The sequence below is a fragment of the Tachypleus tridentatus genome, chromosome 1 (assembly GCF_004210375.1).
Source record: "Tachypleus tridentatus isolate NWPU-2018 chromosome 1, ASM421037v1, whole genome shotgun sequence".
NCBI classification, from domain to species: Eukaryota; Metazoa; Arthropoda; class Merostomata; order Xiphosura; family Limulidae; genus Tachypleus; species Tachypleus tridentatus.
The window spans coordinates 32246803-32490595 of record NC_134825.1 but is presented as its reverse complement, the minus strand read 5'-3'; the positions used below and the strand labels follow the sequence as shown (position 1 = coordinate 32490595).

Genomic DNA, 243793 nt, shown 5'->3' with positions numbered 1-243793 from the left:
TGATAGTCTCTTAACGTAATTGTTATAGAGTAAGAACCACGCTCCGTGACTATCTTCAATATGCACTAAAGTCAACTGAACTAAGTCCGGATATAATTACATGGACTATAACAACGAAGTGAGGTTCCAAAATGATTTAACCTCAGTAAAGTTAAAATGTAATTTATAAACCACTACGGAAAAAAGCCTATATTTACACGGAAAACAAAATTATTAGAATTTTATCACATAAATTATATCTTTATATTAATTAGAATAACTTATATCTATGTATATCAGTTATAAAAACCTTTAAGATAATCCATGTTTAGGAAGCAGTGTAAAAAAAAACGAACCTAAAGAGGTTTCTGAACATATTCAAAACTTTTTGTATGTATTCATCCCATATTTATAAGCGTCCAAAGAATTTTTCATCCACAATAAATTCAAATCAATGAAGAGTAATTTATTTGGATTTTCAAATACAATTCAACATAACTGTCTATCACAGATTTAAAACGTACAGTTTCTAAAGGAAAAAAAATTTTTTACTTGAATCGCAGAATGATTTTTTTACAGAAACAAATGGGTATTATCATAGAGAACATAATGCTATGTTACTAGAGTCATCACCATTATACCATGGTAAAAGACTTTGTACTAAAACCTATTATCTTTTGATATACACAACATATATTTCTGAATACATAATATTAAATATTCCACCTAACACTAAAAAGATCAACACAACTTAATAAAAGAACTCAATGAAATTTCTTTATCATAAATGTACAAACAAATTAAGTTTATATTTTCTGGATTATTTTAAAGTTTGTATTTACATTTATTTTCTCTGTTGTTAAACGATAACCTGCAGTACACAGTACATTTGATACAAAATGTCTTTACGAAATAAAAATGCCTTTTCAAACGGAAACTTAATTATGATTTTATTTACAGTTATTATTTGCTAGTGGAAACAGTAACAGGAACTGTTCAAATCATTAGGATATTTTTAGAAAAAATGTGTAAACACATCTAATAATTTTGTACACAGGGCAGTGAGAGGAATACTTTATGAGCTTACGGTCACATAATAATTCTGGTAAGTTTTAATACATGCATTGCAATGTTTTATATGTTACGAGAAATGAGAATATATTAGTAAAACAAGATAGTAAAATTCTATTATAATTCATTTTAATACTTGTATTCGTGTCTTAACTTACAATCTGATCCAGTTGACTATTAACTAAGAGCTGGCATTTTAACAGAAGCGTGCATCATTTAATTATAATTTCTGTAGTTCTTATAGAATCATATTTGTTAAAGATATATTACTTTTTCATGAGGCTATTCACCACTATTAGTGAATTTTCTGTATATTCATCTACAATACATGCAGATATATATTGCTATGTTGTGAATAGTAGTCCATACACTGTCAATTTTGTGACAGCGGAATTTATATGTATATACACATTCAAACACACATACATATATATTATATACACAAACTGCGGATGACGACATTTACCATCTTGCTTTGATTAGAGTTCAGAAATTACCAATATTAAAAAGTCGAAGTATGTTACTCTAATTTTATCCACACTTCGGTTTAAATATGTAACGAATTACCAGGATATATGTTGATTTGTAATTTCACAAGCATTAAATCTTGTGCAAATTTACTTAAAGTGATAAATTTAGCATTTTCGTCCATCAATTAATAGCAATCAACGTATTGAGAAAATGAGTAAAAACATAAAAAAAGACTAAAAATTACAAACAAAAATTTCAACAGAAATTAAAACTAGTTATCAGTTGCCAAATCAAGAGATAGCATAGAGCAATTTTAAAATTAAATTATGAAAGTTATGCACTTGATATATAATTTGTTTCAGCGAAACTTACAGTGCATTATAAAATCAGAGTTGACAAAATGCGCAAGTTCAAATCTGCAAACTACTCACAACTAATGAGAACATTCCGAGCGGATAATCTCTAAGCTTTGCTAGTTGCAGTGGAAATTGGATATCAAACAGCTTGGTGTGAGTGATCAGTGTACTTGCGAATAAAACACAGATGTTTTCATGCAGGATATGGATAAACGTATGGTAATGGGTAACTTAGAGATGTAAATAAAAAATCCCTTAAAACTGGTGAAAGCCATTCCTATGAATGAAATTTATTGTTAAACCAATTCAAAGTCGCCGTTCTACAGAATTAAATTTAAGAAATTTATATTCCACTGGGATCACTCAAATATTGTTTCCAACAAGGAAACACTGGGTTAGATTAACGTACCGTAACCCTGCCACTGTTCAATGTCAAATATTACAGGGTCTAAATACTTGTGCGACAAAAATTTTCTTCTAAAGATCCCTGGTTGATCTGCTCCTCATGAACTCTATTTTGGTAAAAGAATTACTTCACAGCGTGTTTCATAATATTAAGATGCCTAAGAAACTATTTACACCAAAGAAATCATCCTATCAAGATATAAGAAGGATTATGGAGAATTTCACTGAAAGAAATAAAGAGTTAAGATGGGCATTAAGATGTATTAAGTGAAAATTGTCAGTCTATTCATATATAACCAACTGTAAAGAGATATCTTCGTCTTTTTGTCAATGTACTTTGTCTCAGTATGGCTTTAGTAATAAATTACAAAATCATTCTTAACTTGTATTATAAAAAGCATTTACAATAACAGTGAAACTTTTAATGTATTCATTTATTATATTATTAGTAATAATTATAAATTACTTTTTATATTTTTGAATTGTGTCAAATGCGTAAAATTATGTATATTTTCAGAATATTTTTATAACAAGATGGATCAAGTTTAATTTCACATCAGGAAATACATATTTTTTCAAATGCATAACTTTTTAATAAATATATACCATAGAGAGATTCTACATGAATGAGGTTGATGCTTAAATTAAAAACATGTACATTAGTGTAATTTCTAATAATGTCATTAGTGGCTGGTAATAAATTATTAATAACATGCAGATGCCGACATTTGTTCGTTCACATTATGATATTATTATTGAAAATGAATTTCAGAAGAGCGTTTGTTTTCTTATAGTAAAGCCACAATAGGCCATCTGCTGTGTCCACCGAGAGAAATCGAACCTCTAATTTTAACGTTATGAATACGCATACTTCCCGGCGAAGGACTAATCTCAGAAGAGAAGAGATATAGATTTGTCTCTTCAATACTCACAAAGTGTGTTATCAGGTTTGTCTAGTATTGTGCAGGATATCATGTATTATATTATACTTGTATTAATAACTAAGAGATAAGAATAATGTCATCAAAAGCCCTAAAATGACTCAAATCTTAAGGTTAAAGTTTTCAATTTTTTATGATTTTAAAACATTTTCAAATAAAGAGATAAATAATTATTAAAAATAAACTAGTCAAAACGTGGATATCTCTTTCCTTAACTCTTTTTACAGCCAACTGTTATGGTAGAAGTGTTTTGCACTTTTGAATTGACATTCTAGGTTTGACATAAATACAAGGAAAAGCTCCATCATTGGATATGTAAGTGCGTTCCTTTGTTTTAATGTAGATTGCCCATTCATGTTATATGTATATGTTCACTAATTGACAACATTAAACATTTGTTAATATTATTTTCCAGTATTTCTTGAACCATGCATAATTTATAGAAGATATATAATTGTAAAAACGTATATATAAATATAAAGCAGATTTTTATAACGTAATCAGATTGAAACAAATTTAGATTAAAGTACAATTGATAAGACATTAAAAAACTGTATGTTACGAAACACCATTTGAAGTAACACTCGCACAAATAACGACAGTCGTTGAACTTATAATGAAAATTAAATAATCAAATATCTCTAAAACTAAAGATAATTATATAACTACCTTTTTCTTAAATTACCAAGATAAACATATAGATTTTACACATGGCCTACACAAATTTAACTGTGTTAAGTACTGTTGAAATTTGTTGACGATACATAACACTTTACATGGAAAAATCATCCTTAAAATAAAGTAGAATAAATCAGATATTCAGTCATATTTATATTTAAGTACACATTTCTTTCTTTTTAGAAAATTCAATATATATATAGATTTATGTTTATATAATTGATTATTACCTCATTACTAATCATCGGAAAACGAACGTTTATTAATCTTATTTCTAAAAAATTCAAGATATCTATCTTGGTATTGTAAACCAAAATCTTTCTATTAAACAAAAGTACTAGCTTAACATAATAGTACGTTACAAAAACGAAATGAATAAGTTCTAAAAATCCAAATTTTAGAATTCTTCGTCGACGATTGTTCACGATTCTTGAATGATTTAATCTACACCAATATTTCAACTGAATTCACAAATCAAGACTTCTGGTTCACGAGCAAAACTCTCTGCGCAGGAATCGCTAAAAGAGAAACGTTCGGAAGAATGTTCTTCTTGTGAGAGAACCGACATGTAAGTATCTGTCATGTTCCCAGTTCTTGTATTATTTAATATGCACTAATATTTTAACCCGAATTCACAAATCAAGACTTCTGGTTGACGAGCAGAAACTCTCTGCACAGGAATCACTAAAAGAGACACGTTCGGAAGAATGTTCTTCTTGTGAGAGAACTGACATGCAACTATCTGTTATGCCAATGGCTTTTGAATGGATAGGACTGTTAGATACAACAGAAAATGAATCACTTTTGATATTCTGAAGAAAAACCTCTTCCTTTCTCTCTTTGCTGGAAGATCGACATCTTGTCCTATCTTTTAAACATTTCTTTGTCAAGTCTTGTTTTTCTGGTGACTTTGAAAAAATCCCTTAAAGATATAAATAATCTATTTTTTATTTCAGAGGTGCAAATTTATACACCTAATTAAAGCAATTACAAAATGACGTTTTTTTTCCAAACCTTTCTCTTACCACAGTAATAATACTTAAAAATTGAAAAACATCTGCACAACATGATACTTTGAACATGATTATTATTGTTTTCTCAATTAATCTTTACAAGTAAAACAGATCATAATATTCACCGCTATTTGGTATTTTAAAACGAATATAAAATGATAATTTACATGACAATTTATTCATTGTATTGTCGACAAAGCATATAATTAACAACAGTTGTTGTTGTTTTTTTCAAATAACAATAGAAAACTATTTACTATAACGAAGCCATAGTTGACTTAACGGTAAGCTTGGGGTATTTATTATAAGGTTGTGGTGATTTGACATCAGTTGTTGTGACAGTTAGTAGCCCGTACGAAAACGTAAGTTTAATTATTAATTGGTAACTATTTTTATAACTAGATATTAATTACCAATTAGTTTTATCCAATTTTATGTTATTCTCCCAGAAGTCCTAATAACGATTATTTTTGTGTTGGAATAGCCGGAGTTCATTTTCGGTTTTATTCTAAAAGAAAGGCTCAGGCGAGTGGATAAAACTCCACATACAGTATCCAATCCTGACCTCTTTCAACACTAATAGTCCTTTTTAGGATTTCTCTCAAGATGGCAGCACATTAGCAGTCAATACATGGGATAAAATATGTTTATTTATAATAATCCAGTTATTAATATTCGATATTAATCACTAATTAGACTTTGATGATCTTATAGGCTGCTAAACGATCGTGACAACAGGTAAGTTAAAGAGCTTACAACTCTAAAGTTTAGAATTCGATCTTTGCAGTGGGCATGCCAGAAATATCAATCGTACATCTTTGTGCTTAACAATGAAGAAAGTAGTAAACCGTAATACCATAATTAAAAGCGGATTTTGTCATATTCTGTTAATTATATATTTCTCTCCTTTAGAAATATCTTCTTTGAAATTGCATAACTGATATGTTTGATATATAAGCTTAGCATACCGGAATTGCAGCCATTATTTAGTTTCTCTTCATGATAGGACTCTTTTTTTTGGACATCGTCTTCACTTTCTTCACTACTTCCAGAAGAAGATTGTTGAAGCTGAGATGTTGATTTTAAAAATATGTATTATTATTAAGATTTGATAATCATGACTTGTTCTGAACATAAAATTTCGAGTTATACAAACAATAAAAGATCAAAACTATTGGAATGCTAAATATATTTAATTAGAGCTAAAATATTTCCCTGAAACATCCTGTTAGAAATAAATAAAAACACACTTTTAACTGCTGTTGTGTCGTGTTTTTCAAACAAATTTGTCCTTTTTTGTTTCATATAAAACATCAAAAGTTTAAAATAACACGTGAAACTAATCCTAACATGTGCCAAGTAGCACTGCAAAAGCACAAATATGTTAAAAGTTAAAAAATATACGTTAAAATTATGAGGTAACTTACCTTAATAATAAGTCGAAAAACAACAATTTATAAGCATGACATGAAAATTAATTTTGGGGAGAACATAAAACACGTTTTGGGAGAACATTGGTCTGTTTTCTTTAGAAGATAAAGCAAATGTTCTGTCGAAACATGTAGTATATCCCCCCTAAATTAAATCACTTTATTGTGTTTGTAAATCATTGTTTGCTAATTTATTATGATATTAGCGTAACGTGCTTCCTTACGCAAGCTAAATTACATTATATACATTTCTAGATATCGTTTTTCTAATCACGTGGCATAGATCTTATAATATCATTAGACACGCTGTGAGATAAGAGAAATCGGTTAAAATGTTTTGGTTCTAAACTCCTTCATGAAAATATAATTCGAATTTCTAAACCTATACGTTCATACCTGACTAAGAATATCTACTTCTGGAGACACATGAATCCAAGAACTTCTACAACCTTCTTTTTCACTTTCATCAGCTTCTATCCCAATGACTGGTGACACACTACATGTTTCAACAGAATCTGATTTATGGAGACGAGAAATGGAGTTATTTTCGCTCTCGTCCAATAAATTGTTAAGAATCTGAATTTTCTGTGCTACAGACAAGGCAGTACTTTCAAATGAAAGTTGCTCTAATTCTACACTAACACTTTGATGATTGGGTAAAGCACTCTGATTTTTAGTTTCAGGACTTTCCAAGGTACTCCTTTTTGGTGCTCTATCATAGTTTTGGTTTTTGTGTTTTTTTATTAGAGATTTCTTTATTTTCTGAATTCGTGGCGAGATATTTTGACTTATTTCTTTTTCTTCCTGTTTCATTGCTATATTCTTTGAGTCTTTTGACATCTTTCTATACTTTTCCTGTGGAGCTATTTTCACTTTAGTATATGCCGCATTTCTATTCGGCGAACTTTTTTGTTTGTGACCACCTAAGCATTTACTGTCCTTTTTCGAAACAGTAGCAGATGGTTTAATGCAAACAGGAATTTTACTTCTGTTATTTGTCTGCTGCCTGCATTCTACATTCTTCTGGTTTTCTGAAACAGGAATTTGGGAATTACCGGGCGCTAAACAGCAAGGTTTAGGAATAATTTCGGGCTTTACTTTGGCGTGTTTTTTGCTGCTCTGAATCGCAGGTCTTGACAATGTTGGGCATTCTTTATTTTGAGATACGTATCTGCTGTTGTTTTGGCTTTCTATGTGTGAGAAACAAGAGTTTATTGGCACTGAACATTCATTTAATTCTGCTAAGTTCTTTTCGTCGCAGTCTTTAGAATTTGGTTCTAAATCACACTCCTCTCTATTCTCATAGATATTTGAGCACTTTAAAGAAGAATCGTTATATATATCCCTGTGAGAAGACAAGTGACGATACTGAAGTGTTTTTGGAACAGGATTCTCGTTGATCTGTGAAAAATATCCTGTTTTTTTAAAAGATCGTGAAGTTCTTTTCTCAGAAACAAGCCTTTCACTTGTAATGACATTAGAATTCTTAGAAACCGAAACCGGTGCTTCAGGTAAACAACCATTTCCTGTTTTATCAGAATAAGAAGTTTTCATCGTTTGCCAGTTACGTTTTACTGTAGTTGCTCGTTTGTGGTCTATTTCTCTAGAGCAGTCAGAGCTGGCATGTTCACTCGTGGTATCAGTTCCATTTCCTATTTTTCTAAGAGACACTCCAGCAGAGCTTTCGTGGTGATATTTATCCGTGGAATAAGTTAACCCTGTAATATCTTTGGCTTTACTTGATCCTGGTTTGCTGAGATGAAGCTTTGATACATCAGAGGCACAAAACTCTAATATAGTTTTAAAGGGATCATCTTCCATTTCTTTTTCTTCTTTTATACTCCCAAGTACCAAATGACTTGTATTGTTTGAAGGTATAATTGCTTCGATGTTGTTATCTTTAATTTCCGTTGTAGCCTTCTTGACATTTTCCAAATAAAGCTGGAATGTCCATTCTCTACTTTCTTTCTTGTCGGCGGCGTACAGTCTCTATAGATTGAAATGAATAATCCTATATCTTAGCACTTTATATTAACAATTAGGATGTGCATATGGAAGTAGTAGGTTATTAAATATGTTTAAAGAACTTCATAAATGGATAATGGAAGTATATTGCATCCTTTCTTTATATTTATTGATTGCTTTTTTTTTTAGCTTTCCAAATGTTCTCTACAACAAAAGATTAAACACTTGTTTCCATATTACAGTTTTTCAAGTTAATACTGTTTAAAAATGTATTGTTACTGAAATACATCGTTTGTTTGTTTGTTTTTGTTTTATCAGTCATCCAACGTACCTGGCAGTCTTTCGTTACTTGTTCGCCTTCCTGTTGTAACCATTGTTGAACAAACTTCTGATGTTCTGGAATATCACATTCATCTTCGCTAGCACTGCATAAATCATTATCCTGAAAGGATAGATGTATAATATCATAACATTTATACTATTACTCCATTGGGTTACTATTTCACTGTCAATTCTTTATCAGAACCACGACTGTTTGTTGCTCTAATCAATACAAATGTTTAGGAAACAACTTTAAACAATGAGTGTTTCTGTTAAGGGTTTCTTTTAAGATTCTGTTTAAAATGGTTAACTTTACCTAGTATATAACCTTACATTTTGTATTTTCATTCATAGCCAAAACTTTGTATTTTTCTCTAATGTTTACATAGATTTACACGGACTGTGTGTGTTAATATTTTATTCTTATAAAACAGAATTTAAAACGTTGAAGCTGCGCAATGTTTTCCTTGGCTTATCTCGCTTCGTTAAGCAAAACGTATTGCATAATGCTGATACTATAATATATAAAAACTGTAACACATGAGTGACACATACAGATGCGGTCAGAGGCACGTAACATTGTTTAGATGGATTTCTTATAAACGTTTGCATGAGGGATATGCGAAAAATGCAGTATTTTCTCTTTGATGATTTGGACTGTTCAAGCGAAGTGATCAGAATGAAAATAAAATTATTACTAAACTATATTCAGACTAACCCTTGAGCACTTCAGACTAGTTGGATTCAAATCCTCAAATAATTCACTATTTGTTACTTCGGAAGTGGAGGAGTGGACAGAACTCAGAGAATCACTGGAACTTGGAGACCCCTCTAGTCTTCTCCATGTTTGAACATGCTGTATTGTAATGAAAACGTCTTTAGTATTGACGTCTGTAATTGAGTGTTACATTGAGTATATATCACTAAAATATTATTTCATTACTTCAGGCTCTAGAGCACTTATTTATATTATAAAAAACATATCACAAGTTCTGATTAACAACGGTAAAATGACGGCTTTTTGATAACTTAGAAATTCTTTTACGCTGTTATGAATAGGTATAAGAAAAGTAATAAATACATATTTGTGAAACACGTAATAAGAACATCTACAATTGTTTCCACGTGTATGAAGCATTAAAAGTATATATAATGTTTGATTTCCAATATACAGCAGATATATGAAAGGACATCCATAATCAGAGCAGATAACATTTTTAACGTTAGTTTATTTACCTATTAAGTAGTAATTACGCTCTCAAATTTGATAGACGTTTAAAAAAGAAAAGCCGTGTGAGATATGTCACACTTTTATTTTTATCGAATATTGCTACACACACAAGTAATTTATGTCGACCGTATGCTTACAAGAATTATGTACTTCACACTCGTTCTTTTTTGTTGACTAACATAAGCAAATCCCAGTGATGTCAACTACAAACATGCTATAGATACTCCTATCTAATAGACAATAAATCTAATAAAGGATCCGTATTAAACACAAATAACATTAGATAGCGTATCGATCGATATGAAGAATTATAACAACAAAGCAAACAAAAATACTATCCGTGTATAGTAAACCTGAAATTAAAAATATGTACACTTGACATAAATAACAACATATTTTACTTTAGAACAGCTAGGTCTAATTATAAGGGGAATTTCAGTATTAATTTAACGATCCAAACCTGCACGAATAATGGCACGTTGTTTTCTGTCTTTACTTTATCCTTATTGCCAGTAGTTAGACTTTCTGGGAACTGAAGCTCACTCAGTGAAACACGTCGTTCCAAAGGAAGGAAGTTAAGCCTTGAGTTTGCTACATCAGTACTGTACAGAGGGGATTGTTTTACTTTACTGACGAACAAAACTGAGTCTGAAATAGACCGACTGATAACCGTGTAACGAGCTGCAACTGACGAATAGAGACTGTCATGGTAAGGATAAGCTATTCCATGAAGATGATTAGAACCTGAACTCTTCGAGGTTACTTTTTCAAGCTTTGATAATTCTGTGAGCTTAGGATCTGCCGTCTCACCAATGCTCTTATCGCTAGAGCTTGTGATTTCTTTACTGTTGTTTGAATAGTTGGATGCCTGAAGCTGAAGATTGCTGTTATGTGTGGATAGGTTAATCTTAGACAGTTTCTTATTTTCGTTAAGAAGATTAACAGTTTCACCTGACTGTGGAGTGTACAACCTAGTTGAACTATAGCAGTCTACACTAACGTTTAATGCACTGTCTTTATTACTTACTTCGGTATTGTTTCCATCAGGTTTATATCTCTCATTTATATTATCTGAGTTGGTATATATTTCTGAATTTTTCTCACTATTTTGCGAAGAACTGTTATGAAGTTTTTTAAGTTTATCTTTTCCTTGACTGGAAGAATTATTTCGTTCAAATGTAGTTTTTAACTGAGTTGTCAAAGTATTGGCTTTAACTGCTTCCATTAAATGATTTTGTAAAGACTGATTAAGACCAAGTCCGCTGTCTGAGGAAGACACCATTTCTCCGTCTTTTTCTATCGATGCTTTACGGTAATTGGCTAAAATGTTTGCGTTTAATTTTTTTACAAAATGGTTTAATGTATTACAAGAAAATGATTTTACATCTTGTGAGTTTGGCTTTTCGTTTTCAATGATTTCTACTTGAATATCACTGGACATTGTGGAATATCCTTCGTCTTTACTAATATGATCAGGTTCAATACTTGAAGAGGAGTTTTCGTTGGAATGAAGTAAGCCAGAGAATTCGGTATCTAAAGAGATAAAATGGTTAAAAAGTAACTGACAAAATAATTCCATAATAGCTGCAGAAAAACAAGCTATTGGATTGTAATATAAAATAGAATAAAAACATCTCATGAAACTCTTTTTCACTACCATTTTGATAATAAAATTTATTAACATAATTGAAATGCTATACCTGATATTGTCTGGGAAACATTATGCGAACCAGTATCATTAGTGGAATGACTTTTTCGAACCACAGTGTTTGTGCGTTGGTTGGTACTTTGTTCCTCAGATTTCACCACCTCAACAGATTCTAAGGCAGAGGATTCTCGAGAAATTTCCCACGGAATATAGTTATGTTTTTTGCAAATTGAATGTTTCATGAATTTGGACGGATCGTTTCTTTGATTTTCAGAACAAAACATTTCGAAGTCATAGTCCAGTTTTGAGCATGGTGGTACTCTTTGAAATGTTAGATTGTTTTCGACTTCTGGAGCAACATTATCAACCTGCAAGTAAGATAAAGATGAATTGTCATACGTGTATACAGGAGATGTAGAATATGGAAGAACTTTAGGATTAAACCTCTGCTGGGAACTCTTGATCACTAGATCATCTACTTGGTTAGTTGGCTGAGTCAGTTGAGCTGACACATTTTGGACTGTGCGATGGCTAGGCACTGACAGTTTTTTAGAAGAGATCAAAGGAGATAAATTGTCAACACTAAGAAGTTCTTTTTCAACAGTTGGCTTGGACCATGCATTACTGTGTTCTTTGGAATGTTGGATGGCTTTTCGTTGCTGTTGTGGAACTTTCCAGAGGTTACCTGAGTCGCTGTATCCTGAAAAAACCATGAACTCTGATTTGTTCGTATGTTTTGCCAACTGAACATCAGATTGACTTTTAGAAATTTTTCTTTTGGAATTTTTCCAACGGACAGTATTAACAATTTCTTCATTTTCTTCTGTATCATCTGCATTATCTGAACCACTGGTAAATTCGTTTTGTTCGACGTGCTTGGAATCCATGGGTTCATGACTGAAAGATGTGTTGTTGAGAAAACAGGTGGTCCACAGCTCATTCAGAGGTGGTTCTAGTAGATGGTCATCAAGCCCTTGACTGGTTGAAGTCGGTATGCATAAATGAGATAAATCAGTCTGTAGAAAAAATAAAATATTGAACGAATAAGAATATGAAATTATTCTAAAACAATTAGTCACTTATATCTCAGAACGGCTGGTATTGGTATCAACACTTTTATTGATAAGCAGAGAACAAAGTTTTGACCTTCCTAGGTCATCTTCATGTTAACATCTTTTTGTCAACCTGAAGATGACTTAGGAATATCGAAACGTTGTTCTCTGCTTATCAGTAAAAGTGTTGATACCCACACCAGCCGTTCTCAGTTACATATTTATTTCAAGTAGGTTTCTCGTCATCAAGAAGTAGAGTCACTTTCTCTGTCGTGTTGCACAGTCTATTTTTGTGAAATACTAAAGAAATAAAGTTCTGTCTTAATTAAGTTGCATCTCAATGAAGTAACTCAATAGCACTGTGGTGTAAACGAAAGCAGTAGATCTTCTGTTTTCCCACCACCCCACCTGGTGGCTCAGCAGTAAGTCTGAGGCGTATAACGCTAAACACCCATACCACTATTTTAAGACTAAAAAATAACACAGTGTATAGCTCTGTGCTTAATAACAAGCACAAGTGCCTTTTTTCTTACTCTGACTGATGAAACTCTTGCAGTGAAAAGTTGAAATGATTGTCCGAAGTGGTTACTTACAAAGAAATCTGACAAGCAAGAAAATAACATATTTTAAATGTATTAGTTAAATTTGTCACCACAAGTAATATTTAATATTTTGCCTGTTAGTATTTAAAAACGATTCAATTTAGTTGCAAGTTACAAATAAATAAGTTTATGTTTTTACCTCTGTTGGTTGTTGTTTTTGTTTCAGTACCCTACGTAAAGCTATGTTCTGTTGTTCCAGATAATGTACTCGTTCTTCTAATCTTCCACATTCTTCTCTTAGATTCTGTTAATGATAAAATCACAGCTACGTACTTTCTTTACCACAAAAAGTACCATTAGAAGAACACAACACTTTTATAGATTAGGATATTAAGCAACAATAACTTCACTAGTAGTTCTTGGTTTTCATCTGAAGTTTAACAATAAATTCTAAGTAGACGAGTCTTCCATTTAAGCAAGTCATTCCTTCTAATGGCTATAACTTAAACGTGCTCAAATTGAGTAAAAATAAATTTCACAAGTACAAAACAAATAATATAAATGGTTACAATGCATGAACAAATATTACAAGTGGTTACAATTTACAACAAATGTACAAGTTTTTACAATTAAAACAAATATTACATGTAGTTACAGTGCATGAACAAACATTACAAGTGGTTACAATTTACAACAACTTTTACAAATGGTTACAGTTTACAACAAATATTTCAAGAGGTTACAATGTATGAACAAACTTTAAAAGTAGTTACGATACATGAACAAATATTTCAAGTAGTTACAGTGTATGAACAAATATTACTAGTGGTTACAATTTACAACAAATATTACAAGTGGCTGCAATGCATGAACAAATATTGGAAAGTAATTGACAGTGTTTTAAACTGTGTAATTTATTTCTTAACTTTTTAGATCGTCATATTTGTTCGAGTTTATAATAATGAAATTAAACACTTTCAGCCGAAGTTTAAACACGATAGACTATTTTAGGTTTTATGTATGGTCTGTTAATTACTTCATGATGATATTTTTACAAAACGATTACTAGATTAAAATTTCTTTTGAAGAATTTCAAATGAAGTCCTTATAAAACGAGCATATTTTTTGTCTTGTATTTCGTCAAACACATTACGATGCATCCTCTCGTTCCAAACTGTGAATTTTGAAACACTTGTTATTGTCACTCGCTGAACTTCATTTGAAGCACATCCAATTAACGTCATGACTATTTTATTTGTATATGGGTAAACTTTGGTTTTTAAGTTCACATTTTTTTTCCGTATGCAAATTAAGTAATAGTTACTTAGTCAAACTGGTGCGTACCTGTAACATTATGGTGTTTAATGTTACTTTAAAAGAATTAAATCAGATTTTCGAAATACCAACGAGTAAGTATTTTAAGAACAAAATACATGAATAACTAGTTGATAATATTCAAATCGTAAATTGTATTCCTTTCAAAATATCAACCACCCAGTGGCACAAAGGACCACTACTGAGGACCTACTACTCTAGAAATAGGGTTCCGATACCCGTGTTGAGCAGAACACATATAGCCGAGTAAGTAGCTTTGTACTGAACTTAAAAAACCAACAACAAAAATTCCAAACATCATATTATTTTGCGTTCATCAGAAGGACGTCCTCTCAGTTATTATTTATTGATGAAAATACCTAGATATACGTGAAAGCAATACCTTCTGCCCGAGCAGCGCTTGCACTACTTGGTTGGCTACATCATCGAGACAATGCTCGTATTGTAGTCTCTGTTCTTCATTCTCCAGAAGAAGCGAGGCGTTTTCCTGCTCTAGGAGTTGTATGCGTTTCAGAAGCACGCGATTAATAGAAATTTCTTTCTCTTCCTGGGATTTTTCTTTGTTCTGTAAATACGTCAAAGAGAACAACATTTGACTCGAGTACAAATATCCTTGTCTCTGTCTGCACAAAGATCGCATCCATTACAAATGAAAATCCAGTTACATGCAAGGTTTGTTTCTTGAACTGCTTCAACAAATATATAAATAATTTTGAATCTATACATGAACTTGAATATTGCCTAAAGATAGACAGAACGAACAATAAAAGCTATTGTTTCCATTGTTGGAATCTATTTCTCCCAAACTTCAAAGTATTAAATAAGGCTGCCTTTCATGAACAACGCACGACTTAGGCACACTAGATTTGTTTTTCTGTAGAACGTGCTCACTTAAGAGGAGGTATCACAGCTTCTACCTGAGTTAGAGTGAATATACCTGTTAAAGCTAGTTTCATATTACAGAGTTCTTAGCTTATTTATACATTGTAGATAACTCTGCGTTAACTATAGCTTACACTGCTTATTGTAAATTATCAAACATATAAAGTTAATCACAGTTTGTTAAACTTATGATGACTCAATATCATATATAGTGGAAACTAAGTAATTCTAACTATGTGTTAAAAAACCGTGCCTTACATATCTTCGAAGTTAATTGTGGCTTATAAAGTTAGAAGTTAGTTTTAAGCTTCGTACAGAACTACTTTATGTCACAAACGATTTCTACTTTTCTGATAAATTACAGTAAAAAAACAGCTAATATTTTAATAAAACCGAGATCAAATGCTTATAGATGATCTATAAGTTAAGTTTGTTTTCATTGAATTGCAACTTCTAAAGTTGGCAATGAAACTACGATAGGTAAATACCATAACGAAAGAGACAAGAAAAGAAATTTATGTTTATTTTTCAGCTTGAAAGATTGTAATCATTCGTATCTGCTGATTGCTGGTAGTTGTGATATCTAATTTATTTTAGAAAAAATAAAACAAAAAACTGAGCTTAATTATAGCCAGGATGGAAATTCAATCGAAAATCATTCGTAAAAACGTTATTCATACCAGCTGTCTCAGTCTCTGAAAAAATAATTTAAAACAATGTAATATTCGCCCTACCTTTTACGTAAAAAAAAACAATTCGTTACGAACATTCATAGATTAACATAAAAAACCCGCTCGATTCCACTTAAAACAATTTCTTAATGAAAACGATATGATTACAAGGGACGCGAGTCTTGTTACCCATATACAGTACATGAGTGATCTCACTCGATACTTCATTAATAGGCATAACTTAATATAAGTTTGCTTTTCAAAAGTACTAATGTCGATTGTAATTAAAACTCACGTTTTCCTCTTCTTTTCTTTGCATTTCATTTACTAGCAGTAAGTTTCCTTTCTCAAGTGTCGCGATGTAAGCCTGATATTTTCTAATTTTGCCCTGAAATATAACAATACAACTAAAGTTGAATAAAAGCAGGAAATACACAAAACTTAACATCTCTGCATTATCAAATTTGTGCCCCAAGTTATTTGTTTAATTAGATTTGCTTTTATCGTCCATGTATTAACGTGCTTAAACTTTTGATCAAAAGAAAATGCTAATTACTTTCCTTAAATTGTATAGTGAGAAGTTTTGAAATTAGTAATCTATTTAGATAGGAAAGTAATTAGTTATGCCACACTAAAAAATTCCATAAGAATATTTAATGATTAAATAAAATAATTACGATACGACAGCTAAGAAATTTACATGAGATAAATTAATTATTTTAGTCATTTCTAAACAACAGATTTTTCAACAAAAACATTGTAGAATAACAGGAAACACGTTTAGTATAAAGTTTTAATTTTCGAACGTAATGTATAAAATTTTGACGTAGCTATTCTTACCTCGTACTTTAAAGTTATCGATGTTCGTTCGTGTCTTAGTTGATCCAGTTGAGATTTAAAATGCAGCAGACTTCTAACAATGTCTTCCATTCTGTAGTAGATACATCACATTTTAACGTTAAACTTGTTTTCCATTGGTACTTTTTATTTAATCAAATACATTACAAACCTCGTTGCGTATATATTTATAAAGGTTTAGTTCATTCTTTTTGAGATTTTTAAGCTATAATCTAAACAATTTATTTAATTTTAGAAAATCTGTTATAACTGTTGATGTTATATTGTTTAGTGTATGTGTGTTTTCATTTAGCAAAGCCACCTAGAGCTATCTGCTGAGTCCACCAAGGGGAATCGAACCCCTTATTTTAGCGCTGTAAATTCGTCATTGTTTAGTGCAATAACGAAAACCGAAGAATTTCCCTTCTTGTTATATTATTATATTACTTGGTTGAAATCATATATGCTGAATTAATTAAGTCCCTATTTCAATAAAGATAAATTCTATTTGGAGACCTCTTCACTTATTTCTTACTCATGCGTATTGCAAACTAATATTGAGAAGATGACCACAGTTCTCAAGTAAATTAAATATTGTCTTCTTAATTTATGCATTTGTATTTATAAATATAATAGTACTATCTGTTGTCTGTTGAACGTCAGTAAAATTATTTCACAGGGTTTGGATGGATGTTCACCAAAACTGGTATAGAAATTTAATAGATCCATGTAAGAATACACAAAAAAAATTAGTTTTGCGTTTTGCGATTTTTATGGGCGTTTCTGCGTTTTCATCACTAATATAGGCCCGGCATGGCCAGGTTCTTAAGGCACTCGATTCGTAATTCGAGGGTCGCGGGTTCGAATCACCGTCACATCAAAGATGCTCGCCCTTTCAGTCGTGGAGGCGTTATAATGTGACAGTCAATTCCACTATTCGTTGATAAAAGAGTAGTCCAATAGTTGTTGGTGGGTGGTAATGACTAGCTGTCTTCCCTCTAGTCTTACACTGCAAAATTATGGACGGCTAGCGCAGATAGCCCTTGCGTAACTTTGAATGAAATTAAAAAAAAACAAAATCAATCTTCACTATTTCGCCCACTGTTGGTGAATTTTCACTAATTTTGGCATGGAGATTTGTTGAATTTGTGCGGGAAAATGTGCAAGTTTGTAATTTTCTGTGTATTTTTGTGTTTTTAATTACTTATAAAGAAAACAGCTTTTCGTTTCCTAAGAAAACATTTCATTAATGATGTATTTACATAACTTCCGTTCAGGGGAACAGATACTCCAGCTCAGTGATGACGATAAACCCACTTGTTGAGAAATTTATATGCAAAAACGGCTCGTTTGGGCTGAGAAAACACTTTACATAGAAGAGCGAACAACGTTTCGACCTTCTTCGGTGACGATGACCGAAGAAGGTCGAAACGTTGTTCGCTCTTCTATGTAAAGTGTTTTCTCAGCCCAAACGAGCCGTTTTTGCATATAAATAAAGATACTCCAGCTAATTGAGAAATATTATGCAGAATTCACTTCCACAGATTTTGCATTAGGTAATGTTAAAGTAGTGTTAGCTGTAACAAAATCAGAGAATGATCATTTGAGTTTGTTGCTTTCGTTTAAACCGAAGGAAAGAATAAGTGATTTTCCATTTCTAAACAAGTTACAAATACACAAATAATAGTTCACATAATATACAATAAATTACAAAAAAAAAACAGTAATATTTTCCTATAGTTTGTGTATTTAAAATCCTTAATAATATACAGATAACTTCCTAATGCTTGTTTTTGATTATTTGGACCCATTGGTCGCCTTCTTCAAAAATTATGAGAATAGTTTTCGAAACAACAGCTCAAAAATAAAACCAGAAATATGAGGCAATATACACCTAGATAATATAAAAACTCCTGTGAAACCTAAGTATCTTACTTTGAACAATATTTATTGCATTGCTTGACATCAATGTTTTATGCATGAGAACTCTCTTTGTTTTCGCTCTTTAACTTGGAGCTTGGATAATCCAAGGTTTTAGTTCTCAATGAAAAATCTCTGTTGATGGCATCCCTCTAAGGAATGCAACCAAGATTCTTACTAGCCTATAGCGATTGTGACCTTGAGTACTTTTCAAAATAAATGCTTGTTGTTATATGGAATTTCTTATGGTTTATTCTGAAAAAAACAAATACCTTTGTAAGTCTCGCTGGAGCCTGACCAGATGAACTCTGCACTGAACACTCTCTGACTGAACTTGTTTAAGTCGTAATTCTGCATCTTGACGCAACATTTTTTCTCTGTCAAGTTTCTTGCTTACAGTCGCCTGAAACGAGAAAAAGGTAATATGTTACTGTCATAATATCGGGTGTTGTTGTTTTTTAAAAAAAGGTACTTTATTTTTATAATCTCGATAGCAGTTAGATTGTTTCAAAAAGCGACTTTTCTGAACATCTTTATTTAGAAATATGTTACCTGTCGCATTACTATCAAAGAGATTTGCAGTATTTTCTGATTATTACTCTTAAAGTATTTTATGCAGTTTATATTACTAATAACGAATACTACAACATATAATTAAAATGTTAAATGGCGTGAACGAGAGGTGACTGATAGAAGATAAAGTAAACCAGTCTATGATTGTTACGTTCGCGTGCTGCTAATCTGTTAGTGTACAATAAAGGTATCGAAACTTTACTATCTATTTGTTTCACAGCTTTTGTACAAAGTTACACAAAAGGCATTCTTTCTGTATATAACCGTCCCAAATTATGATGTGATAAACATGAATCAGTAGCCCCACCCTACCATAATCTCTTGAACTACTCTTCTTTGACCTAATAGTAACATCTGACTGTCACTCTTATAACGCATCTACTATTCCAAAATGCAACAGAACCCGAACAACAAACTTTCGGGTTAGTTGTCCTGGCACTATTACCATTAGTCAAGACCGGCATATACAGTATCAATGTGTTTCTCTTCCTAATATGTTCATTTTTGTCGCTGTAATGGCACACCTTGTGTCTGATATGCTCCTATAAGTCGTTGTCTCTTCCCATTAAGTGTCGTTAATGTTCCTCTTAGTCGCTGTCACGAAGGAATGAGTTGTACCACCTTTGTTAGAAAACGTCCCTTTCCAAATGTCTCAACGTCCAAACTTAATCATGTTCAAGTTGAGTAAACATTTATGTAAAATATTATTATGAAAAGTCTAAGATAAAAATATCTATCTGGATTGCTTATTTGTGATACTTGTCATACAAGTTCCTCTTTACGATTTACTACTTTAACGTTTGACGTTCTTGTTTTTGATAAATTGATAGGTTTTAATAGCTATAACTAATAATAAATAAAGTTAGCCTTATTGACTGTCCTTACGCCGAATTGGACGGACAAGTCAGTGATGTTGATGTTTAAGGAAAGTGTATTCATAGAGAAATATAGTTAAATAATATGTTTATCAAGTGCAAAGAAACGTTTGTACAGCAAAATAATCCTTAAAAAATAAACATAACTCATTACAAAGTTTACAGTAAACGGAATAAAATTGAAATATGCGTATCACAATGCAGTCGTGAGCTATTGTCAAATGGAACACTGAACTCAAATATAACATTTGTTTTTCTTTACTATGTAAGAAGGGAAAATAGCTGTATCCCTTACAATAACAAAACAATATCGGCATTTGCATTCGACCGAGCTATAATATAACTAAAAAAAATGTGTCCATAGTTTAACAAATATCTATAAACATAGCATCTCCGCAGTTTAATAGCCTAGACGCGCATAAATTGTACGAAGGGAGTTTTTTTTTGTTCTCTTGTTCAATTGTTCTTTGGATAAAACAGGAAATTAGAAAACAAAGAAAAGAAAAATATTTCTGCTATATTTTTTCTTATTTTACGGAAAATCGATATTTATGAGAAAAAACGATTTTTCTCAGACTTAATAATGGTGTGTAGTATTATTTTGTTTTCCGGTGCTAGCTATGGTAGTTTGTCATGGTTTTCCAATTATGTATACATACACGTACTTAGCGTTAATAATACTTAAAATTTAATTTGCATTCTGATATAGTTTACGTTCGTGGAGCGTAACCACTTTGCTTGAGACTTCATAAAACAGTGCCCACATGAACTGAAAGGAAAATTATTTTACCACCAGATATGTGACTGTAACTTGCTATTGAAACTAGCTGTTCAAGCGCTAAGACACTTGAAATTCCTTTTTATAGCCTTGCATTTAAAAGAACACTGTGCTGTCACTAGCAAACTTTGATTTATTAACTTAATAAAGAAAGAATTAATGACTGTATGAAAAATCATGGTCTACGGCAAGCGATCTTAAGTGAAAACTCATACTAACACATAAGTTGTTCATATTACTAAAGCCTATATAGCAATATTCCTTTATGACATTTATCGATTTCGAAATTAATTTTGAACTAGAAGAGAAGCATAGGGGTTGACGAGCATATTAATACACTTGGATGTCCCATTCCTCCAACAGCCGGTTAACACTGAAATACACATTAACCTATTAAATTGTAATATAGAACGGTAACAAATCGGCACAACTGTTTGAACTAATTTTGTTTGTGTCTGTGAATTGCGTGACATAAAATGTATCTAATAAATTATTTTAAACATTAAAATAAACAAAGTCTAACTACGCAGGCCACATTAACTCAGCATTTTCAAGAAAGCTGTATGTTACTTTATTATTTGTCAGATCCTCTATTTTAATTCATGTCTCTCAGGTAATCGGACACTAGAGAGCGCTGTTTAATTTTTAGCTTATAAATGGTACAATGACATTATTTGTCACCTTAAAATGATAAATGAATAACACCAAAGTTAAACTAGATAAAAATTTTAAAACATTTTAATCCAGGCTAGTCTAAGGCCTCTGAAATGCCGACTCAACATGCTTACACACGTTTATCACGTCATTATCAGAAGTGAACTTCTGAGACACAAGTATCATATTTAATTTTTATTACGTAGATCATGTGACCAGTGTGTAAGTTTACTATTTCCACAATCTACATATTTCTCAAAGGAAATCTCGTCACATTCTTACACAGATATTAGACAGACCTTTTTCTCTATTTAATGACTTATGGCTTTTTTAAACTTAATCATTGCCAAGGATTCGCTGTATTCTTGGCTTTAGTACCCTTTGGTCGAGTCTGTTTTGTTTGATTTTGAATTTCGCGCAAAGCTACTCGAGGGTTATCTGTGCTAGCCGTCCCTAATTTAGCAGTGTAAGACTAGAGGAAAGGCAGTTAGTCATCACCACCCACCGCCAACTATTGGGCTACTCTTTTACCAACGAATAGTGGGATTGACTGTAACATTATAACGCCCCCACGGCTGAAAGAACGAGCATTTTTGGTGTGACAGCGATTCTATCCCGCGACACTCGGATACGAGTCGAACGCCTTAACACGCTTGGCCATGCCGGGCGTTGGTCGAGTCAACATTATTGTTGCTTTTCCACATAATATTTACGATGTGTGCATATTCTGCTATGGAAAAATGTTCAGTTCTTTCATTTCGAAAACATCCCTTATGTTTAGATAAACAATATTTTAAATTACGTTTCGTCTGTCCAGTACAAACACTTCCATATTTACATCAGTTTTATAAATTCCAGATTTTCTGGTAACTGTATATTGTTTTCAGTATTACCGAACATTTGTTTTATCTTACTCACAGTTTAAATGTTGAGTAAAATATTTGTTGTATTTTAAACACTTTGAATAAACTAGTAGTTAAACCTGTAACATATGGAAAAGCTAAACATTCCTTTTTAATATTTAACGTAATAATAAGATCCATTATCATCACATCAGTGAATTTTTTTAACTGCACTATCTGCAACAACTCTTTCATCTACTACATAGTTAATAAGTAACAACTTATTTTAAGTCCTTTTATTTTAAACACATCTTTAAAATTATATGTGTAAAACGCAGACATTTTTTTGTTTCAATATGACAAGATTCCTACTATGATGACATAAGAACAAAAAAACGTTTCCTTTCAATAAATGTTTCAAATTTTCTTCTTCATTCCTTTTTTATCAATACATATAAAAAAGACAAACTATTATTTTTTTCCAGTTTCATAAGGAAATTTTATAGGTGGTTCTATAATATTCAAATACATTTTGAACTATTTTAATGCCTTATTACCATATCGTATACAGGAATAGCATTATACAGGTCACATGACTAACTAACCTAAGAAGGAATAAATATGACATTTATGTCTTGCAAGCTCTCTGTTGATGGTAAACGTCGGACGCGTAATTAACATTTTAGCGGCCAGAGATAGGCCTGAACCAAAAATGTTTCTCATTGTTTATCTGTTTTAACATTGTGGTATTTCTTTATTGTTTCAACATTCTACACAAACGTCAAAAAAACAATATCTATTTATCACATGGCCCGGCATGGCCAGGTGGGTTAAGGCGTTCGACTCGTAATCCGAGAGTCGCGGGTTCGAATCCCCATCACATCAAACATACTCGCCCTTTCAGCCGCGGGGGCGTTATAAGGTTACGGTCAATCCCACTATTCGTTGGTAAAAGAGTAGCTCAAAAGTTGGCAGTGGGTGGTGATGACTAGCTGCCTTCCCTCTAGTCTTACACTGCAAAATTAGGATCGGCTAGCGCACATAAACCTCTCGTGTAGCTTTGCGCCAAATTCCAAAACAAACAAACAAACAAACAAACCCATACATGGCGTCCATTCACTCACAGATACTGATAAAATGTTTAATCATCTTGGTCATATTTTTGTATAATAAATAAGTTTTCATTTAATTATAAATAACTTTCAATTATTACTGGAGAAACTACAACGTTTCAGTTTTCACCTTTTCACAATTTCACGTCTCTCAGTGGCACAGCGGCATGTCTGCAGATTTGTACTGCTAGAAATCGGTTATCGATACCCGCGGTTGGCAGAGAACAGATAACAATTGTGTAGCTTTGTGCTTAACTTCAAACAAATAACTAATAACTTTACACTAACAATATGAATTGATGAATCAAACGTTTTGGGAATTTGAAAAGCAGCTACGCCGCCTTGTAGTTGTTGTAAAAATATATATATATGTAGTTTTTAATTAAGAAATTAAGCACAAAGCTACACAAAGGGTTATATGTGCTCTGCTCACCACGGGTATTAAACCCAGTTTCCAGCGGTGCGAGTCCGAAGACATATCGTTTTGCCACTGAGGAACTATATGTATGGTTAAAATAAACCTCGTTTTCTGCTGTTCTTATATTATATATGCACAGTTAACATAAACCTCGTTTTTTATAGTTCTTATAAAATAGATATGTACAGTTAACAGTAAACTCGTGACCTGTCGTTCTTATATAGTTTGAAGATTTTTAAACAATGCGACTTTACCAATGTAAGTAACATGATGTAATCTGTTGTGGGAAAACTGACGAGTACAGAGCACCGTCATAAAATAAATAAAATTCTTTATACTTTCCTATGTTTACCTCGGTTACGCTACGCAAAGGCCAAAAGATAGTTGGGAAAAAACTACAAGCCGATCATGAGTCTTTGGTCTCACAGCTGACTGTTGTATCACTGTAACTTGTCATATCTCCAATGTATTCCAACCACATGGGAGCTCATTTTCAACTCAATGCTCAGACTTGAACTTGGATAAATAGGAGTATATCACGTTGACAACTTTATCGGACCCCCTATGATAGGCCTTCAGCCGTTAAACACTGATGGGTTTTATTGTTTTGTGTTATTTTCTGAAGCAGGGATGGCGACAGCCAGTCAGACTACAATACTATCCACTACTGCTTGGAACTAATCTGAGTATTTCATGGGAAGGAAAGAGATAAACGAATCAAGATCCACAGTAACGTGCCGATTATCACAGCCCAACTTGGCGCCGCTGTCAGCCGTAAGGGGTATACAAGCGGAAGAAATGTAGAACTCGGTTTTTCAAGACAAAGCGAGTGCGCACTATGGTCATCAGCAATGTTCCAATAACTCCAAGATTTAATAATATGATATATATGACTGAAGTAGATAGAACACTCAGTTTGACTCGTGACGGTCAGGTTAGGGCCGCAAGCACATGAACGGACGCGAACGTAAACCTCTCTCCATATATATATATATATATATTACATTACTTATAAAGCTTGTAACATATAATCAATATTTTACACTGTTTCTGTGACCAGTCAAATGATATTGGAGAATGTGATTTTTGTATTTTACAAATATACTCACGTGTATTGTTGTTCAATCTGCAAAAGCTCTAGGAATGTACAGACTAAATTTTTAGTAAGACATTAATATATTAATATTAATATATACTGATAGTCTAGTAAAAGATTAATATAAAGTATACATCATAAGGTTAATAATATGTTTACGACGTTTTTGAATAACTTACTGAAACGTGAACCGTTGTTTTTCCAGTGTATGAACGACGACTTTCTGAACTTACAACACCAAAATCTGGGGTTTGATTACTCGCGTCGAACAGTGCGTAGAAAGGCCATTTTGTTACTTCGCATTAAAATTAAACAACATCAACCCGTAGTATATCACATAGGTAACAAATAGACCTGTCTTACTTAGTGACTGCCCGGCATGGCCAAGTGTGTTAAAGCGTTCGATTCGTAATCCGAGAGTGGGGGTTCGAATCCCGGTCGCACCAAACATGCCCGCCATCCAAGCCGTGGGGGCGTTATAATGTGACGGTCAATCCCACTATTCGTTGGTAAAAGAGTAGCCCAAGAGTTGGCGGTGGGCGGTGATGACTAGCTGCCTTCTCTCTAGTCTCACACTACTAAATTAGGGACGGCCTCGAGTAGCTTTGTACGAAATTCAAAACAAACAAATACTTAGTGGCGCCCCCAGAAGCACAACGGTATGTCTTTCAACTTACAGCGATACTCAGAGTGGACAAAGCAAAAATAACCCATTGTGTGGCTTTGTGCTTAACTACAAACAAACACTTACTAGCCGTACAAAAATAACATTGTTTTCTCTGTTTGCTGAGCTCAAATTAAGGGAATGATAAACTGGTTTACTTAAGCAGTTAGTTATTCTGTTTCTGTATATGACTCCACTCTCACGAAGGACGTACTTAGCACTCCGAATCTTAATTTAGACATAACATCCCTTATTTCATCAAGCCAAGTTCATTGATAACTTAACCATAGTATGTTCCGCGAGCTGTGAAAGCCTCAGGCGCTGTAGACAATGGATTATTTACACAGACTTACTATGTGAAAGATATGCTTGATTGAGTGTATAATAAAATCTGTTATTGGACACATAAGAGTAACTGAAAGCAAACAATCCTAGAAGCTCTGTGAGTGAATGGTTTTCCACTTTCTTCATTCTTTATATATCAAGTGTTCACCATAAACTTATTTTTCATATGGAAATGACAATGTATTTCACCCCTCTGTTTGTTCTAAAAACAATATTCAGAATATTTCATTTTCTGCATTTTAAGTGTTATCATTCAGTAATAAATGTCTAACTTTAACTGACTTAAGTATTATTACCTCTCCATTCTTCCAGAATAAGATATTAGAGACAGGTGGAAAGTATTAATTGCAAGTTTATGTTTTGTTTTATTTTTAAATATTCTTTAAATAATCTAATTGGCATTACAAAGAACTGACACAAAATGTGAAGAATGTTTTCCGTGCAAAGCACACCTGATATGAAGTAAAATGTTCATGCTTAGTTTTTAAACGTATTATTGAAGAGACGACAATTCATTAATTACTTTTGAAAGTAAACCCATATTTACTTCCTTTCTCTCAGCCCTGCATGGTCAAGTAGTTAAGGCATTCGACTCGTAATCTGAGGGCCGCGAGTTTGAAACCCCGTCACACCAAATATTCTCGCCCTTTCAGCCTTGAGAAGGTAATAACGTGACGGCCAATCCCACTATTCATTGTTAAAAGAGTAGACTAAGAGTTGGCGGTGAGTGATGATTATTAGTTGCCTTCACATTAGTATTAAATTGCTAATATAGGAACGGCTAACGCGTCTAGCCCTCGTGTAGCTGAAAGGGCGAGTATGTTTGGTGTGACGTAGATTCGAACTCACCACTCAGATTACGAGTTTAGTGCCTTAACCACCTGGCCATGCTGGACTCCGGTTCACTAAAAAGTTTATGTATGTCATACCAAACACCAATTACAATTATTATATACACGATGTAATATAACGTAGTAATATTGTTCTTTCATGAAGATGTCCATCGAGACAGGAAACTAATAGAAAGTAATATCTACAATAAATCTCTTCGTTTGAAATATTTCATTTTCCGTTCTCTCAATTCGTAGAATCGTTGTGAGAGCTCTACATTAATATCACTCAAATAAACACTAAATCGCAAAATAAGAGGACACTCTCAATCGTGAGCTTTGAAATCTTTCCCATTTGTATTGAAACATAATCACAAACAATTTTATTTCAATAATATACAAGCTGACTCACAGAAAGTATCGGTGCAAACATTTTCTGCTGAAAGTTGTATCCAGCATTTATCGCTAAATCGTCTACTTTCGATAACAATAAAATAAAATGTCCTCATGAAAGTCTTTCGAAACAAACTTTCTTTGGTAGAATATCGTGCATTATTTAACAAAAGTTTGTGTATGCCTGTTTATAACTGGCGAACGACTTAGTCGATTGTCACCATAAATGAAATGTAAACTTAAGACTTCCGGTAGTTACATATGGAGCCTAAGAGTTCAAACGTGACACACTCTGGGATCCCACGTGACACACTCTTGGATCTCTATGTATCTTCTATCCATTAAATGGGCACCTCAACCACTGTTTCTACTTATAAAATAACAAAAAACAAGAAGGAATCCTCAATAGCCGCGACACTTGACTTTTAGGCAGGATTAGAATAAATTAATCTATCAGACATTTCCCTTCCTTTAATTAACTATATTTTTTGTGCACCAGCAATAACAATCGTGGAGCAGGCGTATATCCGGTTCGATTTTATTACTTATCGCAATCTCTACGAGCCTGTCTTCCAATTTAAATTCTTTTGGACAGGCTTAGAGTAAATTAATTCATGATATATCAAAATGGTCAGATATATCGATCAATCGGGTTTGATCTCTGTAATTAGATTTCACCTCGGTGTAGATGTGACGGAGCTATAAGTTAAAAGTTTTATTTTTTGATAAAACCATTTTTGAAGCTGCTATGCCGCTGTTAAAAGAAGAATCGGACCTGACAGTAGAATCACAAACGAAAGTAATAATTTCGTCTTAAGAACGTGTAATACTTTTATCAACATCACCAATACAATTTAGATGTTTAAAAAAGTCATGCACCAGTTTATAATATTGAGGTAGTATTAAATCGAAGCTTAATGTACAAGAAGTTATAGATAAATATGTTAATAAATATGATTATTACCTGACAGTCAAGTTTAGTAAATATTATCGTATTTCGGCCAGTATACGACTAATACAAATTAAGATTAGAACAATGTAGAGCGTCATGAACCAAATTGTTGATTCATAATATGGATCGCCAGGAATTGTATGTAACTCTAAAATATTTGTTTGTTTTGGAATTTCGCACAAAGCTACACGAGGGCTATCTGTGCTAGCCGTCCCTAATTTAGCAGTGTAAGACTAGAGGGAAGGAAGCTAGTCATCACCACCCACCGCCAACTCTTGGGCTACTCTTTTACCAACGAATAGTGGGATTGACCGTCAAATTATACACCCCCCACGGCTGGGAGGGCGAGCATGTTTAGTGCGACGCGGGCGCGAACCCGCGACCCTCGGATTACGAGTCGCACGCCTTACGCGCTTGGCCATGCCAGGCCAACTCTAAAATAACTTTCGGACAAAGAGCACTTTAAATAGTAACGATTCAGTTTAAACAACACTTAAAACCTTTAATATTGACTGCTAAGGCTGCACATATATTAGATGCACAAAAAACCGCGCATTTTATAGGTACAAGGAAAAGCCACTCAAAACGGCCCATTAGTAATTCTTCTTCTGATTATTATTATTCACTGCCCAGGGTAGCCAGGATGGCTAAGGCGTTCGACTCGTAATCTGAAGGTCGCGGGTTCGAATTCCCATCACACGAAACCTGCTCGCCCTTTCAGCCGTAGGGTGTTATAACATTACGGCCAATCCCACTGTTCGTTAGTAAAAGAGTAGCCCAAGAGTTGGCGGTGGGTGGTGATGACTAGCTGCCTTCCCTCTAGTCTTACACTGCAAAATTAGGGACGACTAACGCAGATAGCCCTCGTGTAGCTTTGCGCGAAGTTAAAAAGACAACAAGACAAACTATTCACTTGCCACCCTATAACTAAAACACCTTGTTATATTGCACTCAGATCCTTATACTACTATCTAAGGTACTGCAAAGGTCGTAGGGGTATTGAAAAGTATTTTCATTTTATTTTAAATAAATCAAAAAACTTCATAATTCTAGCGTAAACGATGTTATCATAACACCTTAAAGTTATTTTTCTTACAAATATATGGTGTTATTTAAAAAGTGTAAGTATAGGATGAAACAGGAATTACTGCTAACAATAGATTAATATTAGACGATTGTAGCGTGTAGATACTGAATCCTTTGAACACTGTGCAATCAGTGTCTTTAGGGACCTAACCCCTATGTTACGTTCGAAGTGAAAGAATAAACAATGAATATACAAAATAATACATTTTAGCACACACTTTCGAAGAATAATTACTTTTAAAAACATATATGTTTTATTTGAAAAGGCTGATTTTCTACTGGTAAAATTCTATACGCGCTTAGTGAGATTTTTGTCTTAGTTTAGCCATATAGTTGCAATGTTACACACTGTATATATAAAAAAAATAGTGACACATAAAGTGAAAACGTTTACTACTTTCTCAAACAAATCTTCATGAAAAGCTTCAGCTGCAACTTAACGTTTTACGTCTCAAATTAATGCGATCAAATAGTCAATAGCTACAGTAAATCATCATGGACCATATCAACTAACTACAAGTTTTATTTATTATTATTACAACGTATCAAGTTAACTACCATATCAAGTAAACATAAAAAGCCAGCAAAAATATAAATAAAACATTGGGAACTTAAAAACATGCAAATATTGATCGTGACTAAAAGGAGAGAAGCTAAGCAGAAGTATCCGGGAAAACGAGTTTTTAAATTTTTTTTTGGTTTATAGACCAAAAACATAATTTTAAAATAAGCTTTACATATCATTGTTTGGCGTAAATTCTCCTACATGAGGGAATGTATTATAACACATATTACAAAGAACCGGCAGATCTAAAATATTATTAGTATTATACCAAGAAAAGTGTACTAAGTGAAACATCAAAATTCTGCGGTAGATAAACCCAGTTTTTATGAGATAAAATATTAAATATATTACATCATTTAACTAAACAAAAGGCTGTCAAAAAAGACCATATTTGTTAATTACATAAAATCAGTTCATGGACATTTTTCAAATATTGTGTATTTATTCAGCCTGTTGGACATTTTTCAAATCTTGTGTATTTATTCAGCCTGTCCATAGGCAGAAAGTTTTAATATTTTAACCTAGGAAAACATGTTTTGTCTGTTGTTAAGATAGCTGGAAATGTAAAGTAATTCAATCTTAATAGACGAGCATAAAGATGTAACGCATTTTGACAAACAGGTTGAAACCTTAACTTCTGATGATCAATAAACATATGTAAATGATGTTTTCATATGATGGGGAAAAATTCAAAATCAACAAAAGAGCTTTAACATCAGGACTGATAGCAGTGTACTTTTGTCAACCTGCGTACTGCACAATCCTCCTAATCAAACCAGCGTAATACAACTGTTCCCCAATTATCACCCTTGCGTGTTACCAGATAGTACATATTATCACCTAGCATACAGAACCTGCCCATATATCCAACTAGCAAGATTTCCCAAGGTTCTCTTATCAACAAAGCGCACAACGTCAATTCTCTAATTATAGTGTTTGGGCCGTCCTCTAGTCACCACAGTGAACTTAAATCTCTGTAAGTATTTATACAATATGTGGTATTGATGTTACTAATTTACACTCTCGGATTATTCAGCAGATACGTTTATTAAAGATAATGTGTTTGTCTCCTTTCACCAGCTAAATGTAATATTAATGTCCAATATAGTTCAAATACATACATAAGTATCGGTTCACTAAGTGAATAGAAAATAACACACCAATGTAGCTAAGACACATTTTACTTTGTTTTTTTCAGTTTGCTCCAGGTAAGCTGATGATCGGTGAAATTTCCGGCAATCCGTCTAAGTCAGTAATAATAACCAGGGTTTGACGTTTCATTCTCGCCAAAGATCACAATTTTTAAAGTTAATGTAACTCTATTGTTCCTTTTAATGTTTATATTTTATTCTATTATATTCAAATTATAACGGTAAAATACAGATGAAATTCATCTGATTATTTTTGAATTTCTTAACTTTGTAACTGGTAGCGTGGGATTACCATCACGCCCACAAACAGTCGCGAGTGGTCAGTGGTAGAGCAGACTGGAATGCTGAGACGTATTAACCCTATTTTTTTTAGTATTGTTCTTTATTTGCTTGCATAACAGACATTCACGTGTGATTTGTGATATAAACGAAAGAACGATGTGTATCCTAAGCCTTTTAGCTGCCAACTCACTAGTCATCTTCCTTCAAGCTTATATCCTTCTGTAAACATTGTTTTGTTTTTGTCCCGTGCATATTTAATAATCTTATTACAGATTATATATACATATCCTTATGGTTTACAAGGAGTTATGAAAAGACGTAACTACAGTTTGTTTATTGTAAAATACAAAGGTACACAATAAGCTATTTATGGTCTGCTCACGCTGGTATCAAACACCGAGTTATAGTGTTATAAACCAGCTGATCTACCGTTTAGCCAACTAAAAGCTTCTTATCCATTCTTTTCACTTTCACACACCTTTAACAGCACAATTCAGAATTACTAAACTTCAACAGACATTATAACCTTTAGAATACATTTACATTAACGGCCTAGCTTGGCCAGGTGGTCAACGCACTCGACTCATAATCTGAAGGTCGCGAGTTCGAATCTCCGTCACATCAATCATGCTCGCTCTTTCAGCCGTGGGGTGTTATAACGTAAGGCCAATCCCACTATTCGTTGGTAAAAGAGTAGCCCAAGAGTTGGCGGTGAGTGTTAATGACTAGCTGTCTTCCCTCTAGTCTTACACTACTAAATTAGGGACGGCTAGCGCAGATAGCCTTCATGTAGCTTTGTGCGAAACTTCAAGCCAAACAAACTTCTACAATATGATTTTGTTTTGTTCTTCATAATGAATTTTGCACTTGTAATGAAAGCAGGATAATAATACATTATTTTCATCTGTTTGGCAGTCGGTGTTAACTTTGCTCCCTCAGGCGCGAATTGAGTCATCTTTATCTATCCGTGTCTCCCTCTTGCACCGTAACGTCAGCACTTGGATGAAGTTATATGCAGATGCCTATTCAACATACCAGCCGTCATTTATGATGTGACGTAGCTGGAGCTGCTATTATATTAGTTATCTAAAATCATAGCCTGCGTTCTGTTAAATTTTCAGAGTTTATCTATTTTTGGCGCTGTCGTAGGAGCTGGTTCATCTTGTAAGATTAGATGTCACGGTAACTCCCTTGCTGTATCACCTTTCATTGTTTTTACTGGGACAACGGAAGTCTGCAGTTTAATTACATCTGTTTGAGTGAGTCATACTTCCTTTCGAGACAGACTGTGAGATTTCTGTTCAGTCTGAGAAGTGTCAAGATTTTCCGGTGAGGTAGAAGGCATTAATTAATATAGACACATACATAAACTAATTTTGAGATATTCATGTAAAGTACCCTAAATAAGGTACTAAATAAATTAAAAACATAACTGCTCTATGTTTTTGTAATATTACCTAGAAATATTTACCTAGTTTGATAAATTAGTTGTTGTTTTTCCGTATATATTACACAACCTCGCCTTACTTACGTGTTTAAAATAAATACAACGCGATTTCTTTTATCCTGCATAAGTTAGCTACGCACGTAAAACTTTATTTGACATATTGCTCGTCTGTACCAGTATGTACCTAGAGAGAAGTTAAACAAACATGTAATTCAAATACACACTTCATTAGATAGTTTAGACACTAGTGATACTTCAAACACAGTATTTAATGCTAACAGTGTAACGTTGCTGGTTTCCATATTAATATAATGGAGCTTGAAGGACTTTTTTTCTTTACTTTAGGGGCATTGCCCAAATTGTAAGATATCGGATCTTTCTTACTTTCATTGTAGGACAGTAATTATGGAGTTATTTATAGTATTATACTGAAAGTTACTGACACATTAATATCAAGAATAGCTACAGTTATGGTCCATTATCTATACCGTTATTTTGGTCTAAAAAATTGCACAGTCACAGTTTGAATAACTGTGCATATATTTTCCTCCCAACAAGCACATCTTTAATCATAGCCACGATATAAATATAACATTTTATGGACTCTTGAACAATAACGCTATTACGAAACTGATAATTAAGGCAGTGAATAACAAGCTGTTTTGTTATTCACAGCCTATATCATTTTCTATTACATACGTTACTTTAGTCCTTATTTACAGCTAGAAGTATTACATGCGGCTCTTATAATGTATCTCTGTTTGTAGCCACGATAATGACTCTCTGATTTACGGCTCCAATACTTATAATCTTGTATTAAGTAAAGTTTTGATAAAAACAATAAAATTAAACGCAAAATTGTCCTAATTTTATTCGCCAAATCTTGTTATTTATGTTGGCTTTTATTAAACTTGGTCATTCTCTTTGTGGAAGCAAAGAACAATAAGATATTGCAGTAAAAATATATATTTATTTTTATGGCTGTCGTGTTCTATAACCATCAAAACAAATCCTTTAGTCAGTGCATCTACCATAAGATACAACTGTATTTACTTGACAATAAAAGTTAAAAGTATTTGAGGCAAAACATGTTACAGTTAGCTTTATTCACACAGTATCTGTCGTTTATCGCGCACGACGGTCTGTATAAATCGGCCTAGACATTTGAATGAATGGGTTTCTAAGTGCTCCTCAGCTTGTCTATGAACTTAAAGGATATGGCAAAGAAAAACGCACATATGTTTTTCTTGTATTTTTTTCCAATGAGGATCGCCCTATTAAAACCTGGAAAAGTACTTTTTAATTTCAAATGAAAATCTATTTTTCATACTTTTAATCTATATTAAGATGAAATTTCTAATGAATATGAACCAGTAACTTCCTTCCTATAAAATCTTTGTTTCCTATAATGAATTATCTTGCTAGTCAGAAGACTCAGAATATAATCCTGGTTCATCTAGTCCATACAATCCTAAACAAGAATCTTCTGCAGACGGTAACAGATTAGCAGCCAACACGTATTAAAGTAAACAGTATACAGCGACAATAATTAAAACAATTGTAACTAGTCAGGTAAGATACCAGTAACAAGAACAATTGGTAACAATTGCTTCAGCCGCACCTTGAGAACGTGCATTATTTCTCGTCACATATATAATTATCAGAGAGTTTCTTTTTATTAAGCACATAGCTACACAGTGCACTGTGCTGTGTACTCCATGGGTATCGAAACACTTTCTTAACGTTATAAACTTCAGAGTTATCACTAGAGCTACTGTGTGGGTTATCAGAAAAATACAAAAAGGAAAGATTGAGTGTTGTTTTTGTTGGTTTTGTATTTTCAATAACAGCAGTGAATGCATTATTGTAAAATAAATCTTCAATAAACAATATAAAACAATCCTGAGTTGGCGTAATCATTCCTCGTTATTTTATTTACTTATGTATCAAGTATGGTAGAACTCTGAATTTTGGAATTGGCGAATTCTTGCAATACCACAAAATATTTCCCTCACTTCAAGTTCTTTGAGCTTTATAACATTGATAGTAAATCTAGTTAGGTGGATGGTGGGTGTTACTGATGGGTGCCTTTCCTCTGGTTAGTAGTTCATTAATAGATAGCCTTAATAACTTTGTAACAAATACGAAATAGATATATTTTTAATTGTTCATAATAAATACCCAATCTAAATTTAAAAAAATATGTATAGAAAACACTAATAAATCTCATCAAAATATATTTTAGCCACATAAATGTATTTCTCATCCCACAGAACATGGATGGAACCAGTTTTTGTAATTGGTATGTTATTTGCTCTCACAATTAATATCAAAGACAGAAAGTTATCTTGCTTTGTCTTACCTCTTTATCATGACTCAAATTTACAAGGAAGCATTTTACAACAAAAAAAATAGTAATTCTATACCAACTGTTAGGGATCAAAATGAAATAGCTCACGCCATAAAAATATGTAAAATTATTACTTTGTGTTCAAAAGTTTATAGTATTCTAATACATAACTTATTAAAACTAAAATTTATAGATAAATAGCTTCGATCATTTCAAGTATTTTAATAAGGCATTAAAATGATAATGTTTGCTTATTATATCAGTATTACCATACATAGGTCATGTTTAAAGCTAAGATATCAACATGACTAAAAACAATTTGGGTCGTGGAGCATGTTTGAAAATAATATAAAGTTATACAAACATTAATTTATTCAGCAGTTAATTATACCATACAATAAAAGTAAGATAAAAGAGATAATTTTGAGAGGTTATTTTATCCTATAAACCATGTATTTTTTTCAAGAAAGTTGCAGATCTTGGTGGGGAGTGAAGTATAACCCTTGTGATTCCACAGCCTAAACTTGTATTCCTTTAACATTAATAAAGAAACACTATCGAGCCTGAAAATATTTGTATCTTGTTCACACAATGATTGAAGAGGGGGAGGAACACCATCATTTGTGGCGAAAATGTACTTTTGTTCATACTGATATAAGTACACTATCATATCAATTATTGTACGACTAATTTTCTATTCATCCGTTGACTCGAACCTCGAAAAATCAAAAATCTCAGTGTACAAAAATAACTTTGCAATTTATTCTGTTATATCAGAGAGACGCTAATACCAGTTGATTTATAAAAAAGTTTTTTACTTTTGTATTGAATTATAGATAAATCGTAGCAGTTCATTCACAGATACAGGCAGAAGATTTTGTGAGGATCATGGTGACTCTCAAAAGTCATATCCCACACACACACAATCTAAATCAAGGAAAGTGATATAAAGTACAAACATATTTTTGAATCGTTTATCCGACCACATGGTTATCTGAGACATTTGAATTGATCGATAACAATGTTTATGTTGTTTATTATTATCTCTATGTCAAAGAACTCTTTATCCCTTGTTTGGTAAACAAATCATAATGTGAATATGTGTTTGTATTATAATACGTATACAACTGAATACAACAATATGATTCACCTTTTTAAATACAGAGGGCCGGACTGTGCAGAATAGAAACATCAGAGGGTCATTTCTTCCGTTTATGCAATGATAAATGTGTGACTTTACTATTAAAAATTTTGTAAGTAGAATTTCTCAAAGTATAAATGCAAATAAATTCACCGGTGGGGATGAATGCTAGCCGTTAGTTGGACCAGCTAACGCACGACATTCAAATATCAAAGTATTTTAAAGTTACAGCTAAATAAACTGTACTAACTTTCTCAGATTGCGTCTAAATAACGTTGCCAGTCATCTTTAGAATAAATTCTGACCAACTGATATGTGAGGAAGCGTTTCTCGTTCGAGTTAAGTACGTTTATAAGCATTGCACACTCTCATCGGAAGTGTTTTTGTAAATTCTAATTAGAAAACTTAGATGATATTTTTAAAGCATAAATTTATAGAACCTAAAACTCTTGTTATTTTAGTATTAGTTTTAAATAACAATTCAATTTGTTTTATTACTTCTGGTAGTTTTCTTTTTTTCTACGTGTGATTTGTACGTTATAGTTTCTTTACAATAAACATTTCCCATCGTAGAGTAACAATCTGTAGTTTTTCTCTAATATCTAGTGATAAAATACTTGAACTTTGCAGATAAGCACAGCAATTTAATTCTTGTAAAAACCTCTTGCATAGATGTTCTTATTTTTGTACTGCAGGTTAATATCTCGTGAAACGTGACGTCAATTATCAGGTAATCTTTTGAAATGAATTGGTATGTCGTAGAAAGTAACACTAAACATTATGCAGTCTGATGAAGTAAACAGTATTTCACGGAAAAGATTGTTAAATATTAGACATTTTATTTATTTTAAATAAATTACCATTTAATTCTAAATTCAGAGATTTGTACGTGAATATTTCCAGATATCACAACCCTTATTTTCAAAACAATACAGATAAACTAATTATTATACTGTTGAAAGGCTTATTAATGGCCTTATAGCAGTTTTCATAAGTACGTGAGAACTTCTCTAAATTACTTTTTTTATTACCAGAGTATAATGAGTAAACGTTGAAAGAAGACTTACTGAAAAACAATATATGTGTAAAAAGAGTAGATATACCTGTTTCATAAACACAAATCCTAGTTTTCATTAAAATGCTAAAAACTACAAAGATATGCAATGCTGAACAGGTACTGCTTGTGAGATTTATTATCTTTCTAATATGGAACGCATATGAAATATTGGAGCATCTTGAAGAATTGTAGTCTCTTGTTATCATTATGGCTACGTGGAAGAGAAGCTTTTATCACCGGCCAATTATGGTGTTGTTGTTTTTTTTTAATTTAGTGCAAAGCAACACGAAAGCTATCTGCACTAGTCGTCCCTAATTTAACAGTGTAAGGTTAGAGAGAAGGCAGCTGGCCATCACCACCCACAATCAACTCTTTGGCTACTCTTTTACCAACAAATAGAGGGATTGACCGTCACATTATAACGCTGAAAGGGCGAGCTTTTTGGTGCAAGTGAGATTCAAACCCGAGACCCTCAGATTACGAGTAGAGCGCCCTAACCACTTCGCCGTACTGAGCTACAATTATGGAGTCTTGTTGCATTACGTTATCAGTGAGCAGTGCAGGTAACGTGACACGGACCCTAATTTTTTATCACCAGAAACAGGAAGACAATCGATTGACAGAAATTTACAGTTATTATATTATTTTTGGGGCCCGGCATGGCCAAGCGTGTTAAGGCGTGCGATTCGTAATCTGAGGGTCATGGGTTCGCATTCCCATCGCGTCAAGCATACTCGCCCTTTCAGCCGTGAGGGCGTTATAATATGACGGTTAATCCCAATATTCGTTGGTAAAAGAGTAGTCCAAGAATTGGCGGTGGATGGTGATGACTAGCTGCCTTCCCTATAGTCTTACACTACTAAATTAGGGACGGCTAGCACAGATAGCCCTCGAGCAGCATTGTGCGAAATTCATAAACAAACATATTATTTTTGTTGTTCAGTTATTTATTAAATTGTTTATTTTTGTTTTCAAATTATTTATCATTACAATTATTTTTACATTAAGTTTCCAATTTAAATAAGAGGGGAATATAAAGAAGTAAAGAACAAACCTGATAATTGTTTCTTTATATTATAACCAAACCTAGAATAACATCAATAACCTGACATATAATTACAAAAACTAAGCAAGTTAATCCAAATCACTCATCTTATTACCCCAGTGGCAAAACGATATGTCTGCAGATTCGCCCACCTAAAATACAATACGACGTTCGATACCAGTTGTGAGCAATGCACAGATAATCTCTCGTATAGCCTTGTACTTAATTCTAAACAAATAAATATACTTATTTTATTATTAAAATAACTCTGAATTCGTTATAGGTTTATACAAATTTAAGAAAACTATGAATATTAGTTTTGTTACCTTATTTTCACTGAGGAAAAATATTACAATACGGATTTATTTATTTCTGCTCTTCAAGTTCCCACTAGCATGGACACTTAAACAATGGCGTAAGTTATTTTTAGGCTTACCTTGTATTTGTTTTGGTTTGTTTTGGAATTTCTCGCAAAGCTACAAGAGGGCTATCTGCGCTAGCCATCCCTAATTTAGCAGTGTAAGACTAGAAGGAAGACAGCTAGTCATCACCACCCACCGCCAACTCTTGGGCTACTCTTTTCCAACGAATAGTGGGATTGACCGTCACATTATACGCTCCCACGGTTAAAATGGAGAGCAAGTTCGGTGCTACTGGGATTCGAACCTGTAACCCTCAGATTACTAGTGGAACGCCTTAACCCACTTGGCTATGCCGGGTCACTTGTCTTGTAAATGACGTTAACTGTCGTAAAACAAATCGACTTACTGAGCGCGACAAGCAAATACAGATCTGAACATTTAACGAAAGGCCATTTCAACTCTCTGTCTTCTGCAAACAGTTCTGTCTTTTCCGAATATTTATTCATGGCTTATTTTAAAATGTTCTAGAAGAGCGTTTTACGTTGACTAAGAACTTCCTAGGCCAACTGTTATTAAACCTTTCTATTTTAACGTCATTATTAAGAACTGCAAATCCTTATTTAACAATCAAATTATAACATAAAAAAATACAGTTTATAACAAAACTAAAAGTTCCATTGCTTCTTTTTAAAGTATCATACTTAATAGTAATCGGGCATAACAATGCCGTTCAGTTTTGCCTTCTTTCCAAATATTAATGTCATAAAACTTAATGAATAGGGCTGAGCCTATTATTTACTATTTGCTCAATATTACTTAAACAATGCAAACAAACAAAAGCTCAATTTAATATTAATAATTGAGAATAAAAATGCCCAATCTAAGTAAATAGCCCGATATTATTTTTGTGTTCCCAAAATAACTCGAAATTATTAAATTTATCACAAATTAAGAATATAAATTTAGCCTTAAGTATAAAAAATAAAAATCCGAATGCTTAGTTTCAAACGTCTTGAATCTTCAACTACCCTCTGTCAATATGATTGATTATATATCATTACCAGCTGAAGCTATACATTAACTGTATCTACAACATTGAATGTCCTTAAGATTAAGTAATATAATTGTGACTCATAAAAAGTATTTTAGATCAAATAATTAATTTATAGAAACCAGAATTACTCGTCGTACATATTAATGACACTTTAAATAAGTTAATGCATACTTAACAACTGGGTCTGTTTAAGAGTAGCTATTATTATTTTCAGGGCTGGTGAATGATACTATACTAAGTGATCTGTTCTTGAGACTTATACGTTACGAAATATCTATTTTTTCTTGCGTTTTCTAAACTGTGACGCTGAAAGGTCCTTGAAAAGGAGTTATTCGAAACCTATGGTAAAATAGAAAAAACATTTCTCTGTCGTTGTTTTCCTACGTTTTTTTAATGCCTATGAAATTGATTCAAGCATGTTAACACCAACGTAAATATCAACGACATTAATAAATAGGTCTGAAGTAACTGAGATAGTTATTGGGTAAGTCAAGGTATCCGTAACAAATGGAAACCTCCTTCACTTCTAACTCTATAACAATCTAATTTTATTTTATATTTACAGGTGATTTTGTTTCAACTGGTATTTATAGTAAACTGTTTGGTAGATTGTTAACAGCCTGGACTTTAAGCTGAAGTGTAACATTCATTGAAGTCACATGTTATAATAATAAAATAACACAATATCGTGTATAGCAGTCAGTGATAAAAAAAAAAAACCAGTACACGGAACAAACTCTCAGAAGCCCAATATCAGAGAAATTAGTTGTGACATATTCGTTCGTCTTTTTCAGTCTCACGTTGCCTCCTGGCAAAGAGAAAAATATGGTCAATAAACGCAACGTTTAGACACATTCGTGCGTCTTCTTCAGTCTCATATTATTTTCTGTCAGAGAAAAATATGGTCAGTAAACGCCGAGGTTACCCCTGAACTTAAAATTCCCTTCAGAACACAGGAGGTCGAGAAATTAAGTTTGATGTGATCTCAACAGGTGTTGAAATTACACAGGTTTTTGACCAAGTAACTTCTGACGTTCCTTCTTTATAGGTAGCTATCCGTTTTGTATGAACTTGTTGATTTTTAATCACAATGATGGCCTAAATATCTCACATGGTACCATTTGAAGAAACTATAGAATTTCTTTAAATAAAATTACATAAACTGAACATACGCTTTTATCTCTCTTAACAAAATATGTAAACAACAACGTATTTACATTTCTTAGTATTTTAGATCAAAATATAATTAACATGTTAAATCCACTGTCTTCGCAATCTTTTCATGGAATATTTTGAAACCAAATTATTTCCTTCCATAAATATAAACCTTTCAAAAATTCCGTGGTTTCGATATGTTGATGACATATTTTCTGTGTGGAAAAACAAAATAAGTGACTTTGAAAGTGTTTTCAACAAACTTAATCAACTTCATCTAACTATCAAAGCGCGTTAAGGCGTACACTTCGTAATCTGAGGGTCGCGGGTTCGCGCCCGAGTCGCGCCAAAACATGCTCGCCCTCCCAGCCGTGGGGGCGTTATAATGTTACGGTCAATCCCACTTTTCGTTGGTAAAAGAGTAGCCCAAGAGTTGGCGGTGGGTGGTGATGACTAGCTGCCTTCCCTCTAGTCTCACACTGCTAAATTAGGGACGGCTAGCACAGATAGCCCTCGAGTAGCTTTGTGCGAAATTCCAAAAAACAAAAACAAATCTAACTATCAAATTTAAAGTTCAATGGGAAGAGGATAGCCAACTTTCTTTTTCGATGTTTTGATAACCAAAAAAAACACAGAACCAGTCCTCTTTCTGCAGCAAACTGACAGATTTTAAAGCAATGTTTACATCTCTTTTCACGTCACCATAAACAAGTCAAAGTATCTATTAATTTTACATTTTCCCTTAGAGTGTATAAAATATGTCATCCAACAACGCTTAAACATTAAATTTAAAAAAAATCTTTCCTATTTTCAAAGAACTACATTTTCCACAAAGTTTCATCACAAACTGTCATCTCAAAGCAAGAAAATAAAAATCTTTTTACAAGAATATAAAAGAAAATCAACAAGTGCTAATATGAAACGAATTTATATTGGCTACAGTATTAACACTGAGCTCTTGTGCAAATATTAATGGAGAATAAATGCATAACCAGTTGTCAACATTTTAAGCATAACTAAATGTGATTCGATTTCAATGAAAATGATTCACTTATGTAAAAGTGCACATGACATTTTGTGAAAAATCTATACGTGATGGGGGAAAATGGATACCATTTTCAAATTCAGCGTACAGGAAATATTGCAAAACTTGCAAGAAATGTCGAGACAATAATAGATTGTGTAATCGGTCTACAGAACTAAGATCTGTCATTAATACTAATAATCAGTAGGTAGTAATAAGGTCTATCCTTAAGACTAATAACACATGTTAGAAATGGTTGTATTGTCTTGAAAGTTTTAAGACAATAATAAACTGAGTAATCAGTTTATAAACGTAAGGTTTGTCATTAATATAACATAATGTTTAGTGCCAACAAGGGCTTATTGGTCCATCTTGGCTGTCCCAGGTATCTTCTAAATTCACTCAAATTTACTTTCTTTACAACATCTGAAAGCCACCCATTCCATAGGTCGACAACCCTATCTGAAAAATAAAATTATCCTAACTAAAGATGGCTTATACCTTGCCTAAAGTTACATTTGTATCCCCTGCTGTTAACTATGAAAAATCTTAATGCATTATTACAATCTTAAACTCTTCAGTCAGATCTTTTCTAACTCTTGTGTTTCCGAGAGAAAACAGATTTATGGATTTTAATCTCTCCTCAAATGACAATCCCTCGATCCCAGGTACCATTTTAGTAAACCTACTCTGAACGTTTCCAACAATTCAATATATCTCTCAAGGTAATAAACCAAAGACTGAGCACAATACTCCAAATGTGGCCTAAGCAGTGACCAAGACAATGACATTATAACTTGTATCCAATATTTCTGAAAATACAACCTAAAATCATATTTGTCCTACCATCAGCAACAACACACTGGTTGAATGAATTAAGGGGCTGATCAACCATTGCACCAAATCCCCATTTTTCATGATAATCTTAGAGTTATTTCCATCCTAATTATACATAAAATTCAAATTATGATAACTCACAGACAGTATCTTGAATTTATTATAATTAAAACCAATCCATCATTCATTTGCCCAAATCTCTACAATGATTTAAATCCTTTTGTAAAGCAGCAGCATCCTCTTCACAACCAGCAACACCCAAAACCTTGATATCGTCGACAAATTTAAGTAATTTATTCATCATTCCTTTATCTATGTCATTAATGTAAATCAAAGATAGCAATGGTCTTAAGACTGAGCCCTCAGCATTAATTCAATTTGACTGAACTTTTCTCTCTTCCATCAAGCCACTCTTCTGTCCAAATAATTATCTTATCCTCCATACCTATAAGACTTGTCATGGCCAGGTGGTTAAGGTGTTCGACTTGTAATCCGAGGGTCGCGGGTTTGAATCCCCGTCGCACTAAACATGCTCGTCCTTTCAGCCGTTAGGGCGTCATAATGTGGCAGTCAATCCTACTATTCGTTGGTAAAAGAATAGCCTAAGAGTTGGCGGGGAGTGGTGATCACTAGCTGCCTTCCTTCTAGTCTTACACTACTAAATAAGTAGCTTTACACGAAATTCAAAAACAAATAATTTGTCACGTGTTATGTATTCTAAATATAGTTTGTCATATCTTTATTCAATTGTAACACTGATATATTTTTTAAGATTACATTCACAGATTTTAACAAACATAATACTGTGTAAACAGTAACTCAAACTTGATTTAAAACCACAGATTGAAAGCTTAGAAATGTAATTCGAGCTTTTGACTTTAACGTAAAACATTAAGGCAGACGTATTAACAAACAAGTAACAATAAGTTGATAAGGACTATGAAGCCCCCTGCTAGTACAGCGGTATGTCTATGGATTTACGCTAAAATCAGGGGTTCAATTCTCCTCGGTGGGTTCAGTAGATAGCCCGATGTGGCTTTGCTATAAGAAAAACACACAAACACTATCTCTTGTCCACTATTGAAGAATTTATAAAAATCATGGCAAACTTATAATAACACGTCGCACATAAAGTGTACATATCAGTAAAAGCTGTAAGGTTTTAAAATGATACTGTATGCTTTATGACCTTTAAAAATTCACATATAATGTTTTCGTTACACCTAAACAAAACACGCAGGTCATCAACTTTACTGATCTGCTTGTGTTCTTCTGAGAACTGCCTGTTCCATACATGGGAATCCAGCATAACCAGGTGGGTTTAGGCTTTCGACTCGTAATCTGATGGGCGCGAGTTCGAATCATGGTCGCGGGTTCGAATCACGGTCGCACCAAACATGGTCGGGCTTTCAGCCGTGGGGACGTTATAAAATTACGGTCAATCCCACTATTTGTTGGTAAAAGAGTAGCCCAAGAGTTGGCGGTGGGTGGTGATGACTAGCTGCCTTCCCTCTAGTCTTACACTACTAAATTAGGAATGGCTAGCGAAGATAGCCCTCGTGAAGCTTTGCGCGAAATTCCAAAAAATAAACCATACCTATAAAGGTAAGTTTCATCAGAAGCCTTTGGTGTGACATTCTGTCAAGTACTTTCTGAAAATCCAGGTTCACCAAATCTACATATTTACCCTCATTTACATATGTAGTAACATTATTCCTATCATGTCAAAAGACTTCTAAGGCAAGATTTTCCCTTAATGAAACTTTGTTAAAACTTTACAAAGTATATTTTATCAGACTTCCCAAAATTTTTCCAACAACTAACGTAAGATTAATAGGCCTATAGTTGCTGGAACAATCTCTATCACTTCCCTTAAAGATAGGAGTGGCATTATCTATTTTCCAATGTCTCGGTACTGGTCCACTATTGAAGAATTTATAAAAATTATGGCAAGTGGCTCAAATATTCAGTCCTTAACCTCCTTTAAAACCCTTGGAGAAATATTACCTGGCCCAAGAGTCTTATCATTATTTAAACTTCCCAATTTTATTTTAACGAGTTCAGAATTTATGTAATTGTCTTGTTAAACTTTGTTTTCATCCATCAATTTTTCAAGATGAGGAATGCTGGTTAAATTTTCATTCGCGAGAAAATGAAGGAAAAGCGAAAGTTAATAACCTAGACATTTTATAATCATCAGATACACGCTTTCCTTTATCATCCCTCAAGTGTTCTATCGCTATCCTAACAATTTTTTACCTCTGTGTACTTAGAAAAATCCTTATTGTTAATTTTTATGTTTTTAGCCAAATATATTCATACATCATTTTGTATTTCTTAATGTCTTGTTTGACAACTTTACATGATTTTCTTTATTCTTCTAAATATCCTGTTAAACCTATGAATTTAAATTTATTGTGCTTTTCTTTAATTTTATCTATTAATCGGATTATGAGCAAACATGATTTTTTTACTTGCAGTTACCCTTTTCTTTCTGTAAGAAATATTTTTGTTTTGAATATTAAATTTTTTCTTTAAATATTTTTAACTCAGCTGTCAATTCTAAACAGATAATTCTTGTTGCATATCTTAAAAATCTGCTTTTTTGGAAAGTTATATTAAAATCATTAATAACATTATTAATCAGTCTATAGAAGTAATGTCTGTTTTTAAGACTGCTAATTAATTTGTACTAGTGCGATCTATCCGTAAAACAAATAATCAACCTGAAGTAATCAGGTCTCTCCTTAAGACTAATAATCAGTCTATATTAGAGGGCTCTATCTCTAAAACTAATAATTTTTTCTGTTGTAATAAAGTCTATCCGTAAGTCTTATAATCAGCCTGCAATAGCTGAGACTATTCGTGAAATTAGATCTGTAGAAACTTAGACCATCCAGTAGACTGACTCACGGTTGTATAACAACTGAGAATTTTCTTGCAAAAACTGTTGGGTTTATAGATGCTAATACTGTTCTTGATATTATATTTTATGTCTTAATTCAAAAATACTGTTTGATAAGTTAGGAAGACTTTAAATCAACTGACGACTAATATTTGGAACAAAACGTGAAATGAATTAAAAAATACATAGTTCTTGAGACTGTATGTGAAATCTAGTAATAGCTTCTGAAGAAAAAAATGGAGCAATCCCAAGACGTAACTGACAGGATATCTAAAGAATTTGGAAAATCCTATGAAACTTACATGTGAATCTGTTCCTGAGATGGACTAAAAGTTCTAATAAAACACGAATTGTCGTTGCTAACGATTTAATGTGTGTGTGTTTTTCTGATATCAAAGCCACATCAGGCTATCTGTCATGTTCACTGAGGGGAATTAACGATTTAATGTGTGTGTGTTTTTCTGATATCAAAGCCACATCAGACTATCTGTCATGTTCACTGAGGGGAACTAACGATTTAATGTATGTGTGTTTTTCTGATATCAAAGCTACATCAGGCTATCTGTCATGTTCACTGAGGGGAAATAACGTTTTAATGTGTGTGTGTTTTTCTGATATCAAAGACACATCAGGCTATCTGTCATGTTCACCGAGGGGTACTAACGATTTAATATCGGATTCTATAGTATCTGTAAAACTAACTAGCATGTGTTAGGGAACATGAACAGTCCACGATCTTACTAGTATTTTAAAGAGACTTGAATTAAAATTCACTGAATAATATGTATATATTATCCGGAAATATCCACGCGGCTGCAAGTTTTTACAACATTTTATTGGACTTGTGAAAACAGCAACTAATAAAGAAATTACAATTTTTTCTTTAAGGATTTCAAAAGCATAGGGTGTTGCAAAACGGGGCGATTTTGCTCCTTTGGGGATTCTTTGCACCACTTTAAAATTATTATTTTTAGTTTCATCTAGTGGTATAATAAACAATTACTGTATTCATTTTGAGATTTTGCCGCTAGGTTGTACTCCTGTTAAGCATTCTTACACAGTTTATTTTACTTAGCGGCATTTCTTAGTGCACTGAAAGTGAGCGATTTCAAATACACTTACAAAATGATAAAATAAGTTAACATATAGTTGAAAACAATCTGTGTCGATCAACATCAACTTTGTTCAGCATAGAGAGAGCACATGTGACTTTTTGCATTGACTTTATCCACTATTTCAACTATAATGTTAATTTTACTCTACGTTCATCGTAAATGCGCTTTTATACATTTAGTGATTAATGTTAGTTTTAAACGTACTTCAGAAATATTTTGCTCCACATACGAAAAAAAACAAAAACAGTGCAAAACATTCTTCCGTTAACCTTTATTCTTCAAATATAATAAATTTGCTTTTTTTTAATTTCGCGCAAAGCTTCACGAGGGCTATCTGCGCTAGCCATCCGTAATTTAGCGGTGTAAGGCTACAGGGAAGGCAGCTAGTCATCAACATCCACCGTCAACTCTTGGGCTACTCCTTTATCAACGAATAGTGAGATTGACCATCACATAATAATGCTCCCACAGCTGAAAGAGCTAGCATGTTTGGTGTGATGGAGATTCGAACTCGCAACCGTCAGATTACGAGCCGAGTGTCTTAACCACCTACCCTATTATTTTAATGTTATTAATTCCTGTTATAATTGTATTTGGTATTAGACATATAAACAAGGTAAATTATTTTAAACGTAAAAGAAAATGTATAGTAATTCATGAAAACAGTCGCGTTATGTGTAATTTTACTCTTTTCCTAGTTTTAGACGTGCCCAGAACATAAGAATACAAGTGAACGTTAGCAAATGTTCTGATAATTCCGACAACAATGAGATATGGTGAGTAGTCATAAATAAATACATAAGAATAGTTCAATATTCTAAAAAGAACCATAATGAACAATTAATTAGGAGATTGGATTGTTCTTCTGTTATAAGGATAATTAGGAGATTGGATTGTTCTTCTGTTATAAGGAAACATTGCACAGTTTTTTGATTGACCATGATCGAGCTATAGAAGACGTGAAATTCTTCGTTTGTACGTGGATATGTTTAATGACCTCTCCACTATAGATCGTTAAAAATTAAATAAATTCCAATTTATTACACGTTTTGTGGCCAAGTAACAATTATTTGCATAAAAGTTGCGGGAATTTATCCCGTGTTACAGTATTATAGTAACTGGTTTTAAATAACATAAATGGGAGAAGCTGACAAGCATATCCTAGTTTTATGATTATTAACAAATCACGTGTTTGTTGAGTAATTTCTATTATAAAAATCTTTACAAAACTTATAACTGAAATAAGATTAGAAGATACTGATAACCTACTTTTAATACTATTATAAAACATCTTTACAAAACTTATAACTGAAACAAGATTAGAAGATACTGATAACCTACTTTTAATACTATTATAAAACATCTTTACAAAACTTATAACTGAAACAAGATTAGAAGATACTGATAACCTACTTTTAATACTATTATAAAAAAAATTATTAGACTTCTTTTTAGAGCGATTGTTGTACGTACAGAATCACATGACATTCCAATGATGTTCCAGTAATCACAGATTCATCCATCTACATGTACTAGCAATATTGCACCAGTCCCATTGGAATCACTTCGATATCGAGCAATCATGATTAAATAAGCGTGTGAGATGGTCTCTCGAATATACATATAATCATTCACAACTAAACTATCTATCTTTTGGTAGTGATCTACTAGTGAGAGAAATAATACTAATTTCTTGCATCGAAATAAAGTTGCTTCTGGCTGCTTAGAACTACAACTGAAACTATCTTCATCATTTCGTTATTTTGTCATTTCATGAAGATCGTATATGTCATCGATTCCCAGGGGTGAAGAAACGATACGCAAAATTCACCTCGGGAAATAGAACGTTGCTGGGCCAAGAAAACTGAGGCAGAGAACGCTGTGTAACGACATACAAAGTACGTGACTTGATATGTGACAATATATAGAGCATATGTCTCGTTAATTTTAGTAGTTTTCTAAATAAACCTTCATTGTTCCATGTTTATGTGAAGAAGTGTTAGACAGCAGATTTATTAAACAAGAAAATTCTCATCTTCATTAAACGGTTGCGTCAGATACGCCCAAAGAAACCCAAATATTGCGTAGAATGCTAGCTGAAGACCTGAATCCAAGTTTTTCAATCATTTATCACAGTTTATCACAGATTGATGTATTTAGTTTTATTTTTGTTTGTTTTATTTTCAGAATTTTTGCGAAAAGCTACGAAAAGGGCTGTTTGCATACAGTTGTTCTCAATTTTCAACTGATGGACTAAAATGAATCTAGGTAACTAATGAATAGCACCCTTCGGAAGCTCTTGAAATATCACTGTGTTACTAAATAGTACGGTTTTATCGTACTCTTATACACGGTCTCGAAGTGCGGAATACAATTTTGTGGCAATGGATTATGAACCACGAATCCTCAGATCCACAATCTAGGTACGCTATCTACTAGACAACCTCATGCATTGATTAATATAGTCTTCTCTGATGTGTATGATACATAGCTATAAAAGTATATATCTAGATATGTTCATATATATATATACACACACACAAGCACGTAACAACCTGAAAACGAGGCTATTGTCAATAAAATACCATAACGTAGTGTCAATCCTTTACACTGCTGACAACTACATATATGGTTCTGTAATGGATATGTTAGTCACACAGACTTTCTACTTTCAACAGTCACTGTTGTATATAGGCTTGTTAAAGGATGTTTTTTATAAAACTCAAGCATCTTAAACTATTGACAGATACATTCTGCTAGACTATAGACTATTCCAAAGAAAGTGGTTTTCTTTTGACGATCTAAAGAGGTCGCACTTGCAGTCTCGACGATAACACGCTTAGCCACTGTTGTATATAAAATAAGTAGTGTGGGCAGACTATGTTGCCATATTTAACTGATTTATAAGATTTTCGTGATTATGAAAGAAATGCAGCATCTACAGAGGCCTCAGTGCTCTGTTTGACGGACTGCGGGTTGAGAACCCTTGGTCATGAGATATAATAGATGTATATGCGGTTAAAAACAAAATAAATTAGTGTGCTTAAATATGAGGCGTCTATTCACAAACAGTCAAACAAAATGATCGATTTTAAATGAATAGATGAACACACAATCAGAGTTTATTCATAAACAGGTTTCACAACCGGTTGTAAGTTGTTCTTAACTAATATCAGCTAGGTGGGTTTAAAAAAAAAATTTTAAAAGATTACAATAGCTAAATATCTGTAAGTGCAGTATAAAAGATAGAGGTGATGTGGACTAATATTTTCAAATATAGTTTAAAGGAAAGAAATGATATCAACTGCATGTTTTCAAATATAGTTAAAAGGAAAGAAATGATATCAACTAAATGTTTTCAAATATAGTTTAAAGGGAAAAAATGATGTCAACTAAATGTTTTCAAATACAGTTTAAGGGAAAGAAATAATATCAACTAAATGTTTTCAAATACAGTTTAAAGGAAAGAAATAATATAAACTAAATGTTTTCAAATACAGTTTAAAGGAAAGAAATGATATCAACTAAATATTTTCAAATACAGTTCAATGGAAAGAAATGATATCAACTAAATGTTTTCAAATACAGTTTAAAGGAAAGAAATAATATAAACTAAATGTTTTCAAATACAGTTTAAAGGAAAAAAATGATATCAACTAAATGTTTTCAAATACAGTTTAAAGGAAAGAAATAATATCAACTAAATGTTTTAAATACAGTTTAAAGGAAAGAAATAATATCAACTAAATGTTTTCAAATACAGTTTAAAGGAAAGAGATTATATCAACTAAATGTTTTCAAATACAGTTTAAAAGAAAGAAATGATATCAACTAAATGTTTTCAAATACAGTTTAAAGGAAAGAAATTATATCAACTAAATGTTTTCAAATACAGTTTAAAGGAAAGAAATAATATCAACTAAATGTTTTCAAATATAGTTTAAAGGAAAGAAATAATATAAACTAAATGTTTTCAAATATAGTTTAAAGGAAAGAAATAATATAAACTAAATGTTTTCAAATACAGTTTAAAGGAAAGAAATGATATCAGCTAAATGTTTTCAAATATAGTTTAAAGGAAATAAATGATATCAACTAAATATTTTCAAATACAGTTTAAAAGATAAAATGATATCAACTAAATGTTTTCAAATACAGTTTGAAGGAAAGAAATTATATGGACTAAATAGTTTTCTCAAGGAAGAAAGTTTCAGATTCAAACAGAAAGTCTATCGTCTAAGCAATTAATAGCGCAAGTTTAAAGTCCATGGATGCAACATTTCCAGTAGCAGCTAAACAGAAGATACTTTATGAACGAAAAATTTCTCTGGTTTGCTTAATAGGAACTAAACATTCCAAGTGTGATTAAGAAAAGCACACGTTGTTACTTGCCTAATTATAAACTTAAAAAAATGATGTCAGAAAATATATAAATCAGAATTGGAAATATCTTCTACCCAAACTGTTTATATGTTAAGTGTTGGTAAAATATTCCATATCTAGCTTATATTAATATATACTGTATTTCTTAACATGAATGAACTAACAATTATATTACATCTTGTATTCATTTCAAATTTCTATGTTTTTGGTTTACTGATTACCAACTCTTGGGTAATCTTTAATACTATGCTTATCTCAACAACCTTTTGGTGTGATCTAAAGCATTTCAGAGTGATAATTTTCAGAGCGCTATCTTACGGTAGATAATAACAGAGTTTAAGCAATTTTTAATTTGGTTCCTGCTATATTACAATAAAATACAGAAACATGCTTTACATAAATTATTATTTAAGAACAAAATGGGTCAGAACAAATTGCATTAAGAAGCAAATCTGAGAAGTCTGAGTCATGAGGAAACGTATCTTTTCTTAATTACCATTAAACATCATTTAGTGTAATTTCTTGGAAAATAAAAGATGAGACACTATTTAAAGACGTAACATAACTTATAATTTTGCTTGTCTTTTGCTTGGAAGTATTTAAATCTTTCATGTTGTCTTACTAATGAAGCAGCAACTTTCACAGGCAGTGCTTCAGATATTAAAGTCTCAATTTCTACTTAATAAGTTCACGCAAGCCACCAACTAATACTAATTTACCGGAAGTAGAAGCAACAAGGTGCAGGTCGTTCATTTATTTTACTCTATTCCACCTGAAGACCAGAGATAACTCTAAGGAGCAATGAGCGGAAAGGGATTCTAAAGTGAGGGACCAACAGAATTTTCAGCTCGCGCATCAACGCTCAGTGCGCGAGCTCGTAAAGCATTTCCTCAGTTGGCATATTGCCAATGAACGCTAGTTGCTGAAGTAACAGTTTCGTTCCGAAACGCTGTTTGTAAAACGAGCTTGATAGTGAACTCGGGATTCGAAGTTCATTACCCATGACAGGGAACGTTGACACGAGTTTTTATTCAGAGATACCGTTTATGTTATGGCGATAATGCTTTTGTCCTTTAATCAGTTACCATCGTGCATGTATTTAAAATACGTTTTATATAAGACTGAGTTTCAGTTAAATGCAATAACATCAGTTAAAAAATAATTCTAATATGAGTTATATTGTAAGAACTTCTCTGTATTGCATTTGGGAATGAGAAGCGGTTTGACTTCGGTTATTCCCACTGCAGTATGAACTGGAGTAGTAGAATAAAACTGACTGGTTTCTCAACAGATTTAATTTTTAGCCCTCTTTTTTAGATCTAATTTATTCATAGTTTTTGTTATATAACATATAAATTGTTTACCCTCCAGGTTGGGATAATTAAGACATTATTTTAGTCATATCAGAACATCATGTGTGTTCATCACTTCACGACGAGTAAGACATTATTAATAATGTTCTAAAAACACGTGGGTCCAAGAAGTCTTGATAAAAATGAAATAGAAACCACCTTTCGAAAGTGCTGGGGTTATATGTTTTCTATTTCAATTTTATCAAGACATTATTAATGGTGACCTTCAAACAGAATAAGCTATGTGCTTAAAATTGAAAACCTATTTGACCATCAGTATAACTCAGTAAATACGCTTTTCTTACGGTCCTACTTATAAAGAATAGAACACATTATTTCAATAGTTGGGTGCCCTTGCTGTTATCCCAGTAATACACCACCAGGTTCGGCTATTTGAGAAGATTAAGGTTAGTCCTAACCACATATCAAAATATGTTTATTAAAGTAAACCAAAACAAAAGAACCTCACCCTAGCAGCAAACTTAAGTGACCGTCACACTTATGCATAAACACATACTTTGATGACGTGTTATTAACTAATAGTTGCATTTATAACGTTAAAATCTGAAATCGTATACCCGTGATTGGCACAACATAAATATTCCTTGTGTGGCTTTGCGCTTAACAACAAATAAACACAAACCTTTTAATGTGGTAGTCCGGTTTAAGAGTTTGTACTTACAGCTAGGTAGATCCACAAATAACGGAGGCTCTTCATGACCTGGTTCATAGAAAATAATGGAATGAATTCGACCGAAATAAGTAGACTGTTCACGGCTCGCACTTGAACACACACGCACAAAACGAAGTCAAACTGAACTCTTTAAAATTAAACCAATAAGAATGGTAACTTTAAATGCAAGTCTTTTTATTAAAATACAAGAGTAAAGTACTTAAGCTGTACTTTATTCGGTCAGCTTTCCGTCTGCTGCTGGTATTACAAAAGAATAAGATATAGCTACTTTATAATCGACCTTATTAGGTCTAAAGCTAGATCTCAGCTCTTGTACTTTAGCGATCTAACTCGTCCACGTAAAAAACAAACACACCAAGGCTAGCAAAGTTTGTAACACGTTAAACTATCTTTTTTCTTTCATTCCATCAGAATTGGTTTAATTTCGCTCATAGCTACACGAGGGCTATCTGCGCTAACCGTCCCTAATTTAGCAATGGGAACACACGAGGGAAGGCAACTGCTCTTTTACCAATGAATAGTTGGATTAAATGTAACATTATAACGCCTCCACAGCTAAAAGGGGCGAGTATGTTTGGTACGACGAGGATTCGAATCCGCGACCTTCAGATTACGAGTCCAATGCCTTAACCCACCTGTCCATGCCAGGCTCGTTCCATCAAACAGAATAAAACAGCTTAAACAAGCATAAATAATTATCAACATCGACAAAAAAAATGCTAAGATAGAAATAGCCTAATTTGAACGTTTATTTGTATTAAACATAAAACTACACAATGGGCTAAATGTACTCAAACCACCGTGGGTATCGAAACCTGGTTTCTAACGGTGTAATTTCGCAGACATGCAGCTGTGCCACTGGGGGAAGAGGACTACTTTGAGATTTACTAGAAACGATAAGTCCTCGGGTCCTCCTTGACAACTAGGTACATTAAAAGTGGCACCTGAAACAAAGCACTAGACAAGTGTTGATATGTTCAAAACCAGTTAAATGAAACTATAAATTTCCGGAAGTAACAATTTAAAATCATAGATAAGGTGAAGCATTGTGAGTAAAGTGGCAATTTATCCATTATCTAACTTTCCTTAGTAGAATGATTAAAGTGTGTGTAAGTCTCAAATCGCCAATAAACTCAAGTATTCATAAAACTGATATTAATAACTTGTAATATCATATAAAGATACAAAAATAATGCATAGTTAACATTTATTACAAAAGTAGTAACTTAAATATTCAATTAATAAATTATATGTTTGTTTTAAAGCAAAATGACATCAGGCTCTCTGCTATGTCCATCGCGAGGGATCGAACCATCAATTTTAACGTTCTAATTTATCACAATAAGCGCGTGTTTAGAGACTAACATTGCAAGTACGATGACCATAACGTAATATTGATTACGTTTGGTTAAACTGTAAATTTCATTTAATCTTATTGCTATTTATAGTAAACCTTATCTCTATCAATGGCTTCGGCGTGGCTGTCAGTTCAAACACGTCCGTCTTGCCTGTCAACGAAATTGTAGATTATTGGCTGACGACTGCCGGACAGTTTCTAGAAGAAAGAAGCGAGGTTACGGAGAGCCAAGATTCCGGGAGCCAAGCTTCAGGACCCCGACAAGCGCTACCAACGAAAGCCAAACGTGACTGACCCTGTTCAGTATTAGCATGTAGATAACAAAAAAAATATCGATTGTGAGACATCAGCTGCTTGTAACGTAACTCACAGGGAGTATCCAGAGACCAGAGTCAGTTTCCGTAGGAAGTATTACACCTCCAATCATCTGCTCATTGTTTGAAACTATTTCGGAATCCACCCAACTATATTAAATCCGGAAACATGATAGAACTTGTTCAGGGTCTTAAGGCGGAACAATATCAGCAAATCTTAAGAGTACCGAAAACAATACAGTTGCATCCGCGTCAATGGAAATATTTATATATATGTGTGGATAAGTAACGAAAATGTATTGCATTACTTTCAAACATTAAAGTGTAACAGCTAAGCCTAGGCAATTTTTTACAAATTTATCACTAATTTGGAAATAAAAATACTTTATTTTTACGTTCACAGTGAATTATTAACACTTTAGGTAACTATAAACAACATACTCGACGGCTGATGTTCTTCTATTGCGAAATTTGAGAAAAATAACTAAAAGACTAAAAGAAAGGCAGTTTGTAAACAACATAGACCGCAAACGCTTGGGCTAATTTTTTACCAATGGTTTTTTTTTTAATTTTGTGCAAAGCTACACGAGGACTATCTGTTCCTAATTTAGCAGTGTGAGACTAGAGGAAAGGCAACTAGTCATTACCACCCACAGCCATCTCTTGGACTAATCTTTTACCAACGCATAGTGGGATTGACTGTTACTTTATAACGCCTCCACCGTTGAAAGGTCAAACATGTTTGATATGACACGGATTCGAACCCGCGACCCTCAGATTACGAGTCGAGTGCCTAACCACTTGGCCATGTTGTGTTTTTTACCAAGAAATATAGTGGGATTGATTGTAATATCACAAAACCTCCATGACTAAAAGGATGAGCATGTTGGGCGACTGGAATTCGAACCCTCGACACACAAATTGCGAATTGAACGCCCTCGTTACTAGGATATTCCATTCCATACATTTGCTTGCAGAAACTTCAAAGTAGTGAACATAGTTTATATTGAGTGAAACGTCAGAAAATTGTTTTTTGTGTGTGTGGATTACCAAAAATACATTTTCTGCGACCTGTATAAGTATTCCACTTTTCTTCCCCTTCGAACCTTTTTCAAGGCTTATGTTTTCTGTACGCTAAAACAAATTGAATTTCCACATGAATTGTTTTTGATTTTCAGTGTCTTCAACAATGCTAATAACTTTGCACTTGTTTTGATGAATTATTTTATGTTTTTAATTATCTTCTCTAATATTCATAACACTCTCGTACTGCAGTCGTTAAGAAAATACAATTCAAGAGCTAACGACTATATTTAGGAAATAAAGTTGCAGAAAATGGCTTTAGGAGAAGTGGTTAAATTGATTTTGTTTATTACTTTGTAACCAAGTGTAAAGAAAACATTCCGCGCTAAATACAAAATCTATGTATGGCTGGCTACTGAACGTGTAGAAACAACAAAAAACAAACAAGTTTTGGATGGAAGTGGACAGATCCCTTGATTTGGATAATAACCACACAGTAGACTAAGTTAAGTCAATTTTACACAGAGAACAAAATCTCTTTGTTACTGGCTTCGAAGCTTGATGTTTAAACACGAATTGAACAACGGAAGTTGTTCCGTTATTACACCTTTTCCTTAGTTAACTTTATGATACTACTTTCATGACTGTGATACAATAGAACATTTCACGACTAAAAAACAACTGGCAATTGTTTTGCCAGCGAGGTAGATGAAGATATATCCTTAACACCGAGGGCACTCTACTGAGGAAACGATCCGTTCTAATCTTTAGAAGTAAGAACATAGGAAAAGCGTAGTTAATTAGTTATATCGATAGTTTGACTGATTTTGAATTTCGCTGCTGAGTACATAACTTGCCCCTCTCGTCCGACAGATCAGTGGAAAGTCAGTGGGCTTATAACGCTGAAAATTGGGTTTTGTACCTCTCAACAAGCAGACAACAGATAATTATTTGTGTAGCTTTGTGCTTTAGAACAAACAAAAGCTTTCTTTTGACTTTAAAGTATATCAGTCATAAATGAAACATATAAATACCAGGTCAGCCTTTAAAAACGGATAAATAACTGTTCATGTTTTCTATCGAAAATAAAAAAATAGTTTGAAGTTAACCGCTGAAGGTTTATAAAACTGCGTAACATGTTGAAAGTTATTTAAAATTAGTAAAAACATTTCTAAGTTAAAACATAAAAATATTGTCAACATATTATTTTGCTTTAATTCATTTGTTTTGTTTGTTTTTGAATTTCGCACACTCGAGGGCTATCTGTGCTAGCCGTCCCTAATTTAGCAGTGTAAGACTGGAAGGAAGGCAGCTGGTCATCACCACCTACCGCCAACTCTCGATCTACTCTTTTATCAACGAATAGTGGGATTGACCGTCACATTATAACGCTCCCACGGCTGAAAAGGCGAGCATGTTTGGTGTGATCGGGATTCGAAACCGCGATCCTCGGATTACGAATCGAACGCCTTAACATGCTTGGCCATGCCGGGCCACCTTTAATTCATATTAATGAATTGTTTTATCTTTTTATTAATAAACTTTTGTTTATTGTTGTTTAAAATATGAGCCTACCATTGGCTCAGTCACAAATCTGAGGATTTATAACCTTGAAACTGTGTTTCGATACCCCCCTTGATCAAAGCAGAGATAACTATTGTATACATATATGTTTAACAACGGCTACATATAAAATATAATACGACAAAGTGTTGATTTCGAAAGAAAAAAAAACCACCGAAATTTCTAAATAATAAACACACCTCAAAATATTATTGCGCATGTCTTTTTCTTTAATTTCTTTACAGAGCAATTGTAATAGAACTACTTTCATTGAAGTGGTTTCATTAATATGTATAAGAAAGTGAGTTTTATGAAAGTGAGACGTATTACTTGCAGAAATGTTAAATTTAAAAAAAAAAGAGTTATTTTCTGTATATACAGGAAAATCTCATTATAAAAGCGTACAATATTAATAGTGTGAATATAAAAAGCATTTTTTTCGGATATACGACCGCTCTCCCAATAAACCAACAGTTTTGTTTGTTTGCTCTTATTACAAGTTATTCCTTTAAGCTCCTATTCAGTTTGTTTTTTTTCATAAAATAAAATGCTTTCACCAATTCAAAACTAGGTATTCATTAAACTCCACAGTCTGAGACGTTTTCTCCTGGCTGAACGCTCTTATCAGGACACTCTTGAATGCTGATGTAACGTCCAATCACCGCCGGTCTAAGGTTTCGCGTGCGAGTGCCTCGTTGAAAGATGTCGTGGATCTCCATCAAGATTGCCTCTCCCTATTCCGCATAGAAATATTCCATTGAGATTTCTCGAGGGGCTTATATTTATACTGTCACAGTCATAATGGTGCTGTCATTGATCTCCTGATGAAATAAGACGTCATAAAGCAAATACTTATCTGTAAGGACCTTTACCCATAAATAATCAGGGCCTTAGCAAGATCATAAGCTTGATAGACTTATGAAAAATGTGTGCTCAGAGCTACGTAACGTGATTACATCGGACTATTCCCCATTTAACTTAGTAATAGCAAGTGGCAAGTCTGCGCAAGTCCTATGCTGTAAGTTACAGAAACAGTTTAATGTAAATGATTATACAATGATTGTGCGGAATAACTAAACGATAATTTTATTCAAATGAAAGGAGCGTCGAACGAGACAGTGTTTTGGACATGAAGAGTACGGCTAAGTTCGCACATACATCACGGTGAAACATAAACACTGCAGCCGGTGTTGCTACTGGAGAGCAGCTGTAATAACTCTGTGACCACGTTTCTGTGTTTCTTTATAATAATGGAACATTATTTCAGTAAAACTACTCATCTGAAGTAAAGTTATGGGATTTAACATTATCACCGTTCAATCTGAATGTGTGAAATTAATTAATTACAAATATTTGTTTTTTGAGATAAGACAAGGTTAATGGGCTTTTCTAGCATTGGGGGCTCGTGAGAATTATTGATAAAGTAGTTATTATCTTCTGAATTACTGTATAAAAATGTAATTTTCAAAGACAATACAAGAACTTTTGAATGCATAAAGAGATACATTGTTTTTGTATCCGTTTAAAGAATAAACTTATTTCTTGAAACCTGTTGGAATTTGAAATTCTCTATATGGATAATGTGTATAAACCTAGTAAAGAGCGGCTGTTCGTATTATGGAGATGCTACGTATTGGTTGGTGTATGGTATCAGAGCAAGTAATTATGAAATTCAACCAACATATAAGAACTTTGATATTCATAATGTTTACTAACTCTGATTGAAGCCTATCTCAGTTTTTGTCGTTTTTTATAAAACAAGATTATAAAAAAGACATTATTTTTTAACAATTACTTTTACCGCTTCCTTACGACATAAATGCTTCATTACTGCACAATTTGAAGAAACCTATAATATGCCCTAGCTGCATCTCTTCATAATATTTTGTTCATTTCCCAAAGTACCTTTTTTGTCGAGTGAAAATCAAGTATATGTACAACGAGTTAAGTGTAATGTTCAAGGTATTTTCACTTCATAAGACTTAAGTAAACTACGTGTTTTCGTCTTAAAATAGTTCACTCGCCCAACCAGTTCGTGATAACAGGACATTAAGGGATAGGAAATGTTCTCTGGTTATGTGATAATCAAACGTTTCAGCTAGTTCAAGTGGGATAAAATTCAATATTTTTCTCACGCTCTACTGCAGGGTTAATTGCACAGCTTCTTCTAGTAAGTATTATTTTTAAAAAGCGTAAGCCATTATTACTAATAACTGATACGAAATACCTTTAAAAGTAAGAAGATGAAAAACTAGTTCGACGTTTTTGTAATAGTGCGTTTTGCCTTCATAAAGCAAATTTAAAATTACATAGACAGCATAAATAACTGTTAAAATAACTATATTACATAAAAAATGACATATAACAATACAGCTACTATTCGTGACAGACGTATTGTGTGTGTTTTCTTATAGCAAAGCCACAGCGGGCTATCTGCTGAGCCCACCAAGGGGAATCGTACCCCTAATTTTAGCGTTGTAAATCCGAAGAAATACCGCTGTACTAGCAAGGGGCCGACAGACGTATTACAACTATAATTTCAAAATTGAAAAGACCGGTGTGAAGAAATAAAAGAGTTACGAAAGTGAATGATATAACGCAAATAATAGACACAAAATGTATATATATACGTAAATATATACAATTATACATATATCTAATACGTAAAAATGAGCTGTAAAAAAATAAATCGAAACGTTGGGACAAAGTTTGTTTGCTGTTCTCGTCGCTATCTTCTGGTTGGTGGGAGATATCAGTCAAACCCACTCGTAGCGTAACCCAACTCAATAACGTGAGTGGTGTTAACTAAAATTATCACATTCCTCCCTCAACACAGACACGTTCTGTCCTCGGGACTAACCCGAGGGTCACGACGGAGCTGTGTTAGTAGCAAATTTTCAGTGTGATAGCCTTACTTTTGGATCTCACGAAATCGGGATTCAATCCAACATTTCATACTTCAAACGTGTATTCTACCGACTCAGCTACAAACTACAGCAATACAGGTCTCTACACTCCAGTACAAGTAAATGTGCCGCTATGTGTATATGCGTTAATTTAAGTTATGAATAATAAAATAGATACTTCCCCTTCAGTTAATCTTTATTGTAAGTTTTATAGAACTTTCAAACATGTGTAAGGTCGTTTGATAACTCCCTCTGTACTACTAGTTTATTTCGTCAAGGTTTGTACTGTCTAGAAAATAGTGGTCTAGCGCTTAACTGAATCCTAAGATTTATGGTTCACGACTAGTTGCAGCAGAAACATGGCTTGAATTTTGGTGTTTGGGGTGAACTATAACAGTGACGATCAGCTCTAACTATTTAGTTAGACATGATTAGACCACGATTTGGTAGTAGTTGCTGATGGCAATATGCCTTCTCCCTGGTCTGTCAATACAAAATTAAGGAAGGTTATACGAAATTAACCCTAGTCTAGTTTTGTGTAAAGATTTGAAACAGTCAACGTCTGAATTATATGACACATGTAAGGAGGGGTAGTCGAGGGGGGTCAGCCAAAACTCCTATTTTTGTGATGTAAAAAACATGCTTATATAATTATAGTGTATCTTCTTATAATATTTAACGTTTCCCACATAGACTACATTATTTTGACGAAGCAAGAAAAAATGGCTTTCTACATCTCTCCAGAACAGTCCTCAGATACTGGCTGACTGCTTAAAAGCGTTCTTCAATATAAAAAATATTTTTATGTTACTGAAACTCTTTGCCACTAAGTTCATGTTCATGTGAACGTTCGACGCCTGCTCTCCATAAGCGTTCTTCAATATAAAAAATATTTTTATGTTACTGAAACTCTTTGCCACTAAGTTCATGTTCATGTGAACGTTCGACGTCTGCTCTCCATGGGTTAAATAATTACCTGAAGTGTACACAGACTTAAGAATAGCTTTAATACATAATTATTATGACACTGCTGTCAGCACTAAAACTATATGTAAACTATTTCTGGAAAATCACCAGAAGAATGGAGCATGTTACATTTTATTTCAGTAGTACATAAATATACGTATATCATTGGAATAGCTAATATACTGTATTGTACACAATTTTTAAACTAATTACTACTCTGTATGTAAGTAGTACAGTATTTTACTATAATTGTTTGTGTGTTTTTGAATTTCACTCAAAGCTACACAAGGACTATTTGCGCTAGCCGTCCCTAATTTAGCAGTGTAAGACTAGAGGGAAGGCAGCTAGTCAGCACCACCCACCGCCAACGAATAATGGGCTTGATCGTAACAAATAATGCACTCACGGGTGAAAAGGTGAGACAAAGGATAACTGGCGAGTGAGAAGCACCGTGTTCGATTCCAGCCGAACAAAAATTTGTTTAACTCAAAGAACTGGCTCATGCCAAGTAAACTACCTACCATCAGAGATATATGAGTAATTTAACCCAATGTACTGCAAGTAAGGTGTACTTTAACCCAATGTACTGCAAGTAAGGTGTAATTTAACCGAATGTACTGCAAGTAAGGTGTAATTCAACCCAATGTAATACAAGTAAGGTGTTTTTAACGTTTGAAATAACTTGGTTATCTCCCTCCCTGAAACATATCTGTCTTGATTAAACAAGAGCAGAACAAAATACATATTAGAAACAGGTTTGTGTTTATATGCCAATGACGAAAATGTTCCAATTATTCAAGTTCATATCAAGGAGAAACTTTTGGGTATACGATAGAAGTAATCTAAAACCATCTTACTTCATTCATTTTCTCATTTTTTTTACCAGTTTGACAGTCATATCAATTTCTTCCTACCGCAGGTCAAAAAACAACATACACGCGCACTGTCCTGCCATCCACATGAAACTAATGAAATAAATTCCGCCTCTATCACGAGTACCTTGCTGATTTAATTCAAATCGAGGTTACATATCACACTATATCAAATCATTATTAAGAAATGTAACTTCCAGCTTCATAAAATGATAGACATGCACATGCATCTCACGTTGACTTCAACTTACAAGTAACTTGTGATAACTATTTACTCTCCGAGAATACGATCTCCAATCAATATTTTCAGTAATTGGAATTTACTAATCTATTTTTTTATGTTATAATAATTTTTCTTATCCGAAAAATACTTAAGTCTTCGAAGATTCACCACAAACACTTCGTTTTGATTGTTTAAGATTAGAAGAGAGTTAACACATTTAATAAGCTGCGTGCACAAAATGTTCCTTGACTAAATAGCTCATAATTTACAACTACACTCATAAATGTTGTTTTGTCACCACTTAACACTTGCTCTCCTTCAAATCTCACTAAATAAAAATTGAAGATAAAAGAGTTAAGCTTTCTAATTAGTTATTAAATTATAAACAAAAAAGTTTAAATAGATCAGTATCTAAGGACAAGAATTCTGGGGAGTGAAAGAAGGGCAGTTTCCCTTTAAAAACTATCATAAAAACCTGATAATAGCGTACCATGTTTTACGCTTTTGATGTGTGTTCTGTAAAAAAACAATAGCAGAATCCAGTTTTCACTGTGTATGCCGTAACAATTGTACAAGCCAGCTTTCACTGTATATGCTGTAACAAACTTTTGTGCAATCCAGCTTTCAATGTGTATGCTGTAACTATAGTACAATCCATCTCTCGCTGTGTATCCTGTAACAAACTCTGGTACAATGTATGTCAGAATGGTTGATATGGGTATTAACACTTTTATCGCCCAAGTCGCGCCAAACATGCTCGCCCTCCCAGCCGTGGGGGCGTTATAATGTTACGGTCAATCACACTTTTCGTTGGTAAAAGAGTAGCCCAAGAGTTGGCGGTGGGTGGTGATGACTAGCTGCCTTCAGTCTAATCTTACACTGATAAATTAGGGACGGCTAGCACAGATAGCCCTCGAGTAGCTTTGTGCGAAATTCCAAAACAAACAAAACACTTTTATTGATAAGGAGAGAACAACATTTCGACTTTCCTAGATCATCTCCATCTTTTTTCTTAACCAGAAGATGACCTAAGAAGGTCGAAACGTTATTCTCTCCTTATCAATAAAAGTGTTAATACCCATATCAACCATTCTGAGATACATTGTTATTTCAAGTGGGTTTATCGTCACCAATAAAAACTGTAGTACAATCTAGCTTTCACTGTATGTGCTGTAACGAACTATAGTTCAATTCAGATTTCAAAGTGTGTGCTGTAACAAACGATATTACAATCCAATGCTGGATCACTCATTTGTGCATTTTAATCTTGTTCCTGGCACTATCCACACAAATCCGAGAACATTTAAACATTTTGAAACAGTTAATTTCGAATATTTTCAAGTTTAACTCTGATTCGGTATAATTTGCTAACAGCCTTCATTTTTATTCAAGTATTATATCAAATTCATGATGAAATTTCAATAGCTCTCAGTTATTGACATAATACTTGAAACGTCATCTAGGTTCTAATGCTTTTAACAGTATTCCAAAGTTCTTTTTTCCAAATAATCAGACCCGGCATGGCCAGGTGGGTTAAAGCGTTCGACTCGTAATGTGAAGGTCGCGAGTTCGAATTCCCGTAGCACCAAACATGCTCGTCATTTCAGCCGAGGAGCGTTATAATGTGACAGTCAATCCCTCTATTCGTTAGTAAACAGTAGCCCAAGAGTTGGTGGTGGGTAGTGATGACTAGCTACCTTTCCTCTAGTCTTACACTGCTATATTACGGACGGCTAGCGCAGATAGCCCTTGTGTACCTTTGCGCAAAATGCAAAACAAACAGACGAAATAATTAATTTGTTTCAGAAAACGCCGAGTAGATGTCGCCAATACTTTATTTACTGATTAATTGCATAAAAAATTAATTTTATAGTTTAATGCATAATATACATCCATATGCCACACTAATCAGAGTATTCAGACATCTGTTGTAGCTTTCAAGGATTACCTCAAAACTAAAAATTAAGTTATGTACATCAGAAGTGTGGATAGTCATTATTTGTGATTATGTAAACTTTTATGTAACTAAAGTGTTTACCTGCCTTAAGTCAACAAGGAGAAAAAAGCCAGTTTAATAAATTATCACTGTGATAATAGAAATATTAGTGCCAAAATTATCTCCTCCTACATGCCTTGGTGGTAAAATCTATTTCTTTAAGCTACGCCTGTTACATAATTAGACGAGAAATAATACTTCGCTCAAAGTGACAAAAAAACGTTTTCCTTGGCTGTTCATAAGTACGATGAATAACAAGTGCTCTGAATAATGTCTGAATTACATAAAACATTCATCTTTAAGCGTATCTAACTTCACTCCTACGAGAAACCTGTTCTCTGTGATGAAGTACTCCTGAATTATTTCATCTTGACATGTGCAGGTTATGTATTGCACTCAGAAACAGGTAATAAAATAAAGCTCACGCCATTCATATATTTCAGAATATATCACTGTTCCACACTTTTTCCAAATAGAACTAGAATACTAAATTTACATCCTACCTTGTTAAGCATCCAAGATTTTTCTCTTTCTTGCATTCACTTCATTCTCTTTCTTTGAATAAATCCTTTTAAATCCCGGTGTGATGTAATAAATGCAAATAAAAGTATTGAGGATTTAAAGGATCTTTTTAGAACTATTTTTCAATGAGAAAAGCAAACGGATTAGCTAGAATAATAAAAAAAAGTTCTAACGCAAAAACAGGGTATATCAGAATCGTTATTGATGTAATTATAAGGACCACTGTCTGTCTTTAGTTTTGTATGGTAAATTAGAAGCACGGTACTGGGATGACTGCATATTAATGAACACAGAAAGTTACGGTTCTTCCGGTGTTCGAGGCTATGACCGACAGAAATCTGAACTGCTTTTGACACTAATGTTTTATGGTAAATCCGTCACTGAAACCGCCCACGTGTGCCTGTCATCAAACAGGGTAAAAGTTTGCAAACAAACGTCAAGTCTTAAGCTTTTGGGTAATATGAGCAGTTGGGACATTCAGTTGATACTGAAAGGGGAAATAACATTTCAGTTGTGGTTCTTTTTTTGACAGCCTTGGATCAAACACAACGTGATCTTCTGTCATGCCACACGACGTATTCCAGACAAAGTGCTGAGTTCGTAGTGTTGCCGGTAACCCCAAACCTACACGTTTGTATAAAAAAAAAAAGACAAAAAAAAAAAAAAAAAGACTGATTTGGAAGAGTTCATTCCGAAATACGGGGAGTATACGTGCACTAAAACACAGAAATGACGTTTTCTCATCTTATCGGTTTTTCAGGCAAAAGTAACTATAGCTACTAATTATGTTTGATATATTTTACGTATTTTCTAACATGCTAGTAACATTTAATTGCACAATTTATTGGCGTTTATAAAAGTTATTTCTAAAAAAATATTAAAAAAACAACTTTCTTTCATGTTTTGATTAGAAACCTAACGCAGTCTCTAGTATAAAAGATAAAGTGGGTTGTGCGTTACGTCACTTTGAATCTTAAAGTGGTTTACTTGTAGAAGCGTTTCAGACTTCTACCGTAATATACTAAAATTGATTTCATAGTTTTGAAAAGTACCTAAAGATAAAGTAATGTTCAGTTACTAATTTGTGTGAAATTTAAATGTCGCTTTAAAATGCCCGCTGTGTTCACAAAATTACCAATCAAACCTGAATATTAATATGCCTTTCAAATAAAACCGAAAAGAAGACCACCCCTTTATCTTCTTAATTATATGGATTACTCCATATATATAAAGTAAAATTCGTTTACTATAAGAGTTTACTGAATGCTTTACCTTACTAGTGTTTTATGTTAAATACATTAGCCTTGTCTCAACTTGGTTAATTTCTACAGTTCTGCAGTGCGTCCAATGGATATAAGAGGGAATCCTCAATAGCCGCTGCATTTCAAACACTTTTAAGCAGAATTAGAATAAATTAATGTATGAGACTTTGGGAGTGGTCAAATAAATCAGTCAAAGAGTTTGTCGTTCTAAGTCCACAATTGTACTTAGATCTGAAATCTGAGATGATGAAACTATGAGCTAAATTTTATACTTGAGAAAAATAACAAAAATCTCAGAACCGTTATGCCGCGGCTAAAATCTCTGTTTTACCCATACAAGTTACAAATGACCTTGTTCTAAACGTTTATATCATATCAGATATAAATTGATAATGTTTGATTGTCCTCATACGTAGTGACCTATTCATGAAAAAAGAAAGAAAGAGAGTGTGTAACACTTATGGGTACGAAACTATCCTCATAAACGATGACTTTTGGTTAACTTATATTAACACTTTATATTGATTTCTCATATATGATTGGATCAGTGGTGTATTATGTTTAATTATCACCAGAAGCTTTTATTCTCCAAAGATCAAAAATAATTGTCAGCATCAAATTAGTTTAACAATTCTGATCAAGTGAAGCATGTTAAACAGTTTGGTGGATCTTTTTATTATGCTGTTAAGATCACCGGACGAGAAATATTCTCTTCTAATTTATTGTTAAAATGCTGCAGGTATGCTGTAGTCATATGTGGCTTAATGTGCTGTTTCTTGGCAAAGTAGGTATTTTTTTTTGTAACTTAAAACATGCTGTTATATCAAGCGATATCTATAGACCAGGAATTATTATATTGATCAAGATTTTTTGTAGTCTAACTTGTCGTATTAACGTGTTTTTTTAAATAACTCATTCTTCATCCGTACATTCTAAAATAGAGACAAAGGGTTATATATTCTATCATTGTGAGTGGGTATCTAGACATCGTCCTATACTTGAACGTAGCAGACTGAAAGATTTCACTCTCTCGTTATTTGTATTGTTCATGATATTTATTAAACTTTCAAAGATACATTTTGCAGTTATTCTTCATATTATATTTAACAAACATTTACCTCAGTACAATGGACGCCGAAGGGTTATTTTTCAAGCAATAAAACGCTTTGCAATGCACAGATGGTCCATTCAAAATAAATTATATATATAACTTTGATACGTACCTTGAGTTGGGTTCAACGTCAGGAAGCAAAGGTTTTCTCAATAAGCAGATTGAATGTCTGGTGTATTAATGTGTTAATGTTGTAAGTAGAACAAAGTTTGAGGCCACATAATCCGATGACGTGAAGATAATAATGCCTACCAGAATTAAAAAAAAAAAAAAAAACTCTAAACAGTATAAATATTTTATTTATTTTTGTACATGGCAGATAGATTTAGTTTTGTTTGTTTTTGAAATTCGCGCAAAGCCACACGTCCCTAATTTAGTAGTGTAAGACTAGAGGGAAGGCAACTACTCATCACCACTCACTGCCAACTCTTGGGCTACTCCTTTACAAACTAATAGTGGGATTGATCGTCATATTCAACTCCCTCACGGCTGAAAGAGCGAGCATGTTTGGTGTGCATGGCAGATAGAAGACTTTAAGAATAATATAGGTTACATTATATAAGGTATCAACTTCCAATACAACGTTATACACATCCGAAAATTCACTTGAAGCCAGAGTTTTGCAAACATTACAGTTTTTCACAACACAAATTTCAGGAAAAATCTTTAAAATATTTAAAATAGTTCGCTAATCTTAATACTTTACGCTTTCGGTGAACTATCAAACCATTTAAACAACGTTGAGATTGTTGTAGAAAATGATAACTTGTCACGAAATACCTATTTTTTTCCAATAAAAATAATGGACATTAATAATATATCCAGCTAATAAGCATTAGAAGCAGAGACGTTGTTGAAATATTTATTTTCAATTACTTTTGCTGTGACCACACAGCTGCAGAGAATTGTTTTTATTATTACAGGACTGCATTATTGCGCGTTGTGAATTCACAGGAAACAATTGTGAAGGTGTGCTTTCTATTTCATATTTTCCACTTCTTAAATTGTATGTATCTATTCACGAGTATTCGTTGGAAAAATAAAAGAACGATGACGTCATATGTCCACCTAACTTTCTAAAGGCTAAACGTAAAGTATTTCTTTAGGCCAGTTAGAATGACGGCAACACGAACAATTTTCGTTTAACAACCTAGTAATTTGCTTTGCTAGGCCATCTTACAATTAACAAACAGAAATCACAGAAGGAGGCCCCGATGTCACCATGATAAGGAACAAGAGAGTTGTTATCCTAACAACCAATAAGGGCGTTGCCTAGAAACGGCAGGTCTGCATCTCGCGACTCACCTCATCATTTTTATCTCGAGCTTCCATCACGTTTTCCGTCGTGTCTACTACTTCATTAATCCGTGCAAATAATTCCTGTTCTAGCGATCGGCAGACCTTCGATCCCTGTAGATTAGATAAGATAGAAAACAAATAAGGACGAGCGGACTGTGTATTATCATCATTACTACAACAAACTCTTGTCGTTGCAATATAGGTTATATTTGTTTTTGTTAAAATATACGATATTATCTCACACTGAAACAATTATTCTTACAAATATGTATTTCATGAACATGCTACGCTGCCAATACACAGTAAAATTTAAAACTGTAAGCGATGTATCTTCAGAATTCTGTCACTGTATTCTGACGTTACCATGACTTGTCTACATCTCCAAGATTACTACATTTCGTACACCTCAATGACGTTCAGTTAGTTTCACTCTTGTTAAATTGGTTTCTCTGATCAGTCGTTAATATTAATTATGGAAGGGCATTAGGAAAATAAAACTAAATTAGTGTTTTAAGATAAAAACTATCAAGTTTTACTCAGTAAACTTCGATGGTAATTATAGTGAACAATGGCGCAACATAAGCGTTAAAGCCTAGCAAATTTTACTTAGTGAATTTCCATGGTAATTAGAGTGAACAATGGCACAGCAAAAGTAATTATAATATGCAATCGTTAACTGACGTACAGATATGCAATTTGTTAAAGTCATAGTAGGAATCTGATTCATTCAAATTATGATTCGTTTATTTCGATATTTGATAACCGTGATTTTGTTTTCACTTCTTTAGAAGGACGGTAATAGATCTTTCTGAAAATTATAAATCTATAACAATGCGTTAAAGTTTGTCCTTCCAATTACTGTTTCTTATTATACAGCACCCAGCTAGTACAGCGGTATGTCTCCGGATTACAACGCTAAAATCAGCAGTTCGATTCCCTTCAGTGGGTTGAGCAGATAACCCGATGTGGCTTTGCTACAAGAAAACACAAACACTTATTATACGTAGTTTTCTTACACATAAAGTTTCTTTGCGTCAAACAGTGGTAGGTTTTACGATAAACGTAAACTAAAGGTTTTCCATCTTCAATTTTACACTTATTTAACTAAGACCCCAAATGAGTGTTAAAATCATACATGCAAAATTTTGAATTATTGTATAGATCCTATTATAAACTACAGCAAAATATTATATTAATAACTAACAGAAGCATTCTGTGATATTTCACTAACATTCACGAAGCAATTCAACGTGAATTAGTTAGATGAATTCCCAGTTTGCTAAGCCAGATTTTTGTGGGGCACACTTTTTTCAATTTGAAAGATAACATAAATAACGTGACTGTGATAATTTTAATAGCATTTTCTATACATATTTTTGTCGTACAATGTATATTTAATTAAATTATTACGCAGTTATAATAGATGAATATGATTAACTTGCCTAGTAACGGAAGAACCTAGTAGGATTGATTCTGTGTTAAATATAATATTTAGTGTGAAACAGTATTAACTTTGACACAGGAAATGAAATTGTTTACAAATGAAATTATTGAACCGCATCCTTTTTTCAAAATATCAACGATTTGGAGCTTTGATATACAGCGAGTATTACATCTGTTATATCTCTCGAGCTTGCGTGTAGAACAATTAAAATCTGAATTGCCTACTTTCTAAATTTCTTTAATGTTTACTATATAATCTTTGAATTTACGAGACATCTATGTTCGAAGTATTCAAGAGGATGTTTATAAGATTATCCGGTTAATACTTATAGTTGATGGAGGTAATAGTATCAATGATACTCAAGTGTATACAGCATTCCATTGTAGTATCTTATTAGAAACGTTGATTATACGTACTACTGGCTTCTAATAAAGATTCTAATGTTTAGAAACAGTTTGTTGCTGTCAAATGTTACTGTATTTGTATATTCTACGGGAAGGGATTAGTAGATAGAACTTGAACGTTATAATCTTAAAACAGGAATAGAACTCACTGTTATCTCTGATTTAACTGTTTAGGAATATGAACCATAAAAACATATTTTTATACCGAAATTAATATACTTTGTGTGATAAGTAAAGAACGAACTAGTGTTCCAAGCCGCGAATAGCGTCTTATTTTTATATATATATATATATATATAAAGTTTATGTCTTGTTAAGGACAAAGCTACAAAATAAACTACCTGTGCTCTGCTAATCATGGGTATTGAAACTTCATTTTTAGTGTCATAAAAAATCCTTCAGACGATTGGCAGAAAAATAAGATTGAACCTGTTGTGTCAAATCCAATTTGTATCTACATTCAATGATACACTATTTGTGCATTAAGCAACGGCTTAAATAGAAAATAATTTTCATTTTGTATAAAAGAAATTGACCAGCCATTTCTTCTCACTGATTAAAACACACAAACTCACAGTTGTACTTATGTAATGCATTTGATATTGGATGAACTCAAGCCAAATAGATGGCACAAATGTTTAAATTAAAACGTATCAACAGTAGATACACATAAAATCCAAATCAATACATATATAAATTCATATATCAAGAAAGTATTAAGAGGCTCACAAGTAATACAAAAAAGTAATTTTTAAACACTTTAAATGACTACAACATACCCTTAAAACAGTGCACAATGACATTTGATCTCGATTTTTAATGTATTTTCAACATAATCCTGGGCTTGCTAATGCTATAGTAGCTGTGGTTACGCATAAATTTAAGATGACGTTTGAGTATAGACTATAAATTTCTAAACTCTGTTTGATAATGGTTTTATTTAAAATGATAGCTCAAGCAATATAGCTTGTTACTATAGTTATTATTAAGTGATACCTGGAAGACAATATGTAACTGGCATGATATGTATATACTATATAGCGACGGTTAAAGGTGTAAATTTGGGAAGACGGTATATAAACCATATAGTGATGGTTAAAGGTGCTGAAGATAGAAATTTCAAAACGACTAGCGAAGGTATCGACCACTGATGTCCTACTTGTATTTAGGAATAGCAAATGATGTAAATAGGCAATATTTGTCCTACGACAGCTGCATGAGAAAATCAATATTAACCAATAATCAGTGATGACGAGAAAACCCACTTATAAAGAAATATATATGTAAAAACGGCTGGTTTGGGTTGAGGAGCAAACAACGTTCTTTGTCAACGTGATGAAGACCGAAGAAGATCGAAACGTTGTTCGCTCCTCTACATAACAATTTTCTCAACTCAAACCAGCCGTCTTTACATATATAATATTAAGCAAGACCTGAACATGGTAATTATTGATTAAAAAAGTTTATTTATTTCATTACGTGAACTGAGAAAAGCTATGGTCAATGATAAAAATTACTACATGGAGGGATAGCTACTCGGTTACGTGATAGTCATATACAAGTCATTAAGTGTTGTTAGGGCTGAAAAACGGTCTTATGGAATGGTTCCAAGTAGCATCAGTAGTGAGACAAACATATATTTGTATGGGCCCGGCATGGCCAAGCGTGTTAAGTCGTTCGAATCGTAATCTGAGGGTCGCGGGTTCGAATCCCCGTCATACCAAACATGCTCACCCTTTCAGCCATGGAGGCGTTATAATTTGACGGTCAGTTCCATTATTCGTTGGTAAAATAGTAACCCAAGAGTTGGCGGTGGGTGGTGATGACTAGCTGCCTTCCCTCGAGTCTTACACTACTAAGTTAGGGACGGTTAGCGCAGATAGCCCTCGAGTAGCTTTGTGCGAAATACGAAAAACAATATATATATTTGTAATACATATTTACAGAATAAACAAACTAACTAACCCTAAGAAAACAATAAAGTTCTGTTTGCAGACGACTGGAGTTTCTTCCACAAGAATACCCAAATAAAGTGCATCAAGCTTGTCTGTAGTATGGAATGATAATCAGAGCAACAACGTCACAAACGATGGTCATAAGACGAGCACCGAAACCTCTCAACATTCAAGTTTACAAACATAACCAAACTAAACAGTTCAAGTGCTTAGACAATGTCTTTATAGTAGATGGAATATGAAGCAGGAGGTAGAAACACAAAGCTGTAAAGTAAACAATGTTAACTACCAGTTGCTACGCTCTTGACGCATTCAGTAACAATGGCCAGTAAACGTAAATTCATTAAACGAATCTTCATTCAGTTCTTTTTTATCATGTCAGATAGAAAAAATCGATAAGGGAACAAACGATCGCCACATATGGAATACGAAATATGATGGAAGTAGTAAATAAAATAGGAAGAAAAAGCACCATTAAATCAAGTTAAAAACCACATATTCATGTGTTTTAGCCAAGTAACACACAAATAGCTCTCAACTATCCATTAGTGAGAGCCTACAATAACTTCCTGGAAACAGAATAATAGAAAATCCAAAAAACGACTGGGGGTAAAGCTAATGAAATCACGCCAAGACAGAATATTATATCTGCCTGCAATTTTAATGGGGCGATAGCAGCAGTTTGTTTTAAATTGTGCACAAAGATACATGAGGGCTATCTGCTCTAGCCGTCCCTAATTTAGTTGTCATCACCACCCACCGCCAACTTTTGAGCAACTCTTTACCAAAGAATAATGGGATTGATCGTCACATTATAATAGCCCCATGGCTGAAAGGGTGAGCATGTCTAATGTGACGCGAATTCGATTCCGTAACCATATTTCGAGTCTAGTGTGTCCTAACCACATGGTCACGCCGTGCCCCAATAACAGCAGATAAAATAAATAAAATAAAAAAATGGTAAAAAATACTTATGCCAAGCGCGTTTGTTTCTTCGTTCTCTTAATACAGATGTAAGGACAACGTGCATGTGAGTGATTCGCAGAAACTAAGGTAGGAAATAGGTAGAAAATTAAGATGACTTTTAAACTCTCATAGATTAACAAAACGAATAAAGTGTTTTAGAATCTCTCTGGAGCACATCTAAGACATTCATCTAAAACCTTTCGCAAACATACGAACATACAAAAATTAAGCCATTTTGTAATATTAATTAGTGGTTTTATTTTTTGTTCGTAAACTGTCTTATTATTACTATTTTAATTTTAGTGAACCACACGGATTACCAGAAGGACCTTGATAATTGATTTTATAGGTAGCATCATTATATTCACCAACAATCTATGTGTGAACAAAGTTGAAGATATGTTTCAAAGTTTACACTGCTTTTGTCTAATATCATCATCAATATTTCTAATCATTGGCTGATGTCGAGAAGATAGAGTGTGTATTACCTTATCTATAGGTTAAGTTTCAGAGTGATATCATTCATTTGGGAAAAAGGTTTTCAATCGAAATATCATTTTCAGGATAGCTGATTTCTTTTTAAGCATAGACAAAGTCATCTACAACTATTCGAGATATTAAAATATATCTAAAGCTCTTTTGTGTTCTGCAAAGAAAATAATACTTAAAAAAAAGGCTAACCATAACTGTCGGTTTGTGTTCTTGGTGTTTGTTTTTCTTGTCGAGGTGTCTGAATAATTGAACCACTGTTTTAGGAATGTTTCACATTAACTTGAAGAAAACGTATAGGTATTTCACAATAGCTTGCTGTAATTGGTCTACATCCAGTGATTTTCCTCATCAGTTAAACAAACAGACGTCTGGCCTGCACTGACGAACAGTTTAGAGGACTTCAAACTCTGTGATTCACTTCAAATATTATTTGATGTTTGAGACCTTCACACATATATATATATATGCATAGCATTGAGCACATAATAGGGAAGGGAAAAGACTTATATTACTTTATAAAAACGGTTTCATTTCTCTAGCTCTACATATTTACAACGCTAAATTCCAGGGTTCGATTCCTCTTGGTAAACACAACAGATAATAACGTGGCTATGCTATAAGAAAAATACACATACACAAATTTCTATAGATGTAATCATACAAATATTATTATTTAATATTTTACTTTAATTATTCTGTTTAATATATATATTATCACATAAAACAACAAGCTAAATATTGGTTTTGTGAGTAATTTGTTAGTATTATAATAAACTTAATCATCCAATGTTTCTTCTTCTTACTCACAAAATCAAATGTAGAATACAATCCTTTCAATACCCGTACAGATACAACAGTTCGTCATTATGGAACCTGAAAACTAAAATCAGAATGATCAGTATTTCACAATACGTGTCTGAAAACATTATTCAAGACCTTAATATTTCTACCATCACATTATGTTTTCCTGTTTTTTTTAAGTTTTTTTAGTCTTTTACCCATTACTGTGAATCGTATTGGAATTATTTAGCATGCACGACCTGTATTTAACTTCAGTGTGTACAGTTTGACAAACACGTATAATAACGGCCTGTAATGAAAATACCGCACTTTCTCTCGACAAGAACAGCAAATGTAATTATTTAAATAAACTTCTGATTTAAATAATAACAAAGCTATTTATATTGACACGAGAACTTCCAGATGGCCAACGAATGGTAAATAATGTAAACGTATTTGATTTTTCTGAAAGCAAAATACAACAGAGAGAAAGAGGTATTGCTTCGTTTCTACTATACATCCAGTCCTTCAGACAAAGTTCTAGAAATATATTTGGATGGTTATATTTCATAAATTTTTCATTTTCTTGGAACAGCCTTAATCATAATTCACGTGGAGATTCAACAACAATAAGGACTGTTGACCACGTCCTCAAATCTAGTACTTGCACATAGCATCGTGGAGGTAAAGTCTGAAATTACGTAACTACATTATTTTCACAAATATTATTCTGCACAAAATGTAAATGGGAAAGAATTTATCTGTAGATTAATTCCAGTCAGTTAAATTAACGATAAGTCTGAAATTAGTATGTATACATAAGGGCACGTCTACTTATTGAATATACACACACAGATAATACATTCTTAACCTATGAAGAACGCTGCAACCTTATCCATTTGTTAAAATGTCACGTTCTTTGTTGTCGTAAGATAGGTATACACATGACTTATAAAAAAGTGCTAAAAGTGTTTTGTAACACTGGGATCAGGACTTTTGGTCACACAACACTTCACATTTATAGTTTTTTGTTCAACAGAGCAATTCCGATTCATTCTTGCCTTTATAAGACTTCAGATTATCCTGTATCATAACAAAGTCTGAGCTAATTATATCTGTAAACAGTCATACAAAGGGGTCCAATACTATGTCAGTATGTCGTTAAGTAATAAAAATAAGATATTAAGATTTACTATTATAGAACCACCATATTGAACGAATACTATATTGGATATATCGTTTATTTATGGATTTCTAGATATAAGAACATCGACAAATGAAAACAACATCAAATCTTGACGCATTTCGACTCTAAACCGGAGTCATTACACCTATTTTTTATCGTGTGGTCAAAGATAACCAATAACCTCAGATAATCCTCTGAGGTCCAGTTGAGTATATGGACAGTTTACTGGTAGTTTCTATTGATGAATTTGTATGGATATAAATGATTATTTGGCGTAGTTGACACGTAACACTTCTTTTTTCAACCAGTCTGGTCTAACTGACTATATGAACAGTGGACTGAATGTTTCTATTGGTCAAGCTTCATAGATAGGAATGATTTATTGATGTAGTTGATATTTTACGACCTTGTAAGGTCGGTTTAGTATTTATATCAGTTGTGTTTTAACTTTTAAAACCCTCTTAACTGTTAACATCCTGTAACACATCATCAAAACAATCAAAATATCTTGATCTAAATCAATCGCATCTGTCATATTAATGCTCAGCGCTACTGAAATTTTTATATTCAAATGTGAATTAAGTTCACATTTTTTTTTACTGTAAACAACCTGGTTTTATCTATTGTTATTTCAAAGTACGACATTTTCTATCAAACCTTTCTTAATACAATAACTGTCTTGTTATATTAAACTGACATTTACCTTTGGTGGCTATATGTTAACAAACAATTTCATGATTAAAAAATCACGTTTGTTATAATTATATTAATGTACTATATTTTTAGTTAGATTAATATTGATCAAGATAGACGGTGTTTCAGACAAAATAATAAGCAGAAGTGATAAAAGTGAGAACTTACATCAATTAACTGATGTTATAATTCTTGGATAAGTGCTTGTCATTGTTTTTTCTTCATTTCTTAGAGGGAAAAGAAAACTGTTTATTAGGCTTGAGGCTATAATTTGGCAAAGTCTTTTTCTCTAGGATGTCAGCCAGGCTGCACAGAATTCTAAGTAACAAAGTGGAATATAAATAGCTATTTTATGCTGCACTCATAACATCAAAAGCTATTTTCTAGTTTTCAGCCTGTACTATTTAACATCTTCGTCCTATCAGATACCCCATAAACAACGTCGGTCAACATCTCTTTTAATGGATTGAATCTCGTCCCATTCTTGTAACCATAAATTACTTTGCTCGTTGAATGGATTTTAAGACTTCGTTTTTAGGATAAGGCAATTTTGTTCGAAGGAGACATACCATAGAGGCTCTATAGATCAATATATATATATATATATATATAGTCACTTGTATGTATAACAGCACTAAGTACGACGCAAGTGCTGCTTTGTCTCACTATATATTTGCAGCAGTAGGCTCGTATGAACCACGCCACTTTCTGATAGAAAACTTAATCACATGTGAGGACCAAATATATTTTAACCAATTGCATAGGGAACGAAGGTAATCTAATTTCATTTGCTTTTAACGAGGCTCAAAATTTCATTTTGTTTCGTTTCATACAGTACAACGTTTAGACCTTTAACGAAGAAAACAGTTGAGCAGCTGTAGAAGACTAACAGGTTAACTGATGAAATGTTCGTACAAATCATTATATGTTCCAATAATATAAACGTGGGTCAGTAAACATTCTTGGTATTATAAGTTACGTGAGATTTTATTGGTTACAATTCACTAATATAGTTAAAACATTATTTGTTTACAAAGAAACTTTTAACTTGTAAATTTAATCTAAATAAACTGTGCATTATTTTCAATGCTTCATAGACACAAGGTAACTATGGAATAATAAACAAAAGAATTACTACATTATAAAAGTTAATGGACTTGAACTAAACTAACCGTTTGTGTAATTTCAAACACTTTTATTACGATTGCAATAGAAAATATAGTACATTGATATAAATATGATATTCAACTTATGAAGATTCATAGCATAATTTTGTCAGCTATCTGCATTTTTCATGTATGTGTTATAAAATGCTCAGAAATATAAAACTTTAAACATAAGGAATTGAAACGTAAGCGTTAACACTTAAAGTAACAAAATAATTTTTTTCTAATTCATAATGCAAACTTTTGTAATATATTTTTCTATTGTAAGATATGAGTATCCTAACTATAAAACAAATAAGGAAATAGTTTTAACTTAATCTTCAGTATGAGATGCTTTTCTTTTTAATTAGCCTTTCCAATCCTCATGTGCACAGTTTTCGAAACTCGAAAAACTTGAAACAAAAGACCTAGAGAGACATAACACTGTTATTTAAACGTTTATTATCAATAACAATTTACAATTATTTTTTTCAATAAAAGCAAATTTCATAAAGTGTCCCCATTTTTCTTCCTAAACGATTATCGTTTATAAATCTCAGCTCCGAATTTCCTGTTGTACACCAACTACTGGTCTGATAGTACTAGAAGCCAGGATTTATACTGCTCTTGGTAGTGAAACAGAGCGTAAAACTGACGACCTCATTATCAAGGAATTACAGCCTCTCTCTGAGTACTTATCTCTAGTACTGCACTCTGTATAGAACGTAAGCATATGCATACGTCTGCCAAATTAAAGAGAGATAAATAGTTTTAAGTTGCTAGTAAAGAAAAATGTATTTTTTTTCTTTTTTTACAAGAATTCTGTGACAGGCCTCACATGGATTATCCGCCATCTGTCACAGGAGAATCTCATGGGCGAGATATAATAGGTATGTTTTAAGATATATGCTTCTAAGAAGTCTTCTTAACACGGCACAAATTTTGTAAGATTTGAATTGCAAGGACCAAATTCTAGGATACAAAATCTGTCGTTTCATCGTTATAACGGACTATCGTTCTTATTTTTAGATCAGTTGTTGTCCCCTGCTTCGCCAATATCTCATTTCCTGTCAGACATTGCTGCTATGCAGAGAAACAAGCCATGCAGGGTTGGTTGCTGGTAGTTCAAGCTGAAGACACCAACGTCATTTAATACAGCCGAAAACATTACATTGCAGCAGATGTTACAGACGATCAGGGTTGTAGTGTCAATGCTAACTGCACTTTCCCTGGTAACGCTTTACTGACGCACTACGATATCTTACTCTAAACTTATCAGTTTCAATCCTCTAGTGAAAACCTTTTGAAAATCGAGAAACCAAGCAACACATGAGGTAAAGAATACCCATATTCAGATTAACATGTCATCGCTAAATAATGTAAGGTTGATGTCGTGAAACTCCTACTTGCATTGTGTTCGATGCTTATAGAGCGAAGAGCGTCATCTTCTGGTTTTCATTTTAAATGGCCTTTTAATTGCTTGCTATCTATCTCCTTGCATATGAAACATGTGGGCGAGGACCTGCCTCAAAATGTATAACAATAAAGATATTCTTTTACACCTGAAGATACAGAATGAAAACATGATTCTAATATGTTGCTAATGTGTGAGCTTAGAGTCACGTTTATTAAAATGTTTCACCTACAATACCATGAGCTATTAAAGTTAATAAGATTTAACATTTTGGTAAATACACCTGAATATCTTTCTAATATGTTTGTTTTCATCTAACATAATTGAAGGCAAACAAAGAGCAACTATAAGTGAAAATAGTTTGAGTTTATTTAAAAGATAAGCTAAATTTAATTTAAAATAAGTGCCTAAAATTAAATATTTCTGTAGTATATCTTTTACAGACACTTTTAAATTATATATGACAGATATAGTCTTTGAATTTCTGTTTATTAATCACCACAATGTAAATCAGTACATTTACTAACCCTCAAAGTTAGTGTAATACTTGATGAATATTAGTAAACAACAGAAACATTTCTTATCAAAACGTCTCTGAAAGTTTGAACAATTATTGATTAGAAGAGTTAAAATTCCCTAAATTATGCATAACTATAAGTGAAAAAACAACGATTGTTTCCGATTTCTGTTGCCAGTAACAAATAACGTATACAAATCTGAAATAGGCCTAAATGTCATTGAACACAATGCTCGTGCCTCACGTCACTGCCTAAGATTACTAGCTTTTCTCTTTGTTCCTCGGACAACTGTAAACACAATAAAATATATACTTAGTGTCTACTTTCAAAAAAATATAGAACTGCATTTCTGCTTACAGTTACTCAAGCTTTGCTTTGTTTGGTAGTTTGCCGTAAAATAATGACGTCAAATTACAATCTGGATATCAAAATAAGTGCCTGCAACAATGAATTGTCCAAGTTGTCTTTTTGAAAAATTGTATTTCTGTAATATTCTTACCCTTAATAATATCCCCACACACAAACATGTCTGTAAAATAATGACAGTTTAAATATCGTACTTTATTAATTTCTGTTTCGTTACTTATATTTTTAGATATCTTTATTTATAACTTAAGGGTATGACTAAAAACACTATCATAATTCCCTTATATTACAGGCAATGTACTAATGATAATCTTGAACGTTTCTACTCTGAAAATTATTTTTAGAAGTCACGCAAAGTATGCTAAGTTAAGATGGAAAAATATGACGCTAGAAGAAAATCTGCGCTTACTAAGTATAAGGTTTGTAGGAAGAGTAAAATGTATATTTACAAAGCAGATGGATGTGTGATAAAATGCGAACTAACATCGTATGTAGATGGCTGTATGATAACATATAAACTTAGGCTTATGTTAGAAGACGGCTGTATCATAACGTACAAACTTAACTTTATTATATACATGTCTATACGATAGTAAGATAGATGTTCACTTAAGCACAAGGAACTATGAATAAAAATAAAATATGTTTATTAAACACAGTTAACATGTGAATTTACAAAGAACAGATTTATACGATAATAGATCCATTTGTCGTTACTAAACACGTAGCTTACGTTTTCAGAAGACTAAACAACGAATGTTGCATGTTTAGTTAAATATTGTAATTGTTGAAACTTGACTGTTACTAATTTTTGACCCAAGATGAGATCTTATCTTAACACAAACATTCAGAAAATAAATACATAACCTACTTCCCTTCTATGTAACATTAACCATTCTCAACTTTTCATTCATTTATTCGTTTAAGGGCAACATATTATTGCATTTTACCTAAAACTAAAGTACTTCTGATATTTATTGGTTTAATTTTAAATATGATAAAAATCGAATTTTGATCCAGTTTTCTAGTGATGATCACCATGATTAAATATATCCTATCATTAATAAAGTTTTGAAATATCAGTTGCACATCTAATAATAGTAAATAGTTCGATCTCTAAGTTTTAACCTATAGATGATGATGTGGCCATAAACGCTTAATTGACAAACGAATACAGAATTTAACGTAATTATATGCTCTCGATTCGATTTGAAAGGTTTTTGTTGTTTTTTTTGGTAATTGTTAAATAATTATAAAAACACCAGAAAAAAAACTAGTAAAAACAGAGGTTTTTAAACAGTAAAATTATATTACGAATAATATTTCTTTCAGATAAATAAATATATTATTAAAAACACCATTTTGCTTGACAGGCATTGTCATGTAAAAAATGTTAATTCCAAGATACTCCAAAAAATAATACATTGCACACGTACACGATCTACCTTATTAACGAAATAACATTCATATGCACATGTATTTAGAATAATGTTTGTTATATATTTACCACTATCTTCTCAAATACATCAAAATATCTTAATTTAAGTTTTTGAAAATATTTAAAAATAGATATTCAAATCATGCTCGTGTTAAGTTTGTATGCAAAAACGGCTCGATTATTATTTCGTGTTAAGTTTGTTAATTTTAGTAAAAATGAAGAACTTCCATAGGACGACAAAATGTTACAGGAAGAGCCCATTATAATGTTTAGGAAGCTCATTTTATTACTAAGTACTTATGGCAAATGGTCGGTAATAAGACTATAGTATTAAAGTTTGTATTTATTTTCCTGTGTTATCTTGCTGGCTAAGGTTAACAGGTTGTTGTATGACTATATATACCTTATACAAGATAAATGTAAAAGTCTGAGCTCAGTAAACAGATATTAAACAACCTTACTCAGCTAACTTAAAGCTCTTTAGGTAAATTACATAGTTAATATCATGCATAAGTTACTTACTCTGTGTGTGGTACTTTGTAAAGGAACAACTGTGCTATAAATAAACGCAGGCTGTAAACTTAGAGAAGATTCTAGTTTAGATAAAACGACGTAGAAGTGAATCTACAAGCAAAAACTCTGCTTTAAATTAGTGCACACAGAAAGTAAAGATCCTGCTTCAAACAAGTAGACAGTAAACACAGATTTGGTTCTAAGCAAATGTAGTGCTAAGACCCTACTTTAACTAAATCATTGTAGACAATAAATTCAAGGCATTAAACAAATATAGACAGCAAACGCAAATAATTCACATTAATTAAAGGATAACCTAATTGTTTCAGGTTGGTTTTTATTATTATCAGTTAAATTGAAATATTATGTTTGAAACTTTTATGAAGTGAAACGACGTAGTATTTCAACAGATGATTTATTTAAGAAATGAATAGCTATTGTAAACAGGGTTGTTTTTTTTATAATTTCGCGCAAAGCTACACGAAGGCTATCTGCGCTAGCCTTCCCTAATTTAGCAGGGCAAGACTAGAGGGAAGGTGGCTAGTCATCACCATCCACCGCCAACTCTTTGACTACTATTTTACCAACGAATAGTGGGATTGACCGTCACATTATAACGCCCCCACGACTGAAAGGGCGAGCATCTTTGGTGCGACGGGGATTCGAACGCGCGACCCTCAGATTACGAATCGAGTGCCTTAACCCCTGGCTATGCCGGGCCCTGTAAAGAATAGAGGATAACAGGGGAAAGGGAAGTGATGGTCGTTACCAAACTCTTAATATTTCCCCACAGTCTCTCCACTAATGCTAACAAACGTTCTTTCATTATGTACGCGTAGTTTTAATAGCACTTGCTTAGTTTATGCGATCAAAATTAAATAAAACGGCCTAATGTCTGAGAATGTTAAATTTGTTTATTAATGTGTGTAATTTTTGTTCGATTTTCGTTGAAGGGTTAGCACACGGTCCTAGATAAGTATACTTGAAAATCATTAAAGTATTCCTGAACGTGTAAATACAGGAAGGTAACGAGTTACAGCAGATATACATACCAGCTCATGCTACAGTTGACAGTATCGATTATAAATCAAAAGGCGAAGAATGGAAGCTTTGAAATCGTGCAAGTTTGACATGTATAAGGAAATAACTGGGCGTCCATCACACGTTATAATACCCCCTAATTTTTTATATATGAAACAAAAACTTGTATTACTAATAAATAAAAAAATATTCAGTAATGGTCTTGGCTATTATCATTTGCTTCGACGTGTATATAACACGTGAAGACTCTCTAAGTTATGTAATTTGTGCAAGGTTTCCTCTTCAATTATAATTGTATTTCTTTGTGTGCGTTATCGATTATCATTGTAACGTAAGAACTTTGCAAAGAAGGCATGTCGATAAATGTGCTAAAATTCAGAAATTTGAAATTGTTTAGATGTAAGCAAATACATTTTGACTGATATAACAAGTTTCTTCTGCATGTTTTCGAACTTACAACATCTTGGGTTTTATTATAAATAGAGTGAAATCAAGTAGTACATAAAAGTAATAAAAAATGTTTTTCACAGTTTGTTCTGTATCCAGTTTACTGTATGTCTAAACTAAATATCATAATACATTAAGTCTCATTAAGAAGTTGTGTTTTAACAATACTACCATACAATGCCTCAGTTACCAGTGTTCTTCGAAATATTTATACGCAAATAAGATTTCAAGTTTGTTTGTGTTTTTTTTTTTTTACTTCTGTAAAAGGATTAAGTGGAACTGGTGACTTGGGTTTACTTTTTTCACGATAATCTTAAAAAAAGAACATTTGAAACCAAGGAACGAGGGTTAGCTAAGCCATTATGAGCGCAAACCTTCCTGTATAAACACTCACAAGTGTGTGCTCCACGTCTGGTGTGTATGTGACAACCCATCAAATGATGAAAGCGTTTGTTTGAAAGAACTTGGTGTGTTGACCGAAATAGTCTCTAAAAATATCAAAAAATACAGCTCTCACACGTCTAAGTGACCGATTATTCAACTCCACAGCTTTAAGTGCTTCTATTGTATGTCAAAATCTGTTGCTAACACATTAAGTATTAAAAACCTGAGTTTCAGTTTTCTTAAGTATTACCAAACGCTTTTAATTAATAAAAAGCTATAAAGGTTTTGGCTGCCTACGATCATCAACACAGTTTTGGGGCTGCAAAAGCTTTTCATCTTTCCGTTAAAGTATTGCTTTTGTTTCATCATTATATTTTCGTCCTTAATTATATTTTTGATCTTTGAAAGATTTCTAAAACTATATTAAAATAACAACTTGATCTATGAGATAGTTAGCGTTTGAAGCATTTATAACACAGGTTTTTATTTTGAGTTTTTTTATGATAGGAATAAACGTTGGTGTGTTATTTAGATATCTAAAATTTGAAGCATGTACCTTACGATGCTCACCCTTTCAGCCGTGGGGGCGTTATAATGTTACGGTCAATCCCACTATTCGTTGATAAAAGAGTAGCCCAAGAGTTGGCGGTGGGTGGTACTGACTAGCTGCCTTCCCTCAAGTCTTACACTGCTAAATTATGGACGGCTAGCGCAAATAGCACTCGTGTAGCTTTGCGCGAAATTCAAAACAAACAAACAAACGATGGCACGTGGGTGCAGTATATCCACAAAATGTATATTTATATTTTTGATTTTCAACATTTAAGATTGTTTTATAAAATAAACACAAAAATCTTTACTTGTAAAAAATAGTTCTTTGAAACAACAGTAAAATGGATACAGTTTTTCTATGTGGAATAAAATGAAAAGTTATTGAACCTTTAACTTAAACTGAAATGCTTTTATTCTTTTATTAGGAAACATACATATGTAAATATAAATAACGTTTCTCTTTCTTTGGTTCAGTTATCCAAACTATCAAATACGAACTGGCACGTTTTTCAGACAGACAATTAGTATAATCAAGTTAAAGCTATGTAATTAATTAACTTCATAATTATAATCAACTATACCAAAAACGATATAAGGTTATTAGACCTATACATCCAGTACTAGGAATGAAAAACTGTTGTTTTGATATAAATTATTATATCATCATTTAATCTTTCATCTAACATGTATAGTTTATGCCGACAAATAGCAGAATATTATTTGCGCATCTCAATTTCACTGTATTTTTTCTTTACATATATGCACCTACATTTGTCTGACATTCAATTTGAATTGGATCATCCTGAAATTCCATGTTGTCATTGGCAGATTGTAATTGAAGTTTCTGTAAAAAGGAATTAGTCATTTGTAAACACTTGTTGTTGTTTTTTGTCAAACAAATCGTCTTTTATTTGCTTTATTGAACATTATACTTTACAAAACAACATTAGAGTTACACGTTTGTTGTTTTAGAAGTAATGTAATATGAAAACGATACAATTTGAATTATGATGTATACCCTCACTTTTAATTTTTATTTATGTTTCTAAGCTTCAGTTATTGTCTTATGATTGTAATTCAGCGTATTCACGAACCAATTAGTCTCTTGGTATAAGTGAACTAGTGTCTGTTGAATTTTTAAGCCACTATCTCGCCAAATCAGATTTAAACTGGATGTCGTAAAACTTTATTACGTTGTTGTAGTTTTATGTTGATAAAAACGAATATTTTGTATTTACGATTTGTAGTTCATTTTATAAACATAAATTCATCCAATAACAGCTAACAAAAACAGTTTTTTTATAAATAACATGCTGGATTCCAAAGTGATTTACTATACTTTCAGTGTATTATCCAGTTTTCAGTAATATGTTCTATTTAAAGCAGTTCACAAATCTAAATCAGTAGTTTCTATTCCTAAAACTGCAAATAGCAATAAGTATTTTATCAAAACTGTGGATTTATTCCTCATACAATTCTAATGGGAAATAAATTACCATAGGTTATCTGTCCGCTTGATTATTCACTTTTTTGCAGATACAATAAAATTCAACTTGAAATATATGTGTAATTCCTTCAGCATAAGAAATAAGAATACTCTAATTCTGACATAATTTTAGAAAAAAACACTTATAATATTCACATATAAAACATTTTGTCTATCAATGCATAAGGAAATTGATTTATAGTTTTTTTATTATTTCTTTAATTTTGCCTTTATGAAAAAAAAGAACTCAAGAAATATTTTTTCTGTTAAACTTAGTAGATATCACTAGATGGCGCAAAAGACGCTGCTTCCTTTTATGTTTCGTGTTTGATTTACTTTTTAGTGATATAAGCATTCATAAAAACTGAGATTTATTACATAAAGCGAGAAAAGAACACTTGGAAATTAAACACAATTACGAGTCAAGATGCACTAATTTTTATTTTTAGTTAGTTTATAAGATGATTTACATTATTTTTGTTTAAAAAATAGCAAGTAAGGGAGAACATATAAAAAAAGATAAGAAAACCTATAAAGTTGTGCTGCTGTTTCGAAGTTAAAATAATTGGTGTTTATTTCGTCACTACTTAATAAAATTATTATAATAGCACCATTTAGGTGTTTCAAGTGGTTTCGTATAGAGGGATAAAAGTAAATGTTACTTTAACGTTTCTCAGTTTTAGCAGAAATAAGTCAAAGTGATTAATTGTAGTCTGTAAAGTGTTCACATCTTTGATACCAAGTCCAAACAAAACCAATTAACGTTAGCTTTTCTGTTACATAAACATTCATAAAAGTATATGTAACAATACATCTAGCTCACAACAACGATTTCTTAGCAATACTGCATTTTTAGTACAAATTATACTTACACTTATTATATTTATATTTACAAATTATATTTTGAAATTTTCGGATGCTACGCATTATATCTACAGTTTACAGTAAAGCTTTTGATTTGTTGTTTTTTTACTAACATTACGCCAAGTAAATTTTACTGGTTTTAAATATATTAATAATCTAAAAATTGTTGTTGTTTGAATTTTTAATACTAAATTTTAATATCCGCTGCTATGGTTCTATACATTGTAGCGATTTTAATATCAAATCTCTTTAAAGACTCGTTAGAACATTCGTTCACTTCATGAATTAAAGGCAGTGATATTTATGCTTTCACTTTTGATTTGAAACAAGGAGAACATTGAGTCGCTCACACACACACACATGTATGTATATACATCACTATAAACATTAGCATTTTCAGTAAATTAATGTAGGTCCATTATCCATGTCACAAATGTCAAGGCACAATACTACCACTAAATGGGTGGTACTACGGGTGCCTTTACGTAGCGCCCGTTAAATCAAGACTGTGCTCTGCTTCTTCTACAAAAAGAATATTGTCAGCTTAACTCCCCCTTTTCTGTGTAAAGAAACAGTCTGTCTTAGCTCGCATATCGTTTCCATGGTCATTTGTCACAGATTCTTTAATTAAAGTTAGCAGGGTTGACTAGATCTGGACCACACGGTTTCATACACCTCTGGTGATCAACAGAACGACTTCGCGAATTCTCTACCGAAACGAAGATTACAGCTAAAAAATATCTCAACAATTATAAGGGAGAAAACGAACGTTAGATGCAACCTTTGTTCTTTATCTATCCGTCACATCATTGAAAACGATGTACCATTGACTATACGTAACATAAAAATATGTGCTGGAAGTAGAAATAAAGGAACACAATTGAGTTCCTCCATCAAATATTTAAGTTTTTTTATTCAAAGTACTAAATAGCAGTGTTCCGTAGAATGTTAGTCATTTTACTTTTAAATAAAATAAAACATAACTTTGATTAAATAAATAATTCTGTTAATACACTTACTTCGTTCTTCGTGTGGCTTTATATTGTTTTATCTCTAAGAGCAAACCTTTATCACTATGTGACTCAGTACGCTGTGGGCTGTTTACACAAGTTCACTTGTAAACACGTGCTTATGAGCGTCTAAGAAACAGCTGAACTGATTTTATTACATATGTGTACAAATATACGTCAGTAATTTGCTCATAGGTCAAACAACTGATTAAGAAGTTCAGTGATTTCTTTATGATTGTGTAACTCAAAACTATTAATATGCTTTTCAGTGCTGGGTTTTCTATATTTCTTTTTTCGGTATGTTGGCAGAGGACAATGAGGGGTTTATTCACTGTACTTCGAGCTGAAGTAATCGCCATTTCAACGCTAAAAAATTATGAAACAGTTCTCATGAGAAAAGTTCGCATGTGATTGAAATACATCATTTTAATAATTCTTAAGTCAGCTAACCTATTTCGATAAGCAGTGCTATCGATAACAAAGTTGCATAGAGTACACCAAGGTTTTCAGAAAGTGTAGTTAGTGTATAGCTTAGCTGGGAGTGTCGATTGCGATTGGCTTTTACAAAAGAAACTAACCAGTTGCTTCCCACGTGCTTCCTGATAAACCATTAGCACTGATTTTAAAGCGTAAAAAAGCTGGAAATGAACTTGAAAGAAAGAAGGAAATTATCATACAAACCATGAGTAAATAGAAGGTAAAAACTTATAGTATATTATAATGTAAAGTATATAAACAAATGTAGATTTGAGATTTATGTAGTAATTAACTATATTAGAAAACGTATTTACAGCTTCGCGCTTTAAAAAGGTTTTTTTTTTTTTATTTCACGCAAAACTACACAAGAGCTATCTGCTCTAGCCGTCCCTAATTTGGCAGTGTAAGACTAGAGGAAAGACAGCTAGTCATCACCACCCACGAATAAATCTTGGGCTACTCTTTTGCCAACAAATAGTGTGATTGACGGTAACATTATAACGCCACCACGGCTGAAATGGCAAGCATGTTGAGTGACAGGGATTCGCACCCGCGACCCTCGGATTACGAGTCGAGTCCCTTAACCACCTGACCATGACGGGCCACCTTAGAAAGAGGTAAGCTGTGTTTTCCTGCTGGAATTAGTAAATAATTAATTCCCCTTAGGCGTCGATCACAGCCTAGTGTCAGTTACTAAAATTAGAACATACAGAGTGAAGAATATCAAAATGTTCTTGCAAAGTAGCTTCGAGGGTATTGAAGTTTCACCTTCACCATTTTATTCCTCATACGCCTTTCTAAAATGCATTATAGAGTTACAGTGAGATTCAGTCGGGGCTCTATCCTTTGCCATATAAATTATCAATGTATTTATTGCACCTCTTCCAGCTATAACAGGTTAACTACGTTCAACTTATGATGCTTAACGCTAACCATATCGTTCTTCACTTTCTTAACGCTACTAGGTTCGACACTCAAGGTACCATGAGAACAGCCACCTCATCTTGCATTTACTATAAACGGTAGCACAGATCTCTTTGCGCAAATGATTCTGGTGGTCTGAAGTACGAAATTTTTAATATTCCATAGAAAATAGAATTATCTAAAATAATTTGATTTTGCCTTACACTTACCCTTATAAATGACGAGATTTGAGCATCTATTTCATTTGCATTTCCAATGTTGTTCATTTCCTGTCACGGGATTTTGATATGATTATGAGGGCTGCAGTATGTTTAAACATGAATTCTGCTTCCACAACAATTCATTGGATTATTTTACTTTTGACATCTTTGCTTTTTTTTTCTGGGTGTGCGTGGCAATCGCGGACCTTCAACAAATATCAAAAGTTAGCGTTTCATTTGTTTTTTAAAACCTTAGAGTTTCTTATGAGTATATATTTTGAATAATGGTCACAACATTAAATAAATATTTGACTACAAAGCTTTGAGCTTCGTTTTGTTTGTTTATTTAATAGCATATACATGTGCTGAAGTGTTGTATAAATGCCCGAAATGTTTAACTGAATTACCAGCCTAAAATAATATCCTATAAATAACTTTTACTTAGTATAAAAGATCACTTTTTTTATTTGTTTGTTTTGAATTTCGCGCAAAGATATCCAAGTGTTATCTGCGCTAGCCGTCCTAATTTAACAGACTAGAGAGAAGGCAGCTAGTCATCACCACCCACCGCCAACTCTTGCGTTACTTTTTTTTTTACCAACGAATAGTTGGATTGACTATGACATTATAACTCCCCAAGGCTGAAAGAGCAGACATGTTTGGATTCGAACCCACGACCATCGGATTATGAGTCGAGTGCATTAATTACTTGGTCAAGCTGGGCCTATTATTAGTTATTCACTGATGTTGAAACTTTAAGCCTACAGAATGTAAATTTCAAAATAGGTATTATATACATTATGGATTCCTTAGCATATTCTCACCCTTGAAATGAAGTGACTTTGTGTGTTTACAAATCATATAAATAGATACATCCTGGGTGGTTAACGTATTGCTGACGTCATATCAGTTACAGTCACGTTATCTTTACCAAAGCGTTATCATTGCATGGTAATTTATATAAATCATGTAATATTTTTTTTTGTAAATTTAACGAGTCATGTTCGGAAAACTTGAACACATTCAACCTTTTTTCCTGTCGCAGTGAGGCGGTTACTTTAAAGATATTCTGATGCACTTACTTGCATTTAGATAGCTTAATGTATTCAGAGTTGTAAACATTAGATGAAAGGATGAGCGCACAGATAAATCAAGCCATGAATCCTACGTGTACTACATTCAGCTCGATAAACATTATATTCAACTTTACAAATGGACCTATAAATTATTTCTTTTCTTGTCTTTTTTGGTGTACATCTAAAAGTGTCTTCAAATCTCCAAATATCCCATGGCCAATCTTCTCAATAAATTTACTTCATTAAGAAAATTGGCCACGGATATTTGGCGGTGAACAGAGAATTCTGTTCACCAAAAGATTTCTGACCCAAGTATTGTTTGTTTACCATCCCTAATTTAGCAATGTTAAGACTAGATGAAAGAAAGTTAGTCATCGCTTCCCAGCGCCAATTCTTGGACAAATCTTTAACCAAAGAATAGTGGGATTGTCCGTTAAATTATGAAGCCTACACGGCTGAAAGGGCGATCATGTTTGATTGTGACGGGGACTTGAGCCCCCAACCTCTGAGAGTAGGAATTGAGCGCCCTAACCACCTGGTCATATTACAATAACCGAAGTTCTCAGCATATTTATTTTGTCAAATGTTTGGTGTAATCAAAACCTAATTGTCAAAAAAAATAAGATGCATATATGAAACCGATAGCAGATTATTAAAAAAAAACATATTGGTCAAATGATGTGTGAAAAGATAGTATAAAAGTAATATATTAAAAAACCTGTTGATGCTTTTGTTGTTTTTCAATTTCGCGCAAAGCTACTCGAGGGATGTCTGCGCTAACCGTCCCTCATTTAGCAGTGTAAGACTAGAGGGAAGGCAGCTAGTCATCACTACCCACCGCCAACTCTTGGGCTACTCTTTTACAAACGAATAGTGGGGTTGACCGAACATTATAACGCCCCCACGGCTGAGAGAGCGAGCATGTTTGGTGCGACCGGGATTCAAACCCGCGACCCTCGGATTACGAGTCGAACGCCTTAACACGCTTGGCCATGCCGGGCCAAAACTATGGAAGTCCAATAACTGTAATTTAACCACGTGCTATAACTATTCACAGGAAACTATAGCCTATCAGTTTAATCTGTGGCGATATAGAATCACGCTAGTGTCTCAAAAAAAGACATTTTGATGAATTGAATTTGTATACTTTTTTCGAAATTTATTTTAATAATTTTAATCCCGATCAAGCTTCATGCTCTGAGCAAAACTCGTGAGGACAGCTGAATAAATATACCTTTCTTACGTTCTAAATTATAGAGATTATAATGCACTGTTTCATCAGTTGGATACCCTAACTGTTAACAATATTTTTGTCCATAAACCAAGTAACATCTCATGAGTTTTATTTACATTTAAGTTAGTCTAGCGTCATAAGTTAAATTAACAATGCAAAATAATCTCTATAATAAAAGCCTGATAATAAAAAAACTATCAACAATAAAATTGTATATTTTAAAAAATTTAACCAATAATTTTGAGGGAAGTAACAATAAAAAATAATAGAATATACCTTGCTTACAGAATTCACGAAACACCAGCTGTTAGATTAAAGAACTATCCCAGATTTAATGTTTGTTGAACAATATATGTATTGTTCTGGATTTTTAAGAAACATTATGACATGTGCTACGTACGTTGTTCCACACATTTCTATATTCTATTATTTTTATTTCCGAATATCAGATATATTCCTAGTTTAGCTAACCCTGAAATTGTTTCTGATGGCTTTATTAAAACAATTTCTAAATGTTAAAATTTTATAAACACTGGTCGTAAAAGGATAACGTTAATTTATTCACATTAGGTGCAAAAACGGTAAAGTTTAAGAATGTTTCTACATGTACCGCATATTAAAATTCAACACTGAAATAAAGTTTGGGTTTTTTTTTTCTTCACCACCAAAATTTTGGTGCAAGCATACAGGAACAACTTTTGTTTTAAGATCTCCATGTGAATAGCTAAACTGGGAGCATGGCTTAGTATTTAGAGCACATAGACTCTTAGTTCGAGGTTACTTAGGTCAAATGGAACTATTCATTAAAACAAGATACTTCGCGAACTGGTAGTGAATGCTTTTGAACAACTGTTTACAACGAAATTAGTAACGGCTGCACGCAATTCTGATGTAATTTTGCTCCAAAATTTTAAAACAAACAAACTTGCAAATAAATGTTCCGAAATTAACATAATCTTAAGCTTCATTCTAGTCTTGACATATATTCACTTGTGGAGTGTGTAAAAACCAAAGGTTATGCCTTCAGTGTATGAACAGTAAGTTTGTGGGTTTGAAACGATAAAATTCGGGCTTCGATAAGCATGGTTTACACAAGAAAGATAACTCATTAGGTAGCTTTGTGTTTAACAACAGTAACAAACAAAGTCGCGATCAAAAGAAAAGCGTAACATAGTTCAAACTATGCAAGTAATCTGTGGTTGTGTCAGTTTAACTGATCTTAATTATGTCTATCTTTAGGGGAATAAATTATTTGGCAAGAGAATGTGCATATCTTACTCTCGTCCGAGATTTTGTTTTCCATATGATATTTTTCTTTCCAGTCGAATCTTCTATTATTTATTCATGCATGCTGTAACACCTTTGTTCTCTAAATTATATACTCTTTAGAATAGATTTTCTATATATTTTGCACTGTGCTCAACATAGGAAAGTTTCACATTGCTATATATTACATTATTTGATTTATAGTATGCTAATAACTTTACGTATGCGTTTATACGTTATTCAGCTTGTCTAATAATAATATCTTATGTGATATTTAACTTGAAACCAACGATTTGTTTGTGGTGTTATCATTTGTTTTTTTTTTAACACTGAGGAAAGAAATAACAGCTTCACTTATTCATTCGACACGATTTGCTAGTGAATGAAATCAAAATAGGCCCAAAAGCGATTATCCGACTACCCCGTGGTTTACATCAAACTCGACATTCGCTATTTACAATGAATAGTTTTGTTTTTATAAAAAAAATAAAATGCTTTTCCTTCGTCATTCTGACTAATAGAAGCAAAATAGTGGTGAAATGAATGCAGTGGAAGTTGGTCGTTCGTGAACCAATTTCACACATTCTACGTATTTACTGTATTCAAATATAGACCATTTCAGATAAAGTAGGAGACACAAACAACAGCATGGTTTTAATCTGTATGATTCTATTTTCGGTTAATAAACAACGCAGTGCCTAAAAAGACATCAATTCAGTTCACAGCATCTTCATTTACTTTGGGAAGCTGTACCATCATTCTGATGAATGTACATTTACATAACTTTGTAGTTAAACTATTTTAGCAAACACTTCTCTTGTCATTATGGTCTTTTTTTTGAGATATACTGTTAGTTATTTTTCTTTTAAATAATCGTCATTTATTGCGTAAAGACTTCAAAAACTGAAATTGTCCACCACATATCTACGTGTATGTATAACACGCACTATAATGGAATTTGTTAATCATGGCTACGGAATTGTCTTTTGGTAGGTCAGAGGCATGTTTACGGACTTACAATGCCAAAGTACGGCTTTCGACTTCTAAAACAAAAATAATACAGAATCCGATCACATAGTGTACACTGTCCTTCCATTCTTGCTTCATGGAAAAGAAACAAATGTAATTATCCAGGCATTTAATGTAACTGCACTAACATTATTATTAATTGTATTGTAACTTTTGTGTTTATAAACATTTTATTTTTTAATATACGTTTTGCTACGTGATATGCCACGTGATATTTCTGCGTATTTGTGTATAACGTCTTTATTGTTGAATAAAAAGAAACAATAGATACGGGAGATTCTGACCTAATTTTGTTATTTTCTCCTTTTTCCATACATTTAGATAAACTTCTTTACATATAAATATTACATAGCTTTGATAGTTTTGATAAACCATTATAGGTTATTTCAATGGAAACCTTTTACTTTAAAACCTGTATTTATGTAAGATATTCTTATGATAATAACTAACATGCTACGGTATTTTTGTGATAAAGAACATTTTCCAAATAGCTTGCAAACATACATACACAACCGATGTATAAATTACAATTCTATTTTGAAATTTTTCAAAATGTTTCGTTACATACGTAGAAATATATTAGTTTACAAAAATCTTACAGTGGTCACATTTATTCCTGAGTCAAACTGAACAATGAATAGCCAGTTGAATATCCAAATCTAGCATATACATCTGGCTATACATTTTTAAAGAAGCATAAACTTACTTAAAACATTTGAAAGGTATGTGTGACAATGTGGATACAACTTAGAATTTGGCAGTCAAAGTAAAACAACAAAAAAAATTCAACTGTTATCAGAATCATGATAAATATTCCAATGATCTATCCAAACGCATCACTATATAAGATTATTAATAATTAACGTTTTATTTTTAAATAAAACCCAAAAACTAACCACTTTCTGTATGGTTCTTGTTGCATCGATTTATTGACAAGGACAAAGATCGAACAAATGGCTTACTGAATAAGCAACGTTACTTAGAATAAAACGTTACTAGATGTTACTTGCTGAGTCATTCAAAGTGAATAAGAAAACACTGTCATTCAACATTTCAACGAGTATTTGCTTCATTCATTTGTCAGCGATCAGACAAGAAATTCACTTGTTAAATAAGTTTACATTTATTTTAGTATTAGAGATAAGCCCCTTCCCATTTCAAAGGACTCACACAGTTATACATTACAAACATTGTACGTATTATCGAACGCGACTTTTGACCGATTCTTCATTCACATTAATGAATAAAAACACATATACAGACAGGCAGCATCAATAAGAAACTAACATTTATCATAAGAATTTCATTCAAGTTTTCAGCGCAACGTTCACATTTACGTAGTTTGCAAGACATTTTTATTTTTATTCTATCTACACTACTTACTCTTTACTAATTTTTTAACTTGTTGTCACATATTAGAGTTTCTATTGCCACCACGTGATACTGAAATCAAAGTTCAAGGCCTCGTAATCAAACACTCCATTAAAAAAATCTTTTAGGATTTAGTTTCATGTTGTCATATTTTTGTTTATGATAATTCACTTTATCTCAGTACCCCAAAACATTACCTTATAAATGACTTTGCGTGACGTACCTTCACTATGGTTGACAAAAAAGCATCATGCTGGCATTTAAACGGTAAACCTTTAACACGCAAACAACAGTCTTTAAAATCAATGACTGTCTCTTTATGCAAGTTACCTTAACCAATAAGCAACATTATTTAGACTAATATTTAACGTAACATTAACTTCTAACTACATTTTTAAAACCTAGTTTATTGGTGCTTAGTTGTAAAATAACGTTTTAGCGCACCTGATGTAATTTCAGGTACTTAACAATTTAAAAAAATGTTCGTTCTGCTAAGATACATTATTTTGTGGCCTAATAATACTTTTCGTCTGTAACAACTAAATCCTTATTAGTTGATGAATGAGTACCAATAATTCTTTACACAACAATTGTTAGTCGTAGATTAGATATATATTTATTGAGACAAATATTTCCCGTATCCAGATATTATAATAAGTAAACATTCACTTGTCAAACTTTATCTCACGTCATACGTAAACCGACCCTACTCTGTATAACTTGTAAACTACCATTCATTTTGCTGCGCAAAATCTCTCCACGATGAAGTGCAGTAATAATTCCAAACTAAAACCTTTATTTATTTAGCACAGTTCTAAAAATACGTTTGGTTTGAATGAATTCTAACTACGTGAGATATAAGAATATTAACATTAGAGGTGATAATGATTATGTTTGTAAAAGCTGGGACAATTAGCTTCTAGATGCTGATGCTAGGGCTATTATATTTGCATCCAAAATCACATAACATTTCATGTCTTTATGAATTCCTTATTGTAAAAATATAGAAAATGATATTTTTCTTTATTATCACATTTATTATTTGTTTTTGGAAAAAAACTAGTTAAACTTTACTTCAGTCTTTGACTCTAGTACTACTGTTCTATTTTCAAGTTGGAAACATGCTAAAAGAATCACATTGTCCGATAAAGTCAGAAGTAACGTAATAACTTTATATAAAGAGAGCTAGAGTATTCTTGAAATTTCTATATTCAAACTAGAGTTCGGAAAATAATCAAAAGATACAATGAAACCGGTATAACTGATGACAGGAACAGACTCACGAGATCACCTAAGCGTTGCAGATGAGATGTAAATACCTCAAGCCTACAACGCTCAAAAACAGAAATATATCTTGCAACTCCCTTGCTGTAGATTTACAAATAAAAAGAACATTGGTGTTATATTTGGCCCTTTTACAGATCGACGCAGAAGAATACGTCAGAAACATCCGTAAAGGTATACTGCAGCAGGAAAATCTCTGTCTCGGAAAAACAATAAATTGGAGAAATTTCAGTCTAAAAATCAAACAGAAATTTGAAAATATATACGAGGAAAACTTTGGTCTGATGAGTTTGGGATTCATGGATCGAGGAGACGTTTGTGTATTTCTTGCAGAATTTGTAAGAAGTTAAAGAAAAATTGTCAGGAGCTTGAGTTAAGATATTTTGGAGGTTGTATCCAAGTATTGGGTTGTTCAAATGCAAGTGATGTTCGTATCGTAAAGATCAATGGAGTTCGTGACTCTTCCCGGCATAAGAAAATAATTTTTCACCCTGCTGGGCCCCCTAGTGGCACAGCGGCATATCTGCAGACTTTCAACGCTAGAAACCGGGTTTCGATACCCGTGGTGGGCAGAGCATTGATGTCTCATTGTGTATCTTCGTGCTTAATTACAAAGAAATAACTATGTTACTCTTCTTAGAGGTCCTTTAGTGGATAAAAAATCATTTTCCAGTGGGAAAATTATACATACAACCCCAATTATGCATAGAATGCGGAAACAGTATTTTAATAGGAACTGATGTGTATGAGTGGGCCTAGAAAAGCAATAGAAAGAGCCAAAGTCAAAGGAGAAGCTTCAAACAACCATTACAATAATTTGAAGAAAATCAACATTCATCATCAACTTCAGAGAAAGATTTTAGCATTTAGGATGGAGACACAAAATATCTAGAAAATAAACGCTAAATTTGTTGGACATACGTGTTTTTTGTTTTGTTTGCCTTTTGATATTGAGAAGTGCTAAAATATTTTTACTTTAAGAAACTCAACACGGTTGGAATTTGATAAAAATTCATCCTGGTTAAGAATTGGAATATATGATAATAATAGAGAAGATTTACTTAAGCATAGTGCTGTATATATATGTATGTGTACAATATATTTCGTAGGTGATTTTTTTTCGAACGCAGCTTCTTACATTAATTTTATCTTGAGTCTTCTTTTAAGATTGAAAAACAGAAAAACAAATCAATAATCGAACCAAACCTAACAAATCCACAATCTAACAGCATGTTTGTATATTAATTTTTTCTTTCTACCTCTTCATAATATAAATCAGCTAAAGAAATAAAACCAAAAGTTTCAAGTTTCACATTGTCACTAAAACTAGTCAAATCAGGAAAAATGTTTTAATCCAAACTTGAAATTATTAAAATGTTACGATCCTCTTGTCAAGTGCTTAAAGTATTACCCTTAATAAGCAGAATCACTTCATAATGTTTAGAAAAACACATGGGTTCGAAAAATCAGTTAAAGAAAAAAAAACACGATACTCCACCACTGGCAGAACATAGTTAATGTGCCATATTAAAGCACATTATTTGTATTCTTAAGATGGCTGGTATGGGAATTAGTACTTTAATTAAAGCAAAGTACAGAACAACGTTTCGACTGCCTTAGGCTATCTTCAAGTTAACAAAACTCATTATCTGTTATGCATGTATAATGGATAGAAAATGATATAAGAAACTGTATCATTAGATGAAACACACATAATGTGTGTATCTTTATCAGAGTTTAGGTATTATAAACATAGGAAGATCAGGTGCATTTGACCTCTTGATTCCCTTGTGGATGGTGACTGGTTTCTGGAGAATATTATTATTGTTTGTTTTAAATTTCCTGAAAAGATACACGAAGGCTATCTGAGTTAGCCGTTCCTAATTTAACAGTGATATACTACAGTGTATAATACAGGTATAAAGGTTTGATACACCAAGACACACATTATTACTAATTGTATTACTATTGCATAAGTAACTTAATATGATTTGTTAGTTAAATATTTACAATATAGTTATTTACTGAAAATACAATATTTATTTCAGTAATTTTTTTATGTATTTTTGTGTTTTTTTTCGAAGTGAAGCATCAAACCACACAGTGGGCTACCTGTGCTCTGCCCACCAACAATATTTAAGCCCATATTCTAGCGTTGTTAAGTCCCCAGACATAACGCTGTGCTACTGGAGGAAATTTCAATATTTTAATATTTTTCTCATAAATGAGTTGCTAAAATTCTCAGACCTCAGAATACACTAACACGTTATATTTTGAAATTACAACAAACCATCCATTTATTTTTATAGGAATAAAAACACAATCACATCCGAATGAAAGATTCCAGAACTATTTATTATTCTTTGCTAGATATATTAAATCTTATATAATTAGGTATAAAGCTCCTGTTTTAAAATTTATAAATAATTCCTTTTATATCGAGCTGCACGAGGAAAATAGTATAAGATATTTATCTGTTATGGCCCGGCATGGCCAGGTGGATTAAGGCGTTCGACTCGTAATTCGAGGGTCGCGGGTTTGAATCCCCGTCACAACTAATATGCTCACCCTTTTAGCCATCGGAGCGTTATAATTTGACGGTCAGTCTCATTATTCGTTGGTAAAAGAGTAGCCCAAGAGTTGTCGGTGGGTGGTGATAACTAGCTGCCTTCCCTCTGGTCTTACACTGCTAAATTAGGGACGGCTAGCGCAGATAGCCCTTAAGTAGCTTTGCGCGAAATTCAAAACAAACAATGTCTGTTAAAATACAAATAACATAAATTCGCACACTTCAAAGAATTATTTAAATACAATAACTAATTTTATGGAAAGAATAGCATTCTTATGATCATCAGCACAAACAGTTTGAAGCGTACTGTTGTACCTAAGTAGGGTAAATATAGCTTCAAGGAAACTTCTAATGTATTACCCTTTAAACTAGTTCATATGGTACTTTCAAAACGATGTGAAACTAGTAAAAAAAAATGATTGAGCAATTCGGCAAAGGCATTTAGTTGGCAGACTTGTGGAAGTCATATATATATAATCGTCCAGTGTGCTAGACAGTCAACTTATGTATTTTGGGGGACCGAATAGTGGGTTAGTGTTAGGGTGCTGGGCTGCAAAGCGAAAGGGTCAAGGATCAAACATGCGTATGTCCCTGAAAATGCAACACACTTTCGTCTTTGGGATCGTTATAAAATTCACAGTTATTCCATTTGTTCGGTTAAACGTAGCCATGTATTTGATATATGTCGATAGTTGATTACCTTCTCTCTGGTAAGCAGTTCTAAATTAAGGACAGTTATTCTTGAAGCTTAGGGTCTCTGGTCTAGTCGTTTATTTCATTTGGCATATGATACTGATCTAGTCGAAAATCCCAAATATTTTTGTAATATGAATCGATCTCTAAACAAGAAAGCTCGTTTCCCACATTAATTCTACTGTCTATGATATTGACTGACGACAACATTGCTATTTCAAGTACCATGATATGTCTTCAGACACTGCTAATTCAGGTACCATGATATGTTTTCAGACACTGCTATTTCAGGTACCATGATATGTCTTCAGACACTGCTATTTCAGGCACCATTATATGTTTTCAGACACTGCTATTTCAGGTACCATGATATGTCTTCAGACACTGATATTTCAAGTACCATGATATGTCTTCAGACACTGCTAATTCAGGTACCATGATATGTTTTCAGACACTGCTATTTCAGGTACCATGATATGTCTTCAGACACTGCTATTTCAGGTACCATGATATGTTTTCAGACACTGCTATTTCAGGTACCATGATATGTCTTCAGACACTGCTATTTCAGGTGCCATGATATGTCTTCAGACACTGCTATTTCAGGTACCATGATATGTCTTCAGACACTGCTATTTCAAGTACCATGATATGTCTTCAGACACTGCTAATTCAGGTACCATGATATGTTTTCAGACACTGCTATTTCAGGTACCATGATATGTTTTCAGACACTGCTATTTCAGGTACCATGATATGTTTTCAGACACTGCTATTTCAGGTGCCATGATATGTCTTCAGACATTGCTATTTCAGGTGCAATGATATGTCTTCAGACACTGCTATTTCAGGTACCATGGAATGTCTGCAGATTTTCATTGTTAAATTAAAGAAATGTTATTCAACATCCCAGTGCGATAGCAAACCGATAATGTCAAAAGCTAATTCACAACAAAAATAGAAATTCCTTTATCCTAAATGTTGATGGAATTAATTCACGTTTCTTTAAACAATGAATATCAGTTGGATAAATGTTGACCATATAATGTTTTTGCTTTCTTATATCACAGTTAACCTTTCTCCTTTTTTTTTTTTCTTTGTAATCACGGATTTTATTACACGCAGTATTATTTGTTTATTATCTCCGTAACTTATTCTGTAACCCGAATAACATGACATACATAAACTGTAATTAAGATCAGCATTAACAAGTTTTTACTAACATAATAAACTTAACAACTAAATTGCCCCAAATGCATAAAAAGTGTACGGTTTTTATTACTATCAACAACAATAAAAACGTTCGCTAGGAAAAAGGAAAGACAGAAACAGAAAACGAAGGTTTTCCCTTTAGCGTGTTTCAAACGCTTAAAAACGAAAGAGTGAAAGCTAGACGGCATATTTCACGCATGTCTCCATATTTACGGCAACTATTTTCCACTCTTCCCATAACTTTTTCGTCTTTGACATTTCCCAGAACACCCTGCTCCCCTAACGTGTAATTTTCCAACTCTTTTTTTCACAATAGATGTCTCTGTCAGTAACATAACTAGGGTTGGAATCGTTTCTCCATATACATCTCTAAATCTTTTTTAAGCAGAGACGTTTGGAAAGTGACGGCTTATTTATATAGAAAACGTAAAGGCATATAACTCTAGCTTTCCTGACTTAAAATTAAATAACATACACGATGCTTCTTTGAATTAACTTAACATTAATACGCGTGTTACTTTACATTCCTGGTATTCGTATAATATTGGTCCATCTCCTCAATATCGAGTTAACCTGACTTAGTTTATTATACCAAATAAGTATTTTTGGTTCATTTTTCTAACTGCCAGATTCTTTGTTTTAACAATAAAACGATTAGTAAACGTGTTTACAGCAGAACACTCAAATAAAGTCATCATAAGAATGAAATCGATTTAACAAGTACGGTTAATAACCAACATCACAGAATAACTTTTCCTGAATAAAAACACAGAAACATAGATACATTGCTTTCCTTACTAAAATATTTCACGTGTAAGAGTTACCATATACCTACCTTTTGCACCTACAGCATATCAAAATTAGCATAACCGTTTATAGGATATAAATTGATCTGCATTCTATTACAAATACACACTATTTGTTGTGTTTTAAGTAAAGAGATCCAATAGGAAGAAACCTTTAAGGCTGATTAATTGGTTGTTTTAAATTATGCACAAAGCTACACAATGGACTATCTGTACTCTGCCTACCACGGTATCGAAACCCAATTTCTAGCTCTGTGAATCCGCAGACATATGACTTTGATATTAAGGGGCGAACATTTAAGGACTTTTGTTTACAGTTATGCAAGAGAACATATGTATTTTGGAAAAGAGCTAATTTTATATGATAAATTCACTTCATGATAAATATAAAACGGAATATTACTATGAACTTGCTAAAGTATCTTTGTTGTAATCAGCGTATTTATTATTCTAACTTTAACAAAATATCTCTCTTTTTTTGTAATATTCAACGAACGCGTCGTATTGTGTAATTTATGATGACGGTTTTTCTCGTTTATTTGACTTTTTTTTAACAAGCTTCTGGAATGTCTGTAAAAATAGAGCTTAGGAGATAATAATTTACGAAACATGGAAAGGAACTGTGAGTCATAGCGAAACATTAGAATATATATATATTTAGAATTTATATATATATATATATAAATTACTTCACGGATAGAGATGAATGAAGCATGAGAAGGAATTGTGTCACATAACAGCAGAATAATTATTAGATACAGTAAGAATAGCGACAGATAACAAAGAAACAAGAATGATTGTACTGGAAAGTTGAATAGCTAATCTTGAAGAGAAAATTATGTTTATCAAGTTTTAACATGAACATAGTTAGCATTAATTACTCACGATTTGGGGCAATTAACTTATATAAAAAATGGGATTCTTCATTTCACACTATAATAAGTTCTCACGAAATACGTTAAGGTCCTTTAGTGTTCAGAATGGTACCGAATGCGTAATGTTTATCAGCTTGTTTAGTTGTTTGTTTCTTGATGACGAGAAACCCGCTTGAAATAAAAATTTATCTCAGAACGGCTGGTATAGGCGTTAACACTTGTATTGATAAGGGAGAACAACGATTCAACCTTCCTAGGTCATCTTTAGATTAAATATATCTTTAGATTAAAAAGATGACCTAGGAAGGTCAAAACGTTGTTCTCTCCTTATCAATAAAAGTGTTAATACTCATACCAGCCGTTTTGAGACATATAATTGTTTGTTTGTTTGTTTTTGAATTTCGCGCAAAGCTACACAAGAGCTATCAGCACTAGCTGTCCCTAATTTAGTAGTGTAAGACTACAGAGAAGGCAGCTAATCATCACCATCCACTGCTAACTCTTGGGCTACGCTTTTCCCAACGAATAATGGGATTGACCGTCACATTATAATGCCCCTACTGCTGAAAGGGTGAGCATTTTTGGTGAGACGGGGATTCGAACTCGCGACCCTCGGATTACGAGTCGTTTAAACTGTGACATCTTCCTGTCACTTTCGTCTTAATATCTCACGAAACATATTTTAAACAAAACACAATATTCGGACGCGTAAGTGAGAGAAAAAAATAACTTTCAATAACGGATTGACAGAGATTGGTACAAAATAATTATGTAATCAAAAACTAATTGAACTTCTTTTATTTATTATTTATTTAAATACTAACATTTGTTTAACTTTATATTTGGTTTATGCTATTACATCATTTCGATTGATGTAAAAAAACACATGTCAGAAATCAATGATACCACATTTTAATCGTTCCTATATATGTGAATCTTTTTTCAAAACAAGTTTTAGATACACTTTCTTTCGAATAGGTCGTGTGCAAATTACACAATGTAGTTCGGGAATTCAGCTTCTGTAAAACAACTGCAGCTTTGCTTTGTTTACGTATGTTTGTGTATTGTGTGTTTTAAAATGTATGTTTGTGTATTGCGTATTTTAAGAGATATATCTGTGTATTGTGTGTTTTAAGAAATATGTTTGTGTACTGTTGTTGTAAAAGTATGTGTGTTTTCTTATAAGAAATCCACATCTGCTATCTACTGAGTCCATCGAGTGGAATCGAATCCCTGAGCTTAACATTGTAAATCTGTAGACTTATCGCTGTACCAGCGTGTGACTTGTGTATGTGCATATAATTAAAGATCTAGTGTTTATTTGAACCATGGTATAAGTCACAGTTTTGAAACGTGGTTTATAATGACATTTTAAAAAATATATTTATATAACCTTCGCACTCATAACAATAAAAAAACCTGTGATTGATATAACACAGTGGTCAACTGCATTTTGTACAGATAGCCCATTGTATAGCTTTGTGCTTAATTCAAAACAACAACAGCATTTTGTATAATTTTGAGTGCACCAGTAACATGTGCTTCTAGATGTCGTCAATTGTTTTTAAGTATTTTAAAAGAATAAGATAGTGGTACCAAAATAATTTTATTATTAGTATTATTTGGAACTTGTAGAAGATTTAAATGTTTGTGCCGTTAAACTAGACGTGTCTGTTAGCTACTCGTACCCCCTCGCTTTCTATCTCGCCAAACCGCTAACTCAACATAAGCTAAAGATTAAGAGATCCTTAGGGAAGTTGGGCAAGTGGTCACTTGGTGGATTAATTAGTTTTGCCGTACTCAGTACTTTCTTTGTAATTACAGTCTGCTTAATGAGGTATATACGTTTTATACTCAATATGGTTTTGTCACTTACGTCGAACACGGCCAGAGAAACTCGGCATGTATATGGTGAACAAATAGTTTGAGTTTTAGGTCGTTAACCTTTCACTAGCTCTTCACAAGCACTAACCACTTTTTTACTCTATTGTTTCTGTTGTTTTCAGTAATTAAACTCTTATACATTCCGCTGTACGTTCAAACAATGAGAACTACAGGTGTAAAATTATTTAAAAATTGTTGTGCTCGACGGGTGGGTGGAGAAAGGTATGATTCTAAATTGAGGTCTTCGAGCAGCTAAATATCACTTAAAAACAAATAACAGTCGTTAAACTGTGACATTGATAATGACATAGGTAGTTTTGATGTAACAGGCCATTATCAGCTGCTATTACAATTATTAATTAAAAGACAGATATATATTTCTGAATTAAGAATAGCTTGTTGGAAATTTCTATAAAATTTGTTGAAGAAATCTGTTTTATTTGATACCTTCTTCAGTTTGTATTTGTATCTTAATTCAATTAATTCATTCATCAATTTATTTAGAATGTGTGTTAAAAGTTAGTTGGTTTGTTTTTGGAATTTCGCGCAAAGCTACACGAGAACTATCTGCGCTAGCCGTCCCTAATTTAGTAGTGTAAGACTAGAGGGAATGCAGCCAGTCATCACCACCCATCACCAACTCTTGGGCTACTCTTTTACCAACAAATAGTGGAATTGACCGTCACATTATAACGTCTCCACGACTGAAAGGATAAACATGTTTGGTGTGACGTGGATTCGAACCTGCGACCCTCAGATTACGAGTCGAACGCCTTAACCCACGTGGCCATGCCAGGCCCGAAGTTAGTTTAAACAAAATATGAGTGAGTTAAGCATTTCTGTAACGTTTTTGAGTTTAAAGTTTTACTCCTTTTGTTAAAGTATAATAACTAAGAAACTGTTAAGTTCTCAATGATATTTATAAGAATAATAACATTAACCACTGTACCTTCGTTATACACAGGACTGTTCACATACAGCCTATAAGACTATGAAGTATGAAACCATTTATAAGCGTAGCTTTTATTAATATTCCTAATGACGAAGCTCAATAGATTCAGCAACATCTTTGAATGCATTATGTTCTCAGAAAAAGTGATATGTGTGTGCGCGTTCGACGACACGTGCGCCTGTGTAGTTACCATAGAGTTATCGATAGTTCTGCTGTAACAGGCATTCTTTTTCAACAGCAGTTTCTTCTAGTAAGTAAACGTTAAGTGGCTATTAATTAGTCTAGTAAAAGGTACCTTAAATTTTACAATCGCGTTATTATTTCCACCATATAAATTTATAACTGACATGTCATTATACTTGTAGGATCTTACAATCTCTTTCTTACTATCGTGAAGTGAGCATATCAATCCTGTTCGAGAATAAACAAGTAAAAAATAAGACTGTTATAAAACCGTAAGAATCCATATGTATGACAACTAAATCAACAAGACGAGGGCTGTGTATGGTTGCAAGAGTTTCAAAACGTGATAGATTTGGAAATATAATCGTATTTTATATATGAAATGTTAAAAAACAACTGTAACGTACCTTTAACGCGAAACTAAGCTCTGTGAAACATTCTTGTTATTTAATTACGGCAAAAATCAGTTATCAAAATAAAGTTCTATAAACTAAATAAGTTAAATATGTTCAATTAATAGCGGTGGCAAAACGCAGTTCTGAAGCTTCACGTGTGTCATGCAATACGCCCATTTTCATCAAATTATTTATCATTATAATTATATTTTAAATGTGATTGTATCTAAACGGAAATATATATTACTTATTTTTATTAAATATAATTAAAACAACAACCTTTAGAATTTGATCATTTACAAGTAACAATATATTCTTCCTGCAATGATAGTATTTTGTATAACAATTTATTAATTCACTATTACCTTCCTGTCTCTAAATGGTAGTTGTAAGGAAAATGACAACACCAGGATACGTAAATAACACCTTTTTGTTCCTGGAAATCCAGCATATGTTTAGATCAAAGTTTTGAAAATTTGGAATCGCATCCCATTTTTGCGCAGAGCTACACGAGGGTTGTCTGCGCTAGTCTCCTCTAAGTTAGCAGTGTAAAATTACAGGAAAGGCAGCTAGTTATCATCATCCACCGCCAACTCTTGGGCTACTCTTTTACCAAAGAATAGCGGGATTGATCGTCACTTTATAACGTCCTCACGGATGAAAGGGCGAGCATGTTTAGTGTGATGGAGATTCGTACTCGCGATCCTCAATTTGCGAGTCGAGCCCCTTAACCACCTTGTGTCAGACCTCAGAGCGTAAGGATTACGTGTCCTTTTTTTTTTTTTCACGTGCTCAGTGCTATAAGGTTAATTATGCTATATAAAAGCACTCATTTTGAATATCACTAGCCTGAATACCATCGTGGAAAAACGCTTTACGCATCATTTTTAATGTTATGCATGCACACCGAATCAATTATTTTGTCCTTCAGTATTGTGCTTCTATTATAGCAGAGTTTAAGAAGCATGTACGTGGTCGTAAAGCGATTCTTATGGAATTATAATTTTCTTTACTGTGTCGAATCAAAGATATCACCAGGAATTCAAAAGTTTTCACAGTGTTTCTCTAAATCCTTTTAGCCACGCGAAAATAAGTTTTTCTATTCGCAGGTTAGCTATCGATTCTAAACACATTGAAACATAAAGAAAGGTTATGATGAAGAACCATGCATCTTTAAATTTATAAAATAATTAAAAACCAACATGAATATAACCTTCACTGCACTTATTCTATTATGCTTGCTTTGCGATGATTTAATTATTGAGCACATTAATTCACAATACGTTCTCGTTTTATTATTAATATGATATGTAATCCTATTTATGTATTTCATAGATCATTTGTAAGGACTATTCCTTTATCTTCGAAGACAAAATTTGGTTGAACATCATCTGATTGAATATAAATCTCAAACATAAAATGTTATTAACAGACGAAAAGTTAATATTATATTGTTTCAGAAGCTGTAGGAGATATTTATTTCATTTTGTATTCTCAAATGTTGTACTTACACAATTTTTCACATATTTTGTATTATCAAATGTTTCGCACTTTCTTAGTGATATCCTCAGATATCTGGAAAGTAGCAATTCTACTTACATAACTTAATAGATCCCGAGTGGCACAGCAGTATGTCTGCGGACTCATACTGCTAAAAAAAAAATGTTTCTATACCCGTGGTGGGCAGAGCACAGATAAACCATTGTGTACCTTTGTGGTTAATTCCAAAATAATCAATAATACAATAATTATAACTTAATGTGGAAAATAATTTATAGCACTTGAATAATCAGTATAAATTAAAGAGAATAACATATTCGTAATTTAAAAACGATTTTTTTTAATAATTCAATATCTGGTATAGTCTTACAATTTCAGTGTTTAGTTCAAAGATGCTCAACAACATTTAGAATATATCAACGCTAAGACTGATTTATGATATTGAAAGTTCGAAGTTTTAAGAAAGAAACGCCCAATTCAGATAAAAAAAACAACTAAATTGAGTTTTCTCAGCTATACTGTCATGTTAGACAGTGAGTGGGCTAGATGTCTGCACTACGTCCTCCGCAAAGACTTCAACCCGTGTTTTAACGAACTTACAGCTGGCCCGCATAGGAATGTTGTGATCAAAAGTGAGAACGAATTGTTTATTGACTTGTGAACTTATTCTTCTATTGTCTATTTATAAAGTGTTAAATTATAGATTTGTTTGTTTTATTGTCCTATTTTTAAGTGAATGGAAACCTTTCTTTTTAATTATTAATTATTTTGATTGTCCCTTATTTGTGTGGGGCACGTTTTATATATTCCTTAAACTTTATAAATTTATAAAAATCATAACAAAACTTGTAGTTCAAGGGTATTTACATGTGATTAAAGAAATATTCTACCTTAAAATTTGTACGGTCACATCTGACGCCTCCTCAAGGGCGTAGCAACCAAGAGCCCAGTCACGTTAGATTCTTAGTGTCCAAATGTTGACAAGCTATAATAAATAAAAGCGTTTTCAAACTAACAGTCTTTCCATTTCTTTGTCTTTCCAGTAGATTAATGTAATTTGTCATCGTGACATGTCTGTGAAACTTCTATTTTACATCAGTGGATCACTATCTGCAAGTTCAACTTTTCTATTTTGTCATTATTTCAACTTTATTAAAAATTACAACGATGTTTCATGATGACGAAAACCCACTTGATGTAAAAATTTATTCTAAAGACGGCTGGTCTAGGTTTTAAAATAAAGTACAGAACAATATTTCGACCTTCTTGGGTCATCTTCAGGTTAATGTTCTCAACATAAATGACGAATGTTTAGTATCACCATTTTATCAAAATACTTGGAAAGTTTGTAAATCTTGTTTTCACCTGGTGGAGATAAAAAGTAAAAAGTTATGCTTTTGAACTGGCAACGAATACTTTTCAAAACCAAAACGGCCCAGCATGGCCAGGTGGTTAAAGCACTAGACACTTAATCTGAGTGTCGTGGGTTCGAATACCAGTCGCACTAAACATGCTCATCCTTTCATCTGTGGGGGCGTGATAATGTGACGGTGAACCACACTATTCGTTGGTAAAAGAGTAGCCCAAGAGTTGGCGATGGGTGGTAATGACTAGTCTTACACTGCTAAATTAGGGACGGCTAGTGAAGATAGCCCTCGAGTAGCTTTGCGCAAAATTCAATAATAAACAAACAAAAACCAAAACATAATTGAATTATTAACTGCAGTGACACAAAAATCTGTCTTAAGAAGCAGAGAAAAAATCTGGACCAAAATAGATAATAAATTTTATTTTCAGTTTATGAATTAGAATAAATTAAACAAAAAGTAAAATTGTTTTCTTATTATTACATTTTTTGCTCATTTATATATATATATATATATATACACCAAAACAAAAACACGAGGCTTGACACGACTTTAACCGTAATGTTCGCCTTCATAGCTCTGTCGCATAGTTCACATCTATCATGTTGTTCAGGTGTATATATGCACATGCTTGTAATACTGTTAAAACGTATAGAAGCTTATGTTAGCCGTGTTTATAGCAACCATAACAACATAGGTAGCTATAGCAGAAAATATTTTCGTTTTAGTTGTATGTGTGTGTTTACTTGTAGCAAAGCCACATCGGACTGTCTGCTGAGTCTATCGAGGGGAATCGAACCCTTGATTTTAGCGATGTAAATCCGTAGACTCACCGCTGTACTGGAGGGGGTCAGTTGTATGTCAAAGTTTAAAAGAAAAGTTTAAGTTCAAATAGCTTTACTAAGTAAAACATACATAATTATTTTAAAAAATCAACCATGAAAAATGTGAAAACAATTATACAGATTAAGTACAGGCCATGAAATAATGATTTAATTGAAAAGATTAGTTTAGTGGAAACTTTTATTTCGGTGATTGCAACATGTATACATTTTAAAATAGTTCTACATCTTCTTAGGTGTGTACTTTCAAATTCGGCCTGGCATGGCCAAGCGTGTTAAGGCGTGCGACTCGTAATCTGAGGGTCGCGGGTTCACATCCCCGTCGAGCCAAACATGCTCGCCCTTTCAGCCGTGGGGGCGTTATAATGTTACAGTCAATCCTACTATTCGTTGGTAAAAGAGTAGCCCAAGAGTTGGCGGTGGGTGGTGATGACTAGCTGCTTTCCATCTAGTCTTACACTACTAAATTAGGGACGGCTAGCACAGAGAACTCTCGAGTAGCTTTGTGCGAAATTCAAAACCAAACAAACAAAACAAACTTTTAAATCCTTGGCTCAGTCATTTTTGATATTCTTTTTTAATACTTTTCTACATTGTTTGCGTAAGATAATCTTTGTCTGAGAATGAATTAGTCTCACTTTTACACCAAACTTTTCGTTAGTGGACAAAAGAATCATAAATGATGGTGAGCCTTCAGAACAAGAACTTTTGTGTTTTGTAGTTGTTTTATCTTTAAGTCTGAGGCCCAGCATGGCCAGATGGGTTAAAGCGTTCGACTCGTAATCTGAGGGTCCCGGGTTCGTATCCCAAACATGCTCGCCCTTTCAGCCGTGGGGGCGTTATAAGGTGACGGTCAATCCCACTATTCGTTTGTAAAAGAGTAGCCCAAGAGTTGGCGGTGGGTGGTGATGACTAGCTGCTTTTCCTCTTGTCTTACACTACTGAATTATGGACAGCTAGCACAGATAGCCTTCGAGCAGCTTTGTGCGAAATTAAAGAAAAACAAAACTCAAAGTCTTTCCTTTCGTTTGATTCACGTGCACTGAATCACTTGCAGCTTTACGTGTGGGCTTGATGAGTCATGATTGAAGGCATGGTGGCCGCTTTTGCGGTGTTCTGTTTAAGCCACGATCGTCATGATATATATCAAAATAGACACCTGCGAATAAATTAACATTAGCTTTGATGTTAAGATATAGGACTATCTTTATGATCGTCCTCGGTAGAAACTCGTTAGCGCTACCTTTAATGTGATTGTAATGGCGTATTTCGTAAACACCAACAGTTCATTTCTCCAGCGATAAATTTGCCTGACCTGAGCATCGGACTATGTTTTTGTAAGCTTAATTTCAAATAAGAAATACTTTAATACAAATACTGTAGAATTATAAAGTGCACTTTTTGAAAGTTGTTAACCCTACTTTATGCTTCAAGTCACATTGTTGCTGTTCCCTTGTGACTTTTAGTGGGCAACAACAAAGAACAGATAATGTTTCCATCATTATGGAATCCACATACCATATATTATACAACAATGACGACATCATGGGTTCTACTTTACATGGTAGTGATGCATGGTAAAGCTGTTTTCTTCAACAGATCGTTTTACGTCAACCTGAAACTAGATATCAAATAAGATCATAATCACATTTTACCTTTCGTATTGTTCGTTAGACAAAGAATACTAACAGATGCACTCAGTAAAAGCCAACGTTTAGATAATTAACATGAGTGGGGTAATACAAACGTGTAACTTTAAACGTCAAGCTTCTTCATTTATATTGTGTAGAAAAAACACTGATTCTCTCCTCCCGAATTTTCTTTTTTGCTCTAAAACGTTTTATTAGAAACTCATCTTTCTTTTCAGAAGATAAAACAAAAATAACGGTTTCTTTCTTACGTTTCATGAGCATCAGTTCCTGAGCACCTAATTCCATATATTCTGTTATCTGTTTATTTATAATCTGTGTTCATGTTACACGGAGGACATATTCGCATTTTCAATCTGAGAAACAACTTCCACACACGTAAAATTGGTTTTATAAGACATTTATGGAAAGTACACGACAATAAAACTTGGCATGAGACATTCTGCCTTCATAATACACGAAAGTATTAAATGCGGAATTTCAATAACTCTGTAAAGATTGCTAGTGGAAGTTTTTCGAAACTTCTGTTATCATCTATAGATTACAAAAGTTTTTTTTTATTTATATTGAACTAAAAATATTCGGAAGAAACAATAAACAAATTAGTAGATTTAACTTTAGAGAATGATTTTTAGTCCATGGTTTGGTTTTTGGAATTTCGCACAAAGCTACTCGAGGGCTATCTGTGCTAGCCGTCCCTAATTTAGCAGTGTAAGACTAGAGGGAAGGCAGCTAGTCATCACCACCCACCGCCAACTCTTGGGCTACTATTTTACCAACGAAGAGTGGGATTGACCGTCACATTATAACGCCCCCACGGCTGGGAGGGCGAGCATGTTTGGCGCGACTCGGGCGCGAACCCGCGACCCTCAGATTACGAAGCGCACGCCTTAACGTGCTAGGCCATGCCAGGCCCTTTTAGTCCATACACGTTGGAAAGATTTCTAATCAATAACTAAAATGCTATACAAAAAAGGTTTAATATTTATTGAAATAAAAAAAAAACATTTATTAAGCTGAGATCATTAATTGGAGATTAATAAGCAATCATCTGGACGATCAGTTAATCTCAACTAACAACAAGATAATATATTTACCCTTTTCTCCAACAGTGAGTCTAGACATGAGCAATTGTTTAGCGTGTGCTACTGCTGATCAGAAAGTCCATGGTTCAAATTGCTGAGATATTTCATACTTTTAAATAACACTAGCAGTTAACTGAAGACGGTTAGACTCTCTTCCACCATGATTTTAAATTAACGAAGTCTATGCATGATCCTTAGAAAGCTCTGATCTGTACGTTTAGAACACTGGCCGCATACTTTTCAAGTTGAAAATACCAAATACTAATCCAAAACAAAAGTGAACGCAACTGATCTGATCACAGTACACAATAAATCTGTGTACTAAATGGTGGACACAATATATTGGAATTACTTAAAATGCTCACATCACGTACAGTAATATCTTATTATTATGGCAAGACAAACAAGAAATATAGGTATTTGAAAGTTAAGAAGTCAATAGAAATTATTGATAACAATTTCTAAAGACCAGTAAATGGCAAGATTAAAACAACACCGCTCCACAATTAATGGTGCAACTTTCACAGTCATTTGATGTATAGCTCGAATGCTGTGAATCCTATAATTTCAGTTACTTCTAAAACGCTAACATGCAGCTCTTTTAAGACCATTGAAAACTATATTGATGATGCTATCCAAGTGAAATCTTTAATGCCATTATAGCTCTTAAGCCTAATAAACCGTTACAATATTTCGTATTAAATAATGTCGTATTTTTTTTTCCTTTTATTTGTATATTCCACCAATAGGGTACATTTGTTTATTATATTACATATAATATACAATAATATTCAATTGATACTTCGAACTAGTGTGATAGAAAACGGCTATATAACGAGACGAACATTGTATGTTTGCTTTTTGTACAGATTCGTGGTTTTTACACTTAAACCTATTTGTTACTAGTTTATGTAATAATACAAATTATGATAAACTGTCTAGAGGATTTATATATAATTCTGGAAAGACTGTGTTTTCAAAGAACATTTTGTTGTTCTTTTTTGTTAATTCTAGACAAAAAATTAAAGTAAAACAGTCGGGGCTAAATCTTAAACGTTGTGATCACCACTGTTAGTATAGCAAGGGTTAATTAACTTTCAAGAATATAGGGGACTGTCCTAAGTATAATTTTAATTGTATCCTCGTGTTAAATAATAGACAGCTAAGGGTTTCTCTATTTTAGGAAAATACGACTGAGTGTGTTCTTTACGTTGAGACGGAAGGCACTGCCCCTTTAATTGTCATCGCTCTATTTGGTATTGTGCTACTGATTAGCGTACCGTTACGACCAAAACATAAATTGTTCTCCGCACTTTGAGGTTGCGGATGTCTTTTAAGGGTCGTTTAAATCCGATAATTCGGTCAGCCAAGATTAGCTCCAAACTTGGCGGTGGCTGCTGTCGAGGCTGATTCCTTTGTTTCTCTTGTTCATGAGCTCAAACTTAAAAACGGCTAGCACAGATAGTCTTTGTGTATCTTTGTGCGAACATTTGAAACCAAACAGTGTATCTACAGTTTCGTCCTGTTAGGTTTGTGCAAGCAATTTAAACGATAATTTAACAGTTAAGGCTTAAAAACTAAAACCTGGAAAAGTAACCGGAACCAAAAGGACTAAAATTTATGATGAATTTACTGTTCAATTTAAGATCTTGTCCGGTGAGCTTGACGAAAAGCTATGTGAAGAAAACCATTTGCAATTTACGTGACTTTTGATAGAGTAGTTTGCATTATAAATATACATTATGATGAACATATCGTATGTCAAATTTACAAATACATTATGATGTACAGATCGTATGTCAAATTTACAAATACATTATGATGTACAAATCGTATGTCAAATTTACAAATACATTATGATGTACATATCGTATGTCAAATTAACAAATACATTATGATGAACATATCGTATGTCAAATTTACAAAAGTTGCTACTCATCAGTCACAGATGACTTCATATGTCAGTGACTATTCTTGGTTCACCTTTTGACTGCTAATATTCATTGTATTTTATTTTGTATCTTAAGTGTTTCATCCTCTTCATACAATTATGGCAGGCAATTTACTTATTCATAAGTATATAGCCTCTTCCATAATCCAGGATCAATTGTTGGGCAAATTCAGTGTTGAGAGACTGTTATTTTATAACTGTTTATAGGCCCGGAAAGGCCAGGTAGTTAAGGCACTCCACTCGTAATCCCCGTCACACCAAACATACTCGCCCTTTTGACCGTGGGAGCGTTATAAAGTGACAGTTGATCGCACTATTCGTTGGTTAAAGAGTAGCTCAAGATGATAATGAGTAGCTCAGTGGATGGTAATGACTAGCTGCCTTCTCTCTAGTCGTACACTGCTAAATTAGGGACGGCTAGCGCAGATAGCCCTCATGTAGCTTTGCGCGAAATTCAATAGACCAAACCATAACAGTTCATACTTAAGAATTTCATACTGCAAATATAACGTTTCAAGAACAGTTTCTGATATCCTTTCAACAATTTATTTATCACAAGTAATTTTTATGTTCATGAATAAACATCTGGATAAAATTTTGACATCAAAATAAATATCAAAATCCGGTTATTTTAAGATTTGTATATTGTCATATTCAAATGTAGCGAAAGTAGTCTCATAAATTATGACGTGAAAATATGGTTTAAGGATAAAAATATTTGTACAAAGAGTTTATTTCTTATGGTCTTTGTGATTATTACTTTTTCGTTTCGTCCTAACAAGTGACGTTTCTCAACAGCTACGATGCTTGGTAGGAGTCGAATAAACCCATTTGGTCGAACTGTTGATGGAAACACGTGTTGGACATTTCTCAAACTTACTACAGCAGTTTACTGTGGTTAGACATTTTTACGGCCGAAAATGGCCCTGCCAACACTGCATAGCACATTCACGTTTCAAACTATCACACTGCTTCGCCCTACTTCTCGTACCACTAGACCTGAAAAGATATTTTGTTAGGTGGGTCAGTGTTTTTTTCTTTGGAAGTTTAACAGCTTTCAACGTCAGAGAAAAGCTTTTATATCCCGGGTCTCTTTTGTTGTTTATTTTTGGAATACATACATTGTAGCTTCAGGATAAAATATTTCGAGAAAAATATATAACGTTTGTTAAAGTCAGATAATATATATATATATATATTTTTTTAGATGTCGGCTTTTTTATATAGAAGGCAACAACCAAACTACAAGTAATTGTAATTTATATTATTATCAACTATACACTTAAGAATTTATCACAGTTAAGTTCTGATCAAAGTAAGCCACCTACATAGATTAGAATTAAAATTCGACTCAGTAATGAATAAAGCTAATGTAATGATTAGGATGCGTTAGTAATCTATTAAAGAAATATACCCCCAGTGGCTCAGCGATATGTCAGCGAACTTGCAACGCTAAACACCAGGTTTCGATACCCGTGGTGGGCAGAGCACACATAGCCCATTGTATAGCTTTGTACTTAATTCAAAATAAAACAATATTTCGACTGTTTTGATAACGTCAGACTACATATATATCACAATTATTTTATCTTTTCTTTTTTCATTTTTGTTGTGTTGGTTTCATTTTTGTTTTCTTAAGCTATAGCATGATTTTAACATAAACTCTTGGCCACAGAGTTATAGCTCTTCTAATTATTAAAACTTATTACGGTTACAATAATAGAAACGAATACTTCCACTTTTTGTTTGCCTAAGCTTGGTATTTCTTAGGTTTTGTTTTGTTATTTCTAACTCTTCTTCATGGTTCATTTGTTTCTTTGTTCTTTTTCAAATAGGTGTAAATATTTTATAAAACCTTATTGACATGTTAACGTCCTAGAAAGTAGCTTAACATAGTAGAAAAATGAAAAGTTAATAAATTAAAGATATTACACTTTTGGAGAAATATAACCTTAAAAAACTGGAGTTGTATTTTCTTTTCTTTTATTTCCAAACATTTCTTAAGTTGTCATTAATCGAAAGAGTTGTTTCTGGCTTGAAAAAAGAACGTTTGCTGGAAACTTCGTCAAGAACATCAAACAAAGCATAGTTTTTCTGAAGTGATTTATCTCCAAAACTCTAATTTCTTTACAATAAGATATCGCTACACATTTTAACACAAACATGCACAACCTTTTAGTGGTCTTAGGTTAAGCTTGAGCAAAACAAGTCTGCATTTGGTCTCAAACAGCGATGTGTTAAGTGTGTGTGTCCACAGATACGTACATTCTCTAGTACTTGTATGTATCACCACCCACTGCTTACATAGTAATGTGCTTATTACATTGAAATGAAACACTATTTGCTTTTAAAAAACGTGTCATCCGTTTTATTGCATCATATGGTATTAGAAGGCTTCATTCAAGCAGTAAAAGTTGACGAATTTTCATGTAGAAACCACTGCAGTATACATACCACTTATATGTAGAAAGATAATGTTTCAATGGTTTATTGTATTGCAAACTCACATCAGAATAAATGTTTAGCCATTTCTTTCGTGTATATATATATAGCTAGAAGTAAACTATTCTCATATTTCTATAAGATATATATATATACATAAATGGTTTGTAAATGTACATTCTAGAATGATTTTGTCATTTTTCATATGTTGTTCTAAGAATCGAATCAACAAAGACTTGCATGTTCTGTAGCAGAAAGTAGAACATAAAAGCATTTATGTTCATAATAGGTGAAACAATTTTCTATATTTGAAGCTATATTATTCTAAATTTATCCGTTTTTTAGACACCAAGAAAATTATGTTGGCCATTGAACTTTAACAAAGTTCGGTGTTAAAATAATAACTAAACTACGTCGGAGTGAAATCTTATTTGCTTCAAGGCACAAACATTATATATGAGTTTTCTTTTACATGACTTGAAATCTGGATAATCATAATCCAAATAATTCCTGGAGCGTTTTGCAGTAGTTTGTTCAAAGAGATATGCCACCAGGCGTTTCAACAAATTATCTTAATTTCGAAATATTTACTCAAAGAAATTATAAAAATATTATTGGTTTCTTTTAAAACTTTAAAAATATTATCAAAACATTTTCATATTGCCCATAGTAATATCTATTTTACGAGATATTAGCGATATAACTAAATTTAAATATACGTTATCAATTTGGCTGGAAACAAAATTAAAAATAATTAGCAAAAGTAATGATTTTGAGCCCAAATCTATCTTTGTAATTAACTGGGAAGATTATTTCTATTTTCTAGCTGAATACTAGAAAAGAATAAATCTGTAATCATGTTTAGCTAAGATACCAGTGGCAGTCTGAACATTAAAGCTGCCAATATTTATAATAGAATCTCCGTTCTAGCCTTATCTTACCAGACATAAGTCTTGTTTCCCTATATCCTTCCTAGAAGATGCACCCTCGCTGAACGTCTTCGTAGTTTTATTACAGCTGTAAGTATTTAGCTCATCAGCTAAATGTATGTTTTCAGTAACCCTACTGTTAGATTGCGTCCACTCTGTCACTTCAGGCCCTTTATCACTTACGGAAGATGTTAGTTCACTCATGAGAATATTTTCTGAAATATTTATTTTAGAAAGTGGAATTTTCAAGCTATTACTTTGTGAAACGTTGGTTTTTGTACTATGTGTACCTCTTACCGAAGTATGCTCTTCTCCATCGTAATTCTGCATGTTCTCGCACATTCCGTGAACATCTTCCCAATGTTCGTTCTTGGAAGTACCGTTTTCTGGATCGTTGCGGGTTATGTTTGTGGCAAAAGATCTATCGTCATGACACATCGACTTTGTGTTAAACTCGTTAACAGCTAGTGAAGAAAGCAGCTTGAACCTCTTAGAGTTTGCAAACGTGTTGAAATCTCTTACGACAAGAACTTTGTTAAACTGTTGATCTAAAGATTCATCTTGACTTTTTACACTAGTCTTCCAATCGCTATGACCAAGAAGATCATCACAGTTTTCTGGTTTACGTCGATTTCTGTTGATTACATTATGAGTTTGCTTTAAAAAAGGTGAGTTGTAAACGCCATTTGCAGTTCTAGAAATTTCTTTCCTGCAAAGATAATAAATTGTTGGGTTAGAATATTAAGGCTTATGTTTTAAGGTTCTCGCAAGATGAAATAGAGCTTATAATGGTAGGTTAGATTATTATCAAACTTTTAATATATGATTTATAGTGCTATGGTAGGTTAAACTGTGACCCAAATGTTAATATATAGTTTATAGTGTTATGATGAGTTAAACAGTTAGCAAACTTTTAACAAAGAATTCATAGTGCTATGGTAAGTTAAACTATGACTAAACCTTAAATAGGGTTTATAGTGTTATGGTAGGTTAAACTGTGATCAAACGTTTAATCATTTTTATGATACTTCTCGTAACAGGCTTTAAATGTTTAATGGTAATAAATACATCCTGTAAAAAATTAGAAGTACACTAACTAACTGTCCTTGAAATATACCATAAAAGCATAATTAAGAACAGGCACCACAACACTTCTAATGTTGTCTGCGTAGCGTAAATAGAAAACGCGTTATAGTTAAATTATATATGAACAAATATTCTATTTCATCTAATGGTTATGTGTACAAATATAATATTATATTTTCTACTATTGTTAACCGTTTAAAAGGGTGTAATTTTAAAAAGTTTTGTACATTTAAAATTTGTCTTTAGTTAAACTTTTTCTAATATTTGTTTAAGTTTCACTCTTATATATTTAACTATATATTTCATGATATAACGCATGAACAATGTTTGAAAACGTGGAATTCAGAAAGCTACTGAAACGAAATTAAGCTTTTTATCTGTTTAATTTATCTCCTAATTCATCCATAGAGCATGAGAGAAACTGTTAAGTAAGACGTTTGTTTTGACTTTCTCTAAAGATTTGCTTCAGTTTTGATTGACTGAAATGACTCGCGATGAATAGTAAATGTTTTCTTCAGAAACTTCCATGAATGTTCTTATAAGCTGCTATAAGCAGTCTTACATAAGCAAATCAATACTGAAACATACGGAAAGTAGGAAAAGCTACTGAAACGATGTAACTTTATAGCTTTTTAAGTGATTGTGAGAGAATTAGAAAATGGTGACTGAAGATAACCAAAATTTATATTGTCTATAGACTTCATCTGACGTAAATATCAAAATTATATTTGATATATTAGAAGTTACAAGTCATCTGGTTTTGTGCTGGTTAACCAATCTGTTAATAGGACAACTGATTTAGCTTTGACCAACTACTCTTTTAAAGGTGATAGCCCAATTTATTTAGTATTAGTCAATTAGTCTGTTAGGAATGGAATTGGTTGACTGCTAACACTTAACTGGAAAACATACAAATCACTAAATATGAAAGTCAGCTTAATAAAATTGTATTTATGCTTCTGAAGTTGAAAATAAGAAAAAATTGGTTTCTTTGTTTACAGTACAAAGGTTTTCTTAGTTGTATAAAATTAAAAAAATATATCATAACTTACTTTCGCTTGGACATTCTGGGATGCTATTGTATTAGCAGTAAACACACATCAACGAAACCATTTATTGCACCTAGTGGTTAGGTCATATACTTCAATATATTCTATTATATCCTACACAAGTAAAACTGTTTTCAATAAGTTTGATACGGTCGTGTTTCACAAACAATCTAATATCAAAATGCTTACCACATAAATATCATTCTGCAATGTAAGCCTTAACGGCAAACAATAAGCAACAGTGATTTTTATGGAACGTTCTATTTCAAACACATACTCGAATTCAAAAGCTTTTCACTTTAAAAAATATATATTCACTTTAGAACATCTTAGTTGCATAATTAGACATTTCATGTCTTGTAACCCTGTAACATTGCAAAAGCCAACCTATAACCTAAATGACTGTGCCCTCCAACACATGGTGGCAGCTGACAAATATGTATACACATTCCCAGACATCAGATCTAGGCCACTGCTTATTAGGTATTCCCACGCTAAAAAAATAATAAATAAATTTGATATAGTATGTATAACTCTTGTGAATTACGACACAAAAATCTATTTCTCAATAACACACTACATACATAATTAATACGTGCGGCACATCAAAAGTGACATCAAAACCAGGATAAAATTAAAAGTAGTCCATTTTATTTGATCTTACTGGCCTATCTTTGTACCTATATGAAAGAGAAAGCAACAAGGAGGTCTTCATATTTCACTTGATATTTTTTTACGTTTGTTTCGGAGAAAAGCTACATTGGGATATATGCTGTAACTACTTCATGGAATCAAGCCACGGATTTTACCCTTGTAAGTCCCTAAGCGTACAGTTCCCCTCCGTGGGACTTATCTTTAGGTACTTAATATGAATTTTTCTGACCATTTTCGAACTGAAATGTATGTACAGGAGAGCAAAAATTTATATTTAAATGTTACTGATAAAAAAACAACATCATACTGAATGCAATGTTTCTTATCTTTTTATTTTTCTTTTCAGGGCTCGGCATGGCCAGGTGGGTTAAAACGTTCGACTCGTAATCTGAGGGTCGCGGGTTCGAGTCCCCATCGCACCAAACATGCTCGCCCTTTCAGCCGTGGGGGCGTTATAACGTAACGGTCAATTTCACTATTCGTTGGTAAAAAAGTAGCCTAAGAGTTGGCGGTGGGTGGTGATGACTAGCTGCCTTCCCTCTAGTCTTACACGTTAAATTAGGGACGGCTAGCGCAAATAGCTCTCGAGTAGCTTTGCGCGAAATTTAAAAAAACAAACAAATAAACAATGGCCCAGCATGGCCAAGCGTGTTAAGGCATGCGACTCGTTATCTGAGGGTCGCGGGTTCGCATCCCCGCCACGCCAAACATGCTCGTCCTCCCAGCCGTGGAAACGTTATAATGTGACGGTCAATCCCACTATTCGTTGGTAAAAGAGTAGCCCAAGAGTTGGCGGTGGGTGGTGATGACTAGCTTCCTTCCCTCTAGTCTTACACTGCTAAATTAGGGACGGCTAGCACAGATAGAACTCGAGTAGCTTTGTGCGAAATTCAAAAACAAACAAACAAACAATTTCTCTTTGAGAACCGAAAGGAGATATATCTTTTACATTTCAAAATTATGAATAAAAGTCTCTGCGTGGTCATTTATTCTGGCTTCAGTTTAACAATGATCTTGTGTTTGTTCTCTCAGCACTAGGTTACACAATGAGCTATCTGCTAACCTCCTAGAATCGAAGCCCAAAATTGAGCGTCATAAGTCCAGAAACTTGAAGCTGGCTCACTTAGACGACTTGCTATGATCTAGATACTTACTTTTGATTTTTATACAGTGGTTTATCTTAATAAATCTATGTAATGAATAACATTTAGGAGTAAAGAAATCCTAAAATTTAGTTTTTCTATATATACATACATATAATAAACTTTCCTGAAGAAAATATTCTGTTTAATATTATATTATTAGGAAATGATATGTGTGTAGATGTAATGTTATCATCTCTACTACAGCTGGTGTTAAACTACTGTTATATAATATATATATACGTTTCACACTACGTCTATGGAAAAGTTATCATAAGTCAAAATATTTCTTTCAAAATGTTAAATGACTGTTCAAGAGTGAATAGAGATTATATTTTTTCACTCTTGATATTTCACATTACAAATTTATAAAAACAAATTAATTTCAAAAGCACCTGACATTACTAATCACAAACTTTTATTTTATTTACATGAAAACTGTGATTTAAGAAATTGCATAAGTCTATCCTTACATGGTAAACGCGGCCATGACATTTTATGATGTCACTTTATAAATAGCTGCTGTCTCCAATTTCTGTGAGTGGGTGGAAAGAGAAAGTGTTGGGATTTTTCTACTTTTGTGGACGGTCTAAACACTTACACCATGTTGTAGAGATTTTTAGATGAACCAGGGCACGAAAAACAACAACCAAGTCTTTGTGTTTTCTACGTAGTGGTTTAAATTGAAAGGCTCACAGCTTAGTCGTTAGTTAGTTAAATCTGTTTTAACCTTTTGAATTCTGTAATACATTTTAAGTTTCTTTTCTCTTTAAAGCACACAACTGAGTGAACTAAATCTTTTTTTGTGTTTTATGTAATTGTTATTAGCCTACTTTACAGAAGATGGAAGAATAGTTTTAAAAGATTTGGTTGTATCATTTGTCAAATGTCAAATGCTTTACATATTTGTGAGTATTGTTCATTTTTGTCGCTTATGGCAATGACTGACAGTGGTAAGTAAAAGCTATAAATGATTGTCATGTATGTACTTCAAAGCATTACCGATACAAAAATTGACAATTGAATGTGATAGTTTTTTAGTAGACTGAAAACATGCTAATTTTAATTAACCTGTCTATATGTTAATTCAGAGAAAATAACAACTCTCTGCCCAATAATTTTCCCGGAATCTGGAAAAGAGATCAATCAATCATGATAACCATCGGTTTGCATATCATAATTTAGTATAATGACCCCATATAGCCATTTTGTCATAGTTTTTATTATAATATCATAGTTTATCGGTTATATTTTAATTATCAAAGCTATAGTAACTGTATAAAAGGTAAAAAAAACAACATTATAATCACACGATAGCCAAATGAAGGCCCCCAGTGCCACAGAAGTATGTCTGCGGACTTATAACCCTATAAACCGAGCTTCGATACCCGAGATGAGCAGAGCACAGATAGCCCATTGTGTAATTTTGTGCTTAATTTTAAACAAACAAACACGCCATAAAGCTAAATAAAAATGCATTTTCAACGCCACCTGTGTCTGTTCAAGCAACACAACATGTAAGTTTTGCAAACACATTTCAACAGGTTGTAATGTAACACAGACGAATGTTCGAAACAGTTAGGATATTATCTGAGGTTTATATAGTGTTAGCTACAAAACAAATGTCCTCACATCAAGACTCCTCTTTGAAACCGACTCTTGGAAACGATAGTAATGAACTAACAAATTAGAACTATTTCTTTCATAATTTCGAACAAAGCCACACGATGAACATTTACATTACGTTGTTTTGAGGAAAGGTGGTTAGTCAACAGCACGAACCACTAACTTTGACTTCCACTCTTATAACGCCGTCAGAGCCCAAAGTACATACTTTTATGGCAACATTACATGAGTCTTGAAAACTCGGATTCATAATTCAGGAAAGTAATTTGGCCACGCCCTGGCATAATACAAGGAACTTAACATAAATAAACATGAAGAAACAAAAGAGTAAAAGGAATGAGAGTAAGGTATAGATAAACAAAGAAAAAACATAAAAAACAAAAATAAAAATAAACAGAAGCCTGAGATATTTAACCATAATTAAAAGGTAAAGAATATACGAAATTAGAAAGTAACAAGGAACGGTTTCATCTATTTAACTTATACAATGAATAGATAGAGAATTAGCTTGTCGATGAAATGTAAAATAAGTTACAAAACAAGAACAAAACTGTTTGTACATTCACACACATGTGTCTTACAAACACTCTCCAAATACACTAATGTGATATGACGTGGAAACTCAAGGTAACCTATTTTCGTAACCGATTTACCGATAAAATCCTAAGCACAACATTGCAAAGTTTTGCCTCATAAACTCATTAATATCAGGATAATTATGACGTTTCGTCGATAATCAGCCACACCTGTGCCATCATTAACGATTTTAAACATACTTTTCTACAAACTAGGAAGTGTACTGTCTTATAATTATATACTGGATTCTACGTACGTTTTAACCTTTTAAAATAGGGTTCGAAATTTATTCTTTACCGGAAGTAACGATATCAGAGTTACTATGTGTTAGTGCGACTTTAATTCCTTCATATGTAAAAGTGAAAAAATATAGACCTATAAGGGCTAGCAATGGAAGGTGTTCAGAAAAGGTGTTTATTGATTACCATTTCTAGATTACTCGACGTATTTCTAACAGTTTTGGTTTTCTTGCGAACTAAACCTGTTTGTTACACTCAAGTAAAACTTTACGCCATGACTAAACACACAACTAAGACAAAAAACATAAAAGAAAGTTAAGTGATGGTTCAAGTGACATGTTTGTCATTCAGCTACAATAATAATCAAAGGAGAATTACGATAAAGATAATTTTGAATACACGTAACGGTAATCACTTATAACAACTGTGTTTCAACATCCATGTTACTCCTGGAGTTACCACCATTATCAATTACATTCACTTTAGGGTCTTGATTTCGTATTCTCGCACGACATCACAGTTTAAATTGCCAACAGCTATTGCGTATAACGTATAAAAATCGTAAACAACATATTTTGAAACCTTTTTTTCGGACTTTTCACCGTACGTGAATCGACTACTACGGTCGCTTTTTAAGCAGACAAAAGACACCCCAAAATTTAGCTGAAGTGCATGGTGAAGAGAGGTATGTGGTCCAATAAGATTGCTGTGATTCTAGTTCTCTGGCCCATGTTCCTCACGACAACGAGTTGATGTAAATGTATATATAGCTGGGAGCTTGCAAATATTTGGATAGTGAAATTTTTGTCAATTTCAAATACTTGTTTGATATATCGTTAAATGTTTCAAGAGACAGTTCCAACGTCATCGCAATGGGGTTTTCAGTGGAAGGCTCTCTTTTACGACCAAAACCTTCACTTTAAGCATCATTGCGGATATGCTTGAGAAGTAGTTTTTGGTCTGTTTCTGTTCAAAGCGTACTGTTGTATATGTTTTTCCTCTTACGTGAAGGAATCGAAGACTATTTCCTTAAGAATGGCATGTCTGCATCATATAACTATCTCGCAATATGAATATTTCTTTTCGGAAAGGATTTTATATCCCTCCAGTCTCAGTCCTTGGCGTTATTTCACTGTCATGTATTCAGAATGTTCTGTGGATCATATAAGTTTGATTTAAACACGATCCTGCTGCTCGCGTCTTCAGCAATAAAACACTGTCAAACAAGTTATAAATAGTTTTTATGAAGTGTAATTACACCTCTGTAATTACGGTTTTTATTAAGGGATCTTGATGTATTAAATGTCCACTGTTTTCTTTTTAATAATAATCCTATTTTTTGTCGTAATAAAATGACAAGACAGATATAAGTTACCTGAAAGGTACAAAAACACTGCTCTCTTCACTAATGAACTGTAAATGAATTTTAAGATAAGACAAACGTTCACATAGATATATTCTAAAAATGGCTGGTATTAGTATTATAACTGTAATTAAAATAAAGTACAAAACAGCGTTTCGATCTTCTTAGGTCATCTTCAGGTTAACCTGAAACGTTGTTCTGTATTTCATTTTAATTAAAGTTTTAATACTCATACCAGCCGTCTCGAGAATTCATGTTTACTTCGAGTGAGTTTCTCATCATCATGAACTGGTTCACATAAATGTATTTAATAATGAACATTCAGTGTTATAATTTGAAGAATGCAGACATTTACAAAAAACATTTTAGTTATTGCTAGAGGACTGTGGACACCGTTTTTCAAAGAGGCTGCATACGTATCTTAAGAGCTATTTGAGAGGCATATAAACAAATTATTTCTCGTTACATATGTTTAACCTAGAATTTTCATGAATTTTACAAATGCTATCAAAAGAGGTTTGATGCTATCATTCATGCTTTTGTTTTATTTATGTATGATATCATTCTCATGTTTTGTCACTTCTAAACTGATCGATCATTTATTGGTTATTGGTACTGAGGTTAGTAGGAAGTTATTTAGCGTGAGTGAAAAGAAAATATTAAAAATTCGTAAACACACAAGTAATCCAGTGAAATAAAGTAAACTAAGAAAGTTGAATCGTTTCAGTAGAATATCTGTAATTAAACAAATATTTGTCCTTGCTTATGATCGTAGCTTCTCAAGCTGATAATCGATTTAAAAATTATTTAGTGATATCTTTCTTAACTTGGTGTCAGTTGAGTTTAGAAGAATACGACCATTGAAGTCTCCAAAATAGTATATAAGCTATGATTAGATTCACAGTTAAACAATAAAAACTAGAGTTCTTGTACTTTGTTATCGTATGTATTTTGCTGTAAAGTGCTGAGTTCTTTGGTACACGAGGTAAAAGAAAAGTATTGTAAAATGTATAAACTTCTCACCTTTGTTTCTTTATGTTTGAAGTACATGGTTTACAAGTTCGAAACTATATGTGTTCGTCTATTTTAAAAGTAAGAAAACCCACAACGGTGAAGAACAATCTGGCCTAATTTCAATTGACTGATACTAGAATGTGTCAAAATTATTTGACATAGTAAGTAGAAATCACAATGTAAAAATTTCATCTTCACCTTTCCTTCTAACGAGATATCTTATTTTTTGTTAACTTTCAGTTGACGTTCTTATTTTGGTTATACCACAGCTCTCCCTAACAGGTTTACAAAACTTTGACATGAGTTAGGCCCATTCAACAAACATAGATTAAAAGGTACTATAATATTTAACTGCCCTGTGTGCTACTGGTGAAACCCAGTAATTATAGATATGCTAACCACACCTTACGACGTTGTTGTTAAACAACCATAACCTAAGAAAACGTGAGAATCATCCATAAGTACCAAAGCAAGCCTGGTGCAAGTTTATTGTAAAAGGAAGGGCTGGATTCTTAAATGGCCAACAGCTGCTTAGTTCATACTCACAAGGTCAAAGTCCGGGGTACATGTTAGTCTAGTCAGTGATCACCCCCTGTATCTTCTTCAGATATAGTTTGTTTACCTTTGTATGAGTTTAGCCAGTCTTACAAAAGTATTATATGTATCTGGTCAGAACTAGAATCAATGATACGCCACCTAGCGTCTTCAGGTGATGATTAACTTCGCAAGTAAAACCGAAATGCAGTTCGTGTATATAAGTTTTATCATTCTTACCTTCTGGAGTTGCAATAATAAAATAATGAATAAAACAAGGAAAAGCGGTTCATTAATACTAGTATCAACTAAGACTATGATACCGAGAGAAAAATATTTGTTAAGATGTAAGACTAACTGATTTTAACATGCTATCCTCAACTACTAGGCCTCTTAGTTTTTTTATAGATATTTTGGTGAATTTTAGAGTTTCTGGTTAAAGGAACCAGTAAAGTTTAAAGTTTAATTTTTATTATATTTCGTTAATAAGAAAAAATATACCTAACACGAATTACTCTTGTTTTTTGTTTGTTTTTTAATTTCGCGCAAAGCTACACAAGGGCTATCTGCGCTAGCCGTACCTAATTTAGCAGTGTAAGACAAGAGGGAAAGCAACTAGTCATCACCACCCACCGCCAACTCTTGGGCTACTCTTTTGCCAACGAATATTGGGATTGACCGTCACATTATAACTCCCCCACGGCTGAAAGGGCGGGCATGTTTGGTACGACCGGGATTCGAACCCGCAACCCTCGGTTTACGCGTCGAAAGCCTTAACACGTTCGGTCATGCCGTGCCATAATTATTCTTGTATACTGTGAGCAGCTGCATTGAAAAATGTAAAAAAAAATATAGATCCTCACAGTAAAAACTTTCCTAGTTCACTGTTTTTGTTCGAACTTAGACTTTGTCAGTTACAGCAATATTTCATTTTTATTTGTTTATTTATAATTTCATTTTAAATTCGTCATACTTTTCAATCGTTTAATTTTATTAAATCCCTCACGTTCGTTCCGTATAATTACTTGTAATTAGCTGTTTTATATGATTTTATAATGATTAAAAGTTATATATTTAGGTTATAAAGTATGAACAAATGTTAGTTACTTTTACATTTCTGAGAATTACACACACACAATTATTTTACACAATACGTACATTTTATGCATTCTGTTGTATGATACAGCTGTATCAAACAAAGTATGCTATAAATAAATATTTATTTTTATATCAATGCTACTACTGTTCTAAAGTACATTAAACGCACTTAGATAAACTTGAAAAAATTTATTCGTTTCGATTTGGTAGAAATGCGTTTTGAACATATTTTGCGTTAAATCGACAGAGGGCACCACAAAGGCTTATTTGTTTACTGAAATGATAAAGAGAATTTTGAGCAGTATTACCATGCGATCTAGTTACCACGCAGCACAGCTGAATATTGAGGTTTCTGTTCAAGGATATAAAAATATGTTTCGCCGTGGAACTTGAAAGTGAGTGAATGATGACTAGCTGGTACTGTGCCTACACAAAGAAGCTAACAGATGGTGCAACGTGGGTTACAAGTGAAAAATGGAGATCGTCGAACACCTGCAAGAAAAGAGATTTACTTGAAACCTGGACGTGCTGTAATTTGCCAAGCGAAGTCTAGTTCTATTTGACAGGTTTCAAGGACTTCCACTGTAATCTTCACTGCGTCTGTGGATATCCCACTGGATAAGACTTCCTGTTGTTTGAAGCTTTACTGATAAATATGCTATATAATAAAAGAATTCTGGACTATATGACCTGCAGCTCTCAGAATGCGTTACACATACAGGATTAGGCTATTTCATATAATCTCAAAATTTAACCCTTTGGTTTTACTGTACTGATTTTCAGTGTGCTGATTTTTTATTGCAGAAGCTGACAGGGAAGTCCATGGAAGTTCTTAACACGTACACTCTGTTTTCCATCTTGTCAGTTAAAAAAAAAAAAATACAGTAGCTTGGGCATATGCAGTTACAGGGAAGAATGTCTCATAAACTTAGTTTTTTCTTTCTATCCAGGAAGCTTTGTGGATGTCATATAGTTCAATATTTTTGAACTGTTTGACACAAGGAAGTCGAATTTGGAAACGTTCAATTTTCAAAGCTAGGGATTTGTTTTTCATTTGAACTTTTTGTAATATTGAAATTTAAGTACGTTGTTATTCTTGCAACTCGCAGAACACTATCTGTGATAAAACTTGTTTGTATGGTTAAGTTCAACACGAAGTTACACAATGGGCTATCTATGTTCTGTGATCCAGCCACCAAAACTATTTCGATTTACCGTAGAACACTAATGCAAATGGTTTAATTTAATGAGTGATTTCTTTCAAAACCTTACGTACAATATAAAAAGTATCAACAAATAAAGAACAATAGTTTTTTTCTTTCCTTTCCTTTTCTTTTTTTTTTGTACGTTAGAACTATTTAATAATAACGGATTCCAATGTCCAACGTCTTCGAAGAGGCGTTGCTGTTAATGTTATGATTTCTTCAAAGCCAATAAAAAAAGAAGTTTCTTCAAGTTTAGTTTCTTGAGTACAAGGATAAAGTCGAAGAACAAACAAGTTCTAACATTTTCGAATACAAGGATAAAGTCGAAAACCAAATAACCTCTAACAACTAGACCACAACGCAGCAGGTGATGACGATATTCGAGTGATACAGCATCATAGAGAGTCTCTTTGTATCCTAAACGCTCCTTGAATCAACGAGCCAGCAGGCTATGTGTAAACTAAGTGCTTTAAAACTTGTTTTGTATCCATGAAAGACAGGCCAGTTTAGAAAAATAATCCGCAGTAGTTTAAGTCACAAGAGATAAGAAAAAAGAAGCATATTGCTCTTAACTAACATAAGGTTCTTTCAAATAGCTGTATGATTGTGTGTGCTACAGCAGTGGCTTCAGTATGAACCAATAATATTATCACTGCCCGCATACTTTTTATTCGTTACACCTTTGTACCGCAGCAAGTTACTTAATTAAGTTTGAAATATCCCGTTAATTAAAAAATAAATTAGAAGTAGTGATGATGAATTATGTGTAGCCTTGTTACTCTTCCAACAAAACCAGAGAGATAAAATGTCGACAGTGATATTTCGACTTTAATAAGCAATATTTTTTAGAGAAACCAGTGTTCTATCAACAAACATTTACTCTGGTTACTCAAACAGGAGAGGACTGGAACTGAACTTTAGTTAGTAATATAGTCTGGCATCGTTTAATCTAACCTTTCAACTACTGTAACCATAACCTTATGGTTAGTCAAACAGGAGTGGACCAGAACTGAAATTTCGTTAGTAACATAGTCTAATGTTGATAAGCCTAACTTGTCAACTAATATAACGACAATCTTCTGGTTATTGAACCAGGAGGGATTGGAACTGAACTTTCGTTAGTAATATTGCCTAACATCGTTACTGAAACAGGAGGGGCTGGAACAGAACTTTCGTTAGTAATATCGCCTAACATCGTTACTGAAACAGGAGGGGCTGGAACAGAACTTTCGTTAGTAATATCGCCTAACATCGTTACTGAAACAGGAGGGGCTGGAACTGAACTTTCGTTATTAATATAGCCTAACATCGTTACTGAAACAGGAGGGGCTGGAACTGAACTTTCGTTATTAATATAGCCTAACATCGTTACTGAAACAGAAGGGGCTGGAACTGAACTTTCGTTAGTAATATAACCTAACATCGTTACTTAAACAGGAGGGATTGGAACTGAACTTTCGTTAGTATCAGGTCATTCCATATGTAATGTTCGATTTTAGATCCAAAAAAAGAGAAAGAATTTCAAACGCTTTTAATGTTATTTAATCAATGATGCATGTTCCATTTTTGTTAATTACTTCCTGCCAAAGATTCACAAACTTCAGAACGCCACTTCTATAAAATTCTTGAAGTTTGGAGGAAAAGAACGTAAGGAGGTTAGTTCTAACATCTTCATGTGTTTCAAGCTCTTTTCCATCAAGATAGTTCTGCAAACTTCGGAATAGATGATAATCAGATGGGGCAAGATCTGAAGAATAAGAAGGATGTGGAAGTATTTCTCAGTCTGGCTCTTCAATCTTTGCAGATGTGATCCTTGCTGTATTGGGCCGTGCATTATCTTGGTGTAACATAAAACCTTTATGATTAAACAAATCAGGCCAGGCCTCTTTTCTTTCAGTGCAACATTCAAACGCTCTAACTGTTAACAATAGAAATCTGATAAAATCATTAAATTGAGTGGCAGAAACTCAAAGTGGATCACACCTACAATATCCCATCAAACGCTTAACAAGACTTTTCTAGGGTGGAGGTCCATCTTGGGCTGTGCTTTAGCCACTTTACCAAACATTTTAATAAAAAAATTATTTTTCATCTCTGGTCACTAACCTGTCCAAAAAATTGAGTTACGTTCACGAGAGTGAAGAGAAGTGCAAATGTCCACTGTTGCTCTAAGATTGGCTTCTGTCAAATCATGGGGGACTCATTTTCCAAGTTTTGGTACTTTCCAAGCTGTTGCAGATGACGGTGAACTGTTGAATAGGGGTTGAACTAAGCTTTTGTGCTGGTTCTTCAGCTGTTACAGCACAATCTTCATCAAGTGCAGCCAGTAGCAAGTCATCATTAAACTCGACAAGATGACATGAACCTTAAACTGTAGTCGCCTGATATGAATTTCTAAAACCACCTTCGACATTTTTTTTTCATTGAGAGACTCCGCACCATAACACCTTGAATGTTTCTTGTAGTTTCTGCTGCACTGTTGTCTTTTTGAAACTCATAAAGCATTACATGCCTCAGACACATCCATTTTCATAAGGGTTTATTTGATTAATGATCTAAAAAACTGGTGTTAAGTTAGTTTCTTTTATTTGTCTGAGCATTTCTATACACGTTCTACTAAATATTTTAGTCGTTAAAGCCTTCTACAAAAACAGAAATGATGATACACTATCTGTATTAAGTTTTCGGACATCACTGATAATATAGTCTAAAGTCGTTAAGTCTACCCTGACAACTAATGTAACGATAACCTTCTGGTTCTGAAACATTCGTTAGTCATGTAGTCTAGGCCCGGCAAAGCCAGATGATTAATCCGAGGATTGCGTGCTTGAATCACCGTCACACCAAACATACTCGCCTTTCAGCCGTAAGTGCGTTATAAAGTCACGGTTAATCGCACTATTCTTTGGTAAAAAAAGTAGCCCAAGAGTTGGCGGTGGGTGGTGATAGCTAGTTGTCTTTCCTCTTATCTTACACTGCAAAATTATGGACGGCTAGCGCAGATAGCCCTCTTGTAGCTTCACGTGAAATTCAAAAACAAACAAACATATAGTCTAACGTCGTTAAGCCTAACCTGTCAATTAGGAAACGAGATACGGTAGTTTCTTCAAACTCAGTTGTTTATAACGTTAAGAATTATACTATGAAATACTGAGAATACTAAATAATAACAGCATTATTTTCCAGCCTTCGAGTGTTGAAATATTTTGAGATTGTATAATTATGAAAGATTAACAATTAAAAAATACTGAGAAATCACTAGAAGTAATTTTGAAGTGTTGTTAATGTCTTAATTCTGTCTGTTAAAGCGATATCTCAACTTTAGGTCCACTTCATGCGCTTTATATTTACAGACGTAGTAATAAGTAGTAAGGTACAAGTAATACAAACAGTGATATCGTTGTTTCTCTTTTAAGTTTAACCATGAAAACCACTCTTGTCAGAGTGCTAATGTACGTGAATTACATAACCTCATGATAATTAAGAATAACTACCGCATTCAGTAACAGTAGAAAAGCTAGACCTATCATATATACTACTCGTTTATCAGCCTCTTCTGATTTTCATGTGAGGTATGAAGTTACACGCTCGATTAAGTTGTAAATATTGTGCACTTAAAACCAACACCTTTTATAGGTCCTACAAACACAATAACTCCCTTCAAGTTAAACAGTTAATTACATAATTCGTTAACTGTAATTTCGCTTTAAAAAATCAAGGTAATAGTAGGTGAAAAGTAATAAACAGTTCGTCTATAATTATCACTTTAATGACAACTTTTACTGTAGAAATACTGTCTTTCTATAAAGATATATAAGTAATGCAATTATTATTAAATAGAAATTAAGTTATCTAATATTATCCAATATGTAGTCTTGCGTATCACTTCCACTGACATGTAAAATATTAAAATTATGAGTTTCACACCTGACATTACTTTTACAATAGTAGAAAACTTTGATAAACATGACTAACAGCTCTTATAGCACACAACAATAGCACACAACACAATCTTTCGCAAGTGGCTCTTATGAATAATCTCTAAAATGATTAATAGTGCGAAAGAAACACTGAAATTGAGAAACACACTACAACACAATACTTCATTTAAACTAAATACCAAACCCTAGATAGAACTTTACCTTTATATAATGCCATTATGAGATCAACTTCTCTGTACAGAGATATGTAGCACAGAACAATATTATAACACGTGTTTTAGGTAACAAAGAGTACAATGTAGTGCATAGTCATGTAATTTGTATTTCGTGTGAGATAACTTACAGTAGAATGAGTATCAATAAAACTTGTAACTGTTGAGAAGAAACACAATACGAGTAGCGATGGAACAAGTACACTGAACAAAAGACTTAATCACATCCAGATTCTTGACATTAGAATGTTCACTTCTAATGGTAAGCTTTTTACAAGGAGTAAAAATAAATGTCAACCAATTAGTTTTGCTTCATAGACAAAAAGAACTCAGATAGAACATTGATTTAAATCAAGAAATGACAGTGAAAAAATAAAGTAACAGTTTTATAAGATACAACACAAAAATGGTAGTAATAATATTTGGACGTAAACAGCATGTTTCAAGATAATAGCAAATCTAGAACAGGAAATCGTGTCTTGTAATAGTTAGCAAGTTTATCTTTAAGTTCCTGTTATCAGGTATGATTGTTTTTTTTATCGAATTGAGTGACATGATAGCATATATTGTTACCAGTTGTTAAGCACCAAGGCTATCTGGGTAGACTTTGATCTGGTATTAATGGCAGGAAATACGCTTCGATGTTTAATATTACAGAATTATAGATAAACTGCTTCAGAATTAGGACATTTGTAGTTATATAAAGCTGCACAAGAAAAAAAGTTTTCTTGGCATTTGTTTCACATTTGATTCTTTGTGTTAAAAGTATAAAATTAATAAATATTTAGTTACATGGAAAATATACAACTTGAAGTTTGACGTTTCCATTAGTTACTATTGAACATGAAATAAAGGCAGCCGAACAAGGATGTTTCCCAAGAAAAAAAATATTCTTAACATTCACTGAAAAACATTTCTTCTGTTATTAATATTCGATTTTTCTGATCAATCCACCTCAAGGTTAATGAGTAGAATGGTGTGGACAATTCTTGGGAATTGTTTGTTTTTGAATTTCGCACAAAGTGACACGAGGATTATCTGCGCTAGCCGTCCCTAAATTTTCAGTTTAAGACTAGAGAAAAGGCAGTCAATCATCACCACCTATCGTCAACTCTTGGGCTATTATTTTACCAACGAATAGTTGGATTGACCATAAAATTATAAGGTGATAGCCTGTTTGATAAGACGGGGATTCGAAACCACCATCTTCACATTACGAATCAAGTGCTTTAACCAGTTGACCATACCAGGCCTCATTGGTAAATACGGTCAATAAGCAACGAAAGCTCTTTCAACAGGCCAAGCGAATTTTGTTGTTGCTAGATGACAAAACGAAAAATTCAACTAAATGTATTTACACCGAAACATTATATCACAAAACAGCTCTGAGAGTTGCTTCCCATTCTAAGTACTGTTTGAAAAGATACGTTAACGCTACTCCTTTAATACATGTTTTATATAAAAATTATTGAATCATAAAAAAAGATCGTTCAAGCATGGGGGTTCGTCTACAAACTCTAGCCAATAGTCGGGTTGTCATTAGAGAAATTGTGGTTTTCTGTGTTATAAGTTATGATTTAACTCATTTGTTACTGACAACGCATTGCATATGCAAAAACTGTAATTCATCATTACCATTATAAAGGTAATAAACACAAAAATCATGTTCTTACGCTATTTCTAAATTGCATAAAAATATTATGATTTGGACTTGATGAGGGCGAATTAAGTGTATTTTTATCTTTTTATTTAAGTCAAATAAAACTACAGTACTTGATTTTTATTATTAAAATATGCAAATTACGTACTGTGAAATATTAATCGTTTTTACCTTCGTGGTAGAGGGATGTTACTTTTATCCAGAATAAGGAAATCGCCAGCTTCTGTGTCTTTTTTTGTTGCTCCGCTGACTGGCATTTTAGCAACCATAAGGTGGAACTAGGTGCCACATAAATAGCCCCTACATGGATCAGCAGACAATAGTTAGAAAGCCTTAATAGAAGGACTTCAGTACATTTGTATGTTTATGTGTCCACCTGGGACGTATCCACTGCACTAGCTCCGTTCAACTTCGCACTTTCATTCATCTCCAAGTACACATAAACACAGCGCAGAGGTGCTGCACTCTAGCGGAGAACCTTCACGTGACATTTTTTTTTTCTGTCGGGGCCACGCACGACCCTCAAACGAGTTCTGTTCAAGTCGAGTGACGTTCTTAGTGAGTTTCTTAAGTAGGAACTGAGAGGGCAATGAAGTCAAAGTTTCCCACTATAATAGAACATTTTATAGACTATGTGTTAAGTTCTCAATTATAGTGTAAATGTAATATAGTAAGAAAATTTCAAGACTACAGTTAATACCTTTCAAAGATAAATCACTACGCCGCATGATAGTTTTTCTTTAATATAATATTGATTATTTTAGTGATACAATAAAACTATAAAACAAAAACAGCAACGATTTTAATCAGTATATATATATATTTTTTATTTCGAGGTTTCCAAATACAGGTTTCAAAATGCAGGGCAAAGTGGTTAAGGCATTCGACTCGTAATCCGAGGATCATGGGTTCGAATCCCCGTCGCACCAAACGTGCTCGCTCCTTTCAGCCGTGGAGGCGTTATATGTGATGGTCAATCTCACTATTCGTTGATAAAAGAGTAGCCCAATAGATGGCGGTGGATGGTGATGTCTAGCTGCCTTCCGTCTGGTCTTACACTGCTAAATAAGGGACGGCTAGCACAAATAGCCCTCGTGTAGCTTTATGTAATGTCATTATGAGATCAACTTCTATGTACAGAGATAAGTAGCAATAAAAGATAGTGATAAGATGTAGTTTATTTCATATTTTTAATAATTGGTTTTCAAATTCAATAAAGCCGAGTATTTTTAATCTTTCAAACCCAAAGTACTGTATTCTTAGAAACAACAAAACTTCAACATCCAGTAACTTAGCAGATATGATAAAGCTCCCTTGACCACTGGCCACCGTCCTAAATCTGGTAATAGGAATAGCAAAAATCTCGAGAAAATAATGAAAATAAAAACAGATACACGTTGAGTTTCGAGCAACGTGGCCCAGTCTTACCGTATCATCATAAAACCCTTAACAGACACCATGAGTCGTTAATAATTTCCTGGGCTCTCAACAAGATGCATTGTTTCGCTCTAATTAACATACGATGCTTATTTGAGATATACTGTGTTCCAGATTTGGAACATATATAAATTTCACCTAATAAAATAAACTGTTATATTTCCTGCACATTTCTGCTTTCAATTTGCACAATAAGAGACGCTTTAGTAAATATAAATATTAGAGATATCCCATGCTCTATAAAATTTAATAACAGTTAAAATGGGATATAAAAAATTGCATCATAAAACGCATTTTTCCTATCTAATTTTAGCTGTTTTTTTATTTTAAACACTTTGGTAAATGTTAATGTAAATAACATGCAATACAAAAGTATAAATTAGGATTGCTGCCAACAATACAAGTACGATAACTAAGTAGATTAAGATAACACGGCTTAAATTTTCACCACTTAGTTTCATAAACATAAAGATACCACTTTTTTTGTTATTAAATATACCACTTTATTTCTTATTTTAATAGTTGTTCGACACAACATTGCTCTAAATATTCTTCATTATAGTCACGATAGTTGTTCTACAGACAATTGTTTTGAATTCATAGTTTCGTTTTGAATATACTTACTGATTAATTTTGTTTTATTACAAGTTACAGTTTTTACAATAAGGAAAATTATTTTCAGAACAGTTACGTCGTTTCGATCACTGGTCCCATCTTTGTCAACTACGTTAGTTTTAATTGTAAAGAAGGTTTTACTATTTAAATAAAGCTTTGTACTCTCAGGTATGATATGAGTTTTTAGTGGAACACTCCGTAAGAAGCAAAGCGCGAAACACTGAGTGTAAAATTAAAGAAAGATAACAAATTAATTGTTTTAATACCGTTTATTTCTAGAATTAAAATGCCTTTTATATACCAATGTGCACGGTAGAAATCAAATAATAAATCAAAGGTTTGTTCTAGTAACTACTACTGTTAACATCTAATTTATATAAAAGCCGTTTGTCACGTCACGTCGCGCTTGATTTCTTGAAACAGGAGAAATTATAAAACCAAAATCCATTTATCGAAATAGAATTGTTCGAATACTGTCTGCCCATTACGATTTTAATGACAATGGTATAATGGGTGTCGTGAAACCTTATAGGTGTAGTAAGTGTTGGTACAATAAGACAAAAGTAAATAGGTAGTGTGGGATCACCAATCTCAAACCCGTGTTCATAAAATTTATCATATAAGTAAAAATATCGATTCAGTTTTAAACTTAAATCGTTTCTGAATTTAGCTATTTTATGTTATATCACCAATATTTTTAAAGAAAAACTAACCTCTTTAATCAACAGAGACTAAATTAAAAAATCAACAAATATTTTTTAAAGCTTTGTTGTATGTATATTTCATTTTATAATTTCATTAAATAGACTAACAACAACATTAAATTATACTTTTGTTACTAAATAAACAATGTGACATAAAAACTATTGCTGGAACGTAATTAACCAAAACACACTGGCTTTTCTGTGTATTAAAAATTGCTATTTAAACTGATTTTTACCAAAATTATTATATAAATACACCTGAATTTATTTCATGAAAATAATTAATATTGATTGGCTCATAAAGGAATTTACGGACGTGTGACTACCTTCTCTACAGTTTTTTTGCCTCTTTGCTGCTCAAGTACGATTTCACAAAATTTATTAATTTCAATTCACTATGAAATATAACGTTAGAATATACTATGTGATAGGGGTGATAATACATGCTCCAGGCTATACACTAGTTGTTTAATATCATCGCCTTACGTTTGTTAGACTGTTATTGTAAAGAATACGTAGCCATTGTACTAGTTTGAACAACTATTGTTGTAGACAGTGTTTATTATCACCAAAGCTTTTGTTCTGCAGACTGTTGTAAAGGCTGCTAACACAATCACGGTAGTTATTCTAAACACTGCTCAGGCACATTTCAGGAATTTTCAATAAAAGCTTTAAACTTTCTGCACAAATTTTTTATAGGAAAGAAAGTTATGCGAACAACCTGTTGTTATAACAAAAACCCGTTAGTTCGAATACGGTGTTCAATCAATTTACAAGTAATAAAAAGAAAGCTAACATTTATTACTTGTTTTAGATTTAAATATCATAAGAAAAAAGCAGAAAATGTCAAGTTGTTTTTGTTTTTTAATGTTAATATCTGGTATATCATTAGTGTAAGTATTTCTAGACTTTACAAGTTCAGGATACCCAGATAACTAGACCAAAAGTAACTGTTCGAAGATAGAAACACAAACAGACACATACAGAAAATAAAATCGATCTCAATATATGATAATGACTTTAATTCTACCATCACCATAATCTGTGACTTTCCACGTTTCTATGACATCAAGCACTTTGATATATGCATCAAATAAGACTATCAACATGGCTATGGATTTATCGTTTATTTTTTTAACGTTCCAAGAGATTACTTCACAAGAAGAAAATTTGTCAAGATAAATCCGTCGTTTTAAGATAGTTGAAATACTTCATATCTTAGCCTTGTTCGCTGGTTTATGCATTGTCAAAGTAAACTGCATTAAAATTGACAATTTCATTTCCTACTTAAATTCTATCTCCTTCGTTTCTACTTTTTAATATAATGTTATATAGAAAGTTCTTTGTCTTCACGAATTGTACTTGCAGAAAAACATATTCCTATCGATGTTACGGTAGTAATAAAAATGGTCACTAACGTTAGTTTTTTAAAAATTGAATTCGATTTAGAAAATTTAGATAAATGTTTAGTGTTGTGGCAAAAACCAAAACTAACTGTGTTTCAAACTCTTACCTCTTAATAGGACAAGGCTTAGTCTGGCTGGTAACTCTTAGTCCCACTGTCGATACTGAAGTCGTTATATTAAGATCGAAAAGCAAAGAGTGATGTGATACATAAAGGAAGTTAGAGAGTAGAGTGCTTTCAATATTACACTATTCATGTCTCAGTAGACATCTGATGTAGAAGGAATAAAAAGGGAACTTTGATGTGAAATTGAATGACTTTAACTGTCGTCGCACTCACAACCCTAGTTCTATATTTTATTTTTCTTTCAATGTGAGTGACTTTAAAGAAAAACATTGTTTATGAACTTTGTTGTTTGTTGAACTATCATTCACACAGTAGTTAAACTGCTCTTTTAGTGGGTGTTGATCGAAGTATCTGTGAACCGTAAACTAATCATTAATTTTATATCAAAACACGTTGACAAACGTAAAATTAGCCATGCTAAGCAAAGTCAATGGTTTAAAATAAGCATAGTTTAGCTTGCAGGGTGAAAAAGCAATCTCATACCTTACGTTGTTACGATGTCATAAGAAACCTCACATTTACGCTTAAGTGCATAAGAATAAAGGCAAACTGTAACGAAATACCATTGCTGTCAACTTGAAGTAAGTTAATTAAAGAGTGTTGGACTTTTCTGGTTATCTCGTTGAAGTTTTTTCAGAAAGTGATTTATATAGGTGTCATGAAACAGCTGATTTTGGTAATCCATTACAGCCAGTACCTGAATGAATGTTATATTTTCAGTGTTATGTTAAAGTTTGTTTAATATTTTAATGATTTTTATTCTAATACACAATGTCTGGCATGACCAGATGGTTAAGGAACTCGACTCGTAATCTGAGGGTCGTAGGTTCGAATCACCGTCACACCGAACATGCTCGCCCTTTCAGTCGTGGGAACGTTATAATGTGACGGTCAATCCAACTATTCGTTGGTAAAAGAGTAGCCCAAGTGTTGGCGGTGGGTACTGATGACTAGCTGCCTTCCCTGAAGTCTTACACTCCTAAATTAGGGACGGCTAGTGCAGATAGCCCTCGAGTAGTATATATATATATATACTATAACTTATTTTTTTAGAATTTGTTTATTATATGGCAGTGCTGATAGTTCAAGATAACTTATTTAATTTAATGATAAAAACATTATAACCTTATGAAAATTGTTTTATCGTAGCTATAACAAAATATTCTTATATGGACAACTTTATCGACTGGTAAAGAAATGTGATAAAGGCTTGAACATTAATAGATGCATAAAACTTTGATTTTAAATGTTTCACTCGTATCACTCAAGATGTTAACAACGTGCTAAAATGTGCAACATATCGCTTGTTTGTAGTAGTAGCACTACGTGACTGAAAGTGCAAGAAGACTTGATAATAGTGAGTGTAATTTCGTGTAAAGTGATAACGTAACATTTCACACACACAATTATGTGAATAGAGAAAGCGAGAACTGTCCCCTTGTCATCACGCAACAACAAAAACTGTTGGTGAATGATATATTTTTTTTCCCAGAATTCACCACTCATGTTGTAACGTGAACGTATGTGAAATATAGCTGATGAAAGATATTTTATTTCACTGAAGGGAAACATGTTTTGACAGTATGAATTTGCTTTAGTAAGTATATTTAAACTTTACATTAAATGATTCGATTATTTCTAGATTAAGGTTATTAAGGTTAGTTGTTCCGAAACTAGAACTATCTTAACAGAAACCGATTCATGTATGAAGGAAAAGGATACTCTGCATTATCCAACATTTCATGGAAGGAAGCAATCGTTGTGTAGCTCATCAAATAAACCAGTAAAATAGTATAAAAACGATTCTCCATAGTTTTATAAAAACTGTTTATCATGCATTAATATAAACACTTCTTGGAAAGAGAGCTAGGGATTCTCCACTAACGTTTAAGGGAAACTGCTTATTTTGCAACTGAGAAAGCATTTCGCATAATCAGTCACGTGTAATATCAAACATTTCCTTACAACATGTAATCCTCATTGGAAGAAATAGTTCATTGAGATAGAGTTCCATGTGTTAACTAAACGTTAAGAAAAAGGATTATATCGTACAAGAACAAACAATTCTAGAAAGTGTGATCGCACGTACTTCCTCATTTCATGGAAACAGGGTAGAAAACCTTCAAACAACAAACACGTAAATAAAAATGGGTTGTATCCGTTATGAAAAGCCGGGTACTATCCAGTGGTCAGCATGTTAGTCTCTAGAGCAAAGTCTCTTTTGTTCTCGACCTGTTACGAATAAAACATAGCTCTCTTTAATTTTGAGTCGTGAATGTCTTATGAGGGTGACAGTCAAATCCAACAATTCGATCTGATAGGTGTAGTCCAAGAGGTTACGAGAGGTAGTGTTCACTAGTATGTCACTTCAAAATCAGATACAGCTAGTGTAGGTAACCTTTGTACAACTTTACCCAAAGATTTACAAAACAACAACAACAAATCTTTCATGAAAATAAGCAACTATGAACAAAACTCTTAACATAAATAAAACATCAAGATATCTATTGTGTCCACCGAAAGAAATCGAACCCCTGATTTTAGCGCTGTAAATCAGTAGACTTACCTCTGTTCCAGCGGAGGGACAAAGAAAAAACATAAAATGTTTTCCTCAAAGATATCAAATAATGGAAAGTAACTTGCATACATTGACCACTATTATATAAATTTGAGAAACAATTTTAAAAGAGGCTAAATAGTAGCTTAGCATTTTGTGAAAATAGATTCATAAGTTTTACTCCATGAAAATGGGTTCTCGCTCACTGGTAACAATTTATCGCGGAAACATTCAAATTTATCAGAGAAAGCATTTCATGAAATAAGTTCAAATATACAGCATTCGAAATTAATATGAAAATACGGATAATACATTTCTAGGAGAGAAAACATGTCACAAGTGAATGGCTAGTTTATTATTAGTGCAATATATTATGGTAGAAATGCGAAACAAAACAAACAAAATAAACTATAAGCAAACTTTTAATTTTGTTTGGTTTGAACAGAGATGTAACGTACGCCTTAGGCAGCTATAAGTTTATAAAATCATGACCGTAAAATATTGTTCGAAATGCGCTGAGATTAATTCCCGTAATTAAGCCAAATTTTTCTTTGCCATATACACCAATACAACGTTAATAATATCTGTATCCAGACTTTGAGTAGATGAAACTACGGTTGAAAGTGTTCCGTTGGTCCTCTTTCCTTTCAGCTACTGATTCAGTAAGTAAGCTGTAAGGTAGAAATCATTCACGATCTAGCTGGAACACAAATTCTTGCACAACGGGGAAGAATTCCAGAGGCTCAGCAATATATCTGAGGAGTTATAAAGCTGAAACCTGGAATTAGATATTCGTGGTGGGCACAGTACAGGCAGCCTGTTAGGTAGCTTTGTGCATAACTACTAATAATCAAATCCTGACAAATAAGAATCTTTCTGTACCTGTTAGCAGTCAGGATGCCATCAATTCTGTGTAAATATGCAACACCATTGGTAAAGCTGCAGAACAGATATTATTCTCCCATCAGCATTCAGTGTAGATCAAACTGTTGATCTTCATGTCGTTCTGCTTCTTGATCTCGAAGAACTTGTCGATGTTTGAATTTGAATTCGACATTTTTCTTATTGCATTATGTAACGGACTTACTATAATATATTTATTATAATATCTATGTTTGTTTCAGTTTAATATATATTTAGAAGTGCATGTAACTTATATTATTAAATGCTTATTATGAATGTCCCGCCTGCTCGCTGAATTTGCAGATTCTAATGTAAGCATCAAGAATATATGTTTTACATTGATGCCAACTGAACTTTCAAGAGCCTCGCCCAACGTTTATAAATTGACGCACCAAGAGACAGTTTTCAGAATATTGTTGGTTTGCTAAAGTTAGTATTCTATAAATCTCGGAAGCTATAACTGAGATAAACACTTATTAATCGGAAAACTTCAGATATTTCACCAAGAACGTTTATAGCCTTCGAACATTACAAACTGTTTATCTTCAGTGAATTAACGTCGAACGTAAATATTTATACGAAGTCATTAAATATCTTTCTTAAAAGTTAATTTGTAATGTAATGTATTATAACTTGTCTCGGACGAATCTCTGATTTATTATGCAACATACCTTAACGTATTATTAATTCAAGGGCCCCGCATGGCTTGGTAGTTAGGGCGCTTAACTCGTAATATGAGAGGAGCAGATTCAAATTTCCGTCACACCAAACATGGTCCCCTTATTAGGCATGAGGACGTAATAATGTGGCTATCAATCCCACTATTCGTTGTTAAGAGAGTAGCCCAAGAGTTGGCGGTGAGTGGTGAATCATACTAGATGCCTTTCTTCTTCCTTCCGGTCTCACGCTGTTAAATTAAGAGCGACTAGCGCAGATAGCCTTCGTGTAGCTTTGCGCGAAAACTATTTGAAATAACCGGAAATTTGAATTTAAAAGTTAATTAAAAGTAAATAGATATCAATTTTATGATATCCGGTACACACAATTTTCTTTTTTAACACAAATATATTTTAATATACAATCAAAAATAATAAAATTTAAAATAATGTTTTTACTAATAGCTATTATAAATGATAGTTTACATACAATAGTTTGATAAACTTACAAACAATACTGAAACTTATATCTGATCTAGAAGTGAATATTTTGTCGGCGATCCAAGTCCACAATGGAGTAAATTAACTCTGGTTAGATATTTTCACTCTTCGTTTAAGTTAGATAGCTTGGTATTTGTTTGGCTTCATATTCTTAGAGCTGACTTCTCACGACGAAGATATTTAATGTCCTAGTAGAGATAATAACGTCCGAAGTAATTCACTGAAGTTGAAATATTTGTAAATTTCAACATCTGTAAACGTTATTGGTCAAAATCTGTAGGTTTCCGATTAATTGGCGTTAATTACAGCTATAGTTTCCCAGGCCGATAGCACACTGACGGTGCATGACCAATAATAATAATAATACTCTGTCTCTCGGCTGACTGCTTTTATACGAATGACGTGAGTTTGTAGAAATTTGAACAATGTTCTAATGCTCTTTCGTAAAAAAATGTTATTGATTCTTACTTTCAAGAATCTGTTACAAACTTAGAGAACAGGTGAGACTTGGGCAATACACAGCCAACAATATACGTCACATGCAGAAAGGAAAAAAAATACTAAAACAAGCGTAGGTCTTAAAATAAACGTATAACGGTCAATTCGTTACAGCCAAAAGAAGCAGTCAACTAACTACTTCCCATCAAGTGAATCAACAGAGAATTAATTCGTTCATTGTGAACCGCGATAAAATATTCAGTTCTTGACCAGATAAAAGACCCAGTATTGTTTGTAAGTTTGTAAATCTTTTGTATATAAATCATTATTTGTAACAATCGTTATTATAAATTATATTATTTATTGTATGTTAAAATATAATTGTGTTAAGAAAGAAAATTGTTTGTATCCATCTTTTTGAGGAATATCAGAATTAGCTTCTACATTCAGATTTCCAGGTGTTTGAGATTGTAGTACATAACATAATAAATCAAAGCCTCGTCCGAGATAAATTATAATACGTAAGAATTGGTTGAAACCTGATTCCCATTTCAACTTTTTGTTTTTATTATCTCTCCTAAACAGTTTTTCTTAGCAGTACACAACCATTGAAGTCACTCAATTCTAAGGCGTATCTTATAATAAACTGAATGAAACATTCATGTCACTATTTACTCACTGGTAAAATCTCTACTGGATCGTCATGTATGAAGTAAATAACGCATATATAACACTTTAACATACCTTTTTAAGAATTTTAGTTTATACCTCAACTGTTCTATTATTGACACTATTAGTATCTCATAGTTTCTTTAAAGGTACATACAGCTTTTACTGAAACATAAACTTCTGCCTCTATTTGTAACAAGAATTTTACCTCAGTAACCTAATTTTGATTTCTTCAGGTTTGTGATGTGGTCTTTCAGTTCTGGAAGAATGAGTACATTTATCAAACTACTGCTTAAATTAAGTGATGTTACACCTTTATCCATGTTAGATGTTTAGTTTTAAATGGAAGGAAACGTTTCTCAACTGGGATTATCAGGGATATTGGTATTCCCTTTCGTTCCGTTTGTGAAGATTAGTTTTTCACTAAACTGGACTTTCAATAACTGTATTAGGATATCATTCTTAATTTCAACCTGTGGTGGAGGTATAGGCTGGCATCGTGGATCTCATAAGTATAGAAAAACGTTGACAACCTGTAACCAGTGTCACACGTTGGTGAGGATTTATAAATCCAATACTTTCGCTGAAATAAATAATTTCAATGAAGCGGGGTATCCACAGAAAACTCACTTTGTTTGTTCTGAATGTCCACAATTACTTCCAATATCATACTCTCCAATCCTTTATCAAAACAAGTCTATTTTTTTAATAAGCAAATACTTTACAGAAATATTATTTATATTATTTACTGAGTATATTCTTTATCCGCATTATTAAATATATATATATATTTGTCCAATCTACGACTATTCGAATACGTAGTTATTTCAATTTTTTTACCTTTTTCAACGTATAATATTTTTCCTTGTTTTCTTAGTTAATATACTTACATTCTACATTCTGCTTGCTTAACATCCTTCCTCTTGCATAACCTTCTGCTCAGTTATTATCCCCTTGCTCCATCTTCCACTTTCTTCACCTTTCTTTCTATCTTCTACTTTCTTCAGCTTCCATTCTAACGAATATTTTCTTTACCTCCTACTTTTTCACGTTCTTTCTACCTCCTATTTTCTTCACCTTCCTTTCTATCTCCTACTTTCTTCACCTTTCGTTCTAGCTTATACTTTCTTCACCTTTCGTTCTAGCTTATATTTTCTTCACCTTCCTTTCTACGTTCTACTTTCTTCACCTTCTTTTCTACTTTCTACTTTCTTCACCTTCCTTTCTACTTTCTACTTTCTTCACCTTCTTTTCTATCTTGTCAAACTCCACTCGATTTACTTGACCGTATTTAATAGCTGCTTTTCTCACCTTTTCTACACTTTCTTTGTTGTAAAGATTCATAGATTTATAAGCACAAATTAAATAACGAAGAATAAAGTTTACAAAATATGAAGGTTATTCCCCACACTAGTTTCGACTTCACATTTTGGAAATTCGTGTTTGTTCTTCCTTATTTATTGTGTGCTTATAAGGTTATTAATCTTTACAGCATTTGTAAATATCACAAACTATTAATTAACTTGGTTGTTTTGTTCAGTGTTTCTTAAAGTGAAGCTTTTTTCTGGTGGGCCGCCAAACAAAATGGGTCGAAAACAAAGTTACTGAGTTAATTTTATTTCTAAATAAACAATAAGCCGATAAAAAATTATGTTAAATTAATTAAATGATGCAAATGTCGACAAGAAATGTTATTGTTTTTCAATCACCATGCTAAAGTTATAGGTTGGGGAGGACCTTAAATTTTTTTATTCACATCAAGAATTTGGTTTGTTTTGAATTTCGCGCAAAGCTACACGAGGGTTATGTGCACTAGCCGTCCCTAATTTAGCAGTGTAAGGCTAGAGGGAAGGCAACTAATCATCACCACTAACCGCCAACTCTTGGGCTACTCTTTTACCAATGAATAGTGGGAGGGACCGTCACATTATAACGCTCCCACGCCTAAAAAGGCAAGCTAGTTTGGTGCGACAAAGATTCGAACTCGCGACCCGCATATTACGAGTCGAGTGCTTTAACCACCTGGCCATGCCAGGCTTTCACATCAAGGGAACCTCAGTCTGAATCAGGTTGGTAACCACTGATCTTGCTGTTCTACGTTCTTCGTGCTTAAAACCATATTGTTTTACTTTCTAACTGATACAACTCCACTATTCTGCTACTTACATGGTTATCATCCTACTACCTATCTTTTACTGTCACGTTGTTACACTTAGTGTCCACTTCCTTGATGTTCATCTGTTCTTTGTTACTTGATAAACACTTCTATACCATGCTTGTTTAACTTCAATTTTGATTTCTTCCACATGTTTTACCTTTTACTTGCTTAATCTCCACACGTTCCAATTTCTAGTTCTTTAATATAAACTTGTTCCACCTAATATGCTCATCTCAACTTTTTATTTGTTTTTACTTTTTACGTCCTCTAAAATTATTTTTTAAATGTATGCTTAAACTAGGTTTGTTCCTCATTTTTTCATTAAAATTCAACTAATTCCGCCTTCCACTTCTTTAACACCATGTAACACCCTACTTCTACTCGATTAACATCAACACGTTTTAGAATTTGTCTGTTTAAAGTCTATTGTTTAACCTTAAATTCCACTTTCTTGATTTATTTGCTAAACTTCCTAAGGTTTCACAAAAATCTTTTTCAGCACTCACACACCAGTGTGTGGCAACTAATTTGTTATTATTAGATTAAATAGATACACTTGCCCTGAGAAAATAGATTTTCTTAAACCTTATTCAATCATGAGTGCAACTAATTATTTAATATGGATTCAATGGCTTCGAGAGACACTGTATTAGTGTATCTTTTAATTTAAATTTACTGGTTAGAGAAAGAGGTTCGTCAAAGGGCAATCCACATATTTTCGAAATCAAAATTTACAATTACTGGTGTTAATGTGTGTCTGATACTGCAGGAAATAGTATGTATTATCAACAAATTTCTTGTAATATATTTATTATAGTTGTAATCGGTGTCTAAAATGATAGAAGCATTTGCCTCGAAAATGACTCACTTTTGTGTTCTTTATGTTGGTGATTTTTATTACCATAACAAATGCGTTGATAATGTATTTTTTATTACGAATTTATATGTATTTGATGTCTTTTGTCTCACTGGTTGCAAAAACGTATTTGTAACTCCATTTTTGTTTTTTGTGGATTCAACATAGCCAAAACCAACAGGTTTGTTAGCGTAGGGTACTGGTGTGTTCTGGTAGCTGTGTTATACAAACAGCAATTATTACACGAGGTAGTTGACCTTCTACGACCTGTGCAAGATTTTTAACATATAGACCGGTTGTCTGATGGCTGTTCCACAACTTTCTTAATCAGGGCCTTGATGTATTAGATTGAACTGTCACTTGTCTCAATTGGAACAACTTGGATTCGAAACTAACGTATATCATTATTATTTACTACTATCACAAAATTATGACAAAAAATAAATTTAATTACGAAACAGTTAGCAAATTATGAATATGAAGATGAATTGGGTCCATTGTCTTTCTAGAGTGAATAATTTGTTAACATTGTTCCGAAGCATCCAATCATCCATACTTTTGGATTTCTTTAAGTATTCTAATTTTATAGCCAAACATCGTGTTGTCACTGAAACAAATTCGTACACAATTTCTTGTATATAGACAACAAAAACACATTAGTTTGCAGCAAAAGAGATAAAAGCTATACGAGATATGGAAAATTACAATGAATACAATTCTCAAAATGCATATGTCATCAATTTTTGATAAGTTCCAAATGTTTTGAAGTATAAATGATTATATGTTTCGGAACAATATTAACAAATTATTCACTCTAGAAAGACAATGGATCCAACTTATCTTCAGATTTCATAATTTGCTAACTGTTTCAGAAATAGATTTTATTTCTTGTCATAATTTATCCTTCATTTTCCACGAACAAAGAGTCAATTCATTTATCTCATTCTATATAATTTTCCAGTTCCGGGTCCTGATTTAATAATGAAGCGTAAATATAAGAATCAGTTTGTAGGATGATTTCCTAAGGCACGTCTTTGGTTCCGTTAAAGCAAATTGACACATTTAGCAAGAAACAAATTTAAATCGTTTACAATCCCTTGAAACATTTTTTACTCCAAACGTGTAAAGGATGGAAGTGAAATAACAAACTGTTGTAGGTAATCTTAGGTAACACAGCCATATTGTGCATTACTAATAATTCAGTCAGCCTTCAAAAACTTACAGTCTTTCATATGTAACTAACAGTCTTCTGATGATACAACACACGTTTGAAGTATATGTATCTATCAGTTTTCCTCGAATCTATAAAATGTTTCTTTTTTTATCTCCTCTGCTGGGACGTCAATAAGTCCTGGGATTTACAACGCTAAAAAGAGGGGGTTCGATTCCCCTCGGTGGATACAGCAGAGAGCTCAATGTGGCTTTACTATAATAAAAATACACACAATTTTTCATTCATATTATTCAACGTTTTATGAATCAGACATTTATAAGTTCTTCGATTCAATGCATAAACGTTTTGTAATAATTTTGTTTTGAAATTATAACTTATGATTAAGTGAGTTCCAAGGTTTTAAAACTATGTGCCAGCATGCTTTGTAAATAAATGTCAAAACGTGTAATGTCAGGGAGCTTGCAAAACTGGTTTTCCATCATGTGAATGTGACGTCATCGCATAAAGGTTATTAGACATAAGTACTGATGGCTTAATATGTGGTTAACGTTATTGAATTATTTAATTAAACAGAATATATAGTGATTTATTAAATATTAGTCGTCTTTGTAATAGGAGATTTGTTTAGAATAATTAAAGCGTAAATCTAAAGTTGTCCAAACGATCGAGTTGAATCTACAAGAACAAGCAGACTACACATGTGATGAAAAGTGTAAAAGAATTTTTATTTCCGTGTAAAAGTTTTGTTTGTTTGTAATTAAGGATACAGCTACGAAATGAGCTATCTGTGCTTTGTCCCCCGTGGGTATCGACCCTAGTTTATACCGCTGTGCCACTGAAGGCTATATCCAAAAATACAGAAGCAATATACATAATTGTATCTGAACACTGTCCTGTTATATTTCACTGGGTCGTGAAATAAGTTAATAGTTGTAATCTGACTATATACCTTTCCATCAACCGACTCATTTTATAAATTAAGTAAAATTTGTATAATCTAATACCCTTTATCTGTCAATAAATATTTGAGGTACACATAATGACAGCGCTAACCAAATTAGTAAAGGTCGTAATTTCTTGATATTGTTCACTTTCCAATAAATAAAAATAAAACTTTTAGTTGCCTGCTTGTTCACGATGTTTCAGCAAGTTACCCATAGGTGGAGCACATATTATCTATACTAGAAGAGCAAACTCTTTAAATGGATAAATCACAATTTCAATAACAGTTTTACATTCTACTAATTTAGAGTTTTAATAACTTAATTAATAAAGTATTTCATTGATATCTGTTGCCAAAATCCTGAACTGTTCAATCCTTATTTCTACATTATTTTCACTCGTGGTTTGTACACGTGCCGAGTCTGTAGATGCCAAGTAGAAGATACTATACCAAGAATCACAATTAGGAGAAGTAAAGTCAAAAGCAATTTGGGCTGTTTTATTAGTGTAGAAATCTTAAGTTTTTATTTTAAACTTTTTTTCAATCTTCATTCAGGGTATAAAATACCTGTTAGACCTATTTGAGGTAGAAACTAAAAATGTTTACGACGCTAAAAATCGGGTTTCGATATTCGTGGTGGACAGAGCACACCTACTCAGTTATGTAACCTTGTACTCAGCAAAGCTAAGCATCCAATTACAAAGAAAATTATGAAATTGTTTTCTTACTAAAATAACTCCAAACATGCTCGCCCTTTCAGCCGTGGGGCATTATAATGGCACGGTCAATCCGACTATTCGTTGGTAAAAGAGTAGCCCAAGAGTTTGCGGTGAGTGGTGATGACTAGTTAGCTGCCTTTCCTTTAGTCTTACCCCGCTAAATTAGGAACGACTAGTGCAGATAGTTCTCGTGTAGCTTTGCGCGAAATTCAGAAACAAACAAACAAATACTAAAATAAAAAACAAATTTTCAAGTAACTGACAATACCACCGACATTGAACTTGTAATTTCGACATTTCAACTTTTTAATTCTTCTCTATTTTTAACTATATTTTTTTCCAAAATACTCTCCAAAACTTTATGTAAATATTCAAAAGTGTTTGTGATTTTATAAACATAATGGAATAATTTTCTAAAAAATTATACCAAAATTATAGTCTTGTAAATGTAAATTTTTAAGCATTTACAGTCCAGCATTTCTTTGGTTTACAATTATAAATCAGTTTTTCTTTGATGTCACTGTTAATATTATTACCCTATTACCCTACGCAATGTCTTGTTTCTTCGTCTGTTAGTTTGCACAAATAAACACGAAGTACCTAATGCACATCTCATAAGTTTATACAAGTCTGAACTAACGAGCTTCTAGTAGTTCTATACAAGTCTTTCCGAAGTAATGAGCTTCTAGTAGTTCTATACAAGTCTTTTTGAAGTAACGAGCTTCTAGTAGTTCTATACAAGTCTTTCTGAAGTAACAAGCTTTTAGAAGATCTATACAAGTCTTTCTGAAGTAATGTGCGTTTTATAGATATATATACACACTATTTTCAATTGATGTGCGTCTGGTAGGACTATATAAGTCTTCCAGAAGTAATGTGCATCAGGAGGAAATTTATAAATATTACTGAATTGATGTGTTTTTGTTACGCCTGTAACACATTTCATTCATTGTGTCAGAGACTTGAAATTTCAAGCATCTCTTTTAAACCCACCAGACTGGACATTACAGTAACTAAAAAACTGTTATAATATAGTAAAATATTGAGTGAAAACAATAGGTTGCTACTGAAAGATAAAAATTGTCGTTTTTTGTTGTTTTTGAATTTTGTGCAAAGCTACTCGAGGGCTATCTGTGCTAGCCGTCCTTAATTTAGCAGTGTAAGACCAGAGAGAAGGCAGCTAATGATCACCACCCACCACCAACTCTTGGGCTACTATTTTACCAACAAATAGCGGAATTGACCGTCACTTTATAACGCTCTCACGGCCGAAAGGACGAGCGTATTTGATGTGACCGGAATTCGAATCCGCGACCCTCAGATTACGAGTCGAACGCCTTTATCAACCTGGCCACACAGGGCCAAAGATAAAAATAACTTATAAAAACAGATCGCATGAGGTGCTGCAACAAAATGCACTAAGATATCTATGGGTCACTGGTTTAAAATTCAGGTTTATGAAAGCGAGTAAATTGAAAGTTAATCTTGAAAACCTTACCGTTGTTGTTATACTCTGTGGTATTATAGAAATTAAATAAACAGATATGTATTTCCTTTACTGTCTCTCTACTTATAAATGTCCTAGGCTTGTGTTTGTTTGTTTGTTTTTTAATTTCGCGCAAAGCTACTCGAGGGTTGTCTGCGCTAGCCGTCCCTAATTTAGCAGTGTAAGACTAGAAGGAAAGCAGCTAGTCATCACCACCCACCGCCAACTGTTGGGCTACTCTTTTACTAATGAATAGTGGGATTGACCGTCACATTATAACGCCCCCACAGCTGGATGGGCGAGCATGTCTGGTGCGACCGGGATTCGACCTAGGCTTGTAACTTTCATGAGTGATTTTACTCGAGCAAACTCAAGACATTTTCAGGGAAAAGAATTGTGACTGTCACATTTTGTTATCTCTGATCCAAGAAACAGACTTGACGGATGAGGCAAAAATATGACTGACTCGTCACTTACCACTGCGACGTTCAACGTATTCAAAACGAAAGAGCCAGAGGTCGTTCACATAACTGTATGGCAGAATGACTTTAATCTAAATTATTAAAGCTAATTTCGTTAGATTGTAGGTGTTAAACTGTGAATCTGTATAACTCAGATAAATTTTGCAGAACAAAATACAAGCTCTTATTACTAAATTACAAAAAGTTAATATGGTGGCTCACAGATATATATCAATGAAAAAGCACCCCGTCCTCAAGCGGCACAGCTTTATGTCTGCGAAGTTACAACGCTAGAAACCGGACAGAACGCAGATAGGCTTTGTGTTCAACTACAAACAAACAGTGAAAAAGCTTCACAATATAACAACGTTAAAACAACCACATAATTTCAACCAAATACAAACAATTGAAATTGTTAAAAAATAACATGCCAAAAAGAGCTTCACAATGTTTTTAATTCGCATTATTTTTCAACAGGAACTTTTGTAAACCAACTTTCGAAGGGCATGTAAACTTTCTATTTCGTAAAATGTATAATAAACTGAGCAGACGTTTAGAGGTGCTTATTACACTTAGAGTAAAACATAAGTACCAATATATACTCGTATAATATTCTAACATAACTTGGTTAAATACAGAGGTTGTATCTTATATCTGGCTTATCCTGAATCAAAGTAATTCCGCTCGCATTAAGAAATGTAGAGAATGTGTGTTATGAACTATAAAATAATTTATAGAAATCGTTTGTGAGGTGAACATTTCAATAACACATAAATACATTATCGTGTATTTCTTAAAGCAAAGCCACAACGAGCTGTATGTTGTGTCCACTGACGGGAATCGAATTCCTGATATTAGGATTATAAATCCGTAGACTTACTGCTGTCCCAGTGGGGGACAATACATTGTTGAAAGTAAAATAACATGTAAGTGATAAGGCAAGTCAGAGCACCATTATTACCACCATAGCAGAGTATTGTTTAAAGCAAAACATTTTGAAGCGCATTCACTCCATCTTACTGTTATTAAACTTGCAAAAGTCACAAAAGTTAACTAATTCGTAGAAGTCACATTCGTATACGTCTTCACATTGTTTTATTGTAATCAGTTTTTATCGTACAGATACCACGTGTATCATGTTTTTGCCAACATGTTTTTAATGTTTGTTTATAAACATAATATCATATAAATATGATAAAATTTACCATTTCGTCATTCTTACAGCATTAAAGAATGACTTTGTTCAAATACTACATTTAACAATATCACTATTCTTACTCTTTATTTTCCTGAACAACAATAGTCAAGTATTCGAAAGCTCCCATGTTTTGGGTACTATGTTTTAATTCATTGCACATATTTTGTGACTCTTTTTTAATCAAAATTTAATCATATCTCGTCATAGGGCTGGTATACTTATTTACACTCCGAAGCTCAGCGGTAATTATACGACTTATAGAACTAAAAATCGGGTTTTGATACCTGTGGTAGAGACAGCACAGATAATCCAATGAGTAATTTTTTGCTTAGCAACAAGCAATAAATACAGATAGTTCTCGTCGTGAATTTGTACAAGAACATTTCCGAGTTAATTATTTTAAACCTGTGTTCAAACCAAATTGTTTGAAGTATTCTGATTATGTGACATACGAGATGCACCAGATATGGACCTTTTAAAATACTATTGTATAATTTTAGATATGTTTTCTTATTGTATACGTATATTTACTAAAAAAAAAAAACAGGATTACATGACATACGCTTTTCAAACAGATCTAGTGCCTATTGTAAAATAATACATCATAAATAAAAAAAGAATTTCTAAAGTTACAAAAAACTAAGAAAGTAGAAGGTTGATAAATTACCCCTTTCACAGGAATAACTTCAATCTAGAATGTATAGTCTTTTGTACATATGCAATATGCATTAAAGTCAGTTCATAAATATAACTTTACATCTGTTTGCCCTCTATGGTGGAAGGGTACACTATCAAAAGTTAGTCAAGATGTTCATAATATTATAAGCCCAGACCTATTTTCTCCCAAGCTAATTAGGCACATAACAGCATATAAATGTTAACGGAGCGTTGTTGTTATAAACATCCGTTCAACATTACTCAACTATTACGAATTTCTTTTTAATACGAAACAGTATACTCTCAACCACATGCGTTAAGCTTGACTTTAATCGCAGGAATGCCAGTAACTGACACCTTCTTATTATGCCTGACCTTCCACACAAGTTACTTAAAAACGCATGCTTATGTTGACTGGTAATAAATTATATCTTACACGTTTCACCAGTTAAAACTCTGGGAATAAATATTGTCAACATTTTATTCTTCGTCAAAAGCCTTCAGTTTCTCTTCTTTTTCGCTTCATCTTTGATAAATCTTCTATGTTGTCGTTAAACCTGTATATAAACATAGGTCTGAATCCAGTTTTAGTTTAATGACTCCTATCAAGTATTGAAAGAAACAGTAAGAAGTTTGACTAAAGAGAGTTTGTTTGTTCCCTCACACCCCCGGCAACATTCCTAAGTCTGAAGATTCCGAACAATAATGTTGATAAGTCAAGGTTATGAAAAGTCAACTCCGGTTTTCTGCTTGTTTACGGTGTGAATCATACGTCGTCAACGCACTAAGTACATACGTTCCCACACAGAGATTATAGATCATGAGCACAGAGCAAAGCTTTTTATGGAGTTTTCGAAGAAGTGCGGACAGCATTATGTATGGTCTGATGTATATACAATAAAAATCAAATTCTACGATCTGATGGCAGAGCTACTCGAGAGTATCACATGGAAAAATAAAACAATAGTTGTTATTGGTTGAGAGATTCAGTGTGCACTTAAAATATGTGTTGTTGTTTTTTCTGTTACGTGGGAAAACTCGGAATATGAAATTCGTAATAACAATTATTTATGTGCTCCTATCTTTTGTCGATAAAAGTAATTGATATTTAAATATCTGAAATATTTAAACAACAAAGAAACCCTACCAAAAATGGAAATTGTCTAATCCAGTACGATATTATCTTAAATATGCTCAAACTATTCGTAGAAGATGAAATAAACTACATTTAAACTTCAAAAACTGGAAGTTAATTTTCTGGTGTTTTCCTTTACAATATTAAAGAGAAAGTAACGTTGTATCAAATTATATTCAGTAATTCTACTTATAATTTTCATTAGCTATTTATTTAACTAGAAAGGTAACATTAATAGACTAATGAAAATTGGTAATAGCTTTTTTAAAACTGAGAGTTATAATTCATGAAGTAAAAGGCATCATGAGGCTTCATAGTTTCAATTTAATGATACTTAATATCAGATAAAGCTTAATGATGAATGAAAACACGAACGTAGTAATAGAAAGCTTTTTTTTTCAAAGTTACGTCATCAGTAATTTAGAGATACAAAACAAACAACCAGTATTTCTAATTGCAACAGGAATATACACTTAAGAAGTAAACAATTTGAATATACAAATTATAACACAAGAAAATGAAAAAATGTAACGCACATGAAATAGTTAAATTGAAATAGATTAAATCAAGTTAAAAGAAATGTGTATTATTTAGAGACTGGAGAAGAGTGATTATGTATAATGTTTGTTTTTGTTGAACATAAAGGTCACCTTAAATTCAGATCATGTGAAAATACAGGCATACCTATAAAAACTGGAAGAAAGACTACAAACCCTCTCAAACCCGCTGTTTTCTGGCACAATACAGAAACGGGGTGTCCGATTTCTCTCTTGAACTTTCAAACTAGACATGAAACTGTCTTAATCAAATACACTTTATACAATATAACTTTTCTTCTGTCCATAAATACTACAATTATTAACTTTATTTATATCTATTTAATTTTAATTTAACTCTTTCATTCGCTCTACGTTTTTTTATTTTCTCTTTTTATACTTTGTATATTTAAATCGTTCACTTCTTTATGTCTTATGTGTGTGTGTATACACCCATATCTTATTCATATCTACTTTACTGTCGAAGTTTGTTTAAATCAATATTATATTTCGAAATGTATGTAACTTATACTATTAAATCTGTATTGCGAACTTTCCATATATTCACTAAAGTTGTAGAAGATTCTCTAGTGTTAGAATTAACAATATATGTGTGTACGTAAACACGAGTGTATCGTATATATTGTTGTGCGGGCTGAAATTCCTAGAAACTCTCATCCAACCTGTAAATGTAACAAGCGTAACGAACCAATAGACAATACGTATTGTTGGTTTGCTATAGTCGGTATACAGGGCTGTTCAAAAAATACGCGGACTGTTTGAATTGCGCGGCTCCAGTTGGTTCCAGGGGAATCCGCTTGGTGTCGCTAGGTTCGCACAGATCAGCTGATTACGACGCCATTTCCCGATTGCAGATATCTTCATTTGTGTATTAACTACGCAGTTTTAAGTGAAGTGCGATTTTTTTCGTTTGGCGGATTTCAGAATGAATGACCTGAGGGAGCAACGACTTGCTGTGAAATTTTGTGTTAAACTTGGAAAATCTGCGACTGAAACTTTTGCTATGCTTAACACAGCTTACGGTGATGTTGCTATGAAGCGTACGGCATGTTTCAAGTGGCATGAACGTTTTAAGGATGGTCGACAGTCCATTGAAGATGATGAGCGTCCTGGACGTCCTTCCACGTCAACTGACGACCCACACGTCAACAAAATCGACACTCTGGTGTGGGCAAATCGACGTCTGACTGTCAGGGGAGCTTGCTGAAAAGTGTGGGATATCAGTTGGATCTTGTTACGAGATTTTGACCGAAAAATTGAAGATGCACCGCGTTGCTGCGAAATTCAGCCCTCAGAACTCGTGAGTTTTTGGCCAAACACTTGATCACTGTTCTTCCCCACCCCCTAGTGACCTGACCTTGCACCTTGCGATTTTTTCTTGTTCCCCAAACTCAAAAGACCCTTGAAAGGAAGAAGATTTGAGACGATTCCCGAGATTAAGGCAAATGCGACGAAGGAGATGGAGGACATTACAACAGAAGCGTACCAGGACTGTTTCAACAAGTGGAAACATCACTGGGATAAGTGTGTGCGTTGGGGAGGAGAGTACTTTGAAGGGGTCCCAGACCTGTAACTTCTAAATAAAGTACATTTTGTTTTATGACGTCAGTCCGCGGATTTTTTTAACAGACCTCGTATTATAAATCTCGGAAGTTTAAATGTGATTCATGCTTATTACTTTGGAACTTCAGATATTTGACTAAGAACATTTATAAATTTCGAACATTACAAACCATTTAATTTCAGCGGATTCCCTTTGGACATTAATATTCTTTTCGAAAACATTACATAACTTTATCGGTGGAAAAAACTTTCACGTGATATCATCGAAGAAGAATATAGAGCGAGTTAGCTCGCGGTTAAGTAAGTTGTACCTACATCAACTTGAAATTACTTCGCTCACTCATCGTGAACCCTCGATAAGATAGCAAAGAAGTTCCAAATCAGATAGAAGACTCAATACTGTTTGTATGTTTGTAAAACTGAGTGTATCACTCTTGTTACTAAGTATCATATTTAATTTTAAATCCAAATTACAATTTAATTCAGTTTTAGGACATTTGAAATTGTAATAAGTAACATATAAAATTACAAATATTGTTTGTTTTGTACCTCTCAATTAATAATGAAGGATTTTTCCGATGGAAAATGATGAAAAATAAATCATAAAAGGAAGGTTCCGAAACGTTTAATAAATACTTTATTTTATTACGTTTTTGTTTCATTATTGAGTTACCTTCAGATCACAAGCATATTCAACAACTTCGAAAGAAAAGTGAAACATTTTTCTAGGCTTATTCTAACCTCCATGCTGTTTATTTGGGTAATTTTTTTCTGAGACAAAAAAACATAGTCTTAATTAACGGTTTATAAAAATGGGGTCATATATCAATTATTTCATATATAGGACAATTATAATTATCTATTTAGGTGGTATCACGTAAGCCCAGATGAAAGACATGTGTTATAATTACTTAACTATTTTCTTACAAAAGGTAAATCAGTAAGTAATTTTGTTTATTTTACCAAAGTTTTGAGAGTAATATCGTGTCAGCACTCAAAGAAAGGTTTGATTTTCTTAAGCTCAAGGAACGTAAACAATAAAAAATGTCTCAAAAGTTCCATGTTACGCAATCCAAGTCCAATTTTTCTCTAATAAAACATAGAAAAGTTTTTCAATTTCATTTTACTAGCTTGTTTAATAGTATTAAAGAAACCATAAAAATGGAGAAGACACGAAACTGTTCTTTAAGAGAGATGCGGAACATCTGATTGTATTACAAAGATAGATTTAATATCAAATAAATTGAATTCAAAGAACTATTTCATTTCGCATTAATCTCTTATCGAGAATTAAGATCTATCCGCCTGTAGTAAAAAAGTTAATATTCTATGTGCGTGATCAATTTAGAAACTAACAACATGAAAGTTATCTTCAGAACTGACAAGATGTATTGCATCCTGTGTAGGCCTGATCTGGCAGGATTTTATCTTGAAAACTAAAAAGGATATGAGATGAATAGCTTAGCAAAAGTAATATTCAATTGCCTATTTATTGGTTTTAAAATACACTCTTACTTACCTTTATCATTATCTCCCATGAGATCTGTATTTGTTACTCTAATTAGTTAAACTAATAGATTGTTGTATTAATTACTCTAGTAGATAATGCACCAAACTATGATAAATTTTCAAAATGTTTTTCTGACAAGTGTTTACTTTTTAAATCTGACGTTATCGAATACATACGCCTGAAATTTCGAAGATTAACGGCGTATATATTGGATAACGTCAAGTTTCACTTCTAAAATTAATAAAATCCTTCTCAGATCTAAGATAATCAACGATCCAGATCAGTTGTTTCTCTGTAGTGTGACAAGGAGTTGTAACCTTAATGTGCTCATAAAGTTCGATACAAATCTCATTACACTTTACAGGACTATTAACCCAAAATGCCAAAACCCTCCTTTACAAAAATGCTTTAAAGTGATCCCGAATTCACATCAGGATTTGAACCTGTATCATATTTAGAGAGAACTTTCCCATATGAACTTTCCATCTTGTGTAAAAGTTTCATGCACATCGGTTTATTATTTTCCGAGGAAGGCGCTCGGAATCACAGCTAAACACACGTATAAGTATCTGATGAGGAGGGAGGGGGGCTGATGTGTATTATTGCCAAGTAAAGAGAGTTCAGCTCTGTATAGCGCAAATTTAAATATTATTTATTTAACAATCATACTGTGATTTTTATCCATGCAACAAATATCCATTTTTTATTATTGTTCTCTTCAAAAATCTTTGTATTTCTATAATGTTTTATTTCATGGTTATTTTTTATAATTAAATTACATATTGTCCAAAATTATCAAGTGTGTATTATTATTAAAAGCAAACTACATTCCAGTTTGTTAAAGTACGTTCCACTTATAAATAAATCTCCGGGCATAACTAAAATCTAAATTGAAGCAAAGTAGTGAGTGACAAATGCACTTTATTTAGACATATATTATTTATCTTCATATTTATGTCTGCATCTGCGTTAGTTAATAAGTACGTGTTTTCAAAAATATCTCAAAGGAAAAGTATTTAATCAAATTGTAGTTTAACAGCTTTCGCCGATAACTAAGGTTTTGGGGTGAATATATACAATCGTGAAAAATTAATAGCTTGGTAAATTAATAGATGATTCAGATGATCCAAATGACACAGCAACGAAAAGTTAACCCAAAACAGTTCCCAGTTTATAAAATAACGATAAACACGATCTGACGTGTTAACGATTTGTAATTCGCTTCCCTACTTGTTAGAAATAGCCAGATTGGGTGTGTGTGTGTGTGTGTTTCTTTTATAGCAAAACCACATCAGGCTATCTGCTGAGCCCACCAAGGGGAATTAAACCCCTGACTTTAGCGGTGTAAATCCGTGGATTTACTGCTGTACCAGCAGGATACTAAACAGATTAGTGGAACGCTGAAAAACATTTTTAAAGGAAGATAAAATAATTAACAGACGAGTGTTTCTTCATTTTTGTAAACGTTTTCCTTTATTTGTTATTATGCACAAAGCTATACATTGACCTACTGCTGGTATTAAAGCCCGAATATTAGCATACTAAATTTTCTTCGTAATCAAGCGATTATTAACTAAACATATCGCTTTCTCTTATGAGCAGCTATTATTTTTGCATATACTATGATAAACATTGCTAGCAGCAAGGATGCTCAACTGATCTAGAGCAGATTCTCTAGACAGAAAAGTTTTCTGCAGCTTAACAATTACTCATAATTAAGAGTAATTATAATTACTATTCTAGACTTTTATCAGCTCTTCTACTAGAAGATATTACATAATTCCTTTGTATATATAAGAGCACTTTTCATGCGATAACTTGTTAAACTTAGAAAAAGAAGAAAAAAAAAAGACGCAAGTGAATTTTGAAATCTTAGTCAGTGTTTATGTATAGCCGGAAAATTTAAACTCAATAATTTATATTTGTTATATTGTATTTGAGCGGTAGTGCTCCATACGATTACAAAATCATATTACAGGGGCGAGATTATAGTCAATAATCTAAAGTTAATTTTTCAGATCTGAAATGTTATGTTGAATATATTGATTTAATTCATAATACAGAGAAAGGAGGAAAATTGAAATTTATACTTTAAAACTAAGTTAGGTTAATCTCCTAGAGATTCCGTTTCTCCACTTTGTTTTATTGGTTCGTCTTTCTGAAGTGGATTTTATTTTTAACCGTATGACTTCCTGCTTAGTATAATATTTCCCTGTCTTTTTGTTAACCTCTTTAATAAGGCTCAAACATTAACCAGAAAGATTTTACAGATCTTAAATGAAAATATTTATTATCGTACATCTTTCATATGAACAGAATAGCTATAAAATGAATGGTTGTGTCTTTTTTTTCCTAGAATTTACTTGAAGTTGAAACTTCTGTGGTAGGCTGTGCTTACTATAAATAAGTATATATTTTTGTTCCTAGCTGATACTTTATATTCTTCACATGTGTTGTTTTGCTTTATCAAGAAAACTGATTAACTGTGTACTAGTAAGATTCAGAGCTTTATAAGTGTTTATTATGATTTCACAGAATATTCGACTAAAAATTAATCCATGAAATGTAGTTAAAACTATAGATATATATGTATTTTTGGTACCATTACAGTTCTACACGAGTTATAGTGGAAACATTAGTTGAAAAAATATCCTTTTTTTTAACCGTTTGTTGTCGTTAGAAAAATTGAGCTTTACACGTAAGTGTACTGGAATATTTCTTCTCATCAGTAGTGTGGCTAAACTGTTTTAATTGAGCGACAAAATAACTGTTTTACAGTTATCGTAAAATATGACACGTCGCTCTTTAAAGGTTCCTTTTTTTTATCTGAATGTTAGTTTAGAAAAGAAAACAAAATACAAACAACTTAAAATACATAGAATGTGTGTTATATGAGTGACGATCAGATCTCGCTATTCAATTGCAGGGGTCTAAGAGTTATCAGTGGGCGTTGTTTAAATGTCTGCCTTCTCCTTGTCTATTAGTTTAAAATTAGGGCCTGTTAGCGCAAATAAGAAAATGCAGTTAAGATAGAATATAATACAGCAACAACAAAACATCATCCAAAAAGTGTCTGCAGGCCTAGAGTACTTAGAGTCTGTCATGAAACAAGGTAAAGCTATTACCATTTACTGATTTATCAAAATAGCGGGTTAACTACAGGTAGTGTGTTTTGATCAAAAGATACTGAGAACTGCGTGCCCTGTGAAGTTCTGGGGATCTTATAATATGGCATAGCTATAGATAAAAATTTAGCTACTCGAAATTAAGTAAGAATAAGATATGGGAAGTAGAGAGTTACTAAACCCTCTAATAAGACATAAATCGAAATGTCATTTTTTTTATTGGAGGTATGCGATGAACATAGCACGTGATAGGAAAAGATTGCTTTCCATTGTTGAAAGTACAAAAAGTGCATTCCTTGGATAAGATAGATTTCTCAGTCATCTGTACTGTTCTTTTTTTTTTTTTTAAACCAAGGTATAAGGTTCAAAAGTATAAATACTGGTTGAAAGTTTACTGTATCGCTATCACACAGTAATAAACAGAATTTAATTTCTTTAGTGGTATCTAGTATAACATAATGCTGATATGGAGTATCCATGAACGTTGTATGTAATTAATTATCATTTAGCTGAACTAGGATCTCACTTAAAGATAGACTTCTACCCGTCTGTTCATGTTTCTGACACACTTTATTTACTGATAAAACTTCAAACATTGAATCCCGCACTTTGTTTAAGGCATGTTGTCGAAATAGACATCACCTACACTAAAAGTTGTATAACATAAAACTAATTGTATTCTCAAGACGGCTGATATGGGTATTAAAACTTTAATTCAAATGAAGTACAGAACAACGTTTCGAGGGTAATCTTCAGGTCAGCAAAACTGATTACATCACACAGGTAAATTTACAAGTCTGTAGTTTAAGACAGGAGCAGACAAAGGTTTATAATTGAAAGATATATACACGACAATATTTACCGAAGATTGAGGGTGCTGTTTCTATCAGCTATAAAACAGTGTATCAGTGTTCTGTTTCCTGTGGTGATCGAATTCTGAATTATGACGTTCTAAATTATTATAAACGTAAGACTAACACTAGAGTTGATAGAATTGTCCAGTTTAAAACAGATAGAATACCTCTTGACGTGTGAAATGATTTTATAAATATTTTACACATTTAATCATTATATACGCACGTTTCATGCCACTTAGATATTATAATTTATGTCACATAATTTTATTCATAAGTATAAAAAATAAACAGGTAAATGGGATCTTACTGGCCTGTATTAGCCTTTTATAGTACTACAAGACAATGTAGCCGTCCTTTATCCGGATTACGAACTTAAGAAAATGTAGGGTGGATGCTATAATAATTAACACAAAAGTGGTAGCTTTCACACGGTTTTTTATAACATAACATACCATTACAGTATTCATTATTAACAAGAGTTTGTATAAGCTTTTCAAGAATTCGTTATGTATATACTTAAATCATGGTATACTCTGTTCTGTTCTCTGCTGAGACAGCGGAAAATCTACGGATTTACAACCCTAAGCTCAGGGGCTTAATTCCCTCTCGGTAGACACATCAGATAACCCGATGTGGCTTTCCCATAAAAAGAACACATACACGCACACATACGTACACTGTGCGATAAGACGGATGAATGTAAGAAAAGGTATCTGACAAAGTAGTAGCGGGAAAAGTGCTTTCTCACACCCGTTTTAGGCCCAGCATGACCAGGTCGATAAGGCACTTGACTCGTAATCCGAGGGTCGCGATTTCGAATCCCCCGTCCCACCAAAAATGCTCTTCCTTTTAGCCGTGAGTCGCTATAACGTGGTGGTCAATTTCACTATTCGTTGGTAAAAGAGTAGCCCAAGAGTTGGCGGTGGGTGGTGGTGACTAGCTGCCTTCCCTCTAGTCTTACACTGTTAAATTAGGGACGGCTAGGGGAGATAGTCCTCGAGTACCTTTACGCGAAACTCAAAACAAACCAAACAAAGCACCCGTTTTAAACACCCAAGACTTAATTTCCTTCTGCAGTGTTTCACGTGATTAGTTAAGTAATGGTCATTGGCCTCAGAAGTGTTTTGCTGGACGAAGTTGAAAGGTCACGAGTCAAAGCAAGAAGTGGGTATAACGCAAGAAGCGGCTCTTTATATTAATCTTATGGTGTAAGTTAAGATTAGAAACTTAGCTAAGTTTCTGTATTACTGTAATAGCGGAAGCCATTTTTATTGCCTTCCTTTATATAGCGTGCTGGAGCACTGTTTGAAATATACAAGACGTTTGTATGCCCTCGTCCACAATTTATGTATTTTGTGTTGTAGAATTTTTTTTGAAGGTGGGGGTAAAGGCATGTTGCCATTTATGAATGTGGTTAGAATTAATTTATAACAAAGTTAGTAAGTACTCTATGACAGCAACAACTGGGTGGAGGGGTTGTGAACCCACAAATAACATGTCTCTTGTTCTGGACTATTATCCTATAATGTTTTGTTGAGGTTAGTCCAGCGACCTACAACCAAATAGATAAGGGACAAACAGACAGACACACAAATTTCTTTTTTGTGCTTTATATTATATAAATAATAAGATACATGGTGCTTGAAAATAATGTTAGCAAGTTGATTAACTGTAATCACAAATGTGGATAGTTTTGTTAATCTTTCTGAGATTTTGTTACAAACATTATTATGAAGAATATTTCAATTTATTTAAAATTCACTGATCACCGATATAAATGTTTCATGCTTTTTGTTTACATAATTCAAATAAAATAATTGTGCAACAAAAACCAAAAGCATGAACAGCACGTTAGCGTCTGGTGATTTTTAACTAATTGCATCACAAACATTTATCGTAACTACTAGTCGGTGTGCATGTTTAACTGTAATATTAAATTAGGAGCTACTTTATTCATAGATTCAGTTTCAAAATGTGAAAGTCAACAGGGATTCATGATATCCAGTTATTATCCACCCTTCCCTTATAAACAAAATAACATGGAGCATGGCAAGTAGAATTTACTTGCATTACTACATATCGGGCTAAAGTTACATATAAGGATAGCTGTAAAAAAATAATAATATCAAATTACGTAAATGAACTTTACAAGGTTTTTCAGAATTAAAACAACAGCCTTGTTATTACCAAGTATCATTACATAATGAACAAGCTTTAATTGCATAGTGTTAACGAAAAGAAATGGAATAAGTGGTTCATTCATCATTAAGATGTGTTTATAGTACACATTTCGTTGTTCAGTAGGGTAGGAGGTCATTCCATTCAGTTCATTCATTGAGAACAAGCCTTAACATTATGCTCTTCAATATGCGTGAAATAGGGTAGGACATGGTTTCAAACAAGTCATTCGTCGTGAATAGATTTTGACATGTTCTTCATTGCAGGTAGTACGGCATTTCGTTGTTTTCAGTCGTTCATTCACTATGGATTTGTTTTGTTAGTAATGTTCTTTATAGCCCAGAATATATATTACAGTTTTTCGAGTCACTTCATTCATCATGGATAAACTTTCTCCATGTGCTTATTACTGTGCCATGTATGGTACTTGGTGCCTCCAGTTAGGCTGTCCCTACCGAACAAGTTTTGGCATCATATTTTTCATCTGGCAGAGATGTACGAGGATTATTTCCTCATTTTAACCATTCAGGGTAACTTTCACATTTCCGTGAACAAACGTTCATCTAAGCTACTGTCTTTATGCCTGTGGCTTTCAACTGACAGTTCCATGCTATGCCAACGTACTGTAACTATAATCTGTGCTGGCATGCGCGCGCATCAAAGTAGCATTGCCTTATGTTCTTCAGCTTCTCAGAAAATATTATACTTATGATCTTATACCACTGGGTTTCCCGGCTCTCTCTTTCCTTCCAGGTTTGGGTAAGTTGTACAAGTGACATTATATTATACACAAGTTAATTTTCAAATGACATGGTTGAAAACCATCAATCACACCCTAATCAGAGAAGTTAGCTCAAGGATTCTCACCATGAAGGGCGAGGCTTGGTGGTTAGCGTGAGGAAAAATGGTTTGCGTCCCGTTGCAGAGAATGCGCGCTCCGCATTTTGAAGGTCGGAATGTATTATAATAGTGAAGGTCAAGTCCCACTATTAGATTAAAGTAGCCCAAGAGCTTGATTTTGGGCGGTGTTGATTAGCTGCATTCCCTCTTGTCTATCATTTCAGTAAGGACAACTAGCGCAGTAGCCCTCTAGTGGCACAGTGGCATGTTTGCAGACTCACACCGCTAGAAACTAGGTTGCTCATTATGCAGCTTCGTGCATAATTCCAAACAAGCAACTAGTGCAGATATTCCTCAAATGTTTTAGGGTTAAATTCCTTGATCGTGTAAACAGTTTGGGTGCCTTTCATTCCCAAATTTGTTTAAATATTTCTATTAATGTGTGTGTATTTTTTTCTTATAACAAAGCCACATCGGGCTATCTGGTGAGTCTACCAAGGGTCTATTATTGAGTAGACATATCATGGTCTCTGTCATTCTAAGAACGATTTCTTTTAATTTTCGTATTTTACCGGTCGTAAACACCATTTACAAATATGAATAACAACAACATATAATGGACTATAAACTTTAAGGGCTAAGAAATAAAGAACAAATGATCAGAGATTTTAATCTGCCATAGTAATTATTAAGGAATTATTTTGAAGCGGTCTAGCCTAAAGTAAACAACTGTAGTTGTTAATCCCGATATTTCTTGATAAATAGTGGGTGCTCTGTTAGCTGTATTTACTTCCTTATGGTCGACAGTTCATAATAAAGGACGATGACTGACAACTATGCGAACTTTACAATAAAACAAACAAACACATTCTCTATTTTGAGTTGAAGCCTTACTTTCAACAAATTACATACGGGCATTTTTAATCTTTCTGTGTTTCTTTATTAAAATTGAAAGTTTTCATATAATATTTCAATAAAGAAATTATGAATACCAATTCTACAAATTAACATAATTGCTACCGATTATAAAGAAATTTCTTTACCCTAACCTTACATAATTTAACACAAACCTAAACATTCCACCTTTCACGATTATCATTATATTCAACACTAAACTCAGTTATGCAGAGTTAGTTGTTTTTCACGGTGTGGTCATTGACTCAATATACATCACAGAATTAAAATAGTCAAAACAATATAAATAATACATAATTTTATTCAACTTTACCAAAAGATTTGCTCCCCAGCGGCATAGCGGTAAGTATGCAGACTCACACATGTAATAACCGGGTTTCGATACCCGTGAAAAGGAAAGCACATATGACCTACTGTGTAGCTTTGCGTTTATTTCGATAATTGCCTCAACGGCTAGACGTGAAACGTGCTTAGAAAGAAAACGTAACAAAGGCCACTAGTTCTTGAAACAGTATAATACTTTTAGCAATATTAGCATGAGTTTCAAGAACTAGTGACCTTTGTTACGTTTTCTTTGTAAGCACGTTTCAAGTCTATCCGTTGAGCAGTCTCACTTCCGCAAGGTCATCTCGTACACTTAGTGGATTAAAACAGATAAAACTTGTCCATAGAGATATGTTTTACAGAAAAACAAAATGTTATTTTGCACAGTTTTGTCTTAGGTGGGTTCTTTCGTCGACCATTAAAACAGGTAAAAACAAAATCGTTTAGTGATACCAAGAATAGAGCCAAAAAAGCGAAATCAAACTTTCAGTGAAATAAACATTTTCTTGAATGCTTTTAAAAAGAATCAGAACTAATACCAGATTTATTAGGTGAGGTTACCGGTTTCCTCTGTGAATCGCTTTTCATCTTTTATTAAGTTCTTTTAACCTTCATGGGCCCAGCATAGTCTTGTGGTTAGGGGCGCTTGCTTAGTAATCTGAGGGAGGCAGGTTCGAATCTCTGTAACATCAAACATGCTTCACCCTTTCAGCCGTTGGATCGTTATAATGTGATGGTTAATTCGTTGGTAAAAGAGTAACCTAAGAGTTTGCTATGGGTGGTTAAGACTAACTACCTTCTTTCTAGTCTTACACTGCTAACTTAGGGACGGCTGACGCAGATATTCCTCTTATAACTTTGCGCGAAAATGGGAAAAAAAAACACAAAAAATATTATAATTTACAATTTAAGATGCGGCTATAGATTACGTATAAATTTCAAGAACGTATACTTGAATGCGTAAGGAGATACGTAATGATTTGATAACTAAACTCTATATCGGGCAATTCTAGTGCAGATGAAGCTTTTCGATTCCCGCCACAGATCATCAGGCAGATTGGATGATGTACAGTCGTTATTCACAACATCAGTTGCAAGAATAACTATTACGATGTGAACTTGCCTAAAGAAGGCAGTGTAATGACACTATATTATTTATTTTAGTTTGTAACAACTTACTGTTTATTCAATCTGCTTGATTTAGATTTACCATTACTCAGAAGAATAACCGAAGAATGATGCTAGTCTTCTTTGAGCAGCAGACATTAGGTCTTTTAGTAATAATTGCTGCCACCAGATGGCAGGTAAATACCCAAAATTATATTCAGCAGATTCACCTGCTAACGTGCTTACGATGACAATAAGAGACCGAAAATATTGTACATCATTCTCGATTTTACATATCTTATGACAGTAACGATGTATATTTATATCAGTTTTACACACATAAATGATAAGAAAATATGTTTATCTAAGGGACCTAGCGTGCATGTTTTTCATTTTGATTATATATATATTCATTTTAACTATTTTCAACGGAACCTGACGTGAACCTGACGATGACCAAAGAAGGTCGAAACGTTGTTTGCTCTTCTATGTAGAATATTTTCTCAACCCAAATGAGCCGTTTTTGCATATATATTTTCAACGGAGTTAGTACACTGTACTAAATGTTATGTATTGCTGCGTGGTTTTCAGTTATAAAGTCGTGAGTGCTGAAAGTAGAAGAAATATATATTTATGAATTTAAAAAAAATACTAAGAAGCAAATAATAGAAATATTCTCTCTTTTTAAAAGAGTTATTTTTAATTAAACTCGCATATTAATAATTGCAACTATTTTATAATTAATAAATAAAACATAATTATTCATGTCTAGATATGTTCAAGGGCCTGGCATGGCTAGGTGGTTAGGGCGCTCGACTTCCTACCCCACCAAGCATGTCGCTCCTTTCAACCGTTCAGGGGTTATATTGTAACGGTCAATCCTATTATTCATTGGTAAAAGAGTAGCCCAAGAGATGGCAGTGGATGGTGAAGACGAGATGCTTTCCCTCAAGATTTTCGCTGCTAAATTAGGCACGGGTTGTGCAGATAGCTTTCGTCTAGCTCTTCGTGCAACGTTTGAATAAGTTGTTTTTATTAAACAAGTACTTACTGCACTTGTTTATCAGATAAAAGTATAATTTCTTAGTTTACGACTTGAGATTTTTTTGTATGAGGTTTGTGTGACTTATAGATATAAAATAAAATAACCATTATATTTTGTAAGTTGATTACACGACACCGAATTTAAACAGTAATATTAAATAAAATCTCTGCCGCATCAAATGTAATAACAATCTCTGAGAGGATTATAAAATCCTATCTGTAACTTTATCAGGGTTAGTCTTATATAAAATTATATAGTTACTGGGTGAAGACCAGTCTTACAAAAAATGTTGTAGTAACTGTTGGAAGATTGATCTTATAGAAAAGTATATAGTTACTGAGTAAGGAGGCAGTCTTACAGAAAATCTTGTAATAGCTTTTGCAAGACTGGTCTTACAGAAAATTGTGAAGTAATTGTATAGGAAGTAGTTTTCTTAGGCCTTTTGTAACAATTGCTGTGAATGAAAATCCCGTAGTAACTTATCAGTATTAAGGTCATACGAGCGTTCTTAAAAGTAGTCAAACGGCCGACGTATACAGATATGGAAAATAAGTTAGAAGTAATCATGTGTAACTTGTTTTCGATGAACCTTAAGAAAGATGGTCTGGAAGTGTCCTAAGGGCGAGCATGTTCGCCTTATTAATCTGAATATTAATGGTTTTGACCGTCGGTGTGTTATAAGAGTGACGGTCAATTCTACTTAGTCGGGCAGACGATAGTAACTAAACAGATGGCGGTGAGTGCTGTTAAGTAGCTGCCTTCTTTCTAGTCCATGAGTTCAAAACTAGGAAGGGCTAAGTGTAAATAGTCTTTTGTGCATATAACGTTAAAAACAAAACAAACTGGCCTACCGATTAGGGCGTTTGACTTACAAATTGCGGATGTAGGATTTGAATCCCCGTCACACTGAACGTGCTCACCCTTTCAGCCGTGAGTACTTTATAAAATGTTACGTTCAACCCCACTATTCATTAGTAAAAGAGTAGCCCAACAGTTAGTGGTGGGTAGTGTCAACTAGCTGCTTTCCTTTTAGTCTGTCACTACTAAATTGGTGATGGCTAGCTCAGATAGTTCTCACGTAAGCTTACGAAAACTTCAAAACAAAACAAACTAAAATAGAAAAAAATGAATACAAGTAGTATTTTACACCTATTCATTCAAATGTAAGCAAATTTTGTTCCCCACTGGGATAGCAGTAGGTCTACGGATTTACAACGCTAAAATCAGGAGCTTGATTCTCCTCGGTAGACACAGCAGATAAGTCGATGTGGATTTGCTATAAGAAGTCTCACACACAGATTGAAACGAATTTTAGTCACTCTAGTACTCATTTCAAACTTACGACGCGTACGGCACAATTCCATCTTATTTGTTCTTGGTTCATATGAATAAAAGCGTTGTTCCTATGTTTCTATTGGTTCTGGTTTGTAGTAGTTATAGTTTCTTTAATTTTTGTGATAACAGTAAAATCCCAGTTCCGATGATTTTTTTGTTTTAGTGATGATAACGTTTATTATTTGCATAATACCAGTAAAAACACGTCTATAACATTCGTGTGTTTAGTTATTATAAGTATATACGTGGTGAATATTTAAGAAGAAAAATCGTAACTTTTATTGTCATGTGAAAATTGAAAGCAACATCCTTTCACACCAATAATACGTTTTGACAACTTAGTATGTAATAGTTATGCATAAACTGTTGCTACGCTATAATTTGAAAATTAGTATTATTCCAAACACGGTATAATTACAGAACAGATAAATCGAAAACTTATTTCGAGCTATGTAGTCAATTTATTCAGTCACATTGTTTGCATACGTATATCAATCAGGGTGCTGTATACTCTCGTGTAATTAGAATAGTTTCTCTTTGTTCATCTGAAATACGTCTGTTATTATAGACTTTATTAATGTGATGCAAGAAATGTTTGAAACAGAGTAACAGACAGAATTAAATATTTAATTTACTTGTTAAAAAGATATGTTAGAAACTAAAGCATAGTTACTTAGTTTCTAGCTGCTAATTATAAGGAATCTACCCATATGTCAATGAGATGGTAGTCATTAGTACGATATATCGAGTAATGTTAATATAACGTATAATTCTCATCACCATGTATAACAATAGCAACCTGTATTTTACTTTTCTTAGAAAGGTGATTAATCTCTTCGAAATACTTCCAGTAACGTGAAACATATATCTCCAAAACAAAAGATTCAGTGGAGAAATGCATACCCCCATAATTATTGAGTAGATAAATGTACAACTTTGTAATTCGCAGTGGAGAAATATAGAACCTCATAATTTACAGTGGAAAAATATTGAACTTCATAATTCGTAAGTGGAAAAACGTTCAAACTCATTTTTTTTTCCAGTGGAGAAATAAAAAAATGCCAATCAAATATACTTTCTAAGAAAATGCTATATATTTCAAAACTAAAATCCAGACTATATTCAAATATAGGGACTAATTATAATGCTTTGAGTTTTGTATTGTATAAATCTAAGCTGAAAGGTAAATTCGGCTTTTAAGTTTGAAAATACTATCAAACTTCATAAGCACTGATAGAAGGGGGGTAGGTTTACTTCTTTGTTTGAAGTTAAGCACAAAACTATATAGGGGACTGTTCGTGCTCTATCAACCAAGGATATCGAAACCCATTTTTTAGCATTGTGGGTCCGCAGGCAAATTCACTTCCAGTATGTGACCCCCACCACTACACCACACAATCGGTACCAGTCAAAACCATAGTTTGACTTCTAATAATATCAACATTTCTCTCTTGACTCGGCTGGGCCTGTCACAGCCTGCTGATTAAGACATTCGTTTCAAACTCTGCATCACAGGGTGCCGATTGGGATATTCGATTTACAATCTGCTTGTCGCAGATTCGAATCCCTGTCGCTGTACTTGCTCGCTCTGGGCATTATAGAATGTCGATCATTCCTGTCATTTGTTAATAAAAGAGTAGCCCAACAGTTGGCGGTGTATGATGCTGACTAGCTGCCTCCCGTGTAGTCTATCACTAGTGCAGATTGTCGTCGAGTATTTTTTGTAAGAAAGTTAAAACAAGTTAAACCAAACGTATCTCCATCTTGCAATTTATTTTAAGATTTGATCTGGATACGATTTTCTTAACTTTGTAACATTGTTAAGAAGTTTGGTTAGATTCATATAAACACCTTATAAACAATTAAACAATTAGTACACAATGTTTACTTATGTTGCTTTTTAAGTCTTAAACATAAATCACATTTTAAAAAATTAATGTTTCTTTTAAACCTTTTCCATTTGATTTATATTTCACATCGTGCTCTTGAGCACTTGCCCACCCATAATCTCAAACATTTTCTAAACATTCTGTAGCTAGCTGTTTGTTGATTACTTCAGACAGAATTCTGCAACTTCATAATGAGAAACAATAATTAAAACATAAATAAACAGTGACAGTATACGCAATACGAGGAAAGGGAAATCTGACTAGCAAAACAATAATAGAAGACAAGAGAAAAACTCCTAATTCGTTACACTCAGTTAAATAACAGTCGTGCTTTTTCGGATGGCTTTTACAAACTTTACGACTACAACACCAATTCAAAAGTAGATTTAGAATAAGCGCTTGAGAACAACGTTCAGGATTGTTAACGTCACTGCTTATATTCAAGTAAGTGTCTTGATCTCAGATTCAATAAATTTCCTCAAAGTGGAACGAGAAGACATCGTCTCTCTCATACCAGTTCATTATAAGTCAACCTTAAATAAAAACAAAACAAAGCTAATCTGAAACAAACACCCTTTATGTCTCAATAATCTAAATATCTAAATAAAAATTAGTTTCAAATCTAATCCAAACTCTTAAACACGGAAGAGCTTGGCCTTTTATATCCAAAACAACCCGGCATGGCCAGGTGGTTAGGGAGCTCGACTCGTAATCTGAAGGTCACGGGTTCGAATCCCTGTCACACCAAACGTGCTCGCCATTTCAGCCGTATGTTACAATGTGAAGTTCAATCCCACTGTTTGTTGGTAAAAGAGTAGCCCAAAAGTTCAAGAAGGGTTGTGGTGATTACCTGCCTTTCCTGTAGTCTTGCTATGCTATATTAGGGACGGCTAGCGCAGATAGCCCTCGTGTAGCATTGCGTGAAATTCAGAAACAAACAAATAATTATACGAAGACAAATCCAGGCTTCTGAGGTATCGTGTATCACTCATGTGACTAATAATCCCTCCCACTTTACCACAAATGTGGGTATACCCCTTGAACATTACACATTTCGTCGTGTTTAAAAACAATGCTTCACAGACAAGGAATTACAGTTAGCATTTGTGCAATAAATGTGTAATGTTTAGGTCGAAATCTAGTATTGACTTAGGTCGAAATCTAGTATTGACATTCAAATGTTGTCAACGTGTTGTATTCTCAATAACTTATTCTTCTGATTTGTACAACGCTCATGAATGACTTTGAATAAATTTTCGTACATATGTGCAAAACTGTACGTTATATATACATATATATATGTCAGCTTTTACACATTATCACATACACTAGTTACTGGTTTGTGCACTATTGCCATGGTAACTAGTTTGGAATGCACTGAAAGTCGATAGTTCTCGTTCGTTTATGTTCTGCCATCTATGAACAGAGAAACACAATATGATCTACAGGCATCCCAAAATATAAAAGCGCTGAAAGAGTTTTTAGCGGAGCTGAGAATATTCAATTAAAATTAATATTTATGCTATCACTACTATTAGCATCAACCAGTACACTTTCAAATCAGCCTCAGCCAAATATGGACCATTCAGATATCGTATTGACGTATTCACGTTAATCCACTCGCTTCGTTTGTCATCACATGAAAATACATACAAATATATCCAATGAAATAAAATATATTCCGTTTAGATTCACAGTCACCAAAGTTACATTACGTTCTTAAAAATAACACAACTCTTCCACTGCACGTGAAGTTGTTATAGACATTCTAGTGTAATAAAAACAGTTTGTAGAATACTACATGAACGGTACCAGAGAACTACTATTCATGAAATTAATACAGCACTGTAGAACTGCTGTTAAAATTAGACTACTACATGTGACACATTGGTAGCTTTAATTTCTTGTGTTATCCAAAGTCTTCAGAATGTTTTATCTCAGAATACCAGGAGGCATTAACTTTAACACAGACTGAGGACCATACCTAAGTGATTGATAAAAATAGTAAAACATTCAATTGTAAGTTGCTGTTAAGTGTCACAGCTAGTGTTTAGCCATGTTATGTTCCTCAACCTCTTAACTGTATTACCACACCATCTCTTCTGCCATACAATTGCCTTCTATAGTTGTTAGCACACCAAATCACGTGGATCAGCCAGTGCAGGTTTCAGCCAATGAACATGTTTTTGTGTACCCTGTGACACATCTGCTGTAAGTGGTGCATCATATTATCCACCGGAAGCATGTTTGTTGAACCCTCTTTCACTGCGTGATATGTCATAAAAATATATACCAAGTATTTCTCTCAGTTAGTCTAGACAAGATTAATAAGCTTCATAAACATTCTCTTGATAATCTATATTACCCACTCTGCCAAGCTATGAGATTAAAAAGTTGTAAGATGAAATGCACGTTATCTATGTTATTTACTTTACGTATACCAAGATAGGATATCTTTTATTCCTCCAGCACATCAGCAGTGGAATGTGCTGACATATCGATAATCATCAGCGCGTACTGAATAACTAATTTTGGTGAGAAAACCAGTGATTTCCATGTTATTCGCTGTAAAAGACAGCCAATAATTTTCCGCTAGAATATACACCGTATGTTTGAGTGTTAATATACAGTTGCCAGTGAAATGTCCTAGAGGATAACTCAATGTATTTAGAATTGAAATGGCCCGGCATGGCCAAGCGTGTTAAGGCGTGTGACTCGTACTCTGAGGGTCGCGGGTTCGCATCCCTGTCGCGCCAAACATGCTCGCCCTTTCAGCGGTGGGGGCGTTATAATGTGACCATCAACCCCACTTTTCGTTGGTAAAAGAGTAGCCCAAGAGTTGGCGATGGGTGGTGATGACTAGCTGCTTTGCCTCTAGTCTTACACTGCTAAATTAGGAACGGCTAGCACAGATAGCCCTCGAGTAGATTTGTGCGAAATTCAAAAACAAACAAACAAAAACAAAAACAAGTTAGAAGTGAAATAACTTTCATTTAAACACCGTGTCTAAAATGGAAACAGTCAATAGACACTTCCTCTCCATGTGATGAGACAGTTCACTTGCATGTCCAAGTTGGTCTCCTAAATGATGGCATACGACCATGTTATGCTCTTACAACATTGTTCTATCATCTATTCAGAGGTTTTGAAGTTCACTTGATTAATGCATATTCTACCTGAAAGATAAACATTTTATCGTACAGTAATGTGAATAGTGTCTTATGAAGGTTACATCTGTGAGCAGTTTCTTCTTCATTGTACAATATTTGCATTCAGGAATCACAAACATATCACTTGCATATGCTATTGCACATTTCACTCTTTCCTATGACTTTGATTACGTTATTGCTGGCATCATATTCATTAAGAACTCTTAATATTATTGTAGACACATCAGTATTGGAGCTCCAAATAACGTACACTTTACAGACAGGAATGCTTGCTCACACTTCTCAGCCTGTCTAAAATGTTCGTAACGTGTATTAAGAACACACAGAATTTTGTGTGGTAATCTTAGATAAAATGTTATAATGTGTCTATAATACAAGAGATAAACAAGAAAACTTCCAGCTTCTCATCACATTATGGCTTGAGTCCAGTCTTGAACTACTAGAATATTTGCGGAGTTAGTAATGGAAAAACTCTACCTTAATGTGAATGAGCAAATATTTTTTTAGTTTTAACTTTGCTTCTGTCTTTCTCATTTGCTACAGCACTACGGTAAGGTTTGTAACAGTAGACTCAAATGTATTGCCAAAATAACATTAACATCAACCAGACATATATCCGATTACAGTCCCTCAAGCATAAGCTCTGTTAGCCTCCCAGAAGTGATTGAAAAATCATACAGGCTGAACAGCGTGACTCAGAACTCATGGAAACTATCTCAAGTGCTGAAAACAATTTTAGTTTTGCTTTTGTTATCTAGCTCAAGTTTCCAGTATTTGGAACTCATGTCTAAAACGTTGGCCCAATGCGCACCTTTTAACGTGACCAGACATTCAGCGGTTCATGGTAACAGGATGGTATTTATTCACACTGAAGTCTTTGTCCACCAGAAATCGACATAAAACGTGTTCATACTGCTCTGCTATCGGACTACTAAAAACTACCACACATTCTGTTAAAGCTGTATAAATTTATTTTTAATGCTCTTTGCACTTTAGCATTGATTATATCCCTAGTACTATATATATACACGTGCACTAGTTGTTTAATTCGAATAGAATAACCTGTATCTATGCGCTTGCATGTGATTGTTTTGCTACTCGGGCTATTCAAGCCAAATATACATCAGCTGGCTTAACAAATATCCCACCAAAATCTACTATTTTGTTGAATATTGAATCATTGCTATTTGTTTGCATAATATTCAGCTTGCACCTTCAGACTATCTGGCAGCTAAGCAATCGTTTTCAGACATGGTCCAAAGAAAGGAACACAAGCACAACCACCGGTATGGGTCATCTCTGTTTTACTTAGCATTCCAATAACTGTTCCAGCAGACATCTGGATTACCAATTACTCTTAATTGTAAAATATCACTTCATCAGTCAGGTGAAGCTATTGATAATTGAACGCTAGGATAATTGATTCAATTCAAATCTAACTACAGATCTATTAAATTGCTAAATGAATAAAGTATTTTTGTGTATATTTGTGTTTATTTTGTTTCCTTGAGTTAGTCAAATCAATGCTTATATTTTTTCTGTTATACACTTACTGCCGAATCTCTTGCTAGAGCATTTACTATTCTTACTGTCAGCACAAATGGTGCTAATAGCTAAGAACGTAATGTTCAGAAAAATGTACGATCAAGAAATACGTTTTGTACAAAGTCAGTGAGCAAATTGGTTAAAATTCGGAGTTTTTAGAAAAATTCCAAGCTCCTACACAATGCTATATTCATTCAAGTTCGATGTAACAATCGAATCAAATACATGTTTCGACATATTCAGTGAGAAGATAGACTGTGGTATGTTAGCATATCTTAACATTCGAATGCAGTATCTAAAAAACTTGGTTATACCACAAAATCAAAATAATGTATGAAAGACCCAAGATAGTTTTGGGTACGAACGTTCAATTAATAATAGGATTTCGCATCTTCAGCTAGACTTTCATTAAATGTTTCGTGATAATCTAGCTTACTGGGGAAGTTTATATTTCAGAACTTACAATGACTTTTGAAGAGGAAAAACAAAACTTTCCGCTGTTTAACTGTCGCCCATGTTAAAAATTTTATCCACTGGTTTATCTTTGTTTGAATAATTTGCGCAGTTCTCGATCACCCTTACCGTAAGAGAGAAAGTAGCTGCTAGGAATTTATATAAAATTAAATACCTCTAAGATTTCTGTAGTATTTTTGTTGCAGTGAAAAGTGTATTTAGTAATTTTTATAACAAAGCCACAACAGGCTAATTGCTGTGTCCACTGAGAAGAACCGATTTGCTAATTTTAAGGTTGTAAGTCTGTACACTTAACTGCTAACTCACCGCACAACAATAGTGATAAGTAAAATATATACATATACCAAACGTTTTCTTCCATGTGAAATTTTTACATCAAAACATAAAAATGTGTAGGAGAGAGTATTATATATGCGTTTAGATAAATTTATGTGAAAAAATTATTCTCGTCAAGTTGATAGGAAAATTCATGGGATCAGATATTTATTCTGATAAGACAGTGTATTATTGTAAAGTAGATCAAATGATTTGTCGAAAACCATGTTCTAGATACCGAGAAACATTGTTGTACAGAACGATTTAATACTTTTTTGTAAAAGGATAATTGAAACTCTTTCTTCTGAGAAACAATGTCATTAAGTAAGAATACTAGATTATTTATCAAATATAACACTACTTTACAATATATAAATATATCTTAATTATAACAACCTCATCCTTAGTCAGGAATAACTGATTATCTGTTAGTTCATCATGAAATAATGTTTGCCACCAAATGCAAATAATAATAAAAATCATAAACAAACATTTAGTAACATTGTTGACTTTTAATACCCTGTTTTCTAACAAGTCAAGCTGTTTCCTTCCTTAACTGCCGTGTTAAAAGTATCAGGAAATTAAAATAATCCACGATATAACTAATATGTTTATAGCTGTAATCAGAATTATAAATATATTCTATTTTCTGTACGTTATCTTGTTGTTAAGAATTATTTTTTTCCCTAATAGGAAACTAATTAATGCTTTTCAACAATAAATAAAACAAATATTGTATTTTTAAAGTAAATAAAGCTTCATGTTTATTTCAGATAGTCATATTACACCAGAAAGCACAAACAGTTAGAAATTTTAGTTTCAAGAAAACATCATTATATTGCAGAGTTCCCTACGGTTCCTGCTTCTATTGGCTCAGTGTTGTTTCTGCAGGTTTAAAAAGTTAAATATTAAGTTTCGAAATCCTTGACTGGTACAGCAAAAATATTATATTTTTCTTAAGTTCATGTTTAACAACAATAACAAATCAATCTATGTTTATCATAGAACTAGATATACAATTATTCTGGTTTTGTAATGCATGTGTATGTATATATACATACTCTTCAAAAAAAGAAACGCAAAAGGCAAAATATGAGACAAATTGTTAACAAGTTTATGACAGGTAGTTCTGTATGACATGTGTGAAACTTTGCACATTCACTGCTGAACATCCAAAGTCTGCAAAGACGAAGTCCACGCTCACTAGGTGAAGTTTAACGTCACTCAACGTCAATAACGAGTATGCCCCCCGTCAGCATCAATAACTACTTGGCATCTCCTGCCCATGGAAGCGATGAGATGACGAATCACATCCTGTAGAATGGCTGTCCACTCAGCCTGCAAAGCTGCTGCAAGCTGAGGTAGAGCCTGCGGTTGAGGTTGTCGCCGTCGCAGGCGTCGGTCCAACTCGTCCCAAAGATGTTCGATGGGGTTTAAATCTGGTGATCTGGAGGGCCAGGGAAGAATGTTAATGTTATGGCGTCTCAAGAAGACAGTGGTAAGTCGGGCTGTGTGAGGACGGGCGTTGTCATGTTGAAAAACGTCGTTGACGTTCACCATGATGGGTCGCCTACGAATCTCGTCAACGTATCGTTGAGCCGTAAGATTCCCTCGAATGTGCAAAAGGTCTGTTCTGGCATTGTAAGCGATGGCAGCCCACATCATGACGCTGCCACCACCATATCTGTCAACATCCTGCACACAGTTTGCTGCAAAACGTTCACCTCGGCGACAGTACACACGGGTCCTTCCATCCTGCCTACAAAGCATAAAACGTGATTCATCGCTGAACCAAACATGCCTCCATCGTCGATGAGGCCATACCCGATGTCCCCGAGTCCACTGCAGCCGTGCTTGACGATGTTGCTGGGTGAGGATGACGCCTCTGACTGGACGTCAGACGTTTGTGTACGGTCTAATCGGAAACCCTACGCAGCCCTGGTATGGTTGAGGCAGTAGACGTCGCAGTGGTGGTCCTATCCCGAAGGTGACGTAACCGGGTGTAGCGATCTTGTGCGGGCGTGGTCACACGAGGTCTGCCAGATCGTGGACAGTCACGAGTTGATCCATGTTGTTGGTGACGATTCCATAGCCTGTGTGATGGTGCTTGGGTGGACATTCACAGCTCTGGCAACATCTGATCGAGATTCGCCTGCTTCCCAGCGACCAATGACGTTGTTGCGTTGTGCTTCAGTCAGTCTTGGCGTAACTGTATTGTGTGTCGGTGGCTTAACACTGAGCTATGGAAACCGAGAACCCGTCACTTTTATAGGGATTTTGCACATGTTGCACTTGCAGAACATGCAGATCTCTCAAACAAATTTATTGGACACGCATGCGTTTTGGCGAAAAATCCGATTTTTTCCTCCGTTTTCAAAGTGCACAACTTTTATTGTCATTTTGGTCTGACAATCAGTGCCTTAACACGTGTAACATCACATACTCTGAGCTTGTAACGTTATTACATATATTTCTCTTTAAAATAACAAAAATATCCCTTTTGCGTTTCTTGTTTTGAAGAGTATATATATATCAATAACAATAAAGGCTTCTTCCCTACCGCTTCCTTTTTGGTAATACTCAACAATAAATATCGCAACAATACAACCACCTCATTGTTCATAGGCCAACTATGGTGTTTGTGTTGAATGCTCAATATTTATGTTGATATATTAGAAAGTTGGTCTGGCATGGCCATGTGTTTAGAAATGGTCGACTCGTAATCTGAGGGTAATAGGTTCGAGTCCCCGTCACAACAAAAATTATCGCTCTTTCAGCCGCGGGGCGTTATACTTACAGTCAATCCCACTATTCGTTGTTAAAAGTGTAGTCCAAGAGTTTTTTTCTACTGAATTAGAGACGGTAAGCGCAAATAACCCTTATACCTTTGTTTAAGATCCAGATAACAAACAAACGTTGTTTTAAAAAGGTATTCGATTTTTTATATGGTAAAATAGCTGAATTCAGAAGTTTTATGAAATTGAGTTGTAGTCAAAAGCAGAATACAGTTTACCAAGTAATGTTTCAGTTAAGCTTTACGTCACGTTTATGTATTAGGTCTAATGCTTAAATTAGCAAACAGGGCTACTATTAGTGACGTTATAGAGTTGGTGCTTACAAAGTTTTAATTGGTGAAAAAACATAAATTAATATCTATTCTTTTGGTATTTTAACACACACACACACACATATATATATATAAACGTATATATTATATACTTGGCCTTAAAACATTAAAACAAGCGTTTATTACTACCAAATATATTGTACTCTTTGTACAATTAAAATAATTGAGAAACTGTGTTCGAATATCCGCACTATGTTTCCTAGTTCCTCACCTAGGATACAGTGAAGTATCTTTTAAAGTACACCTAATATTGTTCAAGATACCATTTCATTTTTTCTGCTTAGTTGTTTCTTTAAAATGTAGTAATTAAAGAACTACTTTGAGACAAGTGGATTAAGTGAAGAGTAGGTATATTTTGGAGGTACAGACAAATTAGTTTCAGTTAAACTCTAAAATTTTTATTAAATCATACAACAATAGTTTCCTGTCATTTTAACGGACCTTTATTTGATAATTAACTGTATCTTATCAGTTTACTATACTTTTATACTAGTTATTTAATACTTTAATATAGCTTATCAGTTTACTATACCTTTATACTAGTTATTTGACACTTTAATATAGCTTGTCAGTTTACTATACCTTTATACTAGTTATTTAATACTTTACTATACCTTTATACTAGTTATTTAATACTTTACTATACCTTTATACTAGTTATTTAATACTTTACTCTAGCTCATCAGTTTGCTATATCTTTGTACTAGTTATTTAATATTTTACTGGAGCTTTACTATACCTTTATACTAGTTATTTAACACTTTACTATAGCTTATCAGTTTACTCTACCTTTATACTAGTTATTTAACTCTTTACTATAACTTATCAGTTTACTATATCTTTATACTAGTTATTTAACACTTTACGAAGCTTATCAGTTTACTATACCTTTATACTAGTTATTTAACACTTTACTATAGCTTATCAGTTTACTGTACCTTTATACTAGTTATTTAATACTTTAATATAGCTTATCAGTTTACTGTACCTTTATACTAGTTATTTAACACTTTACGAAAGCTTATTAGTTTACTATACCTTTATACTAGTTATTTAATACTTTACTATAGCTTATCAGTTTACTATACCTTTATACTAGTTATTTAAATACTAGTTATTTAACATACTTTTTACTATACCTTTATACTAGTTATTTAATACTTTAGTTATTTAACTTTTTAGCTTATTAGTTTATAGCTTATCAGTTTACTGTACCTTTATACTAGTTATTTAATACTTTACTATAGCTTATCAGTTTACTGTACCTTTATACTAGTTATTTAATACTTTACTATAGCTTATCAGTTTACTGTACCTTTATACTAGTTATTTAATACTTTACTATAGCTTATCAGTTTACTGTACCTTTATACTAGTTATTTAATACTTTAATATAGCTTATCAGTTTACTATACCTTTATACTAGTTATTTAATACTTTACTATAGCTTATCAGTTTACTGTACCTGAGACTAGAAGAAGAAAGTGTGCTCTGCCCAACACTGGTATTAAAACTCGGTTTCTAGCATCGTAAGTCCGTGAACATACTTCTGTGCCACAGCAGACGACTTCATGACATCCAATTTTAAAAAGTTCCAATTAGTCATCCAATTGTTGCAGTTGTTATGAGTTCTCATAATTCAACAAAACTTTGAATTTGTGAAAACAATTTTATGAATCTACATACCAAACCAAATTTAAAATAACTGTTATAACAAATAATGATTAATATAGAAGAGTTTTACAAACTTACAAACAGTACTGAGACTTCTATTTAGTCTGGAACTGTATATTTTATCGAAGGCTTACAGAGAGTGAATTTATCCTGCACTGATACACAGCTTCACTTCTCTTGACGAGAAAGCTAGATAGCTCTTTTTCTGGCAGGCCTAACGTGGTTTATAAGCTCACTTTTCACCCAGGAAAATACCTACTGTCCTCTTAGAAATACTAACTCTCGAAACAGTTTATAATGTTCTAAATCTATAAACGTTCTTGGTCAAATATCCGCAGTTTTCTGATTGATAAGGGTTTATCACAATAATAGCTTCCGAGGTTTGTAGTATACTGACTGTAGCAAACCAACGATGTTAAACTTCCTCCGGTGTGGCTTTGATTTCATTTTGTAAGGTTGAGAGGAGGTTTTCTGGAAATTTCAGTTAAGGCAACAATACTGGTATTTCACACAGACACATCGTTCATTGTCGATTCTTATGCTCGAAAACTTTCTACCAATTTACAGAACAGACGAGACTTTTGCAACAGCATTAAATAATATAAGTTACGTGAATTTCTCAATATATATTAAATTGAAACAAACGTATATATTAAAATAAACGTATAACAGTATTTCCGTTACTAAAGGAACTTTGTAGGTCCTAAGCAAGTCTTATCATTTTACTGATAAATCAAAACATTTTGAAAACGTAAACAAGAAGATAATATTTTAAATAAAACTGTATCAAAACCTAGTAGTTTTACAGCAAGCAATATTTCAAACCTTGTAAATTGTTGCAAGACAAAGTCTTTACTCACTAATGTGCTAATGTGTGAAAGGAAAAGCCTGTCAAAGCAGTAAGTGATTCTGGATATAGATCAGTCTTGTCTCAAACACTGGGTGTGTTAGTTAGTATGTGCTAGCTGCTCATTACCAAATATTTCACTAAGTGGAACAAATTTTGATTATTGCTTTATCCACTGACATAGTTTAAAAGTAATATGATGATTGAACAATGAATAATTTAACTTCAAAGATTTAAAGAAATCTTCACAAATCGGATAGCTAATTGCAACTGTTAGTTACTTGCAAGATTGTGTAATTGTTGAGTGTAGTGAAAATAAACATTTTTCCTTATCACCTTCCCTATTTCACAGTTTAACAGAATAAAAATACAGATTATCAAGCACATGCTTGCAAAATTCACTCGTCTAAACAGAATCTTCATGGCGTGATATAACGTAACAGAGCAGAAGCTGATTCACCATCACTAAACATATACTTGTGTGATAAATAAATACAGCTTCTTGTGGATGTGACGTACATTTTATCTCTAGATCAGCATGTCTACAAAAAGACATGGAATGAGTGAAATCTATATTGGTTGATTCTTGTGAACCAACTTGTCAGCAGGTGATCGAGGTCTCCAAACAACAGAACAAATATTATGATAAAGCAATGGAAGGACAAAAGTTCGAGAAAAGGGACTGGATATGGATTTGGTACATACCTCTTACATGGATTGACCTTTATTTTATTTTCAGCCAACTCAATCCACTTAACTGTGAACTTTAGCACTCATACTACACGTATAAATGTATTGAAGAAATGAGAATATAGTTTGAATAGTATCAACTTAAATCATGAGTAGGAAGGTACTTTAAACATTTATATGACTGTTTAGCTAGAGAAGTAAGACAGGAAACAGGAGTAGGGGAGATGTATGACAGTTCTGATAATCAGGTGAAATGCTAATATTGACCTTTGACTGATGCAGCTGGGTTTAACTACCAGGATAATAGTTATGTCTGCCACTTTATTGAAAAAAAAATAAATGACTAAAATTACGTGAAAATCTTTGTCCTATAAACTAGTAACTGTTTTTGATGACTTTTTGGAACCAGTCAAGTTAAATAGTCAGTTATTCAAAGACTAATGGAATTATAAACCTTGCGTTTATTGTTTGATAACCATGAGAAAGTGTGTAACAGCTGCTAATTTATAATGCAGTTAAGACAGCTAATGCTTGAAGATATAAAGCCCAGAACGTCAACAGGCTGCATACAACCAACACAAGACCACTAAATTTTGAAAACATTTACTGGCTGAAAGGACATTGTGACTCTTACTTTCTTAGGTATCAAGTGATGTTTCACAGGAAAATGAGTCACTACGTTCTGTGAAGGTCACTTGTTTACAATATAACTAGGATAGCTCGTATTATTAGATATAATTTCTGAAATATTTACTATTGGTATGACTGGAAATGATTGGTTGATTTTTTAATATATTTTAATATTAAAAATACTTTGTGATCTTTTCTTTCAAGCACTCAGGTGGAATTTTTTTATGTAACTAGCAGAATTCGTATGAAAAAGTCCCCCGCTAGTACAGCAGTAAGTCTTCGTATTTACAACGCTAGAATCAGGGGTTCGATTCCCCTCGGTGGACTCCGCAGATAGCCCTATATGGCTTTGCTATAAGAAAACACAAACACAGAATCGCATGAAAAAAAATCATTTTAGATCACCTGTTTATGAATGCATTAGATTAAAGTAGCAATCATATACAAGCGTGTGAGACCTCAGTCTGTGTTAGCGGATAACAGGAATATTTATACAAGTTTTGTGAACTGTAGCTGAAAAGAGTTAGTTTCAACAAATTCTGCTAAAAGAGAGTAGAGTAATTTACTAGCATATAGATGGCAGCACATTCAGGGAAACGCGACTAACGAAATTGGCTAGTAGAGACAGCAGCTGCTTCGGACGTCATACATGATTAACAAAGATAACAGAACTGTTCTATTAATGAATTTAAAACAAAGATGAAATTTTTTAACTGAAATGTAGTGTAAAACGTAGTGGACAAATAAATAATATTCAAACATCTAAGAAATAAAGACAATTTAGCTTCAAAAACGTAAAAGATATATTATGTTTCTGTATTTACAATAATTTTATATTTTTCAATAACCAAGTTGTTAAACAAAAAAGAGTAGTTCCAATTGGAATTAACTATTTTTCTTACATAGCAAATATATATCTTCACTATTATGGGAATAGATTTGTTGAAAACTGCAAAAACCCAGATATTTGTACCTTAACTTACAGACATATAGATGATTTAATTAGTATAAATAATCCTGAAATAAATAATATTATCAATACTATTTTTCCAACAAAATTTGAAAGTGAAAATATTTCAATATCTAATACAAAAATACATTATTTAAATTTAGAAATTAAAATAATTGATAAGGATAGCGATGCAAATATTTTTTGATAAATTGTTTGTTTTTGTTTGTTTTTTGGAATTTCGCACAAAGCTACTAGAGGGCTATCTGTGCTCGCCGTCTCTAATGTAGCAGTGTAATACTAGAGGGAAGGCAGCTAGTCATCATTACCCACCGCCAACTCTTGGGCTACTCCTTTACCAACAAATAGTGGGATTGACCTAACATTATAACGCCCCCACGGCTGAAAGGGCGAGCATGTTTGGCGCGACGGGGATGCGAACCCGCGACCCTCAGATTACGAGTCGCACTCCTTAACACGCTTGGTCATGCCGGCCATTTTTTGATAAAAGAAAATATTTTGCCTTTCCAATTTATGGTTTACCTTCTTTTAATAGTGATGTACTATACCCTTCTGTTATAAGCATTATAACTTCGCAATTACTCAAATATTTTAAAAAATTTGTAACAAATTACAATATTTTATCAGTAATTATGAAATACTAATACAAAACTAACAGTTAATAGATTTAATAAAGAAACTTTAAATGAAATTATTAAACTATTCTGTAACGAATATAAAAATGTATTAAATAAATTTTGTTTGTTTGTTTGTTTTGGAATTTCGCACAAAGCTACTCGAGAGCTATCTGTGCTAGCCGTCCCTAATTTAGCAGTGTAAGACTAGAGGGAAGGCAGCTAGTCATCACCAACCACCGCCAACTCTTGGGCTACTCTTTTACCAACGAAAAGTGGGATTGACCGTCACATTATAACGCCCCCACGGCTGGGAGGGCGAGCATGTTTGGCACGAACCCGCGACCCTCAGATTACGAAGCGCACGCCTTAACGCGCTAGGCCATGCCAGACCTGTTTGAATAAATGAACATTAGAGATATTTTACTGAGAAATTCTAATAACTATACTTTTCAAAAAAAGAAACGCAAAAGGCAAAATATGATACAAATTGTTAACAATTTTATTCCGAGTAGTTCTGTATGACATGTGTGAAACTTTGCACATTCACTGCTGAACATCCAAAGTCTGCAAAGTCCACGCTCACTAGGTGAAGTTTAACGTCACTCAACGTCAATAACAAGTATGCCCCCCGTGAGAATCAATAACTGCTTGGCATCTCCTGCCCATGGAAGCGATGAGATGACGAATCACATCCTGTAGAACGGCTGTCCACTCAGCCTGCAAAGCTGCTGCAAGCTGAGGTAGAGTCTGCGGATGAGGTTGTCGCCTTCGCAGACGTCGGTCCAACTCATCCCAAAGATGTTTGATGGGGTTCAAATCTGGTGATCTGGAGGGCCAGGGAAGAACGTTGATGTTGTGGTGTCTCAAAAAGACAGTGGTAAGTCGGGCTGTGTGAGGACGGGCGTTGTCATGTTGAAAAACGTCGTTGACGTTCACCATGATGGGTTGCCTACGAATCTCGTCGACGTATGGTTGAGCCGTAAGATTCTCTCGAATGTGCAAAAGGTCTGTTCTGGCATTGTAGGCAATGGCAGCCCACATCATGACGCTGCCACCACCATATCTGTCAACATTCTGCACACAGTTTGCTGCAAAACGTTCACCTCGGCGACAGTACACACGGGTCCTTCCATCCTGCCTACGAAGCATAAAACGTGATTCATCGATGAACCAAACATGCCTCCATGGTCGATGAGGCCATACCCGATGTGCCCGAGTCCACTGCAGCCGTGCTTGACGATGTTGCTGGGTGAGGATGACGCCTCTGACTGGACGTCGAGGTCGGATTCCTGCATCTCGTAGACGTTTGCGTACGGTCTGATCGGAAATTCTACGCAGCTCTGGTATGGTTGAGGCAGTAGACGTCGCAGTGGTGGTCCTATTCCGATTTTGACGTAACCAGATGTAGCGTTCTTGTGCAGACGTGGTCACACGAGATTTGCCAGATCGTGGACGGTCACGAGCTGATCCATGTTGTTCGTGACGATTCCATAGCCTTGTGATGGTGCTTGGGTGGACATTCACAGCTCAGGCAACATCTGATCGAGATTCGCCTGCTTCCCAGCGACCAATGGCGTTGTTGCGTTGTGCTTTAGTCAGTCTTGGCGTAACTGTATTGCGTGTCGGTGGCTTAACACTGAACTATGAAAACCGAAAACCCGTCACTTTTATAGGGATCTTGCACATGTTGCACTTGCAGAACATGCAGATCTCTCAAACAAATTTATTGGACACGCATGCGTTTTGGCGAAAAATCTGATTTTTTCCTCCGTTTTCAAAGTGCACAACTTTTATTGTCATTTTGGTCTGACAATCAGTACCTTAACACGTGTAGCATCACATACTCTGAGTTTGTAACGTTATTACATATATTTCTCTTTAAAATAAAAAAAAAAGATATCTCTTTTGCGTTTCTTGTTTTGAAGAGTATATTTTGAGTTGTGGATAAGGTCATTTAACAGCTTGGCACTACTTTATGTGGATGTATACCTTGTCACGCATAAAGGCTTGTTTAGAGCATGATAGTCACAGTAGACTTAATAAATCGGTGGTGGCTGAGCGCAATACTAGCTTATTTAGATAACTGGATGGGACTCTTCATACTAGTATACTTAGTGTCCTTGTTCCATGATGGAGGTTGGAATGCTAAGTTCAGAAGATAAGTTTTAACTTACCTACCCACAAATTGTAGTACCTTGTTTTTCTTTTCCAATTAATTTTTCTTCTTTACTTTGGAGAACAGTCACCTTCCCACAACTGTCCGCAGGCAGTAAAGATGTGGGACGTTTTGGGCTTGAGCAACCACATCTCGCTCTCCTAATTTCTGTTTTTATATATCTTGCTACTCTTTCATTTTATTTCTTTATGTGACACTGGTGAATGGAGGTTAAGACTGATAGAAGATGTATCCCCACGATCCTACTTTATCAGTCACCTCCAATATTTTATATCCCTTATTATAGCTTGTACCATGAGATCTTTTTAATTAGTGCAGCATTTTTGTTTATTAATTTTTAATTTATTTTTGTGTCGGTTTATTTTTAAATTATAACAAACTAACATATATAGATATTGCGTTATAAATATGGTTTTGTGTGTGTGTGTGTGTTGTGCGCCTATTTATAAAGACATTTCACATGAAATCGTCCATGAGTAACTTCTAAGCAGGAATAAATTGGTTGATTTCGTGCTTCAGCTTAACCTATATCGTATTTCAGATTATTTTGTACAGTACGAAATGTTGTTTATATTTGACTTTTTACAATTACAGAATATTTGCTAATACGTGGCAAGTGTAAAACACTGGTATATTCAGGAACTTCATAAGTAAATGGTTTATTGAAATTTTGCTTCTTCAAATAGATACAAAGTTTTAGAAAAAAACTATGTATATGGAAAAATATTTTTGCTTAATAATTATTTGATGTTATAAAATTATTTTGGGATATTTTATAAGCACATGAAAGAAGATCTTAATTGAATTTTTATTAAAGACTGTTTGGATAAAACTTATTATGATAAAGTACAGAAGATTATCCCAGTGACAAATCACTAATCCCGAAAGCTTATAATACTAACAGTTGTGTTTCACATGCCATGTTATCATTACAGTTATGAATACATGTGTAAAAAAAGTTAGAGTTTATGATTACTGTTCAGAGATAAGTTTGATACTATTATACTTGCTCTCCAAGTTCTCCACAAACCTATAAACATGATCAAAATTTCTAAAGTATCATCTATATTGTATGACAGTTTAAAAGACTGCGAAATGCTTTTCAACCATTACTATTTATAATAATAGGAAAGGAGACTGGCTAAAGAAGGAGCCACTCAACCAGCTTGGTCATATAGATTGCCGTTAAACAGATAATAAAATTTCTTGGTTTCAAAATTTATCAATTTCAAAAATGCAAATTCAGAAATAACTAAATAATCTGGATCATTATAAAAATCAAATCAGTACTTCAATAGTTTCTTCTAAATGAATGAACTTTAGAAAAATAATCAATATTAAAGCTAGCAAACTAAGGATTATTTTACAGAATTAGAATTAGATGTTGGATGGATTTAGAAATTTTAACAATAAAGTTATAAAAAAACTATCTTTACTATCCAGATACAATAGACCTTTTTATTTATTACAACCTTCTTTTCGCCACTACAGCTTCATCACGACTCAAAAATTATTCAATAAAATTTTAAAGTATAAAAAAATTTAAACTATTTAATTATGTAAAGAAACATTTCTATAGACTTTCATGCTAAGGAAAAATCAAATTATTTTCTTGCCTAATTTAAAAAATTAATAATTATTTTTGAACTTTATGATGCTTTCTAGAATGATCTAACAAGGCAAAGTCAAGAATAAAGTAATTAATTGTTCACATTCGTTACAGCAATTACATGTAATTTGTTCTTAAAATATTTAAGAGCAATTTTTCAGAACTTATAAGCTGAAATAAAACAATATTAGTGATATAATTATTTTTTAAAGAAATCTCAGACAAGTGATACGTTTTAACACTAATAACATAGTAACAATATAGCACAAAATGCGATTCATTTTAAGCGAATTCTCGGATATAAGTAATACATATACCTATCCCAATGTAAAAAATCCGAAGTTAAAGAAACATAACATTACAAAATGGAAATTCAGCAGTGTTTTCGGCCGTAATTACAGTAATATTTCACGAGATTTGGCCAGCTTAGGAGTTTTAAACATAATCCTAAATGCGCCCCCAGTGGCACAGCAGCGTGTCTACGGACTCTCACCGCTGGAAAAATGGTTTAGATATCCGTGATAAGCAGTAGCTTTATGTTTAATTCTAAACAAATTAATCCTAAATGTATGTTATGCTAAAATGCGAAAACAATGTATGCAATGAATGTGTCCTAAGAAATTAAAAGTAGTAAAACTTGATACCTTAAAAATCACAACCAATTATATTAACAAACGTAAAAATAAGAAAATCATGGGCACGGCATGGCCAGGTGGTTAAGGCGCTCGACTTGTAATCTGAGGGTCATGGGTTCAAATCCCCGACACATCAAACATGCTCGCCCTTTCAGTCGTGGGAGTGTTATGATGTTACAGTCAATCCTGCTATTCGTTGGTAAAAGAGTATCCCAAAAGTTGGCGGTGGGTATTGGTGACCAGCTGACTTCCCTCTAGTCTTACACATCTAGATTAGAAACGAATAGCGCAGACAGCCCTCATGTATCTTTGTGCGAAATTCAAAACAAAACAAGCATCATTTTTAAAATCTTAAGCTAACTTGATTGGACGACCACTGCTCCACGCTTACCCAGCACGTGCTTTTCAAACACCAATAAGTAGACTGACTTCTGGCACGTCACAACTACTTTACTGATCCGTGGAATTTCACCAAAACAAATAAACAAACAAATGTTACAGAATATTAATATGTAAATCATAATTATATTTTTGTTGTACTTGCATTTTAGTGTGTAACATTTTCGGGAGACAGAGAGCTGGACCCTGGTATCGACAAAGCTAAAAAAGGCTATTCTAGTACATTTAACTCATTGTACAGGATCGCGCAAAATAACATATAAAGAACACCGAAAAGGTTTAACATTATATCTTATCTGTATTTGAAGATATATCCTACGGAATCTGATTCGAAAGTCCGGCAATTTCTCACAGTATGGACAATATTTAGGAATTTCATATTTAGGTATTTTATTGGAATATGCTTGTTTATATTTACAGAAAATCCAATGAATTATTCATCAAACGTTCAAGTTACCAAAATTTCAATAAGATAAACACTTTCAACTTTTAAGTTACGAATATTTCTAAATCAAATGTTCCACGTAATTTACGTTGTGTTCAACATTGAAATACTTCTTGAATAGAGCTCACACACTCATTTGTATTGTTAAGAAATAAGATTTCTCCTGTCACGTTTCAAACACAAAAATCTTTCACTTTCACGATAAATTCAACACTAGTATTACTACTTATCACGGGCTCAACAATTTCAGATCGTATTATGATAATTTCGTAACTTCCACTTCTATATTTCATTTCTTTTAGAAATTGTTTAAAGTTTTAGTGAACTACTCTAATATAATGACCACAAGTTGTAACTGCCATTAGTTTAAGATGTTAAGGCGTTCGACTCGTAATCCGAGGATCGCGGGTTCGATTTCCGGTCACACCAAACATGCTTGCCTTCCCAGGCGTGGGGGCGTTATAATGTTGCGGTCAATCGCACTATTCGTTGGTAAAAGAGTATCTCAAAAGTTGGCGGTGGGTGGTGATGACTCGCTGTCTTCCTTCTAGTCTTACACTGCTATATTAGAGACGGCTAGCACAGATAGCCCTCGAGTAGCTTTGCGCGAAATTGAAAAACAAACAAACAAAACATAGTTTAAGATGTTATTCATATAGCCAGTATGAAAGTTATATATATCATTTAACATTGTGTAACTCGTTAACCTGCATTAGTTTTCGCTTGTTTGTTTGTTTTTAGCATTTTGCGCATAACTACGAGATGGCTATCTGTTTTAGCTGTCTCTAATTTCATAGCGTAAAACTAGAGAGTAGAAAGCTAATCATTACCACCTACCGCAAACTATTGAGCTACTCTTTTACCACCGAAGAGTAAGGTTGACCGTCAAATAATAACGCATTCACGATTGAAAGGGCAAGCATGTTTTGTGTGACGGGGATTCGAAATTGCGACCCTCAGATTAGGAATCGAACGCCTTAACTACCGCCCCCGCTAGTACAGCGGTAAGTCTACAGAGTTACAACGCTAAAATCAGGAGTTCGATTCCCCTCGTTGGGCTCAGCAGATAGCCCAATGGGGCTTTGTTATGAGAAAACATACACACACTCTTAACTACCTGGTTAGGCCGGGCACGAGTTTTTGTTAATTGCTTACCTTGTCATACTTATGATTCAGTATCCTATTCTAATCTTATTACTATAAATATTGGACGTTATCAAAGTTTATCACGTGAACTATCTGTCTTTATCAGAATATTTAACTTTATTTTTACTTCCTGATCAGTTGAAGTGGTATAAACTGTGATAGACGCACCTCATAGTATGACTAAGATATTGCTATACTTTGTATTACATTTACCATTGTTGCAGTTTAATTATAGAAGCAATATTCTAATTATTTATTATGCTGTTTAAATATTCATTTAATTTATTACTTATTTCGTATTTTAATAAACATTTAATTTCGTTCTTAGTTGTACTTTTCATAATTTCCTGCTGTGTGATTCCATACGCAGACAGTGACGTGTGTTGAAGCAATTTGTCTCGCATGTCACTCTTCTAAAATTGAATTGTCGAAGCTCATTACGGGTTTTATTTGTCACAGGACGTCATAGGTTGTTTTTTGGAAACTGCTAACAAACGTTTATACTGATGTTACGTTGCTTAACGATCGTGAAAGCTACGACAGTAACTAAAATCACCAGATATCGTAGTGTGTTCCGTACGTACAATCTATTATTCCTATATTGAAGCTTTAATGAACTACGTTGATCAAAATGTATATTACGCTTAATGCTATTTGTAAATAACGAACCACCTCTAGGACCCACAGCCATTCTATCAAGTTTATCATAGAAATTTATATAAAATATAAAATAGAATCTCTCAGTTTTCAAAACGTATGAATTTCAAAATGTAGAACAGTTATTATCGTATGATGTACTTGTCTTTGAGTCAACAATCTGAAGCTTGTTCGTTTATTTTGTTTGAATTACACGCAAAACTACAAGACAGCTATCTGCGCTAGCCGTCCCTAATTTAGCAGTGTAAGACTAAAGGAAAGAGAGCTAGTCATCACCACCCACCGCCAAATCATGGGCTACTCTTTCACCAAAGTATAGTGGGATAGGCCGTAACTTTATAACGCCCCTACGGAAAAAGGCGAGCATGTTTGGTGTGACGAGGATTCGAACCAGCTATTCTCAAGTGCCTTAACCACCTGGACATGCCGGGCTCCAATCTGAAGCTAATATGTTGATAAACTGACAGGAATCGTGCTTCGTGAACGTTGGTTCCAATTAATGGCAATTTTAAAGTTGTTTGAAGCCATTTGTATTTAGTAAGGTTGAAAACTCATGAAAAATATTTGAGTTTTTGTAAAAGATGCTGTTCAACTTAATTGGTCTTTACAGGAATAAAGTAAACTGATTTATACCCCATCAGTTTCATATTGAGGTTAACTAGTTCATTTTGTATACAGAACATATTGAATGTCCACGTTATGCTCTTAAAAACTGCATAACACATTGTACATGTATGTGCCTAAGTATTTGACGGGCTTCAAAATTTCAATATCGATAATTTTCTATGACGTATTTTATATGGTAGTTAAGTAACTTAAGATAACGTTGTGGTAATCGAACATCGATCGTTGTAGTGATTAGTAGAAGCATACACAATTGTTTGAGTTTAAATATTAATTGCTAACTGTTTTCTATTGCCTTATAACGAAATAATAATTGCTAGCTAGTTTTACTCTAAATTTCTAGCTGTTCATATACTGCCAACCTTGGTCTAGTAGCTACGATTCGATGGAATCCTGGTGCGCTATGTATCGTGCAACTATTTAATAATTAGTAATATTGTTAAGAATAAGTCGTAACTCATTTTACACAGGTTCGGCAAAAATGTCTGCGTATTTTGTAACAACTAAGATCATTATTATTATTAAAATGGAATTTAAATACACTTAGCACTATCAAACTGAAAAATGTATGTTATATTAAAAACACCCTCATACGTACTTTTATAATGAGATAGTTCTATTAACACAATGAACGATGTATAAATGATGTATAATTTTATCAGACACCTATAAAAATATGCGTAATTCAGCTTTTCGCTGTCACAATAAAACCTAATCAAAACATATATAATGACAAAATATAACATCACATTAATATAACTAGTATCTATAACCTTATATTACTTCATATCTTCGTAGTCCTCCTCGTACTCTAATACTGTCCGCAGTGCGACGTGGCATACTGTCGATGAGGTTGTTGATGTAATTCACAGTTATTTCATCCCAATTTGTCAATAAAAGCTATAGTATCTAGCTTAGGTGCGTGGTTACAATTTTATGGCTCAATTCTGCCCAAAAGTTCTCAATATCATTTTAAAAGTAGATCACAACGTTCTTTTCCGGTTTACTCAGATAAGTTAAAAATTTTGATCAGATTTGTTGCCTTCATTGATGATGTGTATTCTACATAATAAAGAACAGATTGGGTTGGGAGGTAGGTTTGGTGAGAATTCAGCTATAGTATTATATAATTTATTAAAATATTCGTTGATTACAAAGCGTTTTACCTCTAGGTGTAGGATTTTCTATTAGTAGATTTACATTAGATTTTGCAAATGTTTTTATTACATAAGTTACTAAAGGAAAAAGAGTATTTCTAAATGTGAATAGGTCTCTTGACAATATGGTTATTTAGATTTCAAGTTTTATCTTACGTTCTTATCAGTCATTGATACTGAATGATTATCAACATAATTTATCTACTGATGAATTTTTTTCAATAAAGTATGTACTCTCTCTCAAACACGTGGTGGTTTCAAAACATGACAAAAAGCGATTGTTTAGTTATTTAAGGCAAATATTCGTATGCGGGTAAAGTCTGTTACATTTCATGAAATTATACGAGGTCTCATTCGACCTATTGTATCTAATCTAGTCACATATCGTTATAAACTAGCAAGTTGTTTTGGTTGGTTTTATAAAACTATTTATAAGTCATAAATAGTTTTGACTGCTCTTAAATTATTAGGAATCCAAATTTCTTTGAACCCGAATACAGTGCAAGTTTTGATATAAAATAGTTATACACTAGTGTTCTATTAAAACCAGTAATTGCCATATGTGTTAATTTGATGTATGAGAATTTTGAAGTAATAAATGGCTAATTATATTCTTTGATAGATTGTTTAGGCAGAGTATTCATATTGAAACTTTGTAGAATGGACGGCAACAGCGTGTTGTGGAGACACAAGTGTATAAGACGACGTTCCGAAAGCCTTTTATCTTTCTTCGTCTTCAGGTCAGTGTGTGTGTGTGTACGAACGAAAACTGTGGCAAGCTGGGGGAAGAACGTTGTGGTACGTATTCGTCCCCGCTTGTCAAACACAAAAATTAAACAAGTTAAAGTTGCAAAAGAAATAAGTTAGCTTAACTTTTGTAAAAACTTAGAAAAAACTAAGAACACCCCTAAAGAATTTTGGAAAAAAATTAAGAGCATTTCCTGGACAAAAGCAAATTACTTACTCCAACACATCACATACAATAACACCAGCGCGAGGACGAACTCAGAGAAAACCGATGTCCTGGTGACTTGTGGGGAACGTATTGTGATTGGTTGGAATATCGCTGTTTCTGATTGGAGGATATATTTCCTGTAGATTCAACCAATGGAAGTCACAGGTTACTCACCTCTAATCTGGAATCTCTGTTTAGTGAAGTTTTAATAGTGTTATTATAAAATGATTATTTAATTTTTCTTATCTTCCAGAATTTGTCTGTGTCGATGATGAAAGTTTTATAAATAATATTGGGCGCAACATTAGGTTTCCCATGTTCATCTAATATTTTCTTCTGTGTAACCTTCAGAAAGTGTAGTTGCAACAAAGTCCAGATGATTTTAAGACGATTCTATTTAATGGTATGTTCATGATACATTTGTACTCTCCGAACATAAATATAAGGATCAGAAATTTTCAATTACATTCAAGTGAGAGACATCGAAATATTTACTTGACTCTGGAAAAACAAATATTCTGTATTACAACTTATAGGCCGTAAAATATTAAATCACGAAACAAAATTATAGGTATCCAATTACCGTAAACTAAGTTCTTTGGGTTTATATTTAACCAATTGGTTTCATGTTTGTTTTCGAGGAAAATTCAAGTTTTGTATTAGTTCATAGAGACTGTAACATAACAAGTACAAGACTGGCATTCCATCCACAACTTTAACTTCAAAAATTATCTGAAGAAAAAACCTTTTATTGATAATATTACAAGCAAGATTATGAAGAAATACCCACGAAAGGTAAAAACAAGCACAAGTATACATAAACTACATCTATCAGCAATGTTTCTGTTTCTGGATTCTTAAAATAAAGAACATTTTAAAAGTTACATATCCACAGATCTTGCTGAAAGTTATCTTTAAACTGTAATAACTCGTTAAAATTTTTCAAGGTGAAATACTCGATTCCAGCACTAAGGCGGTCGAATACTATTAACATATTTACATGCAGTCGTTGTAAAGAGATACATTTTAGTTCCATGACGCGCTTTCTTGCGGTTAGAAACAAATAATACTTTAAACCAAACGAAGGAGATCGTTCTAATATTTACCTACACATTAACAACATGTTTAACCAGACTCTGCTATAAAGTCTTAACCATTATCTACTCAACAGACAACGAAAGTGTGTTACTGACAAAAGAGTCTTTGGTCATAAGATATTTGGAACTCATTCTATTGAATATGACGAAGTAAACACGTTGAAGCACGTATGAGACTGTTTTATAGTTTTTTCTTTATCATTTCTGTAAAGTGAATTATTTGATATTTTATTGTATTTTTTGAAAATTAGAACAGTATCGATTTTAAAATTGCGTACAATGAATTGTTGTTCTTTGAAAATTAAGTTTATAATACTAAGTAATGCTATCTGAAGTCCATATTTTACCATATTATTTTTATCATATTTTCGTACTTACCTCATAAATTCATTAAGTAGAAGACACAATTTATCTATCGATATTATTTGTTCTTATTTGTTTATAGTTAACAACACAAAGAGGCATCTGTGCTGTGCCCATCAAGGGCATTGAAACCAGGTTGTTAGCAGCGTAAATTAGCATACACAACACCTTGCCACCGGGAGTTTATTCTACAATTAATTACGACTTGAGTCTATTACCAGCGCTGATCACAAACGTCCCCAGTAAACGATACACTCACAGGAAAGTTTTCTACCGATACTGAATTGTTTACATTACTTCTGTAATTACTTTCGTTTGAACCAAGTGTCTCATAATGAATTGTTTGACACAAAAAATAAACAGTTTACTCTGCTAATTCTTCAAGAACTTTATCAAGTATAAGAAATACTCATAAAATATTTATAGTCTACTATAAGAGTTCTCTCATAACATCCAAAGGAAGTCGCTTCAAAGAGAAGTTATTAGAAGGTAAAGATCAAAGGATACCGCTTAATGGAGAGCCTTAGAGGAAGGAAGTCAATGGCCTATTGATGCCATAGACTTGTAATTCATAATTAATCCATCAGAGTTGTCATAGTTATGGCCCACTAGAGATCGTGAAATTTTATTTAAATGCCGAAAGCTGGCAAAGCATTACAAATCAACTGACTAAATCTGGTATTACGCAAAATGCGTCTTGGACAGTAACTTGTGGGGGGCAAAAGATAAATCTGAATTTAAATTTTTACGTCTATAATTTCGAATTCTAAATGTAGAACTTAAGAGGAAACATTTACATTTACTTGATTTGTATCACAGCTTTTAAATCTATGGATTTCTAATGTTACTCCCACTTTCGACATGAGATCCTTACATTTTGAAGTATTATATTCCATACATGAATAACGTTTCAGAGAATCTTTTGCCATTGATTGTTAGACTTTTGTAACATTGCAACTATTGAGCCAAATTACCTTGTGGAGCTAAAAGGGTTGTCTACTACTAGAAATCGTACGTGATCCTATTCTACAGTCAGCAGTTAATCCAATAAACGTTTGTCAACTGCTTTTACTTGATGAGCTGCTCCCAGAGACGTAGATCCTGGGGGGGGATGGAGGGTATACATCCCCTCTTCATTTTAGGTGGGGGGTATGGTGCATACAATCATTCCCCCAACCCTACAGTTTGGTCTGTTGAATTGCTTTATTGTATCACAGGTATACAATTGTGTGTTTGTTCTTGTGATTCTCGTGTTCTTACCAATCAAATTACATAATTAGACCTAGATGTAGGTTTTTTCAGTAGCCGAAATGTACATCTTTAATATAGGCGTGCTTCTAAGCTTTTCGATGTGAGCCATAGTTCGTAAGTATCAGTCAGTAGGCCTAAGTATACATGCAAGTATCGTGGCAACAAGATTACTCTGTGACTGCATGTTTACAGCTTTCAGGTTCACGTAATCAGATATTACCAATTTGCAAATTGAACAGTCACATAAGTGGTTGCAAAAATCATCCCCCCCATCGGGTGTAAAAAATCTACCACCCTGACTGCTACACTGTATTTATATCATTCTACACTAAATGCTGCCCTCTCTCTTGAAGCAATCATTTCTTTCTATGCCTAAGTCACGTCTCAAGAATCGGTTTTAATTATCCTTTCTGTTGTAAATGCCACGCCTTCTTTTATGCCTCATCCAGCCAGTCCACCTTTGACATCAATTATGTACCGCACTTATGTGGATTTTTAGAATTTCAAATGAATTTTAAATTCTATATAACTCGCACACTATTTTTGAATATCTCTAAGTATTGTATTCGATCAGACTTCAATAACATATTTCAACTCGTAATGCAATGATCGTTAAGACTTATAGCTCATAGGTTTTTGAAGTTCTTTTTGTTAAAATGGGATTATAAATTTTGGACATTGCACGACCATCTCGAAATTAGGATGTCCTTCTATTAAACAAAAGCTTCCACTTCTTCTGACGTCACTGTTTTCATGTGTCAGTTGTGGAGTTAGTCCAGCCGTCGCAGACAAAAAGAAATAATTTGTGATTTATTTGAAGACAAGCTACTGATATGACGATCAATACATATTACTTTTCAAAGACCAACTTTCATGATTAGTGTTCTTTTAACAGAAAACACCAATGTGATTGATCATCTTCAAAATAGTGTTTCAACTTTAAACAACGATATATAGGAAATATTAAAAACATTTTTGTGCTACAAAACTCAACCTACAGCAATTTGTTCTAATAAGCCATTTGATTCTCATTTATTTTATTACTTCACACAGTTTCGTAACAGGATATCTGTAATAACGTACAGGTATTAAAGAGGTGATGATGAAAACAGGATTGTGACCAGCTTCGAAATGATGGAAACAGGATTGTGACCAGCTTCGAAATGATGGAAACAGGATTCTGACCAGCTTCGAAATGATGGAAACAGGATTGTGACCAGCTTCGAAATTTTTCCAAAACCTAGAACCGATTTATACTTTTCATTGGGCAAAAGTAATCCTTCACAAATCCAATTTTTGTTGATAGAACTGTAGCTGCCTTTCACTTGAAAGAACTAATATAAAAACAATTTTTTGAAAAATTTTGCTTCCTGAAAAGTTTTGCTGATTGTGACAGGTACCTGGTGGATATGTACAAATATAGTTTTGATTTTGCTTCATCACGTAAGAACTCTGAGAAATAGACAGTTAACTGATTACCGGCAATAACGTATTTAATTGCGTTTATGTTTTTAATACGCTATTAAGTTCAGCATAATTATAAGTGTTTTGCTCCTGATTTTCATTTGTATTCAATGTCATGTGCATCACGTTGCAGTGTCCAACAGTAGTCAGCAAGCATTGATGGATTCCGGTTGCTCTGATATCGTTTTTCCATTGTAGCAATGTTCTGGCGAAACTGAAGAGATCGATAAAACGGTACGTGATGGGTAAATTTGGATGTGATTTTTCTGATCAGCAACCAAAAATCTATAAGGAACACCCAACAGTGTTGAAGAAGCAAAAACTTTGTTGTGCAGTGAAATAAGTTTACATTTCCAGAACAGTATCTTGTCGACGTCAGAAGTACAACACATTGTTGAACTGTTTGACCGTTCTCTTCTTGAACATTCTCTCAATGCAGTATATGTTCTGAATTAAAATTATACAAATTTACTCACAACCTTAGGATATCCAGCTGGTCATGAGGAGAAGACACAACAGTGTGGCTCATCCAATCACACACACTCATCTCAAACATACTCTAGTGAGGCTCTACAACATTTATAACTTTCTACTTTGTGTTCAGTTCATTACTATTAGACCTCCAACAAATGTTAGACCTTATAGTGACATTAGCCTTACTAATGTTTCCAATAAATCCTTCGAACATATTTTAGTTAAAAGACTCCACAGATTTATTTTAGCCCATCAATACCTACCACTTAGCCAGGCTGAGTTTGGTCCACAGCTATTGACAATGGATGAAATTCACAAACTATTGGACTCTATGTTCAAGCATTTTAATATTAGTAAGTTTTACTGTTTGTTACTTTTTATTTTGAACAAGGGTTTGATACTTTCTGACAATGTAATTTAATCTATAAACTACGAAAAACACAAATTTCTTTTACCTACATCAAATTTATCAACTCATTTCTACACGCACGTTAAAATAAACTTATTTTTTATATTTAGTTTATTAAATTAAATTTATATTCAATTTATTATTATTAGAATAGCTATATTCCATTTTACGTCTTATTATATAATTTTGTTCATAAGGCATTAAATTATTTGTAGCTTATATCAAATACTTTATGAAAAGTAATCAACTCCATAATGTTCCGAGTGCAAAATTGTTAAATTTTCGAAAAGATAAAATATAACTTTTTATTTTTTACACCTACATAATTTTGCACTTCGTATATTATGGATTTTGCTTTTCATATTTGATATAAAATACATATAATGCAACGTTTTCAAAACCTTCATGAAGCTTAGTAATTGTTATATCCGTATAACATTTTAATTGTTTTGAATTATATATCTCATCCTCACTGACTGGGTTGGCTTTCTTGTGTTGTTTGCAGTCATGGAGATCGTCGAGAAATGGTATAGATCCCAGTGGTGTAGAATGGTCTCATTAGATATGGTTTTGCAAGTTAAAAAGTTCTGTGATGTTATTGAGTTAAAAATTTAGCATGTTTTCTATATTATTTATCTAGTAAATGTAGTTTTCTTAGTTTTCAAGTTTCAATTTCTATAGGCACGATGTACTGGTAGAAAATTACTTTCATATCTGTATACCAACACATTAGCAATTGATGTGTTCGAAGAAAACGAAGTTTGTTAATATGATACTTAGTGTCAACAGCACTTCTCTTCAGACAGTTAATAAGTGTTCAATAACTACCATGTTCTTTTATATAAGTCGTAAATCCGTAATATTAAAGTAAAAACTGTAACTTGATTTAATGAGATTTATCTTTAAAAACAACTTATATGTGTCTATAAAACTTCTTTTTTCTAAGAAACATCTTCCCATTTAAGAACAAATTCAATAAAATATAGCAGTCCCTTGTTTATAAATATGTGTCCTGTATACTGGTAAAGCTGCATTTGGTCCACTACCGGATGTCTCCAGTAGAGGACTGTGAAACTCTGCAATTCTTCCATCTGTAAAAATTCACGTGAGATGGAATGTGAGTACAAAGTTATATTCGAACACTCTTAGATCCTGTTCAATACAACATATAAAAAAACATAGAGGTTTAAAGAAGTTTTGGTTATTAAAACCTTTCTATTGGAAACAAATGTCATGTTACTTATATCAGAATTTGGAAAACATTTACTCCAAAGTAATTAGAAAGAGTGCACAATATCTTTTATTTTTTAACCATATGCACAAATCTGTATTATTTGCCATATAAGATTTATTATCAAAATTAATACGCTTTCAAAGCTAATTTTTACCATGTGGCTTAAAGGTACATAACTCTTATATATTCACTTATTTTTGGCAAAAGGTAGCATGTGATCTAATATCACATAATCTGTTTTTATTAAATACTATGTTTTTATGTCAGTTTAACGTTTTAAAGACATAAACATTTCATGTTACACATTCAAAATTTACGATACTTTGTGAGTTTTAATAGAACCTTTTATATCACATAATTAAACTGTTTCAAAGAAATCTTTTACAAATAAAAACACTGTTAATTCGTTCCACCTCACGTACTATGTTTGTAGAATACATATGACAAAGGTCACAGTTCAAAGTAGGTATGGATGGATTTTATTCATGCCATATTAAGAAGCATAATTTTGTACCGTTGTACAAAGTACGTTCTAATCTTGTATTTCATAATAAACCAAAGTCATATGTTTGAAAATTTTCTTCAGATACGTTACAGTTTTATTTTCTCAGACAGTTTGGGAATACACGTATTGTATATACTAAACTTATGTTAGATTAAACCACAATATTTAAAGCTTAGGTTATATTCTGCAAATTTATTTACAGTTAGAGCTTATTTTAAACATGGTAAACACACATGTTCGTATTTTTGAAAATGTAAAATGAAAGTTATAGTTTCAAAATCTTCTGTATAATATACATAAGATTTTCTTAAAATAAAAAAAAAATTGTAATTTCCTATAATTTCACACTCTATATTATATTTTTCACACATGTCAGCTTCAGTCTTGAATCTCATAATTTAATCTCAAGGTTTTGTATTGTTCACTCAAACATTTGCGTTTTTCAGTGGCACAACGATAAGTCTGCGGACTTACAACGCTATAAACTGTTTCTTTACCCGAAGTGGGCAGAGCACAGATAGCCCATGATGTAGCTTTGTGCTTGACTTAGAAAAAAATTAATCAAACACAAGCTTGTTTAGTTGAACAGTGTAAACTGCGTTTAGTGACTTCATACAATATTTTATAGTAGTGTATACGTTATACAGATGTAAGAGATGCATGCGTTTTTCCTTCATACTTGCGCAAAATGTATTACAAGTGTTTACGACACATCACAATATAAATATCAAAGAGTACACTTTTTATAGTTAAAGTGTATTATCGAACATGTAATATTTTTTATTTGTTGTAGTGTGTTTGTACCATTCTACAGTTTAAGAAAAGCTTTACATCTGAGAATTCAGCAAATGGATAAAATGACACACCAAAAACAGCTGTTATTGTTTAGAAAAATACGTTATTCAGAATAAATATAATGTTTTGTATAAAAGTCGGAGAAAGCATATGTGTTGAGTCAGTACTAGCATGTTATTTAATGGTTGTTATTGTTTTATGTTAACCACAAAGCTACACAAATGGATATCTGTGCTCTGCTCACAACGGATATATAAGTTCGCAGATATACCAGTGTGCCACTGAAGGCTTTATTTAATGGAAGGGTGAATCTATTATCTACGTATATAATCATGTGAGACATGTAAACACTTGATCCAAACTTAAGAAGCCCGGCATGGCCAGGTAGGTTAAGGCGTTCGACTCGTAATCCGAGAGTCGCTGGCTCGAATCACCGTAGCATAAAACATGTTCGCCCTTTCAGTCGTGGGGGCGTTATAACGTGACGGTCAATCCTACTATTTTTTGTTTAAAGAGTAGCCCAAGAGTTGGCGTTTGGTGATGATGACTAGCTGCCTTCCATCTAGTCTTACACTGTTAAATTAGGGACGGCTAGCGCAGATAGCCCTTGAGTAGCTTTGCGCGAAATTCAAACCAAACTTAAGTCCAGTTAGTCATCTTTGTTCGTCAAACCATGAAAGTAACTTATATATTTTAAACTTTTCCGATTAAACAGAAATGTCAGTTTGGTCAAGTTCCAATTGCATAAACTCTACAGTTTAACTATAAAGATTTAATCAAGATCATAAATAACACACAGCGTTAGAATATTTTAAGATTATGCACAAGTGCCAAGAGACACTTGATTTAGTCTTTTAAAATATTTACAAAGAAGTGAGTATGGGATTAAATAACTGTGTTTATCCCAAAGGTAATTTTAGATGTTAAAACGTTTAACATCATAAGCAGCGAAACGCTCATTCATGACATGTTCTTTATAAAAATTCGATTGTCCTTAAACTGATCTGTGAGTATAGTTGAATGATTAACCGAGATCTTTTTTGTTCACATCATGAGTGCTCATCGTATTCCCTGTCTTAAAGGCGAATTCTCATCCATAAAATTGCGATGCTATTAAATATCTCTAGACATTCAATAATCTACTGCAATAATATTTCAGGAATATCAAAGTATTCGAGCTAATCTTAGGCACAAAGAAAATAGTTTCCAATAAAATAGAACTTGTGTCAAGAACTCCTAAAATGATTGGTTTGAAGCTTATCGATCAATTCGCACATTTAAAAACAAGTTATGAAATAATTTAATTTTTATCCTAACACAGATAAAGAAAGATGTTTTATGCTTTCATTGTGACTGTGCAAACACAGAGAAAGTGTTTGACCTTCACTCTCGTTATGCACTGGATGACGAGCCGTGTGTGATTTCTGGTACCACTCAATTGTTGACTGTCTTTATTATACTACAGTCGTTGATAAAACTATTATTCACACAAACTAAATTTCTGAACAATGGTAAAAGCAGACACAAGATCATTATGGAGATAACCTACAGAACACAGTGTGAATAGTGAATTATAGAGATAACCTACAGAACACAGTGTGAATAGTGAATTATAGAGATAACCTACAGAACACAGTGTGAATAGTGAATTATAGAGATAACCTACAGAACACAGTGTGAATAGTGAATTATAGAGATAACCTACAGAACACAGTGTGAATAGTGAATTATAGAGATAACCTACAGAACACAGTGTGAATAACGAATTACTTATTGATAAACTAACAATTTGGTTTCATAGTACACTTGTTATTTCTAAACCTTGGTTCGCAACAGTTACGTTTTTATGATTTATTAGCATGATCGCATGTAAGACATGCGCTAATCAGTGTTTAAAATATGTTTAATTAGTTATCAAATCGTCTTCGTTTATTTTTAGCAAAATTGGTTGATGTAGATATTTTTATCAATTACTTTCTTTGCAGTAAATAACTAAAATAATTTTAATATTGGTTTATAAATAGAACCCATTGTTCCAAATTTTAAGCTTTTTTATCTTATTAAATTTGTGTGATAGCAGTCGTCTTAGAGTCCATGGTTTTATTTGTGTAAACGTACAATGTTTAATTTTGCGATATCTAATTAAAGCAATTTCATTAACGACGAAATGACTAAAACAACAGACTTTTTATAGCGTGTATGTAAGTAGAGAAAACTTGATTTAGGTGATTAAAACAAAGCTCTTAGAAAGTTCGATAAGTAGGTGAGAGAGTCTATTTAAATAAACGTGGCAAAATTTGAAATAGATGAGGTTAATATTGTAGGCTTCAAATTTAGACTCTGGATGTCAAAATTTAGGTTTCATCTTAAGCGAAATATTTCTATTGCTGTTGTTTTAGAGTCACAATTAAAAAAAATGAGTTATATGATAGGGTGGGCTATAAGATGCAATACGTTACATTATTTCTTAATATGTTTGTACAATTAACTTCAGGGTTGTTGAAAGAAATGACGGGTGATAACAGCCAGTGTTAACGCATCATGTTAGTCATGTTGCTTTTTCTTTACCCAGTGTAAATGCGATATTCAAAAACTTTCAAAGAAATCTGATTAACATTTCCTTTACACCTGTCACACTAAGCACAATGAACAATGAAAGAAAAATACATCATTATTCAGCATAAAAGAGCTTACATACCCTAAATCCACAGAAAATAATGTAGAATGTGCATATAGATATATTGTTTGTTTTGGAATTTCGCACAAAGCTACTTGAGGGCTATCTGTGCTAGCCGTCCCTAATTTAGCAGTGATGACTAGAGGGAAGGCAGCTAGTCATCACCACCCACCGCCAACTCTTGGGCTACTCTTTTACCAACGAAAAGTGGGATTGACCGTCACATTATAACGCCTCCACGGCTGGGAGGGCGAGCATGTTTAGCGCGACGCGGGCGCGAACCCGCGACCCTCGGATTACGAGTCGCGCGCCTTACGCGCTTGGCCATGCCGGGCCTACATATAGATATATGAGAAATTTAAGTACCCATAAAGTTACAAGTAGACAACGCTGATTGTTAATAGCTTCATTGTTGTTCAATTTGTAAAACTCAACCACTTGGCCTAGCATAGCCAGGTGGTTAAGTGATCGAATCGTAATCTGAGATACTCGGGCTCGAATCTCTGTCACATCAAAAATGCTCGCCCTTTCATCTGTGGGGGCGTTAAATGTTACGATCAATCCCACTAGTTTACGGTGGGCGGTGATGACTAGCTGCCTTCTCTCTAGCTTTACACTGCTAAATTAAGGAGCTAGCGCAAATAGCCTTTGTGTAGCTTTGCGCAAAATTAAAAAAAAAAAATCGTGATTTTTGCGTACACTTGAAACCTAAAACCTTTCTCGTACAAGTTTAACTTATGGTATGCGTTTAATGTACTAAGTGGAAAATATGAAATATACGCAAAATAATAACATGGAAGTATAGATAATGACGTCAGTACAGAAAAAAAGAAAGAAATTCAACAACAGTTCAGTTGTTAAATATAAAGTAATAATTAAATTAATCACTGATTATCTACATATTAGGGATAGCCGTATCACAGGTCATAACATCGTGTGTTATTACAACCTCTTGTGAAGCTTTGGAGCTTACTTTGTCAGTTTCTGAAGAACAAGGTGAAATATGTATATCAGCAGTGACGTCAAGAGTTGTCAGACAGGTTGTGTTGAGTCCTGTGACTTGTTTCTGTGTTTTACACAGACTTGATTTTCGTTTGGTGTCGCTGATTACCTGTAGTCTCAACCTCTGAGAATCATTCATGCGTGAGATTTGAAAGCAAGAGAAAGGTGACGGAGGTGGCTCCTTCCACGGGGCGTGGGCCGATGACTTACACACCATGGTTCCTAGTAGAAGTCCTATAATCAGCAACATGAAGCCAGCGATAAGAAGTATTGGTCCAACAATTTTCAGCGGGTCGAGTAACTGTTCAATGTTTTCACCGTAAGATTTTACAAAATCTTCGCTGTAGGTAGAGCTCATCTTCGGTAAGTGTGATCCAGAGGCCATGAAAATCAAAAATGTTCCAGCAACCAGATTCATAGTCCCAAATAGTGCAAAACATATAACAAATGGTCCTGCTATTAGTAAGCCATCAAAGTATTTGTTTTTCTGCAGGATCTTAGAAGGTATTAAGGGAACTGAAGGTTGACGATCTTGATGCATCATAAACAGATAATTTCATGAAACGTTGGCCTGCATGGAGAAAAGTTAATTAGATGAAACAGCATAATTGAGCAGTTTTGATGAATAAGCTAAAGTATATTATTACATTTTTACGACTAATAACTCTTATATGAAATAACACAGAACGAAATATTTCTAGAAATCATATTAGGTGTATAAATTGCATAAACGCGATGGCTAAAATAAACAAAAACTACATTCCATTAAAAATCAGTTTTTCGTAATGCGTTTAAAGATCAAAATCAATACAGAAAATATTTTAATGACATCAAGTTTTTTGTTGTAAAACCATAAATATTTATATAAAATATTTAATTTTTGGATGTGATGAGAAACACGCTTCACAATATGTAATCTCAATATTTATTTTGCATGATTCATGTGTTCAAGAACAAACTTCTGGCAGAAAGAAAAGAAATGAGACTCATTTTAGATGCTATCAGTTTTTTTTTCGCTTCTAAAAATCGTGTTTCAAAGAAAAAATAGTTTGAAACATTACACTTTTAAAAATAATCTGATATTCCACAAACTTTTTCATAAAATATCAATTCTAATTGTTCGATAAAAGTATATTTGCAAATAAGTTACAAATTTAACTAATACATAAACTTTCAACTGGTGAATTTAAGATTATATAAATCTACGCATACAATAGAAATTTGCTTTAAAATAAACAATATCCACCAACAACGAAGAAACTGACCTAACAGTAATCCGTGTGATAACCAGACTCCAGCCATGGACCCTCAGATTCAGGGACTGTCATGCAAACTGCTAGGCAACATACGCAATAAAAACCTTACGAACAAACAAATATTTCAAAATGTTACATGAACCATTCTGCGAAAATGTTTTTTTTTACATAGTTGATTTGCTACTTTCTAATGTGGAGTAAGATGTTCAGTTGAAACTTTTAAATTTTTCAGATAAATTACACAAGGCAATTTTACGATGATAGTCGAGAAAGATGAAACAAGATATATTTTCCTACTACACTCTACTACGATATTACAGTAAACAGATAGCATATATATATATATATATAAACGAAATATATTATATGTTGTCCATTAACTCCTCGCTCAGTATTTGACTAATCTCCACCAAACTTGGCATAGTGGCTCGCACTGTTTCCAGAAGTAGCATGGACGGTCAACATTCTGTTTTTACATCTGTCATGCCGATAACTTTAAACATATAATACTTAGAGTAGATTTGAGAGTAACTTAGTAGAGATTTGATGAGTAATTCAGTGGAATCTGGAATGCGCGCGTCCCACTCTTGGTTTTGCTGGAGCATAAAAATCATAGTTGTTGGCAATATACCCCACTACGTGTGCTGGTTGTCAAGGAGATGCACTGACGCAACATTACGAAGTTTCGTCCGATTGGAACCCTGGGTACAATTCTATAAAAGCCCGTATGTCACAGCACATTTCAATTGTGAAAATGCCCAAGTTAAAGCACGCTTCTTCTGTTTAACAGGCTAACAAAACTAAAACCAGGAAAACAGACCAAAGAAAAACTCAAATATATACAAGCGAAATGGTGTCTTTGTCTATCCGTTAACTCTTCGCACATTGTTTGTTCAGTCTTCACCAAACTTGGCATGGTGACTCCTATCGTCCCCAGAAATAACATGGAGTGATCAAAATTCCCAGTGAGGAGGCCCTAATTTAATTCTGGAAAAAATTACCAAAACAGCATAATCTGACAGAGCGATCCAGGCTGACACGAGGAAGGTCATAAGTGGGTTTGACTCTCATTTAATATATATATATATATATATATATATCCGAAATTGTATTTTTGTCTGTCCGTTAACTTCTCGCACACTATATGTCCACCAAACTAGGAATAATGACTTCTACGGCTCTCATAAGAAACAAAAATGGGTCAAACTTTCCACCACTTTTTACATGAAAAAGACTCACGTTTGATTTTTGCCAAAAATCTTGCAAAATGTAACCTATTTCTGTACTTTACGGTAATATCGTAACACTATACTTGCTTTTCTGTAAAAGGGACAGAAAAATTTACAGTAAAAATATTAAAACTAGGTGAAACTTTATTGTAACAGAACAATTTTTAGGTTAATTTTGCTAATTATCAGATATGTTTCTTTCTCCATATGAGGCTCAACGTGCGGGTCACTTTAGTGTGTTTTATGTTTTCAGGCTTATGTTTAAAATATAATTATGATTAATGGTCATATCCATACATATTCTACACCTAGAATGTGGTATATAATGTACAATTCACCGGTAAATATGCCTTGGGAAAGATAAAGATTCAACACTTTATTGTGCAGTGTTTATCAACAAGAATACCTTAACTCTTCCTTAAATTTTAAGAATTACAGTTATTATTAAAATAAGGAACTATCTGGTGATTAAACTCATAACTGATAAGACGAACCACTCGAATTTTATCGACACGTATCAGTTCTCTGATAGTAACGTTTGTTTAAGAATTTAAAGCAGATCTAGCCTTTGATCACTGCGTGACGATAAATTACGGTATTTGTTTCGTTAATGAACTTTATAATGGAGTACTCAAAGCTCTGTTTCTGGGTGTATCTTGATACAATACAGATAATATATTACAGGAGAAATTGGACGAATTTGATTGCGAGAGAAAGGAGACGATTGTTTGGAAGAAAGAGAACGCTGTTTATCTGAATACACTAAACGGCATGTTCAGGTTATCTTTAGTTTAAGAGCACCCGGGCTTCCTTGCCGTATATGTCGGAACTGTTTGATCCGTTATGTAAGTTGGTGTTTGTGTTTGTTAATGATTAACAACGATGTGTTTGTAATCGGAGAGAAGATGCCCTGCATCAAGTTTGTCCACTCCTATATCATGCACAAGGTCAAGTGGCTTGTTTTTGTACGGAAACACCTAAACTCTGGACAGCACTCGTGCGGGAACAACAGATGGCGTATTGGTTGTCACATAAGTCTATTCTACTAAGTCAATTACTAATGAAGTTCATAGCGAGTCGAGCCTCTTCAAGAACCAATGTCCGAGGAAGAAGATGTATCGGATGGTGACGTGAATGTTCCTGAACAGTATAATGACTTTTGGCCTTACCTACGGCTGCTGGTGATATACGAAGTGACGACCGTTCTGCACCTCCTGCTAGCTTAAAGACTCCTGACTTACGACTTTCTACATGTTCACTAACTTCTGATTAACGACTGGAGGGACATACCTCTTCAAAAGACTTGATTAAAAATGGATATTAACTGTTATTGTAAACAATCAGTCGCCCACAAAAATGGGAAGGCATGAACAGTGGAAGTGAAAACCAAATCTATAACATTATTTCAAAGTTTATGTTCTTAATTGTAACGGTTTGGAATGGTTAAATACATTACGCTCACATTTTGATTAGTATTATTTTCAACTACTTTTTTTATGTTACTAATAAGTTTAGTTATCTTTTGCCACGTTTGTTACACTGTTCTTGTTATTCATCTAATTCTTTGGGCAAACAAAGAGCATTTTTTCATAAATATTTGTCTCAGTCTAAATCAATAGTTTTTCTAATAACAATGGATATATTATAATTCTTAAAGATACTATTTCTGATTGTACTTTTGTCTTGGTTAATATCTTTGTGCCTAGCAGCGATGATGACAGACGGCAATAGATATTGATATTCTTGTGGGTGATTTTAATTGTATATCTGTTTCTCTAGACAAATTTTCCGTTAGAGCTATTAGTGACCTAATTAATTAATTGTTAATTTTTCCCGTGTGGATTTTTTTTTGCAATTCACTTACTGTCAGTACGAATTAAGTCAGTTCCAAATACACACTTCTTATTTCCAGTTTCTTGTAACGTTATGTTTCTGATTTCAATCAGTTATGGTTACACCATAATGATCATGTTTTTCTTGGGGTACTTTCAGTTTCGCGTGGTCGTGGTTTTTGGCATCTTAATAATTAGTTTGTCAATACTACTTCCAGTTTAATGACTCCTGGTAGGAAGTGGTAGATATACAATACTGGTAATTGTAGCTGGCATGTCAAACGTAACCCCCTTAAGACTGTATGATGATTATCTCAGATTTTTGATAGCCGATGGGTGAGGAAGCGCTTTTTCCGTGGTTTTTTATTAGAACAGCGTATTGAATGGGAGTTACGGGTTTTGAGGAACTGTGCTTATCGCTCTCATTTACACTGTTGCATATCATATAATCCCAACATTAGAGAGAAAATAACCAACATTTGGAAAAACTTACATGACATTCCAATAAACACCAAATTTATTCAAAAACCACGTACAAAACTAAAGTCCATACAACGCAAAAACTACATTAAAAAGCACAACGCCAACATTATTAATAAAATATAATGTAACAACTTCCATGACTTTTAAATTGGGGAAACAAGCAGAAAAATGGAAACCAGATTCTAATAACAAAAAAAACAAAAAAACAATACCTTCACACGGTCTTGAACACTACAAATCAAATAAACGTAACATAACCGTAGAAAACACCCAGATACTAAGTTGGGAAACAAATACAAACAAACGCAAAATCAAATAATCCACACTTATACAACAACTAAAACCAAATTCAAACCAATATAATGAAACACCTTTACACTTACACTAATTAATAACCTAACATATTCTGCAACGCCCCCTACAATCCCGTACCCATTTATATTCTCGTCCCTAAAACATGTGTCCAGCAATGGTTAGTTGCAAGCCCTCTTTATTAACCTGAGGATGACCTAAGATGGTCGAAAAATTGCTCTGTACTTTATTTTGATAAAAGTTTTAATACCCTTATCAGCTAGCCATCTTTAGAATAAGTACCTAGGTGCATCTCCCTATAAGCCCGACATGGTCAGGTGGGTTAAGAAGTTCGACTCGTAATCCGAGGGTGGCGGGCTCGAATCCCCGTCGCACCAAACATGCTCGCCCTTTCAGTCACGGGGGCGTTATAATGTAACGGTCAATCCCACTATTCATTGGTAAAAGAGTAGCCCAAGAGTTGGCGGTGGGTGGTGATGACTAGCTGCCTTCCCTCTAGTCTTATACTGCTAAATTAGGAACGGCTAGCGTAAATAACCCTCGTGTAGCTTTGCGCGAAATTAAAAAAACAAACATAAATTTCAGTTCATCACTTTAATCCCCAATTTCTAATGTGACGCTGTTGATAGTTGAAGAGTAGTGTGCAAAAAGACATATTGTACTTAGACAAATGGAGAACAGATTAAAAAGAACGGTTGATACCAACAGGGCATCCTTTTATTTAAACATCCATTAGTTTTTGTTTTGTTATTTATTTCGTGGTCCATACGAAAATATAGTGGTCGTATTGTCCATAGATTTCTGTGCAACCAGACTGTTGAAATGGGTGATGGGAAACTGTCATTTTCATAAGCGAGATAGATTATGGAAAACATTCAAAGGGTAGTACATTGCTTCATTCATGAAATTTTTATAGCGGAGGCTTTCGAACTGAATAAATACTATATGGCTATTGCTGAAATGCACAGTCGTGAGGCAAAACATGAAAAGACTCAGTGGTGGGGAGAATAACAGCCTGGTGACACACAAAACTTGTTTTAATGCAACACACTCTATCCTGTATTTGAAATCACCTGTTCCTCTAAAAATACCAAAACAGCGAGTTATATAAGATGAATACTTCATTCAAAGCACATTAAATTGGCATACTTGTTTTTATTAATAAGTTGAAAACATAAGGAATGTTTGTTTTGTTGGAAGTTAATCAGTAAGCTACACAATAGGTTACCTGTGCTTTGCCTACCACAAGTATCAAAACCTATTTCTAGATGTTGTAAGTTCGCAGTACTGAGGAATAGTAGACAATTAATTTGAATGATTCGATATATTTACAAATGAATATTAAGTTTCACGCACGAATAGTTAGTAGAAATGGGATGTAGTGTTATAAAATGTTATAAAACATTGTGTTAGTCTATTAAGTTATCAATTCTGCATGCCGTTGATTTTTACCGTCTATCTTAAGTCAAAAAATATTTGATTATATGAAATCAAATGTGCGATTTTCAAAACGTTTGTTCATAATAAATCTGTTTGTTAATTTTCTTCTGCTTTGTTTTAAGGGAAAAAACAACAACATAGATATATGATGTCCGGTAGTCTGAGGGTTGCTGGTTCGAATTCCCGTCATACCAAACATGCTCGTCCTATCAGCCGCAGTGGTATTATAATATGACGGTTAATCCCACCATTCATTAGTAAAAGAGAAGCCTAAGAGTTGGCGTTGGGTGGTGATGACTAGCTGCCTTCCCTCTAGTCTTACAGTGTTAGATTAGGGACGGCTGACGCACATAGCCTTCGTGTAACTTTGCGCGAAATTCAAAACAAATCAAATCAAAACCCTCTAGTCTTACACTGCTAAATTAGGGATGGCTATCGTAGATAACCCTCTAGCTTTCTATGAAACAAAACAAACTAACAAAAACATGATATCTCATATAAATGAACAATAGCACTGATATCTCACATAGTAAAGAGATAATATATATAGACATGATCAAGTTCTACGGAACAGGAATTGCAGTAATCAACCTTGGCTCGAGACGATGATTGTATGTGCTGTTTTGTAGAGCTTTAAATAAACGTAGAATACGTGCTAAAATATTTTCAAGCGCCTTGAGAGAGTTTGCTCTGTAACATGATGTTCTAACTATTTAATTAATGTTTTCATTGTCAGAGACTAACTAAAATAACAGTAGAGTAAGAGTGTGGGGACCTGATCAAAATATTTGCACTACTTAGTATATACGATTATTTAAGTGTTAACTTTTTTTTCTAGTTCGTAACTAGTATTTGTTTATATATATTTATAAATTACAGCAAAACCTGTACAAGCCAGAAATATCAAAATTTTGCAGCATTATTTTAAGATTTCTCTTATAAAAGGCTCTCTATATGGCAGAACCTGCGTAACGTGGACGAAAAAATATCTTTTACCTAGGCCCGGCATGGCCAAGCGTGTTAAGGCGTTCGACTCGTAATCCAAGGGTCGCGGGTTCGAATCCCGGTCGCACCAAACATGCTCGCCCTTTCAGCTGTGGGGGCGTTATACAGTGAATCCCACTATTTGTTGGTAAAAGAGTAGTCCAAGAGTGGGTGGTGATGACTAGCTGCCTTTCCTCTCGTCTTACACTGCTAAATTAGGAAAGGCTAGCGCAGATAGCCCTCGAGTAGCTTTGCGCGAAATTCAAAAACCAAAAACAATCTTTCACCTAACCCATCTATAAAGAAGTAGGATTAGAACCTGAATGAGGCGAAAAAAATGTTTTTGATTAAATATTAATTTCTTATTTAATCAATCATTTGTTTAAATATTAAAATATCGTCGGACATTTTGTAACAGGAGGTATTGGTTTGTTTGTTTGTTTTTGAATTTCGCACAAAGCTACTCGAGGGTTATCTGTGCTAGCCGTCCCTAATTTAGTAGTGTAAGACGAGAGGGAAGGCAGCTAGTCATCACCACCCACCGCCAATTCTTGGACTACTCTTTTACCAACGAATATTGGGATTGACCATCACATTATAACGCTCCACGGCTGAAAGGGCGAGCATGTTTGGCGTGACCGGGATGCGAGAACCCGCGACCCTCAGATGACGAGTCGCACGCCTTAACACGCTTGGCCATGTCGGGCCAGGAAGTAATGGTTAAATATATTCTGTTCTTTTTTCTGCCGTCACTATTTTGCAGTTAAATTAGATTCATGATTTGTGGAAATATATTTGTCTTGTAAGTGCAAAATTGTACTCTTTAAATAATTACCACGAAAAAATAAATTCATATCTTCCCTAATTTTAAAATTTAGGGAAAATTTACCATGCGTAACAGGTAAAAGTGAAAATCCGCGCTGTTTCAAAAATTGAAAGAAGAATCAACTTCTTGTGGAATCGAAAGCGTATAATAAAGCGTGGATGACAAGTGTTATATTTGAAGAATTTGTTAACAAATTAAACAAAAGAATGGAACAAGCAAATAAGAATATTCTACTTTTCCTAAATAATGAAACTTCTCACCCGAAAGTTCAATTTTCAAATATTCGTTTAGTCTTTCTACCTCCATGCACAACATCACTTCTACGTAAAATTGAAATACAGAAAATTGATGCTTCAGCATATTATTGAAAACATGGACGACTGTAAGAGAACATCTGAAATGACCATGAAAATTGACGTGTTAGATGCAATTGTATTTTTAAGTCATTCATTCAAATGCGTAAACGATGAATGTGTAATAAAGTGCTTTCGAAACAGTGGATTTATTTTTGATAATGGCAGAGATTGTGGAGAAGTTGTTTGTTATAATGATTCTAGTGAAATCCAAACTGATTTAGAAGATTGATGCAGGTGATTCTGTGAACGCGGAAAGTTTTGTGAACGTTGACAAGAATGTTTTAACAGAAACTGATAAAATTGATTTAAAATCTATAATAGAATCGCAAGATGGTAACAGTGTGAGAGATTCAGAAGATGAACAAAATGGAAAAAATACTGAGGAAATAGAAATTCCTACTTCATCGCAAGTGTTAAATTATATTAACTCTATCAAATTGTATGCAAAAATGAAGGGGGAAAATGAACTTCATGAAAGAGCCGTAGAATTGGCGTTTTCTTTTAACCGCATGAGAAAGCCCAATAAAAAACGAAACATGTGAAATTGGATACTTTATTCAAATACATTTGATTAAGATTTTGTGTACTTTTGTATATTCTTGTTCTTATTCTAATAAATATAACATAAACAGTATAATAACTTTATTCACAAACGTCTAACTTCCCTTGAGTCAGGCAAGAATAACATTCCACTCAAGAATTTTATATAATTAAGGAAATGTCTAAGCCGGAAAACCTGCTTAAGCCGGAAATTTTGCTCGGTTCTGTGCGATACCGCCCTGGACAGGTTTTATTGCAGTTACAAATGAATAAGCATACACATATAGGCTTAGGTTATCGAACCATGGCAATTATCCGAAAGAGCTTAAATGGTTTGGTTTGAATTTCGCGCAAAGCTGCTCGAGGGATATCTGCGCTAGCCGTCCCTAATTTTGCAGCGTAAGACTAGAGGGAAGGCGACTATCATCACCACCCACCGCCAACTCTTGGGCTACTTTTTACCAACAGTGGGAATGACAGTCACATTATAACGCTCCCAAGGCTGAATGGGCGAACTTGTTTGTTGTGAAGGGATTCGAACCCGCGACACTTGGATTACGAGTCTAGTGCCTTAACCATCTGGCCATGCCGGGCCCAGCATAAATGAACTAAACGTATAAAATTGAACATAATTACAATAAAAAAATCGAAATAACATTTTTTAAAAATGTTAGCATTGTAAGAACTTATCTTAGTAAGCCAACAATGAGTTCAAACCAAATTTTCTTGTAAAGTATATAGCTTTTGCGAAATATGTTATCATTTTAGTGTAAACAAATAAAACTATAGTAATTCTAATGTAAGCATGAATGTGTGTAATATTTTAAAATACAAATCTGAAGTAATAGTGCTATATTCAGTTTAAAAAAGAACTGAGAGATTTTGGGAAAGTATTTTATTGGACGAATTATAATAACAGTTTATTTTAGTATATTAGGTTTCTTAACTGTTTAAGTAATTAAAGAACATGTATTCAGATGTTTAGCCATTAAAAATATAGGCGTATTTTTGTTTAAACCACCGTGTTTGAGTGATCTTTTGGAAAAAGCGTCAATGGTTAACCGGTTACAATCTTATCATCCCCTGAGAAGCGATTGAACTTTAAGAACCGTAGAATACATCTTGACCAAATTACAGTATCCTCATAACTGGTTTAAAGTATCTGATAATACACGATTGTTTCCTACTTCGTAGGTCCTCGATCTGATACTGCAATAAATTATATTATACCAGCTGACTACAATGAACATAAATATTTAATTAGAAGGTTAAACCAAATGAATGAGTTATTTCCTAAGCCTTACAAATAATCTATGTGTATTTATGATTGGTTCACCAGAAAGGTTAACATAAAAGTGAACGACGGAGCCGCTACAACGCTCATCTTCTACTATCAGTATTACTCAGATTTGATAACAAGTGTATTGTAAAAAGCTCATTATAGCTTCGTATACTGGTAACATGCAGAATGATTGTACTCTAATAATGCACTGTAACGAGTTTACCGTTATATAGGTAGTTGTTATAACATTTATTAATCGGAAAATTCAGATATTTGACCAGGAATTTTACTGATTTCGAACATTACAAACCATTTAACTTCAGTGCATTCACATCGAGCCTTAGTATCTTTAAAAAAATTATATAACCTTAGCAGTGGATAACTTGGTGTGTAACCAACGAAGAATGAAGAACCCAGGTATAACTTGCTCTCTGTTAAGTTAATCGTTTCTACATCAACTCAAAATTAATTCGCTCATCGTGAACCCTCGATAAGACATCAAAGAAGTTACGGACCAGATATGAGACTCAATATTGTTTGTAAGTTTTTAAAACCTTTGTACATAGATCATTATTTGTAACAACCATTATTGTAAGTTGTGTCCTTGTTTCTATATTAAAATGTTTGTGTATTAAAAAGTTGTGCGTATCATTTTTGTTAAAATGTACTATAAATTGTATACATATCGACATTTATTTCAATTCTAAGTCTAAATTATCAGTCAACTCAATTTCAGGTTTTTCGAAATTATAATACGTTACATAATAATTGGAGGCTCCTCCGGGATAAATTGTGATACGTCAGGTGATACATTTGATGTATCTTGAAGGAAACATTCACACGACTTCAAGCATTATAATATCAATTAACGTAAGTGGAAGCCAAATTCCTGCTCAGGCAATGCAAATTGATGTCGGTGCTGGTCTGTATGCACTAAGTTATGGAACTTTAATTTGTGGAACACCAAAACAGTTTAAAGATCAAGAAATTAACATCGGTTAAGAGGAATATTCAGAAGTCTACAGCCTCTTCGTCTTAGAACTGAAACCAAATCTGTAAATTCTCACTTAAACTTAGTGAAATGGAAAAATTTACAAAGTGATACACGTTTTGTTAAGGAATTATTCCACATTACAAATGTTCTTGCCTTGGCAGAATTTCAGTGCACAATAGAAATTGGTCAATTGAGAAAATCTTAAACCGATATCTAAAATATACGAACACTATAGAAATGTATTCGATATTCTTAGAAGATATACGTGCACAGGAAGAACCCTTAAGTAGGTTTGCTAGTGATCAATTCCTCAAGTAGCTCAACAAATCTTTATCATTAATTTGGATTTGGATAATTAACCAAGTACTCGCTGGGTCTGTGTTTAATTTGATTGACATAGAAAAAAGCGAATATTTTGATCCATATGAACTACCTCCCTAGAATATTCATCAGGAGGACCTGTTGAATGCAAATTTGCAATAGACAGGATGCTGCATATATTATATTCGTCTGTGTGTGATAATATCGTATTTATTATGTTTGCTATTGTTGCTGATATGTGTCGTGTGTTGAAATGAAAACATTTAATTGAATTTAGATTTCATAACGAAAGTACTTTGTTCATAATTTTATTTTAAAATACTTTAATGTGAAAACATCCTTAATTGTGACGTCTTTTTTGCAGACGATTGAACAGATATTTATTGTAAGAAGTAATAATATAAATAATAAACATCATTTGACCTTTTTATTGAGTGTAAGAACAAGTTACAGATATCATTCAATTTTACACTCTTACATAATATATGACAACTCTTGGATAAAGCCTTTTCTTTCTACAGGACCAGGCATGGCCAGGTGGTTCAGGCACTCGACTCGTAATATGAGGGTCGCGGGTTCGAATCCCCATCAAACCAAACCCTTACCCTTTCAGTCGTGGGAGCGTTATAATGTAACGTTCAGTCTCACTATTCGTTGGTAAAAGAGTAGTCCAAGAGTTGTGTGGGGGGGGGCGTGATGACTAGCAGTCTTACACTGATAAATTATGGGCAGCTAGAGCAGATAGCCCTGGTGTAGCTTTGCTCGAGATTCAAAACAAACTAATGTAGGTTGATTCTTCATAACTTCCATGCAAGGAACAGCAGTGGGCTAGTTATGAGATTGAGTGGTAGGAGAAGAGCCTTACGCGAGATTCAAAAAGAACAAATAGTTTGTGTGATAATACATAACCTCATGATCGTATAATTTTCTTAAATAGCCCTGTAGATATTTTTAGTAAGAATAAGAGGGAATTCTCAACAACAGCATCTATTGAAACTCTTAAGCAAAATTAGAGTACATATACTACAAGACTTTTTTATTTTTATCAGTTACATTTTTGTTCGCCAATACCAAGATGTGGGCACTCGTATACTATATTCCATGTTACTTCCCCTCAGAATCTTTACTAGCCTATCCTCAAACTGAAATTATTTTAAACAGAATTAGAATAAATTAATCTATGAGATACTGAGCATGTTAAAATACATCCAAACAGAAGTTTGATTCCTGAGTCCAAAATTGAAATTAGATGTCAAATCAGTCATGAGATGACGGAGCTATAAAATAAAACTTAGTGTTCAAAAACATACAGAGCCATTCTGTGAGTCACTAAGCCGCAGCTAAAAATATTGCTTTAGTTATTTTTAATCTATGAATTTCTATACATTTTTATTTTTAAAAATAAGTTAAAATTAATGTAACTGACATAGTATCAATATCTAGAGTTTTCTCCGAAGTTTAGCAAAGAATGAGTGGAACCGTATAAAAAAGAAAATTAGGTTAGAGTAAGTTGACGATCTTTTTAGTCAATTAACATTATTTAATTAGATTATCTGTTTTATCAGTCTATTTAGTTCAATGATTTTAGTAGTTTCACGAAGAAATAAAGAGAAATTAGCAAGATTATGAATTTTTTTCAAACGTAGCTTAAGTGCCATGTTAGGCCTACCGATGAACGTTTGTTACATTTAACATATTTAAGCTTAAACAATAAAATGTTTTTTTTCATCATTAGATGAACCAGATTTTCCATTATTCGTTTTCTTGAATGCCCCCCTCAGAAAAAAAACCAATGACAAACAACATTGATCTCAATCTGATTATTTGGGTGAAAATAAAATCCAAATTCAATATAAAGGCGACGACAACACTCGAAGTTAGATGGAAAATTGTATTGAAACATTATAAAAAAACAGGAAGAAGGCTAGAAAGAAAGAGTCTGAGTATAGAATAAAAACAGAAGAAGGAATTAGAAGCTCATGACAAGCGATCACTTTGATCGATGATAAAATCGGAAAACAACATAGGAAGTTTATAGATTACGATAAAGAAGATGAGAAAAGATGAAAAAGGATGTCAGTAAAGTCCAAAAGAATGATAAAAACGTAGTCAGTAAAAGTACAGGAAGTGTATAGCATATCGTTCAATGCCAAGATAAGATGTCTAGGGATTGAAATGGCTATATATATACATATATACGAGGTCTGTTAAAAAAATCCGCGGACTGACGTCATAAAACAAAATGTACTTTATTTAGAAGGTACAGGTCTGGGACCTCTTCAAAGTACTCTCCTCCCCAATGCACACACTTATCCCAACGGTGTTTCCACTTGTTGAAACAGTCCTGGTACGCTTCTTTTGTAATGTCCTCCAGCTCCTTCGTTGCATTTGCCTTAATCTCGAGAATCGTCTCAAATCTTCTTCCTTTCAAGGGTCTTTTGAGTTTGGGGAACAAGAAAATATCGCAAGGAGCAAGGTCAGGTGAGTAGGGAGGTGGGGAAGAACAGTGATCGAGTGTTTGGCCAAAAACCCACGAGTTCTGAGGGCTGAATTTCGCAGCAACACGGTGCATCTTCAATTTTTCGGTCAAAATCTCGTAACAAGATCCAACTGATATCCCAAACTCTTCAGCAAGCTTCCTGACAGTCAGACGTCGATTTGCCCGCACCAGAGTGTTGATTTTGTCGACGTGTGGGTCGTCAGTTGACGTGGAAGGACGTCCAGGACGCTCATCATCTTCAATGGACTGTCGACCATCCTTAAAACGTTTATGCCACTTGAAACATGCCGTACGCTTCATAGCAACATCACCGTAAGCTGTGTTAAGCATAGCAAAAGTTTCAGTCGCAGATTTTTCAAGTTTAACACAAAATTTCACAGCAAGTCGTTGCTTCTTCAGGTCATTCATTCTGAAATCTGCCAAACGAAAAAATCGCACTTCACTTAAAACCGCGTAGCTAATACACAAATGAAGATATCTGCAATCGGGAAATAGCGTCGTAATCAGCTGATCTGTGCAAACCTAGTGACACCAAGCGATTCCCCTGGAACCAACTGGAGCCGCGCAATTCAAACAGTCCCCGTATTTTTTGAACATTTTTTGTAATTCCGCAAAATTGAAAGCAACAAATATTTTTATCTCTTACGTCTTTTAGTTCCTATGTTATGTTGTACATTCTTTTAATTCACAACATGCTCACGTTTTAATGATGTCACTAAAGTACAAATTACAGCGTTAAACGCCCCTTTTGTGACGCCATTTCAATGTCTACTGACTTACTGACAGACTGTATAGTTTATATACTGTTTAGTGATGCGAATGGGTAAAACAAATTATCCCTTGAAGGCGTTTCTGCTCTCTTACGGAGATATTGTCGGTTTTCTCATGATACAGCATCACATAAACAACCAACAAATCACAATTCACTTGAACAGATGTAATATAACAGATGACCTGGTGATTTTTAAACGGTTGATTTGATGTTTTAAGTACTGTAAGCTTACTCAACTTGTGGGGAAAGGGATTGAACTTTTACTTATTTTCAGAAGTTACTAAATAATTTGTTTTCTTCCTCGATGTTAGTAAAGCTACAAGGGTTATATGTATTAGCCGTCCTTAATTTTGATTTATTAGAATAGAAGAAAGGCAGCTAGTTAAAAACGTCTACCATCAACTCTTGAGTTAATCTTATTGAATCGTAGGAATTGATCATCATTCTTATAGCGCAGCCATAAACACCAGTACGAAACAAGAGTTTATGGCAACCAGAGACGTCATTCTTAATCTAACACGTTAATCAGAGTCACATTTGACTGAGTAAAACAAATATTGTTGATTCTTACTCTCGAGAAGCTTTCACAAATTTAGAGAACAGTTGGGACTTACGCAATACACATCCACCAATATACGTAACATGCATCAAACTGAAACAAACGTAGGTATTGAAAATAAACGTATAACGGTAAATACGTTACAGCTATACTTGTCATAAAACATTCCTGGCTCGGCATGGCCAGGTGGGTTAAAGTGTTCGACATGTAATCTGACGGTTGCGGGTTCGAATCCTTGTCGCACCAAACATGCTCGTTCTTTCAGTCGCGGAGGCGTTATAATGTGACGATCAATCCCACTATCCATTGGTAAAAGAGTAGCCCGAGAGTTGGCGGTGGGTGGTGATGACTAGCTGCCTTCCCTCTAGTCTTACACTGCTAAATTAGGGACGGCTAGCGCAGATAGCCCTCGAGTAACTTTGCGCGAAATTCTCAAACAAACAAACATAAAACATTAGTGTTAGGATCATTACATTTTTAAACATTACATTATTTATCTTGCTCCTTAGAGCTTTTCAATAATTATAATAATAGTATTCTAACTAAACTATATTTATCATATCCATTGCCAACGACGAGTTTCACCCAGTCCAGAGTTCTTCAGGCTGGTTGAATTACAACAAACACAGCATTAATCGGAACACTATTTTTATGAGCCATTTTAGCAATAATAAATGTCATGGTGTGTATGCCTTTTACGATATGGCGAAAAACGATTACAATTATATTTGTCATAAGACAACAGTATTAAGCATATTACATTTTTATATACTAAATTCTATATCTGATTCATTATATATTTTTTTCAGAATTTAAAGAACATATAATAATATTATTTCAATTGTACTAAAAAATTCCATACTTGTCTTACATCTGTGTTTGAGACCGGCAAAGAGAATCATTGTACCACACGATACGTAAATTGGTCGAAACAAAGCTAAGTAATTGACCAAAACCCCTAAAATTATAGGTTTATTTAACATACTGACCCTAATAAAATGACCAAAAGTGGACATATCTTATGTTTTTTTTTGTAACTATATACGGTACCTATGAATAAGTATTTTTGAACCAAATTCTATGTAGGTTAGTCGAAATACGATGGAACAACTGCGAAAAATAGTTAAAATTATTTATTTTATAGTATCTTTGAAAGTCCACCATTTTTGCTTTCTTAATGTTTTGGATTTGTAAAACAGTATCTTTGTACCAAATCTTGTGTAAATTGTTCGAAATACGACCGAATAATTGACCTAAAATTTCAAAATTGTACTTTTTTGTTAGTATTTACTCCCCTCAAAAGACTTAAAATGGAGAAATTCAACTTTTTTATGTCAGTGTTTCTGACGCACAAAAATCATGTTTGTCCCAGTTTTCATTTTGATTGTTGTAAATATGACCGCGCAGGATCCCAAAATATACGTTTTTGAAGTGTTTGATTTTTCACCCTATAAAATCGTTTAAAAACCTTCAATAAAAAAACGAAAATGTTTCTAGGCATGTTGAATTTGAGTAAATCTCCATTAAGTTTCAATTCAATCATACGAGATATGAAAAAATAGCGATCGATTTAAAGGTGTATGGAAGCAAATAAAAAAAATAAGTCGAGGAAACGTATTCTAAAGAGGGATGATATGGGTAACAACGTTTCGATACAAGTCGTCTTGATAATATATTTTTAGTTCAAGTGAGTTTCTCGTCATCACGAAGTCGAAGAAACATTACAAGAACAATATGTCTCTCTGCGAAGACATAATAAGAAAGAGAAGAAACGCAACAATGAGAACAATAATTAGAAAACATTCACCAATATTGTGAGAAATGGTAAACAATTTATACCTAGCAATAAACGTGTATAAGTACCTAATAACAGCGAAATTATCCACTATATGTATTGTGTAATAAATCAAAAAACTGTTAATTTATATGATATTATCCACACTCAGTAATACCGCATTAGATCCTTTTAACGTTTTGGCAATATATATTATTTATAAATAACAAAGTAATATCTTAGGTTCTTCTGGAAGTATTAAAATAATGTCCCGTTTTTATTTCTTGCACATTTACTAGTAAATGACTCACTTTTTTTTTACCTGTTAGTAAAGTTTTTGAATGAAGAATTATCATATTTTGAAGAAACATGTGCTAATAAATTTCATTATAGTTTCTAAGTTTTCTATTTATCTACAATTATGTTTATCCCCCTATTAGAACGGTAATAAATTAGTGGCTTATAACACTAAAAATTAGGTTTCGATAGCCCTGGTAAGCATTGCACAGATAGTCCATTGCGAGAGCTTGTGCTTAACTAAAGACAAACAAATTACGACTGTGTTTATCCGACATAATAAATATTAAACGTACTAGATTATTTTTTTATAATTTAAGTTTATAAACGTTTATAAAGTACCTTGATCCTGATTAAATTATCAGGAAAGGTTAGAACAATAAAATAATAATGAGAAACACACAGGAATAGAAATGATTCAAAAAAGTCGTCTAAAATGATACATCCACAGCTTAGGAGACTTACATTTTTATAACATACGCATACAATAAAAAATATTGATGTATACTTCGCAGCAACATGTGGTGATTAGAGTTATAACTCCCTTAGCGACTATTTGATCACACTGTATAAAGATGCTAAAGCCTAGCACAAAGCAGTTCTAAAAATCGAGTAGTTAATGTGTTAAGTGATTAATGACTATGGAAAATCCAATACTTGCTTAACGACAAACCTCATAGATTACTGAACATAGAGTAAATAAAGAACATTTATCTGTAGTTTCGTACATTTTCTATGTGTGCACCACATAAGATTACGTTCGTGAGTTAACTTGAGCTAATTGATTAAAGCACAACAATAGTTAATTCTCAAGTAGTTCTTGAAATTGGAATAATAACAATTTTAAACACTAGCTCTGATAAAATTCAAGACAATGTTGAAAACTAAGTTGTTAATCTGACTCCAGTTTTTAATTATTTTATTGAAAAATTATTATCAAATTTTGATCACCAAAACTTTCTTTTATTAAATTAAATTATGATATTATTTGTTGGGTTTCAAATTACAGCAAGCTTTTATATATAAATACATGTCGTTCTATATTGAACCAAGGAATGTCTTTATCTAACGAAGCGAAATATTCTAAATTGACGTCATATGAGCTACTATATAGCCCGCTTTTGTCAAAATGAATTTAAGATCTAGTTTATGTCACTTAATAATAAATATTTGATTTGTGTAGGTCATATTGTGTCTATGTACACTCAGAGTACTAAGATATTAGGCTTAAATTATCAAAGTTCTTTTCATACGAAATGAAGAAGTGAAAATGTGTAGTTCAAAAAATAATACTCACGGATTTGCACCATCGATTCCACTGTCTTTCAAAAAATGGTTCAAATGTTCAATGGACTAAGTAAAAGCACTATTGGTTTACATTATTATATATATTTTTAGTACATATGCATCATTCAAGCTTTGTAATACAAGACACAATATCGAATAGAGATAAGTATCATATTCAGTGCTATTCATAACAGAAATAACAACGAACAATGTAGTTTTCCTGGATTCTACGTACAATAAATCTGAAATAAAATTATTTCTAATAGCTGTCTTGACTATTAGAGAATAAATCCAGCATTAACAGTTTCCAGAAACTTTTATTTCTCATGATTTAGCTCTAGCTATTCCCAATCATTATTACGAATAGAGCTGGGAATAAAAAGCAATTAAAAATTCGTAATAATTTTATAACTGCTAATCTAGTTGTGGCATAAACTATCATAATCCATTATTTGCATTTTAGGGATTGAAGCTCCTTGAAGACTATTTTCGCTAACCGTCCCTTATTTAGTAATGATACGAGTAGATTAGAGGGAAGACATCTACTCAGCATCACCCACCGCTAACTTTTGGGCTATTTCTAAAATATTAGTTGTTGTGAGGGAACAACACCAATAACTAAAACAAACAGAAAAGTTTATTTATATGTTCCTCAAGGCTCACTTTAGGTCTATATAATTCGGCTATACATCTTTGCTAACAGACACTTGATAAAGGTATGCAATTGATATGTAGCAACTAAAAATCCAAAATTCGTTAGTAGAAAAAAATCGTATCCTGTTTTAATAAATCCAAATAGTTCCAGTTTGTATGTTTCAAATGAAAGCTCTGTTCACAACGAGAAGTTGAATCCCAGATTTAATATTGTAAGTCCTCAATCTTATCACTTGGAACAATAACTCCAACCACCACTATATTTTTAAAATGAGAAAACGATAATGTACTGTTAGCTGTACACAAAATATTTCACTTTTTAATTTCAGTACTTACACTATTAATATAAGTTGAAGTGCATTAATTTGTATTGAAAGCCGTATTAGAAACCTCATTTGGTTTATTGCTTCAAATTAAGACAAATTCACCAATATTTTTAAGATTCATATGTCGTACAATAACATTTAAAACATATTTTAATTTTACTGATAAAACAAAGCTAAATATTGTTTATGCACATTACTTAGGTGCTTTAGTTATTGTTGTAGTTCTCTGTTCATTTACAATACACCAAATTTTCTAATTTATATCTGGAACCATGGTTGCTTTAACTATTATCTCTATGGAGGAAGAAAGAAAACCTTTTCGTTTCAAATATTTCTTCACATGTCACTTGCACCAAGGCGCAACACAAACAAATTAAATTCTCCAGATGTTTTGAAGGTAATCTTGAAAACATGATGAAAATGTTCTTTCAGTTCAGAGTCGGTGTTGTTATTTTCACTTCTCAATAACCATTGCCTTTCCAGTAAAATTGTTTTGTAGTGGACGTACTGTTGACAATTAATCATTTCACTTAATGATGTGGCCCGGCATTGCTAGGTGGGTTAAGGCGTTCGACTCGCAATCTGAGGGTCGTGGGTTCGAAATCGGTCGCACCAAACATGCTCTCCCTTTCAGCCGTGAGAGCTCTATAATGTCAATCCTATTATTCGTTGGTAAAAAAGCAGCCCAAGAGTTGGCGGTGGGTGGTGATGACTAGCTGCCTTACCTCTAGCCTTACACTGCTAAATTAGGGACGGCTAGCACAGATAGCTCTCGAGAGCTTTGTGCGAGATATAAAAAACAACAACAAAACACTTAATGATACATAAACCGTTTTATTTTCTACACTTCAGGTTTTGTAAGTTAACTTCATTAGTTCTCACTGATAGGTCTAGCTTCATAGTAAAGGCCATAAGTAATGATCTCACTTATTAATTTTCTGCCATGTCGTTTGCTTCGTTAAAACACAAACTTAATTTTCATAAAGTTGAAACAACAGACGATTGAATAACACACTCGCTAACCCAGTAAACTATTTTAACATAACAACTTATTTTTATAATTCTCACATGATATTATAAACTTTGAAAAAAATTCCAGACGGTTAGATTTGCGTTTATCACGAACATCAAAACTTCCTCTAATTAATATTAATTACGTTTTCCAAGCGTTGTGTTATTTGTTTGGCCGTCAATCTAATGTTGGCTTCATATACCTAAAGAAATTGTCTTTTTAAGACACACTATTGTAACCCGTCATTGATGCAATTGTTTGTTCGTTTTTCAATTTCTACTCTAGCCGTCCCTAATTTACTAGTATAAGACTAGAGGGAAGGCAACTAGCCATTACCATCCACCATCAATTGTTGGGCTACTCTTTTACCAACGAATAGTGGGATCGACCGTACCTTTGTAACGCCCCACGGCTGAAAGAGCGAGCATGTTTGGCGCGACAGGAATGCGAACCCGCGACCCTCAGATTACGAATCGCACGCTTTAACACGCTTGGCCATGCCGGGCACTGTGTATTTAACTTTGGAAATGTAAGCAACATATAGATTATGTAAATGGAGCACTCAAGCTAGCTATACAAAACAAAAGGCCTAAGGGTAATTGATGCGACAATATAGAATAATTTAAAGTTTGTGAAGTGAGAGCAGTGCAGAGTACACGTCATTAATTATATAATCCTCACTGAGAGGATTGAAACTAACGACTTAAAATTAAACACATTAGAGAGTTGAAAATACAATTATAATAGAAAGCTTGTCTTCACTAAACAATATTGATATTATAGCTTTCCACGTCTGTCAAGGGAACACGCATAATCACAGTTTTTTTCATTCAATTAGGGGCAACCTCTGTTCCAGGGGAATCCAATACCGTAAGTAAAGATTTGAATAGGAAGAAAACCGAAGGACTGCAACTGAGAATACTTGTACAACCAGAAAACACAAGCAGGAAACTTTACCCCAAGCCATTCTGTGGAAAGTTTAGTGAATATATATTTTTAAGATTCTTATCAGAATTATCTCTGATGCTTCCTGCTATCTTATATCTATTTATTCTCTAGTATATAATAAAATATTCTACTGAATGATCGGTGTTTAAAGTCTTCTAGGAGATTAAGCACTGATTCTCAATCTCTAGAATTCTGCTGTTTAAAATAACATTTATAAATATTATATACCTATACAGATGTTGTATATTATAGTATTACTTGTTAATTAGTGTATTTATAACAAATAACCTATGAAAATATCCAGTTAAAGTTTATATCAAAATTTTAAATATATTCATGTTTTATCAAACTGCCATTGATGGATCTGTTAGCGATAAGCTCACAGACTTACAGAGATAAAATCCACGGTTCGATTGCCTGGAAGTAAATAGCCATCTGTAGTTCTGCGTTAAAATCAAACGAAATACGTTTTCATGTTGCATTTTATAAAGTATGCTAACACGGGCCAAAGAAATGTATGCATGCGAAATAGAAAAAAAAAGGTAGTATTTCATATTATTTTCACTGATACCAGCTAGTTATTTACAGAAGCTACATATAACTCTGTTATTTTAATCATTCTTTAATACTACCATGCATGGTAATCAGTTGAAAACATTAAACTTTTGACTTGTTTTAATCGGTGCCTCAGGTGACCATATTGTTGACAAGGCAGCAAACGGAACTCTCAAAGTCAGACAACACTATCATGTGTACCCATCAAAGCAGGCACGTTAATTCTAAATGTCAAAGTTGTCTATGACAAATTGAAATAAATACAAATGTGAACAAAATAGGATAATATACTTAAGATACTGCAACATATCTAAACCACCTGGTGACTGTTGCACGTATACATACAGTCATGTGAAAAAATTTGGACACCCTATGAAAGCCTGTGTATATATGTAACTATTTTGGATAAATAGATATGTAATCTCAATTGTAACAATGCTGAGAAATTAAAGTAATATAATTAAATAATTACAACTGAAGAAAAGACTTTTCGAGATCTTCTGTAGAATGTAATTTGACAAAAACGCATATTCTAGGTGAGGAAATAGTTAGAACATCCCCACATTTATGCCCACATAAAATGGCTCAACTCACACACAGGTGTATTACACCAGATGCACGTGATTAGAAGATAGTTACTCAGCATTGTGAATGAGGCTTGCCCTATTTAAACCTCAGACATTTAGTTTGGTGTGCTCTTGACTGTTGAAGTGAGAGTGAGCACCATGGTGAGAACAAAAGAGCTGTCTGAGGCCTTCAGAAAGAAAATTGTAGCAGCTTATGAGTCTGATAAGGGATGTAAAAAGATCTAAAAAAAGTTTGAAATCAGCCATTCCACTGTCTGGAAAATAGTCAACAAGTGGAGGGCTTTCAAAACAACTGCCAACATGCCCAGGTATGGTCGTCCAAGCAAGTTCATCCCGAGAGCAGACCGAAAAATGCGAAAATAGGTCTCCAAACACCCTAACATGTCATCACGGAACCTATAGCAGACTTTAGCTACTGTTGATGTGAAAATGCATGCCTCTACAATCAGAAAGAGACTGCACAAGTTTAACTTGTGTGGGAGGTGTGCAAGGAGGAAACCTTTGCTCTCTAAAAGAAACATCAAGGCCAGACTGAAGTTTGCCAGAGAGAATATAGACAAAGACCAGGACTTCTGGAATAATGTTCATTAGACAGATGAGTCCAAAATTGAATTATTTGGACACCAGAACAGAGAAAATGTTTGGTGTAAATTAAATATAGAATTCCAGGAAAAGAACCTCATACCAACTGTAAAGCATGGAGGTGGAAGTGTCATGGTTTGTACCTGCTTTGCTGCGGCAAGACCTGGACATCTCACAATCATAGAATCCACCATGAATTCAACTGTGTATCAGAGGGTGCTTGAGGATCATGTGAGATCATCTGTACGAAAATTAAAGCTGAAGCGGAACTGGACCCTGCAACACGACAATGTTCCACAACATACCAGTAAATCCACCAAGGACTGGTTGAAAACTGAGAAATGGAGAGTCCTGGAATGGCCGAGTCAAAGCCCAGATCTTAATCCTATTGAGATGCTGTGGGTGACTTGAGACGGGCTGAACATGCAAGAAACCCCTCAAACATCTTACAGCTGAAATAATTCTGCATTGGGGAAGGGTCAAACTTTCTTCAAACCGATGTCAGAGACTGATAGATGGCTACAAGAAGCGTCTCACTGATTTTACTTCAGCCAAAGGTGGTAACACTAGCTATTAGGGATAGGGTGTCCTAACTTTTTCCTCAGTTAGAATATGCATTTTTGTAGAATTACATTTACAGAAGATCTTGAAAAGTCTTTTCTTCAGTTTTAATTGTTTAGTTATGTTTTTATAATCTCTCAGTGTTGTTAAAATTGAGATTAAATGTCTATATATCCAAAAATGTTACAAAAATACACAGGCTTTCATTGGGTGTCCTAATTTTTTCACATGACTGTATTAGTATTATACAGCTTTTTTATTTTCCAAGCAGATCTCTGATGTTAAATAGAAATAAAATCACGAAAACAAATGTTTGAGTTATAAACACCAGAATTTAAAAAATATATTGATTCTATCAAACTTTCCGCAACTTACTTATGGTTACCGTATTTCAGATCACGTGGGTGGCTGTTGTATATCACACTGTCTGAAATTTGTTCAGTCGACTATCTTATGATAAAATGATGCTTTCATTTATCCATCAGTTGAATGTCTTTCGAAACTACTTTTGAATATCAGAGACACTAAATAAGGTCATAAACGTTTGAAAACCAGTTTTAAGTCACATTATTTATTCAAATTATACGTGTAAAGCTAATTTGGTGTACTACAAAAAAGTAAAAACGTTTAACATTATCTAGTGCTAATTAAAATAATATTTCTAAGACTTATTGTGAAATCTACTTTCACTTACAATAATTACAGAATTTATCTGTAAAGAGACAGATATTTGTTAGTAATATACAACACTAAAAACCGGGTTTCGATACCCGTGGTGGGCAGAGCACAGATAGTCCATTGTGTAGCTTTGTGCTTAATTCAAAACAACAACAACAATCAATAATATATTTGTAACTTGTTAATACAAACTAAATCTTCCTTTATTTCAAACATATCGATACTCTTTATGGTTCTGAAAATAGTTGACACAAAATTACATTAGAATTACAGTGAAGATGTGTGTTTTGTTTTTTTTCGATTCAAACCAACAACTGATACCTAACGTTAGCAAAAATGAAAGTAGAGGTGTTTACGTCGTTTCCAGGAATACATGAAACACTAAGATGAAGCCCATAGTTCCTTCAGAGAAAGTACTGTGTTTTACATAAAGAGAAGTTTATGAATGCAACAAAATAACTGGAATAATTGTGAACTGTTTAGTAATAGCGTTGGGTACACATATCATTTCTTATTCCTATAGCTTATAGACGGTGTACAGACGATGCAAGTGGAATTAAATAGACGTGTAGATTTGAACTATATATCTTCATCCCATGTTGTTATGTTGACGTGTTTTTTTTGTTTTATTTACGCACTTATATGAAGGGTTTTATCATAAATGTAAACAAACTGTTTCATTAAGAAGTTTTAGATGTAAGAACTAATTATTCAGGAGACGAACAAAGAGCGTTTTTGTCGTGGTTTTTAAAGAGATAAAAGGCCTGCGCTAGCAGATAGAAACGTTATCTTTAACTGAGGGAGCATGACCGTAGAATAAGTTATTTCAGAATGGAGTGCTTTTTATTTATAAAGTAGCACATTGTATAAAAGAAAGACGTTTTATAACACCTTGTAAAACTAAAAGAAATCTCTGTATTGGGAAAATACCGTCTTTCTCGGTAAATTTTACCACGTACTAACAGGCGGAATACATATATATTATACAAGAGCCTAAAGTCGCTGACGTCAAAAGAACCGTTAGAAAACCTTTAATTTTGGTTGAAGAATAAGTGGAAAAAAACATTATTTGTACGACAGGAAGTCAAACAATACTTTGTAACTTCTGATAATATTATCAGTACGATATACAAAGTTTGTCATTTTTGTTCACTTTTTTTCGTCAGACAAACAAAGTCAAATCGTTTTGAATTAACCTTGAAATTGAACAAAACCTAAAGAGATCGTTAGTTTTTAGTGTAAAGCTGTATAATTAGATACATATGAAGATGAATAGTGTAATAAACCTTTTACGCTTGTCGCTGGACCACAGGTAGAATTATATGGACTATGTCGAACCTCTGTAAATAATTTGTTCGAACATTTTAAAGTTGACTTAAATATATATATATTTATACGTACGAGTGAAACATTTTTAACTCATATTGTGTTTGTATTAAAAGTCTTAAAATTATTTAAGCCTGATGTTATATATTTTGCTAAAACAGTAAACTAACTCATTCTAATCATATAAAGAAAACTAAAATTATCCCTACACTAATCAGGAAACATTTTAATAGTATAAAGATAAAAAGCTGTTTGTTCTTGCATGATTGTCTTCTTAATTTTCCTACAAAATAATAATTTTTAGTCTTCAGATGCTTTGTTTGTATTTTAATTTAGCACAAAGATACACAAGAACTATCGCGATAATCATCCCTAATTTTGTATTGAAAGCATCTAGTCATCACCATCCACTGCCACTTTACAATGTCCTCACAGCTAAAAGGACAAACATGAGGGGTGGAACGAGAATTTGAACCCGAGAGCCACAAATTGCAAGTCAAGCACCCTCGCCACCTGGCCATGCCGTTTAGAAACTTACTTCATCATTATGTAATAGACACATTATAGCAAAATGTATAAGTATGGAATATATTGTTAGGAAGTACAAATAATTTATAAATTAAATCTCAAAATCCATCAACTGATAGAGAACTTAAAATTTCGAAAAAAAATTAAATTGAAGGTTATATATCTAACTACATATAACAAGGTGTAAGCTTTCTCTATAGACTTAACATTAGTTGTAAAATTATCCACAAATTACGAGCTGAGCACCATAACCACCTGCCTGGGCATTTAACACATAGAGTTCCAAAGTATGAATAAATATTTAACTTCTCAAGAAATATAAACTGTAATTAAATATTCAATCAATAGTAGTTAATTTATGAATTGAGTTAAAACTTAAATATGTTTATTATCTATTCTGTAACCTATTAAATCAAATAGGCCTGGCATGGCCTAGCGCGTAAAGGCGTGCGCTTCGTAATCTGAGGGTCGCGGTTTTCGCGCCCGAGTCGCGCCAAACATGCTCGCCCTCCCAGCCGTGAGGGCGTTATAATGTGACGGTCAATCCCACTTTTCGTTGGTAAAAGAGTAGCCCAAGAGTTGGCGGTGGGTGGTGATGACTAGCTGCCTTCCCTCTAGCCTTACACTGCTAAATTAGGGACGGCTAGCACAGATAGCCCTCGAGTAGCTTTGTGCGAAATTCCAAAAACAAACAAACAAACATTAAATAAAATACCTATATGATAAACAACCAACTGTGTAACTAATAGAAGGAAGTTGTAAGTCCTTTTTTCGTAATGCCATATTGATAAAATTAATAAGTTTATTTGCTTATTTTGAATTTTGCACAAAGCTACTCGAGAGACAACTGCGCTAGCCATCTCTAATTTAGCAGTGATGGATTAAGTGGAAGGAAACTAGTCAACACCATCCACCGCCAAATCTTAGGCTAATCTCCTACTAATGAAGAGTAAGATTGACCGTCACGTTATAACTCCTCCCGGCTGAAAAGACGAGCATATTCACTGGCAGGGATTTGAGCCCTGCGATCTACAGCCTGCTCTAACCACCAAGCTACGTCAAGCCAAATGACCAAAAAGAAGAAAAAATGCACTGTTATCTAACAATGTGAGAGAAAGTGTAAAATGCTTCAAGTTTATTAGAACTGTGAAATAAAAAAATTAAAAACAGAAGGCAATAACGTTTTCGCACTTGCAGTGTTTATTAAAATTATATTTTTAAATCATTTTGAACCTATTTACATTAATAGAGTTGAAATTATACTTTACCTTGACAGCTGTTAAAAATACACAGAAAAACAACTAGTGGTACGAGAGGTTCATTTTCTTATGCTACTGTTAAAACATTAATAATAATTATTTTATGAACTACATTATATTTATACACAGAAGAGAAGATTTTACATTGCTCAATAAAACTGTTGAAGTACTTTCCAGTTCATATGCATTCAAATGAGTCATCCCATTTCGTACGCCTTATTTGTTTACATCTTTGAAATCTAATGGTTTTATTACATGTATTATATTTAGTCTGTCCTGGCAACTTTTAATTATGCTTGGACTTGTCAGGCGTTTTCCAGGAAAGCTTAATGAATTCTTGAGGTCATTCGTGAGGCAGCGAATGTTGTACATATATTCTATGTACAGATCTAAACTCGAGCACAAAAGGAAGCTTGGCTTTTTTTTTTCGAAACAAAGTAAAGCTCGCTGTAGCTTTATGTTTAACAAAATTGTTTCTGAACGGTCAAGTTTTCGTGATTATACATAACTTGAAATTCTGATACATTAACTAATAATTGTTGAAATAGTGATCTACGAGCATCGGTTGTTAACATTCTTCAATATACTGGTCCTCAATACTTTTTTTTGGTTAATTTATCAATCAGTAACGAGCTGTAAGCACAAGTTTATCAGTTTTTAGATGAGTACTGAGTATTTATTCAGGTGAGCTTGGTGTTTTTTAAAGCAATGAATCGTTTTAACAGTTATGATGACTTTATGTGCACTTGCTTTCTAAAATGCTTATTAAATTCACTTTGCTATCAGAAACAAGTACGAGCATGCAAATGTTATATTACTATTTTCTATTTCCATCACTACGGGCTCATGATTGGAGAAGTTACTCTTTGCCAACAGAAAGAAACTAATTATTAAGAAGGTTAGTTTGTTCTGTAGTCAAGATCTTCGGTAATGGACTGTAATATATTTATATTCAGTCTCCTTAAAACAATGAATGAAAGCATTATCAACTACTTGCTGGTAAAAACCAAGTATAGCTGCATGTTATGACGAAACTTCATAACATTAGTATTTTAAATTCTCCTAAAATCTCACAATACTTTCTATTTAATTTCGTCAAAAGAAATATAAACAATGAAACATTGTGAATCCTGCTTCACAAACTTCATGAGACGTCGTATTCTCTAGATTAAAAGCAAGTAGAAACATGAAATATGAAAACTTATAGTAATGGAAACTAATGGCGCTAGGACTAAAAATTAACAAATAGAATTGATGGCTCACGCTTACTTCTACTAAATTAATGTTTAGATAAAACAGAAATATCTTATAAGAAACATAAGCAAATTTTTAAATTAAAATAAGGTATTAAGCTCAAGTTTGACTTACTTTTTTTTAAATCTAACGAATAAAAATATTTCAAAGTTAAAATTGAAAAAAGCAAAAAACTCTTTTGTTATGTTACTGTTAACGATGATATTTTACTATTTTCTACGTTCTTTACAAGACAAAACTTTCGGGTTGATGGTTTGTACTTCACTTTTCTTATTAGTTAGCACAGGGATATACTTAATAGAAATCAATGTTAATATTTATCAGAATGTAAATTATTTTGCAACATGCATGTTTTATGTAATTAAATCATGGTCACTTTCACGACCTAAAGATATTGCTTCTAACAGTAGTTAATAATTTGTTTGAACATATTAAAATACTAAAAAACACGGAGTTGCAAAAAATGTTTGATGATGAAATACAATAACAGAATGCCATTAATTTATTTTTTATTTATTTCCAAGTAAAGCTACATAAAGGTTATTTCTACTTTTAAACTTAATAGATTAGACGGGAACCATTTGTCAGTAGTAACCACAAACAGCTCTTTAGATACAAATGTCAGACTGAAAAATGAGAGTTGGTTGTCATTCTAATAATTCCTATACAGCCCTAAAGAGCGGAGTGCGTTTTTGCGGAATTAAAAAAAAAAGAAATACAACTATTTTGCTCGTTACCTCTTGTAATTGAATACAGTTATTTCTATGCACACGATACTTACTGAAATCGAACCAACTGTTTGTGAAACTAAATTCTGAATATATATGTGTATGTAAGCCCTTTTAAGGGATAATTTTCATAAATATACAACTCAGTTGGCATGTTGAAGACCTTTTTACTTTTATTTGTTTGCGTGTGTTTTTTTAAAGCAAAGCCACATAGGGTTATCCGCTGAGCCCACCGAGCGGAATCGAACCCCTGAATTTAGCGTTGTTATTTGTTTGCACTAAGCCTAAATTTCTATGCGAGTTTTTAACGTCTTGTGCTAACGCACGCGTTGTGTGTTGTGACTACTTCATTACTACGATATGAGCTACTATAGTAAACTTAAGCATCGATGTAATCAAAGTTAATTGCTTACTTCACAAAGGAGAATCTTTATTACATTTATATAAAACAGTTAAAATATCAGAACCTTCAATTATACGAATCTGATTATTGTAATGTCAGTGACTAGTTAACGAATTCCATTGAACTACGTTATTCACTTGCTAGTATTACATTATTTCTAGCCAAATATTTTAAACGAATAAAAAAGAAAGTTAAAAACCAATACAAAGTGATAAAAGGTGTTAAATCTGTTTTTTTTCTCAAATTGATATAGCTGTTACATTAATTTCTAGCCTCCCAAGAGACATAAATATGACGCAAAACAGACATGCAATAGAAGAGAAATGAATAAATAAGAGTAGAAGGGAAATTATTATAAAAGAACAGTAAACACGTAACCCAAATGTTTTTCAGCGTGTGTAAGGAAAGTGGATAAAAATTATAAACGTATAACTGATGAAAATGTAAGAATAAAAAGTTAAAGATAAACAAACACAAACCAGAAATTTCTCAATAGAAGTAATACGGAACTAAGTAATATGTTGTATTCTACTTTTAGGAAAATAAACATATAAACATATCATATACTGTTAGAAAATGATCTAAAGGCGAATATCATTTATACAAAAATCAATATTAATATCATGTGAATCGGTTGCATTCAAAATAATAGCCTGATATATTTTATAAAATCTCTATATACACAGATTTGAACCATAGGCTATGTAAATATTAAACCCAGTTTCCAATCCTAAGAAGACCATGTTTTTGACAGAACACTCAGTCTGATTGAAATGTTAGGCAACTAAAAGTTATTGTTTACGTTAATACAAGATTTACTAAAAGATACGCCTGTATATGTTGTATATTAATAGTAACATCTATACGAGTAAATAAACTCATGTGTTTAGTAAGTAAATTGATTATTTTTGTGTTGTTATTAGTAGTGTTTATCATATAGATTAGACAACATTTCTAGTTCTCATAAACTCACAAGTGTTGTGGCTTACTTAATTATAAGAATGTCTACGTGTGGTGGGCAGAACAAAGATAGCCCATTATGTAGTTTTGTGCTTATCTTCAGACAAACAAATGCAAGGGTGTCAATCAATGTGTAGTGGAATTCATTAATATTAGCACAGACAGGAGTAATGTTACCATTCAGTACTAAATAAATAATCAAACTGGCTTTTTCCATCAAGCAATTATCATCCTAAAGTTATCTTGGCAATTCTGAAAAACAAAAAATCTTGTATTCCAATTCATCAATCATTCAAATTTTTCACTTTTAATTTATCTTTAATTCTTTTCGAAAGTATTGAAATCGTCGCTATAAGAAGTTGACATACAAAGAAAACTAAACTAAAGCCTTTTTTTAATTATACTAACATTTTTCACTTTCCAAACATTTTCAATATGTAGCATGCAGCTCTTCAGGACGTGCAATGTTAACCAGTTTGTCTTCCTGGATCCACAAAAGCTGCATTAAAACTTCTTTATCTAGAGACATACGTACTAATTATGGATTTTAATGATCAATAACTTATGCAACTGGTAAAACGTTTTTTTTATCAAGACACTAAAATATCTTTGGTCAAGATTCGTTTTTATTTCACTTTTCATTTAGACATTGCAAACTTGTTTTCTCCATTTACGAACTTACTTTCTAGTATACACAAGTTCGCTGTGAAAACAAAGTAATCGGGTTAAAAGGCTGAAGAAGAGGTGAATTTTCTGGAAAATAGCAGCCATCGTAGTTCACCAGCAGCCATCTTTATAACAGTAGTCAAACAAATATTGATATTAGAGTAGGATCACATTGTTTACGTAACAGCCACATACACTACATGACCAAAAGTATGTGGACACCCGACCAACACACCCATATGTGCTTGTTGAACATCTCATTCCAAAACCATGGGCATTAATAAAAAATGTTTCTCCCTTTGCTGCTACAACAGTCTCCATTCTTCTGGGAAGACTTTTCAATAGATTTTGGAACATGGCTGCGGGGATTCGCTCCTATTTAGTCACAAGACCATTAGTGAGATCGGGCGAGAAAGCTTGGCTCGCATTGTCGTTCCAATTCATCCTGAAAGTGTTCGATGGGGTTAAGGCCGGGTGTTTGTGCAGGCCAGTCAAGTTCTTCCACACCAACCTCGACAAACCATGTCCTTATTGACATCGCTTTGTGCACTGGGGCATTGCAATGCTGAAACAAAAAAGGGCATTCCCCAAACTTTTGCTACAAAGTTGGAAGCACACAATTCTCTACAATGTCATTGTATGCTGTAGCATTAAGATTTCCCTTCACTGGAACTAAAGAGCCTAGCCTGAACCATGAAAAACAGCTACAGACCATTGTTCCTCCTCCACAAAACTTTACAGTTGACCACTATACATTCAGGTAGATAGGGTTCTCCTGACATCCACCAAACTCAGATTCATCCGTCAGACTACCAGATAGTGAAGCGTGATTCATCACTCCAGAGGACGCGTTTCCACTGCTCCAGAGTCCAATAGCGGTGTGCTTTACACCACTCCAGCCGACGCTTAGCATTGCAAATGGTGATCTCAGGCTAGTGTGCAGCTGCTCGGCCAATGGAAGCTTCCGACAAACAGTTCTTGTGCCGACGTTGTTTCCAGAGGCAGTTTGGAACTCGGTAGTGAGTATTGCAACTGTGGACAGACGATTTTTATGTGCTTCGCGCTTCAGCACTCGGAGGTCCCGTTCTGTAAGCTTGTGTAGCCTACTGCTTCGTGGCTGAACTGCTGTAGCCCCTAGACGTCTCCACTTCACAATAACAGCACTTATAGTTTACCGAGGCAGCTCTGGCAGAGCAGAAGTTTGACGAACTGTCTTGTTGGAAAGGTGACATCCTATGACAGTGCCACGTTGAAAGTCACTGAGCTCTTCAGTACGACCCATTCTACTGCCAATGTTTGTTTTTTTTTCTTTTGGAGATTGCATGGCTGTAAGCTTGATTTTACGCACCTGTTAGCAATGGGTGTGGCTGAAATAGCCGAACCCACTAATTAGTAGGAGTGTCCAAATAACTTTGACCATACAATGTATTTCATGTCAATCATGGCGTTTACGCGGATACCTTTATTGGTGAATTAAATTTGTGAACATATATTTTGAATAAAATAATAATTACAGCAATAAAAACATTCTACACTGTAGCGTTTTCTAATTCCCACTCTATCTAAAAGCTACAAATAAGGAAAAAGAACTATTCCTAAATCTTTCCATCTAAGCTGATTTGTTGGTTATTATAATACTGAGCTACTTCAAAAGGACAGTAGTTCAAAATACAAATAAAATACTATATTCCAGTCATGAAACGTATCCAAGTAAGTTAGAAAATAATTAATTTACTAAAAGAAATTCACTTATTATGGTCGTAAGATTCAGAAGTGAAAATATTTCTTCAAATGTGAATTACAATCACATTGTTTTAAACTTTCTCCTTATATAGTCCATCCCTTGTGGGTTTTGACATTACACTTCATTAATTCATTTTTCTTAGATCTTTACACATCACTTCTCACACAGATCAGGTGAAGCGTCCATTTGAGTGAGCACGAACGGCATTATGCTGGTTTCTTTTTTAATAATTAAAATTCGTACAAAAAATTAAAGTAAAAACTACAATGCACTACTAATAATTGCAAAATATTTCCATTAAGAAACGATCAAGTCTTAAATAAAAACTAGAGCTATGTCACTGCAAACTTTCAAAGACTTAGGTGTCCACTTGTCACCTTCATTTGTCTCGTGCTTGACACTTTGAATTTTAATTTAATTGTTTCTCAAGCTTTCACAAGTGTCGCCATGCTATTCTAAATTCGATCATTATTGTCAATAAATGTTTGTATTCTTAAAATTTTTCAATTATTTTGATAAATAGCTGATTATTTCACACATTATATATATACATATATACACTTAGCTATTTTGCACATCACAGAAAACATGATTATAGGAAAGTATTTATATAACTGGTTTGTTTTATTAGTTTCTATTACTCCACTACCCTACTATTACTAATTTATGTTTATAATGAAGCCCGTGAACAAATAGAGGTCGCTTTGTACGAGATGTACAAGTCATAAAAACGAGTGACACTCATGTACTGAATGAAAATAGCTCTTACTCATTTTATTACATGTTTAGTGTTTAAGTGAAGGTAGAGTTTTCATTGATTTATTCTCACATATGGATTTTAACCATATAATATGCATGCGACAATGCAATATATATAAAAAAAACATTAATTTAATCTCATTATCACAATTACAATAAGGGCCTGGCATGGCCAAGCACGTAAGGCGTGCGACTCGTAATCCGAGGGTCGCGGGTTAGACAATAAAATTGTCTAAGTTGTCTTTTTTCTGTTGGTTGTTTTTGGTTGTTTTCTGTAGAAAATATCACAAGTCTCCTGGCTAGATCTTCTAAACATGTTTTGATTTCTGTGGTTGGAATGTACCTAGGTGCTATTGCGAAGTTGAGTCCTTTGTTAAGTAGATGTATCTCGTCTGTGTTTAATTGTCGGTCGGATCTGTTAATTATGAGGTTAGTCAACGGTTTGTCGTGTTGGTGTCTTTTTCTGTTTTTTGCATCTTAGTTTTTCTAGGTTTGTTTTGTGGCAGATCTTTTTGTCTCTGTCGTTCTTAGTGTTGATTTGGTTTATGTTTCGTTGTATAAGTCCGTAAATCTATGGTTTAATGCAGCATGCCAGTTGATGGTCTAGGTTCATTTTTTGTTTTTGTAAGTCATGTAGTTGTTTGTATTTTGG

General features: G+C 33.4%; 1 protein-coding gene and 1 long non-coding RNA gene across 17 annotated transcripts; one reads left to right on the top strand and one right to left on the bottom strand.

Moving 5' to 3' along the window:
- Positions 1–424: 424 nt before the first annotated feature.
- LOC143245362 (uncharacterized) lies at positions 425–135822 on the bottom strand. Of its 16 annotated transcripts, none has more exons than XM_076491627.1 (17): positions 135563–135822; positions 120131–120621; positions 118005–118701; positions 85207–85281; positions 68706–68810; positions 19021–19151; positions 16832–16922; positions 16287–16379; positions 14821–15003; positions 13303–13407; positions 11562–12525; positions 10322–11394; positions 9349–9486; positions 8641–8751; positions 6741–8333; positions 5883–5982; positions 425–4823 (listed from the first exon to the last, which is right to left on the bottom strand). In XM_076491627.1, the coding sequence occupies exons 2-17, from the start codon at positions 120142–120144 to the stop codon at positions 4534–4536; spliced, it is 5763 nt and encodes a 1920-aa protein (XP_076347742.1). In that variant the 5' UTR covers positions 120145–120621; positions 135563–135822; the 3' UTR covers positions 425–4533. The 16 variants fall into 16 exon arrangements, with proteins under 16 accessions (XP_076347742.1, XP_076347750.1, XP_076347724.1 ...); XM_076491635.1 differs by having other exon boundaries at positions 120131–120241; XM_076491609.1 differs by lacking the exon at positions 120131–120621.
- A 61139-nt stretch (positions 135823–196961) lies between these two features.
- Positions 196962–230689, top strand: LOC143246028 (uncharacterized). Its single transcript, XR_013025763.1, has 2 exons — positions 196962–197081; positions 230442–230689. It is a non-coding gene; the product is annotated as an uncharacterized LOC143246028 (long non-coding RNA).
- The last annotated feature ends 13104 nt before the right edge of the window (positions 230690–243793 follow it).

What these genes read in the sequence shown, in the direction of transcription:
- LOC143245362 (XM_076491609.1), bottom strand. Translation starts at nt 135,660, where the DNA reads ATGGTTGCTAAAATGCCAGTCAGCGGAGCAACAAAAAAAGACACAGAA. An exon ending in AACATCCCTCTACCACGAAG is followed by an intron (nt 118,702 to 135,562) that starts GTAAAAACGATT and finishes TTATCTTTGCAG; the next exon opens with GAAAGAAATTTCTAGAACTG. An exon ending in AAAGAAAAGAAGAGGAAAAC is followed by an intron (nt 15,004 to 16,286) that starts GTGAGTTTTAAT and finishes ACGTATTTACAG; the next exon opens with AACAAAGAAAAATCCCAGGA.